The sequence below is a fragment of the Myotis nattereri genome (genome assembly GCF_964212035.1).
Source record: "Myotis nattereri genome assembly, chromosome: 2".
NCBI lineage: Eukaryota > Metazoa > Chordata > Mammalia > Chiroptera > Vespertilionidae > Myotis > Myotis nattereri.
This window is the reverse complement of record NC_138076.1, coordinates 176,413,373-176,651,536: the sequence shown is the minus strand read 5'-3', so window position 1 is coordinate 176,651,536 and position 238,164 is coordinate 176,413,373. Positions and strand designations below refer to the sequence as shown.

At 40.8% G+C, this 238,164-nt stretch overlaps 1 protein-coding gene and 4 pseudogenes across 5 annotated transcripts; 4 read left to right on the top strand and 1 right to left on the bottom strand.

Annotated features, from left to right (window-relative positions):
• Positions 1 to 12,540: 12,540 nt before the first annotated feature.
• Positions 12,541 to 237,113, top strand: FGD4 (FYVE, RhoGEF and PH domain containing 4). Its single transcript, XM_081083679.1, has 17 exons — positions 12,541 to 13,141; positions 170,332 to 170,484; positions 179,655 to 179,838; positions 184,209 to 184,716; positions 205,621 to 205,710; positions 209,905 to 210,050; positions 210,710 to 210,866; positions 213,966 to 214,104; positions 217,985 to 218,043; positions 218,356 to 218,502; positions 224,555 to 224,727; positions 228,574 to 228,604; positions 229,113 to 229,205; positions 229,498 to 229,623; positions 232,691 to 232,831; positions 234,918 to 235,058; positions 236,252 to 237,113. The coding sequence occupies exons 1-17, from the start codon at positions 12,865 to 12,867 to the stop codon at positions 236,492 to 236,494; spliced, it is 2,808 nt and encodes a 935-aa protein (XP_080939805.1). The 5' UTR covers positions 12,541 to 12,864; the 3' UTR covers positions 236,495 to 237,113.
• On the top strand, positions 29,290 to 30,494 carry LOC308512329 (keratin, type I cytoskeletal 19-like; annotated as a pseudogene). The gene has a single exon. The product of its transcript is annotated as a keratin, type I cytoskeletal 19-like (transcript).
• LOC308513559 (small ribosomal subunit protein eS24-like) lies at positions 82,292 to 85,957 on the top strand (annotated as a pseudogene). The gene has a single exon. The product of its transcript is annotated as a small ribosomal subunit protein eS24-like (transcript).
• On the bottom strand, positions 92,276 to 93,579 carry LOC308512318 (leucine-rich repeat-containing protein 34-like; annotated as a pseudogene). The gene is made up of 2 exons: positions 93,086 to 93,579; positions 92,276 to 92,917 (listed from the first exon to the last, which is right to left on the bottom strand). The product of its transcript is annotated as a leucine-rich repeat-containing protein 34-like (transcript).
• Positions 166,408 to 167,828, top strand: LOC308512307 (adenylate kinase isoenzyme 6-like; annotated as a pseudogene). The gene is made up of 3 exons: positions 166,408 to 166,521; positions 166,664 to 166,728; positions 167,394 to 167,828. The product of its transcript is annotated as an adenylate kinase isoenzyme 6-like (transcript).
• Positions 237,114 to 238,164: the final 1,051 nt, after the last annotated feature.

Sequence of the window (238,164 nt, the reverse complement as noted above, 5' to 3'; positions counted from 1 at the left end):
ATGAACTGCCTTTAGTGTAAGTGTATGAGTGCATAAAAGTATGCCGTGTAAAATGTTTGCATGAGATATTTCACATCATGTAAGCTTTCCCATATTCATAATATGAACAGTATAGAAGTCTTATTTCTTGTGATTTCTCCATTAGGAATGTAAGGAGATTGTTACCTATATCTGGTCTCCTTTCCATATTGAAATGCATGGCTCTAATCAGTATATTTTTATTCCTTTCCTCTGGAGTTATTTAAATTTTGTCCTCTTTAAACTGAAACCTGGATAAACTGCTGAGCCAGGTTATTTCTGCGATTGGAGTTTACTTGCTGTGTAACATTGGTTGAGAGCACATTCTGATTTTAACTTTTTTTCTTTCAGAATTAGTCTCTGATCATTATGGTTGAAAACACTGAGAAGAAAATCTGTGTTCTAGTGTGACTATTTTTCTTTTTTCAAAGTCTTTTTAAAACAAAGATCAGAGAACTATAGAGAGAAATTCCATCATTTTGTTGACAAATCATTAGTAGATAATAATGGAAATATAGAATGAATCATTTTGTTGTTTGGGTTCATAGTATGATTGTGCACCAAAACTTGAGAAAGTAAATGACTTTAACATCATTGCCACGACATTTTTAAACTGGATGGTTTGACTGTTAGAGTCAATTAAATAATTCTTTGAAAATCTTTTATGACATTTTTATAATCTACTCAGTGTTTTTATTTGCATGATTATGTATATGGGATGAACCGTACATGATTCTGATACTGTGTTTGTTTCCAGCATTAACATTTGTGTAATGTGTGGCCAACCCCGATTTGTACACAGCATGATTACTGTTGTAATTATTCTGCTATTTCCACCTTTAATTGCAATTTTGTTATTATGCCTTTTGGGGATAAATGATGTGAAACATTTCCACAAAATGAGAATATCATATAAAAACATGACTAAAAGGCTGACCTAAGGAAGTATTTTTAATAATTATTGCTAATTATTTTTAAAAATTCAAATTTCAAAGGAAACTTGTTCTCAAAGTAAATATATGCATTTATTTTAAATTCAAAAAATTCCCTATTATTTTATCGTTGCTGTCCTTTTTCATTTTTTTTTTTTAAATTGTAGACAATTCTAAGTGAATGCCTCATGGGAGAATCCATATATGTGCTTGCATTTCTGTAATCTGATCATGCACTCAAATGGTTGGAAAAGATACTCCAGTGCTAAGAAAATAACTGAAGCCAATATATTAATTCTTATATCTTGGTTTATGTTACCAACTGAATATGGTGTGACGCATAACTCTTCCCAGTAAATAAACTGGTTATCTTTTGTTCATTTCATCTGTTACCTTTTTATCAGTTTGAGCAACTTCTCTTTGATTTGTACTTGCAAAAAAAGTTTATGAATTTCTACATGATTTATATATTTATTCAAAGTGAGCACTTATTTGAACTAAAAACTGAATGCTTTGCTTTGACATGTCTGCACATTCCTTATTAAGAAACGTGTATCACCTTTGCCCATTTTCTCCATCTATCATCTCTCCTCCTTGTAATCTTAGCTAAAAGGTTATTTCGGCAAGAGGCTACACTTAGGTGAATTAGATCAGGAATGTACCAGCATGAAAGAAATACCTGTTCCGAAAAGGGAAACATTCTAATGAAAGAAACATGATTTTAATGAAAGAAGAATGAAGATTGTATGCTTTATTTGGGGAGAGAATTCTTCTTTGTTCTCTTTTACATGAAGGAACTGTGGAGTCCCAAAACTTTGAGAAGGTTCATTTACTAGCTCCTTCTTTGAAGAACAAATATGTGTTGTAGCAAATCAGCTGCTGTTGGGAGTCCTGTTCTGTGACTTGATATTTTGTGTGTGTGTGTGTGTGGGGGGGGGGGGGTCGGGGGAGCCAGGGGAGGTGGGGAATCAGACAGAATTGGATTTCTGTGAAGTTCTCATGAGTTGAAACCTCTAATGCAATCCTCATTATAATCCACCATGGGCACTGCAACAATCCCAGCTAAAGTTGACACTTGCCTGTTGTATAAAATACTAGAAATAATAGCATAAACTTTCCTAAAAATCTCTCCTTTTTTCTCTTCTGAAAAATAGTTTTTCTTTGAGGTTGAATCTACTAGTATAAGTCTATGTGACCCTTGATATTCTCTTATGCAATAAAACTGATAGTGTGTTACATTCAAAAGCTAAAACAGCTGGACCAGCCTCCAGGAGTGTCAAGAAAATCTCTTCTCATCCCTACATTTTTCAGGACACTTGGGTAGCACTATATTGTTGTGAGGGCCATGTGGCGGGTTTCTGCAACCCCACTGCGGGTAAGAAAGAGGCCAAAATGGATGGGAATTTGTGGAAGGAATTTTCTTCGTTTTTGGTTGTACATGAATTGACTAATACATTTGGAACTCAATAAAGTGGGTTCTTTGCCATCTAGCTTTTCTTATAACACATCTGGAATTGAGTTTATAGAACCTAAGGTCACCTACAATGATGTCAGCAGGTACTAAATACCAACTAATTGGAGGAAATGGTCGTTAAATTAAGTGAATGATTATTCCTATGATTCTCTCTTTGTCAATCTAAAAACTAGATCTCTAACATTGTATTTGAAATTATCCGACAGAGTTCCTTCTTAAACATTTTATGAATCAACTATGACTTAAATATGTTAAGAAGAAACTGAGAATAATTTACAACATAACTGTCAAAGAAGATAAATCTCACCGGCAAAAATATTGCCAGTGTCAAAAGTAAACACAATTTATAATGTAATTTAAATGTAGAAAGCAATGCAAAGATAAATCATAACTCTAGTGACATCCTGTAAATAGTAAAAATGTTGCAGCTGTCCACATAATTTTGTGAGACTCATTGAAAATGAAGTTATGGATCGCCTTGTTAGTGGCAGTAAACTAAGCAGCGGGTCCTAAGCACGAGCCCTGTGTGACCAGACAGGTCCGCACGCCCATGAAGTCAGCCTTGCCCCAGACTGTGCTGAAATAATGATTCAGGCCCTCAACAATGAACCTAGCTATCCAGGATCTGGCTTTATTTTTAACAATGGATTTCCCAGTTTCTGTGCTTAGAAGAAAAAAATAATGTGTTTATATTCTTGGAAAAAAATTAATGCTATTACTTCAAAGACTTAATAAAGTTGAATCTTGCAATACTCCCACATACCCATGCAGCTTTTCAACTCAAAATTTCTAAAACCTCATGTGTGAAGTTGTAGAGAGATTATAAAAATCTTTAAAACTTCAAAATATGAGCAGTAAACATTTTAATTAGTGCATATTAAAGTAAACCTAATGTAAGAACCCTACTGATACCTTCATAAGTTGACTTCCTTTGACATTTTAAATTATTAATGTCCATCAAATGTCACAGGATGATTTACCTCATTTAAAAGAGCTATTAGTCCAAGATTAATGTCAGGCATATAAACTTCTTTCCCAAATAACTTAAAGGAGAAACAAGTTATTCACCACATTGAAATCCATTGACACTGAAAATATCAGCTCTCGTTATAGGAAGCTACCCTATATGTAAAAAATGGGAAAAAATAAGAACATACTTTTTTCTTGTTTTCCATAAAGTAACTGTGGGAACCTATAGAAATAGTTACCTGTAAAAGAGCAAAGGGTTGATGAGAGGGAATGGGGGTGGGAGTGAAGAGGGGAGTCAGATTCCTCAGTAGGTGATTGATTATCTTTTTATAGTTTCTATTTCAGCCATGGAAATATAGTATCTATTCAAAAATCCTATATAATAAAGACCTAATATGCAAATAGTCATCATGCCCTCGCGCCCTTGTGCCCTCAAGCCCTCACTCAGGGGCCAAGGGACCTGAGGCCATGCCCCCTGCCCTGGCACCAGGCTGGAGGACCTGAGGCTGCACCCCCTGCCCAGTGGGGCTTGATGGGGACCTGAGGCTGTGCCCCCCACCCTGTGGGGCTTGACGGGGGTGGGGCTGGCTGGGTCTGGGTCTCGCAAGATTTCAAGGTGCGTGCGGTTGAGCGGGGACTTGACTCAGTCCTGCGGCGTGCCCGACTCTGAAAGGAGGAAGATTTTCATATACATTTTACTAATTTTCTTTCATCTCTGACACTTCTATTATAGAGAAAGGGCAAATAGCAACATTAAAATATTTCCTCTAATTAATTCCCTTTTAATGTGCACAAATTTCGTGCACCAGACCACTAGTAAGAATATAAAGAAATATGGGCTCTCAAATATTTCATAGTGAAGTCAGAAATAAAAATTAGCATGAATTCTAAAGAAATAATTTTCTAAAGCAGGCTGTCAGCAGAAGTGTTTTTTATAAAGCATGGAATTTTGTGCAAATTTTAGCCCTGGCACTTACCATCTCTGAGACCCTGGAAAGGCACTTAACCTCTCCAACCCTCAACTGTCTCATTTTTAAGATGAGGTAAAAATGCCTAACTGACAAGGTTATTGCAAAGATTGACTGAAATACTTATGTAAGATCTTTCAAACATATGTTTAAAGCTGTTTTTAAAACAGTGTTTAGCCTTTGGTAGCCAATAGTATTTCCAATAACACAGTAGCTGCCACTATTAAAATACTACATGATGAAATTTATTCATTCACTTATACATGCATTAATTCACAAATATTTATTGAGAACCTATGTTATGCCAGGTATTGCTCTAGCAGATTAAGGTGTGTCAGAAAACAACACAAAGATGGTTTCATGCCTTTTTAAAGTTTGTATCATATGTAGCAATGAGGGAAAATATAAAAAATAGTAAACATAATAAATATGTAAAAACCAAAGTACATTAGATAGTGAAACTTTTGTGGAAAAAGAAAAAAATAGAAGAGGGAAAAGAGATTGTGCCGGGAGAAAGTGAAACATTGCATTATGAAATGAGGTGGTCAGGTTAGATCTTATTTGAAAGAAAAAGATAAAAATTATCCTGCTCACATCATGACTGCTTCATTTTTTAAAATTATTAAATTATATATCTTGTTCAAATTTTTAGAAGTTATTATCCATTTAAAAATATCAAACAGCAATTCACATTAAGCAATAGCATTTTAAAAACTAGTCTTTCAAAATGTTCTGATAATTTGAAGTAACCATTTCAAAATATGCATATATTTTATTTCCTGTATATGTTGCTTTTAAAGTCCCAATATTTATTTTAGAAATAGATATGCTTTCTTGGAGGTTTAGGGCATGGGCATGCCCATTTATACTTCTCTAATAAAAATTTTAGTCAAATAATTGTATTCAATAATCTTATTTATAACTGTCAATTCTAATGAACTGGAATTGTATAAATAATTTTTAAAATAAATCATAATGTTATTTTTCAATACAGAGAGGGGCAAACGTAGGTTTACAGTTGTTCGTATGGAAAATAATACAATAATTAATAATAATATAAGAATAAACTGTGTTTCATGTACTTGCAACTATAACCTACTTTTGCCCTACCCTGTACATAGTCAGAAGCTAAGCTATATTTTCTTCTAGTCTTTAATTCCAACTCTCCTCTTTCAATGATTCTTTCATCCAAATTTTCTAAACATTAGAGCTGTCTTTTAAAATATATGCTCACAAACTTTCTTCTTAATACAAAGGTAAGTTTTGCATTAACTTGCTGCTGAGTGTAACCATTTTTCTTAAGATGTGTATAGATTCAGACTTCAGGCTTGGCTATTTCAGTAGGACTGGCAGAAAGTATATATATTTAAAATTGCTTTTTAAAATATTTTCATTGCCCTAACCGGCTTGGCTTAGTGGATAGAGCGTCGGCCTGTGGACTGAAGAGTCCCAGGTTCGATTCCGGTCAAGGGCATGTACCTTGGTTGCAAGCACATCCCCAGTAGGGGGTGTGCAGGAGGCAACTGATCCATGTTTCTCTCTCATTGATGTTTCTAACTCTTTATCCCTCTCCCTTCCTCTCTGTAAAAAATTAATAAAATATATTTTAAAAAAAATAAATAATAAAAAATAAAATAAAATATTTTCATGAATAATCGCCCTAATCCTGGGTAACAATCTATTGGAAAATAAAGGCTATGCTACTAAATATATGTAATGTGAAAAGGGCCTCATCAAATTACATGCCTAGGTAAGTATGTATGCTTAATATCAAACAAAGATGAAAACAAAATTGAACTGATGAAAATATTGCCTATTACAAGTCTAATTATCGCTGGTGAGAAGTTTTTTGATGTCACTTTTTTCTAGCAGATGCAAAAATAAAAGCTGGCTTGAATTCAGGTATAATTATAACAATGTGATTTTAATTACACACAGCAAATAAGTCAGAGATTGTCCCTTAAAGGTGTGCTTTACTTGGAAAACGGCCATTTTTTGGACTGGACCATGGTAGTCTACCATTGCCTGTAAGATCCTTTGATTTCCAAATGTCATGATTGGTGGGAAAAACAGGATTTTTCTGAAAAACTTCTTAGAAACACATTCTTACTGGATGTTGAATATTTTTAAAATCCATGTATGAATATATGGTGCACATTACTGTACAGTTTCTGTACATTTTAAAGGATGTATGTGTGACTTTTAAGGATATTTTTTGTTTAGTATATTTCATTAGAACTCTTGTTGGTTTTTTAAAACTTTTTTTTTAGAACTTTGAAAGTGAGATCAAATCAGGGAAATGGAATAATTAAATGGGTTCCAATAATTTCAATAGGTAGGTATCAATCTGTTCTTACATTCTCATGGTAATAACTTTGCATCTGACTATTAAACCTGCAGTGTTTTTCTACAAACTAATCACTACTGAAAACTCTTGTGGCAGTTTGTAGATGAACATTTATTGACCACATACTATATGCATGGGTGGAATCTCAAAATTTCCTTTAAGATCAACCAATTGAGCAAAATCATACCAACTACCAAACATGAAAAACTGGAAAAGATGTGGAAGTAATGGTGCTTGCAGCTCTATACTAAACAATATTGATGCTTCTAGAGCCGTCCGTTATTTAGGACATATGAATACAATATAATACAGTTATAATATGTACCAGAATACATCTGATAAAAATCTGACAATAAGCACAGAGAGCCTCTGACTGTGTCTATTAAACTGCCTAAGGTATTGAGCATATTATTTAACGACTGATTTTGTTCTTACATATCTTCTAGATCGGCAAAGACACAGATAATAATTGGCCGGGTCAGTGAAGATCACACCAGTGAGGCCACGGAGGCAGTGTCAGCCTGTTAGGTGCAAGATTCACAGCCCAGTTTTGCTCATCATGCTTGTCCCCGGCAGAGCTTCTCTGTCCTTGGACGAGAGTCACATCTCTCCCTCACAGCCTGGGAGAGACCTGCTCAGACCAGGATAAGAACAGTCATTTCACCCAGAATTAATCAGATTATTTTCCTGCAGATTGGTCACAGATGAGGTTCTGCCCACACCATTCATTTATTTCCCCAACTTTTTTTTCTTTTCCTAGTAATAAAAGTAATACATGTTTATTGTAGAACATTTAGAAGATGTGGAAACATAAAAAGAAAATTATATTTACCTATAATCTTAACTTTCAATGAAAACTCCTGTTAACATTTTGGTGCCTTTCCTTGAATCATACTGAATATATAATTCTGAATCCTGTTTTTCCCTCTAAACATTTTAGGATGAACATTTTTCTAGGTCATTAAAAGTTATCAATGACATTATTTTTAAGGCTGGCAAAATATTCTTTAGCATGGATGAATTATACTTCTTAAAAAAGAAGACTCTTATTGATATGTAAATTGCTTCCACACCTTTACTATCACAAATAAAGATGCTATTAAAATTTTTATCCAAAGCCTGAGTGGTGTGACTCCGTGGTTGATTATCAGCCCATGAACCAATAGGTCACAGGTTCTTTTCCCCATCAGGGCATATGCCTGGGTTTCGGGCTTGATCCCCAGGAGGCAGCAATGGATGTTTCTCTTCCATCGATGTTTCTATGTCTCTCTCCCTCTCCCTTCCTCTCACTCTAAAGTCAATAAAAATATATAAAAAAAAACACTTTATCAAAAATTTTATACAGAAATTGTCATCTAAATTTCTGACTATTTACTTAGGATCCATTCCTTCAGGAAGAATACTGTTCACAGTCATGAAGAGTTTTTCCTGTCATGCATTTGTCTTCAGCTAGTTTCAATAAGTATTTTACTTTGTGAAAGCTACTATAAAAGATGCTGCAGAGCATACAAATAGGAATTAGACTGCCTTCAGGAGCTTATAGTCCAGAAAGAAAATCAGACAAAGCTATACATAAATACAGACTATGGCAGAAAGGGACACATTCCACAGTTTCAGGTTTGCATTTTGGAGACTCAAAAATGAGGAATCTGTTTTCTTATAGTCATTTGAGTATGTTAGCATGAAAATGTTTATTCTGTGATTTTAAAAATATTTCTGGCCCTAACCGGTTTGGCTCAGTGGATGGAGCGTCAGCCTGCGGACTCAAGGGTCCCAGGTTTGATTCTGGTCAAGGGCATGTACCTTGGTTGTGGGCACATCCCCAGTGGGGAGTGTGCAGGAGGCAGCTGATTGATGTTTCTCTCTCATCGATGTTTCTAGCTCTCTATCCCTCTCCCTTCCTCTCTGTGAAAAACCAATAAAATATATATTTTAAAAAAAATATTTCTGATTGTCAATATTCTCATGAAAATGCTTATCACATATTTGTGTCTACTTTGGGAAAAAAAAAACACCTCTATTTGAGGTATTACATAAATAACATCACTGACTTCAGTTTATACTTTGTCTCTTTTTCATGAATAATTTCAGGGCTGTTTTGAATATGCTTATTTTGTATTCTAATGATGCAGTTATGTGGACTACTGCAAATGCCTATAGATGTGTGAATTTGTAATAAAGCAATGGCGTCACTGGAGAAAGAGGTAAATTCACAATTATAGATTGGCTACAGTCTTGTAGTTTCAGTGTGTCACCTGTTGACATTGTTATGGAATGTACAAAGGCATAATATGTCAGAGCTTAAATTACAGTTTTTGATAATAGTTTAATAATTTTTCAAAAATGAAACAAAACTTTCATATAAGATTCTTATTTTCATCTATATTAGGGGTCAACAAACTTTCTCTGTTAAGGACCAGTGTCAGATTTGTTGTCAATCTGGTCTCTGTCTCAACTCTCAATACTGATGTTGTGGGAAAACAGCCATAAATTGCTGGCTGAGCTCAATAACATTTTATTTATGGACATAGAAATTTGTATTTTAAATCATTTTCATGTATCACAAAATATTATTTTTTTGATCCCACCCCCAAGTTAACATATTAGAAACCATCTATCAGGCCCTAGCCAGTTTGGCTCAATGGATAGAGTGTTGGCCTGCTGCTGAAGAGTCCCTGGTTCGATTCTGGTCACGGGCACATGTCCAGGTAGTGAGCTCGATCCCCAGTGGGGGGCGTGCAGGAGGCAGCCAATCAATGATTCTCTCTCATCATTGATGTTTCTAACTCTTTCCCCCTCTCCCTTACTATCTGAAATCAATAAAAATATTTTTTAAATGAAATAAATAAATAATTTCATCGGTCATACAAAAATAGCAAGGAATTGGCTGGATTTGGCCCACAAATCACAATTTGCTGAGCCTTTCTAGATGATCTCATTGGAAAACAACAAAGGAATATGTGGAATTCCTAAACTAAAACAGTGCTAAGCAGTAATAATAAAGCATTAAATATATACCTTTTTTTAAAAAAATATTTTATTGATTTTTTAGAGAGGAAGGGAGAAGGAGAGAGAGAGATAGAAACATCAATGATAAGAGAGAATCATTGACTGGCTGCCTCCTGCATGCCCCCCACTGGGGATCAAGCCCGCAACCCAGGCATGTGCCCTTGCTGGAATCGAACCTGGGACCCTTCAGTCCACAGGCTGACACTCTATCCACTGAGCCAAACCAGCCAGGGCTAAATACATAGCTTTATAATTGCACAACAAATTTCCTAAAATTTGGATAAACTATTTTCCTTGTATCAGTACGCTTTTGGCTAAACATGAACAAAAATGTCTGGCTAACAGTGGCTTCACAATAAGGACAGTTTATTTTGCCCCTTAGCAAGGATTTACGAGGTAGGGAGTTTCTGGGGGTTTTCAGTACTGTGTTGAACTCAGCAATAGCCTGGGCTCTTTCATCATTCTGTTCAGCTACCCTCAGTTAGATCCATGACATCTCCCCTGCTGGTCACAAGATGGCTGCAGCATCCTTACAGAACCACATGTAAAAGCAGGAGTAGGGAGAGGGTGAGTAGGCCATGGGCTCCTTGTATTTATTTATTTGGTTTTATTTTTTAATTAAACTTATTAGGGTGACATTGGTTAGTACAATTATATAGGTTTCAGGTGTATAATTCTATAACGCATCATCTGTATATTTTATTGTGTGTTCACCACTCCAAGTCTCCTTCCATCACCATTTATCCTCCCTTTACCTTCTTCTTCTACTTCCTCTACTCCCCCTTTCCTCTGGTAATCTGGTAATCACTATACTATTGTCTATGAGCAGCTTTTTGGTTTTGTTCTTTTATTTAATTCCTTCACCTTTCTCACCTAGCCCCCTCAAGCACCCTCCCGGAGCTCTGACAGTTGGCAGTCTGTTCTCTCTATCTATGAGTCTATTTCCATTTTATTTGTTAATTTTGTTCATTAGATTCCACATATAAGTGAAATCATATGGTACTTGTCTTTCTCTGACTGGCTTGCTTCACTTAGCAAAATACTCTCTCAATCCATCCATGCTGTTGCAAGATAAGATTTCCTTCCCTTCTTTTTTATGGCCATGTAATATTCCATTGTGTAAATGTACCATGCCCCTTGTATCCACTCATCTACAGATGGTCCCTGGGCTGCTTCCAAATCTTGGCTATTGTAAATAACACTGCAATGAACCTAGGGGTGCTTATGTTCTTCTGAGTCAGTGCTTCAGGTTTCTTTGGATGTATTCCCAGAAGTGGAATCGCTGAGTCATAAGGCAGTTCCATTTTTAATTCTTTTAGGTAACTCCATACTGCCTGTGACAGTGGATGCACCAGTCTGCATCCCCATCAACAGTGCAAGAGAGTTCCCTTTTCTCTACATGCTTGCCAGCACCTGTTGTTTATTTATTTACTGATAGCCATTCTGACAGATGTGAGGTGATCTTATAGTGGTTGTAATTTGTATTTTTCTGATGATTAGTGAAGTTGAGCATTGTTTCATATGTCAATGTGCCATCTTTATGTCCTTTTGAGAGAAATGTCTATTCAGATCTTTTGCCCACTTCTTAATTGTTTAATTTATTTTGTTGTTGTTGAGTTTTATAAGTTCCTTCTATATTTTGAATATTAAGAACTTACTAGATGTATTATTGACAAATATGTTCTCCCATTCAGTTCCTGTTGAAATATAACTGTATCCTCTTCTTCAATTAGATCTTCATGAACTTATCTGCTGTATGTCAGCCCCCTAATGCTGCTGAATAAAGTCAGCATCATTTATGCCTTTTGTGACCTTTTTTCTTTAATGATATTTATATGAAATCATATTTAGTGAAAGCATCAAAGTAAATAAGTAACATTTATAATTCATTTACTGAGGAAATAACATGATTTATTATTAAAATGAAAGAAATTTTTCACCTTTCTCCAGTGAGATTGAAATAAGAGTGAATCTGCTGTAAAGTGCTGACTTCTATTAAATTCTAGTGTGGGAAGTGATGTTCTACCAGTAGTTGAAGCAACTTATTAGTTCATTATTTTTATTCTGAGTATTCTTTTTTGGTTTTATTTTGTTTATTAGGAACTAGATCAGTCTAAGACAGGTTATGTTGATGAAATTAAATAGAATGTTTAAAACATTTTAAGTAGAATTAAAACACACCAGTATACATATACTTTCTGCTACATTGGAAAATATAACAATAAAATGTAAGGAGCATGAATCAGTCCATAGTCTTCTGTCACTGTGTTAATTCATAGGGGAGGGGTGATTCCGGGCCTGCCCGCTCCTGTGTGTACAGTGGATCTCCCATGGTCCAGGGCTCCAGGTTCCTCCACCCGTCCCTGTGCACTCCAGCTGGCACTTGGGGAAGACTAGTTTCCTGGCAAGGCTGCAGCAACCAGGTCTGAAGGTGGTACTCATCAGCTCTGCTCCTTGTCGCTTCCGCATCTTGGTTTGCTTATCTAAAACACCGAACTCGCTGGTTAGCTCCACGACATAAATACGATTATTATTCAGGGCTCGGTTCAGCAGTTGAGACACACGGGAGATCCTTGTCGTGTGGGTCTGTGAGAACAGGAAGCCTTGGGGCAGAGTCCAAAGAAGCTGTAATTATCTCCTCTCTCCCAAGCCTGGCGCGCAGGTGAGCGCAGCCACCTCGGGGCCCCAGGTGCGCGGCAGCAGGTGAGCGCCGCGCGGTGCTCTCGGCCAATGGGCGAGCGCGGGGCGGCGGCGGGGCGGCGGCGGGGCGGAGCCTCCAGTGCGGACCGCGCTCCAGACCGCGCCCAGGGCGCTCCACTAGGCACCGCGCGTCCTTGGCAGCTTTCCCGGCCCGAGGAGGAGGCGGAGGCCGTGGCGCTGGCGGCTCCAGCGGCCTGAGCACTGCGCGCTCCGCGTCCCTCCCCCAGGGCCTCCGGCGTTGGGCTCCGGAGAGAAGGGGGTGGAAGCAGCCCCAGCCCGGCCGCTGCAGTAGCGGCGCCAGGTGAGTGCGGGAGCCGCAGGGAGCGAGCGCCCCCCTGGGCGGCCCTCCTCGTCCCGGGCAGGAAGGGACGAGGAAGACTTGCCCAGGAGCCGGCGCCGCGCGGAGCAGCCCCGAGTCGCCCCCCTCGAGTCGCGCCTAGCGTGGGCATGCAGGCGACACCCCCCCGCGCCGGGCTGCCCCTGCGGAGCGCGGCGAGCGCTCACTCGCGCCCGGACCAGGGCGGGAGAGAGTGCGGAGCGGGGAGCGAGCCCGGCCGGGTGAGCAGCAAGGGCAGCTACGACTTCAGGCGGGTGGCGATCCGGCGGAAGTCCAATGTTGCCTACCTGCTGCACGGGACCCCCAGACCCTGGAGTCGGCCCTCGCCGCACCCGGGATGGGCCGAGACGGCCGCCTTCAGGACCCCGTCACCCGCGGGCACCACAGGTAAGTGCCTCGGGAGGGAGGGATGGGCAGGGGGCGTGGGCTCAGGCGTGGGACGCGCCCGGTCGGTGCGCTCGGTCTGTCGGCTGCAAGGGGAGCCAGCCGGGGAGGTTTTCCCAGGGGCTGCGCTGGCCACCCCCCGTCTTCCCTATTTTGTCTCTTTCCCCCGAGGACCTTGCTTGGGCAGGAGCCCGCCTAGGCTGCGCTTGCCTTGGAGGTCAATTCTCAGAGAATTCCGGAAGTAGATGTACCACTCTTAAAAGTTTGGTTATCGTGCTCATTTTCTGAATACCAACGTTTACGTTTCTTCGCTAAATTCTTGCTTTCGGCACGTCCTCGTGAAGGACTAGTGGATGGGGAGGCAGATGGTCACCCTGGTCTGGCAGCCTCGCTGTTGAGTGGCCGAGGACCAGCTAACCTGAGTGCTCCGCGTTTTCCCTTTTGGAAAACAACCCCTCGACTCCCACCCTGAGCGTGAGTAGCTGCAAGCCTCGCATGAGGGAAAACGTTCCTACTATCAAGAAACTTAATTCTTACTGCTGTTTTCGTGCTGACAAATGGAGATATCAGCAATGCGGGATGTTGAGTTCTGACTTCTCATTGAACCTTAGTATTGGAAGAAATAAGCAAGATGATGTATGCAAGCCCGCTTCGCCTTAGCTCTTCAAAGGCATTCCTTTCTCCCCAGGGGAACGTGAAACTATGTAGAACACACTAGAGATATTTTTCTTGATCTGCAAAACTTTTCTTTACAACCCCCTTCGACCTTATTTTGTGCTCTTATTGTGCCATAACCAGAGATGTCTTGTATGTAGACCAAGTTATGAGGCAAAACCCTTATTTAAGCAGCAGGAATACAGATACTTTAACTCACTTTCACTCATTTTGTTCTGGTTTAGCAAAGCTCTTGTGATGACTTGAATGTGATAGGCGCTGGAGGTTTAAAAATAGCCCTTGTCCTGAAGCTGTAGTAGTCATAGGGCAGAAAAATATGATGATGGCTTACAATTATGATGAATTTATAGCCACAATAGCTAAGGGCAGAAATAGTGATAGGAGAAAAAAATGTAAACAAGTAACCGAATTACAGTGCTTCAGGTCTGGATTTCCTCATCGGCAAAATGAAGACACTGGGGAAATAATCTCTGAAATCTCTTCCAGATTTAGGTGATTCATCTTCCTTTTAAAGTGAAACTGCATTGCTTTGTGTTGAAGTTATTTATTAATCCATTTTTCAATTGTTTGAGCTACCCAGTGTCTTAATCATCAGCTGTCTTCAAACTTGAGGGTAATGGAATCCAAGCCTTTTATATCACTTTACTTAAAATCACCTTCATAGTTTCAAATTCTGAGCAAAACATAATATCGCCCTTCTCGAACTAGGAGTGAGTAGTGCTGTGGCAGCCTATAAACATTTCTACAAGGTACTGTGCTTATAAAAGAAAGAGTTCTTTTTTTTTTCTTTTCCTTTTCTATTTGTTGTTAATCCTTATCCAAGGATATTTTCCCATTGATTTTTAGAGAGAGTGAAAGGGAGTGAGACACAGAGAGAGAAACATTGATGTGAGATCGGGGGGCTGACCGGAATCGAACCCAAGATCCTTCAGAGCAGGGGTCCTCAAACTTTTTAAACAGGGGGCCAGTTCACTGTCCCTCAGACCGTCGGAGGGCCAGACTATAGTTTAAAAAAAAAAAACTATGAACAAATTCCTATGCACACTGCACATACCTTATTTTGAAGTAAAAAAAACAAAACGGGAACAAATACAATATTTGTATTTGCATGTGGCCCGCGGGCTGTAGTTTGAGGATCCCTGCTTTAGAGGGTCCAACACTCTATCCACTGAGCCAAACTGACTAGGGCTCTATTCTATTTTTTATTCAGAGAAAATTCAAAGCACCTCCCGTCCCCTTTCTTTTTTTCTTTTTCTAAACATGAACTCCCAAGTTTTTGCTGCCGTTATTATTAGGGCTGAAAAGTAATTACTGTGTCTTCCTGGGTATAGTTGTTTCTCTTTACCATAATATAGTCTGTAGTATCTGTTGGAGAAATATCTGGTGTTTTGACAGGTAGTCTTAAACTATTGAATGACCACACCTTATTCAATTTGGTGGGGTAAAACAATTAGAAAGTGCTTCCTTGTTTTAATCAAATCTGCTACTCAATATTAAGTCTCATCCAACTATCTATCATTATATAAATAGAATCTTCTCATCAAAAAGTAAACAAGGTTTAAATTCCTACGAAGTGCCAATCTGTAGTACCTAAAAAAGTATTTACATATGAAAGCCACAATGTTTAGACTCATTGCATACTCATAATCAAATTGTTATTACTTTCCCTTTCAAAGAAGGAACAAAAACTGAGATGTCAAGAACTGAGCAGAGAATTCAGTTTAATGGTGTTGTGTTATATTCTGTGATTGTGAAACCCACTATTTTTAGAGTTCTCTGCTTTTTGGTCAAAAAAAAAAAAAGAAAAAAGAAAGGAAAGAAAAAGAAGTCTACCAACTGCATTCTCCATATGTAGCTGAATGTGAATCTTCTCAAATGGGGAAAAGAGAGAGGTGAGGTAATTAAGACAGGCTCTGGGGACATATAACACCCAAGTTCTAGTCCCACTTTCATTACTAGTTGTGTGAATTGGACCAAGACTCTTAACTCATTTCTTAGTTTCCTCATCTGGACAATGGAGAAAATAGTACTTTATAGGACTGTTGGGAGGATGAAGTACAATTATATAGGTGAATGTCTGGCACAAAGCAAGCATGCCAGATAGTATCCTAAAGAGGAATCATTATCCATCTCTGTCCCAAAGAGTCTGGCACTATCACTGGCACAAAGGAGACACTCTATTAATGTTCACAATAGCTACTATTTATTAAGTGCGTTTTGTGTATTAAAGAACTCTGCTATGTGATACACACATGAAGACATGTGTATGAAATTTCACAGCAATCTTAATAGGTAGGTAGGACAGTATTATGCCCATTTTGCAGTAGAAGAAATTGAGGCACAGAAGTTTTACTAACTTGCTTAGAATCATAAACTGGTGTTTAGTTATCCAGGATTCAAATTCAAGTACACCTGGCATTATTGCACATAATTCCATTATGGAAAAAAATTTAAAAGGGCATTTTGTATGTGTGCGTGTGGTGTCGGATTGAACTTTTCTTATTTTGTGTTTTATTTGGTTCAACTTTTCTGTTCCTTCCCCCTTTCCATAGTATGAATATCTGAAACCTTTGGGGGTAGAGGAAAATCTTATCTACTGACTGTGTGTATTTCCTGCTATTATTCAAGGTAGTGTGTTTCCTTAATTTTATGGGAATCCTGAAGGATGTGTATTGAAGATACCTTTCTGTAGAAAATACTTGTTTGTTTTGACTTCCAAGACTACTTCTATTAACCAGGCATTTCCCTGACTTGAAGATGTTGTAAATCTGAATTTAGGCTTGCTCAGGGGAGAGCAGTGTCATTATCTTCATTAGTTAATCTAGGCTTGGTGTAGGTCTGCAGATTTACTCATTAGTTTGCTTTGATGGAAGGCAGATTTTTCCTACCTTGCCCTTTTAACAAAGGTGTAGCTCTTTCAAGAGTGGAACATTGAGGTTGTTTCTCATGTTCAATCCTTTCCCATTCAGAAGCTCAAGATCAAGTGTCCCTTCCCCTTACAAGACCCTCAGGTTTCTGGAGGGAATGGTATTGCTCCCACGGCAGCGTGGGCCTACAAATTAGTTTGCTGCTAGGGTTTAGATTTGTTGTTCTTTTTCTTTTTTTCTCTTATCCTTGGGAACCTTCATTATCTTCTTATCTCAGCAGTACACTTAAAAGTATATCTTTTGTTATTATTTATTGAGCATCTGCATGATGTGTGACAAAAGACTCTTCACATTATCATGACATGCAAGCTTTCCATAAGTAAGAGTTTCTTTTTAACGTTCTCACCATGGCTGGAATACTTGGGTTTTCAACATAAAGTCCAGTCTCATGAGTACTTCTAGAGGACTAATTTCACCTTTGTTGAGAGGGGGTTGCTATGGAAATCTGGGTAAGAGGGATAAGAGTACTGTTTATTACGGTAAATGCTGGTTCTGAATCAGAACTATGTGTGTTTTACTTACAGATCTTATTTTTATGACAACCCAGCAAGATAGGTGGTATTATTACCATTTACAGAAGAAAGAAATCAAGTTTCAGAAAATCTTAATTTTGTGATATTGTACAACTAGCCTAAGTTTCAGAAGCAGGATTTGAACCAGGTCTCTCTGGCTTCCCTTCTCACATACTTGCAACTAGTTTTTAAGATGTCCCAGAGCTTTGAAAAGCAAAGTGCTATGCAATGACAATGTACCCTATATGTTTACATATATGTTAAGGCTAATAATATTTGTGACATGAATGAATGTGTCTTGTATTTAAAACAGTGATCTACACAAGTAATTTGTTTAAAGATTTATAATAAAATGATGATGTACGTCAATCTGTTAATGTTTGTTAGAAGCTGCTTAAAGATGGACTTTGAGATTGGAAAGTCCTTTAGAGGAACAGGAACCAGGAAGAGTATTTTTTTTTTTTACTTGAATTTCCTTCCAAGAGCAGTTTAAAGAGTAGAGTAGTCAGTTGTCTTTTAATGAATAGCCATTCATTAAGTATCTGCCCAAGGCCACTACCTCTGGACTTTCAAAATATTTGGTTCAAGTCTGGGGTAGTTTGTACTGAAAAAAATTTTAACATGCCTTTGCTGGAAAGTTGATTGAAAAAAGACTCAAACAAGATGTGTTTCATTTTGTTGATGTGAGCATAGTGAGATTCACTAGGCTAGGACAGGAGCTGGTAATCTGTATTTTTAAAAAGTATATCAGATCCTTCTGATGATGTGCTTGGTTTCCAAATGCCATCCTACTGGTTGCATCAGAATTACTTGGAGTGCTCATTAAAAATCCCCAGCCACACCCTCGTTAGGAGTCAGAATCTCCAGGAGTAGAGTGAGAGAAGCTGTATTTTCAACAGGTGCCCAGATTTTCCCAAATGCAACCAGTTTTGAACGACTGGGCATTCCCAAACATGGGTAAACTCCACCGTTGGTCCTGAGGATAGGTTTTGCTGGTGCCAGGCAATGAATGATACAGATTGCCCCTCAACTAACACATCATCTGGGCCCTCTACTTTTTGGCAACCATCTTGCCTATTTCTGGTTGATTCTTCATTGTATTTTTTACACGTCTTTTCTACTTTGCTCTTGTTTCTCAACCCCACCCTGTCCCTCTTGAAATAGGCTTTAATTTATGCTGATATACTTTTTATATCCAAGAGGAGTATCTGATATGAGCTCGGTTGACCTCTTTTTACTTCCTCCTCCCTCTCTCTTCTTTTCAAACGAGTTTAAACTTTGATATTCTCTGAAGCTACCACCCAACAGCTTTCTTACTTAAACTACGTTATGTACTAGTACTTCCTTTGCTGTCTGTTTCTTTATCCTCCTCCCCACTTATTTCTAGGCTACCTTCTGTTCCCAACTGGATCAGTACTCTGTTACCTAACAGCCTGTTTCTAGCCCTTATTGTTAATTTTTTTCAGTGGCATTTGCTTCTTTTTTAAGCCCTCTTTTGGGTCTGGATTACATGAGATCGCCTGATTTTCGCACTTCACTAAATCTCAAAGTTTCGTCCTCTGGCTAGCCCATTTTTCTTCTTTTTCTCCTGCAACCTCTTATTTCCTGCCACCTCTGTTCTTTAATGGTCTCATTCAGTCTCTGGGCTTCTCTAGGTCATCTGTACTGCTCTGCTATTTTCAAGGCCTGCTTAAGAAATGTCAATGTAGTAAGGGCACCAAATTGCAACTTCTGATGCAACCAAGCCTTTTCTCCTGACATTCCTTGGTGGTATTAACAACCTTGCTTTCCTTCTGCTTCAAAGATTATTTTAAATCTGCTCTGTTATCTACTTGCCATCCAATCTGCCTCTAGTACTATGGCTTCCCCTTTGCCATCCAATCTGCCTCCAGTACTACGGCTTCCCCTTCCTTTCCTGATGGCTCCTTTTTTTTTTTTTTTTAAATATATTTTATTGATTTTTTTTTTTTTTTACAGAGAGGAAGGGAGAGGGATAGAGAGTCAGAAACATCGATGAGAGAGAAACATCGACCAGCTGCCTCCTACACATCCCCCACTGGGGATGTGCCCGCAACCCATGTACATGCCCCTGACCAGAATCGAACCTGGGACCCTTCAGTCCGCGGGCCGACGCTCTATCCACTGAGCCAAACCGGTTTCGGCCTGATGGCTCCTTTGTCATATTTCAGCCCCACTTTTCTCCCCAGCAGTACTGCTATCCACTTTACCCTCCCTCCCCCCGCCATTAATTTTCTTAAATCTGGGTATTGGTCACATCTTTCCCGTGGCCAGAAGCCTTCTATGGCTCCTCAACTGGCTGTTATTGATATCTGTAATGAGATACTCTGTATTCAAGAATGATCACTTGGTGACTGACTATTGGTTAAACTTTTACCAGTAACCCCTCAGTATAGAGATGGACCTTTAGGAGTTCATACAAATATTTAATCTTAGTTGAACTACTAAAGCTGGACTAGTTATGCATTGCCCACACTTCAGGAGTCGTGTGTGTTTTCAGGACTACACTTGACATCGTTTGCAGAGCATTGTGAAGTAGTCATCTGTCCTTGGAGTGTGGTTGACAGTGGACATTAGCACCAGGAAGTATTCTGGGACCCCACAGTCAGTTTTGTGTTATTATCTCACTTATGCAGCAATAGCCTGAAGATAAACCTAGCTGTTTGGCTCATTCACCAGAATTCACCACCTGCAGCTGTTATAGGACAGGGGAGCTGGCCCTGAGCAGGTCTGCATAGGGCTGGCCAGTATGGTTTCTTGACTTCATGCAGGAAATATTTCATAGCAGGAGGCCAGGTGACTTTGAGGGTATTTTTCTTTAAATCTGGGACCCAAGGAAGGGCCTAGGATAGAAGAAGCAACAGGAGGGACCTACGTGGTGCTCTGCTTGGCTCTCTAGAAATGCCGTAGGAAAGAAGTGAGCCAAGGTGGGCTGCTTTAGCTCACCGGGAAGTCAGAGAAAAGGGGGCCTTGGAGACAGGTTCAGGGGATTAGCCCAGCATGAGCTATCACTGCCCATTGTTCCCCTGGTTGCGAGTCTCATGGGGACCCTTAGAGTTAGGAGATGCCTGCCTGTGGGGGAAGATGAGGGGGAAGGAGAAGGCATAGGCATTCTTCTGGCTGCGGAAACACACACTGGGTCCTTTGTTTTGAGGCTTTTAGCTCTCTCTTGCTGGCGGGAATCTTAGGGGAGGTCTCAGGGGAGGTTTTCAGCAGAATATGCATTCCTTTTCTGGTCTGCCCTTTTAGGGTCGTGGTCTCTACTGATTGGTGAGCACCAGGGCAGGGGGGATTCGTCATTGCCAGTGGTCCTGGCGTAGCCCACCTGGTTTTGCTGCTTTTCTGGGCCTGGAGCTGAAATACAACTGAGGCCTAGATATTATCTCTAGGGAGGTGACCTGTATCTGGCTGGAAATTGCTCAGCCAGTTTGTTCAGCTGTTTCAGTTTCCCTACTCTAGTTGGCCAAGGAATTTTCCTAACTTCTGACTGTCCTGCCTCACAGCCACTATTCTGGGGACTGCACCAAGGCAAATATCCAGCCTGCTGTGCAAGGCTGCGATGTTCCCTGGGCTTCTGGTAGGCAACATTTTGTATTAGGCTACATGTTAATAGAAGCCTTAAAAAAGTGCAAGGCCCTTAGGATAGGGTTATTTGTGTGTTTTTTAAAATTTATGCTAATGAGAACGTTTAAGAGGTGAAAAGTCAGTCTATAGAACCAAATAAATTATAATATCCCAGCAGAAGAATACAAGAGGTTATTTCTTATAATTTCAAATATAATGCAATATAAGGTATAGGAACTTATCAAATTATAGCCAAATTTGGTTACAAATTATTACTAAAAATCCTCCATGGAACAATAAAGCTTTTACACAAAGTGATTTTTACTTCCACGGTAGAGAGTTGACTAACATGTAACTCCCCCTCTCTCCCGCAATGAAAAACACAGGCTGCTTTAGTGCTGTTATGTTGGTGACTTAATATGATATTTGGTGTTGGGAATCCAAGATGAATAATACAAATGCCTCGACCTTAAGTATTTTCAGCCCACAAGGGGGAATGTGATATACAATAAACCGGTGTGGTTATATACGATGAACCAGGTAATATATAAGTCAGTGTTGGTGTAAGAGCAGTGATCAGAGTGGTTGTAGTTCAGAGGAGGGCACACTGTGCTCTGCTACATCCAGTTTTTTGGGGGAGGACTGCCCAGCCGACTTGGACCTTCAGGGTCATGGATAAGCCTGTATCTGTTGGCTTATGCATCTGATGGGAGCAGTATCCTGCTGACACGACCTGGAATCCATACCAGGCTGGGAAAATAGCTCTCCCAGTACCGTTCAGACCCCTGAGCCAATGAAGTCCACCAGGGTCTGTGTTCTTTTCCAAATCCCTAGATCCTTCTCAGTTTGTCTCTATGAGCCCACAAAAGCTAGGGCTCCTTCAACCCTTGAACAAGTATTCCAGCGTTTACTATGGGCCAGTCATTGTGTTAGGCCCTAGAAAATCAAAGTGGGAAGAATACACTATGATGGCTTAGCGTGTGGTCCCTGGAGTCTGGCTGGGTTTAAAGCCTTCTGCAGTAATTATCTGGGTGATTTGGGTTCTTTTTTATTTATTTATTTTATTTATTTATTTTTTACTTAGTTCTCTCATCTATAAAATGGGGATATAAATATTACCCACATCGTGGAGTTGTTAGAAGAATAAAAAGTTAATATTCTTAAAGGGCTTAGAACAGTGCTTGGGAAGTCAGGTTGTTAGGATGAACACAGGCACTCTTCACAGTCTGGGTTTATTTGGCATTGTATGTGTATCTCTAATCTAGCACGGTCTTCCTGGATTGTGATCGGTTGTTTACAAACAACCAAGGTGCAAGCTCTCCTAGGCACTTGTCTTCTCGTTGCTTTTCATAATGCCTTCTATTTCGCCCTCTCCCCCGCTTAGTCCCTGCCAAAGCTGCCTGCCACTGCTGGCCTCTCTGTCTTTCCTCCTGTGCTGTTTTGAGCCCCAGCCACTTCAGTGTCAACCTCCCCTAAAGCCTGAATTGCCTCACAGAACCATCACCCTCTTCTTCTGTTTCCTCTCCTCTCATCACTGATCCCCTATTGACTCAAGTGGCAACTGGTTATTTTCCATGATCCACAGAGCTCCCTGACTATTTGTCTTCTACCCCTATAGGAAAAAATCCCCCTGCATTCACTCTTGCCAGCCACCTCAACTTCTTCACTGATATTCCTCTGTTTTTCTACTCCACCTGCCCCTCCAATCCCTAACTCAAGTCATCCATTCCTTTGGTCCTCAGGGTCCATTCAAGGGCTCAGTAAATATTGAGTAAACAGAAGAGCCCCAACTTGCTTAGCACATCTTTGCTTCAATATAAGAATTTTCTGACAACACTGTTAGAAAATGAAGTTGTGTTCCTTTGGTGGTCCTGATGAGTTGCTTGTTAAAGAGAATACTGAAAGAGAGGCGAAATGAATTATTGGCTGTATCGTACAAGATGAAACCCTTTCTGATCAGTAATCCCAGCTTGCAAACAAAATATTCTAACATCAGTGGTTCTCAGCTTTCCTCTGTGTCTGCACCATTCACATGCTCCTCTCAGGAACATGCAGCAACTTTGTGCAGGGGCGTATTAAGAAAGGGGTGGGAATAGTATGCTTTGTTCTCTTTGAGAATTCATGGAATAGATATGCCTTTCGGTTTAACAGTTTTTTATTATTCCTGGCATTCTTTTTGATGCTGTGATGTTTTGACTGGAGAGATAATTGGGGTTGCTCCTCCCCTGAAAGGCCCCCAAATACTCTCTTAGATTGTCAGGAGTTCCATTATCTTATAGCTTTACTAAAGGCCCGGTGCATGGATTCGTACACCAGTGGGGTCCCTCGGCCTGGCCTGTGGGGATCCGGCTGAAACCAGCTCCTGAATTCCCCTGAGGGGTCCCATATTGCAAGAGGGCGGTTCTCGGGTGACACACCCTGGAATTGGGCTCCCTCCTCTCTGGTTCCGGGTGCATCAGCCAAGAGCCGCAGCTGCCAAGTGACCGCACTCGGCAGCTCCTATGTTGAGCGTCTGCCCCCTGTTGGTCAGTGCGCATCATAGCTACTGGCCAGTCAGCCAGTTGCTTAGGCTTTTATATATATAGATCATTTTCCATCTGCTGTCTTCTTTCGCCTTTCATAGCCTTTTTCTTTGCCTATTGTTTGTCATTAGTAGGGCTTGGCTATTAAGGACAAAACTCCTAATGAAAGTCTCCTTTCTTCTGCCATCTCTAATGGGCATCTCTTAAAAAAAAAACACACAATCTGAGGCAGAAACTAGGAATGATTAGAAGTTAGATTTTAGCTCCCAGCTCTTATAGAAAAAGATGAACCTGGGGTATATATGATACCTGAAATATCACGGTATTGTTTTCCATCTCTTAATGTATTTCATCAACTTTAAAATGTACACTTTTTCACACTTTAATATCCCTGAAATTGTAATGTTTCTTTTAATTGATGGTGTTTTAAAAATTGTGAGACATTGAAATGTAGGTTGACCTAAATTTTAAAATATAATTGCACAATATTTACTGCCTCTGAGTAATAGTAAAGCTTATGAAATACATTCCTGGATTAAAAAATTGAAAACATTAACTAACAACTTCCTCACCTCCTCCTATAAACCGAAAACATACTAACTCTATGTGGCTATCATTCCATTATCTCTGGTTACTGCTTCAGCCCTTTTAATTATAATTACAATCATGAGAGTCATAATAATAATAGCTATTATTTATTGAGCACCTTCTTTGTTGGTCAGATATTGTTCTAAGTGCTTTTTGTCCATAAACTCAATTATCACAAATAGGGCCCATTATTCCCATTGTACAGAGTAGGAACCAGAAGCTCAGACAGAATTAAATAATTTGTCCAAGTTCACATGGCCAAAGGAGCCAAGATTTAAAGTAATGCTCTCAACCCCCATACTTTCTATCTCCCATAAAATTCTTATTATTATTTTAGGTTTTTAAAATTGATTTTTAGAGAGAGAGGAAAGGAGAGGGAGAGAAGAGAGAAATATTGATCTGCTGTCTCTTGCACACCCCCTACCAGGGATCAAGCCAGCAACCTGGGCATGTGCCCTGACTCGGAATTGAACTGGCAACCTTTTGGTGCACAGGTCGGCACCCAACCAACTGAGCCACACCAGTTTTTACATAAAGATACTAATTGTGAAGTTGCGGGCACATCCCCAGTAGGAGGTGTGCAGGAGGCAGCTGATCGATGTTTCTGTCTCATCGATGTTTCTAACTCTATCCTTCTCCCTTCCTCTCTGTAAGAAATCAATAAAATATATATTTTTTAAAAAAGATACTAATTGTGGATCTTTAGTAATGAAGAAACACTTTCCTCTTATATTTTTATCCAGAGTTTAAATACAAAAGCAACACTATAATCTACTGTAGCTAATGAGGAAGAGGGGAAAGCCATTTTCAAGGAGAAAGAAACATATTCTTAGAAAAGATTCTGGAAATGGAAACAAGAATAACTTCTGGTCTTTGCTGTGCAACCAAATTTCTTGGGACTACCTAACTCAAGCCCTCTGCTGCCTTTTTCCTGAGAGCTTATTTAACTACATTATATCATATTTCACTTAGCTGGGTGACAGTTGCCTAGTAAACGCTGAAGTTATGTGAATAGTATTAATTTTTAAGAATCCTGTTCCTTTTAGATGTTCTGCAAAAACAGGTAAAACTGTATTTCGTTTTTACCACATTAAAAAAAAAGGACTATAATGGATGGCTGCATAATAGAATATGTCTATATATACACACATTAGTATATGTCTATATGTAATACTAAATAGTAATATTAGGATCCTACTTGTATATGTTGACAAATCACTTTAATGTTTCTAAGAGAATTAGTTATAGCTTTTTTTCCACACTCTTAACCTTTTTAGTGTAATAAAAAGGTGGGTTTGACCTGCAAAGTTTCTGTTGAGAAATCAGCTGACAGTCATATGAGTGCTCCCCTGTAGGTAACTAACTGCTTTTTTCTTGCTGCTTTTAAGATTCTCTCTTTGTCTTTAATCCTTGGTATTTTAATTATGATATGTCTTGGTGTGGGCCTCATTGGTTTCCTCTTGTTTGGGACTCTCTGCGCTTCCTGGACTTGTAAGTCTATTTCTTTCACCAGGTAGGGGAAATTTTCTGTCATTACTAGAGGTCTGACACATGAAATTCATATGCTGGTACAGTCCCTAGGCCTGGCCTGTGATCAGGGCCATCTTCCCCAGCTGCCTGCAACTGGCCTCGCCCGCCCCCCCCCCCCCCCCGCCACCCACCCCCGGTTCCCCGTTCACATTGGGTGATTGGTGCCTGATGGCCGGGGGAAGGGACCGAGAGGTCGGCTGTTCCCGCCCACTTGCTGGCCCCGCCCCTGCCACAGGTGGCCATCAGGTGATTGGAGCCTGCCGGCCAGGGAAAGAGACTGAGAGGTGGCCAGTGCGCCTCATAGTGACTGGTCCAGTGGTCATTCTGCCATTAGGGTCAATTTGCCTATTACCCTTTTATTATATAGGATTTCTTCAAGTAGGTTTTCAATATCTTGCTGTCTCTCTTCTCCTTTTGGCTTCCACATAATGCGAATGTTGGTATGCTTGTAGTTGTCCCAGAGGCTCCTTACACTATCTTCATATTTTGGGATTCTTTTTTATTTTTGCTCTTCTGGTTAGATTTTTTTGCTTCCTCATATCCCAAGTAACTGATTTGATTCTCTGAATCCTCTACTCTACTGTTGAATCCCTGTAAATTCTTCTTCTTTTAAAAAATATGTTTTTATTGATTTTAGAGAAAACAGGAGAGGGAGAGAGAGTTAGAAAAATCAGTGATGAGAGAGAATCACTGATCGGCTGCCTCCTGCATGCCTCACACTGGGAATTGAGCCTGCAACCTGGACATGTGCCCTGATTGGGAATTGGACCATGACCTCCTGGTTCATAGGTCAGTGCTCAACCACTAAGCTATGCTGGCTGGGCCCTTATAAATTATTCTTTATTTCAGTTAGTCTGTGCTTAATTTCTGACAGGTGGGGTTTTTTTGTGTTGTTTTTTTTTTTTTTTTGTCTTTGACATTCTCACTAAGATCCTTGAAGGTCTCACTAAGTCCCTTGAAGCTCTCATTAAGTCCCTTGAACTCCTCATTAAGATCTTTGAGTAATCTTATAACCATTGTTTTGAACTCTGTATCTAGGAGCTTGCTTGCTTCCATTTCTTTCATTTGTGACATATTTCTTTGTCTCCGCATTTTGGCTACTTCCCTGTGTTTGTTTCTATGTATTAGGTAGAGCTTTTATGTCTCCTGGAATTGGTAGAGTGACCTTATTTAATAAGTATCCTATAGGGCCCAGTGGCTCAGCCACCCCAGTTACCTGAGCTGGGCACTCTAGGTCCACCCTGTGTGGGCTGTGTGCACAATCTTGTTGTAGTTGAGTCTTGTTTGACATTGCTGGGAGGAATTGGCCTCTAGGCCAATTGGCTGTGGGGACCAACTGAGTCTACAGTGGAAGAGCTGCTATGCAGGAGACACCCCTAAGGAGCAGGACTTGCTTCAGTGGGGCTTTGGTGCTCACTGAGTCTGCCCCTTGAATGTGTTGATTATGGATGTGTAGAGTTGTAATCTGGTATGGTTTGAAGCTGTCCACCAGGTCACTGATTCTGGAGCCTACCACGAGGTACAAAGTCAAGCACTGCCTGGAGCCCCCCCGTCAGAATTTACAGAGAGTTTTGCAGAGGGCTGATATTTGTATTGGGCTAGGAAGTGCCCAGGCGAGGCCCAGCTGTGAGGCAAGGCAGGCTGGTGCTAGTGCTGGGTCTTGGGCCTCTTAATAAGTATGGGTATGCTGACTCCAGCTGCTGCTTGTTTATGACGTTTTAGCAAAGTCTTAAGCCTGAGCCAGGACAGGCCATTCATATGGAAAAGTAGCTACAAACAGCTTGGGTGGGGCTGCATATTGGATGGCACGGGGTCTCAGGGAATCACCAGGGTGGAGCAAACAGTGTGAGCAACGCTGATGGAAACTCAGATATGGCTGCCAGTCAGCTCTGCGATGGGGGAGGTCCCAGTACAGGTTCAATGACCCCTGTGAGCCATCCCTATCCGGGAGAAAGCTGCCCCCAAGTTCCTGCCCCGATGTCAGACAGAAACTTTGTAGGCCATAAGGGAGCGGCAAGAAATAGTCAAAGTGATGAATAGTAAGGACCTACAATGAAGATTACCCAGCAAAACTATCATTTAGAATTGAAGGTCACAGGCAAGAAAAAATTAAAGGAGCTCATCACCACCAAACCAGTATTACATGAAATGTTGAAGGGTATTCTTTAAGAAGAGAAAGAAGAAAGATGGGGAAGGGAGGGGGAAGAAGACTGAGAGGGGAAGAGGGAGGGAGAAAGGTAAGGGAGAGGACAATAATATGAACAATAAAATGGCAATAAATACATATCTATCAACAATTGAATCTAAAATCAAAATAAATCCAATGAACAAAATAAACTGATGAATAAAATAGAATCAGAGAAAACATGAAACAGACTGATGAATCTCAGAGGGAAGGGGTGGGTGGGTGGAAGGAGATTAACCAAAGATTTTATATGCATACTAGAGGCCCGGTGCACAAAATTCGTGCATGGGTAGGGTCCCTATGTCTGGCCAGCGATCAGGGCCAATCTGTGGGGTGATCGGCGGGGCAATCAGGGGGCCCCTGCTGGCACCCACCTTGGCGGGCCTGGGGCCACCCGCTCGCCGGCTCCGCCCCCTGTCTCCACCACCGACCAGCCCCACCCCCCACCTCTGGTCACCTCCCTCTGCGGGGCAATTGGGGGGCCCCCGCTGGGACCCACCTTGGCTGGCCTGGGGCCTGCAGGCTGGGGGAAGCTCCTGTGTTGAGTGTCTGCCCCCTGGTGGTCAGTGTGCATCATAGCTACTGGTTGTTCCACCAGTGGTTTTGCCATTCAGTCTATTTGCATATTAGGTGTTTATTATATTGAATATGCATTACCTATGGATACAGACAATAAGGTGGTGAAGTCCTGGGGCAGGGCAGGAACCTGGTGGAGGGAGGCAATGGGGCGAAAAAGAGGGACATTTGTAATATTCTCAAAAGTAAAGTTTTTAAAAATAAAAAAATAAAATAAAAAAAGGTTTTATATTTCTTAACATTAAAAAAAAAATTGGATTTGAGTAGTCATATCCAGAGATGCTGTCTGTTAAGGAGCAAGAACTAGGGAACTGACTAGGATGCTAATTAGAGTCCCTGTATAGTCCTTTTATAGAAAGTGGTAAACTCAGGCCACTGGTTAAGAAAACAGTGAAAAGAAGGGAAGGGAAGAATTCAAGAGGAAGCAAGGAGGCAACTGCCAATGATGCAGTCTTTGTTCTGAAGTCAGTGTGGTGCCCAGTTTAAGCTCATTTTCATTGAGAACTAATGCCCATATCCAATTTCGGAACTGAATGACCAACTTGTATGTTTTTGTTAACCTGGGAGATTTGCTTTAACCACATCGTGGGCATTGGGAAGGTAGAAAAACAGGAATAGAAAATTAAAAGATACTCACGTAACCCCCACTTTCAGTGGGTAGCTGTCATCATTTAATGTCATGAAAGCTCCCTGATGAGCTGGCAGGGGTGGGAAAGGTGCTTCTCTTACTTACAGTCCTGATGGTGACTCATTTGTGTAAACTTAAGGAAAACTAAATTGGTAATGGCATGCATCACTGATGCACTAACTGCCCTTCTTTCAGAATATTCATTCCACCGGATTTTTTTGTTAATTGCCCATTTCTAGCCTAGATTCCTGGATCCCCCTACAATTTATACTTTTTCATCTGGAAGAGGATTTTTATTTTGATTCCTTGCTTTGGGTCTCACAATTGGTTCCTACAAATGTTATAGTGACTCATTCAGAAAACAGGCTTTGTGACTCCTGCCGACCACAGTTCCTGCGACAAGGGTCTCTTGAGTCCTCTTTCGCTATGACTTCCTCCAGCTATTGCCAGTCATGAGCCTCCTCGTCCTTCATGGGCCTGGGTGGTGGCACCATGCACTTCGGAGCTGGAGGTGCCTACTGTGTGCCCAGCAGCCTCGGGGGCTTGGGCGGCCATGGTGTATTGGTGTCCTCCACTTGCTTCGTGTCCTCATCTGTCTCTGGGAGCTAGGGAGGTGGATATGTGGGCACCCTAGCTGGGTCCGATAGGCTTCTGGTGGGCAATGAGAAGGTAGCCAGGCAGAACCTCAACCACCGCCTGGCCTCCTACCTGGAGAAAGTGCGTGCTCTGGAGGCAGCCACCCGCGACCTGGAGATGAAGATCCGTAACTGGTACCAGAAGCAGGGTCCCAGGCCCACCACTACTACCAGACCATTGAGGTGCCATGGCACAAGATTCTTGGTGCCACCATTGAGAACTCCAAGATTGTCCTGTGGGTCAGCAATGCCCGTCTGGCTGAGGATGGCTTCCGAAACAAGTTTTGAGACAGAGCAGGCCCTGCCTATGCCTGAACGTGGAGGCTGACGTCAGTGGCCTGGGCAAGCCTGGACAAGCTGACCCTTTCCAGAGCTGATCTGGAGATGCAGATTGAAGGCCTGAAGGAAGAACTGGCCTACCTGAAGCAGAACCATGAGGAGGAGATCAGTGCTTTGAGGGGCCAGGTCTGTGTGGAGGTGGATTCCACGACCTAGCCAGGATCCTGAATGACATGAGAAGCAGTATGAGGTTGTCCAAACTCCTCAGTCTGGCTGGTGAACCAGACTTCAGCATCCTTCCAGCCAGACTGAGGAGCTGAGCCGGGAGGTCACTGGCCACACGGAACAACTGCAGATTAGCACAACAGAGGTCACTGATCTGCACCTCACCCTCCTTGGTCTGAAGATCAAGCTGCAGTCTCAGCTCAGCATAAAGCAGCCCTGGAAGAAACACTGGCAGAACCGGAGGCTCGCTTTGGAGCCCAGTTGGCACTGATCAGCAGTATCAAGTCCAGCTGTGTGACATTAGTGCTGACACTGAGTGGCAGAACTTGGAGTACCAGAATCTCATGGCATCAAGATGGGGCTGCAGCAGGAGATCACCACCAAGGCAGCCTGCTCCAGGGCCAGGATGCCTACTACAGCACCCTGAGCCCAGCAGCCTCCCGGGCTTCCTCCTTCCAGCAGGGGAATGGATGCTCCTGGGTAGGGGCATGAGAGGGGAGGGACCTTTACCTCTGGCTCTTCCTCTGACCTGTCAATGTTATTTTATGGCACAAGGGGGCGGGCGGGGAAGGCTTTGTTATGGACTTTTGGAAATGTTTAATAGTTTATATCTGCTTACTTTTGTTCAAAAATATCCCCCCCAAAATAGATTAAGAAAATCATTTCTGCATTGGCTGGGTAGTTCAGTTGGTTAGAGCGTCATCCCGATGCATCAAGATTGTGGGTTTGATCCCTAGTGAGGGCACATACAAGAATCAACTGATGAATGTATAAGTAAGTGGAACAACAAATCACTGTTTCTCTCTCCCTCACCCTAAACAGGTAAATAAAATTTTTTAAAAAGAAACGAATTTTTCTTTATTATATTTTTTCTAATATTTTCTCTTTGCTCACGTGTTAAGTGACACCACTTTTTATTGTAGACCTGGAAGGCTTGACTAATACAAAATTTCAGGCACCTGAAACCTTACTTTCAGTGTTCAAAAAGTATTGAGGTCATCCGCTTCACGTCTTTACTTCAACGCATCTTCTCACTGAGGTCCGTTCCTGGCCACCTTATTTAAATTGGAAGCCCCGCTCCTCTACTGCTTACTGTGTTTTATTTTTCACTATAACACTTACCACTATCTTACTCTTTAAAAAAAAATTTTTTTTTAAATTGATTTCAGAAAGGAAGGGAGAGAGAGAGAAAGAAACATCAGTGATTAGAGATAATCATTGATCAGCTGCCTCCTGCATACCCCCGACTGGAGATTGAGCCCACAATCCGGGCATGTGCCCTTGAACAGAATTGAACCTGGGACCCTTCAGTTCACAGGCCAACATTGAGCCAAACCAGCTAGCGCACTAACTCTGTATTTTTTAATCTTATTTTCTGTCCCCCAACCCCAATCCCACTCAAGTACACTAAGCCCCATGAGAGCCAGGGCTTTGCCTGCTGTATTCCCTTGTGCAAAGGAAGGGTACAATCAAGATTCCCCGTGTGGAGACTGCCGGGCTTAGGCCATAGGACTCTAGGCCTGAGGACTTGGTCTGGACAGCTGGTCTCCGGGACAGGGAGGAAGGTGATTGTGGTGGATGGTGAAAGTGAGCATTGCACAGACCTTAGAAGAAGAGTGGCAGGCCTGGCCCTTTGCACTAGTGGCTACAGCAACTGGGTCACCGTGGGTTGCTATCTTGACAGGAACAGGTGGAGGCAGAGCGTGGGATCAAACTTATTTAAGAATAGAGAAATGAGTTGGCATGAGGCCTTCAGTTCACCAAGTTCACCAAGTTGAGAACTGTGTATACAGAGACTCTTCATCACCTCTTGTAGTGATTTGTTGAATCACTTTAACATGCAGATGAACCTTTATGTTAGTGTCATGAGAGCAGGACTAAACCTGTCTTATTCCCCACTATTTCTTCAACATCCAGAAGAGTTCCTGGCTCATATTAGGTGTTTGTGAAACTCTGAGTGAATGAAATCCTATCTTGAATGCTACATTTTCAAAGTGCATATTTTATGCCAGTCCGGTAAGTAATTTAAATACACTTAACAAAACCAGTGGTTCTCAGCCTGGGCATGACTCTTAAGGAATATTTGGCAATGTCTGGAGCTACTGGTATCTAGAGAGGAGGAGAGGTTTGGGTGCTGCTAAACATCCTACAATGCACAGAACAGCCTCCACAACAAAGAATTATCCAGCCCAAAAATGTTAATAGTGCCAACCTGAGAAAGCCTATACTAACCAATCTTGTTGATGGTCATCTTAACCATCATAATTAGTGTCAATAGTTAAAGAAAATCCTTTGTTTACCAATCACTTTCATTGGTAGAGAACTTTGAGACCCTTTATCTTTTTTTTTTTTTAAATGTTTTTATTTTAGAGAGAAGAAGGAAGAGACATCAATGATGAGAGAGAAAGATAGAGACATCAATGATGAGAGAGAATCATCAATTGGTTGCTTCCTGCATGCCCCCTACTGGGGATTGAGCCCTCAACTCGGGTATGTGCTGTGACTGGGAATTGAACTGTGACCTCCTGGTTCAATAGGTCGACACTCAACCACTGAGGCATACTGGCAGGGCATAAATATTTTTTATGACAAGGATGTACTTGTAAATGTTCATTACTGAAATGGGTGATGTCATATTTTTTTCTATTTATCATGTCAGGTTGTTAGACAATTCCTGTTAATATCTAAAAGCTACACACTCTTGTAACTCCTTCCCTCCAGAGCCCCTCTAATTTCTTTCCTAATCTGTGGCTGTTTATCTGCTGTGAGCAATGGAAAAATTAAAAGCAAGCTTAAGGAATTTGCTAAGTGAAGGCTAACATGAGTAAAGTACAGAGTTTTCAACATTATTTTAAGAGTAGATAACTTTTTTCTTTTTCAACTTGGTCTGATGTCCTAATGGTTACTACTGTTACCCCAATGTTATTAGATGTTATGTATTTCCAAGCCATATCTATAAAGCAAGTGAGAATTTAATGTCTTCCAAGATGAGAAGAAATGCCCCAAGGACCACTACTGCATAGTCCTACCTGCATCACTGGAGAGCAATAACACCCTGGAAAAAGTCATTTTCACAATGGAAAGGAACATGTATGTGATATGTAGATGATACAGTGAAATGATGTGCAACAGTAGAATTGTGTGTCTAGAAAAGATATCTCACTTTTGTTGAAAATGAAGAGGCCTGGTGAAATGCAAAACATCCAAAAGAGTAAAAAGTTATTTCACTTTTTCTGAAAATAAAGACACTAGTCACGTACAAAATGTCCAAAAGGCTAACAGGGAATTTATACAACATATTAATATAAGTTCATTTTGCCATGGATGAATTTAGAGCGTATTATGCTAAGTGAAATAAGTCAGTCAAAAAAAAGAAAAATACCATATGATTTCATATGTGGAATCTAAATGAACAAAACAGAAATAGACTCAAAGATACAGAGAAGAGACTGATGGTTGCCAGGGAGGTGGGGTGTTGTGAGACTGGGTGATAAAGGTTAAGGCATTGAGAAATGTAGATTTGTAGTTACAGAATTGTCAGGGTGATATAAAGTACAGCATAGGGGCCTGGTGGGCTGGCATGGCTCAGTCTGTTGAGCGTAGTCCCATGCACCAGAGGTCACGGTTCAATTCCCCATCAGGTCACATGCCCGTGTTGTGGGTTTGATCCCCAGGAGGGGACATGCAGGGGGCAGCCAATTGATGTTGCTCACTGTCCCTTCCTCTCTCTCTAAAATGAATAAAAACATATTTAAAAATAATAATAAAGTACAGCATAGAGAATATAGTCAACAATATTGTAATAGCTATGTATGTTGCCCGGTGGGTATTGGAACTATCAGAGGGAATGTTTTTTAAAGTAGGTGATTGTCTGACCACTATGCTATACACCTGAAACTAATACAAAATAATATTGAATGTAGACTGTTACTGAAAAATTAAAAAAAAAAATTTAAGTTCTCTTTACACAGTTTTTGGAGCAAATGCAAACATCTGAGATTGTGAAAACTGCTGGTTCTACTCAAATGAGTACACAGGTATCTGTCTAGAAGTTTTGGTATATTAGTTTTATTATCTATCTTCAAAAGGGCTCAGGTCAATTCCAATTACCAGTTAAAATACACACAAACGCCGTGTGTGTGTGTGTGTGTGTGTGTGTGTGTGTGTGTGTAAATAACATTGTCGCTGGCATTACTGAGTACTGAATATGTAAATGTACCAAGCTTTACATGCGTTACTTAATCCTTCAGAACCTTACCACATACTTCTATTATCCTGATTTTATAAAGAAACCGCCTTAGGGAAGTCAGGAGACTCATCTCCCCCCAAGCTGTAAAATCGTAGAGGCAGGATTTTAACCCAGGCCTGACTGATTCTGAGCCGGGTCTCTTAACCACGTTTACCACTCTTTCAAGAAGTGAAGCTGCTCTCCTCAGAACAAAAATTTTCTGTCATTCACCGTTATATTTGTTTTTTAAAAATCTTATTTGCTACTCCATGACTTATATGCAGTACACAGACAAAATTCTGTCAAAGCACCATGTGGTGCCTCGTCACAGTGTGTAGATTTTTGAATTAGCATAAATTTGAACCCTGTTCACAAGTTAATCATATTCTACATGTCAGTTATCTTCAACAGTTTCAAGTTGTTCCCATTTTCCTAGCATAAGGCACTGAGAAGGCGAGCAAGTTAATTACACCCATAAGGAACCCAGAGTGGGCCCAGATGCATAAAAATACTAATTCACATAAACGAAATGACCTTCCTGAAGACTACAGTGTGATTAAAGCTTTCTTCTTCATAAAGGCCAGACCGTTTCACAGTAGCTAAGAAATGAATTTAGCCTAATAATTAGAATTATTTTCATGTATGTGAATTTACCAGGAAGAGGGGAAACTATTTTAAATATTCCAGCTATAAAGAGTTATTTGTATTCAAACTATTACTGCTCACCTGAGCCTCACTTTTTAGTTATAGGGTAACTAACATTTTTTTGTGGCTAAGCAAGATCTAATGCAAACTAACACAGTCAGAGTAAATTACCGAGGCTTAAGGTTCTCTTCCGTTTTAAAAGTGTAGACAGAAAGTTTTAGAATGTAGTATTAATGAAAAGAGCTGGAGTGTGTGAGGAAACTTAGAAAAGAAAGGGAAAGGCTCAAGTTGTTATGTAGGTCAGGTTAAACATATCAGATAGCTAATCCCTTTGCTTTACTGAAGGTTTTCCCCCTTGCACCCCACCCATGATAGAGATTTTTTTAAATGTAACTTTGTCTTAAAAAAAATTAAAAGTGATGTGAATAGCTAGTTATAATGAAAGGATACCTGTTACATAAAACAGATACATTTTTAGAGTTATAGTTAAAAGTACTTTTCAATTGAATCGTTTCTCAAAAGTACCAAGGAAACTTATTTAAAGGAATCCTATTTTTAAAAAAATAGAATCTGAGTCATGAAAAATTAAAGGATGTAAATGTATTAGCTGTAGGATGTTCAGCAGTGCCGTAACCTCTCCTCCCTAAATACCAGTAGTTCCAGGCATTGCCAAAGATTTCTTGAGAGTCAACATAGAGTGCTCCTTGCCTGTGTGAGAAATCATGTCTAAACTCCACTCTCATTCCTTTATTCCTTGGGTGTGTGCACCTGGCTTCCTGGTTATGGAAGTAGCCTGTTAGTCTAGGTAGATTATTTTAAAATTTATTTCTAAGGACAGAGAGGAGAGTGAATGTACTTGAAACTGTTGCTTTTTGGGAAGATAAAGGTGTAAATCACCCAGACATATCTCCAACTATTGTGTCTGCCTACTGCCAGTAGCATAAATGAAACCTCTGGATCAGTTCTTTGGATCCTAAAGGAATTTTCTAATTTATGAGCAGCTGGCTAGTAGCCATCTGGTTTATGGTATGTTTTATGGTGAATTCCTCTGTCCTTCCTAGTTAAGCAAAGTTCATTGAACTGGCAATGCTGGGATCTGGTCACAGTGGCTCATTGCATTCTTTTCCTCAGCTATCCCTCAAACAAAAGCTGTATTTTCAGAGCTCCATCCTTTTTTGTAAGTTGTCCCATTTCTCAAAGTGTTTGCTTGTTGTTATGACTAAGGAAAACCTTATTCTAGGAGAACATAGTACTGGTAGTCATAAAAAAGCTGGGATGAAAGTTAATGATACAACCTTCAAGTTCAATTTTTTATATTATGCTAACAATGTTGGAAAAGGAACAGGGCTTATTTGAAAGGGCTTAACACCAAACTAAAGTAATAAATTGTAGTTTAAAACAAAGTTGACAGGCTGACTTAAAAACACACACAAAACAGCTTTATTGAGATATAGTTCAGATACTATACAATTTCCCCATTTAAACAGGTAGGCTGGTTTCTGAGATGGAAAAACTTTGGATTGTTTCTATATAGTTCGATAGAACTTTAAGTTAGGCAAATATTTTTGACAGAGGTATTTTCTCTCTTCAAAAGTGCTTAATTGTATCAAGGTAAGACCTGAGGTGAGGATCAAACAGAATGGGTAGCATTCCTTCCGAATTCAGCAGAAAGTTTTTGGGCAACTTTTACGGTACTCTGTCCTAAATTTATAACGGTTTAAATGCTTTCTACCAAATTGTGTGACATATATTTGAAATGGTGATTGATAATGTAAATAGATTTGGTTTGCCGGGGTCCAACCCCAGCGGGTCCAGGGGTCCCCAAAGGTGTGGATGGAGTCGGCGAAGAAGGAATGACACGGAGACAGCGTTCAGTTGATCAGCAGCCTAGCCAGGATCTCCAGCCAAGTTCTGGTCTGGATCTCCAGCCAGGTTCTGTGTCCATGTTCTCTTGCTAGGTTCTCCAGATTCTCCAGCCAGGTTCTGTAGCCATGTTCCCTCGCTAGGTTCTCCAGCCAGGTTCTGTCCAGGTTCTCCAGCCAGGTTCAGTCACCAGGTTCTAGTCAGGTTCTCTTGCCAATTTCTGTAGTCAGGTTCAGTCCAGGATCTTTTGCCATGTTCTCTCGCTAGGTTCTGTCTCTTGGTTCTGTGTAGGTTCTGTCTTCTTAGTTCTGTGTTCTAAGTTCTGTGTTCTAGTTCTGTGTTCTAAGTTCTGTCTCTTTCTGTCTTGTTACATCTGTATTTATACCAGTTGATTCAATCCTATCAATCTCTATTACAAAGGTTAGGGCGTTTCTTATTTCCATTCCAGGGAGTAAAGATTATGTAGCTTAAGCATGATTGTTCGTAGTTAAAGTGATTAATTACCCGCCTGGCACTTAGTTAAGAGGTTTTATTCCCTCCCTAACTTCAGGGGAAAATCCCTACCTGGGGAAACAACCTTTCTCAGAGACCTTGGTTAAAACACATAGTGCCAAGAAGGTGAGCAAACATTTTAAGAACAGTATGCTATATACGCCAGGTCCCTTGAAACATATGCCGTGCAGATGTTTCTATCCTGCAGCGACTGTGTCAAGCAGCAAGGATGGACCGGCTTCCGGCACTGGTTGACTTACTGGAATATCACAAAAGCTTATTAGCAAATTGAGATAGAAGGGTCATTGATGGGTAGGTTCCCATGCAAATCTAACATTTGAAGACTTTTGTGTGTGTTTGTAAATTGGCCTTGAAAAAATATGCAGCCAATGAAGTGTGAAGATGGCTCAAAGGCCCTTTGAAAGATAGGAAGGCTCACACTTGCCACAATGGGACGTGCAATATTCATAATATGGCTCTTTGAAAGTAAGTTAATACTGAAAAGGCCTATATCAAGATTTTCTCTTTCTCTTTTTTTTTTCATTTTCTTTTGCTATTTCTGTGGTGTAAAATAGGAATTTAGGAAATGTGACTTTGACTTACATAATTCTTACCCTCTGACCATTGCTTAGGAATGATTAGGTTGCAAACTGGGTTTGCCTCGAGTACAGTGGCTTCTTATATGGGTAGGACTGCAGGAAACAACTCATGGTAGAATTATTGAATAAAATCTGTTGTTTCTGGACTCATAGATACAGAGAACAAACTGATGGTTGCTGGTGGGGAAGGGTACTAGGGGTCTGGGTGAAAAAGGTGAAGGAATTAAGAACTACAGATTGGCAGTTACAAAATCGTCACAGGGATGTGAAGTACAGCATAGGGGATAAGTCAATAATATTGTAATAGCCATGTATGGTGCCAGACTTATGGGGGATCACTTTGTAAGTTATCTAAATGTCTAACCACTATTTTCTACACCTGAAACTAATATAATATTGAATGTCAACTATAATTGAAAAAAAAATCTGCTGTTTCTGTGGGTGCTGAAATAGGCAGTCAGAAAATGTATTCTTTACATTTCCTCAGTAGGTCTTAATGCATTGGTTTTTGGGGACTGAACTTACACATCCCATGTAAGCAATCATTTTTGAGAATGAGGCATACATTGATACTATGAGCTGTGAATAAGATACATATTATTTTCAAGAGTCTAACATTTCTTGGTTAAACACAGATTCAAAATAGCTCTGGTAAGGACCTCCTGCCTGTGTAACTTCCAGTTTTTCTAGAGAAGCCTAAAGACTGGAATTCATTGTAAAATTTCTCAGTGGTTACAACTGATGAAAAAATGTTACGTTGTTTTGTGGATCAAACAAACCATGCCTATGGGCAGTGTGTCCACATGCACTCTCTGGCCTAGGTGGTGTGAGGCCTGCTCCTGCCCTCAGGAGAGACATCAATGCTTGTGATAGAAGCCGGGAAGTGATGTTCCCAGCATGTACAGGGTTGCTAAAGACCTGCAGCAGGGGCAACAAGGAAGAGTCCACAGGGGAAGAGGCCCTGACTGGGGCCCTGAAGGCAGGATTTAGAGGTGGGTCAAATGAAGCCTGAGGGACAAATAACAAGACCCCAAAAGCATTTGATGGTATCACTGGAGAAGGGGGGATGTTAGGCAAGAAAGAGAGCTGTTAGGGCAGGAGGAGAGGAAGAGGGGGAGGGAATTTATCTCACCCACTGAACAAAGAAGTCAGCAGTCTTGGGACTTGCCAAAATAAAATCACCAGATGTTCTCATAAACTCTGGGAAAAGCCATAACAATGTCAAAGGGTGACCTTGAAATGTAGTCTGTCTGGCAGGGGAACCTTGAAACCTATAGGGGGGAAAAGCGTAAAATCTTTGAACCCCCACCAGGTGGGACACCCAGATAAACTGAGTTGTCCACTTGTGCTTTATGCCAAGTGTATTATTAATAAATTTGTTTGTTTTGCTTTCTTTATTGTTGAAAGTATTACATATGTCTCCCCCATTAACCCCCTTCTAGCCAGACCCTACCCTCCACCCCAGGCCTTTGCCACCCTATTGTCTGTGCCATGGGTTATGTGTATATGCATACAAGTTCTTTAGTTGATCTCTTAACACCACTCAACTACCCTAGCCTTTCCTCTGAGATTTGACAATCTGTTCCATGCTCCTATGTCTCTGGATCTATTTTGTTCATTAGATTCCACATATGAGTGAGATCATGTGATACTTGTCTTTCTCTGGCTTATTTCACTTAGCATAATACTCTTTAGGTCCCTCTGTGCTGTCTCAAAGGGTAAGAGATCCTTCTTTTTTTTTTTTTTTTTTTTTTACTGCTGCATAATATTCCATGTTGTAAATGTACCACAGCTTTTTTATCCACTCATCTGCTGATGGGCACTTGAGCTGTTTCCAGATCTTAGCTACTATAAATCGCACTGCTATGAACATAGGGGTGCATGCATTCTTTCTGATTGGTGTTTTGGGTTTCTTAGGATATATTCCTAGAAGTGAGATAACTGGGTCAGATAGCAGTTGCTTGCTTTGTTTCAACACTGCTTTCTATCAGTCATCTGAATTCTTTCTCGATAGCTGACAAGAGTTAAGGAGGGAAGAGCCACCTCCCTTTGACTTGGCTGGCTCTCCAGTAACACATATGTATCTATACACACTTACACTTTGTCTATGTATCTAAATCATGAGTCTTTCATACAGATATATCCAGTTCTAATCTGACACCACAGCATTCCAATTTTTGCCCTTGCCATATTTGCAACTTCCTTTCCTGAAAGTGAGAAACCTGACTTCTATTATCCTTAATATTCAGGGGCAGGCAAAAGTAGGGTTACAGTTGTTCATATGGAAAATGCAGGTTACGATTATTACAATAGCTTTATTAACTCTGTGCAGACTTCGTGCACAACTGTAAACCTACTTTTTAAAAAAATCTTCACCCAAGGATATGTTTTTCTATTGATTTTTAGAGAGAGAGGTAGGGAGAGAGAGAGAGCAACATCGATGTAATCTGTTGCCTCCCGTATGCACCCCAACCAGGGGATCGAATCCACAACCTAGTTATGTCTCCTGCCCAGGAATTAAACCCTTAGCCTTTTGGTGCATGGTATGATGCAACCTGGCCAGGGCTGTAAACCTACTTTTGCCCACCCCCACCCCTGTATTTATTTATTTGGTCAATCCTTCTGTACATAACTAATCTCCCATTGTTGCTGCCGCCTCTCCCTCTGTGCAGGTGTCCTCACACCACTTGGGTTCTGATACCTACTGTGCCAGGCTGACCCCACATACAGACACGCTCCTGACTCAGGCTGAGTTTGGTTCTAGTTTTGAGTGTGGCAAGTATGAAAGGACTGGTTTACTTCATTTATACTTTGGGTAAAGTTTTGTGAAGGGATAACTGATAGCTTTCCTGTCCTCTCTCAATTTAAATTGCTTTTTTTGTTGTTAGACTCCCCCACACCACCCCGCATCTAACCAGGTATCTTTTACAATAGCAACGAATATATTTTACATGTGGATATTTTGATTCTCATATCAATACTTAAATATATCTATTATTGGACAGTTTGCGGTATGTTACATATGATGATGTATTTTAGGCATACATAGTAAAGCCATATGTTTGTATAGCAGCATAAAATGCAAAGAGATTAGAAGTGGCTTTAAAATTCCACCTAAAATCTACCTATAATTCTCATTTCCATTGCAATGTAAATTAGAATATTGCACAATTTTGTGACTTTTCTGATTTTAAAATTATATAAAGACATTACCATGGGTGTTTTAATTTCCTTTGGTATTCGTGTTATTCCTTAGAAAGATGTCTGTTTTTGTTTTCTTTCACATGTGCATGAGGAGAAAGTTACTGATTAAGGTCATGCTGATGTAATGATAACAATCACAGGATTTCTTACCTTCCTGAACTACATCCTTTGGACATTCTTCACAAACAAGCCAGTTCGTTGGAAAATGGAGTTTCCTGGATGTTCCTTTTTTATGCGCACTTATGTATTTTGGAGGAAGCTGTGTAAATGTCGGCAGTCTGAACCACTTTTGATCTCTAAAGTTCTAATTGATTGAAAAGCATGCTGACTTTAAAGTTCATTTAAATTCATTCTTCTTTATATTGTCTATTCTTAAGTCTGTCTTGACATAACATTTCTGGGAAGCCATCCTATTCCACTATTTTTTTTTTCTTAGTGATTTGGGGAATAGTTTTATAGGAAAAGCATTTGATATTGCTGCCTGTGGTACATGGAACTTCTTGTGGAATTCTGAGTCTTAATACATACCAGACACTATTCCCATCCCTTTCTGTTTTTAATCTTGAGATCACTGTTGCACCTGTGGTTGGGCAGATAACATTGAATCCAAAAGCAAGTAAATGCCTTCAGTTGTCTAAGAATGGAATTTTGGTGAATCAAAAGTGGGAAACTGCTGAAGAAGTTATCAATACATGTGCAGGTGTATCAGTTTGTGAGGTATAGTCACACTGCAAAGTAATACAACTGGCTGGATTGGTTATGTTTACTATTCTTTGGAGGTTGAGATCCTGAAGCAAAAAGTAGAGAGCTCCAGTGATCACATGGTGGGTGCATAATTTCATTTGTGCATTCTCCTTGCTTTGCATTCCAGTCCATGTTGTCCTATGGAAACATGTGACTCTTAATAGCCAAAAGCAATATAACATTTTATGGTAAAGAATGCACCAAATAAACAATTTTATTTAACTTCTTATGGAAAATTTCAAACTTAATGCAATATAGAGGAGAATATGACCTCTAGCTCTATCACTCAGCTTTGAGAATTATCAACATATGGCCAAATAAATTTGTTATAAAGATTTTTTTAAAATATAATTTTATTGATTTCAGAGGGGAAGGGAGAGAGATATAGAAACATCAATGATGAGAGAGAATCACCAATTGGCTGCTTCCAGGACACTTCACACTGAGATTGAGCCCCCATCCTGGGCTTGTGCCTGACTGGGAATCAAACCGTGACCTCCTGGTTCATAGATCAATGCACAACCACGCCAGCCCAGCATAAAGATTTTTTAAAAGCCCTTTGCATATTTTTAATGAAATGGACTTATTTATAACCTTTAGCATGTTTTGTTCTCAGAACTAAAATAATTTACATTTAAAGCAATTATTCATATGTATATACCTTGAATGTCTATAATATGGCAAATAAGAAATTTCCCTTGGATTCCAGTTCATCTTTGACTATCAACTCTTTACTCCCCTTCCTTGTTTTGTGAAATCATTCGGATTACTTTCTGGAAAAAAAACTTTCCCATAGGTCTAATCAACAGTAAGTAAAACAAATAAGATCCTTATAGCATTGATGATTGTAAGCTACCTGAATGAATTAAAAGAGTTCAAGGAGATATTATGCATGGCAAGATCTATCCCCATCCTGATTTTGTGATGTTCTTTCCCATTACTTCCCTGTCCATTTAGGACATCCACAGAGAACGAACGCCCTCTAGCCCTTTCTTATTGTGGTAAAATACACATAACATAAATTTTATCATCTTAACCATATTTAACAAAAATATGTTTATATTGAATTTTTTTTTTTCCTTTGAGAGAGAGAGGAAGGGAGAGGGAGAGTGAGAAATGTATCAATTGGCTGCCTCCTGCAAGCCCCCTACCAGGGATGGAGCCTGCACCACAGGCATGTGCCCTGACTGGGAATCGAACTGGCGACCTCTTGGTGCCTGGGATGACGCCTAACCAACTGAGCCACACTGGCCAGGGCCATCTTAACCAGTTTTAAGTGTGCAGTTCAGTGGTATCAAGTACAATCACATTATTGTGCAATCATCAGAACCATTCATCCCCAAAACTCTTTTAATCGTGCAAAATGGAAATGCTATAACCATTGAACACTCTGTGATGAATCTTTTTGCAAGGTGCTTGGAGGGCTATTCAGATCTCTGGGCTTTACAAGGTTCTGCTAAGGTCTGTACTGAGCACCTTGTGCATGGGAAGGTTGTAGTTACTCTTGAGGGAGGCAGCTTTACGCCAAGTGCCATACAGATCATCTGACTTCCCGAAAGCACTTTCAGTATAAATGCAGAAACAGGTGCTTACTGGGAGAAGTTTAAAATGTTCAGTTTGTTTACATTAAGCAGAGTAATTCCAGGGATGTTTCGGAAGGCTTTGATGATGCCGTTGTCCTCATTATAGATGAGGCAAGGTCCCTGCGCTGGATTCGATGACGGTTTCTCATTTTGCCCTTGCCAGCTTTCATTTGCTGAGAGGCATAGATCTTTTTGATGTCATTCTAGGCCTTAAGTTTCTTTTTTAAAAAAAATATATTTTTATTGATTTCAGAGAGGAAGGGGGAGAGAGAGAGAGAGATAGAAACATCAATGATGAGAAAGAATCACTGATTGGCTGCCTCCTTACGTCCCTCACTGGGGATCCAGCCCCTAACCCAGGCATGTACCCTTGTCTGGAATCGAACCCGGGACCCTTCAGTTCACAGGCCGACACTCTATCCACTGAGGCAAACCGGTTAGGGCGTAGGCCTTAAGTTTTTTAAGAAGCAGAACAGCCTCCTTGGTTTTCTTGTAGCCTTTAACTTTACCTTCACCCACCAAAGGAGGTTCAGGAACTTCCTCAATACAATGACCTTTAGACATGATGAGGGCTGATAAGGCTGGGGCAGCCAGGGCTGAGCAGATGGAATATCATTTCTGTGTTGTGTTTACTGTGTCGTGCCAGTGACACTACATTTGGTTGGTGCCTACGTGTGGCTCCCACAGCACCTATTGCCAGAAGCACTCATTTAGAACAATGCGTCCACTGCCTTGAACTCCAGCCATCGCTCTGCTACTGCTTCATGACTCAGCACTGGTTTCATGACTGATAATTCACTAACAGCATGGGGCTGCCAATTGTTTTTGATGATTGCTAATTTACTAACAGCCTAGGGCTGTGTATTGTTTTTATGGAAGTTGGGGTGAACAAAGTTCATAATATCTAGTCATATGTGAGCCTTGAACATAGCAGGCAAAGTGACATTTTTGCCAGATTATTTCCCCTTGTCAGAGTACATTGATATCTGGACGACAACATGCCATGATGGGGAAAGGCGATGGCCACGCTCCTCTCAACTTGGTGGCTCTCACAGGAAAAATATTTTAATTTTTTGAGGAACCACCATACTGTTTTCTACAGTGGCTGTACCATTTCACAGTCCCACTAAAAGTACACGAGAATTCCAATTTCTCCAGATCCTCACTAACACTTGTTTTCTGTTGTTTTTGTTAATCCTCACCTGAGGATATTTTTCCACTGATTTTTTTTTTTTTTTTTTTTTTTTTTAGGGAATGTGGAAGAGAGAGGGAAAGACAGAGAAACATTGATGTGGGAGAAACACATCGATTGATTGCCTCTTGCATGAGCCCTGACCAGAGCCGGTCCGGGGAGAAGCCTGCACCCAAGGTACATGCCCTTGGTCTGCAGGCTGATGCTCTATCCATTGAGCCAAACCAGCTAGGACCATTTTATGTTTTTGATGGTATCCATTTTAATCCAGTGGATATCCAGTTTTCCCAGCACCATTTGTTGAAAAGATGGTTCTTTTCCCACTGAGTCATCTTGGCACCCTTGTCAAACATTATTTGGTCATATTTGGGTTAATTTTTAAGCTCTGTATTCTGTTCCATTGGTCTACATGGTTGTCTTTATGCCAATACCACATTGTTTTGGTCACTATAGCTTTGCAGTAAGTTTTGAAATTAGTAACTGTGAGTTGGCCAGTTTTATTCTTTTTTAAGATAAAAGGCATCTGAATTGGAAAGGAAGTAGTAAAATTATCCATTTGCAGACAATATGATCTTCTCTGTAGAAAGCCCTAAAGATTCCTCACACAAAAAAGCTGTTAGAACTGATTAATGAATTCAGCAAAGTAGGATACAAAGTCCACACACACAATTCAACTGCATTCTATACACAGTGAACACAGAAAAGGAAATTATGAAAACAATTCCATTTACAGTAATATTAAAAAGAATAAAATACTTAGGACTTAGCTTAACCAAGAAGGCAAAAGGCTTGTCCAATGAAAACTACAAAACATTGCTGAAAGAAATCTTAAAATCTTTATTAATAATGGAAACATGTCCCATGTTCTTGGATTGGAAAACATAAATGTTAAAATGTCAATGCATTCCAAAGCAATCTTCATACAGATTCAGTGCAGTCCCTATCAAAATTCCAGTGACATTTTTGCACAAATAGAAAAACCCATGGAATCACAAGGGGCCTCACATAGCCCAAAAATTTTGAAAAAGAACAAAACTGGCCAACTCACACTTCCAGAATCCAATGATGTGTATTTGGGTCCACTTGATGATGTCCCACAGGTCTTTAGGCTCTGTTTGCTTTTCTTCAGTTTTTTTCCTTTCTGTTCCTCAGACTTGATAATTTCTATTGTTTTGTCTTCAGGTTTGGTGATTATTTCTTCTGCTTGCGCAAATCTGCCTTTGAATCCCTCTAGTGAAATTTTCATTTTAGTTATTGTACTCTTCAGCTTCAGAATTTCTTTTTCACATCTTTTTAAGTTTTCTACCTCTTTTTTTTAAAAAATATATTTTATTGATTTTTTACAGAGAGGAAGGGAGAGAGATAGAGAGTTAGAAACATCGATGAGAGAGAAACATTGATCAGCCGCCTTCTGCACATCTCCTACTGGGGATGTGCCCGCAACCAAGGTACATGCCCTTGACCGGAATCGAACCTGGGACCTTTCAGTCCACAGGCTGATGCTCTATCCACTGAGCCAAACCGGTTTCGGCAGTTTTCTACCTCTTTATTAATATTTTCATTTTGGTCACACATTTTCTTGACTTTCTCCTCATATTTTTTTAGCTTTTGAACATCTTTATGAGATTTTTGTTTTAAAGTCTTATATATCTGCCATTAGGCCTTTTCCAGGTACAAAATCTGTTTATTTACTTATTCTTTGTTTGAATGGGTTATACATTGCTGTTTATTTGTTTGCCTTGTGATTTTATTGTTGAACATTAGACGTTTGAATCTAATAATGTGTTAACTCAGGAGATTAGATTCTCCATTTTCTCAGAATTTCCCATATTTTGTTATTGTTTTTATTGTGTGTGTGTGGTTTTTTTTTTTTTGTTTTGTTTTGTTTTGTGTGTGTGTTGTTGTTTTTTTTCCCTTATTTTCATAGTCTAGTCTTATGCTGAGGTCAGACTGAAGTGTATACTTATGGTCTTCTCAGGTCTTTTCTGAGTCTTTCTGTGGGAATGTGCCTGGTCAGTTTCTAATTCTCCTGTATGTGTTATTGTTCCTAGTCTTTAATGCCTGCCTTCTGAAAGTGGCAAAAGTAAAAAATGAAGTGGGAAAACAGGGCTCGTACTCTTTAAATATTCTATAAATCACTTCAGCTGGTGGGGGAGGGTAATATGGAAAGTTATAACAATAAAGGCTGCCCACCCCTTTGTCCTTCTGTGATCAGAAGCAGTAATCAGCAATGAAAGCATAGATCTCCATTATTTGGAGGATAGAATCCTTTTTGTCTGCCCTGGTTCCCATAAATTGTGTGCAGCTGCTCCAGGAACATGTACACAGCTGCCTACCAAGTGGCTGGGGGTGGGGAGTGGGTTAGTGCTACTGTGCAAAGAGCTGAAATTGACCTATAATAAGTACAGTTTACCATCCTTGTCTTCCTCTGGAAGTTGCAAGCCTTCAGCACACTCTAAAGTTTCAAAATAGTTATATTCAGACAGATTCTGCTAGTGAAGTTGTTGCCTAGGAGAGGAAACAGATACCTGATACTTTCTACTCTGCAATCTTTCCAGAATCCTTTCCATAGAGAACCTGTTGAAGAGCACAGCATCTCCCACTGTGGTACAGACTGGGGACTGTGGTACCAGTACTCAATTCTATTTGACTTGGTTTAAATTTTGTTTTTCTTCTTCCCTCCCTGATGACCTCATTCTAGAGTCTGGTCTTTTAGATCATAATGCTTTTTTGCTATTGGCTGTTAAGTTTGGGTGGTCACAGAAGACTTCATGGAATGAATGCCCCTAAAATGATATTTTATCTTAATTTTGAAGGAGTGGTAAAATTTAGAAGGGCAAAGGTGGGGTGGGAGTTGGGAAGGATATAATCCAGATCTTTGAAACTTACAGAACTATATTCAATTATGATAACATAGATGGTTTCTATGATAAACCCTCTGTTAAATCTTTTAAAGTATTGTTTATAATTTAGCAATAACCCTGAAGTAGATATTGTTATCCCATTTTCTGTATAATACTAGTCTCCTGAGACTTCCCTGTTTTTTGTTTTGTTTTGTTTTTGTTTTTTGTTTGTTTTTTCCTTAAAAGGTTTTTTTGTTTTGTTTGTTTTTTAAATTTCTTTATTGGTTAAGGTATTACAAATGTGTCCTCATCCCCCCATTAACCCCCAACCTCCCCCCCACCCCCCACTCATGCTCTCATCCTCCTGTTGTCCGTGTCCACTGGTTTGGCTTATATGCATGCATACAAGTCCTTTGGTTGATCTCTTCCCCTTACCCCCACCCTCCCCTACTTTCCCTCTGGGGATTGATAGTCTGATCGCTGTTTCTCTTTGGATCTGTCCCTGTTCATCAGTCTATATTGTTTTCTATATTTCACAAATGAGTGAGATCATGTGGTATTTATCTTTCTCTGACTGGCTTATTTCACTTAGCATAATGCTCTCCAGTCCCATCCAAGCTGTTGCAAAAGGTAAGAGTTCCTTCTTTTTTACCGCAGCGTAGTATTCCATCATGTAGATGTACCACAGTTTTCTAATCCATTCATCTGTTGATGGGCACTTAGGCTGTTTCCAGATCTTAGCCATGGTGAATTGTGCTGCTATGAACATAGGGGTGCATATATCCTTTCTGATTGGTGTTTCTGGCTTCTTGGGATATATTCCTAGAAGTGGGATTACTGGGTCAAATGGGAGTTCCATTTTTAGTTTTTTGAGGAAGCTCCATACTGTTCTTCACAGTGGCTGCACCAGTCTACATTCCCACCAGCAGTGCAGAAGGGTTCCTTTTTCTCCACATCCTCTCCAACACTTGTTGTTTGTTGATTTGTTGATGATAGCCATTCTGACAGGTGTAAGATGATACCGCATTGTCGTTTTGATTTGCATCTCTTGTATAATTAGTGACTTTGAGCATGTTTTCATATGTCTTTTGGCCTTCTGTATGTCCTCTTTCGAAAAGTGTCTATTTAGGTCTGTTGCCCATTTTTTGATTGGATTGTTTATCTTCCTTTTGTTAAGTTGCATAAGTTCCCTGTAAATTTTGGAGATTAAACCCTTATTGGTGATATCATTGGCAAATATGTTCTCCCATGCAGTGGGCTTCCTTGTTGTTTTGTTGATGGTTTCCTTTGCTGTGCAAAAGCTTTTTATTGACTTCCCTGGTTTTTATACTAATATCGCATTTTGTTTAGCATTGGTCCTGGGTAAGTGTCTTAGTGTGGCTAATAAATAATATGTTCATTCTACAGAGAAGCAAAATAGTGTTTACACTTATTAATAAACTTGCCCAATTTGCTTGTAGAGAACCTGATTTGAATTCTTATATTTCAGATTATAACAATATTTTCCAAAGTTGTCTTGGGTAGAATAGTCAGGATGGTTTTGCAATACTAGTGGGGAGTAATTAGCCCTAGTCCAAGAAATGCTTTGGTCTTGTACAAAAAATCATAAAAGCAAGACCTGTAAGGCACAAACTGTTCCAAGTAATTTCTAACTGCATTTCTTGGAACAAAACTCAAGAATATTTATAGGAATACAAAAATATCCAACATCCAGCAAAGTGAATTTTAAAATGTTTGGCATCTAGTCAATGATTGCAAGGAAACAGGAAAACACAACCCTAATGAGAAGAATTATCACTTGACACCAAGCCAGAAGTAATGCAGATGTTAGAATTAACAGAGAAGGTCATTAAAACAAGTTATAACTCTATTACATGTTTAAAAAGAGTAAAGTGTAGACATGGGCGATATAAAAAAAAAATGACCCAGATAGAACTAAAGTTGGAACCTACAGTGGAGCCTTGACTTACGAGTGTCCTGACTAACGAGTTTTTTGAGATACCAGCTGTCTCTCGGACGATTTTTTTGCATTGAGTTGATAGAGCAATTTGAGTTAATGAGTTCCTTAACGAGCTCGGTCTTGGAACGAATTAAACTCATAAGTCAAGGCCCCTCTGTATAATATCTGAGATGAAAAATGTACCAGATGGGATTAATGCCACATTAGACATTGCAGAAGATTACTGAACTTTTAGGCATAATAGAAATGATCAAAAATACATCCCCTGTACAGGGGAGAAGAATGGAGGGTTGGGGAGGAAAAGAGGATAAGTGAGCTGTGGACAACATTAAACAGCCTGATACAATATACTTGTAATCTCTGAAGGATAAAAGGCAGGGGTGGGGGATGGCAAAGAAATGGAAGAAATAGCCAAAATATTCCCAAATTTGATGAAAACATTAAATCCATAGACCTAAGAAGCTCAGTAAACCGAAAGCACAAGAAACACTAAGAAAGTTACACAGAAGCACATCATAATCAGATTGTTCAAAAGAACATTTTTAAAACAGCCATCAGGGAGATAAAGGGTTGAGGGGGTTGGTTGGGGGCAGGGAGAGGATTAATTACATATGGAGGAATAAAGATAAGGATCTTTGATAGCTGATTTAGCCTCTGAAACAATGCAGCGAGAAAACAAAGGAGCAACATCTTTACAGTACTCAAAGAAAGAAACTATAAACCTAGAATTTTATACTCATAGAAAATATCTTTCAAAAATAAAAGTAAAATGGGGAGGTGGTTGGGAGATGGGCAGAAAATGGGAAGAGAATTAAGTACAGACTTCCAGCTATAAAATGTGTCACAGGTATGTAATGTACAGCATAGGGAATAGAGTCAGTAATCCTATGTAATAAAAGGCTAATAAGCAAATTGTCCCTACGGGCGGGAGTTTGACCAACCAGGAGTTAGACATGCGCTGACCACTAGGGGGCGGTGTGGAACATGGCAGGCATTGGTGATATGGCGCTGGCAGCAGGCAGCAGTGGAGGTGCTGCTGACCCTGATGAGCCCTGACAAGAGCAGGACCCCAGTGAGATGGTGGAGCAGGTAGGCGGGTGGTGCCAAGGCAGGTGCAAAGGGAGGCCCCAGCCGGTGGCAGCGGCAGGCAGCCAGGGGAAGGGAAGCCCCAGCTGGCAGATGCTAGGGACCTACCCATGCATGAATTTTGTGCACTGGGCCTCTAGTATTATAACTATGTATTGTGACAAACTAATGTTGTATATCAACTAGAATTAAAAACAAAAACATAATTATAGGTAAAATAAGAACATTTTATATATTGATTTTAAATCTCATTGTTGTAAGTATTACATATATCCCCCTTGTCCCCCATTGACTTCCTTTAGCCCACCCTTGCCCCCTGCCCCAGGCTTTTACCACCCTATTGTCTGTGTCCATTGGTTATGCATTTATATATGCATACAAGTTCTTTGGTTGATCTCTTCCCACCCACCCACCCTCCCCCCACCTTCCTTCTAAGGTTGGACAGTCTGTTCCATGCATCTATGTCTCTGGATCTATTTTGTTCTTCAGTTTATTTTGTTCATTAAATTCCACATGAGTGAGATCATGTGCTACTTATCTTTCTCTGACTGGCTTGTTTCACTTAGCATAATACTCTCCAGGTAAATAAGGACATTTTAGATGTCAGACATACAAAAGCCCATATAACTCATTACCAAGTGGATGGGCTTTCAGGTGCTCTGTTTGATTAAGCACAGATAATTTAATAGACAGACCTTAGCTGGGCCAGTCAGAATATGCTTCTAGGAATGTGCATGTTGGACTGCGAAAATCATATTAATATGTGAAATTGGGGCCTGTGTGTGTAAAGGAAAGACTATTCCATGATGTGAGTGCTGCCTGAGTGTTGCTGGAGCTGCCAGCTAGATCCAGATGAAAAATAAATCCTCTCAGAGATTGCCTGAGGGACCCCCCCCCCCCCCCAGGCCCTACAGCAGGGGTAGGGGACCTTTTTTTCTGCCAAGGGCCATTTGGATATTTCTAACATCATTCAAGGGCCGTACAAAATTACCAACTTAAAAATTAGCTTGCTGCCCTAACTGGTTTGGCTCAGCGGATAGAGTGTCGGCCTGTGGACTCAAGGGTCTCAGGTTCGATTCCAGTCGGGGGCATGTACCTGGGTTGCGGGCACATCCCCAGTGTGGGGGGCGTGCAAGAGGCAGCTGAATTGATGTTTCTCTCTCATCGATGTTTCTAACTCTGTATCCCTCTCCCTTCCTCTCTGTAGGAAGTCAATAAAATATATTTTTTAAAAAAATTAGCTTGCTGTATTTGGTCAAACATTAAACTAACACACCCCTCATGCCTTGGCAGGACAGACAAAATGATTTTGCAGGCCTTACACCAAAGCGAGCTGGTTTGTGATGGTTCCTGGAACAGGCCGTTGCTCTGCCCCAGGCAAGCATGATAAGCATTTCCCCCTTATCTTCACAAGGTCACACCCTGAAACCCCTGTCCATCTTGCCTAGTCCCTTGTAACCCCTTAGCACAGCGGTTATCAACCTGTGGGTCGCGACCCCTTTGGGGGTCGAACGACCCTTTCATAGGGGTCGCCTAAATACATCCTGCATATCAGATATTTACATGACAATTCATAACAGTAGCAACATGACAGTTATGAAGTAGCAACGAAAACAATTTTACGGTTGGGGGTCACCACAACATGAGGAACCGTATTAAAGGGTCGCGGCATTGGGAAGGTTGAGCACCACTGCAGCAGCACAGTGGGGAGGGTATCCCTGGTGTCTCACCGCCACCCAGCATGGGCTCCTCTCAGGTGAGTTTTCTTAATATACTCTTAAATGTAATGAAGCTGCCCGCCTCTTTTGGCCCCTTGGCTGGGAAGTTTTCCCAACAGCGTGGTGGGCCAGGGAGGCTGAATAACAGAGGTTACCGGAAAAAGCATAGTCCTTGACATGAGACATGGAGGCCAGAAGCAGGCACTCCCTTGTTTTCTTGTGGCCTTCCCATTCCCAGTTCTTTCCTGAGTCTGAGTTGCAGGCCTGCGTTTGGGTTCTGTGAGAAACCAGTCTGTCTTTAGCATAAACTTACCTCTTATTATGCTAGCTCTACTACGGACGGGTTCTTGGATACTTGTTACACACACACATAAAAAAACCAAAAAGATCAGTTCCAAATTCTCTTCCTTGTTTATTTTAATGTAAATAATAATGCTGAGGTCACATTAAACGTAAGAACAGAAATAATAGTCATAAGGATTTAGCATTTCTAGGCCCATCATGTTGTCTTGGTGAACATGAAGGCCTTGAATTTATGTTGCCTCATGGAGGAAAAAGACGCTATAACTTTTTAAAAAATATATATTTTTATTGATTTCAGAGAGAAAAAAAAGAGAGAGAGAGAGAGACCTCAATGATGAGAGAGAACCATTGATCAGCTGCCTCTTGCATGCCCGATACTGGGGTTCGAGCCCACAACCCAGGCATGTGCCCTAACCGGGAATCCAACCGTGACCTCCTGGTTTACAGGTTGACACTTAACCACTGAGACACGCCAGCTGGGCAAGACACTATAACTTTTAAAGTTAGTTCCCGTTGTCACCATCTAATGTGCCCAGGCAGCCAGAAATTGTTGAAGAAATGAGGAAAACAGTACTTCTCAAGGTTGGAGTTGAAGTCCCGGAAAAATTAGGGTTTAACATATGTACTATTTGCTTTTCAAGTGTTCTCCATAGGAAACTCATATGTTCTGGTTGTTAGTAGACATGTTAAACAAAATTTTTAATTTTCACGACCGAAAGTCTTCTAAAAGAAAGAGCTGATTGGGTCATTGCTGGCAAGAAAAAGAAGACCAGGTCCTGGGGCATGAAGTTGAAACCACCATCTGCAGTGCCAGGGGGAAATGCAAAGTCTCCGCAACCCGGTATTGGTGATCCAACACCTCTTTATACATCAAGTAGTGGGGAGAAGGATTTAAGTTGTTTTGAAAGAATGTACATTGGCTCTCAGTGAAGGGATGGGAAAAGGTCGAGAAGGGCTAATTCTGGGATAGGCTCCCCAGAGTCCCTAAGGAAGAGGTGTTTGCTCTTTGGGATTGGTTGTGGGCAACATTTTGGAAAGTTCAGTGTAAACAAGAAGCAGAGGCTGCTGTGCTGTGTTAGATAGGAGTGGAGATAGCCACCTGGAAGTTAATTCGGGGTTCCAGCACACACTCAGGAATGTGAGTGAGCAGTCTTGATAGCTGGCCCCTAGTTACCAACAGACCAAATGTCCTGTCTCTTTTGTTCACTCTCCAGCCCACTGTCATTTAATTTAGAACATCTCAAAATGTTTCTTTTTGTCAGATTGAATCTCTGATTTTGCCCTTCCATCAATCACTAGTCTTTTTTAAGCTTTTGAAAAATATTTTTTTAAATCATGAAGGTTTTATAAACAGAACCGAGGCCATAGGTCCAGCTTCTGAGTCCATACCAAATGATTGTTTCAAACAAGTTACGATTTCTATTCATCTACTAGTATATATGTAATCTAGAAGTTTTGTTTTACTTTTTTTTCATTTAATTCATCAGGATCATAAGTATGCTTTTGACCAAGTATTTTGCTGGTAAATAACCTAAGTTGACCAGACTCCAATTTAGAATCTTAGAAAATTCTTTTAATAGCTGCCCTTTTAAAATCCTCAATGCCCTTGTTTCTAACAAAGCATCTTGTGATCCTTTGTATTTTTCTTCCTTTCTGGGTGAAGTGACAGAGCATTAAAGTCTCCTATGAAGGTTTTAGTGATCTAAATACTGTTTGGGGAGCTTTGACCTACTTAGGATGGTTTTGTGCTGGAATCCCCAGGGCAACTGCTACAGAATTGCTCCGTGTGAATGCATTGAAACTTCCCACTTGTCAGAACTTTTATTACAGCAACACAATGAAGCAGCATGCAGCCAAAAAGAAGTGAGGAAGGTTGCATTGTACTTGACTTCCTTGAATTAAGTTTTATTCATCTCCATGTTTTCTACAGATACTTTAACAGTAATCTTGAGCACAAGGATTTCCCAGCAACAGTTGCTTGCCATCTGTGTTCATTCTCTACATATTCTCCAGGTTGGGAAGCACCGTTATCCATTTTGTTTAACAGGACATTATACTTACAGGGAAAGTTTTACTTTATACTTAGAGCTTTTTTAGGCATAGGGCTCTACACTACCAGGATCATTGTATTTAAGCATAACATTATACATTTTTATTTTAATTTTTATTTTATTTCTTTTTATTTTTTATTGATTAAGATATTACATATGTGTACCCTCTACCCCCCCCCCCCCCCCCCCCCGCTCATCCCCTTACCCCCCCGTTGTCCGTGTCCATTGGTTAGGCCTATATGCTTGCATATAAGTCCTTTGGTTGATCTTTCCCCCTTACCTCCACCCTCCCCTACCTTCCCTCCAAGGCCCAACAGTCCAATCAATGCCTCTCTGTCTCTGGATCAGTCCTTGTTCATCAGTTTATGTTATTCATTATATTCCACAAATGAGTGAGATCCTGTGGTATTTATCCGCTCTCCAGTTCCATCCATGCTGTGGCAAATGGTAAGAGTTCCTTTTTCTTCTTCCTCTTCTTAAAGAATACCTTTCAGCATTTCATATAATGCTGGTTTGGTGGTGATGAACTCCTTTAGCTTTTCCTTATCTGTGAAGCTCTTTATCTGACCTTCCATTCTGAATGATAGCTTTGCTGGATAAAGTAATCTTGGTTGCAGGTTCTTGCTATTCATCTCTTTGAATATTTCTTGCCACTCTCTTCTGGCCTGCATGGTTTCTGTTGAGAAATCAGCTGACAGTCGAATGGGTACTCCCTTGTAGGTAACTGACTGTCTTTCTCTTGCTGCTTTTAAGATTCTCTCTTTATCTTTTGCTCTTGGCATTTTAATTATGATGTGTCTTGGTGTGGTCCTCTTTGGATTCCTTTTGTTTGGGGTTCTCTGCGCTTCCTGGACTTGTAGGTCCATTTCTTTCACCAGGTGGGGGAAGTTTTCTGTCATTATTTCTTCAAAAAGGTTTTCAATATCTTGCCCTCTCTCTCCTTCTGGTACCCCTATAATTCTGATGTTGGTATGCTTGAAGTTGTCCCAGAGGTTCCTTACACTATCTTCATATTTTTTGAATCTCTTTTCTTTTTTCTTTTTCGGTTGGGTATTTTTTGTTTCTTTGTATTTCAAATCTTTGACTTGATTCTTGGGATCCTCTTGTCTGCTGTTGGATCTCTGTAAATTATTCTTTATTTCAGTCAGTGTATGCTTAATTTCTAGTTGGTCCTTTTTCATGTCCTCCATGGTCTCACTATACTCCTTGAGGGATTCATTAAATTTATCGGCGGTTTCCATAAAATTCTTGACAAACCTTATAAACGTGGCCTTGAACTCTATATCCAGTCGTCTGTCCTCCTCCGTTTCTGCCAATTGTGACCTGTTTCTTTGTCTCCGCATTTTGGCTGCTTCCCTGTGTTGATAGAGTGGCCCTGCGCGCCAGGTGTCCTGTAGGGCCCAGTGGCTCAGCCTCCCCAGTTACCTGGGGTGGACACTCTTGGTGCACTCTTGGTGCCTTGGTTGTTGTAGGATCACTGGGAGGAATTGACCTCCAGGCCAATTGGCTGTGGGAATCAGCTGTGTCTGAAGTGGGAGAATGGTCCCCCTCTGACCACTGGGTACAGTGACTCCTGGATCTAAGAAGGTGCTAATTCAGCCCCTGCCTGAGGCCACACAGCAGGAGCCACGAAGAGGCTCAGCTGTGAAGCAATGCAAGCCGCTGCGGGGCCTTGGGCCTTCTCTTGGAAGTTCCGGGTCTGCATGGCTGGGCTGTAGTTAGGTACATTCACATGCAAAAGCCTCTGCCGCAGCCTGGGTGGGGCGGGGTCTCAGGGAGTCAAAGGGCGGAGAAAGCAGCTATGGTGATTCTCCGCGCCCGGAGTCGCGCGTCTCAGTGTCCCGGTAACGGCTGCAAGCACCTCTGACGGAAAGCCGCCCTGAAGTTTGCCCGCTGCCGCCTGACAGACCAGCTTCTCCCCGTATGAGTCCTGGGTCCCCAGAGACTTCCTGGAACTGGAGTTCAGAGCAGTCGGGAGCTTGTGATTCAAAAAGACAGCCGCGTCCTCAGGTGCCACCCCCTTTCCGCACGCGCGAGCCGCCGCCGTACTTCTGCACTCAGCCTCCGCAGCTCCTCTGGCTCTCAGCGTGCTTTTCTTTTCTTCTAGTTGTAGAAATTACACTCAGCCAGCCTTCCTGTTGTTCTGGACGATGTTTGCTCCGTCCTTTGGGATATTTTTCAATTGTTGTGTGAGGCGACTATTTCCCGGTGTTTATCTATGCCGCCATCTTAGTTTCTCCCCAACATTATACATTTTTAAATCTTCGCATTTATTAATAATCCATTTTTGTGGTTGACAGCAGAAGGTCTGTGTCAGTTTCTCGATCTCTTCAGGGTTGGATCATTTGCAGTGGACTTCTTCTCTAACCATTACAGCTTTTTTTAAATGCAAGGAGATATCCACCTATCCTATCTAATAAAAGAGAAACATGGTAATTGGGGTACGACCGCTACCCTTCCCATTGGCTAATCAGGGTGATATGCAAATTAACTGCCAACAAAGATGGTGGTTAATTTGCATATGTAGGCACAATGCTGGGAGGTGAAAGGGGAAGAAGCCGCCTGCCACACGGTGATCGGAAACCAAAGTGGCAGCTAAGAGCCGGGTGGCAAGGCAAAAGTGGCCCTGGGGCTCAAACGGAAGGAGGCGATGGTGGGGCCCCGCCCCCTGTGCTGCCAGGCCATCGGTGCGGAGATCAGGTGGAACATGGGGATGACAGGGGCCCCCTGCCCTGTGTGCAGCCGCTCTGTGTGCGGCCAGGCCATCCTGGAGCTCAGGGGGAACATGGGGATGACAGGCCCCCCCCCGCCCCATGTGCAGCCCGCTCCGTGTAAGGCCAGGCCATCGGCGCGGAGCTCAGGGGGAAAGCGGCGAAGGCAGGGCCCCCGCCCAGTGTGCAGCCCGCTCCGTGTAAGGCCAGGCCATCCTGGAGCTCAGGGGGAACATGGGGATGACAGGCCCCCCCCGCCCTGTGTGCAGCCCGCTCCGTGTAAGGCCAGGCCATCGGCGCGGAGCTCAGAGGGAAAGCGGCGAAGGCAGGGCCCCTGCCCAGTGTGCAGCCCGCTCCGTGTAAGGCCAGGCCATCGGCGCGGAGCTCAGAGGGAAAGCGGCGAAGGCAGGGCCCCTGCCCAGTGTGCAGCCCGCTCCGTGTAAGGCGAGGCCATCGGCACGGAGATCAGGCGGAACAAGGGGATGGCAGGGCCCCCCCGCCCCGTGTACAGCCCGCTCTGTGTTCAGCCCTTCCTGAGTGCAGCCCCAGCCATCTGTGGGGCTCAGAGGGAACATGGCGATGGCGTTGGCCCCGCCCCCTGTGTGTCCAGGCCATGGGAGTTGGGCCCGGGAGGCTCCACCAGAAAAGCGGGACTGTGCATTGGGAATGGGCACAAGGCAGACCTCCTGGTCCTTTCCCCTCAGCTGGCAGGCTCCTATCAATCTTCAGTTTCTACTGAAAGGAATGTGGCGCCTCCACTGTGCAGCCTCCCAGGACTCGCAGGCTCTGGAGTGGAGACTTCAACAAGGACTTCAGTACCTGCTCAGGGGAATAACCACCACCGCCCTACTCCACAGCTGCTTCTGTGTCTGCAAGAAGTGCGCATGCTCCTTTCTGTGACATGGGCAGGGCGAGAGCCTGAGTTGAGGGGTCTCACCATAGCATAGCAGCTGGACCAGTGCAGGGATGGAGGGAGGGAGGGCGGGGAAGGAGCAAGGGGGGAGCCCTGGTCCCCTGCTCCTCCTCCCACAGGCATGGCCCTTGCTGCTGTTATGATAAAAGGAGTTGTGTTTTTCTAACTCTGTCTGGGTAAAGGAAACAAGTGTCTGTGGATTTCTGATCTTATTCTCAGAGCTGCCAGTTAATCCCTCTGGATGCATCATATCCAACCTCCATAGGATCCGAGGGGCAGATCAACCTTCGTTCCATAGTTGAGGAAATTGACCAATAAACACAGGTGTCTCATGCCTCAGTGTCAACTCCCGCAGAAATCTCCGGGTAATGACTCAGATTCTATATCTAAGGGTATATTTTCTTCTGTTTTCATGTTTAATTCAGCCCCAAGAATCAAATCTACACTAATAAAAGAGAAACATGGTAATTGGCGTACGACCGCTACCCTTTTCATTGGCTAATCAGCGAGATATGCAAATTAAGTGTCAGCCAAGATGGCAGCCCGCAGCCAGGCAGCTTGAAACTAACATGAGGCTTGCTTGCCTCAGTGACGGAGGAAACCAACGCTCCCCGCCTGCAGCTGCAGGCCTCTGAGCCTGCAGTTTCAAACACTGGAACAAATACTGCCGGACTTCAGCCATCAGGATCGCAACATTATATGCAAAGGCCAGAAACCTACTTTCAACAGCGGAGGGAGTCCTAAGAGCTGGAGCCAAGCCTCAAGGTAAAGCTGGCCCAGAATAAAAAAAGAAAAAAAAGAAAAAAAGCGGTTGGGAACTTCAGTCACTCCCAGCCTGAAAACAGCCCTCAGCCCCTCACCCAGACTGGCCAGGCACCCCAGTGGGGACCCCTACCCTGAAGGGTGTGTGACCAGCTGCAAACAGCCATCATCCCCTCATCCAGGCTGGCCAGGCACCCCAGTGGGGACCCCCACCCTGATCCAGGACACCCTTCAGGGCAAACCAGCCAGCCCCACCCATGCACCAGGCCTCTACCCTATATAGTAAAAGAGTAATATGCCTCCCGGCACCGGGATCAGCATGACAGGGGGCAGCGCCCAAACCCCCTGATCGCCCTGCGGCTCTGTGTGTGACAGGGGGCGGGGCCCCAACCCCCTGAGCAGCCCTGCTCTGTGCCTGATAGGGGGGAGCTCCCCAACCCCACCCCCCCCCATGGGACCTGCTCTGTGTGTGATGAGGTAGAGCCATAACCTCCCCATTGGCCCTGCCCTGAGTGTGAGAGTGGCGGCACCCCAACCCCCTGATCAGCCCTGCTCTGTGCGTGACAGGGGGGAGCTCCCCAACCCCCCTGATGGGCCCTGCTCTGTGCGTGACAGGGGGTGGCGCCACAACCTCCCCATCGACCCTGCCTTGAGTGTGATAGGGGGCAGTGCCCCAACCCCCCAATCGGCCCTACCCTGAGCATGACTGAGGGTGGCATCACAACCTCCCAATCTGCCCTGCTCTGTGCATGATGGAGTGGCACCCCAACTCCCCAATCGGCCCTGCTCTGAGCCCGACCAGGGGCTGCACCTAGGGATTGGGCCTACCCTCTGCCACCGGGAGCAGGCCTAAGCCAGCAGGTTGTTATCTCCCGAGGGGTCCCAGACTGCAAGAGGGCACAGGCCGGGCTGAGGGACCCTCCTCCCCCCTGAGTGCACAAATTTTTGTGCACTGGGCCTCTAGTAATACAATAAAGAATAAAATGAGTTCAGGGGGCTCAGCATTGTATTCCCAGGGCCTTTGGTCCCACACAAACCGCAGAGCTCAGTTACCCTGAGATGAAAGGAAAGAAAAGAGAAACATGAAAGGTTTCCCAGCTCAGTCACAGAGACATCTCATAACCACATATTAAGGACACGGCATTAACTTAGGAGTGGAAAGGACACAAATGGAATAGAATATGGAGTCACTTGGAGTGAGCAGGCCAGCAGGGGGACAGTTGGAGGCAAGCAGGCCAGCAGGGGGTGGGGGCAGTTAGGGGCAAGCAGGCTGGGGGGGGGTAGTTGGGGTGGGCACACTGGTACAGGGGAAGTTGGGGCTGATCAGGCTGGCGGGGGGGGGGGGGTGGGGGCGGCATTTGGGGGCGAGTAGGCTGGTGGTGGGGGGAAGTTGGGGGCAAACAGGCTGGCAGGCAGAGTGGTTAGGGGCAATCAGGCAGGCAGGCAGTCAGGTGAGTGGTTAGGAGCCAGCAGTCTCAGATTGTGAGAGGGATGTCCGACTGCCAGTTTAGGCCCGATCCCTGTAAACCAGCAGTAGGACATCCTTCCAGGGGTCCCAGATTGGAGAGGGTGCAGGCTGGGCTGAGGGACACTCCCCCCCAGCCCCCGAGTGCACAAATTTTTGTGCACGGGTCCACTAGTAAATTAGAAAAAGAATCACTTAACATAAGAAAACAAGCATGGCATGTTCTGTGTGGTCATTATCAAGATGAATTTGAGGATATGGGATGTTAAAACTAGACATTGTGATGAATATAGGGGTGTTTTAATGTACTTTTGGCCTCTAGGAGGCAGCATAATCTAGTTCAAATTTCTGGATTTTGAATAAGGAAACTTGGTCCTTTCTCATTTTAAGAACTTGGCCTGCATGAAAATATTTGTCCTCTGAATCATAAAGTTACACTGGGAATGAATAAACTAACAGCTGTTAGTCAAAGAAACCTGCAGAAGGAGATATTGCGGTTATGTTATTTTCTTTGTAGTTAAAAAGGAAGAGTAATTATTGTAATTGCCATAGCAGTAGCCTAATGATTGCAAAAGTAAAAGGAATTAGTAATTTTAATGGGTGGGTACTTGTCCGTTTGCAGACCACAATTCTTCGGGGCAAATGCTCTACAAGCGTTACTGTCATGAAAGTGAGTTTGGGCCTCTTATTTCCAGCTGGTGGCTTTGCTAAAGTACTGTGTTACGTTTGTTTAAATGTAATTCAAATGAAATCATTTAGCAATCTTGTAGTTCTCCTATACTAGTAGCTATATTAAAAACTAGCTCTAGCTGGTATTGCTCAGTGGTTAGAGTGTCAGCCCTCGTCCTGGAGGGTCTTGGGTTTGATTCCCAGTAAAGGGCATGTACCTGGGCTGCAGGTTTGATCCAGGTCTGGGGCACATGTGGGAGGCAACCAATCCACGTGTCTCTCTCACATCGATGTTTTTTTTTTCTCTCTCTCTCCCCCTCCCTCCCTCCCTCCCTTCCTTTCTCTAAAGAAATCAATGGAAAAAATATCCTCGGTGAGGATTAACAAACAAAACTATTTAAAATTAGTTGAAATCCAGGCAATACATTATGTCAGTTTTTTCACTGTAATTGCATAATTTTGGATGTGACCAAAATGTACTCATGATGTGACTATTGCTGGATTCAGGAGAATAGGAACTGTGACTGAGCTTTAAGGGGACAGTGGGTAAGCAGTCATCCTGTAGCCTATTTTTCTTCCCTTTCCTGTTCTTGTGGCACCTGAATAATTGGTATTTAGTGACTTGGAGAGAGTATGATAGTAAAAGAAAAATGCCCCTTGGTTCTTCTGGAATTGCCACTTTTAGGAGAATGTATTCTGCTCAGCACTCAAAGGTCAGTTTAGAAGGCAACGGAACTGGTGGGAGGATTTATTTATAACCTTATTTATAAGATTGATATTATTGTTATTGTCATTAATTTAATGTTGGACCCATTTCAACCACAACCTCTTAAAGTTCAGATCCTGCTTTAATCCTCGAATGAACTTAATCCAGAACTGTTTAACTAAAGTAATCAAAGTTAATCTGAAAGAGCTGATGGACATTAAGAAAAATTAAAGCTGCTATATATTCTAAAGAAGTCCATGAGTTTCTTTTGCACAAAGGGATGCAGTCCTTTAAAATGGAAGTTCCTGTGAACAAATAATCTAGCATTTTCTTGTTTGAATCATCTGAGCTGGGATTCTTCTCCTCCTCTTCTCTTCCTCCTCTTCTCTTCCTCCTCTTCCTCCTCCTCCTCTCCCCCCTCCTCCTTCTCCCCCTCCCCCTCCTCCTTTTCCCCTTCCTCCTCCTCCTTTTCCTCCTCCTCCTCCCCTACTCCCCCACCTCCCCCTCCCCCCTCCTCCTCCTCCTTAGTAAATGTTCATTTAAATGTTTGTTGTTTTTGCATTAACAGGGTAATATTGGGGCCAAAATGGAAATGAGGGAACATGAGCTGGTATAACCAGTTCTGAGCTCTATAATGGGCAGGCGTGTACTTGATGAAGGAAGTAAATTATTTGGAAACCTTTAGATTTTAAAAAGCAAAATAGGCCTCTATTCTCTACTTTTCATGTATTCTATATTATATCATTAGAAAGTTACTTAGCTGTAAATATATAATTTCAACCAAGAAAAACAGTGTTGTTTTTAAAAGTATTGTGTCTCAATTTTGCTTTATCATTTTTATTTTAAACTAAGAATCAGAGGTAATGAAGGAGAATCACTGTGAGACATTTTATATTTTAGCCAGAGTGTCTAGGATCATTTTTGCCCATTAACTTAATTCAGGACTACTACACCCAAAATAATAAAGCCTAAAGATATAAATGATCTTAGGGAATTGTGGGAACTAGATTACTTTTCTTGTCATTTACAACTGTCCTCATTTTGGAACTAGTCTACCCAATGCATGCCACAAGTATACATCACAAATACACCGCAGAGTCTGTACAGTGAGGAGGGAAATTTCTAATATCTAATTGCTAGGGTCTTTTTGTAAGAAAAGACAGCCTGTGCTTGGTTTGTCAAATTAATATGGAATAATATGTATTGTTGCAGCATTTTGTGAGCTTCAAGGATGTCCTCAGTGGACCCGGGTTTAAAAGTTGTGTTTTGCGGTATGTTTATGTGTGAGTGCATACATATGTAGGCTGTGCTATTTCATTAAAATTTATCATGGGGCCCCGCCTGTGTGGTCAGTGGTTGAGCATCAACCTATGAACCAGAAGATCATGGTTTGATTCCTGGTCAGGGCACATGCCCTGGTTGTGGGCTCGATCCCCCAGTATGGGACGTGCAGGAGGCAGCTGATCAATGATTCTCTCTCATCATTGAGGTTTCTATCTCTCTCTCTCTCTCCCCCTCTCCCTTCCTCTCTGAAATCAATGAAGAAAAAAAATTAAAAAATATATTATATATATTTAAAAATGATCATGGTTACTAAGGTTAAGGTATTAAGAAGTACAAATTGGCAGATACAAAATAGTCATAGGGACGTAAAGTACAGCAAGGGGAATATAGTCAATAATATTGTAATAACTATATATGGTGTCAGGTGGGTTCTAGACTTACTGGGGATCACTTCATAAGTTATATAAATGTCCACCCACTGTGCTATACATCTAAAACAAATATAATATTTAATTCGTCAATTGTAATCAAACAACAAATAAAGCATCCTATATAATAAAAGCTCAGCAACCGAATGGTGGAATGACCAGAACAACCAGTCGACCAGTCACTATGACATGCACTGACCACCGGGGGCAGATGCTCAAAGCAGGAGCTGCCCCCTGGTGGTCAGTGCACTCCCACAGTGGGAGTGCCACTCCGCTGACCAGGATGAGCAGCGCTCCCACAGCTATGCTCCCGATCCCCACAGGCCACGCCCCCCACCAGTGCATGAATCCCGTGCACTGGGCCTCTAGTAAAAAATGGTCAGCTTATTAGGTACTGTTAAAACATTTTACATTGTTATTTGTGCCAAGAACAGTATGTAGCAGATTACTAATCAAATGCAAATTTCAGTAGAGACCAGAGTCCTGGTGCTGAAAGGGAGCTTGGAAAATATCTAGTATTTCGATCTTTTAGCTCTGCTCCAATGACCAAATCTGTAATAATAAAAGTGTAATATGCTAATTAGACCTGATGTCCTTCCGGATGACCTGCTGGATGAAGACTCAGTGGCGGGGCCCGAGGCAGAGGCGGCCACCGAGGTGGCAGGGGCTGAGCCGCTTGCGCGAATTTCGTGCATCGGGCCTCTAGTAGTCTATATAAGAATGTTAAGCCTTCCTTCGGAGAGGCAGAGCTTTGGATATGGATCACATCTCCTTTACTTGCTGCAAGTAAATAAAGCTACCTTGGGACACCATGCCTTGTTTTTGAATGAGAGCACTGCAAACTGTGAAACCTTTGAGTTCTGTAAGAAGGTGACCACAAAAACAAAATCAGCATTGTCACGAAGATTCTTCGGAATCTGAGTTGGCATCCACTGTTGTTAAGTATGAACTTTGGCTTCCGTTTTATTATGCCTCGAGATACTAACTAATCCTACAAAGCCAATATTTAAAACTGTGTTTTGTTTTATTTCATTTTTTCAACAGTTCTAGTTTGTGTATTTTGTAATATATTAGTTCTGAAGCACATGTATAGAATTTAGAAATGTTCATATCCTGGGGTGCAGAGTCAAAACGTTTTAATGGTTTGTGTGATGAAAAAATTGGAGGTAACTAGTTTAGAGAAGGATGTTGAAGAACTAAGGCAAAGAAGGGTTGGTCTTTTGAGTGAGGCAGGATAGTAAGAAGCCAGGAAAATTCCTTTGCAAGTGGAATGGGAAAACAGAGCTGAACAAACTAAACTGGCTGAGCATTTTACAGCCAGGCATAGAAGGTCCCTGGAGATAACATCTAGGCTCCAGTTGTATTTCAGCTCCAGGCCCAGAAAAGCAGCAAAACCAGGTGGGCTACAATGACTAATAACCCTCTGGAGCTGGCCAATCAGTGGAGACCACGACCCTGAAAGGACTCACCTGGAAAATCTGATTTGGGAGCATGCCCATGCCTTTTCCTACCTTCCCTCTTTCCTAAACTCTAAGCATCCCCATGAGACTTGAAACTGAGTCCATAATTCATCCTCCCCTAACCTCCTGACCTTGTCTCCGAAGCCCCCTTTTCTCTGACTTCCCAGTGAGCCAAAGCAGCCCTGCCTAGGCTCATTTCTTTTCTGTAATATTTCTTGGAAGCCACAGCAGCCTCACATAGGTTCTCTCCTCTTGCTTCTTCTGTCCTAAGACCTTGCTTTGTTTCACTGTCCCTAGCTTTAATAAACATACTCTCAAAATCATCTGGAGCATTGGCCCATGAACTAAGAGGTCACTGGTTTGATTCCCGGTCAGGGCACTTGCCTGGGTTGTGGACTCAATCCCCAGAAGTGGGTGGGTATACAAGAGGCAGCCAATGGATGTTTCTCTCTCATTGATGTTTCTATCTCTCTCCCTTCTCCCTTCCTCTCTCTAAAAAAGAGAAAAATTAAAAAATCATCTGGACTCGTATTGTGAAATCTTTCCTGCACAAAGTCAAGAACTCCACAGTGCTGCCAGCCCTAGTCAGGCCTGCTTCGGGCAGTCCTCTTTCCGTTAACGTGAAGACCTATTTAGATTCTACCAGGTGTTGTAATCCGTGGCTTACATTTTAGTGTATGCTATGTGACATAACATTAATGGTAATCCTGCCAAATAGATGTTGCCATTTTATAAATGGAGATCACAGTTACTGTACTTCGGATTCTGCATTTCAGCTGAGCTCTCTTCAAAACCCACAATCTTTCTACATATTGTTTTTCTTGAATAACAGGGCACTGGGAAACCTAAGATAAAGACTACATGTAACTCATTTTCTCCAGAATATTACTAATGAATTTTTTATGAGGCTGTATTGATAGTAACCCTCCCCGAGACATCTAATCCAGAGCTAAGGTGTGTTATTGTTTCTGTGTGTAGGGGTCCGTCACTTATGCACTGTGTTCAAAGTTCATATTGATTCTTCTAAGGTTGTGTTACGTAGTGGAATATTCAGTTAGGAAAAACTATTTTTTCTTCTGGGAAATGATCATATTTTGAATCGGGAGAATGTGAGGAGAAAACATAACTATTCAAGCAACTAAAACCCGTGTCAATACAAATTTACTGATTGTTGTTGTCGTTTTCAGATAAAGGGTTTCATGGCTTCTTATGACTCCTGTGTCTCTAGGCTTGTAAGAAAGTTTTCAAATGATTTCTTCAGTCTTAAAAGCTAACAAGATGAAGAAAAGGCCCACAAGGCGTACATGCCACAATGCTGATGAGTTTAGTAATCATACTTCCATTTTATTCATCTGTTTCTCTGATTATTTTGACCTCTTTTTGCCAGGTGGTATATTTGTCTGCCGTGAACTTATAGAACTCACAGAGTGGAATTTGAACGAACATATTTGCACAAAGTACTGGGAGATGCTATAAGACAAACAGAAACCTTCCTGGGGGAATTTCAAGAATGTTGTGAATTTTAAAAATAGAAGTAACTCTCCCTCTTGTTCTGGTTTCTGCTCTTTGCCCTATGATATTATCTTTCCTTTTGGCTTTTTTTTTAATTTAAGATTTTTTATTTATTTTTTATTTTTAGAGATGGAGGAAGGGAGAGGGAGAGACACAGAGAGAGGAACATTGATATTAGTGACATTTGATCTGCTGCCCCCTGCACGCCTCCTACCCCCTCCTACCTGAGCTGGCAACTCTGGCCTATGCCCCGAAGGGGAATTGAACAAGCAATCCCCACCCCCACCCCACCCTGCAGAGGAGGACCCCAGCCAACTGAGCCACTTCGGCCAGGGCCTTCCTTTTGGCTTTTTAAAGGTCTTCACTGTGACCTTCTTCGTCTTGAATTTGGTTTGTTTTCTGCTGAGTATCAGGTGGTTAATGACAAATACTAGTAAACACTACATATGTGTCATAGGAAAATTGGCAAAAAAATTACTTTTCCGTTCTTGATGTGTCCGCCTTAAATGTCTTCACAGCTTATTCCATCGTTTGCCTTTTCTGGCAAGTGTCAAGTACAAAACTTTTAAGTACTCAGTAATCACTTGCTATTATTACTGCATTTGACTCTCTCCCTTTTCTGGTTGAAGGCTATTAACTTTCACTTCATATATTCTCTCCAGGGTTTGCTACCTTTTACATCAATGCTGATGAAACCCTACCATGCACTAGCATTTGCTTTCTGTCAGTTTATTTCACCTATGAGGAAGCCACTATATACTTTTATTTAAAACAAAACTTAATTTTTATCCAACTAGGTTTTCAAATATTGCTAAAAACAGACCAAAGACTGGAGCCAAATCGTCAGTGAAAAATGCTTGGGACTCTACTTCACTTCCTAAGGGGCACCCCCCCCCCCCCCCCCCGCCCGCCCCCGGTTGTTTAAAGAAAGTAGAACCAGAATGATAATAAGAGAGAGAGTACAACTACCATATGTCAGGCACAGTGCCTAGCTGTTTAGTACACATTATAGAATGTCTTATCCCCATTTTACATTGGAGTCTTGTGGCACCTTCCTGGTGACTGAGAAAGAACGTGGTTGGCTCAGGGAAAGGCCAGGCCCCTTCTGTTTTTTGAACATAACAAGTCAACATTACTTTAGTCATGTAAATTCTGTTGCCACTAGGTGGCAAGACAGAGGCAAGAATTCTAGACAGATTTAAGGAGACCTTTGAAGCATTGGTCACCAACCGGTGGTCCGCTGACCACTGGTGGTCCATGAAGTCCGAAAGGTTGGCAACCACTGATCTATAAGATTAGGAAGACTGGTCAGCCCATACCTGCAGGGTTTGGAGGGGTAACGAGAGGCCAGTCAGGGTGCTACAAGGAAAGAATTGGGGCCCTAGAGTTTATTTCTTTGTTACCTGTTTTAATTCTACCTCTGGTGATGAAATTTCTGGTAATGGAATTTATTGCTTAGCATGTGTCATCTTAGAGGCACGAGTCATAAAATCTTAGCCATCACAAACTTTGCAAAGCTCTGCCTTCAGGGAGACTTTATAGATGCACAATTAGAGGGCCAGAGAAATTGGCTTTTGCAAGACCTCATAGCAAGTCACTGGCTGGACTTACTCTTGAATTCCATTTCTTTGCCAATTAAGGTATTGTTTTGAGTGCGGTCTATTTATGGGACAAATTAGAATCTGGAGGATGGTCCAAATTCTACTGGCTGGTTATTCATAATCCTGAATGTAGGTCCTATTCATCCACAACCAAACACTTCTAGTCAACAATCAGCAATGACCAAACTTGCCAGTCCTGTAACTGTAAGAAAATGACCTTTATTAGGTCATCACTTAACAGGCAAAACTATAATAGCATAACTGCTTCAGCACTGTGATACTTACAGGCTTGTGAGGATTAAAGGAGAAAGCCTGCATGTGTGGCTGGCCTATAATCTAGTACAATACCTGGAATTAATTAAATGTTTTCCCCTCTGCATCTGCCCCCTCCCTAGTAAATCTTTTCATAAGTTTGTCTCTTGTCTTGCAAATGTATTGGTTTTCTGGGGATACTGATGACCAGTTGAAACCAGAGTCCTGAAGTGGGAGAGAACACTTTCTTCTCAAGAGCCCACCCTTTTAAACTGTCTTCTTTTTCTTTGTCATAGCAATGGGCTTCTAAAAAGTAGTGTTACCATGGGAACTGAATATGTAAATACTTTTTCAGTTATTTTGAGGAGAGTAGTCAGTAACTATGCTTTCAAATAGTGACTTTCAAAAATTTTAACTACAACCCAGTACAGTACGGTGGGTCCACATGCATGCGTGTGTGTGTGTGTGTTTGATCTGAAATAGATCTTCTCCCGTGTGCTTATACACGTGGCTATTTACTATTGGACCCACTAAATGGATAGGATCACAGTTTGAAAAAATCTTCCTTAGAGAAAAAAATAAGAAAGCATCCTTTTAAGCTTTATTTTCTCTCTTAACTGAAGACTTTCTAGGTTGGCAATATCCAGGGCTGCATTTAAAATAAGAAGGTTATATAGCTCTTGAGAGATGTAGCATTGGGTCCTAGGCCTTGGTGCTTCAAATAGTATTTGGGGGCACTGACATTTTTGTCAGCTCACCCCACACTTACTTGTGTCATCACGATGATTAAAGCAAGGAAGTGAGAACAGAAAGAAAATGCAACGTAAGTACTGTGACTCACAGCTGACATTTTTGCTAAAACTTTTACTCACCCTGTATGTCTTTTGTGGGTGAATTCTAACCTTATTTCTTGCAGTTCTTGGATCAGTGGGCTTGTGTTAAGTCACATCGCCTAACAAATCCACTTGAGACAACCTTAGCAATTCAGGTGTGAACTGTTGAAGGAAACACCTGCTGCCCTAGCTGCTGATGGAGTAGGGCAGCAATACTGATGGGTGCCTTCTTTTTCATAGCGGTGTGTGTGATCTTATTTGGGCCTCAGAGAAAAGATGAAATTGTTGTCTTTATTCAAAACACCCACTACCACCAAAAAACAAACAAGCAAACAAAACCCAAGGATTCAAGAGCCTTGCTATCCTACTATGTAGCTAGTAGATGAGAATAAAGCTTCAACACAGTTCTGCCTTACTACTAAAAACGATTTCCAAAATCCTTTGTAATATGTAATTAAAAGTGTCAGTGCCAAGAGTACCTTTGTTGTGGATTAATACTAAATAGGAATTCTTTGGGAGAGAAATTAGTTTGAAGAGTATAGCACAAGAAATGCATCATTCTTTAAAGGCAAGTAACTCTTTTATCTTGACGTTGTCCTTCAAATATTTATGAAGTCCTCAGTGAAGGAATATTGATACATGCTGGGGTCCAACCCCAGCAGGTCCAGGGGTCCCCAAAGGTGTGGACGGAGTCGGCGAAGAAGGAATGACACAGAGATAGCATTCAGTTGATCAGCAGCCTCGCCAGGATCTCTAGCCAGGATCTCCAGCCAAGTTCTGTTCAGGATCTCCAGCGAAGTTCTGGTTAGGATCTCCAGCCAGGTTCTGTGTCCATGTTCTCTTGCTAGGTTCTCCAGCCAGGTTCAGTCGCCAGGTTCTGTAGCCGGGTTCTTCAGCCAGGTTCTGTCTAGGTTCTCCAACCAAGTTCTGTAGCCAGGTTCTATCCAGGACCTTTTGCCATGTTCTCTCCAGCGAAGTTCTTCTGACTCTAGGTTCTGTGTCTAGGTTCTGTTGAGCTGTTGTCTTGTTACATCTGTATTTATACCAGTTGATTCCAATCCTATCAATCTCTATTCCAAAGGTTAGGGCGTTTCTTATCTCCATTCCAGGGAGTAAAGATTATGTAGCTTAAGCATGATTGTTTGTAGTTAAAGTGATTAATTACCCGCCTGGCACTTAGTTAAGGGGTTTTATTCCCTCCCTAACTTCAGGGGAAAATCTCTACCTGGGGAAACAACCTTTCTCAGAGAGGTGACCTTGGTTAAAACACAGTGCCAAGAAGGTGAGCAAACATATTAAGAACAGTATGCCATATATGCCAGGTCCCTTGAAACAGCAAGGATGGACCGGCTCCCGGCAGATACAGTCCCCACAAATATGTTTTTCTTTTCCTCTGTGCAGCAAACCTGGAAGCCTGTGCTAAATGCCCATCGTCTTTTCTGTTTTTGTTCTGAAGAAACCTGTGAAGTAAGGGGGCAGGTGGTGTCATTGTCGGCATCACTGAGGTCAAAAGGCTGTGTGAGAGTTTAAATGAGAACTCAGGTCTTCGGCCTGCCCACTGCTATGCAGAAGCATTAACTTCGTGTGGGCAGAGTAACTGAATGTTTTAAGTCAAGGCCACATGTCACAAATGGCAAAGGGAGAGAACCACACATTGCATTTGCTTCTTGGGCTTAAAATGTAGCCACACCAAGACCATTTCGTCAGTGTCCTATAAAGGGACCCCATAAGGGAAAAATTAAGTTAAGTTCTGCACTTACTGGGTAGTTCACAAAGCCAGTAAGTAGTCAACTCAACAGGTAGAAATATTTTTAAGTCATGACTTTTCTTTATGTCCTCCGTTTTTATTAAAGCTTTGGTAAGCACTTAATTTGCATGTGACCCAATGAAGCGTGCTGTGTAAATAAACACTGGACTAGATATAGTTTCTAAATGTGTTTGGCCTCATCCAGCTGAAATTCTTGATTCTTCAGAAGATGAAAGAAAAAGGACAAGGGTGAGTAGGGCATTTACATTATATAAACATCGAAAGGCTGATTACATAAGAATGGGTAGTTTGTTGAGAGCTTCCTATGTTCCATGCAGTGTTCAAAATGTTTTACACATTTTATCTCATGTGGGATTTTTATCTCAGAATCCCAGTGAAGATAGATACCATTATTATTCCAATTTTTTACAAATATGAAAACCAAGCCACTGATAGTTTAGCTTAATATTGAGGGTCATATTTTGATAAGTGGTGGAACAAGTATGATCTGACTTGAGATCCTATGCTATTTTTTTTTTTTTTCTGATTTCAGAGAGGAAGGGAGAAAGAGGTAGAGGTAGAGAGAGAGAGAGAGAGAGAGAGAGAGAGAGAGAGAGAGAGAGAGAAAGAAACATCAATGGTGAGAGAAAATCATTGATCAGCTGCCTCCTGCATGCCCCACACTGGGGACCAAGCCTGCAACCTGGGCATGTGCCCTGACCTCTTGGTGCATGGGTTGATGCTCAGTCATGAGCTACACTGGCTGGGTCATTTCTCTTCTTTGGAATCTAATAAGTAAGGGGTAGTAAGGTGTGCCTAGCCATGTCCATTCCTGGCGTACTCATGCAGCCCCACACAATGTGGTTTGCTGGCGAGCACCATGGTAGGAAGGAAGGTTAGGCATGCCCTGGTCACAGGAGGCCACTTGTCCCTTGTCGAATGACTTTTCCTGTGTGCATGTTAAACTGTTGGTAGCCAGGCTGTGACTTCCCAAGGGGACTACCTGTATTGGGATTCTCCAGAGAACAGAACCAATAGGATTTGTGGGTGTGTGTGTCCATGTGCATGTGCGCACACATGTACACACACAAGTATTTTATGAGGAATGGGCGAATGTGTTGATGGGACTCGGCAAGCCCAGATCTGCACTGTGGGCCAGCGGGTCCCAGGCCCAGGAGAGCCAGTGTCCAGATGGAAGTCCAAAGGTAGTCTGCTTGAGAATTTTCTCTTGTTCAGGCAGGCTGGGCTTTTTGGTTTATTGTGTCTCAACTGATTGAATGAGACCTGTCCACATTAAGGAGAGCAATCTGCTTACTCAGAGTTCACCAATTTAAATCTTAATCTCATCCAGAAAGTCCCTGCAGTTGATGCATGGAACTAGCCATCACAGTCCCTCGATGGGATATGCTTATGGGGGCCATGTGTTGACCCCACCCCAACCTCAGAATTTCTCTTAAATGCCAACATTTTTTAGTTAAATGTGTTAGTTAGAATTTTTATAACCTGTCTGAATTGAATTAATGGATAAGGAAACACTTTAAAAATAGTGAAGCAGTTTACAAATGCAAGGAATTTAGGGAAGTGGTGAGTGAAGAGGGTGTGGGGTAGAGTTTAGTTGGATGGCTTGCCACCTGTCATGAGGATTATAGTTTGGCAAGAGAACAATAAACCCCCTTTTTTTTCGACTGCCATACACGGTGCAGCGGGGACCTTCTTAGAACCTTCTCTTAGATCTCCATGAAAATCCCATCGCCGTTCTGTGGGAGAATGTCTTGGTGTGGGACCTTTGGAACTCAGGTTCTGCTGTGCAGCCATTGAGTTCTCACCGACTTTCACTGCTGGTGGCTCTTTGGAGGACTCCTTGTGGTGTTGGGCAACCCATGGGTTGAATAATTGGATGGATGAAAAATATAATTTGTTTACATAGCAGCTATCTTTTGAGCCATATTATCTCCTGTCAACTTTGGGACAATATAATAAAGTAGAGGGGGTGAGTATTGCTAATTATACTTTCAGCTAGAGCAGCTACAAGTCAGTGTAGGACAGTATTTTGCATCTAATTGCTTAGTAAATATTTAGTTTAAAAGAAATCGTATTAGTTCTGTATTCTTTCTCTTTCTTACCTCTGATTTTCTGGCAGCTCACATTTGAGTGCTTAGTATGTGAAGAATGTTGTGTTATTTTTTTAGGTGAAATTAAGCAAATAGCATGTAGATCTCCTTGAGGGATTTTTAATGAGATTAATTTATATCAATAGCACATTGGAAATAAAGGGCTTAACACAAAATATTTTATATCACTAAATAATACATAGAGCATTTTTTAATAACTTAAATCTTTCATAGTGTTTTACAGAGTAAGCCTTTCTTCAGTTCAACTTGCAGAAATGATGGTGTTTTTATTTTCCAGTGAACTCTTACAACAAAATGTTCATTAATTAAAAATAGCTGCCTGATACAGGAAACAGCTCGTATAGCAGCTTCTGACACAGTTCTAAAAACAGACTTGAGCTGCTTGCGTGCTAAACAGGAATGAACAATGAAAACTGTATGAACAAATTCAGGTAAAAGCATGCTGTGTTTTAAGAAGGATTTTTATGTGCCTTTACATTAATGTTTTTCTGATTTTAAGACTCATATGTGCTTACTATTTAAAAAATGTTATAGCAGTATATCATGTAGAAAGTGAAATTCCCACCCAAATTGTGATGTCTGTATAGCCTGATTTTTTTCCCTACACATATACAAACAGTATATAATTATTTCAAAAATGGAATTATGTTTTCTTCAACTCGGTTTCTCTTTTATATAGTATTAGGAATTCTCCACATCAAATCTTTGGAATGGCTCTTCCTTTCTTTTATTATCTCTCTTAAGGCAGCATATTATTTCACTGTATAGGTGTACGACACTTTGAGCCAGTTCCCTGTTAATAGACTTGTGATTTGATACTCTTATATTAAAATTTTTTTTCTTGAAAGTTGTTTTTAGGGCAGATACACTTATAATTTAACAAATGTAACATGTTGATATATAATATCGAGAGTTTACTATGTGCCTGGAACTTTTTAAGCACTATTCAGTGAAAATTAGAAGAATCGTTCTACCCTCTGAGGGGCTCACTGTTATCGCCCCTGCTCTCGAGATGCAGGAAGCCCCAGGCTCCCCGTATGCCAGCGTGGTGTCCATAGGATGGACTGCAAGACCTGGTGCCTGGGCCAGGCAAGTGAGGGCCTTTAGATCCAAAGCAGCTAATCAGGAGGACAGCAGCTTCATCAGCAAAAGAGATAGCAGAGTTTACAAATTATTATTGAAGCTACTGATGTTAAAAATCTTTGCTGGTTGCCATAACAACAGGCTTTGGAAGAACTTAACCCTTGTAACTGTGCCTTGAGGAGTCCCTGGCTATTTCCGCAGATGGCTTCTGTGTATCCCCTCCTGACGTTCAAATTCCTGTTGTGAATTTACCTGATCTACAGGGGCCTGTCCTTGGATTTGTCTGTACCCCTCGTGTCCTTCCTGAGCACCAAGAGATGCCAGTCAGCTGAGGTCGCCCAGCCTTGGCCAGTCCCCCGATACCCTGTGGAGCTGCTCATTGCTTTCTACTGAAAATGAAAACTCTTAATTTTGTTTGTTTTTGTTTTTTTAGAGAGAGGAAGGGAGAGACAGAGAGAGGGAGAGACATCGATTGGTTGCCTCTTATACATGCACCAACCAGGGACTGAACCTGAACTATATGAATGGGACCGGAACTGAACACTCAACCCTTTGCGGTACAGGATGATGCTGAGCCACACCAGCCAGGGCAGAAACTCTTAACTTTTGTCATTATTTTTGACTCTAAGATCTGTCTCTAGTATAGACTCTAAGAGAAGTCTCCTGAGATTTAGAAAGTATATTTCATTTGCTTAAATGATTGTTAAATTGGTCCTAGGTATAATGCATTAAATGTTTGGCAGGAAAAAAAAATGTTTATTTCACATTATATTGCTTCATAAATAACTAATTTATCATGATTAGAGAGAATTGAAGTTCAAAATATACCAAAAGGGGCCTGTGTTCTGGCTATTTTTTGCAGTTTAATAAACCATTCCAAAGTGTAATAGCTTAAACCAGCAATTTGTAACCTCGGGATTCGGTGGGTTGACCAGGAAGTTCTGTTTCATGTGATGTTGGCTGGATGCTGGAATGGCTCTTGTCCTCTGAGGCTTGGAGAAGAGCTCAGCGGGACCCAGCGGCTGCTTGGGTTGCCTTGTGGTGTCTGGATTCCACAAGGGAAGAGGTGGATGCTGCCCAACCAATTAAGGGCTAAGCCCAGAGTTGGCGCTGCATCATTTCTGCCATATTTTAATGGTCTAAGCCAGCCATGGGCAAACTACGGCCCGCGGGCCAGATCCGGCCCATTTGAAATGAATAAAACTATTGAAAAAAAAGACCGTACCCTTTTATGTAATGATGTTTACTTTGAATTTATATTAGTTCACACAAACACTCCATCCATGCTTTTGTTCCGGCCCTCCGGTCCAGTTTAAGAACCCATTGTGGCCCTCAAGTCAAAAAGTTTGCCCACCCCTGGTAAGCAGTAGTAGGCCCAACCCAGAGTCGGTGTGAGAAGGGACTATGCAAAGACGTGAATATTCAGAAGTGTAGTTCGTTGGAGGTGGTCACCAAAATAACGGTTGACCAGGGTGTGTGCTCTCTGGCCCCTCACACATGTAAACTGTGCTGACCCCCACACAAGACCTTCACAATCTCACCTCATTACTACATCAGCTTAGTTCAGGATTAGTCTAAATCAGGTCAAAGAGCTGCTGAGGCTCTTTCGGTACAGCTAATCTCAACTGAACACCTGGGAACTAAAGCAACAAACTGGGAACTAAAGGGACAAACTACACTATGGGGTTGCCTGTTCAATTCCTGTCAGGGTGCATGCCCAGGCTGTAGGCTCGACCCCCAATAGAGGACATGCAGGGGGCAGCAGGTCAATGTTTCTCCCTCACTTTGATCACATTGATGTTTCTCTCTCCCTCTCCCTTCCTCTCTCTCTAAAAACCAATAAAAACATTTTTATTTAAAAAAAAAAAAGATGCAATCACTTTAGAAACAGTCTGGCAGTTTCACAAAATGTTAAAACATAAGAGTTGTAAGAGAGTTGTCCTAGTACCCAGCAATTTCATACCTAAGCATAAACCCAAGAGAAAGGAAATCGTGTATCCATACAAAGCTTGTACATGAATGTTCATGGTGACATTGTAAGAGCCACAAGGTGGAAACAACTCAAATATCCATCAACTGAAGAACGGATAAATAACATTTAGGATATCCATACAATGTAATATGTAATTTACATATTACATATTACTGTAATACTACAGTATTACATATTTACATATTACAATTTACTGTAATACTAATACATATTACAGTATGGATGAACCTTTAAAACACAATAAGAGAAAGAAGCTAGCCACAGACGGTCACATCTTGTATGATTCCATTTATACCTAGAATAGACAAATCAATAGAGACAGAAAGTAGATTAGTGATTTCTGAGGGCTGTGTGAGGGAGAGCTTAATAACTAAAGTGTACAGGTTTCTTTTGGAGGTGACAAAATGTTCTAAAAGTAACTGATTGTATGTATCTGAATTTACTAAAAATCTTTGAATTGCAAACTTGGGGTGAATTGTATGGTATGTGAATTTTTAAAAAGGACAGAAGGGGGGACATGGGAGGCACCCATAGGCAGCTCTAAAACCCAGCCAGGTATATGTCTGTGGTTCCTTGTTTAGGGGCCAGTTTGTATGGCTCTTCTCTCCACCCTCTAGGCTCTGGGCTATATTTTCTGACTCTTCTTACTTTTCCACAAGAAATGTTTCGTGTTTGCAGCCTCTTTGTATCTGCATAAGGCACTGATATTTTTTATTTTGAACTGTTTCTGTCTTTTCAGTCCAGGCTGATAATGCTTCCATGGATACGTTTCTCAAAGTCTTTGTGGGTTTTCCCATGTATCTCTTTGGGGTTCATAGCATTAGAGAAAAACCATTTCCACAAATCTCTTTGAGACAGAACTCTCTCTCTCCCTTGGACTACCTTTAAGTCAATGTTGTGTGAAAATACCTTTAAGATTCTTAGAAGCTCTAGTGTCTGGTAGAGATAGTCCTTAAGATGCACCCTTAAAATTCTTTCAAGCCTGTTGGTCTACCTCTGATTTGCAAAGTGTGGTGCCTGTGCCACCAGCATTAGCATCACCTGGGAATTGAAATTGACTACATAGGTCAGACCCATTTTAGATTTGCTGAATCAAACTGTGAGGATCCAGCCCAGCAATCTGGGTTTCAGCAAACCCCTGAGCTGTGTATGACACACACGAAGTTTTAGAACCACTGGTCTAAATGGAGAGAGTCTATGAGGAACCACTTAAAATCTTTATGAGGCTCAACAAAGGGCTGTGCAACCACATCCTTGAGGACACAGGATTTGATCTTTGCCCTGAGCTATTTCTTATTTTGTGCGTCATTTGCTAAGATACTGAAATGAGGAATCGTTTTATTTGGGGACCTATCAAGTTCAACTCCTTTATGTTTATTTCCTCTAAATTCTGCTTGGAAGGGAACCCAACGGTTTCTTTTTTGTTCATCCCACTACTCCTGTATTTTATCACAGGCAGCTAAGAAAAGCCAGTTGGTACTTTCAACATTTTTCCTGGAATTCTCTTTAGATCCATGAACTGGATAACTTTCAACCTTCCACATTACTGCATGCAGTGGGTGTGCTAATTATTCTGCTGTACATAATGTAGGTTCCCTTTCTTCAGCCAGCAATAACATTTCTTCACTTTTTCAAATCTTCATTAACAGTCACCTCCATCTTCTGCTCACCACTGGGATCCAAAGCCAGTACATATTTTAGGTTTTTGTGTTTTTGTGACAGTGGAACCCCAATTCTGGTACCAAATTTTGTTTCAGTAATCTATTGCTGCATAACAAAACAAACCCAAAATTATTGGCTTAAAAAAACATTTATCTTGCTCACAATTTTGAGATTTGGCCAGGGTTTGATAAGGATGGCTCCTCTCTGGCCTGCCTGTTGTCAGCTGGGAGAGCTCGATTAGGACTGTAGGATTTACTTCCAAGATAGCTCACTTAGACAGCTGGCAAGTTGGTGCTTGCCGATGTCAGCTGGGATTTTAGCTGAAGTCGTCAGCTGGGACCTTGATTCTCCTTCATGTAGGCTGCTTGAGCCTTCTCACAGTATGGCATCTGGATTCCAAAGTGGAGAAAGCAGAAGTTGCCAGGCCCCTTAAAGTGTTAGCCTAGAACTGGCGCAATGTCATTTCTGCCCTTTGCTGTTGGACAAACCGTCATAGACCCAGCACAGATTCTAGGAGGTGGAGAAGTAGACCTCGCCTCTTGGGAGTAGTGACAGGATTTGTGGCTGTCATTCACCCTCTGTAATCTGTTAAGGTTTTTTTTTCTTTGTGTTGTTGTGTGTGTGTGTTTTAAATACTGAAAAGGCACTCTTGGCTAAAGTTAGGAGTTGATGAAAAGTAATTTGTTCATCACTTGAAGAAAGGTCAAACTCTAGAAGGAGGTTTAAAAGAAAACATTTATATAGACAGAACCTCTCAATATCTGGACATTTTAAATGTTATATTTCACTGGTGGTCAGAAGTCATTTTTTCTTTTTTTTTTTTGGTAGAATTACATTTTTATGAGACTGACGGGCTGCCCACTGGGCCAGGAGGGCCACCGGCGATAGAATTACTATCATAGAATTACGGCGATAGAATCATCGTAATCATACTCTTCAACTTTGGTTGTGTCAAGATTTCTATGTGACGGGGACATCTGAATGCATTATGTACCTTATTTGGTCTCAACAGTGAACTGTTTATTTTTAGTAAAGGTGGCCTCATACTGTATGTTACTGAATGCAGAGAAATAGTCCCCTTCCACAGACTCCATTTCTTAAAATACGGACTAAATGCTGTTTAAGAGTTGTGGACAACGAAAGGCGGGCTCTGTATTCATTGTAGAAATGATTGTGGTAAAGGCAGTGGGCGATAATGGGATGAAAGAATCCCAAGGTTTTCTGTCATTTGGAGCTTCTGTGTGCAGCTGTCTCTACATTGGCACGAGAGGACAAAACAGGTGGCAGCAGGAGTTGGCTTCTACTGTTGTTTACTCATCCGAATGGTCTATTAGGTTAGTTCATACAGGCTAGTAAATGGCTTCCTGAATTTGTTAAGCACTTATATTAATAAATGTTTCCCTATCCAGTTTTATGCTCTATTAAAAAAATCAAATTAATGCTGTATTACAATAGGGATTCAATGGCATTTAAATACATCCTGTAGCTTTAAGATTCATAGAATCTGACAGATATTCAGTCTTTGACCTTTAACTTTGGTTCCTGTTTTTAGCTTTGGTTTCATGCTTTTGAGTTTGGTTACTAGTATACATTATCATGTGGCACCGATAAGTCGTTCACTATTGAGGTAATTTGAATATTTTTCTTTAATTTGATTGTAAAAATGTTTTGGGGGCAACACTAGTTTTGCTTGCTTGCTTTTAGTTTTACTCTCTCACATCTGAATAGTCGTTAAGTGTTACTAATAACATACTTCCTCCTTTTCTGTCTCTCTCTCATTGGTTCTTCTACTTACGTTTTTCTTCTTTATTCTACTCATACCCTACCCTGTCTGGTGGTGAGACATATTTAGCAGTGAGATTATGGGTGTGGGGATGAAATGATTAAAATACACGTGTTTGATTTTGTATGAGGAGTCCTCCCAGCTTCTTCTTGATTCTCTCTATCCACTGTCAAACTTCCTTGGCATGATATCGTTACCAATAGTTCAGAAAATGATGTTCACACTCTCAGTTTTCAGAAATTATCTTCTGTTGTCTCTCCACAAATTATAATTCCATTTGCTTAGGGATATCCTCAGTGCATGCTCATCATCAACCAATTATTGTGTGAGCCAGTAAAGCATCTAGGAAACATAGAGGTGAACAGAAAATGGTCACTATTATTTGCTCTTCAGTGTCCAGTCTTCATATTCTTCTTTCTCAGTCAGATTTGAAAACTGGACATGTTTTCTGAAGGCTTGGATTGCACACTTGTAGAATGTTGGTGGGCGGCGGGGGAGGGGGTTCTGTGAGTTATTTTGGTCGTCTCAGGCCTTCACAACTGTATTTCACTCATCATCAATAGGACCTTCCTTATTTCAAAGTTTGTACAACCTACTTACTGCATTATCATTATTTTGAGCTCCAATTGTTACAAATGTATTCTTGGATATGTTAAAAAATTGTCCTTTATTTCCCTTGGATAGATATATAACCTTCTGATTATCTTCTAGCTATTTTCATAGAATTCCCATTTCTGGGCTAAATAATTTTAATCCCTTTGATTTTCTCATATCCCACTTTCCCCATAGCTTCAGTAAATTGTCTAAATAGTTAATATTAATACATTTATTACTCAACAGAATTATTTTTCTACTTGACCTTCCTTCTGTAAATAGCTAAGCAGCAAAATTCATAAAGCATTATTTTTTACCACTATTTAAATATATCATTTATAAAGTTATGTAATTGCAGTTATATAATTTAGAACCCTAATCTTGCACTATAACTGCACATGTAATGAACAGGTTTGATACATAGAATAAACATAATAATCAAAAAAGGGAATGAAAAAAGTGCTGCATATAATTGGAAGATACTTATTCTATCCTCCCTTCTACTTCCAATCTGCTCTGTTTACTGTTTTAATTGCAAAATTCTCTGTGGTGCCCTTTCATTTATTTGTAAATTATATAAACCCTGTCTTTTTGAAAAATCTGCTTATTTGCCCCAAATGGACATATTTGGATTTATGTTACTTTTGATTTTTAACTTTAGTTAATTAAGATAATTCTTACTTTCAAAACTTGTTTGCACTATCACTTTTTATTTCAGTAGCATTTGTAAGAGATTTCTAATTTATTATTTAGGCTGCTTTTGATAGATATACCCATGAAAACTACAAAGTACTGATGAAAGTAATTAAAGATCTAAGTAAATGAAGATATATACATAGTCGACCTATGAACCAGGAGCTCACGGTTCAATTCCCAGTCAGGGCATATGCCTGGGTCACCAGCTCGATCCCCAGTAGAAGGTGTCCAGGAGGCAGTCGATCAATGATTCTCTCTCATCATTGATGTTTCTATCTGTGCCTCTCCTTTCCCCTCTGATATCAATACAAAAATATATAAAAAACAAAAAAACAAAACCACAGGTGGACGTCCACTCATCACACAATCTATCAGTCGCATGTCTAAGCCTTTATCCCAGAGAAATGAAATCTGCACTAAAATCTGTGTGAGAATGATCATAGCAGTTTTATTTATAAAATTCTAAAACTTCAAACAACCTAATGTTCATTAACATAATGGCTAAAACCAGCTGTGGTAAATCCACACTATGGAATTTGACACAGCCATAAAAAGGAACCACGTTATTGATGCATGCCAAGTTTAATTGATCTCAAGGGCATTATGCCCGGTAAAAAAGGCCAACATCAGAAAGTCACATACTGTGTGCTTCCACTTACACAGTGTCTATAGATGACAACATGATAGAAATAGAGAATAGATTAGTGGCTGCCAGAGGCTGGGCATGGTGGGGGATAAGAGTGCTGGGGATGACTGTAAAGGGATAGCATAAGGAAGTTCTTTTTGATGATGAGATTGTTATGTATCTTGATTGAGGTGGTGGTTACACAACTCTAATATATTTTGATTGATTTCAGAGAGGAAGGGAGAGGGAGATAGAAACATCAATGATGAGAGAGAATCATTGATCGGCTGCCTCCTGCCCACCCCCTACTGGGGATCAAGTCCACAACCCAGGTATGTGCCCTTGACTGGAATTGAATCCATGACCCTTTAGTCCCTGGGCCGATGCTCTATCCACTGAGCAAAACTGGCCAGGGCAACACAACTCTATACAAGTGAAAAAATGACATAAATCTAAATATACATTGTACCTATGTCAATTTCCTGGTTTTGATATTGTACTATAGTTATCCTATATAATAAAAAGGGAATATGCAAATTGACTGTCACTCCATCACAAAGATGGCAGTGCTCAGTTTCCTCAGCCCCACCGGAGTCCCCCAGTCCTTTCAGCCCAGCTGGGGAGCTGGGGGGGAGGGGGGTGCGGCAGGCATACAGTGCGGCCGGACCCGCCCTCAGCCCCCCAGCTGCCCAGGGCCTGCCCAAGGCATAGGCAAGCCTCGGATGTTGGCTGCCCAGCCGCCTGGGGCCGGCCCGAGGTGCAGGCAAGCCTCAGATTTCAGCTGCCCAATCACCTAGGGCCGCCTGAGGCTCAGGTAACCAGGGCCAGCCGAGGCTTGCGCTGCCAGCAGTGGCAGCGGCATAGGTGTGATGCGGGAGTCACCATCCCCTGATCGCCGGGTCGCCTCCCACCCCTGAGGGCTCCTGGATTGTGAGGGGGCAGGTTGGGCTGAGGGACACCCCCCCTCTCCAGTGCATGAATTTTCATGCATTGGGCCTCTAATATACTATTTAAAAAAAAACAGGTGAAACTGGACTTCTCCGTACTATTTTTGCAACTGCTTGTGGCTCTATTTTAAAATAAAAAGTTTTAAGAATAAAATATATACCCAGACGTTAGGGCTATGCTGTCCACTAGCCACAGGTTGTTTCTAAATTTAAGTAAAATAAAATTATTTTTTGTTCCTTGGTCACACAAGCGGTCGTGTGGCTATCTTATTATATAGCACAAATATAGAGCGTTTCCACCACTACAGAAGGGTCAGTTGGCAGTACTGCTAGAGCCTGGGGGGACGCTGAGCACCCTCAGCCTGGATGTGAACTGCTGTGCCTCTGGGGCTGGCCCTGGCACTATCATGCTGCTGCTGCCTAGTGATGTGGACACCCAGGGCACCACCATCACGCACGTGCTGACCTCTAATTTATTCCATGCAATGCATTGAAGCCCCTCAACTCTTTCTTTCTTTAATTGATTTTTTTTTATAGAGAGAAAGAGAGGGAGAAACATCAATCTGTTGTTCCACTTACTTATGCATTCATTGGTTCATTGTTGGATGTACTCTGACCTGGGATCGAACCTGCAACTTTGGCATTCTAGGATGACACTCTGACCAACTGAGCACCCAGCCAAGGCCAACTCTAAACTCTTTCAATCACAACCTCAAACCTATCAAGTTGAACCTTTGGGAAGATGGTTTGAAGCTTTCGTTAAGAGGAGAAACAGAAATTCTTCTGCCTCATTTCAGGAACTGGAGGATAAGAAAGATTTATCAGAGGAATCAGAAGGTGAAGAATTGCAATGAGAAGAATTTCCTGTTCTAAAAACACTTGATCCCACCACTGAAGAACCAAGATCATTAGGCAGTACTTCGACTTGGCCATGTAAGATAGAAAGTTACACCAAAACCAATCAAAGTACTTTTGATATCTCAGTTGCTTCTTAAAGAGAAGCAAAATGGCCGAAACCGGTTTGGCTCAGTGGATAGAGCGTCGGCCTGTGGACTGAAAGGTCCCAGGTTCGATTCCAGTCAAGGGCATGTACCTGGGTTGCGGGCACATCCCCAGTAGGAGATGTGCAGGAGGCAGCTGATCGACGTTTCTCTCTCATCGATGTTTCTAACTATCTCTCTCCCTTCCTCTCTGTAAAAAAATCAATAAAATATATTTAAAAAAAAAAAAGAGAGAGAGAGAGAGAGAAGCAAAATGCAGTTTCTTCAAAGTATTTTCCCAGTGTTTTAAAGGAATTCCAAAAGGTCAAATTTTAAAAATGCCCGAGACTTGGTGATATGAATTTCTGATTTGAAGATGTAGATACATTTTATTCTTTCAGATATAATTTTGATTCTTAGAACATTCCCATTTAGATGAAGAAGAAAAAGCAAAAGCAAAACGTTGTGATGAGAGGATATGGATTGAAAAACAGAACAGAGCAGCAAGGCCACAATGAAAAAAAGAAGAAACAAACAGAATAAGGACATTCATTGACAATGCATATAGCTTTGATCCAAGAATTTAAAAAATTAAGGAAGAGGGGAAGGCCAAGGAAGAAGTAGCGGCTGCCATCATGAAGGACACAGCAACGACCCCGACCAAGAAGTTCATGACCAATAGACTACTTCAGCGGAAACCAATGGTCATTGATGTCCTTCACCCTCAGAAGGCAACAGTACCCAAGAAAGTTGAGAAAAACTAGCCAAAATGTATAAGATAACATCAGATATCATCTTTGTGTTTGGATTCAGAACCCATTTTGGTGGTGGCAAGACAAATGGCTTTGGCATGACTTATTTTCCTTGGATTAAGCAAAGAAAAATGAACCCAAACATGGACTTGCAAGACATGGCCTGTATGAGAAGAAGACCCCAAGGAAACAGAGAGAGGAATGCAAGAACAGGAGGAAGAAAGTCAGGGGGACTACAAAGGCCAATGTTGGTGCTGGCAAAAGTGAGCTGGGATTGGATAACAGAAGCATTAATGATTCTTCACTGACTTCATCCCTGGTGATTGTAAAGATTTTTCATGAGAGGATTAATAAACTAAGAACTTTCATGTGGAAAAAAAGCAGAAAAGAAAGCAGAAGCAAAACAGAAGGAGCAAGAAGCTAAAGAAAAACAAAGACAAGTGAATTAGAGCTGCTCCATTAGCTAAAGAGAAAGAAGAAGAAGAAGGTAGACAACAAGCATTATTGGCAAAGAAGGACAAAATAGCCAGGTAAAAGCCATTAAAAAGGAAAGGCAAAAATTTCAAAGCTCATGCAAGACCTGCGATCACTTTTGTGAAAACGAGGAAGTGCAGGTTAAAAATGATAGAAGTGGGAAAACTTTGTGAGCACCTTGAATTAGCACGTTGACAGTGTTTGTTTGAATGAAACACATCATTCTCAAAATAGAAAAGGCTGCTCTGGAAAAACAGAAGAAACAAATGAGCAAATTAGAAACGAGAAAGAGGAAGCTGAGGCTCATATGTGATAAGCATCTAAGAAATCAACTGGTGGAGGTGGAAATTGCAGTCAAAATTGGTCAGAATATGATCAGCAGTTACTAATTATGTCTGTGAATCTCTTTCCTGTTGCCAAAAATTCAAGATGGGAAGTTATTGCTAATTACATGAACATGCATTCTTCTTCTGGAATCAATAGAACCACCGAAGATGTTATAAAAAAAGCAAAGAGTCTTCAAACACTTGACCCTTGTTGAGGAAATGACATAAAAAGATTTTTGATAAGTTTTTAAGAGAACGACGGAGTCTCCAGTGCCTCAAGCAGACAATGCAACACCTTCACAATGATTTGAAGGTATGTGCACAGATTTCACCCCTTGGACAACAGAACAAGAGTGTTTGGGACAATCTTTGGAAACATACCAACCAGTAAGTACATCTGCAAGTACTTCTGCAATTTCTATGCAGACTGGCAAGGAAAAAGAAGGCCTGCCTAAAGCGATAGGGAACTTGTGGAGATGGTAAGAGCAAAGAAGGCTGCTCAAGAGCAAGGACTGAATGTAAGTAGACCCAAGAAATGACTTATGACATCTTTTTTGTGTGTGCATCCTATAATAAAAGCCTAGGTGGCATCATGCCCTTGTGCGACACCCTCGCGCGGTGGCACAAGATGGCTGCCACAAGATGGCCGCACGCACAGCAGAGGCAGGGCCCAGTGGCTGCTCAGCATGGGGAGGCCTGGGGGTCCTGCAGTTCTGTATGGTGTGGAGGAGGCCGGTCCTGGTGTCTCCATCGCCTGAGATGGAGGCGGGTCCTGATGGAGGAGGCGGGTCGCGAGAGCGGAGGGCAGTTGTGGGCGATCAGGCCGCCAGGAGAGGGCAGTTGTGGGCGATCAGGCCACCAGGGGAGGGCAGTTGTGTGCGATCAGGACGGCAGGGGAGGGCAGTTGTGGATGATCAGGAAACAGAGGTGCAGTTAGGTGTCAATCAGGCTGGCAGGGGAGCGATTAGGAGCCAGCAGTCCCAGATTGGAGAGGGTGCAGGCCGGCTGAGGGACACCCCCTCTGTGCATGAATTTCGTGCACTCGGCCTCTAGTATATGTAATAAAAATGAAAAAAAATATTTTAAAAGTTAGTAGTACTGCTTTAGACATATGCCAAATGCTGCAGGTACCTACACATGTCTTAGTGAACTGCCTTAAATCTATAAATCAAAAGATAATAACATGTATCAAGAAAATTTAAATAAAAGAGGCCTGGTTGGGTGGCTCAGTTGGTTGGAGCCTTGTCCTGTTCACCAAAACATCTTTTGTTCGATTCCCCATCAGGACACATAACTAGATTGCAGGTTCAATCCCTGGTTGGGGCACATACAGGAGACAACCAACCAATTGATGTTTCTCTCTCACATCAATGTTTCTTTCTTTCTCTCTCTCTCTCTCTCTCTCTCTCTCTCTCTCTCTCTCTCCCTCTCTCCCTCTCCTCTCCCCACCCCCCACTCCCCCTTCTTCCTCTGGGAATCAATGAAAAGCATTTTTAATAGAAGAAATTAATTTAACAAGACAATTTTAAAAAGAATCTTAATTTTTGAGGCTATATCCCATATATTTAAAAATATATATTTTTATTGATTTTCAAGAGGAAGGAAGAAATAGAAACGTCAATGATGAGAGAGAATCATTGATCAGCTGTCTCCTGCATGCCCCCTACTAGGTATGTAGGAAGCCCACATACCCAGGTATGTTCCCTGACCGGGAATCAAACTGTGACCTCCTGCTTCATAGATCGATGCTCAACCACTGAGCCACGCCAGCTGGGCTATATCCCGTATTTTAATCAGAAAAGAAAATGAAACACTTGTTTCATGTTTGAAATAGGAATAAGGTTTTTTCCTTATCTGCCAAGGCCATTGCAGTTTCTTCCCATAATTGTAATATAGAATCTAAAGCAGGGGTCCTCAAACTTTTTAAACAGGGGGCCAGTTCACTGTCCCTCAGACCATTGGAGGGCCGGACTATAGTTTAAAAAAAACTATGAACAAATTCCTATGCACCCTGCACATATCTTATTTTGAAGTAAAAAAACAAAACGGAAACAGATACAATATTTGTATTTGCATGTGGCCCGCGGGCCGTAGTTTGAGGACCCCTGATCTACAGTATGGGAAATGGGCAAAATAGAGGGGATGGACAAGTATGAGAAAGATAGCAGTAGGAATATCCCATACTTTTTCTTCTTCTTTTTTAAATATCCCATACTTTTTCTTCTTCTTTTCTGTTTCTTAGTGACCAGCTTACCATTGCAGAGGAAGCGTGGTTTAGCAACCAGACCTTACACCAGAATTCTATTTTTGGCTCAAAGTGACCTTGAGGAAGTGACACATTTACTCATCTTCTCATAACCAATAAGCGAATTAAAATAAAACTGATTATTGCTTGGGTGAACTCTAAGCTATTCTAAAATGATCCTACTATTTTAGGTTTTGTGTAAAACTATTTGCTTACAAGTAGATTAATTACAAAGTTTTGAGGAATTTAGTTATGAAAAGAGTCATATGATGTAAAAAGAGGAAGTTTACCAGTTTTGGGTTTTGAATTTGGAGATAAAAGCAAGAAAACTCAGATATAGGGTAAACGTTTTTATTTTTGCATCCCAGTTTAATATTTTTGAGAAAACTTTGGGAGAATAAGCTGACATTTTCCATTTTAGAGAACTGGTTTTGCAGTTAAGCAGTCCAGGGTTTGTATTGTAGTTCTGCTGTTTACTTCTCTGGCAAAGTTATTTTACTTCAGTTCTCAATTTCACCATCTATGTAAATGGAGCAAATAATACCACTTTGTTAGGGTTGTTCTGAGAAGGGCATATAATAAGTGCAGTATACAGCTATAATTATAATAACAACTTAATTTTATTGAAATATGGAATAAAATGATGGTGGTGTTGGGAGAAGATAAATAGCTTTGTTTACTTTCTCTTTATGAAGATTTCTTTTTAGCCACATAATTTTTTTTGGGGGGAAGGGTTACTTATCTTTATAACACATGGGTTGATACCATGATTCCTAAAGCCATTCTCAAATTTAAACTAAACACCTGGGTATGACTGATCAAAGTCACTTGATTTAAAGCCAAGAGGAATAAATCTGTTTTTATAAAATCTAGCAAACCAAAAAGTAAGCAGCAAACTAAAAAATAAATAAATAAAAAAACATGTTTCTACAGCTATTGTCACACAATAGCTGAATGAACAGTGTAAAGATTTAGTTACTTATGAAGATATATGAAAATCTACAATGTACAGGTCAGATAATCAGAAACTATTCCATATGCATTTTCTTTGCCCACTAAACTGCTACAACACAGAAAAAAGAGGTCAAGAACCACATTAAGACCCTGCCAGCCTTGGTGCACTGTAGCAGAGTGGGGCAGTTTTAGTTTTGGCAAATAGTTCACTGGCATGTGGTCAGTTTGAAGTTTCCTGCTGCACCCTCCGAGCTGGAGAGAGGGAACCAAAAGTGCTGACATCCTCATTTGCCTTCATCACTCATGCCTGAGCACATACACCAACACTTCCGGTGCAAAACCCACTCTGACTGCCGAGGACACCCCAGCCCTCTGCAGACCTGGCTAGGGATGGTGCTTGGATTAATGAAGTTTGGAAAGCATTAGCGCACAGTTATGGGAACATGCCATGTTTCCTTACTGTATGTTTTACTTCATAAAGATTGGCTTTGAAAGCTTCTAATAACTTTCATTTAGAGTAAGCGATTATTACTCAAGGCGGTTACTCACTCTCATGAATATAAGCTGGATGACAGCATATTTAAGAAAGAGCTAATTTAGAAATATAATGCCCTTTCTTTCCAACTTGGGCCTGGCATAATGGCTCCCACAAAGAAGGGTAGAAGGGCCGTTCTCTGCCATCAACTAGGTAGTGACCAGAGAATGCACCATCAACATTCACAAGTGTATCCATGGAGTGGGTTTCAAGAAGCGTGCCCCCTGGGCACTCAGAGACATCCAGAAATTTGTCATAAAGAAGGTGGGAACTCCAGACATATGCATCGACACCAGGCTCAACAAAGCTGCCTCTGCCAAAGGAATAAGGAATGCCCCATACTGTATCTGGATGCAGTTGTCCAGAACATGGAATGGGGATGGAGATTCACCAGACAAGCTCTATTTGTTGGTTACCTACGTACCTGTCACCACTTTAAAAAATTTACAGTTACTGTGGAGAAGAACGAACTGCTGTTCGGTGAGTAAAGTTATAAAACTGCCCAAAATATATGTACATATACTAGTATGCATCCTATATAATAAAAGCCCAGTGACCCAATGGCAGGACCACCAGAATGACTGGTCAACCAGCCACTATGACGTGCACTGACCATCAGGGGCCAGACGCTCAACACAGGAGCTGTCCCCTGGTGGTCAGTGCGCTACCACAGTGGGAGCGCGGCTCCACTGACCGGGATGAGCTGCTGCTCCTGCTGCAAACCCCAGGCCGATGGGTAGGAACCCGGGCCGTGATCATTGCTTCCTCGCCCCAGGGCCCTCCTCCTTACTCCCTGCAGGCTGCGCAGTGCCGCCACTGGGCTCACAGAGCTCACCCCAGAGGCTGGGAGGCGGGTTCATGGCTGCTGCTGGACTGAGGCCTACTTTGCTGCCTCTCAGTGCTCTTGTCCCTGGGCCTGGCCCCGCCCGGGTCCCCTGGGGAGGCGAGTGCTCTGGCTCCACAGAAGATGCCAAACCAGGGAGCAGCCACTTGGGGAGCAGTCCACAGCTGCTTGGCTTACCGGGATGAGTGGCGCTCCCACAGCGGGCCGATCCCTGCAGGCCATGCGCCCCACCAGTGCACAAATCCTATGCACTGGGCCTCTAGTGTGTGTGTGTGTGTGTGTGTGTGTGTGTGTGTGTGTGTGTGTGTGAGTGTTTGTATTTTGCAATGGGAATTGCACTGAAAAAAATCAGAAGATCTGAAATGGCTTGTCTCATTAATATCTACATAGCTATGTCTATCTTATCTTAACTCTCTCGGCCTCAGTTTCCTTACCCATACAGTGGGAGGATTTCAAATTTCTAAGACTTTATGATTTTAGTGTGTGTTTCCCCATGTAGTTTCTTCCATTCTTCCACTTGTTGACTCATAAGCTTCATTAAAAGTTTATTTAATTTTACCCATTAAAGTTTCCTCAAGTGCTTTAAGGTAGTCTACTATTGTTAGTTTGTTATTCTTTCAGAAACTCAGTAATTAAAAGAAGTAATATTGCTAAGTTGAACTGAGACTGGTTTTGATAGCTCGATTTTGACTACAGCATCTGTATGTCACATAAAAGGAAAATTAGAATTTGAATTCTTTTGTAAATATTCAGTCCACATGATGATAAACGTTTAGGTGTTTTGAGAAGTCTATATAATATGATATATTAACTAAAACCTTTACTTTAACTAGTAAACATGGCAATGATGAGAAGTTTGCTCATTGGTGCCCTCTTTAAAATCCTGATATGTTTTTATGAAGTTTTTTGGGATGGCTAGGTGACCTGGGAAGGAAACAGAAACCTGCTTGCTTTGCGGGAGATGGAAAGCTAAACATAGTTTCATTATTCTATTGACTAATCACCTTGAAAAAAAAAATACCCCAAGATCCTTTAATAGTCTACCTGGTGTGGCTCAGTGGTTGAGTGTAGACCTATGAACCAAGAGGTCACAGTTCCATTACTGGTCTGGGCCCATCACCGGGTTGCAGGCTCACTCCCCAGTGCGGGGCATGCATGAGGCAGCAGATCAATGATTCTCTCTCACTGTTGATGTTTTATCTCTCTATTCCTCTCCCTTACTCTCTGAAATCAATAAAAATATATATTTTTAAAAATAAAAGATCCTTTAACACTGACATTTTGAAGGATAGTTTGTTATACATCTGAAGGCTGTAACTACCAAGAAGTCACCTGTAGTTGGCGCCATGCTTCCCATTCCACCACAGTTTTCCAGCGCTGTCTCGCTACGTTTTGAAATACCTTCAGGGATTTTGAAATGCATTGCTTGCGTAGTTCCTTGAGGCTCCATCACTGCTAGAAATAAAGTTATGAAACCTAGCTGTGCACTTCCCATTAGTTAGTTCTTTACCTCGTCTAACAGAAGTCGTGTGGGTGTCTGATGCAGAATGCCTATAGATTTTACTCACAAATTACATATCCAGATAATTCCTCTGCAAGCAGGAAATAATGATTAATCAGAAGAGTAAAAGGCGCTGCTGGATGTTTAAAAGGAATCTTCTATGGGGGGCTGTGAGTATTGTTATTTGCAATTTTTGTTTCTGCAATCTCTCCGGTTACCATTTGAAACTTTTGAGTCTACAAAATATAAGATGAGCGGGTGAAGGAACTGGTATTTGCCTTTTTGTTTACTACTAAATGATAGGTAATTTGTATCATTATTGAAAAATTACTATGGCTCTTGTTTTGAGTGGTTTTATGTTGTGATTTTAGCCCAAAGCTGTTCTTTTTCTTAGTTTTATGGTTCATGTACACTCCCCATGGATTCCTTGCACAGCATTGTCCCCTGACAGTAGAGAGAGTGAGCTGTGCTTTAAGTGCAGTTACTGTTAACCTTTCTTACGTGAGACTTTTTATTACAACTTCTCTCCTCCTATTTGTTATTTCTATTTCTTGTTTCTGTGGCTGATATACAAGAGCTCTACTTCAGCCAGTTTTTTAGAACTTGTTATTCTCTCAATCGCCAATTATTTGGGAATGAAATCCCCTCTACTTCTAAAACATTAGCAAGGTACATGGGTAATACACAAGTGAGGATTTCTTGAAATTAAAATATGAAGTCTAGTTGACTTTACTAGATCTTTTTGTCATTATGCCTTTAATGTCCTTGTCTTTTATCCATACTGAAAAACCATGTTAGGTGAATGTCTTTGTTCAGAAAAACATTTTTAAACAAATTTTTGTTGGGCAGTAAAGAGAAAGAAACTAAACATCCAGTATGACTATTGGTGACGTTTTGATGTGTTTTATCTTTGTATCTGTTTGTTTTGAAAGTTGTGGTTATATTGTACATGGATTTTTTTTTTAAATCATCCTTTCCTTCTCCTACATAACATTAAATTACTTTATTTTACTAAACATTTAATAGATGTGTGATATTCAAAGTAGTACTTTATTTTAGTTAGCATGTCCTCTATTGTTAGACATTTAAAATTTTCAAGATTTTAGATTATAAGTAACTGTGAGAACACCACTATTTTCTTTATTTTTTTAATGGATAGTTATATAAAGTTTAATATATTCATATCTTTTACACATTTGTAAAAAGTAACTTGTTCTAATTTATGAAAGAAATTTAATAGGCAGTAAAATATTATTCTCTGTGAAGGTAAGAGGACAAATGTGTGAACATTTTTTAGAGCTTGTTTTTCATGGCTGTTGACCTTCTGGTCTTTTTACGGCCATTGCAGACTTCTGCACAATACCTATGTCCATCGCCCACAAATGGCTCCACATTTGTATTGTCTAGCTTTAGACAGCTCATTTGAATGAGATATGAATATGCCACATCTGTAGTCTCACCAAATTTGTTGCCCTAATGTAGGTATTAGAGACTGTGGGATTTGTTTTCATCGATTGTGAACGTGCACCAAGTCCTTCTCCCTCTATGTTGCTGCTGACTATTGACAACACTTTAAGACTCCTGTTGTGTGAAGCCAGAGTTTCACCTGAGATTCTTTGCCCCTGCATTTTCTATTCTGTTAAAAGAAAGATCCTTTGCTGCCAGGGTAGTGTTCCTTTTCAGTACATCAGCAAAAGTCCCCATCCCATCACGAGTTATTTTACTACAGCTGACATCAAGGTAGTGCAGGCTTTTGTTCAGGTGCGGTGCATAACTGTTTCAGACCACAGTTTTTCTGCTTTACTCCCATCGTTCAACAAGGCAGTGATTTTCTTTTCACATGTGGCCTAGATGAACTGTGGGCTCTTCCTCTTTTACCACACAGTATAGGTCGGTTTAGGTTTATTCCTGTAACTGATTGGTTTTGTGTTAGGGCTATAGCCAATGTTGATCACACTTGGTTTTATTTTTTTTAATTTTAAATTAAATCTTTATTGTTGAATGTATTACACCCATTCCTGCCCTCCCCCATTGATCCCTTCTAGCTTGCCCCGCCCCAGGCCTTCACCACCCTATTGTTTGTGTTCCTGGTGCTTATCACACTTTGCATTCCCAGATCAGTCACCCAGGTCTAAATCTCTAAGGATGAATCAATTTGTAGCAATGCAGCAAAGAATTTTCCACCTTTATTTTCAATCTCGCGTCCATGATTCTTAGGCATTTCAGAGCTTTAGTCTTACGTAGCGCTTTAGCAATCAGTTCTCCTTTGGGCGCAATATTATTAAACATAAAGGTTAAATAAATGAGATTGTATTGTTTCTGACAGAGTTTTGCAGCATCGTATGCACCAACATCCCTTACAAGGTGAAAGCTAACATCCAAACCATTAATATATGGGTTCTTCTCTAAAATTCTGGAAAGAACCCAAAAATCTTCATCTGTTACTGATTCCAGTGGCATTGAGTGATTCTACCAGCAGTGTGTAATGTGATTCCTCCCAATCCCTTTTCAGTTTCTTCCTCCACTGCTTGGAGTCTTTGCAATATAAGAGGATTAATTTTCTGGGACTCTTCCATACATAGGTTATTATAATATTCCTGGAGATTGCCAGTAGGTTCCTGGACACTGCCAGTAGGTTCTGGAGCTTCGCTATGGATGGCCTGGGCTCAGGCCGGAGGAGTTGGGCTTGGAGTAGGGGCCGGAATGGGGGCAGGACCTGCTCCTCTGACCCTGTGGGCTGCAGCGGCAGCCTTGCCAAGACACATCACCATTTTTAAAACCTATCTCGCCTTGGGGGGAAAAATTCCATTGTAATTTATTCTTGGTTTAAGAGGTTAATAGCCTGACCCTAGGATTTTAAGGACAACCGCTGAATTAGGATTTTAAGCAAACCTGTTGGGTGTCATGTTTGTTTAAACTTATCTCATTTTTTTTTTTAAACTTTTACTTCTATGTGGCAGATACCTATATACTAGCTTTTGAAAATGTGAATTACATTGCTTTCTTCATAGACACAAACTGGAACTGGATTTTTGTAAATAGATCATTGAGGAACATTGTAAGAGGACTTCCCTAACCAAGGCAGGTTCTTCTATGCCAAAAGCCTCATGTGAGTGGAAAAGTATACCCATGCTATAAGGTAAATCCAGTGTGGGCTCTGCAAACACTGGTGCCTGAAAAGGAAATTCACACGGCTTTGGCCCAAGTTTTCCTTTTGTGACTAGGTTAGAAATGGCCTAAGATTCTCCCAATAATTCAGTCACAGGAGAAAGGAAAAGCTTGTTGTTTGTTCCTCATTCCCATCCTATAGAGCACCTGCATTGCAGACTTGCACCCTCGTGGAGTGCTGACCTTTCTGGTGGAATGAATGGAACCGAGGATAGAGTACTTCGAGTTACCACTTCTAAAGGCATGAAGATCAATTTTCATGGGGGAGGAATTGCTAGGGAAATCAAAATATGGAAGTTCAGAGCCTCATTCTTCAGTTATTATTTTGGGTCATAAAATCTGATTTCAAGATGTCAGGGTATTTATTTTTTTCTTTGCCCTGCCTCTCTCCTCCCCTTGCTAGTTTAGATGGTAATACAACGTAATATCCTGACTTTTCTTTGTCAAACAAGTAAAATTTTATTGAAAATGTGTTACACTTAGAAATAATCATTTCCCTTAATTTTCATTGTAACTTTAAAATTTAGGATCTGGCTCTAAATATATTACATGACCATCACCATTAAAAAGAAGTCGAAGTGAGATTTATTACAGAACCTATATCTTTTATTCTCTAATGACAAATATGAGTAGATGTACGTATGAGACTAAAGGAGACACAGACTTAGGCTGAAAATTGCAGTGTGTTTTGTTGTTGTTGTTGTCGCCCCCATTTTCTTGCTTTTGTGTTTCCGGCATCCCGCGCTGCATATGCTGCTCTCCAGAGCGTGTATACAGTGCACATAGTGTTCTGAGGATTGACTTTGTAACTGAACCAATTGGACTCCCGTCCAGCAGTTACACACATTTTGGCATTTCTCCTGCCCATTTGTTTAATCTTTCCAGTTCATTTGATCTTCTGGCATGAGAGCTGACAGCTGCAGTTGCATATGGGGTTCATAAAGTAGCTGAAGAAGAAAAGGCCATGACCCAGTTCTTGTATAGTTTCATTTCACTGATGCCTGAGTTGGCAACTCAGGAATACTACAGATTTATTTTACAGGAGGAGAGTTTATGTATAAAAGGGGTTGATCATTGATCCTAAGTGGTGTAAGTTATATTTCCTGAATTCGATAGGAATTTTTGAGTACCTGTTAGTCACAGGGCTTTGTGTTATATGGACATTATATCTAATCCTTAGGGTAATATTGTAAGAGAGGTGATATGACCCTCTTTTTCAGATGGAGAAAGCTGACTCAATGAGGGTAAACACTCATAGCTACATATTTAGTATTATAATGTAAATAGTACAACTGGAATTAAATTCAGGATCATCTGTTGTCAGAGCTTTGGACTATCCATCATACACTGTAGCAGTAATGTGTGTGTATATATAGTACTTGATTTCTATTTTTCTGTTGATGGACATTGACTATTATGATGAAAGGTGCTATGAACATTATTTTACATGTCTTTTGGTGGAATTATTGGGTCACAGAGTATAGATATGTTTAGTTTTAGGAGATGTTGCCTAAAAGTTTTCCATAATCGTTCTGGTGTGTGAATATTCCAGTTGTCCCACTTTCTTGTTAGTACTTTATGTTGGTTTTTAAAACTTTTAGCCATGTGGTATTATTTTGTGATTTTAATTGGCACATCTCTGGTAATTAATGATTTTATCAGAGATCTTCTTTTGTGAGTGCCCAATCAAGACTTCTGCTCATTATTAAAAAATAAAACAAAAAAACTGGATTGTCTTTACATATTCCGGGGATCAAATTTTGAATTACAACTATTTTAGCTGCACTATCTGATGTGTTCTCTATGTACTCAATAAATCTGATGTAGTTTACCACAGAGGGGACCACCACCCCCCCTCATTTTTTTGTTTCATTGGTTCTTCTCAATAACCAACCTGATTTTTTTTTTCCAACCTGATTTTTAAGTAAGCTCTAAGAAAGGATTCCATGAAAGACTTTTGGTTCTCCTCCTGTAAAATAATGGAATAATGTATACTGGAATGCTTTCCTGTCATAAAAAAAACCCTCAAAACTGTAAAACAGGGAAAATATATACAGCAACACTATATATATAAACCTTATATGCTTGAGGAACAAAGTGAATTAAAAAAACACACACCCTGAATAAGTAGAAATTTGAATAGCTTAAAAACATTGAGTTTGCAATTAAAAATCTTCTAACAAAGAATGCCAAGATGCTACTGGCCCAGGAACCACACACCCTTAGGCCCTGAGGTCCATGAGTGCAAGGAATAACCTTCATGGCTCTTTTGATGATCCGCGAGTGACATAACATTCTTGGTAAATGTTAAATAGAATTAAATTGATTGAATGGCATGGAACTATGTAGAGAATTTCCCTTCTCTTGAGAAATTGAACAATTTTTTTTTAACCTTCTTTCTTTGGTAAGGAATCTTTAATCTTTTTTCTGATTCATTTCAGAAAACGTATGGACCCTATTGAAATGAGAATGCTTTAACTTCTTGTAGATGTGAAATGATACTTGCATGGTTAGCACTACCTCAGGGTTTCCTTGGTGACCATCTAAGTCAGTGATGGCGAACCTATGACATGCGTGTCAGAGGTGACACGCGAACTCATTTTTTTGGTTGATTTTTCTTTGTTAAATGGCATTTAAATATATAAAATAAATATCAAAAATATAAGTCTTTGTTTTACTATGGTTGAAAATATCAAAAAATTTCTATATGTGACACGGCACCAGAGTTAAGTTAGGGTTTTTCAAAATGCTGACGTGCTGAGCTCAAAAGGTTCGCCATCACTGATCTAAGTCATGTTGGGTATGAGTGTGGGTTATATTGCTCCCAGGCATACTGCTTTAACCTAACACCCTAACTGCTGCTAGTGTCTTACATGAGTTAACCAGAAGTAACACCAGTCCTCTTTCTACCTATGGTAATTTGTTTTTTTGTGTGTGTTTTGGAGGGGAAGACAATGTGTGTGTGCTTCCTTACGTTACAGTTTTGTCGAACACTCTGTGTTCATTTTATTTATTTTTGGTCTGCCTTTTTTAAAAAAATCTTCATTGTTGAAAGTATTACATATGCCCCCTTTTTCCCCCCATTGACCTTTCTAACCCACCTTGACCCCCTGCCCTAGGCTTTCACCACCTATTGTCTATGTCCATGGGTTATGCTTATATACATACAAGTTCTTTGCTTGATCTCTTCCTCCCCCCGCCCCCCACCCCCCTTCTCTCTCAGATTCCACAGTCTGTTCCAAGCTTCTGTCTCTGGATCTATTTTGTTCATCAGTTTATATTGTTCCTTAGATTCCACATATGAGTGAGGTTATTTGGTACTTGTCTTTTGCTGATGGCTTGTTTTGCTTAGTATAATACTCTCCAGATCCCTCCATACTGTCTCAAAGGGTAAGAGATCCTTCTTCTGCCGAAACCGGTTTGGCTCAGTGGATAGGGCGTCGGCCTGCGGACTGAAGGGTCCCAGGTTCGATTCCGGTCAGGGGCATGTACCTGGGTTGCGGGCACATCCCCAGTGGGGAGTGTGCAGGAGGCAGCTGGTCGATGTTTCTCTCTCATCGATGTTTCTAGCTCTCTATCTCTCTCCTTTCCTCTCTGTAAAAACTCAATAAAATATATATTTAAAAAAAAAAAAAAAAAGAGATCCTTCTTCTTCTTCTTCTTTTTTTTTTTACTGCTGCATAGTATTCCATGGTGTAAATGTACCACGGCTTTTTTTTATCCACTCGTCTACTGATGGGCACCTGGGCTGTTTTCCAGATCTGAGCTATTACAAATTGTGCTGTTATGAACATAGGGGTGCATAAATTCTTTCTGACTGGTGTTTTGGGTTTCTTAAGAATATATTCCTAGAAATGGGATCACTGGGTCAAATGCAATTCCATATTTAATTTTTTGAGGAAACTCCGTATTGTTTTCCATAATGTCTGCACCAGTCCGCCTTCCCACCAGCAGTGTACTAGGGTTCCCTTTTCTCCACATCCTCGTCAGCACGTTCTAGTTGTTGATTTCTTGATGGTAGCCATTCTGACAGGTGTGAGGTGATAGTTCATTGTCATTTTAATTTACATCTCTCTGATGATCAGTGACTCTGAGCATTTTTTTCATATGTCTCTTGGCCATCTGTATGTCTGCTTTGGAGAAGTGTCTATTTAGGTCCTTTTGCCCATTTTTAAATTGTATTGTTTATCTTCCTTTTGTTAAGTTGTATGAGTTCCTTATCTATTTTGGATATTAAACCTTTATCAGATGTATCATTGCCAAATATGTTCTCCCATATGGTAGGCTCTCTTTTCATTTTGTTGGGTTTCTTTTGCTAGGCAGAAGCTTTTTGTTTTCTCCTTAGTTTCCTTTGCCCTCAGAGATGTATCTGTAAACATATTGCTAAGAGAGATGTCTGAGATTTTGCTGCCTATGGCTTCATCTAGGATTTTTATGGTTTCATGACTGTATTGCTGTTGATCTCTCCCTTAAAGTCCTCTAAAAGTTTTATATATATATTTTAAATTGTATATATATATATATATATATATATATATATATATATATTTAGATGCTCCTATATTGGGTGCATATGTGTTTACCAGGGTTATATCCTCTTATTGGATTGATCCCTTTAGTATTATGTAGTGACCCTTATTGTCTCTTGTGATGGCCTTCATTTTGAAGTCTATTGTGTCAGATATGAGTATTGCTACTCCAGCTTCTTTTTGTTTCCATTTGCATGGGAAAAATTTTCCATCTCTTCACTCTCATCCTGTGTGAGTCTTTTGTTCTGAGGTGGGTCTCTTGTAGACAGCATATAATTGGGTCATGCTTTTGTATCCATTCAGCTACCCTATGTCTTTTGATTAGAACATTTACTCTATTTACATTTAAGGTTATTAATGATAGGCACTTATTTATTGCCATTTTAATTCTTTACACCTAAGTTTCTCTCTATATTTCTTCTTCTCATTACAGTAGTTCCTTTAGCATTTCTTGCAGGACAGGTTTGGTGGTGATAAACTCCTTTAGCCTTTTTTTTTTTTTTTTTTTTTTTGGTCTGGGAAGCTCTTTATTTCACCATCTATTTTGAATGATAGCCTTGCTGGATATAGTATTCTTGGTTTCAGATACTTGCTTTTCCTTACCTTGAGTACTTCATACCACTCCCCTCTGGCCTGTAGATTTTCTGATGAAAAATCAGCTGACAGCCTTATGGGCGCTCCTTTGTAGGTAAAAAATTGCTTTTGTCTTGCTGCCTTTAAGGCTCTCTCTTTGTCTTTAATTTTTGGCATTTTAATTATGATGTGTCTAGGCATGGGCCTGTTTGGATTCTTCTTGCTTGGGACTCTCTGGGCCTTCTGAACTTGTATGACTTTTTCCTTCACCAGGTTAGGGAAGTTTTCTGCCATTATTTCTTCAAACACATTCTCTATCCCTTTCTCACTTTCTTCTCCTTCTGGTATTTGTACTATATGAATATTATTACATTTCATATTGTCTCACAGTTCCCTTAAGCTGTCCTCCTGGTTTTTAATTGTTTTTTCTTTTTGGTTCTCTGATTGAGTGATTTTTTTCTATCCTGTCTTCTGATTCACTGGTCTATTCCTCAGCTTCTCCTAATCTGCTGTGTATTCCATCCACTGTGTTGTTTATTAGTGCTATGTCATACTTCATAGTTACTATATCTTTTCTCATGCTGTTGAGCATTCTTGCCATTATTCTCCTGAACTCTATGTCTGATAAATTTCTTATCTTCATTTCATTTAGCTCTTCTTCTGGAGAAGTCTCTTGTTCTTTCATTTGGGGCTTGTATTTTTGTCTCCCCATTTTGGCTGCCTGTTTCGGTTTGTGTCTATGTATTAGGTAGATTGGCTACAAGTTCCAATCTCTAGTGCAGGACAATATCAGATGCTATTTGTGACTGGCCTGAGTCCCCTGATTGGAGCTATCAGCAATCCAGAAATTGTGGCTTCTTCTGCTGGGGCTGGGTGCCTTTGGAGAGGACCAAGATTTGCACCAGGCTCTGCTTTTCCTAGCCTCGGGCCCTGGGTTAGATCAGGCAGGGACTCAAAAAGCCTCCAGAGACCTGCCTCTGCCTGCAGCCCCATTGACACTCAGTTTTGATTAACCTCAGGCTATTGACCCACAGGGTGGGGTGGGAAGTCTTCTAACAGGGTGGCAACTGCCTTCACCCCAGGCAAAAACTGCCTGGATAGCAAAGGTTCACTGAAGAAAGATGTCCTCTGCAGTGTGAGGGAATGACTCAGCATAGAAACTGGGGTAGCTGCCCTCCAAGCTCCAACCCCAGAGCCCCCAAACCTGGCTTCTGCTCACACAGCTCCAGTCTACTCTGCCCTCCCTCTGATGGAGCCCCAGGTGAGTGCCTGCACACAAAATGTTATGTGTTGGCCCTTTAAGAGGGTGCCTGCATGTCCAGTTGCCTCTCCCTGGCAGACAGCAACCCTGCTGCTTCTCACAGCCAGAGGTTCTGTGGGCACCTTTCTCGGTTCTGGTGCTCTGGGCTGAGGAGCCCAGCTTGGGGTTTAGACCTCAGAGTTCTCAGTGGGAACCCCCCGCAGCTGAGATATCCCTCCAGAACTCCGGCTGCTGTCTGTGGGAGCCTGGCCAGCCCTTTCACACCTCTGCCCTTCCTACCAGTCTCTACGCAGTCTTCACTTTCTGTCCTTGGTTATCAGGGTTTTCTCCAGCTAGTCTTTAGTGTGGTTTTTCTGTATTTTAGTTGTGTTTCCAGTTTGGACATGGGGGAGTGTTAGTGTAGCTTCCACTCCCTCCCCTGCCATTTTGGAATCTCTATTCTTTTAAATTGTTATTTATTGATTTGAGAGAGAGAGAAACGTTGATTTGTTGTTCCACTTACATGTGTCTCACTGGGGATTGAACCCACAACCTTGGTGTATCAGGACAATGTTCTATCCAACCGAGCTACCTGGCTAAGGCTGATGTGTGGTCCATTTTAAAAGAAAGAACCGAATTATAGCATCCCAATTATTTCTTAGTTTCATGTAGCATTCAGCTTACAGTTGAAAATCCTCTAAAGTGAACAGTATTTAGGAGGCTATTTCTAAAAAAACCTTATAAAAAGTGACTCTGAACAATGAATAGCTCAACCTGCAGGAGAAAACGACACCAACTGAAAATAAAGAAGTCTCCTTTGAATCAAATGGCAAATCTTTTTGGGCAGAGAGTTTTGTTTATGTAAAGAAATTTGAGCTGAAACCGGTTTGGCTCAGTGGATAGAGTGTCGGCCTGCGGACTGAAAGGTCCCAGGTTCGATTCCGGTCAAGGGCATGTACCTGGGTTGCGGGCATATCCCCAGTAGGAGATGTGCAGGAGGCAGCTGATCGATGTTTCTCTCTCATCGATGTTTCTAACTCTCTATCTCTCTCCCTTCCTCTCTGTAAAAAATCAATAAAATATATTTTAAAAAAAAAGAAATTTGAAATAAATGTAATGATACTGGGCCATTACAGAAATTATGTTCCTGATCAGTCAACCTCTATAAATTAAATTAAATAACATAATTTTTTAAATTAAAATCTTCTTTTAAACCCCAAATACCCTGTCACGGCTGAGAAAAAAAATGAAGCAGACTCTTCTTTTGAAAGGATTTCATAAAATTTCTTACAAAGCCCAATGTTGAGAAAAATCCCAATCTTGATATATATTAAACAAAAGCTTTTAAGGAAATGCATCAAAATGCTGATCATTTTTACATGGTGGTTTTTATAGTCACTTAGTTATTTTTATTATTTAATGGAAATATTTGGAAGAGTTAACTAGAATAAAGTAGAGATTTTCTCAGAGTAAGCATAGCAGTTAAAATTAGTTGCACTTCATACTTTAAATATACAGATATGTTCAACAGAGTGTATATCTGAAATTGCTATAGTTTTTAGTAAAAAACGAGATAAATGAGGGTGCTTTTGTTAAAATGGTTGTGATATATATGTTTATAGCATATGACTGTGCAGAAAAGCGTCTGGAACAAGTACCCCAAGATGTGAATAGGGGTTATCTCTAGGTGATCAGAGTAAGCTGAATTATCTTTTTGCTTATTCTCTTAAAAAATTGTTTTGCAATAAACATGCATTACTAGTTTATAAAGTTTTTTTTTTGTTTGTTTTTTAAGCAAGCATGGAAGTCAGCATTTCTTCCAGCTTTTAGCAGATGAAAAGCTGGTGCTGCCCTGGGCATAGGCAGCCCTGCTCTGCAGTGACAGACAGTGAAGGTGGAGATACATGGAGAGAATGTAGTTGGGTGCCTACGGACTGACCAGCTAGAGTAGACCCCTGGACTGCTGACTCCACATCTGTTTTCAAGAGGAAAACTCCATGTGAGCTCATTGAAATATGTTGGGATTTCAGTGACTACCAGGTTTACATAATGAGGGTAAACGTCTGGGTGATAGACAGGGAAAGAGGAGATCTAGTATCGGTATCGCCGGGCCATCATCGTCCACCCACCCTGGAGAGCAAGGAAATAGAGAAGTGCAAAGAAATGGTAACAATTTTTTTCACTTAACTGATGGTCTTTCAAAGGTGTGCCTCTCTTTACTAGTTTCCCCAGAAAGCATCTAGATTGTCATGACCTCTGTAGGGTGGCTCATTATCTCTGGGGCTGCCAAACATCTTCCCTTTGAGCTCCACTCTCTTGTCTTGGAGAAACTGTGGTATCACGATAAAGTTCATGAGTCCTGGGACACAGCTTCCTGCCTCAGGTTCCTCAAGTCGGGAGAGCACACTTGCTGCTTGACTTATTTCAGAACTGTCACCCACTCCCACTCCTTGTATATGCCCCTGCCCTGGCCCCATGGTCACTTCCTTGGTGCTAAGCCTTGTCTTCATTCATTCCCTGCCATTTTTTATTGTTTCCGTTTGTTCTTTCAACAAAGGTGGGATGAACACCTACTTTGGGCTGGACACTGGGGAGTCCTTGTAAATAAAAGTCCCTATCCTCATGGAATTTACCTTCTAGAGTAGAAAACAAAATGGGGGAAAAGAAACATTTGATATAATGTTGAGCAGTGATAAGTGCTATTAAATAACAAATAGATCAATGTGTTTTCTTTTGCTTATAAGGTACTCCGTACCTTGCAAATACATTTTTTTCTAAACCATCTTTTTTTTTTAAATTTAATTTTTGTCATCATCATTTATCCCCTCTATGTTCTTACACACGCGTGTGCGCGCGCGCACACACACACACACAAACTCTCACACTCACACTCACACACACCTCCCCCCATCACCACACTGTTGTCCACAAGTGTGGCCTCTCTCTCTCTCTCTCTCTGTAAATTACCTTTTTAAAAGTAATTTGCAAAAGAAAAAAAAAAACAAAACCCTGTCGAATTAGAAAAACAACACTGACACACAACTTTAAGTAAAAATTCAGAATTCATGGTAACATTTAAAATATCTAGGGAACTGTCACCTCTTTACAGATGTATTTTGTGTTTCAGAGTCTGTGAATGGTTAGCTCTGTTGTTAACCCTGGTGCTGTTTTAGGCTTACATGATAAATTTGATCTCCAATTAGGATAGGTCATTTGAGTCTGTGACACAGACTATATAATCCTGACAATGTCCAGTCACTTCATAATAGAAACCACATGTTGAGAAGGAGTTTCCACAAAAGGTGAAAGAGAACGTGGAAGGAGCAGGGCTGGCGGCACCGTCACTCAGAGCGGACCCTACACGGTATCTTTGGGCAGGTATAGTTGCCGTCTCACCTGGTACTTCAGTCACACCTCCCGCTCTAATCTTTGTCACATGCTACACCTAAGGGTTGAACCCAGGAAATTTTAGTTTGCCATTTCCTTCTGTAAAATAAATATTTGTTCTTGTTCTTGCTGCTCTCACCCTTTCTCCATTCCCTCTGAAACCAGTAAGAATGAGAAAGAACCCTCCCTCCTCTAACATTCATTCTTATTATTTTAGAACAGAAGAGATCTTTGGAGATGATCTAACCTCGCGCCCTCATTTTGTGTCTGAAGCGCAGGACTAGAGAGGGAAAATGGCGTGCGTGTGTCATATGAGTAGCTAAGCTGGGACTGTTAGGGTTTGGCTGGTGATGTGGGCTGTGAAAGAATTCACAACTAAAAGAAGAGATGCAGAGAGTAAGTTCATTTTTACTTTCTAAGAGAGGGAAAGGCTGGTGCATTGTTAATCAATACAGGGGCAAAAAACAAAAGGTGGTTTCCCCTTTTAAAGGGTAATGGCTGTTGCTAAGTGAGAAAAAAGGAAGGAGGATTTAGGTCTGAAACAAAGTGGACATCAGGGGGGTATGTGTGGTTTGTTTGCTTTTCAGGAGACAGTCCAGGCAGATATCCTAGGGAGGTGTCTTATCAGTATTTTTCCTAAGCCTGTAAAGCATGCTTAGAGCAAAAGTTAAGAAGAGTTCTGCCGGAGTCCAACCCCAGCGGGTCCAGGGGTCCCCAAAGGTGTGGACGGAGTCGGCGAAGAAGGAATGATACGGAGATAGCGTTCAGTTGATCAGCAGCCTAGCCAGGATCTCCAGCCAGGATCTTCATCTAAGTTCCGGTCTGGATCTCCAGAGAGGTTCTGCTTAGGATCTCCAGCGAAGTTCTGTGTCCATGTTCTCTTGCTAGGTTCTCCAGGTTCTCCAGCCAGGTTCTGTCCAGGTTCTCCAGCCATGTTCAGTCACCAGGTTCTAGTCAGTTTCTCTTGCCAATTTCTTTAGTCAGGTTCAGTCCAGGATCTTTTGCCATGTTCTCTCCAGCGAAGTTCTTCTGTCTCTAGGTTCTGTGTAGGTTCTGTCTTCTTGGTTCTGTCTTCTAAGTTCTGTCTCTTGCTGTCTTGTTACATCTGTATTTATACCAGTTGATTCAATCCTATCAATCTCTATTACAAAGGTTAGGGCGTTTCTTATCTCCATTCCAGGGAGTAAAGATTATGTAGCTTAAGCATGATTGTTTGTAGTTAAAGTGATTAACTACCCGCCTGGCACTTAGTTAAGGAGTTTTATCCCCTCCCTGACTTCAGGGAAAAAATCCCTACCTGGGGAAACAACCTTTCTCAGAGAGGAGACCTTGGTTAAAACACATAGTGCCAAGAAGGTGAGCAAACATTTTAAGAACAGTATGCCATATATGCCAGGTCCTTTGAAACAGCAAGGATGGACTGGCTCCCGGCAGAGTTCAAAAGAGGCTGAAGAGGAGGAGGAGTGGGGTAGAGAATTTCTACTAACTAAAGTAGCGGTTCTCAACCTGTTGGGTCGCTTTCATAGGCGTCGCTTAAGACCATCGGAAAACACATATATAATTACATATTGTTTTTGTGATTAATCACTATGCTTTAATTGTGTTCAACTTGTAACAGTGAAATTTGGGGTCACCACAACATGAGGAACTGTATTAAAGGGTCGCGGCATTAGGAAGGTTGAGAACCACTGAACTAGAGACTCTTGGGTGTGAATTATCCCCGAGTAGTTAAAACAGCAGGAAGGAGGAAGATGCAAGAATGTAGCCTTGAGAGTAGTTTATCTTGTCTTGCAGCTTGAATAGAGGGGCCTTTTGAATCAGAGAAGCTAATAATCTTGGAGTTTAATTACTGAGTGCTTCTTATAAATTACGGAAAGCCACAGCAAGGAAAAAGAAAGCCCCTTTTTTTCTGTCCTTACAGGAACCATTTTAGGTTTCTGAATTTCTAGTTAGTCTTTGTATTATTGGGCTTCACAAAAGCTAAGGGCTTAAAAACATCATTCCCAAAACATGTGCCTAGGTGGTCTGGGACCCTGCTGTCTCTTCACAGGGTGTCAGCTGCAGGGTATTTAAAAAGTTCAAGGGAAACAGACAGCTATCGAATACTATGGAAATGGTGGTTCACAGTTTTAATATTAGATTGTATTTCTTTCAATGACACCTTAGTTTTGCAGAGCTGAAGTTTTAGCAGGTTACAGTGATAATAAGCAAGTACCTGGTGAAAACCAATGTGGAGCAACAAATGAGCATGACGATGTTTAATATGATCATATGGCAGCAATTTTCAACCCTTTTCATCTCATGGCACACATAAACTAATTACTGAAATTCTGTGGCACAAGAAAAAATATATTTTTTTGCCAATCTGACAAAATAATTTTTTTTGGTATAATTTTGATTCACACCCAACAGCTATTGTTTTTTGGCTGTTGTCATTTTGTTATTTGACAATCTAAGGGAAAAGAGGTCAGTGCCCCTGACTAAATAGTCAGGCATTGCATGTTTTAAAAATTCTTGTAGCACATTGGTTGAAAATTGCTGCCCTATGGTGTGAGAGGCTGTTCAGGGCCCAATAGGCACCCACATCTTATTAATAAGAGGTATCAGTGATTAAAGAATGGAATAAAAAAATTAAATTTTCTTGCACTTATTTTATGATATTTTAAAATGATGCTAAGTTGCTAGGACAAAAATAGTTGCTAAATTTTTTATATGAAATACTTAATAAATGGAGCACTTAGGTATTTTCTTGACTTAGGGAGCCATGAAAAAGTTACTGAGATGCTGAGGCCTCCATAATTTCAAATAAGTCTGAGAACCTCTGACTTAGTGTATCTTCTGTGTAAGCTTTTTACCAGAGAAAAGAGAGGCTGAGTAAGGGCGCATGAAACTGGGCATATTCAATAGTGAGGGGAGGGAGAACAACAGTCCCAAGGTCATTTGATCACTGCTTAGCTGGCACAATGGCTGCTCCAGCAGATCCTAGGCAGCGCCGCTGCCTGCCCAATATTTGAAGAAGATAAATTATCGGGCTTCCCTGCTTTCTCAATACCCTTTTATCTTGAGAACCTTTATGGGGACTATTGGCTCTTTGTCATGTGCCCTACAGCTTATATGTGGGGGCCCAATTGTGAGGTCCTGGGCAGTGTGGCTTGAAGTACTATTGTGGAGTCAATGTCGGAGCACTCAGAGGGGAACTTAGAGCTGAAGAGGACACTTACTTGCCTTTCTTAGACATGCCATTGGTTTCCTTTCTGAGTAATTCCCATAGAATCAATTTTCTAGAAACTGCAAGCCAACTTCTTTTTAGTATTTTTATTGTGTCTTGCTAGTTAGCAGATTCGCCCAAGAACACAGTGAAGTGAACATTGAAAAATATGTGTAGGAGGAATACATAATAATTTTAGGAAATTATTATTTATGACATTAAAAATTTTGGAAAACAGGAAAGAAAAATGTCACCAATATTTCTTCTTCACAATTGTTCTTAAAATTTTGAGGTAGGTAAGTCTAGGCTTTTGTTCCTAAGAATCTTTTCCTTATTATGTAGTTGTTCATAGTAAGTTATTTAGTTGTGTGTGTGTGTGTGTGTGTGTGTGTGTGTCCCAATTTCTAGGAGGTGGTATAACATAATGACTTAGACCTAAGTTTTGGCCTCAGATGAGAGGTTCTAGTCTCAGTGATGAGTTGCAGGGCAGAGCTTAATTTCTGAATCTCAATTTTCACAGCTAAAAAATGAGGATACTAATACCTACATCATAGTTCCTGTGAAATTTCAATAAAATATTTGTCAAGTTCTTATTATAGTGCCTAGCACATACTAGGGACTCAGTAAATTGTACATTGTTGTTAATATGCCATCAATATTTTCCTTTTGTCATATAGTCTTTATGACCATACTTTTAATAGCTGCATGATACTCCATCAAGTTGTATGCATTCTTATTTGCTTAACTATTTATCTGTTATTAGATTCTTAGGTTGCCTCTGAATTTGTATTTGGAAAAAAACTTCTGCAGCAAACTGTTACTCAGTCAGCAGATTCGATAAGCGCTATGTGCCAGGATCTTTGCTTGGTATTGGGAACACAGAACTCAGAATGGCACAGTCCTGGCCTTGAGAGACTCACAGTCTGGGGAGGGAGATGTGTATAGGTCACTCCTGTCCTGTGGTAAATGACATCACTGTCCAAATTACTGCGAAAGGGCAGATTGGAGGACTAAATGTCTCACTCTGCCTGGAGAGCTTGGGGAAGGCAGGTGAGGGTCATAGGAGATGGGTTAGTGAGATAATGGGGTAAGGAGCAAGTTATGAAGGGCTTTTTAAGCCATCATACAGAAGAGAACATTTATTCCTAGTGCAGTGGGGCAGTTGGTTTTGGAAAGAGAAATGGCATTATCTGCTTAGGTTTTACAGTCTGTAGGGGGCGAGTTGGAAACAGAGTTTAATTAAGAAGTTATTAAAGAATCCAGGTGAGAGATGGTGTGGCCTAACCAAGCTGAGAGTGATGGAGGTGGTAAGAAGTGGCCAGATTGGAATAACCCACAACCTGAGCTGGATGTGAGGTGTCAGAAAGAGAGGAGTCAAGGATGGGTTCCTAGGCGTTTAGCCCGAGTGATTGGAAGGGTGGAGTTGCCATTCCTAAAATAGTAAAGGATGCAGGGGGAGCAGGTTTGGGGAGAAAACCAGGAGCTGAGTTTTGAAATATGGTATGTTAGAGATAGTTATTAAACAGCTAGGTAGAGATGTTCAATAGGTAGTTAGATGTAGGAGTCTGTTTTGTCCCCAAATTATAAGTTTGGGTTGTATCTGTATATTTGTGGCATTTATAACATGTTTTTAAAATTTGGTTAGTTTTTTTAGCTATTACTCCCTTTATAGAATTTTCGTTGGGATCTTTATCTTTAAAAAATCCAAATAGCCCTCACCGGTTTGGCTCAGTGGATAGAGCGTTGGCCTGCGGACTGAAGGGTCCCAGGTTCGATTCGGTCAAGGGCATGTACCTTGGTTGTGGGCATATCCCCAGTAGGAGATGTGCAGGAGGCAGCTGATCGATGTTTCTCTCTCATCGATGTTTCTAACTCTCTATCCCTCTCCCTTCCTCTCTGTAAAAAATCAATAAAATATATTTTTTAAAAAATCCAAATAAACTTCAATCACTTTGTAAAATTGTATGTTGGAAATTTTATTAGAAGACCACACACACACACACACACACACACACACACACACACAGACACACACACAGACACACACACAGACACACAGGGTGAGGCAAAAGTAGGTTTACTATTGTTTGTATGGGAAATAATGCAATAATAAATAAATATAAGAATAAACTGTTTTGAGTATTCACAACTGGAATCCTACTTTTGCCCACCATATATGTATATAATATATATAATACATTTACTAGAAAACTAGAAGTCTTTTGAGAAGACTTGGCATCATTAAAATGGATCTTTGTATCTAGTATCACATTATGTCTCTCCATTTGGTTTTCCCTTTATTTTCCCAATAATCATTCATTCTTTTTCTCCACGTACATCACACACATTTGTTGGTAATATTTTTCCCAAGTGTCATTACTTTTTGTTGGCATTGTCAGTAAACTTCTTTTCATTGATATTTTGATAGTTTTGCTCTTATAAAGGAATTACTATACATTGACATATTTGACTACTTATTAAACTTCTAGTACTATAATTAATATCCTACTTGATTTCTTTGATTTTTCCCCCTAGGAATAGACTCATATCACCTGTGAATAATAATTTTGTCTTTTTCCTTTCAATATTTGAGTTTCATTTCTGGGCATGCCAAAAAAAGAAATCCTAAATTTAAGATAAGGGGTAACTGCAAAGTAAGGAGGCAATTAATACCTAAAAGTCTAATCACAGCTTACCATTTTTGTTTTGTTCTTGCTTTAGGCTTGTTCCAATTATTCCTCCCCTTGCCCTTTTAAAACTTTATTTTTAATAGATTTAAAAATAATGATTTTGAGAGAGAGAGGAAGGGAAAGGAGAGAGAAAAACATCGATGTGAGAGGAAATATTGATTGGCTGCCTCCTGCAGGCCCCCCTACCAAGGACTGAGCCAGCAACCCAGGCGAGTGCCCTGACCTGGAATCAAACTGGCAACCCTTCAGTGCATGGACCACACCCAACCAGCTGAGCCACATGGGCCAGGCTTGATAGATTTTTTGAGTGCCGAGAGCTTATCTGATTTAGGTTTGTGCAATATCCCTAATGATTGACTTTGGTATATTTGGTTTCCAGCCGTTTTGCTCTTCAAAGGACATGTTCTGATTGGTTGATCATTATGGTTACTCTTCTCCTGCTGAATCAGCATTTAACTTTCATGGATACAGAAAAAAATTAAAACCCAGTAGAACGAACGTAATAACCAGAGATTTTGAGTAGGGCTTTGATCAAAATTTAAAACTGAATAGCCTGCTACCACCCCATCAGCACAGTAAACATGAATTCATACTACAAGTATTTAAAAGTAATTATTACATGATTCATAAAACAATAGCTTTGGAAACTTGTGTTTTCAAACTAATATACTATAGTTTTGCAATTTGGAAAATTATTTTTGTTTGAAAAATCTTTTCTAAATACAAAACCGGTTTCACTTTTGCTGTGGATTGCAAATCCCAAAATGACGTGCTGATGCACCTTAGATTTCTCGAATGCTTTACCATAAATTCTCAAGTTAACTTTCAAGTTCTGTTTTCTGTGTGCCCAGTTAAGCTTCTTGTGACCTTTCTCCTCGAAGGAGCAGACGACACTCTCTGAAGTGCTAGGACTTTGTACCACCAATGATAGATTCACTGGAAAGCGTTTAATTGGCCGGCATTGCCTTGTTTAAATAGCCAGACACCTGCTGTGCAAGCCGTGCGCATGTGAGTGGGGCTATATGTTCCGTCCTTTAGGATTTGCAAGGCTGGAGCACAAAGACAGCGATTGTTACCCAATAAGCAGTAGTCACACACTTCTACCAATCGCCTTAGGAGGGCTGGTTACCATGGAATCCACCATCTGTTCACTCCCCCCCAGAATGTGATTATCCTTGCTGGGCTGGGAACTGGGGGAAGCAGGGGAGTGCGTGCCCTGTGAAATTATCTGCAATGGATTGGGTTAATGGGAGGCTAGATTTGGCTCGCTGGAAAAACAAATGAAGGGTGTTCTGCTTCCATCATTGGTGACTTCTAACCAAGAGGAATAAATTCGGCTTTTATAAGGTAAGTAACCATGGTACTGGGTATTCAGTTTTTACCACATTTGGTGTCGGGCATTATGTCCATGCGGTCCAAGCAAAGGGAGCCAGCTATAAGCTCTTCTGGAAGGAATTGCCAGCATTACACACTTCTATTGTATTGATTTTATGCAGCTCCTGTACAATGACATGTTAATGTTGGAAAAATGAAAGAATTATTCTTTCATCTTTTACAATTCTTTTTTTGTGCCTGTGAAATTGTTTTATGTCCTCTGAAAGTGGCAAAAAGACTGTCATTTTTCTTAGTTTCTCAGAATGAATGATACCGATATTCTCTTTGAAATACTCCCATGGCCACGTGTTCAGTGTCTATTCTTCAAATAAGAAAATGTCTCAGGTCAGGGACATTTGTAGGTTATGGTTTAGTTAATGATTATTCTGGCCCATCAGACTGACCTACCATCATTAGGTCATGTTTTGAAATGTGATGCTTATGCACTTTCATTGTGCAATGCTTTTGCACAAGTTTCAAGGGCCCGAGCATGTGGAAACAATGTGACAGTGCTTTTAAGGGCGGGCAGGCTTGCAGGCACACTAATACAGGAAGGGGCAAAGCTAGGATGATCTGCTTCTATTTCAAGGGCTTCCTTTGTTTTTTTTTTCTGTTTCAACAGCCCCTGGAAATGTGTGATGCATATTGTGAGCAGTAGCAGGAGATTTGGGTGCTCACAGATGGATGACTGACATTTTTCTGGGTGGCTAAGAGGTTGGTAGCTCAAACAAGGGACTTCTATGTCCTTTGCAAGGCAGCATTGTGTCCCCTTATACTGTGTCCCTAATACTGTGCCCTAACATATAAAAGTGGAAAACAAAAAGAGTGCTGTCTGTACTCTGGGCACTTCTTTTGTGTAAGTTTTCCTATCCTTTAAACCACAGCGCCAGGGCGCTCTGAGCCCGGCTGGGTCTGCCATTTTTATTTGCTATAGGAAGGGTTGCAAGGACAGGCTTTGCTTATGCAGCGGTAGTCATTCTAATAGTGCTGTTCAGCTGTCATCTTGGACACTCGCATCACTGGCTGCTCAGAGGGCTAGACAAGGTCATTGCTAACAGACCTTACTTGTTTAATTTTCTTTTTTTAAATGATAAGTATAAAATTAGATAACCTTGTATTGGTCAAGGACTCATGTTCTTACTTCAAGAACAGCTTTTCAGGATTGTCAGTTGTGGGTTCTTGGTATGAATTGTGGCTGACTTTAAAATTCTTACCTTTTGTGTTTATTGACCTCTATACATTATTATTGATACTACTATTTTAAGTTTTTTAAATATGCAAAATTTGATTAGGTAGCTGCCAGCTCTAAAAAGAGCGTATTTTTTCAATAATAATACATGCATGTCTGGCTGGAATTTTTCTTAGCATCTGTAAAAACTTTTAAGCTAATCTGGTATTGTTGAGATGAAATTTTCAGCCACAAATGTCAGTCATTCATAAGCAATATAAGTTTCGGAAGGAAATAAGATAATGTGAAAGCAAACCTGGAAAAGCCTGCGATTGAATGGGTGTGAAGTGTGAGAGCATTCATGTGCCTGGGTTGTAGTTACTTAAGCAGTTGAGTTGGGCTGCGTAAATCTGTCACTTTTCAAGTTCTCTAGCGTCTGTGAGTTTTCTTACTATTTTTGTTGTTACTGAATTGAAGTTTAATTGTGTGTTTTTAAGTGGGTGTTTGTCATGTGATCCCGATGGTTTATGGATATGGGCAGGCACTTTTAAGCATATTTCTTATGTTCCTTGACTGAGTTTTCCAAGTAATTAAATAAATAAAGCCATAAGGCGTTCAAGATACGTTAGAGAAAAAACTTTGTTCCATAGCCACGGACAGGAACTTAGGGTTATACTTCCTGAAGTTATGAAGAGGAGTGGGCAGTAGGGACAGTCCCTGGGGCGCCTGCGATCCCAGCCAGTGCTGCCAAGGGTGAGGGCTGCACGGCCGTGCGACCTGTACTTCACTGGGAGGGATGTGGCTTTTGGACCTGGTGGTGGTTTTTTTTTTATTGCCCAGGGTGAGATTTTGCTTCTATTCACACTCATTGTCAGTGGTAAGACCCACCATCCTGTGTCCACAGCCTTGTGGTAACGCGTTTAAAATATACTGAGTTCTCGGGGCTGCTCTGAAGGGTGACTTTCTGGTTCTCGCTGTCCTTGTCTGTGAGGGTGGGGAAAGGTGCTCGATTTCCGTGAGTTCCGAGACTTCTTCCAGCCTTTCAGACTCTGTGATGGCTCGATGCTTTTCAGTCCTCCAGTCCCACTTGAAGATGTCACTAAATGACAAGTTTCCAGTAGTGTTTGTAAACATGTAAAGCGACCCCTATTCAAAGTTATTTATTTTACAAGTGTTCTATAGATGACAAATCAGAAACTCTGAATAAAGTGCTTGGAGTGACTCAAATTTATAACAGTCTGAGCAGCTAGCAAATCAGTCCACCACTAGGTCAGCGCAAATAGTCAGGTTTTTCTGCTTCTTCCTTGACACATGATGCTGGAATGCTGCCTGGCTTGACTTAGAATTGGACAAGTAGACTACAGAGTTAATGAACAGCTGTTAGAGCTTACATTTTTCTCCTATGTTTTATTGCCACCTTCTGTCTAACCTCTAAATTGAGTCTATTTGCTTTTGGGGTACAGATTTATAATCCATTTTTTTTGAAGTTAAACATCTATGGTCATCGTGGTCCATTTGGCCCATGAGCTGTCTGTGCTCTCAGGATCATCTCATTTTTAACTCATTTTACAGACAAGAATCTGAGGCCCATAATGACTAAGCAACTTGTCCAGGGTCACAAAACTTGCATTGTAGAAACAGATAATGTTGGGTATTGCATGTTGAATGCAAAGATACGAGGTAAGGTCAACTGGCTTCCTGCATTGTTACCCTTATGGGAGCAGAGCAGTCAATGTCACCTTGAAGTCTCACAGATGGACTTTTCAGGATTTGAAGGGAAGAGGAATCTGCGTATGCTGCTACGTTCACATGTCTCTGGTGTTGAAGCTGTTTTCATTCTACATGACATTTAAAAAGAGATATATTGCCCTGGCTGGTTTGGCTCAGTGGACAGAGCGTCAGCCTGTGGACCCAAGGGTCCCAGGTTCCATTCCGGACAGGGGGCACATGCCTGGGTTGCAGACTCGGTCCAATGTGCAGGAGGCAGCCGATCAATGGTTCTCTCTCATCATTGATGTTTCTATCTCTTCTTCTCCCTTCCTCTCTGAAATAAAAATATATTTTTAAAAAAGAGAGATACTGAAAACTGCCCTCTCCCACAATTCTGTATTGCTTCAAGAAATATTTAGAATGAATTAATTCTGTGCATTCGTATAATTTTGTATGGCTGTGTTAAATATAGAACTGCAGGGTCCTGCCAGGTAGCTTAGTTGGTTAGTGTTGTCCCAATGCATCAAGGTTACAGGTTCGCTCTCTGGTTAGGGCACATACAAGAAACAACCAATGAATGCATAAATAAGTGGAACAACAAATTGATGTTTCTCTTTCAAATCAGTAAATTAAAAAGTTCTCTCTCTATTAGAGAGAGAACTATAGGATATGAAGCCTATATATAAAGTGTGCATGTGAACAGTGTAAACTCACCCAAAAAAAGCTATGGCTCACAGGGGGTTGCTGCATTTTACAGGATTTCTCTCTGTATGAATGCGCCATATATTTGATTTTCAGCAGCAGTTTTCTTCTGAGATGCTTCCTCTTCTGTTTTTATAACTGCTCCTATGCTTTCTGAAAATCAAAAAGGCAAACTTCCTATAAATTGGCAGTAAATCGGTCTATGTAGGCAGCTGCAGCTCCTTGGAACAGTTTGGTATAATGCACTTATTCCTTTTCCACTCAGTTGCCACCACTTGAAGCCCAGGAATGGCTTGATGGAGTTGAAGGAGGGCATCTGGCAATACCTTATTCTGAGAAAAGTTCCATATTTTGAGAATAACCCCCACTCTATGGGGCTAATTATTTGGTAACAAATGTGTTGAGTTACTGACTCTCCTATAACAGTTGTTTCCTTCCCTTCTTCCTTCTTGTCTGTTTAAACCCTTTTTACTCCCCCCCCCCCCACCAATTTTCTTGTGCTGAATTCAGATTAATGAAATCATGTGACAAGATATATTCCCAGAAGGCAAACAGATGGACTCTATTGGATTTTTTGGATTTCTATTATACATCGCTAGAGGTGTAGTCTCCTATAATTTAAAGATCTGTCAGGATCATCTCATTTTTAGAGAGAAGAATCTGAGGCCCATAAAGATTAAGCAACTTACCCAGGGTCACCAAACTTGCATTGCAGAAACAGCTAATGTTGAGTAGTGTGTGTTAAATGCAAAGACGGGGGCAAGATCAACTGTCTTCCTACGTTTCTGTCCTTATGAGGAGTGGACCCCTAAGGTGTCACCTTAAAGTCACACAGATGTGATTTTCAGTCTGCCGAGAGGGAGAGCAGCTTTGAAAGATGATCCTCTCAATAACCAAGGTCATAAGAAACAGATCTCTTTCTCATTATAGATGCCTATGCTTTAAAAAAAACCTCTTACTGCCAAACCAACTAGATGTTTGTGCTTTTTAGTTTCAAGTTCTCTCCCTTACATCCATATTTATAGAAGTAAAATGATGATCAAAATGCTGCTTGGTGATTGTGGAGCCCAGAGCAGGTGGGGTGGAGCACAAAGGAAGGACAGCCTGAAGGACAAATAGAGTTCCACTCTAGGGCACGCTTGTCACCTGCATTGTACATTCCTATTGTGGGTTAATGCGCCCTCTTCTGTGGACAGTGATTGATGGATGGACAACCTGTGCTTGCTTACCCCACCTCCCTTCCCTCTGCTCCCCTCACCCCACCCACCTGCTCTAATTTGGGAGCACCTTGGGCCACCCTACCACCTATGGAGACCTTCTTTCTTTGGCTGTGTTACTATTACCAGTGTTGACCTTGCATTCATTCATCAAATATTTATTTAACATTTTATTCTTTGCCAGTGTCAGAGGATAGGACACAGAACACAATGGACACAGTCTTTAGTGAAACTTACAAAATAAAGAAGGGAGACATAATACACAAATAAGTGAACAATGTAATTTCAAATAGTGATAAGTATATGAAGACAAACACGATGTGTGTTACAGAGGGATTTTCGGGTAGCAAACTTTAGAGTGGGCCATCAGAAAATGCTTACCTGGGGGGGACTTAGATAAGCTGAGACACAAATAATTAGAATCCAGGAGTAGGGGGGGTGTGGTTATCTCCACTTTATTCAAGTGGAAATTGAGGAAAGCTTGTCTTCTGGTTCATTCTGTGTTCAGTTAGTGCTGCAACACCACAGCACGCGTTGTCTCTTCTTTCAGCACTTGATCCTGAATATGTGTTCTTTTTCAAAATCAGAGTTAAATGGGCTGGCACAGTGGTGAAGAGCACAAGCAGACCTAGAGTTAGCCCCTCCCTCACGTACTGGCCACCTGGAGGAGTGTAGGCAAGTTACTTAACCTCTCTAAACCAGTTTCCCCCATGGTTAGAATTTACAGGGTTATTATCGGTATTTAAGGAGTTAATATTCAGAAACCCACTTAGTGCTAGAGATGATGGGGATAGTTGTGATGTTCTGTAAGAGGCATCAATAATAATCCCGTGGATGTTAAAGTATTTGCTACCGTTGGCAGTGGAAGCTCAGAGAACTATTCACCTTCTCTCTACCGGATAATTTTTTCTTTGATCTCTCCCATTCACTCTCTCATCCCTTACGTTCATTTATTCAACAAACATTTTTTAAAAAAGCACTTTATTGAGGTATGAGTGATATACAAAAAGCTTTACATATTTAAGGGATACAACTTGATGAGTTTGGGAGATAAATATACACTTGCAAAGCCATCATCACAATCTATGCCATAATCATATTCGTTACCTTCAAAAGAACTTTTTTATGTCCCTCTGCCCTTGCTAGATTCTAGATAAAGAACATGATTAGACTTGGTCAGCGCTCACAGTGCTCAGGTAACAATCTGTTGACCAATCAATTGCATTCCTGTCATTGGTGTCACGGTGGAGGAGGGGTGCAGGGGACAGAAGCAGGAGAGATGGCCTCTCCTCCTAGGTGGCAAAAGCAAGTCGGCTTGATGGTCCTGGGAAGTGCTAGTATCTGAATGCAGAATTTGAGGTAAGATAGGACGGGATTTGAGAGTGGAGATCTTGATTTGCATCGATGTTTTTACTGTATCCTGCAAAGAATGAGGAATCTTTCACTAGTTTTAAACATTCAAAGAATAGATCTTCAGTTTTGGGGTCTAAAAAGACAACTGGTAGTTTAAGTAATGCAAACATTGAAGGGATTATCCAATGCAGGCTGAATTCCTCTTTTCAACTTCATCGTCTTCCTCTTCCTCTTCATCCGTAGCAGGAAAGAATGTTTCTTCTATCATCACCACCACCACAATACAGCTAAGTCATATTTTATTCTTGATATTTAGATTCTGAAGACACACATAAAGTAAAATCTGCATAGAGTCCACAAGTTCTTGAGCAATCCCTTAGAAAGCCATAGCTGTGGGAATCAACTCTCTCATTAAGTCCAACCCAGTGGGTGTCTTCCTAGGGTTGGAAGGAATTGCTGCTGCTTTGCTTGGGCATGAGATGAAATAATCTCTGTGTTTTCATTTAGGGGTCATGCTGTATGAAATATAAGGGAACAGCAGGTTCATGACCCCTCCTCATTTCTACTGCAGGGCACTGAGCATTGGGGTCAAGCTGCCTGAACAACTTAAACTTTCACACTTGTTTTTGTGAGCTTTCTTGTACATCTGTTTTCTATATCTGTGAAGTGTCTATGGTTCAATTTGAGTATGTTTTAATGCACTTATAGTACAACTACTGTAATTGCTAGGTAAACTTGCAGTGTTTTCTACGTGTCAGACAATGCAAAGTACATTTATTATCTCATTTCGTTTCTAACAAACACCTGAAATAAGTGGAATTTATCCTAACTGAACAAATAAAACTCTGGTTATGAGATACATAATATTTTCAAGTTCACTAATAATTGAACGATGAACTGGAATAAAAACCCTGATCCATTCTGGCTTCAATTCTATATTCTTAGCTTTTATATTCAGTTTTCTTTAATTAGAAAGCTGTTGCATTAACCTACGCTATATTTACACATATGTGTGTATATATGTATATACACACACACATATATGTATATATATGTTTCACACATATATGAAACGTAAATATTGCAGTAGCAGAATGGGTATAGAAATGAAAAAATTCAAAGAGATGAAGAGGGAGAATTGTGTTACTGCTGTTAAGAAGCCCTTAGATACTTAGCAATTGTCAAAGAACATGAATGTGATATTTCAAAAAAGAAGCAACACAAATGACTAATACATGAGAAAAAAGTGTTCTATAACTGGCAATCAATTTACAAAATAAATATTCTCTTATTACATTGGCAAAAATTTCTTGAATGCTTACATTTTGGATTTGGCATCCTTATATATATATTTTGGATGCCAATGTAAATTGATATAACTCTTTGGAAAACAATTTGATAATATGTGTGATCTTAGAGAATACTTTGTTGGAAGGAACAGAAGAATCCCCCTATAACTTAGATAAGAGAGAGATGAGTAAAACAATAAAAAGCTATCGCCTAGAGCAGTGGTTCTCAACCTGTGGGTCATGACCCCTTTGGGGGTCGAACGACCCTTTCACAGGGGTCGCCTAAGACCATCGGAAAACACATATATAATTACATATTGTTTTTGTGATTAATCACTATGCTTTAATTACGTTCAATTTGTAACAATGAAAATACTTCCTGCATATCAGATATTTACATTACGATTCATAACAGTAGCAAAATTACAGTTATGAAGTAGCAACGAAAATAATTTTATGGTTGGAGGTCACCACAACATGAGGAACTGTATTAAAGGGTCGCAGCATTAGGAAGGTTGAGAACCACTGTCCTAGAGCCTTGAGGACAGGAAGACCATCTGGCCTCACAGGAGCCTGACCCAGGATTGTTCCACTCCCGCTCCCTCAGACTGGCCTCATCTGCCCCTCTGTGTGGAGGGCAGAACCCATGGCTGCCCCAAATCTCGATTACTCAGCAACCAAGGGCCTTTCATTTTACTGGGCTGTGTGTCTGTGTGCGTGTGTTATCTTTTTACCAAAGTAAAGTAATACTAAAGGTATATTCTTTCTGTTCATTCGAAAAAGGCATAGCTCCTTAAAGAGTAAGCTGATCTCGATGTTTAACCTTAGTTCAGCATTTCTATAAATCTAATTTCCCTTCTTTTAAAAAATTGGGATAGGTATAAAATCATTGCTGTAAAAGTGATCATTAATATAGCTCTTCCTTGATTTATCTTTCTGCTTTTTGATCCTTGTGTACATTGAATCTCTGTCTGTAATAAACAACTTCTGTACTAATTCTGACGAGTGTACCCTAAACTCAATGTCATGGGCACTTTGCGGCTCTGAGTAGAGTGTTCATGACTTTAAGCTTACTTAGCTTCGGCCTTCAGGTGTCTGTTGGTTCTACAACATTTGGGACCTCTCGGCCCCTATTGAAGTTTGTCACTGTCTTGTAGAAAATTGTTGGAGTGGTGGTTTCTCTTCTCAGAAGAGCCAGCTCTGTACCAGGTAGAGTAAGCTCATTCAATAGTTTGACTACCTAAAGTGCACAATTAGTTTTGAAAAAGACTGTTCCAAGGCCCAGCTCTTTCTCTTCCAGGGAGCATATACATTTTAACATTTGTGAAAATTGAGTTGTTTTGACCAGATGGAAGTGAAAGGGGAACGAAATGAAAGACAGATGGTTTGAAGCAAATAAGGCTATCTACTTTTCCTGCATGCTTGACCATCCAGAACTGTTTTTTCTTGATTACCATAAGTATAACATATTTCCACAGAAGCTATTTTATCATTTGTGAGTATTGGCAGAAAGGGGGAAGGGAGGGCGTGCATAAAATTTGTGGTGGAGAGCAGACCAAATGGAATCTCGTTTTTATAAAGTTGGATAGGTTTATCTCCTGGTCCATGCAACCTGGCTATTCATGTAATAAACATGTAGTGTTTTCTTCGTGTCCAGCCCTGTGCTGAGCAGTAAAGATACAGTCTGGCTCTCAGGAAGCTCACTTTAGTGATATGTTTGATTCAGATTCGTAAGACTGTACAAAGGTCAGGGCAAAGTGTTGTGATTACATAGAGAGAAGGAAGGATGCATGCCCAGGCCAGAGGCAGCTCTGCTGCACGGTCTTAACCCCTAGAGTGCCGGGGAGCGCGATCGGGTTCCTCCTGTCTTTCGCCAAAAGTGCCGGGAGTGCTATTGCGCTCCTCCTGCAGAGTCCAGGTCTAAGTCTGCTTTTATTAGTGATGATGATATTGCTAAATATGTCAATTCTTGCAGTGAAGGTGACGATTTTGTGGAAGATATTGAATATGTAACTTCATTTACTTGCGATTCATAATTTTTTTTCCTAAACTGCTGTAAAATCAGCAAAAATGCCTTGGCAATTTTAGCATAGTTCCTAGGATATTGGTTGGCACTCAGAGGGTCAAGGGTGAGGCGGTGTCTGCCAGGTTGAAAAGTTAAGGACATTTCCTATCAGGTGGACAACGTACACAAAGGCTTGAAACTATAAAAAGAACAACACCTGTTTGTAATATAAAAGGTTGGTGTAGCCAAAACCGGTTTGGCTCAGTGGATAGAGCGTCGGCCTGCGGACTGAAAGGTCCCAGGTTCAATTCCGGTTAAGGGCATGTACCTTGGTTGTGGACACGTCCCCAGTGGGAGGTGTGCAGGAGGCAGCTGATTGATGTTTCTCTCTCATCGATGTTTCTAACTCTCTGTCTCTCTCCCTTCCTCTCTGTAAAAAATTAATAAAAATATATTTAAAAAAAAAAAAAAAGGTTGGTGTATTTGGGACTGGGTGTCGGAGTTGACCACTGGCACCAAACTATATTAGATTGTCTAAACCAGTGGTTCTCAGCCTTCCTAATGTTGCGACCCTTTAATACAGTTCCTCATGTTGTGGTGACCCCCATCCATAAAATTATTTTCGTTGCTACTTCATAACTGCAATTTTGCTACTGTTATGAATCGTAATGTAAATATCTGATATGCAGGATGTATTTTCATTGTTCGCGACCCACAGGTTGAGAACCGCTGGACTCTAAACCATGCTGTGGTGGGATTATATTTTATGGGCAGGGGAGAATGCTTATACACGTTTACCCTGGCAAGCAGCATGGTACCTTTGGAAAGATGACTGACAGCATTGTAGAGGAAGGATTAGGGTGGCAGGGGTAGGAGCCCTGGCGTTTGACAGGGGGCAGATGATCCAGGAGAGAGATGATGAGTTACTGAATTAAGACAACAAGTGGCTCAAAGATGTAGAAGAGATAAGGAACTGAAAAGTCTGTAGGAGAATGGTCAGGAATTGGTGATAAAAAGGGTGTGTGGGTCGGGTGGAGGTGTGGGCAGCATCAAGGACCGCGCTGGAGTTTTCAGTTTGGGTAGCTGGCTAGGCGATGCATCCTTAGCTGTGGGCAAAGCAGGCTGCTTTTGATTTGGGAATACTATTAAATATTTTATCACATGTCTAACTAGCTTAGCTTTGTGCATGAAATTTATATTTTTTACAATTTCAAAAAGAAATGCCAAATAAATCCATATAAATTCTTAGTGTGATAACATGTAGGAGATTCCATTTTACAAAAAAAAAGGGGGGGGAATATGACAGCAAAAAGAATCAGAGATTTAGAAACAACTCCTGTTTTTTCTTTGAATATCATACTTCAAATTCTAGTACTTTCTAGCATTTAAAATAAATTGTTGCCTATAAACAGGTGGCTGAGCCCTTGCTGTGGAGTGAACTTCAGAAGTAAAACGGTTCTTCTGAGTTTACAGCACACCTTGGAAGAACAAATATTTATATTTGTAGAAAGTGTCTAAAATCTATTCAAGCAGGAAATTAGTTTGTTGGTTATATATATTTCAGTAATAAAAGGCTGGAGCATTGTGAATGTCGAAGCAAGAAATGCCTGTATGACATTGGAGTTTTTTTTAATGGCAGAAAAAAAATTTCAGTGTTAATTGGGTTCCTTCAAGACTCCTCAACCACTTGTCTTCCAGTAAAACTTTTCTTTCACAGCCCCTTTACTCTTCTCTAAGCCCCTGGAGCACTCTGTGATTATATCAGTCATCAACGTATTTTGCATTTGGCTGCTACTTTATCTCTCTCTCCAACTAGATTGAGTTCCTGAGGCTAGGGACTATTTGCTTATCTGAGATCCCCAGCTTTTGGCTCAGCACTGACCCCATCCTTACATTTTTGTTGTTGTTGTTAAGCCTCACCCAAGGACATATTTTTTTCTTCATTTTTAGGTAGAGTAGAAGGGAGGGGGAGAGACAGAAAGAGAGAGAAACATCAATGGGAGAGAGATACATCGATTGGTTGCCTCCCACACATGCCCTGACTGGGCTGGGGATCAGGCCTGCAAAGGGAGATATGTGCCTTTGACCAGAATCGAACCTGAGAGCCTTCAATCCAAGGACCAACCCTCTCTATCTTTCGAGCCAAACTGACTAGGGTCTCATGCTTACTTTTAAATTGTTGAACTGAACTAGGACTAAAGAAAAAATGTAACATAAAGGAACTTATCCACACCACAGTAACTACCTCATCTAGCTGCCCTGTCTCCTCGTTGGGAAAGAGCCCTACTCCACCAAAAATAAACAAACACTTCCTCCTCCAATTTCTGAGGATTCCAGGTCTGTTCTTGTCCAGCTCTCCCTGACTAAATTGGGAGCTGTTGGAGGCCATGGATTTTGTTGATCACCTTTATGCTTCCAGGCCCTTGCACAAAGCCCAGTAAATAGGCGGTGCTAGATAAAACATCAAATGGAAGGCAAAAGGAAAATCATGAGTCTTACCCAGCTATCTCTGCAGTCAGAACTACAGAGATAAGGACAACAATCTGTGGGATGGGCAGGAGGAAGAAGGATGGGGCTAAATTTATCACACTACTCAGAATAGCACAGAATTTAAAACTTCAGAATTGCCTACTTCTAGGATTTTTCCTTTAATATTTTTGGACCATGATTGATCATGGGTAACTGAAACCATGGAAATCAAAACCACGGGTAAGGAGAGACTACTGTACACTTTTAGAAGGGCAGTCAAATGAATTTTCAATAATAGAGGTAACCTATTGAATAACTAAACCTTAGCCTGTAACCAGTAATGTGATTTTCATAAATAACAGGCTCTTAATTCAAAATTATTATACGATATAATAACTAAATTGTCAAAATCAATACTTAAATTCTTGTTGAGGGGTGAAAAGGAGCTAATATCTCGTGATGGAAGATTGTATGACTTTGGGTGGTTGGCACACAGTGCAATATTACAGATCTTGTGTCATAGAAATCTACACTTGAAACCTGTATGACTATTAACCAATGTCACCCCAACAAATTTAATTAAAAAACACTGAAACTCTTCTCGGAAATCAGGGTAAAAAAAGCAATAGTAAGGGGGAAAAACTCCTTTAAAAAGTTCTAGGATGTGAAACTAATTTCCCTTTTTAAAGTTGTGGTAAGTGCCATCAGCACTTTCTATTTGCACTGAGTATGCCTGGTCTCTTAGACACTATGCAGGTCCATAGTAATGATAGTGAAGCTGACAAGGGATATCTATTCTAAACATGTATGTTTCCATTGAGGCATACCATAGACTACGGAATGTATAAACTATAAAGTGATCTGTTAGAGCAAATTGTTACATTTAACATAGAATAAAGTTCATTTTACTAGAGTAGAAATCTCTCATTTCAAACTGCAGAGTGGGTATTAGATGATTTATATATAAAGTAGAGGCTCAGTGCACGGATTCATGCACCGGTGGGGTCCCTCAGACTGGCCTGTGGGGATCAGTGGACTTCCGCACCGCGGCAGCCCAGCCTTACCCACCAGCTCGTTGGGCTCCAGCCCGCTGTCCACCTCAATCCCGCACAGCACAAAGTAGTGCACAAAGTGCAGGCAGCCAGGGAGGAGCCTGAGCCTGGGCTGGGCACCCTGCCACTCCCACTCATCCCGGCTCCGCTGCTCCTGCCACCACCTCTCTGCTGCCATCGCTCCAGTCCATGGGGGAGGCTTGCGCTGCCGCAGTTGCACTCGCCAGCTGTCAGCCCAGCATCTGGCACCTGTCTGTCAGCTGAGCAGCGCTCCTGCTGTGGAGCACACTGATCACCAGGGGGCAGCTCCTGCGTTGAACTTCTTCCCCCTGGTGGCCAGTGCACATCATAGCTACCAGCCGGTCATCCGGTCATCCAGTCATCTGGTCACTTAGGCTTTTATATGTATAGATGATGAGAGAAAAATGACTCTGATTTATGTATGTAACAAAACTTTAATTCATTATTCAAATGAAGAAAGGAATGATAAACCTAGTACTTTGGTTTGAGATGATAATTTTATCTAATCAACATATATCTATGACCTATTTAGGGAATATTACTATATAATACTGTAATGGATCTGAAAATGACCACAGTTTAAATTGGGCAATTTCAGGTCTCATATGATTTTAGTGAGTACCCAAAAAAGTGCGTAAATGCTTAGTAAAGCTGCTTTATTAACTCATTTAAATTAGCAGATATTTCGTGGCTTCTGTGTCCTTCAAACTGACCTTGTCTTGGGGAAGAGAGTATAATTATAAAAATAATTTTGTTATACTGTTAAATTGCTTTGAGTTTTCCCCTGTTCCAAATATTTGCTTCCTCAGTGACTGTTTTAATTTACCTGCCACCAGGGGTGCTTGAGATGACAATTTCTTCAGGATTAGAACTTGTCATTTAAAAGCATTTATTCTAATCCAAGGCTTAATAGTGATATTTTAACTATCTTTTAAAAAAATACGTTTTTATTGATTTCAGAGAGAAAGGGAAAGGAAGAGAGAGATAGAAACATCAATGATGAGAGAGAATGATTGGCTGTATCCTGCATGCCCCACAATGGGGATCAAGCCTGCAACCTGGGCATATGCCTTGACCGGGAATCGAACCCTGACCTCCTGGTTCATAGGTCAGTGCTCAACCACTGAGCCACACCGACCAGATTTAACTATCTTTTAGTATGGGGATGACATTTATATACATATACATATATATATATACACATATATATATATTTTATTGATTTTTTACAGATAGGAAGAGAGAGGGAGAGGGATCGAGAGTCAGAAACATCGATGAGAGAGAAACATCGATTCAGCTGCCTCTTGCACGCCCCTTACTGGGGATGTGCCCGCAACCCAGGTACATGCCCTTGACTGGAATCGAACCTTGGACCCTTCAGTCCACAGGCCGACACTCTATCCGCTGAGCCAAACCAGCTAGGGCAGGGATGACATTCTTTTTCAAACATATTTTTACCAATATTATTCACAATTACTTTTAGATGAAAATGTAATGGCATCCTCAATTCTATGATATTTTCTTAATTTTTCATTATTATAATTGATAACCTAGAATCAAACCATTGGTTTAGGTCAGTGATGGCGAACCTTTTGAGCTCGGCGTGTCAGCATTTTGAAAAACTCTAACTTAACTCTGATGCCGTGTCACATATAGAAATTTTTTTATATTTGCAACCATAGTAAAACAAAGACTTATATTTTTGATATTTATTTTATATATTTAAATGCCATTTAACAAAGAAAAATCAACCAAAGAAATGAGTTCGCGTGTCACCTCTGACACGCATGTCATAGGTTCGCCATCACTGTTTTAGGCAGTCTTCATATCATCTAGAATGATCTGGAGATATGATTAAAGTTTTAGAAAAATTCAATTTAAAATAATTATGGAGGGGTTTTTTGTGTGTATTTTTTCCAAATTATTCTAGTGTTTTTGTTTTGTAGCATTTATGGTTTACGCATTTATCACCATTTTAACATGGGTACAGTAGCATTTATGGCAGCTTTTTGACATACATTTCTGGAATAACTTGAAGGTCAAAGGATTATTAGATGAAATGTGCAAGATCCCTGTGAAAAACTATCTGGGAACATAAATACTAATGATCTTCCAGAAGTTGCCTTCTCCCGCGCAATGGTCCGGGAAAGGTTATATACCTCAGAAGATAAATCAAAGACACAATCCCTTGTAGTGTGGGAAGCTGATCCTAGAACTTGGAACATTTTCCCTAAGGAGTTTTGGTGGAGTTTTTTGTTTGTTTTTAAACACCTTACCGTTTCTAATACGTATGGACTTATTCTGCCACCTTTATTCAGTGTCTGTGTCAAGTGTAGTTAGTGTAGCAGGTGCATGTGAGGAATTCCAGAGGAAGGGTGGGAGACGGCCATGGCAGCTTGTGTCCTTTCTGCCCATGGCATTTTAGGTTTAGCTGAGGAAACAGACTGAGATTTTATTATTTTAGATAATGAAATTCCGAGAATGCTTGGAAATAAGAGACCATAAACATCTTTTGTACCCCTCGCCCTATTCACCCCAGAGATTTGTAGGTTATATAATGGCACAGTCCTTAAATGAGCTGTCAGAACAAAGAATTGTATCTTTTACTTTTACACACAAAAACACAGATGTCCCCAATGCACTAACCTCTCATGTGAAGACAAGTGTCTGTCAGTACATATTTAGCAGGTTCTTACCTAGCAGATATATTTGAAAAAATAAACACAACCTGTCCTTTTGAGGTAAAGGTGAGATTTGAATGAGTGAAGTAAATGCAGTCAGCAGAGGAATGTGTGTGCTGGACAGAGCATTTTTGAAATGATTGTTTGGAAATGTTTCTAATATTGTGTAATTTTATCACCAAAATTATTATGTATCTTTTATTTGCATTTATTTTTAAGACCCTTACTTCTGTGTACACATTCAAACACAAATGCACATCTTTTTTAGCCTTGTTTTAAAAATCTTTGAAATAGTTGTAGTAGGCTGTAGACCAAATTTTTTTCAATAAATGTTTCTTATTGTTATTATTTTCTTAATTTATCTTTATTGTTGAAAGTATTACAGATGTCCCCTAGACCAAATTTTTCACATCAACAACAAAAACTTCCAAGACATCAAGGCAGGAGGAAATTTACTAGAGGGATTTCAAGGAAAACTTGTGCATGATTGGTAGATGGGATTTTGAAATGTATGTCATTATTTAGCGAATGCACCCAGGATGCTTTCTCAGGTAGGGCAATCCTTAAAACCAAGTATGGCAGTAAACTCACTTAGATCTCTTTCAAATAGCTGAATCATGAAATATTAACCAAGATTTTAAAAAACAAAGTAGACTGAATCCCATATTTCTCAAAAAAATAGTATTTTCTCTTTACCTCATCCTATTTTAAGTTCTATTTTTGTGTTTTGCAATAGTCATTGTAGGGCAGTAATTGTTGTGTTTAACTTATACACAAGTACATACATTCATGGGAGGGCAACATCCAGATTGCATACTGAGAGGGATATGTCATCAAAAGTTAGAAGATACTGTTCCAGAAAGTCTTCCCTGACCCTCCCCTATGCACCTACAACGGTAATTGGGTCCCGACCAAACTTCTCAATCACTATTTTACTGTCACCTCTTCCTCTGACTCCTTGGAAGGGACCACTTAATGCGATTGTATTAAGTGCCTGACACTGTGTACATGGGGCCCATAATGATGAGCAAGACATTCATGGTCCTTGCTTTCCAGAAGCTTTGGGAATAGTAGGGTAGACAAATGCTAAACAAGGACACTGAACATTTAATTACAGTTGTAAATAAGTGTTCAAGGGAAATCCACAGGGGATATGAGATTAGTTACATGTGAAGACCTTAAAGGCCATAGGCATGGGAAAGAATAACGTGGCGGAAAGAAAATTAGATTACAGGAAAGTGATGGTCAGGACTTCCTTAAAAATTCCCAAGTGCCTCGCAGTGTGCCATGTATAATATATTGTGTTCCAAGTAGGGGCTCAATAATTCTTTGTAAATAAGCAGGTAAAACAATTTTAGAAGGGGCTCTCAAATTTATAGTTTTCTTTGGCCCACCCAATGTGTTTGAGTTTTAAAATTTAAATTAAAAAATCATTCAACAGTTTGCCACAAGTGAATCTTAATTCATGTTGTTGTAAACCTGTATTCTTACCCATTTGAGTTATCCATCAAGATCAGTGGTTCTCAACCTTCCTAATACCGCGACCCTTTAATACAGTTCCTCATGTTGTGGTGACCCCAACTTCATTGTTACAAATTGAGCATAAAGCATAGTGATTAATCACAAAAACAATATGTAATTATATATGTGTTTTCTGATGGTCTTAGGCGGCCCCTGTGAAAGGGTGGTTCGACCCCCAGGTTGAGAACCGCTGACCTAGATGCTATATGCATTAGCCTTTGCTACCCTGTGTAGAGGATAAAGATCTGCCACACTCTATAGACATTTACGAATATAAGATTATTTATCTTGAGTTCTACTAGTGATTAATGTACAAACTAAAGTTTTAAAAGACTGCATGGATATTTTATAATCCTTAGTGTAATATTGAAAACCTGTTTATGTTCCATCATTATTGGTAAAGTTCACAATACATAGATTGCTAGGATAATAATTTGAAAATTTCAAGCAAATAAATTTATAATTTATCAAGTACCTATTTATCAGCGAAGGCCCATATGATGAAAATCGAATTAAAAAAAAATTAGTTCCCTTCTTATCCTTGGTCTTATTTCCGACCACAAAGGCAGTAACTTAAGATAAATTATCTGAAAGTTTACTGAAATCTGGATCTACTATGATTCTTTCTTCCTTTGGAACTTCCTTTATTCCAGAAATATACTTTTGAGATTGCATCGAAAAGGAAACTACATGGTTATGTGTGTCGTTATCAGTGGGACAAAAGGCAAGAAGTAGGTAGAGTGGATGATTGGCAAAGTCAGGATGGTGTTGGTTATATTTAGGGTATCTTTTCTTTCCACACTCTGAGTTTGTCCTTTCAGAATATTTGGGCCAATACAAAAGGCCTAAGCAGCTGCTGTTACGCCCATAAACTGTGCATTGGGTCTTAGGGAAAGGAAGACAGTTATTAAAAGAAATCTGTATGAGGCAGCTGATCCAAAAAAAGAGAGAAATGAAAGCTTTTCTCTTTTCTCCCAAGTAGCAGCCAGCCTGGATGTGCCTCACCCTTTATCTGACCTGGCAAGGGCAAAGCCTGCGTTTTATTTTCTTAAAGCCTCAGAGGAGCCTTTTCTGGAAGCTGCATGATTATTTCAAAGTTGGAAAAAATAATAGTTAAGTTCCTGTGGAGCTTTATGAAAAGAAAACATTTCTCTTGTCTTCCTTCTCAAAACCGGTGATTGATGGAGGGAACATGATTTGGGAACATATTTTGAAAGCCCATGGCAAGAGATGAGGCTGGAAAGGTAAGGAGGGGACAGAGTCGTGAGGCCTTGTCTGGAGTTTGGATTTCATTCTAAGTGCAGCAAGCAGCCAGGGAGGGTCTCAGTGGCGAGTGAGGGACATTTCTGCAGGCCAGAATGAAGTTGTCAAATCTGCTACAGATTTCCTCATCACAGACCCAACGTGATGCTGCCTACTGAAATCTCACTTACCCTTCAAGATGGAGTTCAAACTTTCCTTCGTCCCTGGAGGAGGTAGCTACCTTCCAGACATGTGGGAGTGAGAACATGAAGTTGAAAAGAGAGCTTGCTATTGGAAATAGACATTTTAGGGTCTTCTGCTTGGCCAAGGAGTTCAGCCCTCAAGTGGTCAGTTATCCAGAGTAGATAATGAAGAAAAAGAAGAATGCAAAGGAACAGTATAGGCAGTAGAGAATCTATGGCAGGAAATTCATAAGCATGGACAAATAGATGCACAGTAGAGGTAGCTTGGTTGGGCAGTATAAATTGATGGCAGAAAATATTCTAGTTGCAATAATTTCTTTTATTGCAATAAAAAATATACTTTACAGAACATTTACCCTTTTAGCCATTTGTAAGTGGCTAAAGTACAGTTCTGTGGCTTTCGTACATTCACATTGTTCTTCCACCATCACCACCATCCGTTTCTGGAACCCTTCCATCTTCTTTACTGAACTTCTGTTCCCATTAAATTGTTGCTGTCATATTTTGCTCACAATACATGGCAGCCTCCCACCAGAACCCTCTAGGTGGACATTGTCATGATAGGTAGAGATGAAGGAGTTGCTGTATTGCTAGAGAAAGCATTTGTAAAGAGCGATTCTGTGGTGAGGTGGTAGGACAGAATGACTGTGACAGGAAGGGATGGAGCAAACCAACATAATATTAAGGGCCTTGTGTATGTTATTTAGTGAAGTTGTTATGAAAGCTAAGAATGATGAGTCCATTTAAGAGTTTTGAATAGGAAAGAGAAATCTAGGTGGTGGCAAGGTGAGAATTGTACTTGAAATCTCAGAATTACTACTCAATGAAGTGAATGTGATCTCCCTGCAGGAAATACATAACTCTCCGCATGTAGGGTAGCTACTTGGCATTGAGCACATGCAATCCAAAGAAGTTCCGTAAAAATAATAATGTTCATAAATAAAGAAGGAACACATCCCATATTTATCCATTAATTTTGTTTCTGCTTTGAATGAATTATTCAAATTGGTATAAAAACAAAATTAGATAAAAGTCACCCCAGACTTAGAGAAAGGAGTGGACCATGATGGGAGGAAATGCCGAAACAGAATATCACCAACGTAAAGTGTGTTTACTGCGGAACTGTGTATGTACTAGTAAACATGTAAAGTGAGTGGTGTGGTGTAGGAAATCCATGCAGATAAGATCAGACAGGCTATAAATCAGGACTTGGGGATCAATACCATAATTTGGGTAGGAAAGTGATTTTATTTGCTAGGATTATATACTTTTTAATGGAAGAGAATTATTAAAATCAGATGATACTTCAGATATAAGGTTTCTTCTCCTAAGTCATACAGAGTACCTAAAATATAAAATTATCCCCAGTCACATGTCATCAGAAAGACGTGTAGCTCTCCATGGGCTTCCAAAGGAGTAATGGAATTGAATTAGAACAGAATGGACACCAGTTTAGTCTAGGATTATGTTGTCATCCATCCAGGAACCCTGGTTTGAAGTTCACTGTCTATTTTAACTGTACTGTGTGGTTGGGACGTTAACTGAACATCTAACTGAAGAATTAACATAAAACAGTTACATTGAATTAAAAAAAAAGAATAGAGATTCAGGGATAATAGGCTTGCTTTGAAGATCTGTATAAAAATAGTTTGGTACAAAAATATTCAACCAACAGGATTTGCCTGGCATGTGTTCAAGAATTTCCAGGCCTCACTTCATTAAGGCTCGCAGACATGCAGAATGAGAATTATGCATCAATTGGTTGTTTTGTGTTTTTTTAAATTAAACTGTGTGGATTTTTTTGCGCCAATGAGGGAATCATTTTAATACCGAATTGCTATTTAATTTTATTAGATTGTTATTAGAAAACTAAAGAGTGCAAAATGGGTTAAGATTCAGATGAGTTTCATTCTATAAAAAGGGAGACAGCCTTCCGGTTAAACAACACTGGAGAATCCGCCTGAGGCTCTTTCTTCTTAGTGGATAACTGAAAGTCAGAAGCACTTGTTATTTTTCCTACAGCTTGTTCTAGCTGAACAAAGTGAAATATTAACATTCACTTGATATAATTGTTTTGTTATCTTATTTCCAAAATGTGTATTAGTAAATAATAATTAAAGCCAACTTTGTCATTAGTGCATGGAAGTTTTCAATTATATGACAGATGGTGTGCTGGGTAGCTTTAAATAAAAGTGGTAGAGCAGGCCGGCCAGTGTGGTTCAGTGGATGGAGCTCCTACCCAGGAACCAAGAGGTTATCAGTTTGATTCCCAGTCAGGGCACATGTCCAGGTTGCGGGCTCAATTCCTAGCCAATCAAAGATGTTTCTATCTCTCCCTCTCCCTTCTTCTCTCTCTAAAATCAGTAAAATCATATTTAAATTAAAAAAATGTTAAATGGTGGAGTAGAGAACTTAGTCCCCTTTCCCCCAACTGCCTTTTTTTTTTTTTTTTTTAACATGGTAGATTAATAAATTTTAATTCAGGAAGCACAGGTTGCAAATTTTGTTTTAGATTATTTCCATTAGGACTGGTAAGTTATTGAAAATAAGAGAGATAGCCTTTAATAAAAGGTAAATTAAGTTCCATATAATGAAAAAACAAGTAGTTATGAAATACCATGTGACTGTTGGGCTTCTAAGTTCTTTATTCAGCAGAGTTTGTAAATAAATAACCTGCTCTACTATAAGGAAAAGCATAAGGGCAGGTGATAGCCCACTAAGTCTTCAGTACACAGGGTATTTTGTGAATAGCTGTGGGTTAAGTTTATTTCAATGTACTTTATTTTATTTGATGCAATTGTAAATGGGACTGTTTTCTTAGTTTCTCTTACACATAGTTCATTATTAGTGTATAAAATAGCAACCAATTTCTGGATATGTATTTTACATCCGCTACTTTACTGAATTTATTTTCCAGTTTTAGTTCTTTTTTTGGTTGAATCATTAGGGTTCTCCACATACAGTATCATGTCATCTGCACATTGAATCATATCTACGCAGCCTTTTAAGGTGACTTCTTTTTAATGTACATGCGAGTATTCTTGTTTATTGCTGAGTGCTATGCCTTTGTGTATATTCAACACAGTTGGCTTATCCATTTGTGAATCCAAGGACAATTGACCCAATTTCCAGGTTTTAGTGATTATTAATAAAGCTTCTGTACACATTCATGTACAGGTTTTCATGTGAAGGTTAGTATTCCTTTCATTTGGATGAGTACCCTAGGAATGTGAATGCTGGGTCATAAGAAAATGCATGTTTAACTTTATAAAAACTGCCGAGGCTACTAATGGGAAGCTTAGAGTTTATTTACTAGTTTGTGGTAGATACTGAATACAATTGCAGTTTATCTGCTTGCGGACAATGAGAATCAATGGTAATTGTATTTTTATCTTAATTAAAACTTTCTAAGCTATATGTAAATCATATTTTGGTTTCCTAGTTTTCATCTATAAAGAGTCAACATGGATTCCATTATATCTTAATTGTGTTAAAAGTGAATTAGATTTCTTAAAGGTTATTTTACTAGTGTCCTTGGCCAAGATTTTTATCCTCTTAAACCTAGTTTTCTCATTTGCAAAATGCTAATAAATTATTATTTCTTATCTTACCTATATTATTCTGTTTACAGAAGAGTGATTTTCTTCTGTAAAATAACAATGAGTTATTATTACCTTATAGTGAGGATTTAATGAAATGCCACATGGAAAGTGCTGAAGGTAGCACCTGGCACAAAGTAAATGTTGGTGCCCAAAAAAGAAAAGGTATTTGTTTGAAAACCAAACCCGAGATTGTAACTTAAACATTGCTATCAAACTCAGGAAGTACAGAAGTTGGGGCATTTTTATGACAGGAAAGCATTCTGTTTTTTACATTACAGAAGTTTGCCAAGGCTAAGTGGTCTTGGAATCACATGCAAGCAGCTTTCCTGCCACGGCGCAATTTAAACACACGGGTAGAGCGTGTGAAGGAAATAAAAGGCAATTCAGATTTCTTCTCTTTCCATGACTCCTTTTGTCAATGTTTATTCTTTTTTATTTTTTATTTTATTGATTTTTTTTTTTTTACACAGAGAGGAAGGAAGAGGGATAGAGAGTTAGAAACATTGATGAGAGAGAAACATCGATCAGCTGCCTCCTGCACACTCCCCACTGGGGATGTGCCTGCAACCCAGGTACATGCCCTTGACTGGAATCGAACCTGGGACCCTTCAGTCCGCAGGCTGACGTTCTATCCACTGAGCCAAACCGGTTAGGGCAATGTTTATTCTTTTTAGATTAGTTTAAAAATCTATTCATACCTAATATGCAAACAAATTTATTAAGAGTTGTGAAGTTGATAACGAACCAGCAATTTCACTTCTGGATATGTATCCAAAGAAATCCAAAACACTAAATCGAAAAGATATATGCAACCCTATGTTCAAAACAGTGTTATTTACAATAGCCAAGATATGGAAGCAACCCAAATGCCCATGAATAGGAAAGTGGATAAAAACTCATGGTACATATATGCAATGGACTGCTACTCAGCCATAAGAATGAAATCTTACCATTTGCTACAGCATAGATGGACTTAGACGGTATTATGCTAAGTAAAATAAGTCAGTCACAAAAAGACAAATACCATATGATTTTAACTTATATGTGGACTCTAAAGAACAAAATAAACGAGCAAACAAAATACAAAAGAACTCATAGAACAAGCTGATGCTTGTCAGAGGGGAGAGGTGTTGGTGGGCTGGGTGAAAAAGGTAAAGGGATTAAGAACTACAAATGGGTGGTTAGAAAATAGTCACAGGAATGTAAAGCACAGCATAGGGAACCCTATAAAATAAAAAGCCAGCCACCATAAGCGGAACAACCAGAACAGCCAGAGACCAGAACCACCATGGCCCCTCACAGGGCTGGCCCTGCCTCCAAGCAAGTGGTTAGGGGCAATCAGGTAGGCAGGCCAGCAGTTAGGGGCAATCAGGTAGTCAGACTGCCCCTGCTGGCCCTGCCCCCAAGCAAAGAAAGAGGGAGGCCCAGGCCACTGGAGGCAACTCTGTGTCAGGTGTGCGGCCGGCCAGCGATCGCCCCGCAGAGGGAAGCCCAGGCCAGCCAAGCCATCGCACCCCAGCCTGTTGCCTGTAGAGGGAGGCCACCAGTGGCAGGAGCAGGGGCGGGGGTGGGGGGGCGGGGGGAGGTGCAGCACTGCACAGATGGCAAGCAGTAGCAGTGGCAGGGATGGGGCCAGCTGCCTGCAGCTGGGGGAAGGAAAGCCCTGATTGGCCTTGATCTCAGGCCAGGCCTAAGGACTGTATCTGAGGGGTCCTGGATTGTGAGGGTGCTAGCCGGGCTGAGGGACACCCCCCCCCCACCCCCCCGCCGCCCCGAGTGCACGAATTTTCATGCCCCGGCCTCTAGTAGAGTCAGTAATGTTGTAATAACTGTGTCTGGTGCCCGGTGGGCACTGGAAATATCAGGGGGACCACTTTGTAAAGCATGTGATTGTCTAACCACTATGACTGCACACCTGAAACAAATATAAAATAATGCTGAATGAATCCTGTAACTGAAAAATAAACTTAAAAACACACACATGCTTGTCAAGTTGGTAACCCCATTTCCTGATGAGTAGGTAGAAGTAACTGTGCGTCCCATTTGAATATGCACATAATCCTCCCTCATACCTTATCCTCAGCCTTGTCCCTTGCCCTGACTTTAAGCAATTCCTAAGCAGGTGCAATTGAATCAGAGTTTTAGGCCATCGGGGGAGTGAGTTGTTCGCCCTTTAAACAAGCAAGTGTCTGCGCCAGTGGTTCTCCTTGTGTGGTCCCTGAAATACAGTCCCAGACTAGCCGTGTCAGTGACCCCTGGGAGCTTGTGAGAAATACAAATTCTGGGGGAGCTGGGGACAGGCCATGCATGTTCAAATGCCATCCAAGTGACCTGAAGTGCTGATGAAATGATATAAGCTTATAAGATATACAAAAAGAAATAATAAATATTTTACCAGTAAAACAGTGTTCTGAAATTACATATGGAACTTGGTTTCCTTAGGAAGTTTCATGAGAATTATTTATTCGCTCTGCACTATGGATTCACCAAGATCCACGAGCTGGGCTAAAATGGGAAGCCCTAAGTGGCAAAATAACATTTGAGGCCACACAAAATGACACTGTAACATCTGAAGCCTGTGAATCCTGAGTCTGTAACTTCTGTACCCAGTTACAGTGGAAACAGACTGTGTTCATGTCAGCTTTTTTAGGCCATTACTAATGGTTAAGGAATTAGTTTCTTAACCATCCTATTCCCAAATGTGTTTGTAGTGTGTTTGAGACTTCCATGTGCTTCCATTGTTGTTTATTTTACTGTAATAAATAGCAGTCTCTCCATCCTCATCTACTTGGTCTCATGAAAAACACTGCGCCGGCCCTTCCTCGGGGAGGTGTGGCATATTATGCATGAGGTTGTCTCTGAGCGGGAGGTCTAAGAATGCCTTGAAGTTAAAGCGCTCCGGTTAGAGCTCCTGGCTGATGTGTGTGATCTCCAGTCTACCACAGGCTTTAAAGCCAGGAGTGAGATTCTATCACATGAACTTTAAAAGAGTGAAGCCAGATATTTTCGTATCAAACCAGAGTAGGCTAATTATCAATCTATGTGAAATCATGTCCACTGACCAAGGTAAGTAGTTTCATTTTCTAGTGTATCTTTCTCTTGTTTCTTTTGTTTTGGTTTTTTTTTCCTTCAGATGTGTGGGTCAGTTTAGAATACAGTATGCTGAGGGACATCAAAGTGGCAGTGTGGTTTTGTTTTAAAGTGAAGAATAAGGTTCACATTATTTTTCAGCTTCAGCATTAGAAATATGTACTGTGCCCATGAGGTTTCTCTCCCAGCAGGCTTCTTTTGGGCTTGTGAAATTGAAATCTATTTAGTAGTCTGTTCCTCTGCCTCATTCTTTTGCTAACATTTACTTTTAGAAACCTTTGAAAGTTTGAATGCAGAAGGAGGCAAGTTTTCGTTTTTTCTTCTGCTTCTGGTGTTGAGCAAAGCTAAGAAATGTTTACCACTGATCCTTTCCTACTTCTACAGCTTGGGAGCACTGTTCTGTTGAAACAAAGTCCCAATCTTCTTGTTTTTAGCAAAGTTCAGGGGAGTGGGTGTGACTTGTTTTTCCATATAAGATAACATTGTAGAGACAGGCATGGATTTGTTATTTTAAATTGTTAGTGCTATTAAGCCACTGTTTTTCCTCTACTATTCTACAGTATATTAATGAAAAATTGATTCTTTCAAAGAGGATTGAAATCCTATGGTGTGGTAGAAATGTAATCATGTGATAGGACATTTTTGCTAAAAAGATATATTAATTTTTATTGTGAAAGTATTACATATGTCCCCTCCCCCCTCCCCCCCTTGACCCCTTCTAGCCCATTCCCGCCCCTCCCACCCGCCACCCCCCCCCCCCCCGCCCCACCCCAGGCTTTCCTCACCCTATTGTCTGTGTCCATGGGTTGTGCATACATGCTTACAAGCTCACCCCCACCTTCCCTCTGAGATTGGACAGTCTGTTTGCTCAAAATATTTTTAAAAACTGAAATGGGTTAGTTTGTGTAGCTATTTTCCCCATTGTTTCTGCTTGGATACAAACCTTCCTGAAGAATGTTTACACTGCTAAGTAAGGCAAACTGAACTTGGGCCAGGCAGTCTTCAGAGTTACCAGGATTCTCTTTCTGGTGATGTTACTTTTCCTCAGAGGGGCTTCAACTTTGTGTGAAGCCCAAGGGTAAGATGGGTCCCAGGACCGCAGCCTGCAGCTGCACCGCTGGGGCTGGCTCTGTTCCCAGGGCCCAGCCTGGCTAGAGAAAGAGAATGAGTAGCCCAGTCCCTCCCTCCCTGCCTGCCCTGGTTTCCTCTACCATCCAGGCAGGGGCCTCAAGTTCTTTGCAGGGTTTTCACCATTTTTGCATAAAATTCAAAATTCCTATGAGCTCTTCGTGGTTTATCATTGCATTCTAAATATGAAATTTGTTTAAAATATATTTTTATTGATTTCCGAGAGAGGAAGGGAGAGGGAGAGAGAGATGGAAACATCAGTGATGAGCGAGAATCATTGATTGGCTGCCTCCTGCACGCCCCATACTAGGGATGGAGTCCGCAACCCGGGCATGTGCCTTTGTTCAGAATCGTACCCAGGACCCTTCAGTCTGCAGGCTGACGCTCTATCCACTGCGCCAAACCGGCTAGGGCAAATATGAAAAAATTTTAATGTGGCCAAAGGGAAGTATTTTCTTGCTCCATCCGTGAAGTTCTCTTTTCTCCTGAAGCAGCTTCTGTTTCTTCTTATTCAATCTTCAAACAGCCAGGGATGATGAGAGAGCATTAGTATTCCCTCCTGGAAGGCAGCTCTCCGCGGAAGGAAGAACTGCTGCTAGAATTTTCTCCAGTAATGGACAACTCCCTGTAGTGACACTGCTGCAAAGAGGTGGCTTTAGAAGTTCCTTTGAAGTTTTCTAAACTGAACAGACAATAATGTAGTGAGCACTTCCTCTCCACTCTACTGGGTTCTTTTATTGCCTCAGAAAAAAATATAAATATACATATTTAGTATACCTGTTGTTTTTAAAGTTTTGTCGTCTTTTTTTATTACTTGAAGAAACTTTTTAAAACCTGTGCTTGTAGGCAAACTCATGCAAAAACTGAAAAATAGATTGTGATGCATGACTCAGTAGGAAGCATTGTTTCTGTCTTTGCAGGATGATAATATTGTCCTTGATATGTATCCAAACTGTAAATTAAAGTGCAATCCAAAATTAAGATTTAACTTTGACCAACTCTCCTTAGACATTAGAACAACATTCATTCTGAAAATAAAATGGCTTTTTCCTAGGTGCTTGTAGACCTATCCATCCCTACCCTTGTCTGATTTGTCATCTTTACTCTCTGTGATCTTTCTTCTTTATAAAATAGGGAGCTAATTTTTATTGGCCTGAAATATATTTGTAAAGGTCTTCATACTGGATTTATATATATATATTTTATTTATTTCAGGGAGGGAGTGAGAGAGAAAGACATCAATGACAAGAGAGAATCATTGATCGGCTGTCTCCTGCACGCCCCCCACTGGGGATCAAGCCCACAATCCGGGCATGTGCCCTGACCCGGAATCAAACCGTGACCTCCTGTTCATAGGTTGATGCTAACCATTGAGCAACATCAGCCAGCCTTCACCCTGATTTAAATGTTGTCTGACTGACCCTCTACCACAGTACTTGGTAAGCTCTACTTAGATCAGACTCTTCTGAGGTGATTTTTCTTTAAATGACTCAGGTCTGTAGTTACTTGGCCATATGTTGAAGCAGGCAAAAGCAAAACACCTTTGATAAGATATACAGCATTAGTTGGTCATTCTACATGGTGATTATGAAAACCTGGTAGAGAGAAAATGAATATTTCCCCTTAGACAATGAATAAAAACAAGATTTTTATTTTTTTAAATTTAAACTAAAAATAAAAAAAAACTCACTATGAGCTCAGTTTTCTCCATATCATCATATAACTTTTTTAAAAAAATGTTTAGGCCAAAGTCCTTAGTCTTGCTTGGATCTTTTCCCTTACACACATTAAATTGTTGGCAAATCCTGCTTAAAAGACATCACACTGACCATATCACAATGCCTCCCTGGTTCTAGCCACACTCAACTTTCCCTTGGATTACTTCAGTAGCTTCTTCCTACCTTTGACCTTCTGACGTCTCTTCTCTACCCAGCAGCCTGAGTGAAAACTGATTATTGTCACTCCTCTGCTCAACCCTCCAGTGGGTTCCATCTCTGTCCTCTCCGTGATACGCAAGGCCGTACCTGTCCTGTCCTGTGAACGCTCTGACTCAGTGCCAGACAGGCTCCTCCCTGCTCATTCTCCTCTACCTGTGTTGTCTTCCTTATCTCCCTATAAACACATCACTGACTATGTTACTGTTGGGACTTTTGTAGTTTCACCCTTTGCTGGGAATGCTAATCCCCCAAATATTTGTGTGCCTCACTCCCTTCATGTCTCTACTCAGCTGTCATCTGTTCAGAGAAGCTTTCCTAGAACTTCTTACAAACAATAGCAGCCCTTCACCTAACAGCACGCTCTAGTTCCTTTACTCAGCTTTATTTTCCTCATAGCACTTTATTTTTTAGCTAGAGGCCTGATGCACCAAATTTGTGCAAGAGCAGGCCTTCCTTCCCCCCTAGCTGCCGGCACCAGGTTCCCTCCGGCACCCGGGACCCGAGCTTCCTTCTGGCCGCTGGCAGACACCCAGGACTCAGGCTTTCCTTGCAGCCCTGGCTTCATCCGGAAGGAAGGTCATCTGGTCTAATTAGCATATTACACTTTTATTATTATAGATATATTTTTATTGATTTAGAGAGGAAGGGAGAGGGAGAAAGAGAAACATTAATGATGAGAGAGGATCATTAATCGGCTGCTTTCTGCGCACCCCACACTGGGGATCGAGCTCACAACTGGGCATGTGCCCTGACTGGGAATTGAACTCTGACCTCCTGGTTCATAGGTTGATGCTCAACCACTGAGCCACACCAGCCAGGCCTCTTAGCACTATATAATATCTAGCAGTTACAGAAATGCTTGTTGTGTGGTTCACAGCTATATCTGAAGAGTTTATACTAGGTACTGATAGAAACTGGGTATTTCATTCATATTTGCTGAGTGGATGCATATACTTCTAATATTCATAGACCTTTTCTGTTTGCAAATTTAAATCTAAATGAGCAGGAATATAAGAGGAGTTAATTATAAATATTTATAGTGTTCTCTGTTTCTTCCCCTGAATTCCCTTTTGAAGAGTAAATATTCTACTTACTACTTTCTGGTCTCACTTTTTGAGCAGAATCTGAGTAATGAGTTTCTTCTCATTGGCCTGAGAAGCTCAGTTGATCAGTTATAAAGAGCTGAGCATAAGGAGAGGGTAATGAGACTGGAGTCTACTGATGGGCTCAAGAAATGGTTTGGCCACTAGAAATGGTTTGGGCCTTGGCCAGGATAGCTCAATTGGTTAAGCAGCGGTTCTCAACCTGTGGGACGTGAACAATGAACATACATCCTGCATATCAGATACTTACATTATGACTCATAACAGTAGCAAAATTACAGTTATGAAGTAGCAACGAAAATAATTTTATGGTTGGGGGTCACCACAACATGAGGAACTGTATTAAAGGGTTGCGGCATTGGGAAGGTTGAGAACCACTGGTAGAGCGTTGTCCAGATACACCAAGGTTGGGGGTCTGATCTCTGGTCAGGACACATACAGTATAAGGAGCAACCAGTGAATGCATAAGTAAGCGGAGCAACTTAATAAAAAGAAAGAAAGAAATGGTTTGGATTACAGTTATGGGCCCCTGTTGGAAGAGAAGAAAACAGATGGAAGGATTTTTGGAGTGTGAGACCAAGAAATTTGGGGGACAGATTGTCTGCATGGAGAAAATTGTGGCAAGATGAAGAAAAACTATTTAAGATGGTTTGCTATGTATTAAGGGCTTGCATTTTTTTCTTTTTTCTTTTTTTTCTCTTGCACTAAAGGCATTTAACTCTTTGAACTCCCCTGGAGAGGTAGGGAAAGAAAGAAGATAGAATAAAATATAACAATTTAAAAATGTGTCCTTTTAAATGTTCTTGTAAAACTTGATTTGAAGGGGTAGAAAACCAGTGCATGAATTAAAGTGTGAGAATTATTTATTTATTTATACTCATGCAATTCATTTCTAAATCCATCTGGGTAAGTAGAAATTGACCTGCATTTTAAAATCTATAACTAACAGTTAAATTTTGTGAATTATTATTCGCTGTATAAGAATATCCTTAATCTGAATAATAATGACATAATTAGATCACATGACTTATTAGAAATATGAAATCTATTTTGATTACATAGTAAAAAGAAATAGAAAAAGATTGAAAATGATTATAAATATAAGCCGAGGATTATTGAACTGGTGGAGTTCCAAATTTATATGCCATATCATCAGTTTTTCTCTTTTAACATTGCCCAACAAAATTTTGTTTCTTGATTGACTTTTATCAGAGTTGCTAATTTAGACTGCAAATTAGCAAATACTGAACAAGAATATTGAGCAAAGAAGATGTTTTGTCTACCTCTTTAGTTCAAAATAGATTAACTATTAGATACAGGACAGTGGTAACAAGACATGCTTAGAGACAGAAAATATTAATGTATTCACTAGACTCAATCCTGAAACATTTAATATTCTTGTCTTGAAGGAACCTTAAGTTTGTTTCTACCATAGACACCTAGAAGCAGTGATTGTGCATGACAGATGCCATAGGATAGGTAGGAAAGACATGTTTGGAGAATACAAAAGTGGGAGCAGCCGCTCTTTTATCTGATTGAGGAAAATGTCCTCCAAAATGGTGACATTGGAACTCAATGTGTTTAAAGAAAGACTATCAAGCTAAAGGAACCAACTTACGCAAAAACATGCAGAGACACAACCGAAGAGGATAACGTGGGTGTTCCAGGAATGGAGAAGATTGGAATGTGGCTGGAGGATTAGTGGTGCATGGCTGTGAGGAGGTAGATATGAAGGTCGGTTGAAGTCTGATGGTGAAGGGTCCTTTATGAAAATTAGAGTTTTCCTTCGGAGCTTGCAGTTCTGCATAAAGAATTTTAAGGAAGGGAGTAATAAGATGGGCTTTATCAGTGAATGAATAAAATAGTTCAACTATTTTGTTGTTGTTGGAGCAATCATATTAGACTTAACCAAACCTCACTTTATGTAATGTAGTTTCAAAATTCAGAATTAGAAAAGTGGTTATCTTTGATGAATTGGCTTATTTTTCTTCCTAACTTCCTTCCTCTGTCAGCCAGAAAAAAATATGGGAAATAATACATAAGCTAGATGCAGTATTTGTTTTTTAAGTTCTGTATGACTGAAACAATCCTCTACACTGTTAGAAGCCGAACACACAATGCTATTGTGCTCCTGGTCTAGAATCTAGCCGGGGTGGAAAAATATGAGGCCTGCTGGTCTGATTACTCAGCAGGGAGTAAGGAAAGCAAATACCGAACTTTGTAAGCTGTGGAATATTAAAATTGTAGTAAAAGGGGATTTATATTCATGCTTGTCTTAAAGGAGAGAGTATCAATATGCCAAGGAAGGTTGGGATGCAGGAGAGCCTGGCACCAAGACCTTTTTAGAAAGCCACCTCCTTTGTCAGATATATCTTTAAAAATGGCCATGTCAAATGGAAGCATTTGGAAGTCTACATCTACCTACCTGTGACTGGTATCTAAGCAATGTCACTAGAGCAGTAAAAGCTTCTAATTTATAAGGAAGTTAAATAACTTTCTCACGGTCCAACTTAAATAAATTATCATGTTAAAATTTGACCTCTAGTTTTACTAATACACCCTGTTTTCTCCGCGGGGGGGGGGGGGCGGGGCAGGGAGGATGCTCTTCCAATAAACATAGCCTTGCTTCTTATGACTGGTTCAGCTGACCCTGTCCATGGCTAGAACTGGCACCGTTAATGGCTGGCCTTACAGAGCTTTTCCTCCTTGTTCGTTTTCTCCATTATTGCTGTGAAGCTAAATTTTGGTTTGAAAAGTGCATGAACAGTGTCAGTAACTGCAAAACCAAGAGTTGGAGGACAGTGAGCTGAGAAGTGTACGTGGGCTGGTAATTTGAAGTAGGCAATATGAAGTAGTCAGAAACGCCCAGAAAATAGTTTACAGAGAGTGTTAGGCTGGGATGTTTTAGCTGCTGGGAATTAGGCTTAGAGAAATCAGGTTCAGAAAAATAAACCAGAAAAGCAGTTACAAAATTAATAAAAACCCAAGCAAGGTCGGGAAGGATTTGTTTAGAAAAAGCATGTATATTCCCTTTTGTGAAGAGAAACAGTAGCCCATTCTTGGTTACTTGTGATGAAGATAATTAAAACAATTCTGTTTGGTTTTAGCAACATCCTTTTGCAGCCTTATGAAACCTTGGCCAGTTTGGTTTTCTTCTTCTTTTTGGATCTGCAGATAAATTTATTGTGAGTAAATGGAAAATAGTTTGGCAGTGGGTAGAAGGAAGAGGAAAAGCCAAGAATCTGTTAATTTATGAACCAGACATCTTGAGGAAATAAGTGTGGGCTGAAGCGCTTAGAAAAAACACACACACAACTATCTCTTGCCCTTCAAGTTTTTTTCCTACATCTGTTTTTATTTCTTTCAGAGTTTATGAAGTCAGTTAGTAAAAGTTTTTAATTGTTTCAGAAGTTTCTCCTTTCATAACAGAGCTTGCCATACTCTGCATCAGCCAGAAATCATCTCCCTCTTCTGAATTCTCAAGAGTCCTAATTGGTAGCTTTTCGTATAAACCAGTGAGGTCTAGGTTATTTTTAGTAGTAGATTCTAAAGTCAGATAATCATATTTTGTCTACCACATGATGAAGAAGGCCTCACACTGGACAGAAATACATTGGCTGTGACTTTTTTTTTTCAAATATATTTTTATTTCAGAGAGGAAGGGAGAGGGAGACAGAAACATCAATGATGAGAAAGAATTATTGATCAGCTGCCTCCTGCACACCCCACACTGGGGATTGAGCCCACAACCCAGGCATGTGCTTTGACCGGGAATTGAACTGTGACCTCCTGATTCACAGGTCGATGCTCAACCACTGAGCCACGCTGGCTGGGCTATTGGCTGTGACTTGCAGAGGAGCCAGGCGATGCTGTGAGCCTACGTCATTTCTATTAAAATTTCACCAAGTCTTCATGATATCCCCACTTTAGGATGTAATTTTGGCGAAACTTCAGTTTAACAGTTTAAAATTATTGAATCCATTTCATTTAACTTTCCCTGCAGACACTAATTTGATCCAAACCTGTTATCATGATAACAGGAAGGATGGTGCTCAGCCTTGACTGCATATTGGAATCACCTGGGAAGATTTAAGACACAATGATCCTTGGGCCCTTTGCCCCTGTGTGTGTGGTTCCATTGGCTTGGGGTGCAGCCCAGGTATTGCATCCCCACAGGTGATCCTGGTTGAGCACCACCGACCAGGAAGCATGCCCTGTTGACTTATTGGATCACATGCAGTAGATGGGTGGGGAAGATCCCTTTTGCTAAAAATAATTAGGAAGGCAACAGAATCAGTAGCATGCTATGCCTATGGGATTTAGACCAGTAAGAAATTGAAGATACTCTAAAGAGCACTGTTAATTTACCAAATACACCCCAGAGTCCCCTGTGTCAGTGATTCCAAGAAACCTACAGGTTTTTACTTGCCAAAGTTCACATTGCTGGCTGGGGACAGAATCAAGGTTGCTTATAGTACTAATCCTATATAATAAAAGGCTAATATGCAAATTGGCTGGACGGCTGAATGACTGGTTGACCAGTCGCTATGATGTGCACTGACCACCAGAGGGCAGATGCTCAATGCAGGAGCTGCCCCCTGGTGGTCCGTGCACTTCCACAGGGGGAGCACTGCTCAGCCAGAAGCCCTGAGCCTGGCGAGCACAGTGGCAGCACTAAGGATGTCTGACTTCCGGCTTAGGCCCGCTCCCCATGGGAGAGAACCTAAGCCATCAGCCAGACATTCCCCGAGGGCTCCCGGACTGTGAGAGGGACAGGCTGGGCTAAGGGGACACCCCCCCCCCCCACTCAGCCCCCCCGCCAAGTGAACAAATTTCATGCACCAGGCCTCTAGTATATTATAACATAGTATTGTATTATAGCACTTATAGCACTCACCCATGGTTTGTTGCCTTGATTATTTAGGTCAAGGTCTGCAAACCTTTTCTGTAAAGGGCCAGATGATAAATATTTTAGGCTTTGCCGGCCATGTGGGTTCTGTTGCAGCTCCTCAATGCTGCCAATTTAGTGAAAAGCGACATACCCAATATGTAAAAGAATGAGTATCACTGTATTGCAATGCAATTTTATTGACAAAAAATAAGTGGTGGGCTAACTCTGGCCTGCGAGCTGTGGCTTGCAGACCTCCAATTCAGGAATGTTTTAATCTTCCCATGGAGGGACTAGAGTTCTGTAGTTTGCAGTCCCCTGATTGAGGAGCATTGTAGTCTTTCTACATGAGAGCAGATTGAGGATCTTAATGGTTCTACACCAGTGGTTCTCAACCTTCCTAATGCCACGACCCTTTAATACAGTTCCTCATGTTGTGGTGACCCCCAACCAAAAATTATTTTCGTTGCTACTTCATAACTGTAATGTCGCTACTGTTATGAATTGTAATGTAAATATCTGATATGCAGGATGTATTTTCATTGTTTCAAATCGAACATAATTAAAGCATAGTGACGAATCACGAAAACAATATGTAGTTATATATGTGTTTTCCAGTGGTTTTAGGCGACCCCTGTGAAAGGGTCGTTCAACTCCCGAAGGGGTTGCGACCGACAGGTTGAGAACCACTGCTCTACACTGTGCCTGGCGCTAACTGACCCTGCTACTAATCCTTACAAGGTGCTCAGTAAATGCTTGTTGAATTGCACACATGCAACGCAACCTTTTTTCTATTATCCATAACCTACTCTTACTAGTCTTTCAGTAGAGATAAAAGTTGGCACATATTCCAGCCAGGGAGAGGACGTGCACTTAAGTTCTTAGAGGCCTGTGACAGGTTATAATTCCCGAGTTTGGTAGAATACTTGAAGTGAATAGAGCTTTTATTCACGCTGAAGACATTTATTATTGTCCTGATTTCCTGGAGCAGATTCTGAGACATTAAAACGCAAAGTGTTGCCCAGCCAGCATGGCTCAGTGTTTGAGCATCAACCTATGAACCAGAAGGTCATGATTTGATTCTTGGTCAGAGCACATGTCCAGGGTTGCAGGTTTGATCCCCGATCATGCAGAATGCAGCCAATCAATGATTCTCTCTCATCATTGATGTTTTCTATCTCTTTCTCCTCTTCCCTTCCTCTCCAAAATCAATAAAAATATGTTTAAGAAAAACACCTCAAAGTGTTTCTTAAACTTGTTTCTGTGACAACTGGAGTGTTGTTAATGATTTACAGAGTATGTGTAGTTTCTCAAAACAGCATTTCAATTAATTTGGATTTAAGATCACTATAGTGCTTGTATGTGGGGGGCGGAGTCTTTGACAAAATGGAGCAAATAACTGATGGGTCCTCACAGCCCCAGAAATACTGGAAACACAGCTCCAGATCATGTGCCCATTTTCAGAGCAAAACACAGGTGAGTCTGACAACAGGGCCAGAAAGCACTTTAGCTCAGTGGTTCTCAACCTTCTGGCCCTTTAAATACAGTTCCTCATGTTGTGACCCAAACATAAAATTATTTTCGTTGCTACTTCATAACTGTAATGTTGCTACTGTTATGAATTGTAATGTAAATATCTGATATGCAGGATGGTCTTAGGTGACCCCTGTGAAAGGGTTGTTCGACCGCCAAAGGGGTTGCGAACCACAGGTTGAGATCCGCTGCCTTAAAGAGATCTGGGTCAAGACTAGCAGAAGCAAGACCCATGTAGCCCAGAGCTAACTAGGATTAGACTAGCATGGAACGAACCTAAGCAGGTATGCCCATTGGTTTCCAGACAGAATACCTAAGAGTCTATAATGGAGAGGACTTATCAGCCTCAGTACAGCAAGAAATCTGAAGAACTGAAGAGCAAGTGGGTATAGGAGGTTCGTAGCTGTGAGAGGCAAGGAAATCTGAAACTCTGCCTTGATCTGTTCAGTTATCCCAAATAAAATTCAGATTCTTATCTTTTTTATGCTTTAAAAATGTTTATTTTATTTACCTTTTATATTTTTCAATTACAGTTTATATTTAATATTATTTTTGTACTAGAGGCCCAATGCATGAAATTTGTGCAAGAGTAGGCCTTCCTTCCCGCTGCTGCCGGCACCAGCTTCCCTCTAGCACTCAGGATGCAGGCTTCCCTCCAACTGCCAGCAGGCACCGAGGACCTGGGCTTCCCTCGCAGCCCCGGCTTCATCCAGAAGGTCGTCTAGAAGGACGTCCAGTCTAATTAGCACATTATGCTTTTATTATTATAGACTAGAGGCCCAGTGCATGAAATTCATGTCCGTCAGACCTAAACTGGCTGTCAGACATCCCTCTCACAATCCGGGACTGCTGGCTCCTAACCGCTTCTGCCTGCCTGCCTGATCACCCTGTAACTGCTCCCCCGCTGGCCCAATTAATGCCTAACTGCCCCCCTGCCAGCCCAGTGGCCCCCAACAGCCCTCCTCTGCTGTCCTGGTCACCCCCAACTGCCCTCCCCTGCAGGCCTGGTTGTCCCCAACTGCCCTCCCCTGCCGGCCTGGTTGTCCCCAACTGCCCTCCACGGCCGGCCTGATCTCCCACAACTTCCCTCCCCTGCCAGCCATCTTGTGGCGGCCATCCTGTGACAATGTGAGGGCGTCGAGCGTGGGCACAAGGACCACCTAGGCTTTTATTAGTATAGATTAGTTTCACCTGTATAGTATAGTGGCTAGACCAGGGGTGAGCAAACTTTTTGACTCGAGGGCCACAATGGATTCTTAAACTGGACCGGAGGGCCGGAACAAAAGCATGGATGAAGTGTTTGTGTGAACTAATATAAATTCAAAGTAAACATCATTACATAAAAGGGTATGGTCTTTTTTTTTTTTTTTTTAGTTTTATTCATTTCAAGCGGGCCATAGTTTGCCCACGGCTGGGCTAGACAATCATATACTTTACAAAATGTTCCCCTGATATTTTCAGTAGCTACCTGGCACCATACATAGTAATGACATTATTATTGACTATATTTTCTGTACTATACTTACATACCCATGACTATTTTGTAACTACCAATTTGTAGTTCTTAATCCCTTCACCTTTTTCACCCAGTTCCCCAACCCTCCTCCTCTCTGGAAGCAATAAGTCTATTCTCTATATAGCTGAGTCTTTTTCTGTTTTCTTTGTTTATATTGTCCTTTAGAATCTACATATAAGTGAAATCATATGGTATTTGTCTTTCTCTGACTGGCTTATTTCAATGAGCATAATGCCCTCTCTAGATCCATACAATCACAAATAGGATTTTGTTCTTTTTTATGGCTGTGTTGTATTCCTTTGTATATATGTATCATAGCTTTTTATCCATTTGTCTATTGATGGGCACTTGAGTTGCTTTCATATCTTGGCTATTGTAAATAACACTGAAATGAACATAAGGGTGCATATATTCTTTTGATATATTGTTTTGGGCTTCTTTGCATATATACCCAGAACTGTAATGGCTGGGTCATAGGCAATTCTATTTTTATTTTTTGAGGAAACTCTATACTGTTTTCCACAGTGGATGCATTAATCTATTCCCACCAATAGTGCACAAGAGTTCCCCCACCAATACTTTTTGTTTGTTGATTTATTGATGATTGTCATTCTGAAAGGTGTGAGGTGATATCTCATTGTGGTCTTAACTTGCATTCCCTGATGATGAGTGAAGATGTGCTCACTCATATGTCTATTGGCCATCTGTATGTCCTCTTTGGAGAAGTGTCTATTTAGATCTTTTGCCAATTTTTAAATTGAATTGTTTGATTTTGTTGTTGTTGTTGAGTTGTATGAGTTCTTTAAACATTTTTGGATATTAATCCTTTGTATCATTGGCAAATATGTTCTCCCATTCACTGGGTTGTTTTGTTTTATTTGTTGACTAGAGGCCTAGTGCATGACATTCGTGCACTGGGGGGGGGGGGGGAGGGAGGGTCAGAGGGAAGGGTCCCTCCACCCAGCCTGCACCCCTCACAGCCTGGAACCCCTCAGGGGATGTCCAACTGCTGGCCCATGGGGAGCGGGCCTAAGCTGGCAGTCGGACATCCCCCGAGGGGTCCTTAGTGCTGCCACAGAGGCAGGAGAGGCTCCCACCACTGCTGCTGCACTTGACAGCCATGAGCCTAGCTTCTGGCTGAGCGGCACTCCCCCTGTGGAAGTGCACTGACCACCAGGGGACAGCTCCTGCGTTGAGCGTCTGCCCCTTGGTGGTCAGTGTGTGTCATAGTGACCGGTCATTCTGCCTTTCTGTCAATTTGCATATTAGGGTTTTATTATATAGGATGGATTCCTTTGCTGTGAAAAAAATTTTTAGCTTAATGTACTCTCATTTGCTTATTTTTTCTTTTGTTATTCTTGCTCAAAGATATGTATCAGAAAATGTATTTCTAAGAGAAATGTTTGAGATTTTACTGCCTATGTTTTATTCTAGGATTTTTATGGTTTTGAGTCTTACAGTTAAGTTTTTAATTTATTTTGAGTTTATTCTTATATATGGTATAAGAATGTGGTCTAGTTTCAGTTTTTGCATGTATCTGTCCAATTTTTCCAACACCATTTAGTGAATAGATTGTTCATACCCCATTTTATATTCCTGCCTCCTTTGTCAATTTTTAATTGATCATATAGGTGTGGGTTTAGTTCTGGGCCTTTTATTCTAGTCCAGTGATCTATATGTCTGTTTTTATGCCAGTACTATACTGTTTTCATTACTATGGCCTTGTAGAGTGTTTTGATATCTGGTAATATGAGTCCTCCAACTTTGTCAAGAGTCCTCCAATCCTTTCTCAAGATTTCTATGGCTATTTGGATTCTTTTGCAGTTCCATATAAAATTTTTGGGTTATTTGTTCTTGTTCTGTAAAATATCCCATTGGTTTTTTATAAGAATTGCATTGAATCTATAAATTGCTTTGCATACTATAGACATTTTAACAATGTTAATTCTTCCTGTCCATGACACAGTATATGCTTCCATTTATTTATACCTTCTTCAGTTTCTTTCTTTAGTGTCTTATAATTTTCCAAGTACAGGGCTTTTACTTCCTTGGTTATATTTATTCCTAGGTGGGGTTTTATTTTATGCAATTGTAAATGGGATTATTTTTCTTAGTTTTCCTTTCTGATCTTTATTATTTACTTTCTTCTCACTTTGGTCTTTGTTGTTCTTTTTCTAGTTCCTTAAAGTGTAAGGTTAGAGTGTTTATTTGATTTTTGTTTTATTTTGTTTTTTGAAGTAGGCCTATAATGCTATGAACTTCCCTCTTAGGAAAGCTTTAGCAGCGTCCCACCAATTTTTGGGTGGTTGAATTTTTATTTTCATTTGTCTCAAGGTATCTTTTGATTCCTTCCTTTATCTCATTTTTACCCATTCATTGTTTAGTAACATGTTATTTAGCCCCCATATGCTTGTGTGTTTTTCAGGTTTTTTTCTTTTAATAGATTTCTAATTTTATAACATTGTGGTCAGAGAAGATGCTAGATATGATTTCAGTTGTCTTAAGCTTATTGAGACTTGTTTTGTGTCCTAACATGATCTAGCCTAGAAAATGTTCCATGTGCACCTAAAAGAATATATATGCTGTTGCTTTGGATGAAATGCTCTGAATATTTCAGTTAAATCCATCTGATCTAGTGTGTCATTTAAGGGGGCTGTTTCCCTGTTGATTTTTTTCTAGAAGATCTATTCATTGATATGAATGGGATGTTAAAATCCCCTACAATGACTGTATTACTTTCGATCTCTTTATGTCCATCAAGATTTGCTTTATATATTTAGGTGCTCTTATGTTGGGTGCATAAATGTTTACAAGAGTTATATAATCTTGTTGGTTTGATGTATTTATCATTATGTAATGTCCTTCTTTTTCTCTTATAGCCTTTGTTTTAAAGTCTGTCTTATCCTATATAATAAAAGTCTAATATGCTCGCCGAAACCAGTTTGGCTCAGTGGATAGAGGTTGGCCTGCGGGCTGAGGGGTCCCAGGTTTGATTCCGGTCGAGGGCATGTACCTTGGTTGAGGGCACATCCCCAATGGGGTGTGTGCAGGAGGCAGCTGATCTATGTTTCTCTCTCATCAATGTTTCTGGCTCTCTGTCTCTCTCCCTTCCTCTCCATAAAAAAATCAATAAAATATATATATATAAAAAAAGCCTAATATGCTAAGTGTCTGGTCATCTGGTTGGCCATTCAACCAATCAAAGCATAATATGCAGCCTGACTGGTTTGGTGCAGTGGATAGAGCGTTGGCCTGCAGACTGAAGGGTCCCAGGTTCAATTCCAGTCAAGGGCATGTACCTTGCTTGCAGGCACATCTGCAGTGGGGGGTGTGCAGGAGGCAGCTGATCGATGTTTCTCTCTCATCGATGTTTCTGACTATCCCTCTCCCTTCCTGTCTGTAAAAAATCAATGAAATATATTTTTTAAAAAAGCATAATATGCAAATGATATGTGAAGGCCGCTCAACCGCTTGCTATGACGTGCACTGACCACCAGGGGGTAAATGCTCTGACCGGTAGGTTAGTTTGCTGCTGAGGTCTGGCCGATTAGGACTGAGCGAGATGGGTCGGACACACCCTGGAGCCCTCCCGTGGTTTGTCCTTGGCTGGCCAACCTCTGATGCTCCTCCCCAGCCCCGATTGTACACCAGTAGAGTCCCTCAGCCTGGCCTGTGCCCTCTTGCAATCCAGGACCCCTCGGGGGATGTTGGAGAGCTGGTTTTGGCCTGATGGCGGAACAACCGATTGCTATGATGTACATTGACTACCAGGGGGCAGACGCTCAATGCAGGAGTTGCCCCCTGGTGGTCAGTATGCTCTCACAGGGAGAGTGCTACTCAGACAGAAGCCATGCTCACAGCTGGCGAGTGCAGCGGCAGTGGCGGGAGACTCTTCTGCCTCCACAGCAGTCGGACATCCCCTAGGGCTCCCGGAGTGTGAGAGGGCACAGGCCAGGCTGAGGGATCCCCAGAGTGCATGAATTTCGTGCACTGGGCCTCTAGTCTGATATAAGTATTGTTATCCCAACTTTTTGTTTTTAATTTACATTTGCATGAAATATTTTTTTCTATCCCTTTATCTGTAGTCTGTATGTGTCTTTTGTTCTGAGGTGGGTCTCTTTGGACTGTGTGTGTGTGTGTGTGTGTGTATGTATATATATATATATATATATATATATATATATATATACACATAGATATAGATATAGATATAGATATAGATATAGATATAGATATGTCTTGTTTTCTTATCTACTCATTCACTCTGTCTTTTGATTGGAGCTTTTAAGTCTTTTACATTCAAAGTAATTATTGATAGGTACATATTTATTGCCTTTTTTATTTTTTTATAACTATATTTCTCTTTTTTCTTTCTTCTTAAAGAAGACCCTTATTTCTTTAACCCTCACTCAAGGAAATGTTTTTTCATTGATTCTCTAGAGAGAGGAAGGGAGAGGGCAAGAAAGAGAGAAACATTGATTGGCTGCCTCCTGCACATGCCCCGACTGGGGATAGAATCCCTGATCCTTCAGTGCACCAACCAGGTGGGCAACAGTGGCTAAGGCAGAAGACCTTTTAACATTTTTGTAATACTAGTTTGGTAGTATTAAACTCCTTTAGCTTTTTCTTGTTTGGGAGACTCTTTCTCCTTCAATTTTAAAGGATAGCCTTTCTGGGTAAAGTAGTCTTGGTTGTAGGTCCTTGCTTTTTATTACTTTGAATATTTCATGCCAATCCCTCTGGCCTGAAAGTTTCTATTGAGATATAAGCTGACAGTCTTATGGGGCCTTCCTTAAGGTAACTAACTGATTTTCTTTTGCTGTTTGTCTTTAACCTTTGTCACTTTAATTATGATGTGTCTCCCTTTGTCTTTAACCTTTGTCATTTTAATTATAATGTGTCTAAGTGTGAGCTTGTTTGGATTCATCTTGTTTAGGACTGTATACCAGTACACTTCCTGGATTTAAGTGTCTTTCCTTCACCAAGTTCTGTCATTAATTCTTCAAATAGGCTCTCAATCCCTTGCTCTCTCTTCTCCTTCCGGTACTTCCACGATTTAGATGTTGTTGTGTTCATGTTGTCTCAATGGTCCTTTAAACTATCATTGTATTTAAAAATTCTTTTCTTCTTGCTGCTCTTATTGGGTGTTTTTGCCACCTTGTCGCCCAATTCATTGCTTTATCTAACCTAGTAATTATTCCTTCTCTTCTGTTCTTTATTTCAGATAATATATTATTCATTTCTGGTGGGGTTTTTTTATGGTTTCTATATCCTTTTTCATGCTGTTGAAGTTCTCACTAAGTTTTTTGAGCATTGTTATAACCATTATTTTGAACTCTGTATCTAATAGATGCCTTTGTCTCCATTTCATTTAGTTGTGTGACTTTTTTTTTTCCCCCTGGAGATTTCTTCTGTGTCCCTTCATTTGGGGCATGTTTCTTTGTCTCCCATTTTGGTTGTCTCTCTGTATTTGTCTTTGTATATTAGGTGTGTATCTTGGTAGGATGGCCTTAGGTATTAGGTATCTTATAGGACCCAGTGGTGCAGTCTCCTTGATCACTTGAGTTGGGTGTTCTAGGAATGTCCCCTTGTGTGTGTTATATGAGCCCACCTATTGTAGTTAAATCTTGATTGCTCTTGGCCCCGCTGTGCATAGAGCCGACCCTCATGCAGGCTGACTGAGGGTCAACCCTGACCACAGTGTATGAGCTGCGGTGCGGGAGCTTACCACACAAGGCAGAATTTGCCTCAGCAGGCACTGAGATCTCCTTCGGACTTCTCTCTTGAGGAGCTAATTGTATTCTGCTCTGATGTTGTCTGAAGCTCACCACTGGGTGGGTTGGTTCTGGGGCCTCTTGGGAGGGACTCTGGTGCAGGTTAATGTCCGTCACTGCCTGTGACTGGCTTTGGGAAAGCTGTTTGGTGCTACAAAGCCATCCATAGTTTGTGGCTCCCTCTGCTTGGCCTGGGTGTACATGGGAAGGGCCAAGCTGAGCACCAAGGCCAGCTTCCACCAGCACCTAGCCCAGGGGCAGGTCAGCAAAAGGCCCAAGCCACTCCCATTTTGCCTCCGTCTGCCTCCGCCTGCCTCCGCCTGCTGGCTTCCTCTGAGGCTGTCACTGAAAGAGCCTCTGGTGGTATGCAAGTTGCATGAGGTAGGTTCTCAGGAGTCAGAAGGTAGGACAGTGGTGTCCACCGGACTGTTACTGATTCAAACTCGGTGTCAGTGCTGGGTCTCGGTCCACTCAGCAGAAGTCCCAGGGTATACCAAGGCTAGCTGCCACCCACCTGGTGCCTCAGACCTTTGTTGTGGGGCAGGGTCTCAGGGAATCATCATGGTGATTTTATCAGGCCCAAACAGACCAAGATGTGGCTGTGTGAAGGAAGGGCTCTGCACCGATTAGGCATGTGAAGGAAAAAAGCAGTTCCCTGACCTATAGGGACACAATTCAGTCTGTCCTGGATTCTGCGGCTTCCAGGGATGGTAGGGCTAGTGGATTTCTCAGGAGGGGGTTGTGGCGGTTAGACTGGTGTGAAGGTGGAGGGCAATCCCCCTCCAACCCCCACCCCTCCAGCCCCCCCTCCCCCCAGCAACACAACATAGTCTCTGACACACTTAGAACCTCTACACCCTCGGGGCCTAGGCAGCTGACTCCTCCACAGGGTGTGTGCTCCTCAGGGCACAGGACGTGGAGTCGTTAGGGTGGGGCTATTGCATTCCTCCAGGCTGATACCTTGTGGAGGGGAGTTCTTCACTCAAGAATGGTGGCGTCTGGGGTTTGGAAGAGGGAATCGGCACAGGGACCCTGGCCGCTGTCCCTTCAGCTCTCTCTCCATGGCCGCAGAACCCAGTTTCTCTTCGCAAGACTCTATTCTGCTCCAAGCTGCTCCTTTCTCCAGAGCCCAGGGTGAGTGTCTGTGATTTTGTGTGTTGACCCTTTAAAGAGGGTGTTTGGGTTTCTAGCAAACTTCTGTATCTCCCCATTGGAGATACAGAATCCCCACTGATTTTCACAGCCAGATGTTATGTGGGTGCCTCTTCCAGCTCTGGGTCTCTGGTCTCAACTCCATGCTCTTCAGGGGGAATCTTTACAGCTGAGCTAACCCTCTGGATTCTCAACCATGGCACATGGGTGCTAGCCAGCTCTTTTTGTGTCCGCCCTTCCTATCAGTTTCAATGTGGCTTCTTCTTTAAATACTTGATTATAAGACTTCTGTTCAGCTAGTCTTCAGTTGGTTCTTCAGGTTGATTGTTTTATATTTCGACATTAATTCCAGTTTGGTCCTGGGAGGAGGTGAGTGTAACTTTCACCTACTCCACTGCTATCTTGGATCTCTTGTTTTTCTTAACTTGGATTTTTGTGTGTGTTGGGTATTGTGAAACTCCTGGCTGCACAGCATTGCCTTATATAAAGGTACAGGGTCAGAGCAAATAGCTGTAATATAACAGAGATGTAATCATTTAATTACCTGCTGAGTGAAAGTCAAAGGAGTATGAGCTAGAGTCCCTGTCCAGAGGCACTTACTAGTACAAACTATATGTAAATATAACATCTAACGTCAGCTTGTCACTTAACACCACCTCAGTTTACTCACCTTTATTATGGACATAAAAATTCCAGCTTTGCCCTAGCTGGTGTGGCTCAGTTGGTTGGGTGTCATCCGTGCACCAGGAAGTTTCCAGTTTGATTCCCGGTCAGGGCACATGTCTGAGTTTCGGGCTTGATCCCCAGAAGGAAATGTGCAGGAGGCAGCTTATGGATGTTGTGCTCTCACACCAATGTTTCTCTCTCCCTCTCCCTTCCTCTCTCACTAAAAATCAATAAACTATTCTTTAAATAAAAAACAAAAAAACACTAGCCTTTATTACGTAAACTTAAGAGGAGCAAATGAAATAATGCATACAAAGTGCTTCCCATAGTGCATAGTTGGCACAGAATGAACAATATTGTTAGATTTTATTACCACCATTATTGCTAATAGTAGCAAGAACCGTAGTGGTATTTGCAAGCAAATTTGTTGTAAACGGTGTAAGGTTTAAAGCGCTAGTAGTTCCCTGATTGTAAATATTTTTGTAACATTTAGGATGTTTTTGAGGGTATGTTACTGAAGGGCATATCTCTTAGCATCAATGTATCCCAGTCTGAAGCTATGCATTGCACTGCATTTACATAAACTCCTCTTGGTGTCTAAAGAACAAATCAACTGAGAAAAGGCCATTTTGAGAACTAGTTGTTTTACTTCCTTAAACCAGCGGTCGCCAACCTCAGACCTCACGGACCACCGGTTGGCGACCGCTGTTCTAATACACTGTTGGTATATGGCCCATAAGTCTTCAGAAAGAAGTTAATCTTCTTATTGAATAAAGTTTTTTGCCTGATTTTGGGGTTTAAACCCCAAGGGAGATCACAGAGAATAGGAACAGTTGCATCTGGTTGTGACTGCAGAATGAAAGGGCAGTGATGTGCTTTTGCATTCATGGTATGTTTAGTTTCTCAAAACAGTATTTTAAATCACTTGGATTTAAGTTCACTACAGTGCTTGTATGTGGTGTGTGGAGTCTTCGGCAAAACAGAGAATGTACTTGTCTCAGTGAAATAAAACTGCCTGCGTTATTCTACATATGACTATTCTCCTCATTGTTAATTAGTGCAATACATTACATCCTGTTTTATGACCACTTTAAGATTTTTCCGTATTTCTAAATTGTATGCCTCCAAGTGTGCTAGGCTGTGGATTTTGCAGCTGAGAAGAGGAGAGGGGTGAAGAGAACGGGGAAAAAGTGGACTGGCAGAATTACAGAATGTGATTTCACCTGATTTTTTTTAATCGGAGAGCTACTCCAGTTAGCGATTCCAGAAGCGGAACTCGAGCACCTGCCCTGGGTGCACTTTTGTGGTCCTCTCACTGTGGGATTGTGTAGCCTCGAAGCTGCGGGCAGCAGGCTCACATTCAAAAACTGAGGGCAGGTTAGAGTTTCGGTTCATAATTTGAGAGTCAGAGTCATGAGGGCAGCCACAATGATTTTTGGGAAGTCAGGAGCAGGTACTAACCATGGCGGGGGGTGGGGGGAAGGCGGGAGAGTGTGGGAAATGCCATGGGGATAGCTGACAGGCGTGGGAAGAATTCCTGGGGCAACTTTTCCCAAATGTTTCAAGTCACAGTAGCTCCATGGGATGTTTACTTGTACATAATACGTGATGGAAAAGTTTCCTGGACACACTGGGTTCCAAGTTAAACAGGTTTTTCTACTGTCGGACTTTTCACAGCCTCTAATATGCCCACTGGCATCATGAATATACACGATAAAGCTGTACACTTGTCAGGTCACCTGTATTTCATATAGAACCATGGCGGGTTGGGGTGGGGGTGGGAAAATGTGTGGTGCAGATGAAGGGTCCTGTGGCCGGAGCAGTGTCTCACAGGACACCCTCGGGAAGAGCTGCCCTGGGGTGTGTGGTGCGGGCTCTTTAAGGAGCTGCTCTGCATCCCGTGCAGTCCTGAAGGAACCGACAGACACCCCAGAAATGCTCTTTAGGCTCCTCGTGAGTGCGCTTTTCCTCCCTCCAGCCTAATCGCTTACCTGGCATTTGCTCCTGCTAGTAATGAAATTAAGGATATCAGCCCCCATAGGAAGAAGGACAAGTGATTTAGCCCGTAATTACTGAGACCAGAAACAAACAAAAACGTGGGTCAGAGCCTCTGTACAATTGGCCATCGGCCCTGCATCGAATAGCCTTTCCCCTCCCCTCCTTTAAAAGGCAGTGAAATGGTATTTTAAAGAACGTATCAGCCCTAACCGGTTTGGCTCAGCGGATAGAGTGTCGGGCTGCGGACTCAAGGGTCCCAGGTTCAATTCCAGTCAAGGGCACATCCCCAGTAGGGGGCGTGCAAGAGGCAGCTGATTGATGTTTCTCATCGATGTTTCTAACTCTCTGTCCCTTTCCCCTTCTCTCTGTAAAAAAAATCAATAAAATATATTTAAAAAAAATAAAGAACGTATCAAAGGGGATCTGTCTGAAAACTTTAACAATGAGGTTGAAAGATGAGGCAGATGGAGTGTATAGAGATGGCTGAACCCACTGAAGGTCAGGGCAGATGGGTTATTCTAGACCAGGGGTCCTCAAACTACGGCCCGCGGGCCACATGCAAATACAAATATTATATTTGTTCCCGTTTTGTTTTTTTACTTCAAAATAAGATATGTGCAGTGTGCATAGAAATTTGTTCATAGTTGTTTTTTTTTTTAAAATATATTTTATTGATTTTTTACAGAGAAGAAGGGAAAGGGATAGAAAGTCAGAAACATCGATGAGAGAGATCGATCAGCTGCCTCCTGCATGCCCCCCAGTGGGGACGTACCTGCAACCAAGGCACATGCCCCCGACCGGAATCGAACCCGGGACCCTTGAGTCCGCAGGCCGACGCTCCATCCACTGAGCCAAACCGGTTCGGCCATAGTTGTTTTTTTTTAAACTATAGTCCGGCCCTCCAACGGTCTGAGGGACAGTGAACTGGCCCCCTGTTTAAAAGCTTTGAGGATCCGTGTTCTAGACCAGTGGTTCTCAGCCTTCTGGCCCTTTAAATACAGTTCCTCATGTTGTGACCCAACCATAAAATTATTTCCGTTGCTACTTCATAACTGTAGTGTTGCTCCTGTTATGACTCGTAATCTAAATATCTGATATGCAGGATGGTCTTAGGCGGCCTCTGTGAAAGGGTCGTTCGACCGCCAAAGGGGTCGCGACCCACAGGTTGAGAACCGCTGTGACAGTCTCCTAGGCAGGAACTGCGTTCTTCTTACTTAAAGTGAAAGGCACTGTTTCCGTGTCACCTTAGGCAGGAACCTCAGTACAGAGCATCCTTTACTCCTCTCTGATCCTCCTCCTTCAGCCACTCCCCTAATGGTTTTCTCCTCAGTATGTCCACAGCCGTTCCTCCTCTTCACCCTCAACCACTGCCCTTCACCCTCAACCACTGCCGTCGTTCAGGACTGGTGCTGCTGCTTCCTGACCACAGCTAGCAAGGGGCTGGGGCGGGGAGTGGGGGTAGGGTTAGGGGGGGTGGGGGTCGAGGAAGGGAGGCAGGTGTTCTACACATCTATGGAATTGTTGTGCATCTCTTTCCCCATGTAAACCATGGATTACATGACAGTGAGGATTCTGTCTTATTTGTTCTCCTGTCCCCAGTAATAAACAGAGTACTTGGCACTTCTAATTAGGGAGTTGTCAGTCAATACATTTAAGTAGGAACAAAAAGAAAACACAAAAGAGTGGAATAAATCAGACACTTGATAGGTTTTATCATTCTGCAGCTGACCATTAGATATTCTCAGTGCTTAAATAGTTTGTGCTTTGGCAGCATGAAGATGAGAGCTATTAAGATTAAGCACCAAGTTTAAGTGGTCATAAGCATATTTAAATGTGCTCATCAAAACCAGCCATTGTGATTAGTATCAAATGAAGAAATGTTGAATGGAGGAAAAATGAAAAAAGTCTATGGATCCAGGATACACAGTTGCAATCATGGTAAAAAGTGAAGAATGTGATTAAATCATCTGGGGTTAAAATTATCTTCAGTAAATTCTCCAAATGTCAGACATCATTTTATCATTACTGATACTGTTACTATCTTTAGTGAATAAGAGATTCATAGTTGATGTACCAGGCCAGACACTTATAAATAATTAATTATTATATTCATTTGCAAAAGAGTCATTATTTGGTCACAACTTATCCGAAACAATCTGTTGGGAATCCCAGAAAGCAGTGGGATTGGGCACTAGAGCAAATGGCAGCTACAAAGCTGAGAAAGTAAGGCAGCAAGAGCAAGTGCTGGGTGGCAGTAAATAAAAATTTAGGCAGTGGTGAGGGCAAATTTAAACTGACAGGAGGCAAAGAGGTAAGGGGTATAGGAGGCTGGAGGGAAAAGAGACTGAGGATCTGGTCCCCTGATCCCCTGTGCTGGCTTTGTATAGATTGGAGTGCCATACAAATAATAATAATGGCATGTAGTCATATAGCACTTACCAGGTGCCTGCTGCTACTCTAGTACTTTCACTAGCATCGATGAAATCGTAATTCTCACAACAACCTTATTGGGGGAGGGTACAATTATGAATCCTATGAATAATGAGGAAATTGAAGTATAGAGAAAGTCAGTCAGTCACCCAGCTAGTAAATGTAGAAGCCAGGATTTAGTTATATGATAGTTCTATGACTGAGGTGCCCTGAAGAATGTTTACATTGCAGTAGGGGTATATTTAGTGCTTGATGATATAATGCTTAATAATGTACAGTAACTCATGCAGTTAGCACGGAAACAGCCAGCTCTGGAAATCAAGGAAAGCTGCCTGGGTGCACATGTGCCTAGCATCTGAGCAGCCCTTTTGATAGGTGATTCTATCAGGGAAATTGAACATCAGTTATCAGGTCCACCCGCAAAGTAATACACCTGGAGATCTTTGTGCTGTAGTCATCAATATCAAAGCTTAAAATTGTGATGAATCGTCGTAGGCTCTGGCAAAAAGAGTGACGGCTTCAAAACTCAGCAGTTGATTGCATGAATGGGCAGCTTCTCAGACACATTTCTCACCACCAGCACGGGAGTAACATCGGGTGTGTGGATAAGCCCAGAAATGGGTGTTATAAATTAGGAACCATGTGTCAAAGAAAGCACAGCAGGCTGTGAATCTCCTCCAACTCAAGATGTTGTCAACTAGAACCATCTTTTGCGAGGAAGCGAAAAGAAACATGTAATTGATTGTGGTTTTTCTCTGCTTCCACCTTCCGCTCTAGTCATGGCTGCAGATACAGACTAAGTTTGGTGCTTTAAATAGCAAGAACTTTCTGTAATCTTGACCAATACTTACTTGAGCATAGATAAAAGGGGGACCTCCCTTGGTGCGTGGTTGCAGGTGAGCGAGCTGCCTCCAGCTCCCTTCCCAGCACAGGGATTCTGCAAGGAGCTGGGTCTCTGAAATAACACCAATCCCAGGCCCAGCAGAACACCCTGACCAGACCCGTCCCGGCACCAATCCAGCATCATCGTCATCATGGAATGTGCACTTTCCATGCTTCCTGTGCAGGAATTCATGGTAACTGACAAATGATCACTCTGCAAGTGAGGAGCAGGGACTTGGACTCCTAAGCCCACATTCAAATTGTAATATTTGTAGTTTCCTACATAACGGGCTCTGTGGCCATGGACCTCATCTGTGAGCACCGACTCAAAACTAGAATTTTGACAGGCTTAATGAGAGGTGTTTCAGTGCAGTCATCTAACAGAATTCTAACTTGTAAGGGACCACAACAGCAGCATTCTTTAGAAATTTTGTTATTCTTTTCATCCCTTCAGGGTAGCAAAAAAAAAAAAAAAAAATCAGTAATTAATTAGGGAGCATGTTTTCTATTTCAGGAAAACCAAATATTTCTAGTTTTAAAACAAAATTTATTTTTGTGTTTTTTGAAGCTGCACATTTCTTTTATCTTAGGTTTCACATACATGCATCTACTTTAGAATGATACAATAGTAACAGTTGCCTTTTTATACATTTTATTGTGTCATCCAGCTGTGGGATCTTTAAAAATATCTAATATCTATAGTTACTTTACCTTCAAGGCTTGAGTTCATATTGCTTTTGACAGTATAACAGGTCCTCCAATTTTAGGTAGCATCAGATGATGAGTCTGCAAACATTGGCAGCCTTTAGAGCATTTTAGCTCACGAGACGAGTACATGTAAGTAACATCACAGATTATAATAAATGACAACATTTCAGTCAGTTGCTGGGACTTTTGGCTGCTGCCGAGTTTATCAAGACAAACATGGATTTCACAATTCCCAATGTTTAGAAAACTGGATTGCAAGGGAAGATTCCTTGGATACAAGTTTTTTCCTAGATATTTATAATTTGTGTAGAAATAACCTTGAATGTTTTGAAATATAGATAAGAAGGGAAATGTTTGAAATTTTGTATAGAATGAGCTCTAAGACAGGTATATATTTCCTTATTGTTGGAATTTATCAGACATCTCTTATGAGATAGCCTCTAAAAATGTAGGCAAGTGAAGAGGTACTTGACTAAGGTCTAGAATTCATTTGTTCAACAAGTATTTATTGAGCATCTACTATGTGATAGGTGATGCTTCTTGAGTATATCAGAAACAAAGATCATTGCCTTCCCAGAGCTTACATTACAACCCAGGAGACAGACAATAAACAACAAACAAAATAATGTAGTTTGTTAGAAGGTGCTTTGGAAAAAATAAACCATAAAACATGACAAGAGTAGTACTAAACTAGAGTTGTCAGACTCCTCATACGGACAACAGCTAGACCAAAGGCCCTCAGGTGTGCTTGGCCTGAGGAACAGCAAGGAAACCAATATGACTGAGTTGAGTGAGCAAGGGGGGCATACTAGCACTGAGGTCAGTGGTAAGGGGACTAGGACCAGATGACATAGAGCCTGTCAGTTACTGTCAAGAGCTGAGTTTTTACTCTGAGTAACAGAGTGCCATTGGAGAATTTTAAGCACGGTGATATGATCTGACTTGGGTTATATAAAATGGAACGCTCCAGTCCTGGTTGAAAATATGGATTGTACTGGGGTAAGGGTAGGAGCAGGGAGAACAGGTGGAGGGTTCTGATGAAATACAGTTAAAAGACTGTGATAATTTAGGCCAGAAGAGTAGCAGTGGAGATGGTTGGTGCTGGTAGATTGTAGAGTCAGCAGAATTACTTGATGAAAAGATGTGGAGTGTGAGAGAAAAAGAGAGAGAGGACTTGAAGGTTCTCCCAGTCTTGTTGCCCTAAGCCGAGATGAAGTCACCATTAACTGAGATGGAGAAGACCTGAAGCTCGTTGGTTTGGGGTCAGAGTTGGAAGATGAGAGAGCCATATTTGGGTATGTTGAGTGTAAGCTCGTAAACATACTAGTAAAGATGCTAAGTAGGCAATTGAATGTAGTAATATTTCTTAACTTTTCATTTAGCAAGAGATATGCTTCCATTTTAAGTGTACAGTTCATTGGCATTAAAGTGCATTCACATTGTGGTGCTACTATGACCACCATCCCATTTTTGCAAAGTTGAAACTTTTTTCATCTTACAAAAGTGAAACTACCCATTAAACAATAACTTTCCATTCTTGCATTCTCCCCTTCCCCCCACCCCTGGCTACCACCATTCTGCTTTCTGTCTGATTTTGACTGTGTACTTCATATAAGTAGAATCATACAGTATTTTTAACTGTCTTGTTTCACTTAGCTTAATAGCCTAGAGCAGTAGTTCTCAACCTTTCTAATGCCGCGACCCTTTAATATAGTTCCTCATGTTGTGGTGACCCCCAATTTCATTGTTACAAATTGAACATAATTAAAGCATAGTGATTAATCACAAAAACAATATGTAATTATATATGTGTTTTCCGATGGTCTTAGGCGACCCCTGTGAAAGGGTCATTCAACCCCCAAAGGGGTCACTACCCACAGGTTGAGAACCGCTGGCTTAGAGGTCAACCATGTTGTAGCATGCATCAGACTTTCCTTCCTTCTTAAGGCTGAATAAAATTACATTGTTTGTATGTGCCCATGTTGAGGGACAGTCTACAAAATGCTGACCTTCAAAAGTGCCAAGGTCATGCAAGACCAGCAAAGACTGAGTAATTCACAGATTGAATTTCATCAAGGGACAATGAAAACTAAATGCAACTTGGTATCTTGGATTGGATCCTGTAATAGAAAAAGGATGTATGTGGAAAAGTTGATGAAATTGGAATGAAAAAATCTGTGGTTTAGTATTGTACCAATATTAAATTCTTGGTGTTGAGATATATATATAGATAGATAGATAGATAGATAGATAGATAGATAGTTTTGTAAGGTGCTTAGGAACCTGGGTACAACTCTTCTGTAAATCTAAAATTATTTCAAAATAAAGTTGTTTTATTTTTTAAGGTATTTCTTTTATTTCTGTTCTCCTAAAAAGATTGCCTCCCCTAGAAAACTACTTTTGTTCTCTTAAATCCAAGCAATCCTCTTGTCCTGAGGGTTGGAGTCCACTGAAATCTTCTGAGCTAGAGACTTGGTGTAGTTGGGAGAGATGTTATGAGTGGATGAGGCAGTACAGACTTGGCCATAGCAAGACCGTAAAGATGTGATCTGAAGTCTTAGATAACATGGCAAGAGATTAGGCCTGAAGAATCCGAGAACTGAGTGGACTTTGCTTTGAATGGATGGCCAAAAAGTAAGTCCAACATTTTAAAATGTGAAAGCTATTAAAGAATGGTGTGGCAAGACATAACAGCCCAATACAAAGTTTTGCAAATAGGAGACAAAGTTACCCTAAACCCATCAGAAGCATATCTGCCACTCACTGGTGTCCTGCAAAAGAAGACAGATAAATAAAAGTTAAGCCATAGGGGCAAACTCTTGTGTTGGAACAGGGAGCCTTATACCAGCGGTTCTCAACCTGTGGGTCGCGACCCCTTTGGGGGTCGAACGACCCTTTCACAGGGGTTGCCTAAGACCATTGGAAAACACATATATAATTACATATTGTTTTTGTGATTAATCACTCTGCTTTAATTATGTTCAATTTGTAACAATGAAAATACATCCTGCATATCAGATATTTACATTACGATTCATAACTAGCAAAATTACAGTTATGAAGTAGCAACGAAAATAATTTTATGGTTGGGGGTCACCACAACATGAGGAACTATATTAAAGGGTCGAGGCATTAGGAAGGTTGAGAACCACTGCCTTATACAGTCAAAGATGAGGCTGGATTAATTGATAATCCGAGGAGCCCCTGCAATTGCCATAGGTCTAGACATTTTTTATAGGAGGTAAGACCCAGAAAGCTTACATGAGTAACCTGAAGACAGAGCAATTCGAAATGCTTAGGGCCAGTGGCTGAAAAAGATGACCAATCATTAAGAGAAAACAGTATTTAAATAGGACAACCCCACCCCCATCCTATATAATAAAAGGGCAATATGCAAATAGACCAAAAGGCAGAATAACCGAACTACCAAAAAAAGCATAATATGCTAATGATATGCTAAGGCTGCTCAACCGCTCACTATGATGTGCACTGACCACCAGAGGGCAGATGCCCCGACTGGTAGGTTAGCTTGCTGCTGGGGTCTGGCCAATTGGGACTGAGCAAGACAGGCCAGATACGCCCTGGAGCCCTCCCACGTTCCCTCCCTGGCCCCAAGCATGCACTGGTGGGGTCCCTCAGCCTTGCCTGCATCCTCTCGCAATCCAGAAACCCTTGGGGGATGTTGGAAAGCCGGTTTCAGCCCAGTCCCGCAGCCACTCCCCTTGGGAGGGCGCCAGACGCAGGGCTCATGGCTGGTGAGCGCTGCTATGGCTGTGTGAGCCTCTCCCAATAGGGACTGATTGGGTGTGAGCCCACGGTAGGCACAGGGGGCCGGGATAAGCAGAAGTGGCAGGTAGGAGCTGCAGGCAGCATTGGACTGCGGGTTTTGGCCCAATCCCTGCAGGCCACCCAGAGGGACCCCACCCATTTACAAATTTGTGCACCGGGCCTCTGGTACTAATATAATGTGATTAGTTATAGCTGTGTCCAAGATAACAGTTTAATCACTCCTTCTGGTTCTTCTGGGTAAATTGGGACCAAAAGCCTCTTTAGTTAATATAAATTGTCTTGAATGGGTGGACCATCTGGTTACAATTTGGGTTTCATCTCTGTTATGCAACTGGCATCCAAAAGAGGACTGTCTCCAAATGGGAGTAGGCTGAGTCAGTCATAAACAAGCAAAAAGAAGTTTAACTTCTTATTGCTAATATCCAAGATGTTAGAAGATGAAGTACTGCGTGAAATGGTGTTGCCTTTAGGTAAACTTCCTTTACCTTATGTGTTTTACCTAGAACGGTGGTCAGCTAACTTTCCTGTAGAAGGCCAGATAGTAAGTATTTTTGGCTTCACAGCGTTAGATGGTTTCTGTTGCATATTTGTCATTGTGGTTGTTTTTTCTTTTTAAAAAAACACCCAACCATTTAAGCATGTGTTTTCTAGAGCCATCACATTGAGGGCCATGTTGCTTCCAGGGGGTTGGAAAAAACACTAGGCAAAGAATTTGCATCAAGTTCAGGATTGAAATACATTAATGTAGGCCAGTGGTCGGCAAACTCATTAGTCAACAGAGCTAAATATCAACAGTACAACGATTGAAACTTCTTTTGAGAGCCAAATTTTTTAAACTTAAACTATATAGGTAGGTACATTCAACTTTAAATTCACGGTTTTCGTCTTCCATTTTTCTTTGCTTCTTCTTTGTAGCCATCTCAAACAGGGCACCTAAAAAAATTGTTTCATTTTATAATAATAAAGCCACCAACACAAAAGAGTTACAATTCTTAAATTGATGACAAAAATACCTGTAGGATTTGCAGCTGGTTGGAAAAATACAGGTAACTTTATGCTTCGAGTAGGTACTTTGGTCACCCGTGCGCAATTTGTGGACGCAACTAGCACTAACCACTGCACATGAGACTGCTGACTGACTGGCTCACTCCACTCGTGCATGAATTGTGCACGCCTCCCCCGCCTGTGCTGCGTCTCCTGTCACCTGACTGACCGACACCCCCCCACTTCTAACGCTACTTCTTCAAAATAGACTTGCCCAGGCCGAAAACCGACTTCTGCGCATGGGCCACGAAGTTTCAGTCACACTCTACGTGAACGCCCGCATGTGGCATTTTGTGGGAGAGCCACACTCAAGGGGCCAAAGAGCCGAATGTGGCTCATGAGCCGCAGTTTGCCGACCACTTGATGTAGGCAATTTAGCTCGAGAAGGGCAGTTATATGATGGCTGTGATGAAGAGTAGGCTTGTCCCATTTTAGATGAAAATAGAGTAGTTGATGAGTTAGAAAACCAAATGAGTGAAGGTGGAATTTACTGTAGACTACCACAGTTGTGAATTCTTCCCTGAATGCTGGTTTCATACAGTTTTTGTGCTGGAAACAGATAACAGTGTATTGTGCAAAAGACTTGACACAAGGGATTTATAGTGAGATGAAAATAAAGGTAGCATTCAATGTGAAATTTTTCAAATTCTGTATGAAGAAGCATTGGCATCCTACAAGGAAGAAATAATGCATCAACTGCCCAGCAATAAACCAGATCTAGAGGATAATATCAATCAGATATTGAAGTGGATTGAGGAATGGATCAAAGAACAAAGCTCTTCACTTACAGGACTGGACACTTGAAACTCTAATATTCCTCTGCCCACATCATATAAATTGTCCAGATATGAGTAAAACTTTTTATTAAAATTGTGCTGCAGAACTAATAGGTGGATAGTTTGGGTATTTTTTTGTTTTTGTTTTCATAGGAAAGCAAAGCAATCTCAAGTATAATGAATACAATGTTATTAAAGATTGAGAATAAAAGCTGTCATTGTTGAATGCTTTGATTGCTGAAGAATAAATAAATCTGACCAAATGGGTAGATGGGTAATCTTTTAAGTTTACTACAGAAGAAAATGAACATGATCTCTTAAAATTCAAGTCTAAAGATTTTTTTAAAAGTGTTTTCTTTTACCATATTTCCTGTTTTAAAAAATTTTTATTGATTTTTTTTTTTTTGAGAGGAAGAGAAACAGAGAGAAGGAGAGAGATTTTTTTGTTCACTTATTCATGCATTCTTTGGATGATTCCTTAGGTACCTTGACTAGAGATCAAACCCACAACCTTGGCTGTGTTTCACTAGACCCCAGCAGGTGGCCTGTAGGATTACCAACACATTCTTGGGATCACCATGGGAATGAAAGTCCTCATGCCCCTACTAGTAAAAGACTAACCAGTTGGATTATGGGCTGTAGATTTTAGGGATATATTTGGCCTACTTCACAGTTTTTTAAGAAGGTAGGTAAGATCACACATTTAAAAATTTTATCTTTTATTTCTTTTCTTTACAATTTTAGTAATATGCTGTGAAATAATTTTTCCTACATCGTAAATTCAAGAAAGGCCTTTGTCATATTTAGCTAAATAATGAAATGCTTAATCCAGCGGGCAGCCCACTTTAGCATAAAGCTGTCTGATGAAACCTTACTACATTTGTTTTTGCACTGGGTCTCTTAGAACTTCTCAGACAATACTTGGTACTCTTAACATCTTCTAAAATCAGTATTACCAAGATAAATTTTAAAGGGAGCACAGACAAGAAAGCAATAGTATGGTTTTTTTTAATCAATATTATTTAACAATCAATTGAAATAAGAGGGATTTGTTTTTTACTGAATAGAAAGTTGATTGGGGCCCTAGCTGGTTTGGCTCAGTGAATAGAGCGTTGGCCTGTGGACTGAAGGTCCCAGGTTCGATTCCGGCCAAGGGCACATGCCCGAGTTGTGGGCTCGATCCCCAGTGGGGGCATGCAGGAGGCAGCCAATCAATGATTCTCTCTCATCATTGATGTTTCTCTCTCTCCCTCTCCCTTCCTCTCTGAAATCAATAAAGAAATATGTTAAAGCCCTAGCCGGTATAGCTCAGTGGATAGAGCGTCGGCCTGTGGACTCAAGGGTCCCAGGTTTGATTCCGGTCAAGGGCATGTGCCTTGGTTGCGGGCACATACCCAGTAGGGAGTGTGCGGGAGGCAGCTGATCGGTGTTTCTCTCTCAGTGATGTTTCTAGCTCTCTATCCCTCTCCCTTCCTCTCTGTGGAAAATCAATAAAATATATATATTTTTTAAAAAGAAATATATTTTAAAAAAAGAAAGTTGGGTTTTATTAGCTTTTTTGTTTTGACTAATAATGCTTTTTATTTCTAATAGTTCTCTTTTCATAGATATTTTGATTCTGTAAAAATGAAGCTGTTTTTAACCAAATCACATTTTCTCTGCACAGTTTTACTTAGTAATAGTGAATTCCCTGGTAGAAAATTTTTTTTTCTGCTAAGCAAGGTCCAATCTGTTATTAATGTCACCATGTCAATTAGAAGAAAAGGAAATTTAATATGAGTGTAAAGAGAAAACATTGGCATATGATTTCTTTTAAAGTCTCTGAAGTTCAACATTTAACTTCTATATCAGAAATCAAAAAAAAATTTATCCATTTTTTCCTCTATCTTTCATGTTGTATTTCAGTGTTTTAAAGAATATTCAGGGGTTTGAATAGGATGGTGTTATCCATATAATCTAATCATTCTTTGTCTATGCTAATTTGGAGTTGAGTAAGCTGGTGAGTGAGTGTGTGTGTGTGTGTGTGTGTGTGTGTGTATGTGTTCATTTCTAATGGAGCCATTCTCCTCGCTCTCAGTCTTTAGTGAGCTGTCAGGTTGATACTTAACTGCTTTGCTCTTTCGAGTTGCTCACAGGCTGGAAAGGAACAAGTTAGTGTGGGGCCCTCCAGACCTCTCCTTAGCCGGCTTCATCTGCATCCGATATGCCCTTTTTGTAGCCCTGCAAGGAAAGGAGTTGAAGGAGTGAGAGAGAATGCCTGTGTGTGCTTGAGTGTGTTCGAGTGTGTGCGTGTGCACGTGTGCACAGCAGTCTGTCAATGTGCATTATAAGGTTTCCCAAGCACATGGAATGAGATCTTTCCCAGGGAGACTCTTTTGTCAGGGTCAGCACACATGGGAAAAGCATTTCTGTGCTTAGCCTCGTAACTGAGATTGTTTTTTGTTTTATGGGGTCAGGAGGAATTTCAGTCATGAGACATGGTAGTGCTCTGCCTCTGCATTTACCTGCCCTTTCTTTTTGAACTCTCGCAGGTGGCAGTACCTGTCCAAAGATCACTATCATTCCACCCTTTTTGAAAAGCAGCACAACTGCACTGATTGATCAGAATGTATCTGATGAAGAGGCTCAGGGAATAAATGGAAAAACGCCAGCAAAACACTCAGCTGCAAGTCCAAAGCCACAAGGTACGTTGATTGGGGGTTCTTGGCATAGGTTGGGTACTTTGTTCATCAGTGAAGGCAACCCAGAAGAATGGTGACCACTAAGGAAGAGTTTTAAGCTACAAATGGGAGGAATGGAGTGCATTTATTGTTTTCAGGAGAAAAGTCAGTCGGAGAACCCTGTCGGACAGAGTTGGGTATTTCCTCTGCTCCTAAAGCATCTTATACATTTCTCTGTCATAGTTCTTTTCATGTTTCGGAAATAGTTTACATGTCCCCTTTAAGGGACAGAGGTCTGTTAATGCATTATGCCTGACTTAGCACAGGGCCTAACTTACTGTTTGCGTAATACATGTGTGACAAAGGAATGTGTGTTTAGAAGTACTGTCAGCAGTTCTTATGACCTGCTAAATGTCAGAGGATCTGTGAAACAGATCATTCTAAAACAGTGCTTAACGTACTGAGTAAGAAGGTGCTTTTACAATATTAAGGAGTTTGGGCTTGAAAAACCTTCTTAATAAAGTCATCCGTAGAAAATAAAAATAAATGGTTCAAGGAAGGAGTAGCCAGCAAGTAGTAAAACAATTATAATGGTGAATTTGTTCAGTACCATTTCTTTTTACAATAAATCTCTAACTGGATGTTAACTTTGAGAAGCACCAAATTATAATTTTGAAGATAGTAACGCCCTTTGAAATGTAATGTAAAGTTAAAGCTCCATTATGGTTTAATGTGTAGTTTCTTCCTAACAGATTTTTATTTATACTGAATGCTCAACATTCAGCCAAGAAACAAACTGGGCATTTGTAGAATTACTATACTTTGGAAAAATCAATTTGTATTTGGTTTATTTTGTATTTACTTTGGTCTCTTTCCTGTTCTTGCAAAGAAAAAAAGTGTTATAGAGAATGCATTATAAAAGAGTTGGTGTTATACTTGAAAGTTCTTCTGTTTTAAAGATTTCTGAAAGAGAATTTTAAAAAGGATTTAAAATTGAGTCTTCCACATTATGAGATATTTTTCTTTTGTTCTCACTAGTAGGAGTATTGGTGGTGATGAGATATGGCTATACAGCAAGGAGAAAAAATTGGTGATTCAAATGAATAGTCTATTCATGTGTTTATAACCTTTTCCTTTGTCCATACTCATCCCTGTAACATTGATGTGAATACGAATGTAGCAATTTTTGATCATGATTTAATTAAGCCATTTATTTGCAAAGTACAAAATTCCATCTTGCTTATTAAACCTGAGCTGACAAAGATCAAACAGGGTAAGAATATAAAAAAAGAATATAATTTAATTTTATGTAATTGCCCAGATCAAACGCAAGAATTTCATTATTTATAAAGCCTTTTTTTGGAAGCTTCATTGCATTACTTCATTGTTTTTCATAGTTCACTGAGATAAATTACAGAAGTGTCCTTCCTGAGCTGTGTGCTGAAATAATCATATTCTTTAGGGAGACAACATTTAACCTTGCTTTTGCTGTTTGTAGTTATATGAAAGTCAGTGTATTGCTACTTCAGTACATATTTACTTCCTATTTTGAGTGTGGATTCATGCATACAATGTTACATAACTACCAATATAGTGATACTTTTAAGTATGAAGAGTACACTCTAACATGATAAAAAGTATGGTACAGTAAATGTATAAACTAATAACAGTGTTTATTATCGAGTATTATGTACTGTACATAAATTGTATATGCTCTACTCCTGTGACTAGCAAGGCAGTAGGTTTGTTTATACCAGCATCACCTATGACAGCTACAGTCAGTAGGCAATAGGAATTTTTCAGCCCCATTATAATTTTAAAAGGGACCAGTCGAATATTGACTGAAACGTTGTTATAGTTCATGATTGTACTCAATAAATTAAATAAGGACTTTATACTTATTTTTAGAAATATTCTTTTCTTTAAAAAAAATATTCTTTTTTTTTTCCATCTCAAATTCACATTTGTACAGGAGGAAACTAACACTTTCCAGTCGAGATTCACTTTTATTGTACACTACAAGTAAGGCATAACAAAACAACCTTTTTCCCAAAAAATAATGCACTGTACTTCATTGTTGTTTAATAAGTGGGAAAATAAAAAATGTTTTAAAAAATATGTTTTTAACCTGGACAGATAGCTCAGTTGGTTAGAGCTTTGTCCCCATATGCCACCGTTGTGGGTTTGATCTCAGGTCAGGGCACATACAAGAATCAACCGATTGAATGCATAAATAAGTGGAACAACAAATCAATGTTTCTCTCTTTCTCTTCCTCCCTCCCTTTCTCCTAGGTCTGTCTGTCTCTCTCTCTCAAATCAGTAAATTAGAAAAAAAAAATTCTCTCTTGTTTTTGTCCCTTCCCTGGCCCCCCTTGTTAAAAGTTAAACCACACCTTCAACTCTGACATTTCCTATTTCCCCATCCTTACTCTTTGTTCTCATTCATTACAAGCTGACCTACTATATATTTTATTCATCCACAATGATTTTTTTCCTTGCCTTTTGCACTGCTGCATCCCCCATGCCTGCCACGTAGCATAGCAGATCTTCAGTAATACTTGTTGAATGAATCCCTGCTTTATCACCATGTTTCCTCCACTTTCTTTGTTTCTGCTCTTTTTTGTTTACAACTTAGAATGCGTGCCCTATAGAGACCAGTGCCCCTGAAGTGAGTATACATCTTGGTATTATGAGGTCAGCTGCCAAATAGATTGGGCATCACTTACTGACTTATCTACCAGTAAGCAGTGTTCCTCGCCCTCTTGTGAAAGGAAGCTACTTTTCATTTCTCCAAACCCTTAAGAACATCTGGGGGCCAAAACCGGTTTGGCTCAGTGGATAGAGCGTCGGCCTGCGGACTGAAGGGTCCCGGGTTCGATTGCGGTCAAGGGCATGTACCTGGGTTGCGGGCACTTCCCCAGTGGGGGATGTGCAGGAGACAGCTGATCGATGTTTCTCTCTCATCGATGTTTCTAACTCTCTGTCTCTCTCCCTTCCTCTCTGTAAAAAATCAATAAAATATATTAAAAAAAAAAAAAAAAGAACATCTGGGGGACCAAGGCGGAGAAAGGAAGGGGATGCTAATGGCACTTCCTGTGCAGATAAAGGGATTATCACACCAACCCCTGTGTTTTCACTATATCGTTATGAATGGTGAGGATGCTGAGGCTTCTGGATTTAATTAGTCTTCTAATTTAATTGAAGACTCTTAGTCTAGATCAGTGGTCCTCAACGGGAGACAGTCCTCCCCATTGGTATTGTCTGGAGACTTTTTCCGATACAACTTGAGGGAGTTGCTACTGGCTTTTGCTAAATAGAGACCAGAGATGCTGCTCAACATCCTATAAGAACATCTTCGTCCCCCTACCTCACCTTACCCCAAAGAATTATCCACCCTGAAATGCCAATATAAAACTCTTATCTAGATCCTGAAAACAGCTCATAATTAAATCTTGTTTGTTTGTTTCTCATGTAGAACACTAATAAGATCATAGCTATAATTTATTATGATAAATTTTAAAAGAAGACACAATATTAAATAACTTTATTAGTTATTTAATGTAGTGTTTATGTAGTAATGTGCCTAGAACAACATCAGGTTTATGTTTATTAATTACCAATAAGTAAATATTTTTTAAGAATTATACTTTTTAAAAGGATAAAAGAGCCAAACTTTAGATTAGAGATTAGATAACCTTGCCATTTGAATCTAAATTGGAGCCTGTAAATTTAAAAATGGGTTCCTTCAATAGTTAGGGCTTGTTTTCCCTCGCCTTGGAAAACACCCTAAGGCTTGGAAAACAATGGTTTATTCAATTCATACCAACCCTACCAGTCAAACAAATAAATTACAGAGAAACTTCAAATGTAAGTCTTTCCTCTTGTTCACTGCTTTTAAAATCGGCCTGTTTCCTGCCATGCTAGACAGGACTCAAAATAACTTTCTTAGCAATTAAAGCTAATAGTTCTTTTTCCCTTAAGAGCTTTGACCCACAACATTTTCTACATAGTTAATTATTTTGATAAAACCCACTATTTGTCACTTCTTCATCATTAAACCTAAATGTTCAGAAAAGTTTCATGAGCTTGGAAAGACATTATTATTTAAATAATTTGAGTATATTTAAAGTACTCGAACCTATTTAATTTGCTTCTAAAGTAAAGCATTCTATGTGGAATGTTCAATTCTTAAGGTATAACTCTATAAATTTATAATGTATTAATATATAGCCAGCTATTGTTTTTCATAGTAAAATAAAAATAATTGAAATGTAGTGGGCATCCCCACCCAGGGCTAGATCCCCAGTAGGGGGCTTGCAGGAGATAGCCAATCAGTGTTTCTCTTCTCATTGATGTTTCTCTCTACCTTTCCCTTCCACTCTCTCTAAAGTAAATAAAACAATCTTTTTAAAAATGTAGTGCGCATCCCCAAACTTAAATTGCAATTAGTGTCTCTTTCATTCTTAATAATTACTTTGCTTAGTTGGAAGTTTTTGAATAACTAAATTGTTTTGTTCTATTTACTGTCTGTAAAATTGGTTGTAAGAGAGCCCATTTTATTATAGTCATCTAGATATCTCAAGCTTAGCATGTCCAAAATTGCACTATCAATCCTTCCTCCAAAAAAAAATGTCCCTACTATGTGCCAGTTGATGACAATTCCATCCTTTCAGTTGTTCAGGCCAAAGGTCTCAGAGTCAAGGATCCTTGACTCATCGCTTTTACTCTCAGACCTCACATTTAATCTACCAGGAAATCTACTTTTAAAATATACCTGGAATCCAACTATTTCACTATCTCCTTCTAAGCACCATTATCTCTTGCCTGAATTTTCGAAATAACCTCCTGACTCTTCTGCCCACCTCCCAAAAATTCCCAGCACAGCAGCCAGAGTGAGGCCTTTGGAATTTATGTCATATGTCCCTCCTGTGGCCAGAACTCCGCAGTGACTTCTCATTTCATGCATTTCAAAATCTGTAGAAAGTTGTGTTATCAGACCCTCCCTCTGATCTCAATACCTGCTCTTCTGTGCTTGCTCCTTTGGGTTCAGTCACATTGGTCTCCATTGGTGTTCGGCTTTTGCTACATGTGATGGAATGCTTTTCCTCCACTCCCTCAACTTCCTCAAGTCTTAGTCAAACAGAATTTCTCAGAGAGGCCCACTTTGCACACCCTACTTAATACTGCAATCTGCTCTTTCCCCCCCAATCCCTACACTCCTGATCCCTTCTATCTTATTCTTTTAACCTTCCCCCCTTTTCTCTTAGCACTTACCACCTTGTGATATATGGTTTACTTGCTATGGTTTTTTTGTGTTTTTAAAAATATATATATTTTATTGATTTTTTACAGAGAGGAAGAGAGAGAGATAGAGAGTTAGAAACATCGATGAGAGAGAAACATCAATCAGCTGCCTCCTGCACACCTCCTACTGGGGATGTGCCCGCAACCAAGGTACATGCCCTTGACCGGAATCGAACCTGGGACCTTACAGTCCACAGGCCGATGCTCTGTCCACTGAGCCAAACTGGTCAGGGCGCTATGGTTTTTTTTGTTTTTCCTTTTGTTCATTGATATGGTCAAGTGCATAGAGTTTAATAGGAATTAAATATTTGTTGAATTAATGAAAAAGTAAGTTTAACAACAACAACCCTGTACAGCCTGGGCAGGTAGCTCAGTTGGTTAGAACCGTGGTCGGCAAACTGCGGCTCGCGAGCCACATGCAGCTCTTTGGCCCCTTGAGTGTGGCTCTTCCACAAAATTCCAAATTCTGGGCCATGAAGTTTTAATCGCACTGTATGTGTGTGCCCGCACTTGGTTTTGTGGTGTTTTGTGGAAGAGCCACACTCAAGGGGCCAAAGAGCTGCATGTGGCTCGCGAGCCGCAGTTTGCCAATCACTGGGTTAGAATATCATCCCATATGCCAAGGTTTTGGGTTTTGATCTCTGGTCAGGGCACATAACTAGAATCAACCAATGAATACCTAAATAACTGGAACAAGTCGATGTTTCTCTCTCCTTCCCTCTGTTTCTCTCTGTCTCTCTCCCCTCTCCCCACACCTCAAAGCAATAAATAAATGTTTTTTTTAATCCTGTACAGTATTGATGTGTAAGATTTCTCTAGGATATATATTTTGGAAATGTTGAGTTCTTAATGATTGTATTAATTATATTTCCTTTGAAAATGTATACTTTTCACATTTAGACCTCACATTGCTTCATATTCTCACTGACACTTGGTATTGTCACATTTAAAATTTTTGGTTAATCTGATGGGGTTGATGTGATATCGTATTGTGGTTTTAATTTGCATTTCCCTGATTAGCAGTGCATGGATAATCACAATTATGTAAATATCACACTTACTATTTCTCCTATTCACATCCTTTGGGCTTCAGGGGAAGTTAGCAGTAATTAAAGACTCTTGAGTTTTAGTTATAATGAACTGGACGTGCTGATAGGACACCTAGAAGACATTCAGAAAACATTTCAAAATGTTTACACCCTTCGTAGTATAAAAGTAAGACCAGATAGGGTGAGAGAAAGAGAGGAGTCATTTTCTTTTTAAAAAAATTAAATTTATTGGGGTAACATTGCTCACTAGGATCAAAAGTATGCATTATTTTCCTCTAAGACAGTGTATTGTGACACTTCAGCCATTCATGTGCCATCTTGAGATTTTTGTAGCACTTATGCTCTTTTAATAAAAACTTCATTTTAAATCCTCACCCAAGGATGTTTTTATTGATTTTTTTTTTTTTTTTTTTAGAGAGAGAGAGAGAGATATGGGGGGGGGGCGGGGGGGGAGAGAGAGAGAGAGAGAGAGAGAGAGAGGGACATATATGTGAGAAAGAAACATTAATCTCTCACCTCCCGTATGTCCCTGGGTGGGGAAACAAACCCACAACCTTTTAGTGTAGGGGACGACACTTCAACCCTCCGAGCCACCAGCCAGGGTGGCATTTGTGCTCTTTTATTTAATATGCGTATGTTTACTCATTTCCTGTACACTTGGATCATCTCCCTTGCTCAGGTAGATGCCTCCTCTGTGCTTCTAACATAACTGTGTATCCAATGCCCACCTTTATCCATATAATTAAACTGTCTCCGCTCGTGACTATGAGCCCCCTTGATGACTCAGTTAGTTAGTTCCTTCACGTGTTCCACAAATGTGCCACAAGCACTGTGCAGAGAGTTACTGGGAACGTAGTTGTGATCAAAACGGACAAAAACAGATCCGGAGACTGAGAAGCATCGATCAGACCCTCAGACCTCAGAGGGAAGGTAGGGGAGGGGGCGGGAAAGGAGGAGAGATCAACCGAAGGACTTGTATGCATGCATATAAGCCTGGCCAATGGACACAGACACCAGGGGGGTGAGGACATGAGTGGGGGGGTGGTGTGGTGTGGGGGCAATCAGGGGATAAGGACACATACGTAATACCTTCATCAATAAGGAGAGAAAATTTTTTTAAAAAATAATAAAATAAGTAAAAACAAAACAAAACAAAAAAACGGACATGTTCCTATCCTTACAGAACTCTAGCCTTGTGGGGGAAAAAGCTTTACATCTATAATGTATTTAATACTTCATTGCTGCTCTATTACTGAGTACTACTTACAACTAATTAATAATCATAATAATATGAGTGCTTTGGGGGAAAGTACACATTGTTATGAAATGGTTTAAGAGATAGAGGTAATTGGGATGGGAAGGGTCGGTAGAGTCACTCAGAACCTGAACTCATCATTTTATTTGAAACTTTCAAGCATCTGGCAGTGTCTGGAACATAACAAATAAGAAATGTTTACTGAGTAAACTCGAGATTAGGATGACTTATTTTATAACAATCTTTGCAAACAGAATTATAAAGACCATATTTGCTTCCTTTGAATATTCTAGTTATGAATGTTGAAATTACTCCTAATGATGAAACTGTTTTGTTTTGTTTTGTTTGGTGTGGTGTTGTCCTGGTTTACTATCTCGGTATGTATTTATTCTACACAGGAAATTTTTCCTTAAGATTAACAAATATCACACTTATGTAAGCCTTCTCCTTCCCAATAGATACTATATTAACCCTTTCCCCAAGCACATCTTGGAAAATAATATCATGTTTATAAATAATATCATTTTTCCATTGGGATTTTCTTCTCATTTGTATTGAAAGGGAATGAGATGAATTGTTACGCCTGTAGCCCATTGTGATATACATTTTTGTCTCTTCTCTGTATGAATTGATAACTGGCACAGACTTGATAAGATCTAGGCCAGTGAGCATCAGGCAACCAACCGTCAACTGAGTTTATAAAAGAGATGAGAGGACTGAAAACCAGGGTAACCAGCTCGGGGAAATTGGGGCGTGTGATTAGGAAGAGACATGATTCCTCAGCCTTCTTCCAGACGTTAGGAGAAAGGTTTTGTTGTATTTTTTGTTTGTTTGTTTAATCCTCACCAGAGGATATGAAAGAAACATTGATTTGAGAAACATTGATTGGTTGCCTCCCATATGCACCCTAACTGGGAATCTAACCCGCAACCTAGGTATGTGCCCTGATCAGGAATCAAAACTGAAACCTTTTGGTGTACGGTAGATGCTCCAACCAGCTATGAGCCCTGGCTGGTGTTGCTCAATGGTTAGAGTGTTGGCCCATGCACTGATCATTTTTGTCTAAGATCAAATGAGATAAGATACTTTTGTTAAATGGGAAGATGTTATAGTAATGCAACATTACTGTTGTTTGTTGCTGTTGTTTTGTTGGCTTTTATGTTTAACTTATTGGTCTGGATTCTGGCGTATCTGTTATTCGGTGTTATTAAAAATGTCTTTTGTAAGCAAGCAGTATATCTCTAGGAATTAGTTTTAAATTTAGCACTCTCCTTTCTCTGATTAGATAAATAACTGCTATGTTATATCTAATAGTATTGGGATGCCATGGCCCTATGTAGACCCCTAGATGTTTAATAATACCATATTTCAAATGACCTAAAATGAAAAGAACTACTTGAATCTTGGAGATGAAATTTCCACAAGACACAGAGCCAAGATAGATAAGGCTTGGTTAAGTTTCAATACAAAGTTGACAGACCTCTTGACAAAAGTTTGATAATGCTGAAGCTTTTTATACCCAGGACACCAGATTTTGCTTTGTTTTGTTAAGGAAATACTGAATTCTATTAATTCTTTTTCTACAGTGCCTCCAAAGCCATTACATCTGCAGAATTCACCTTTGTCCAGTATACACCCAACCCCTAAGCATAAAGCTTTATCTAGTGCAGCACCCAGGATGGAGGAAGTTAAACCTGCCTCTGCTTCTTGTGTCTCAAAAGAAAAATCCAGTAAAATATCAGATCTCATCAGTCGCTTTGAAGGAGGCAGGTAAGAGCTAATTCACAACGGGAGAAGGCAGAGGGGAGACGGAAGCTGAGTTTTGAAAAAGATGACAGAGTCATAAGTTTTCCGATTCAAACATACATCTTCTTCCATTGGGTTTGGTAGGCCTTTAGAAATAGTGAATTTTAAACGTATTTAATCTTGCCCCAGTAGAAACTGTCATTTACTGTTCGTTATCTGTGTGCAGCACTAATAGCACCCGCTTCTTCGCATTGTGTGCTACGTGTGTTATCGGCGTGCCCTCTCAGTGCTCGGTATCTGTGTGTGTCCTTGGGGCCATTGTGTTGGTCACTGGATATCTGGGCTGGGAAGGCAGGAGGTTGTCCCTATCTCTGTTTCTTGCTTTGTATGTTTGTGGATGTGACTCCAGTGGCCCTGTCCCATCTCTGCAGGCTTCTTTCTGACCCATTGTATTTAACATGGGTCTTCTGTGTCCAATCTGTATCTGTTTCCCCTCTCCCCACACCCCTGCTCTTACTATATACTAGGTATTGTGAAGAGATATTGACAATTGATATAGTTTTATATCCCTTAGTCCTAATGTTTCAAAAAAGGTAGGTGAGACACTGTATTTCTCACTTAAAGAAAAAAAAAAAAAACTCACATAAGTTGCTTTTCTACTTATATGGCCCTCAATTGTTTTTTCTTAGAATTCCCATCACTGACAAATAGAGTTTTGGAAAATTTTTATCAGAAGCATTTTGTTATTTTTATGTCATCAAGAGACTATATATAATTTAACAGAATATGTATACGTTTACTCTCATCCTTGAAGCCACTAATTTCCATTAAATCCAGTGTAATATTTGGGAATATTAGGTGGTTGTACTGTTTGCAGGATTTATTGTTATATATGTAATGAACCTAAGTTTGGAAATGCTTTCAAAATCTTCTGGAAATTGTGACCCATTACTAAGCGGCGGTGTCCCTCATTTAAAATGAGACTATATTTAGTAACAAGTTCTGGAGAAAATTAGTTCAGAAGCCTGTCTTCAATTTTTTTTCCCCGTCAACTGGGGGAGCCTGAGTCATGAATATTTAAATTTCAACATCTCCTCCTTGGAAGTAGGATTTTTTAATAGCTTTGCTATCTTAAATTATAGCAATCTACTAAATGATTTAATTCCACTTAAAATTTTTGTTTCCCAGAACAAGTTGATTTAATCTCAGAGAGCACGACCCCTCATATTTGTAGGTTTCCAGGGCCATGTACTGTCATATAGCGAGGCCCTGGAGCCCTGGCCCCTGTTCACGGTGCGTGCCAGAACCCGAATCCCCTGAGTGGGTCAGTATTCCAAAGGTTGAGTCCTCTAAACCTCACAAATCTGGTAACCCCCTCTTTGCATTCCTCTCCATATGCAGAAGGTACACAGTTTTCCCATTCATTGATACCAGTTTTCCTTTATTCTTTCAGACTTCACAGATACAAAGTCATAGTTTGATGCCAAGCTAGAAGGTTGGATCTAAGGAGAGAGATGGGCTATAATTTATGACATTTTAAGAAAACTTGTTCTAAGTGAAGCTAGGATATCACATGAGCATTTTGGCAAATCTGCTGAAGGCCTGTTACTTGTGGCCAAGTCCACTGCCAATATGAAACATAGCTGTATGTTCTCAGTGAGGTGTCGTGAGCAGAAACTGACCCTAAAAGTGCCTGAGGGGTTTAGTACTGCTCTGGGTCTATGGGGCTTGAATGGGAAGTTTGTATTTCCTGTCCACTGATGTCCATGTGCCTGCAGTATAGCTCTCGGGTTTTACCCCAGTTATTACAGCTTGAACCAGCACTCTGTGGACTAGAGGGAGATTTGGCGGGCTGTGCGTTACCCCAGTAGATTGACAGGAAGAACCAATGTCTGCTGCAGTGGCATCATAGAAGACCAGTTGCACTTGTTAAGACCTCACCCATGTAGCAGAGTTTTGCTCTTTATAATAATTTAGATAGCTCTGTTTTATTAAGATAAGTCACATAGAGGAGTGAAACAAGTGAAATTTTATTTTTTACTGTAGTTTGTTTGTTTGTTTGTTTATTTATTTATTGGAGAGTAAGAGAAACTAGTCTTTTTAACCTATGACAGATTTCAGGATTTTAGAAATAAATCAGATTTCCCCACAAAACTGAACATTGATTTTTCCCAAGGACACTGCTTAGGCCAACTGTTTTTCTCCAAAGCATCAGGAATCTCCTATGAATTAACCACTGCTTTTACTAACCCCCCACCTCATCCCTTACCCTATTCTCCCCACATGTCCCCTGGATGTCACTTATTGCAGGAAATTCCCTCCTGTCATCCACAGCAGTCCTTTCCAGAAATCCTAAGCAAGCCCAAAGCTTGCTACAGAGGATCTTCTGAGGGTCTTTCTACTGGGTTGCTCATATGGTCAGAAAAAGGAGTACAGTTTGATTCAGTTCCCCAAGGGCCATTTGGGAAATTATCTAGGCCAAGGGTATACTTCATAGAAGACAACCTTCATTGATGGAGTGTGTCACCTTTGTTTATTTTGATAACCTCCAACTTTTACATAGATGCTGTATTCTCCTACCAATATTTTCCTTCCTGTGGAGCTGAAACTGACCATGTCTTCTTTCCTCCCTTATTACTTTCCTGCTATCTGTTGCTATTCTCTGTTCCATTCTCTAGTCCAGATCAGCAGTATCTGGGAGGAGTGGAGTGAGGAGAGAGGGGGACACACATCTCAGCATCGTCCATGGCCCTTGCTGCTGTGCCTGGTGCGCCTGCGCCCCCCGCCCCCCCCCCCCCCCCCCCGCCCCTTCTCCCGTCTCTACCCTCTGATGTCTTCCTGTACTGGGAGGATGCGAGCCCTGGGCTGTCTTCGCACAATTGTATGCGGCCTACTCACTTGCTCCTCTCTCCCTCCTTCATGGCCCAGTGCATTTATTATAATGTGGGGTTAGACTGTGGGATTTAGCATCGGACTTCATGGTTTGAACTCTGGCCTTCTCATGTGTTAGCCATGTGACATTGCCACTTTATGTGAGTTTCAAAGCCTGGATTTATGGGGGCCCTACTCTGGAAATATTATGAGGCTGAAACAAGATAACCATTATGAAGGGCTTGGTGTAGGTTTTGGCATTTAATAAATGTTAGCTGCTAATACTGAATTGGTGCCATGATCGTCATCACAACCACAGTTATTTATTACTCATTGAGTACTTACTAAGCACTTTTCATATGGCAAGTGCTGTGCTAAGGAGTCGGGATAGCGCAGAGAACAGGACAGATACGCTCTGCACCCTCTTGGAGCATTAGTCTAAATTTATCTTTATTCCTCGTTAGGTCATAGGAATCTCTCCAAGACTGCAGCCCAGAGTTTTATGTTTTTCCTCCTTGGAATCCTAGATTAAGATGTTATACAAATATTCCCATAGGAATATTAAAATATATTGGCAGTTAGGTTCCATCATACTATTGTTGGTCTATACGTTGGTGAGTAATAATAAGAACTTAAAAAAAAGAAAAGAAAAGAAAATGTTTATTTAGTGGTGGAGTATGCTGTCTTGGAGAGAACCATCCAGGAGGTGACATCTGAGCAGAACCCTGAGTGATGGGCAGGAGGAAGCCAGCCAGTGTCTTAAGGGAGAAGGTCCTGGGCAGAGAGAACAGCAGCACAGAGATCCTTAGATGCGTGTGTTCGCTTACTGGGAGGTGGGGGGACAGCAAGGAGACAGAAATGCAAGAGCACGGGGAGTGAGGAGAAATGGAATTTAATGAGGCCAGGCTAGCAGAGTATACAGAATCTCCATGGGCCATGGTCAGGATGCCAGATTGACCTTTAAGTGTGTGGGGAAGCCCGCGCTGAGTTTGATCTCTGCGGCCAACTTGGAGAGACTAGATTGGAGGGGACCGGGCGTGGGAGCGGAGAGATGAGTTAGGAGGCTATGGCAGCATGTGCAATCAAGTTTTTGAGATGTATTTCACTTCCCAAACAAAAATAACTTTTGGTTTCTAATCTTTTCATACATTGAGGACTGGCTCTATTTGTTTTTAAAATGTTAAGAAAGTAGAGGTCTTGGCAAAAGACGGTTTTATAAATATAAATATTTCTCATATTTAAGTCTCTACTAACTGGCAATATTGATAAACAGCCCAAGGAAATGTTTCAGCCCTTATAGATAATGGTCAGGCCTGTCATCTTTATTTAAATGTTTCTTGAAGTGCAGATAGTATTGCCAGAGACTGAAAACTACACTGGAATATTCTTATCTGTGTTTCTAAAACCATCAGCAGGGGAAATGTCTTTACTAACTATCCCCTTTCCGCTGGAATAAACTTGTTTTTATTCTAGAGCTGGTCCATGCCAGTGTTCTCACACTTCCTCTGGATTTCGTCTTTTAGCACATTATCAAGTTACGGTGATTTGAAGAAAAATTCAGCTGTGAACCTAAGTGTTCCTAGAACCACAGGAAGGCATGGATTGACAACCACACCTCAGCAAAAGCTCCCCTCCCAGGACCCACCACAGAAGCAGGGAAATGATGTGGAGCCAACTCAGGGTGTACAAACTTGTGTGGCTAACGGTGTGATGGAGGCACAAAACCAGGTGGAATGTGAGGAGGACAAAGGGGCCGCTGGTAGCCCAGATACTCCTACTCAAGCTGCTGAACCCTTGCTTGACACGAACTTAGTGAATGGAGCAGGAGACGAAAGTACCACGGGCCCCGCCTCACCCACAACAAATGACTGTGATGGAAATGCTTCTGACAGCAGCTGCAGGACGCCCAGTGTGGACCCAGCCCTCCCCCTGGAAGAAGAAAGGGCAGACACAGACGCCAAGGGTCAAGAGAAGGAAAACGGAGAAAGCTCTTCGGAACTGGAACAGCTGGACCAGCACCAGGAGATGAAGGTAAAGCATGAGACCTGCCTATAAGTAGGAGGGAGCACTGATCCTTTAAAAAATAATATTTTTAAAAATATGTTTTTATTGATGGGGGGCGGGGGGTGGGGGGAGAGAGGAAAGGAAAGGATAGAGTGATAGAAACATCAATGAGAGAGAAACGTCTATTGGCTGCCTCCTGCACACCTCACTACCGGTTGTGGAATCAAGCCCACAACCTGGGCATGTGCCCTGACTGGGAATCAAACTGTGACCTCCTGGTTCACAAGTCGATGCTCCGCTACTGTTTTAAAACTGTTTCATAGCACCCGTGCAATGAATGAGTCAGATCACCCTCCGCCCCAGGGAAACAATTTTCTAGCTCTAGCTGGTAACAGGTTTTTCCCCTACTTTCTGTAGGTTTTGTCGACCTGTTGTGATTTCAGGAGTCAGAAGAGAGTGTGTAGATTTTGATACAAGCAAACACAACATTGCTTTTATTTACAGAGGAAGCAAAGGTTCTTTGTTGCTAGGTATTAGGGCTGCACCCCTAATATTTATGGTCTAAGCAAGAGGAAATTGCATAATCTTTGCTTTTCAGACATTTCTAATTTAATAGAAGAAATAGACTTGGAAGATTAACTTATACTAGCAAATGTGTCTTGTAAGGACATGAATATGGAAGTAGTCACCAATTAGCCAATAGTTATCTGTAACTCTTTCCAGGCTTCTGAGTTTTTTGTTTTTTGTTTTTTTAAATCTAATTAACACACCATTTATAATTAGAAGACGCCTTAAAAATTGCCTGAGCCAGCAATCCATTTATAGAAGTAGGAACAGTCCCAGAAAACTGAAGTGATTTTCCAGGGTTATAATAATAGCCGGGACCCCTTGTGCCCTGATTCCCAGGCCAGTGTTGAATCCCGGATGCCATGAGTCACAAACATAAATGCCAAAATGTGGGAAATGTCAGTGAGTGCAGCAGCCATGAGTCATACACTAGAGGGGGGTGAGACTGTGGCACACTGGAAGTTGACATCCTTTCTGAAGAGTCCTGAGAACCACCTGAGTGGCATTTCTGCCCTTGTGCCAGCAGAGAGCTGATTTGTTGGTGAAACGTGCTCATAGTTTACCGGTGCTGTAGCAGCAACTTTGATACAATTGCAGTGGTAAGACCATTGCATTTGTATTCTTTATCCATGTCAGTGTAGTGCTTTTGAAATATTAATAAATAATGGCTTTTTACAAAGTATTTGGAATTCCTTGGATTAGAGGTGCCGTGGAAGCATCATGGTAGATGCTGGAATAGAAAGTTGTTTCCATCTCTGAAGACAAGAAAAAAGTTTCCATTGCTTAGTCTCTTATCAATTTCAAATAACAATCTAGGAAGGAGAGTTGAGAATTGAAAATTTGATAATTCTATCAAAATTTGTAAGTGACAAATCCAAGTCCTAAAGCTATGTACTTTTTTTTTTGGTATGGTGCTGTGTCTTAACTGGCATTAACATAGGCAGAAATTCAAAAGGACTGATACTAAAATATTAGAGTAAAAAGTGCTTGATGGATGTGTTTAGAACTTTGAAGTGAAATCCACCTTATGGTACAATTTTCACTGCCCCTGAAACAAAAGAAAATTCCAAAAAGGAGCCACTGGTTTATTTTCTTGAGGTTTGGGGGATTGATTTTAAATGCTGACTTTCAAGCAAGGAAAGTTCAGAGGAGGAAGTGGGTGGGAGAAAGTGTGAGTCATACTTGGTAACATCTGAAACAGGACATTGCAAAGTGACTCTCTTACCATCTTGATAGTTAGTGTGTCTCTGCTTGAACCATGGTGCACGGAAGAGAAGGTTAGCATCAAGAAACTCAACACTCAGATAGCTGTCCTTTCACTGCTGGGAGGACGCCACCAGCAAGTATTTATTTAACAGTAAGAGCCGTTCTTCTTAAGGGAAATATTTTAGTTGGTAAGGATGCCAGTGGTTGCTGGGTACTACTTTCCCCCCACTGTCATATAGTATTTTGTATCCATTTTCAGAGATTGGTTTGGGAGAGACTTAATCGGGCTTCTGTATTAAACTAGTGAAATCTAAAGAGTACAGCTGGCCTTTCTCCTAAATGGGAATGTAAGTAGTGGATGGCGCGTGCTCTGTGTGGGAAGAAAATAATTTTTTTTCTCTGCAGAGCTGTAGATCTGAACACCACATGTCTCCCATCCGGAAAGGAGTCTTAGGATTTAATTTCTATGTGGTGACCATGTGTTCCTCTTTGCTGCACTGATGCTTGTTGCATTGCCTTTCCTTGTTCCAAAGTACAAACATAAATGTTAATAGTGTTAAGATGGTAACTTTTATATTATGTACATTTTACTGTAATTAAGCATAACACAGAAATCTTAATTTAGCGGTATAGAGTGAACCAAACAACCAGAACCAGGAAATCTGGATGAGGCTTCTGGCTTGTCCACTAACTAACAGTACGGCTTTCAACAAGTCAGTTTTGTGTGCCTTTAGTTAAAGGATATAAACTGAGTATGATCATAAGGCCCTTTGCAGTGGTATCAGCATCTGAGTAGGTACGTTCCTTTGTTAGCACCGCCCTCCACATTGGCAGCTGCTGCTTAATCTGTCATGTGTTGAACTTCATCTAAGAGGTAATGGAATATTTGAGTTTCACAATGCAGACAACTGAAAAAAATGTCTATCCTTATATAACTGGATAAAGAGATTTATATCGGAAAAATATTAAATAGGTTTCATTTGTCCCAGAATTAAATTTAATGGACATTTCCTAAGTGCCCACCAGGAATGGAAGAAGGAGGGGTTGGGGGCTGGAAGGTAGGAGTAGAATAGAATCACAATGATACTTCACAAAAGTAGATACATATTAAAGTGCATCGTGAACAATCATCTACACTAATAAAAGAGAAAAATGGTAATTGGCGTACGACGATACCCTTTTCATTGGCTAATCAGGGCTATATGCAAATTAACTGCCAACTAAGATTGGCAGTTAACTGCCAACAAGATGGCGGCTAATTTGCATATGTAGGCACAATGCAGGGAGGCGAAAGGGAAAGCAGGAAGAAGCCCCCTGCCACTGACAGTGATCGGGAACCCAGGGGGGAGCTAAGAGTTGGGGGGCAGGGCAAAGGCCGCCTTTGCCCTGCCCCCCAGCCATGATCGGAGAATCAGGTGCCTTTTCCGCCCTGGCCAGTGATAGCAGGAAGTAGGGGTGGAGCCAGCGATGGGAGCTGGGCACGGTCGAAGCTGGCAGTCCCAGGAGCTAGGGGTCCCTTGCCTGGGCCTAAAGCGAAGCCCACGATCGCAGCGCCCCCCGCTGCCACTGCAGGTCCCCGCTGCCTGGGCCGGACGCCTAGGCCAGAGGCGTTAGGCCTGGGCAGGGGCGGAGCCTGCAACCGCGGGGAACTGGGGGGTCCCCTGCCCAGGCCTGACACCTCTGCCGGAGGCCTCAGGCCTGGTCAAGGGGCTGATCCGGTGATTGGTGATCGGAGGGTGATGAGGGTCAACTCCTCTGGCCGAGGCATCAGGCCTTGGTGGGGGGCGGAGCCGGGGATTGGGGGGATATGATGGTCCCCTTGCCCAGGCCTGAAGCCTGGGTCAGAGGCGTCAGGCTTGGGCGGCGGGTGGAGCAAGCGATCAGAGGGAGATGGGAGTCCCCTGCCCAGACATGATTCCTGGGCCAGAGGCCTCAGGCCTGGGCGGGGGTCAGAGCCAGTGATCGGGGGGAGATGGGGGTCCCCTGTCCAAGCCTGACACCTCTGGTGGAGGCGTCAGGCCTGGGCAAGGGGCCAATCAGGTGATCGGAGGGTCATGGGGGTCTATGCCTCTGGCCGAGGCATCAGGCCTGGGCAAGGGGCAGAGCCAGCAATTGGAGGGGTCTGGGGGTCCCCTGCCCAGGCCTGACGCCTCTGTCAGAGGCATCAGGCCTGGGCAAGGGGCCAATCCTGCGATTGGAAGGTGATGGGAGTCAACGCCTGAGGGCTCCCAGTATGTGAGAGGGGGCAGGCTGGGCTGAGGGACACCCCCCCCCCCGCCCCCCACACACACCCAGTGCACGAATTTCGTGCACCGGGCCCCTAGTTATTAATAATTGAGAACTAACTTGAAAACAGTCTCAGCTTATGTGACTGTTTTATTGATTATCTGATGTATTTGATCAAGAATCTCTTTCAGTGGTCAATAGAAAATACTGTTATTTTTACCTAGTAAAAGATAAAGAATACCTACCCTACTGAAACTATTGACTCTACCATAAACAGATTAAACACACACACACACACACACACACACACACACACGCACACACACACCTCGGAGCCAAAGGAAAATTGTTAACACTTTGCGATCCCTTTATCTCTCACCCACAAGGTGTTACAGTACCTTTAAATTAAGGTTAACTGTGTATTACAGCAGGTGAAAAGATGGAAATCTACTGAAGGGGAGCTGTTATAAGGAAAAACTGAAACCCATAAGTTCCAGGGAAGGTAGAGGCAAAGGACTATCATGTGTGTACATACGTGTGCTGCCCGCACAGGCAGCCACACTTGAGGAGCTTGGGGGGTGAGGGAGGGGGGTTGAAATAGTATTAGAATTTCTGTTTGGCATGACAAATTTGTGTTATCATAACTAGCTTAATTAGGAGACTCAGGTAAATGAGTGAATACATTTTAGAATGAATGTTATTAAAAATGGTCACCCTGTCTCAGACTTGTGGGCTTTGGTGGTCAGCTTTAGTAGGCATGCACTGATGTGGAATGCTATATAGACGTAAACTTCTCTTTCGTTTGTGTGAGCCTTCTAATATCCAATTATATACTTTAATGTACTATATTGGTATGTTTTTCTGTTATTTATTGTTTTCCTCTATAATTTTATACTATAGGCCAAATATAAATGTGTGTAGATATAAGCTTTTTAAGACTAAGTTTAAATAAATAACAAATCTCTGTTACTGGCAACATAAGCTCAAAGTAGCAATATATTAAACCTCTAAAAATAGCAGGTTTTTTTTTAAGACTATAGCAGAAGCAGTTTTGTTTTGTTTTTTAAGTCAGAGTAATATTACGTAGAGTTAAAATACCCACTGGGGATGGTTTTCTACCTCATAAGATGTAATTCCAAAATAGATTTAGAAACTTTCCTCAGTGTAAGTATACTCCCCCGGAAGTCTCTGATTTCTTGCCTTTTCTTCTTCACCTTCGCACCCCTCACAGGATGGTATGGAATTTTTGCAAAATAATGTAAATGAACTATGTATAAGCAAGTTCTTAATTTTTAAAATCCCTGTCCCTGGGCCAAAAGCTCCTTTAAAATATTTAAATTGCCCTAGGATTGTTGGCTTTTACTTTCATATCAAAGACTTCTTTCTAAACCTGTATCAGTAATTATGCTGAGTGAACTACATTGTCCTCAGTTCATCGCCACAGGGAAGGGGAGGATGTAGTGGCTATTGTCTGCCTTTGACTTCATGACTAGAGGGAATCTAGTACCCGGCCAGATCCTAGACTACACCTGATGGGCAACATTATTGCCTTCATCACTGTCTTCTGCCAGCCTCCTCCTCCTCCTCCTCCTCCATCCACATTTTTTGGGAATCATTATTGAATGTGGTGGCAGATGGATGTCTCTCAGTGAAACCAAAAGCATGTGACAAGCTAGCTCAGCAGTGCCATGCCATCCTTGTGCTGCGCTCTGCCTTGGTCCCTGTGGTGCGGGGAGGCGCTTCAGCCTCACCCCATGTTCTAGGATTCTCTCAGTGGTTTCTTGATACCTGGTAGTTGTTCTTGGGGCAGGGGGAGTGAAGTCAGGAACAGCCCACGTCACCATGTTAGTTATGTCATTCCCTAGAGATAATTTTTAAATTTTAATCTTTCATTTCACCAACAATGAAAGAAATTATATAGTAAAGTAGGAGATAGATGAAGAAGGAGGTGGCCAGCCACAAAGTACAGATTTATGGAAACATTTTTAAAAGTTAAAAAAAAACACCTCAGTGTTTGCTTCCTAGTTATTTCTGGTTTTTTAATTACCTAAGACTTGAGGGTTTATAACTTTTGAACATACTCAAATGAAATTAAAATAATCGTCTCCTTGGGGAAAAGAATGACAGAGATTCAAATTCAGAAGTAAATTGTGAATAGAAAACTATTGCTATAATTCAAATCAACTCACCTTTTTTTCTGTCAATCCCCCACTTCCCACCCCCCACTGAGTCTAATTCTAATCATTAAAATTGTTAATTAAATTTACAGGATATGATATGAGGTATCAAAGTTTTCTGGGCGTTAAAACAATGCTTATTTTGGTTCTCCATTTTTTATGATAGGCAGCAGGTTTTGTTTTGGTTTTGGTTTTGGTAAAGCTTTACTTTTCTTTTAGTTTACTTCTTGAAAAATAAGGATAACTGTTGAGGTCTCATTAGATTTGAAGACATAGTAAGTCACTCCTTAGCTATTTCTTCTCTTGCCAAATCAGGGGTAATTCTAAGCAAGTGAAAATACCACCTAGAAATTATCCAGCTCCACTGGTCAGCCTCTTATTGTTGCTACTAGAGGCCCAGTGCACGAAATTTGTGCACAGTGGGATTCCCTAGGCCTGGCAGGCAATCAGGGCTGGTCAGGTTGTCTGCTTCCCTGTCTCCTCCTTCCCTTGCCACCCCCATGCCACCACCTCGTGGTTCCCCATAATCCCCCCCCTTCCCTCGCTGCCCGCGTCCGCTGACATCCACCCCTGCTTCCCTGTCCCAGCCTGGGGGCCTGGCCCCAATTGAGTGATCGGGGCCTGCCAGTGGCGGGGGCGGGGGAGGGGGGGGGAGGAAGGGAGAAGGGACCAGGAGGTTGGCCTGCAGGCCCCATCAGTGATCAGGGCCTGCAGGCTAGGGGCAGCTCCTGTGTTGAGCATCTGCCCCCTGGTGGTCAGTGCACATCATAACAACCAGTTGTTCCAGTCGTTCCGTCATACCAGTCGCTTAGGCTTTTATATGTATAGATTATTATAATGAGAGCTCCAACTAAAGTTGTAGGAATATTAAAACTATGTGCAGGATAAGGAAAGTTGTCCACTAACCATTTGGATAGTTCATACACTCTTGAGGATAGCTCTGTTTTTCTCCTCCCCCTCCTCCTCCTCCTCCTCCTCCTCCTCCTCCTCCTCCTCCTCCTCCTCCTCTCCTCACCCAAGGACATTTTTCCCATTAAAATTTAGAGAAAGTGGAAGGGAGAGGGAGAGACTGAGAGAGAGAAACATTGATGTGAGAGAGACACATTGATCAATTGCCTCCTGCACAAAACCTGACCAGGGCCAGGGATCAAGCCTGCAACTGAAGTATGTTACCTTGACTGGAATTGAACCCTTGACCCTTCCGTAATGGGCCAATGCTCTAACTACTGTGTTAACCACTAGGATGTAGATAACTTTTCTTTATTCATTTACAACTGAATGGTGAACTTAGAAACTTCTTTGTTTTGTGGTGACTTTGTATAGTATGTTGGCAAGATATAAGAAAGAAATGAACTTCATGGAGCCTGTACCTGAAAAAAACACCTATTGTTCAGTCTGAAACTGCAGTGTGCAGGTTCAGTCTCCAGGTGCTAAAACAAATGAAAAACACAAACCCTGCCCACAAAGCCTCAGTCTACTGAGCAGAGAGGAACACAAGTAAATCACCATAATATGATGTACACTGAGTAGCCAGATTATTATGACCACCTGACGTTTATAGGCAAATTAGCTATAATTTTGTGCTGAAGTTGCTAGACGGCCAGACCATTATAAATAGGGAAGCAGGTTGTTTACCACAACAGTAGAGGTGATTTTTTTCTGAAGATATGGGTAAACAACGCAATTTAACAGCCTTTGAACATGGGACATATTTGAATGTGAGTGGCCAGATTATTATGACTACCTGACGTTTGTAGGTAAATTGGCTGTACACTGCATCGTATGGGATATGGAAGCCGAAGGCCTGTTCAAACACCTTTGCTGTCTGCAGTTACCAAGATAAAACGTCTCCAATTCTCACAGGATCACAAGGATTGGACAGTTGAGCATTGGAAAAAAGTCATGTGGTCTGATGAATCACGTTTCCGGTTTCATCATGCAGATGGCAGAGTGAGAATTTGGTGGAAACAGCATGACAGCATGCATCCCACATGCATGAGCACAACCCTTCAAGCTGGTGGGGGCAGTGTTATGGTTTGGGGCATGTTTTCCTGGCATGATTTGGGCCCTTAATTCGTGTGGAACAACGTCTGAATAGCACAACATACCTAGGTATCATTGCTGATCAAATTCATCCTATCATGTTGATGGCGTATCCCAATGGAGATGGCTTCTTCCAACAAGACCATGTGCCATGCCACGGTGCTCCTATTGTGCAGGAGTGGTTTCAAGAACTTGAGAGGGACTTTACCTTGCTTAGGTGGCCCCCACAATCACCAGATCTCAATCCAATTGAGCATTTGTGGGATAAAGTTAAAAGAACCATCAGGCCGCTGGTTCCACAATCATCAAATCTCACAGAACTGGACAGTGCTATTCATCAGGCATGGTGTCAGATTCTTTGCATCACCCTTCAACATCTCGTGGAGTCAGTGCCAAGAAGAATCGCCGCGGTATTGAAGGCAAACGAAGTACTGATGGGGTGGTCATAATAATCTGGCCACTCAGTGTGTGCGTGCTTGGGAAACACAGATGAAGAAACAAAGGTGCCTGGAGGAGGGCTGGGTGAGGGGCGGGCTGTGGAGAAGCAATTGCATTGGGCTTGAAGAGTGAGTGGGAGGTTGCTGGGTGATCCAGGCTAGAAGGGAAGAAGGTGTTGAATGTGTCTAGACGGAAGGAAAGCGTGAGGAATGAATAGAGGCAAGAAAGTGGGTGCCATAATTGGGGTATTTCTGGCCTCATAATAATAGGCCAGACGGCTAGAGAAATGAGTGTAGGGGTAGAGGGAGAGGCTTCAAAAGAGAATGCAAGCTAAGGACAAATCGAAATGGGTTTGCATTGCCTAAGTTGTATTTTCTCTCCCCCTAGGACAATGGAGACTTATTATCACCAGTTATATGTCATCTCCTGTTATAAAAAACGATTTTTGAAAGTCTAACTAAAAATTAATAATTCTCATAGACAATCAATAAAATGCAGCAAAGCATAGAAAATACACAAAGCAACCATAGTTCTACCACCCAGAGAGAACTGCTTTGATGTTTAACATTCCATCTTGTTTTCCTGAGCCGATTATTTTAAGACTATATTCAATAGCATAATGTATGATCACTCTGCATCCTGTTTTGTTGGATGAAGCATAGGGTTCCCCCCCCCCCCCATGTTATTTCAAACTTTCCATAAGCTTGGTACTCACTGGCCTCAGAGACAATTGAAGCATGGAAGTGACATGAGTGTATACCTGTGGGTTTTAGAAAAATGAGTCAGATGAAAGGGAAAACAGATGGAGCAGGGCACGTAACAGCAGCGTCAGTGTTCCGGGTGTGAGAGGATGAGGTCCTCACTGCTGCGATGGGTTAGGACAGGGGTGGGCAAACTTTTTGACTCGAGGGCCACAATGGGTTCTTAAACTGGACCGGAGGGCTGGTCCAAAAGCATGGATGGAGTGTTTGTGTGAAATGATATAAATTCAAAGTAAACATCATTACATAAAAGGGTACGGTCTTTTTTTTTTTTTTTTTTAGTTTTATTCATTTCAAACGGGCTGGATCCGGCCCGCGGGCCGTAGTTTGCCCACGGCTGGGTTAGGACCAGGAAGAGAGATTTCTGAGGATCCGGTAACTGGATGTGGAGAATGAGTCATATTCAACTCCTAGCTTGAGTGGGTGGCAGGTGGTTTACCATTATTGAACTTCAAGGAAATAAAAGGAGCGACATATATTGGGGCAAAAAATAAATTGGATTTAGACATACTGAATTTGAAGGACTTCATCTTGTCCAGGTGAAAATGTCTAAAACAAAAGTGGAATATTCTGGAGATATTCTGTATACAAGGGCGTGATTAATATTACCAACATAAAATATGTGGGAACAGAGAAAAGGCCAAGGACCGAGCCCTAAAAGCACAAACATAATCAAAAGAGGAACACAGTGAATTAACAGAAGAAAAAAGAAGAAGTGACAATGATGTTGTGAGAACCAATGGGCTTGAGAGGGTAGAACACGTGGGGTTACTGGTGAGCTTATGAGGACAGTCATCATTTAGAATATGGAACTCCAGCTAACCTGGAGCCCTAGGCCTTCCCAGGGATAATACAGCCCGTTGGCTCAGTGAACCTGGGTAATTAAATGAAATTGAGTGAATTTATATTGTACTTATACTGGGTGCAAGGTACTACAGTGAATATAATGAGGAAACTAACAGTTGAGGAGGAGGATTAAGATAAATGACCATTATTTAAGATATCATGAGGTGAAGGGGAAAGGAGAATTCCAATGTAAGCTAAGGTTCTGGAGCATAGTGGAGAGGCTGAACCCTGTTGTGAGCAGAAGTGGAGAAGCCAGGCAGACCTGGAACTCAGTGAGGTATGAAGAGACGGCAGCATAGAGGTGGTACCAAGGCTTGATGTTAGATGTGTTGATTTGGGAAGCGCCTGTAGAAGCTAGTGAGATGACCTCAAGGGATGAGGCTTGGAGCTTGAGGACAGTGGAGAAGGTTGGCTCCTGTGATAACGTATGACTATGACTTTGAAGGTCCAGGTCAAAGATGGAGGGGCCAGTCAACAGTCTTTCCAGCATTGCTTACGCCTGGAACTCAAGAAAGAGAAGAAGCAAACCTGGAGTGGGAGCGAACCAGGGTCAGCTAGTCAGCAGTGCTAAGAGCATGGGAATAACGGAGTCAGGGATGGGGGTTAGCACAGTGTTGCCATGAACCAGATTTGGGACAGTCAGGTACATCGAGGCCACGATGCACATGTAGGTCCGGTTTAGTGTTGGTGTGAGAGGAATGGAAAGGTCAGATCTTGAAAACATAGCAGTTGTATGTGGCTTTCAAAAACAAAAACAAAACAATGTGCCTTACAAAAAGGAAAAGAAAACAATACCTGGTGGTCAGGAAGACAGGCTCAAGAGCCAGACTCTAGGTTTGAATTCCAGCTCAGCCACTTATCAGCCAAATGACCTTGAGCTGAATGGCCTTGAGCAGGTCACTCAACCTCTCTGAACCCAGTTTCCTCATCTATGAAATGGAGATAATAATACCTACTACCTCACAACATTGTAATAAGGCCTAGGCCATTTAATCGTTGTAAAGGACTTAGAACAGTGCCTTGAAACACAATATGAGCTATGTGTTTGTTAAATTAAACGTAAAATAAAATCCTGTTTCCCCATTTGTAAGTCAAGATGAATAGACCCATGACCAGAGATGTCCCTCAGTAGATCCAAAATTCGACATATCCTGCCTGGTGAATATCCCAGCACCTTCTATCATTTCCGATTTAAATTGAGGTACTCCTGTGGGCTGCACAAATATGTTTGCATGCCTCTTCCTTTTTAACTTAGGTTTTCTATGTTTTGTTTTTCTTGCCTAAAAACCGTGGCCTATTACCACATAAGGCACTCATTTATAGATATGTACAAGGTTTTAATTCCTGGGAATTATTATAAGAAATAGTTATAAATGACCTAATTTCTTGGATGTTCTGCCTGGACTTAGGATAGGTTAATTCAGTTATTGATTGTATTTATCCAATTCTTCTTGGTATCTGATCTTTAATTTCTGCAAAACCCAAAGGAGAGTTTAGTCTAATGTAGACTAAGTTGAGTATAAGAGCAGAGTTCTCTTTTTGCTACCACTTACTTCCTGTCTGATCTGACGCAAGTAACCAAATTGCCCTTGTCAGTGCAAGCTCTATTTCTCCCTCCTCCCCTGCTTACCTCAAAAAATTGTCATTATAATCTTCAGATTAAAAGCTCTCACACACACCTCTTCTTTTTTTTTTTTTTGTTTGTTTGTTTCTGCTGCAACTGTGTGTGGAGGACATAAGATTGGAAAAGCATTGGTGCTGGGTCCAAAGCAGGTGTAGACTTTGCTCTCAAAGCTTCTTGAAGATCATGCTGAAATAGCCTGATTATGTTTGTGACACTACCTTATGAAGCACTGGGGCAGGAGCAATGTCTGTGTGCCCCAGTGGGTATTCTCTTTTTCTGTAATGTGAACCTGGTGATACATTTCTTGCTGATTACAAATCTTCCAGGAGACCACATGACCTTACTTAGGGGATTATCACCTGATCTTAATTGAGCACAAAATCTGTGTTTTTATTCCGTTACCTTTTCTTTCTCTTATTCCCTAATCCAGAGGAAGTTCTCTTAGTTAAAAGGCTGTAACAGAGCAAGAACTTTGTTTTCACAGACCTGGATTTGACTGTGGGCTCAATCACTTACTAGCTGTATGACTTTTGAGCCAGATGGAAGACTTTGATGTCTGGAAGTACATGACAAATGACATCAAAGTTTTGATGCATCTCCTGATTTGTGGTACAAAATCAAGTGTTTATTCCCTTACGTTGACTCATCTTGTTATGAGAGAATGGACTTCTAGGAACACAGAGATATGTGTGCCTATACAAAGCCACATCTTCCTTCTCCATGGAGAATATAATTAACTGACAGCAGATTTGGGCAGAAACTCCTAAGACCGAGAAATAGTCATTCTGGTCCTCTAAAAACCTGATAATTTATAGACATACTAGAGGCCTGATGCACGAAATTCATGCAAGGGGATTGACCCTCACAGCCGCGGCCCTCGCAGCCCCAGCTTCATCCAGAAGGTTGTCCGGCTGTCTGGTCTAATTAGCATATTATGCTTTTATTATTATAGATTGTTTTTAATATAACTTCCCACTAATATGTGGGAAAGGCTGTAATAACTTTAGTAGATTTGAGCCAATGCTTTTAGAAAAAAATTCTACTTAAAATGAAATCACATGATAACATGTATTGGAGAGTTATAAAGCATGATGCCAATATCTGATTCATTTTTTAAAAATTGGCCTTGGCTGGTGTTGCTCAGTGGTGAGAGCACCAGCCCATGTACCGAAGGGTCTTGGGTTTGATTCCCGGCCCTGGTTAGTGTGTGGGAGGCAACTGATCGATGTGTCTTTTTCACAGGATGTTCCTCTCTGTGTGTGTCTCTCTCCCTCCTCCCTCCCTCCCACTCTCTTTAAGAATCAATGGAAAAAAATATCCTTGGGTGAGGATTAACAAAATAATAAAATAAAAATAAACAATAATAATAAACGAAGATTTTGTCCCTATAACATCTTTGAGGAAACTATAATTGTTCATTATCATTTACAAAATCTCTCTGCAATATCTACTCCCCCACTTGGTGTTTTTGAGGCATATGGCAGGGAGTATGGCACTACGATTTGAAGACTGACTCACTGGCTCCACACAAACATTTTCTGCCTATCCAGTTAATGAACTCTGTGAGCTGTAGTGAGAGGGAGCTCTTTGTCCGGCTCCTGCCATACTCAGCCATGTCAAAGGTCTGAAAAGAACTATAGGAGCTGGTGACATCTGCAACTAAGGAGGCAGAACTGACCCTGGAGCACACTCATGAGCCAGCAGGTACAGTGACTGATAACGAGGCTGAACCTAACCCCAGTGAGAATGGAGCAGATCTCTGGGAAAGGTTACTGGAGGTGTGAGAGTACACAGTAAGACACAGCAATAGCCTTGGCAGTGCAGTGAGCAGAGAGAAGTCGAAGGGCAGCAGAGAAGAGTAAATTGCTGGTCTATTCTTATAAGAGGGGTGTATCTTACTTTTTCAGATCTGGTACTGGACATATACCCAAATGCATTTTTGTTGTTATTATTAATCCTCACTTGAGGATCTTTTTTCCATTGACTTTTTTTTTTTTTTTAGAAGAGTGAAAGGGGGGGGGGGGGAGAGAGAGAGAGAGAGAGAGAGAGAGAGAGAGAGAGAGAGAGAGAGAGAAACATCTATGTGAGATGTACACACAGATCGGTTTCCTCCCACAAGCACCCTGATGCAACCCAGGTACATTCTCTTGACTGGGAATAGAACCTGAGACCCTTAGGTGCACAGGCCAGGACTCCAATCACTGAGCCACACCAGCCAGGGCTACTCTAGTGTATTTTTGTTTGAGGCAATAATACTCTGAGAATCAGCTTTCAATATGCAAGTATAACCCAATCCCTCTATTGTATAGAGAGATATCAAAAGTAAGATTTTAAAATAACATTTATCATTATTTTGAAGTCAAGCCTGTGTGTTAGCTTCCAATAGAATCTGATAGGATTACTTCTTAATCAGTATTGTGTAACTATTATTGTTTTCCAAAGAATCACAAGAATAAATCACAAGACTTCTTAGTAAAGTGCTAAGCACAAAGTAGGGGTTATATATTTTTGAAGAAGCAAACAATAAGAACAAATATTATATAACTTTATCTATTTAACTTTCTATTTTTAAAAAATCAGGCTACAGCCCCAATATACCAACAATTTTATAACTACTTTGTCCATTATTTTAGCATAAGTCTGATAGAATAATAAGAACCCCATGCATGCAGAGGGATCGTATGTTTCTCCCTAAAGCTACTCGCAGATGAGTTTTAGTAACTACACTAATTTTAGTAACTAAATAATTTTTTAAAATCAGAAACCATTATATTATTACATGAAATATGAATTTTTATACCTGATAATTAGTACTAAAATGCTGGAAAGTCAGCAGAATTTTGTTGTTGTTGTTGTTGTTAATCCTAACCAGAGGATGTATTTTTCCATTGATTTTTAGAGAAAGTGGAAGGGAGGAAAAGAAAGAGGGAGAGAGAGAGAGGAAAAAACATCAATGTGAAAGACACATTGAATGGTTTCCTCCCACACATAACCTAACAGGGGCTGGGAATTGAACCTGCAACCCAGTATGTGCCTTTGACCAGGAATCGAACCCCAGACCCTTCAGCACTTGGGCCAACACTCTATTCATTGGGGCACACCAGCCAGGGCTAAGTAGAATTTTTATTGAAAAAATAACAAAGTAAAATGTGTAGTAGGTACCATATTCCATTTTTAAGTGGATAGAGTATTTTGTTAGTCTGTTCACTTGTAGGCACTAATGCGGCTTTGTTTTTGTTTTTCTGTTGCAAAGAAAGGTTAGAGTAAGAGCCAACTATTAGTGAATAGTTACGTAAAATCACATACCACAGATAAGAATCTGATTCAGTTACCTTCTAACCGAGTGACCTTGGGCAAGTTTCCCAGACCTCTTTGAGCTTGGGGATTTGTTTTGTTCTGTGTATGGTACTGCCTGTAAAATAAGAATCGTAATGGTATCTATTTTACAAAGACGTTGTAAGGATTAGATAGGTTTACAGTGCATTATTATTGTTTTGATTGACCTAAAACAAGGCTCCATTGAGTCAGTGATTTCCTGACCTCAACCACAAAATCCCTAGTAATTTTTCACAAACCTATGTGAGTGATTAAACCCATCAGCAAGCTTACTTTTGCTTATCTTTGTGTTAGTTTTGGCAAGGTAAGGGACCTAACGTTAGAAGACCATCTGTGTGGAAGGAACATAGCTTTTGTTAATAACTGCTGTCATCCCCTTGGATTTTGCAAAGTATTACCAGGATACCCACAATTTGCCATGTTCAGCTAAAATAAGATTTGCAGTCAGCAAAAGATAGTTGCATATAAGTGTCCTAAGATCCCCTAGGATGTGGAAGACTTCAGGGGTGGCTTCGTTTCGAGGCAATAATAGACAGTCTGGCCTGTTGGTTAATGGATTCTGACAAATAAAAGACACATTATTTTATTATAGGACACATATTGCAGGATCTTTTTTTTAAAAAAAGATATTTGTCAGAACTAGAACCAGAACATATAAAGAAATGCAAGTCAAAAAGATACATCGCTACTATTAGAATAAAGCTAAAGGAGTTCATCACCACCAAACCAGTATTACATGAAATGTTGAAGGGTATTCTTTAAGAAGAGGAAGAAGAAGGAGGAGGAGGAAAAGTATGAACAATAAAATGGCAATAAATATATATCAACAATTGGATCTAAAAGTCAAAATAAACTGATGAATAAAATAGAATAAGAGGCATGGAAACATGGAATAGACTGAGGAATCTTAGAGGGAAGGGGGTGGGGGAGTGGGAAATGATTAACCAAAGAACTTATATGCATATATGCATTACCTATAGACACTGACAAGACAGAGTGGTGAAGGCCAGGGGTGGGGCAGGAACCGGGTGGAGGGGGGCAGTGGGGGGAAAAGGGGAGTACATCTGTAATACTCTCAACAATAAAGGCACACACACACAAAAAGAATAAAACCAGAAGCTTGAAAAGAGCAGTCTACACTACTACTAACAACATTGATGCATCTCAAATGCATTTTGACAGATGAAAGAAGTCAGATGCAAAAGGCGCCGACTGTGTGATCCCGTTTGCACACACTCTGGAATGGGGTAGCTCAGCATTGCCGGGCGCTGGTCCCGTGAGAGCAGTGGGGCTGCGTACAAAGAGACCTGAGATGAGGTCGATGGAAGTGTTCTGCACCTTGATTGGGTGACATGGTGACAGGCATTTGTCAAAACTAAAACTTTATACCCAAAGGGTCAGTTTTACTATCACTTGTACATTATATCAATAAATCTGGCTTTAAAAAAACAAAGCAAACACAAATATCTTGTAGTGTTGATGCAGATCACTATTTCCTGTGTGTGGAATAACATAGTGCTTTATCTTTCCCTGAAAGGTTGACAGATTTCTTATGTATTTACTGTGTATTTGTGTTCGCTTAGTAACAGTTTCAAAGTCACATTTTTAGGTCATTAAGTATTTTACTTTATAAGTAGCAATCGTTTAAAGATTACTTGAAAGTTTTAAATTTCATGGAATATATTGCATCTGTTTCATAGTATTTGTTTTCTGTATTAATCAGAATGCTACAAATAACAACAATAACACTCGACCTGGCTTAAACAATGGCGGCTTTTATTGGCTTCACCTCTGTGGTTATGGAATGGCTGCTCAGCATTGAAGCCTGCATCGGTCCCTCATTTACATGGAGCAGCAAAGGGAGAGCGCTTTTTCTGTGGTTCTTCCTTTAAGAGTAGGGAACCTCCTCTTCCCCGCTGCTGGACACATTTCCTCATGTCTCCTTGTTTCCTGAACCAATCCCTGTGTACCCGTTATTGTTACGCCAATCAGGGCCCCCCCTTTAATCTGGGAGGACAGTGGTTACTTCCCCCAAAGAAAGGCTCCATAGTGGTGGTGAGTTACGTGAACCAAGTCTGGATACCATTAAGCAATTGGGGGAGGCCTAGCCAGTTTTGCTCAGTGGATAGAGTGTCGGCCTGCGGACCAAAGGGTCCTGAGTTCGATTCTGGTCAAGGGCATGTACCTTGGTTGCAGGCTTCTCTCCAGCCCAGGCCCTGGTTGGGGCACATGCAAGAGGCAACCAGTCGATGTGTTTCTCGCACATTGATGTTTATCTCTGTCTTTCCTTCTTTCTTCCACTCTCTCTAAATATCAATGGAAAAATATACTCAAGTGAGGATTTTTTTTAAAAATGGGGGCGGGGGGGGGGGAAGGATACCAGGCAGGTAAGTAACAATGCAAGTGCTTTACCCTAAATTTATTAAGTTAAAACAAAACCTTGACTAGTTGGGGGATTTGCTGACTACATAGTTGTTATTTCAGTATTTCTGAGACCACAAATTATTTAAACAGTATTAGTTACTTTACCTAAAGACTTCACATAAAAATACCTCACCTCAGTACTGCTGTCAGAAGCAACTGGTCATTTCCCACATTAGAATAGATGCTGCCTATAAAGCATAAGTAGTTGTCCTATATGTTGAATACAGTGAAGCATTCTTACAGCTTAATCATATTTTATACAGTTTAAAAATATAACATTTACACAAATTAAACACTGGTTAAAACATACTTTGGTCTGTTTTGGTACGAGAGTTTTTACTAAACCTTTTTATACTTAATATTCTCCTAGAGTGAAAGGGTACCTCAGAAAAGTAGGTAGAACTTTCTAAATAAAAAACATATTTTAGGTATAAAATATAAAATACATTTTAATAGTACTAAGCCGAAGGGCTTGGATAGTTAAAGAAAGCTCCATAGACAAGGGCTGGAAATTCAGCCGGCCATCGAAAGGAAGGTAAGCCTTAAACACCTACAGAGGTACAGCGAGAGCATGTGCCAGACAGAGGGGATAAAAGAAAGGTTTGGGGATGGCCGGGGACATGTTTGGATGAAGGTGGATAGATTAGTGTGTTTGGGGGAAAGTGTGCCTGTGAAGATACAGTGAGAGAGAAGTTTGAGGAAGTGACCAGGTTTGAACAACCCTGAATGGTACCCAGAATCTGGATTTTATCCTGTCATTGCGGAGAGGACTCTTGAAGGCTTCTCTTTCTGTGGAAAGTAGGGTTACCTGGGCAAAGCGGAGTTTTAGAAACACTCCTCATACGGCAGAAACAAGGTGGGTTAGAGCCAAAAATAGTGGAATCAGAGCATTTGGCAACTATTGATTGGCCTGGTCTTGAGCAAAACAGGGTAGCAGCGATGAAAACTTAAAGGATGGATGCTAAAGACATAAGAGCAGAGAGAGAGAGAGAGAGAGAGAGAGAGAGAGAGAGAGAGAGAGAGACATAATGGCATGAGAAGAGTTGGTAGCTGACTGGGTTTTGTGGTAGGGAACTAAGTTTAAAGTAATTCAAGATGCCAAAGACAGATAACCAGAAAGAGATGGCACCATTGCCAAGATGGTAAAGTTTGGAGAGGGTGTTTTTCAGAAAAGATGAGTTTACTTTTACATTAATGCTATGTCAAAGTGGTAATGAGTGTCCAACAATAGTTAGGTATGTGAAACTTAAAATATTTTATTGCGTGTCAATATTTTATTGAAGCGTGTGGTAGACGCAGGAGATAGTTAATAAGGAAAAACTGTTCCCATCCTCATGGAACTAGCAGGGGTCTACACAGATATATTTAAGTAAATATCTGCCCTGGCCCGTATGCCCAGTTGATTGGGCATGTCCAGTGCACCAAAACATTGCCAGTTTGATTCCCAGTCAGGGTACATGCCCAGGTTGCAGGTGCGATCCCTGGTGGGGGGTGTGCAGGAGGCAGCTGATCAGTGTTTCTCTTTCTCACCCCCTCTCCTTTCCCTTCTTTCTAAAAATCAATGAAAATATGTATTTCTTTAAAGAATTTGAGCCCTAGACGGTTTGGCTCAGTGGATAGAGCGTGGGCCTGTGAGCCGAAGGCTCGCGGGTTCACTTCCAGTCAAGGGTATATGCCTGGGTTGTGGGCTCAATCCACAGTGGGGGGCATGCAGGAGGCAGCTGATCAATGATTCTTTCTCATCATTGATGTTTCAGTCATTCCCTTTCTCTTCCTCTCTGAAATCAATAAAAATATGTTTAAAAAAATAAAAGGAATGTGAAAGAATTTGCCTGCCATGCATGTTCCCCTCTCCCTCAACTACCTATAAATCACCCATTCTCACTTCTGAAATTTAATACCCCATTTCCCCTTTCTTCTTTAAAAATAATAAAGTGTGGGTTTAATTTTAAAATATGGATAAAAGGCCCTGGCCAGTGTGGCTCAGTTGGTTGGAGTATCATGCTGCATACCAAGAGGTGATGGTTCTATTCCAGGTCAGGGTACATACCTAGGTCGTGGATTTGATCCCCAGTTGGTGTACATATGGAAGGCAACTGATTGATGTTTCTCTCTCTCTCAAAAAACAAAATGGGTAGAAGAAGGTAGGTGGCATAGGTGAAACAAGATTAACAATGAGTTGATGACTGTGGAATCTCCGCAATGGACACATGGAGGTTCATTTCACTCTTTTCTTTTCTTTTCTTTTATATATGACTAGAGGCCTGATGCATGCAATTCATGCAAGAGTAGGCCTTCCTTCCCCCAGCTGCTGGCACTGGCTTCCCGCTGTCACCCAGGACCCAGGCTTCCCTCCGGCCCCGACTTCGCCCGGAATGATGTCCAGTCTAATTAGCATATTGCCCTTTTATTATTATAGATTGAAATTTTCCACAATGAAATGTTTTTTTGCAAGGGCAAAAAGTTTTGTGCATAAAGCTGACAATTAGAGAAGGTGATTGAGAGAATGATGAAATCATGTCCAAAGAGAGGTGGGGGAAAAACAAGAAAAGTGTCTGGGAACCGGAAAAGTTAAAAGATGTTTCAAGGCAAAGATGGGTGATAGTGTTAACTGACTGCTACAGGCATCACAGGAGAAGTTGTTACCGGCTCTAACTGTTGTGGTTCAGTTGGTTGGGTGTCACTGTGAACCTGGAGATTGCCACTTTGATTCTACACAAGGGCACATCCCCGGGTTCCGGGCTCAATCCCTAGCAGGGGGTGTGCAGGAGGCAGTTGATCGATGTTGCTCTCTTCTTCTCCCTTCTCTCTCTAAAAATCAATAAACTCTTCTTTTTTTAAAAATATATTTTATTGATTTTTTAGAGAGAGGAAGGGAGAGAGATAGAGAGTTAGAAACATCGATGAGAGAGAAACATCGATCAGCCACCTCCTGCACATCTCCTACCGGGGATGTGCCCGCAACCCAGGTACATGCCCCCGACCGGAACTGAACCTGGGACCCTTCAGTCCGCAGGCCGACGCTCTATCCACTGAGCCAAACCAGTTTTGGCTAAACTATTCTTTTTTTTAAAAAAAGTTGTTACACATTATATCTAGCAAATTGCCCATTTCTAATTTTCTTACTTTCTGGTTGGATGTTCCTCGATGGCTGAAAGGAATTGGGTACTTGAGAAGCTTGAGAAAACAGTTTTAATCAAACCATTCGATGAGGAGTTTATTACTTGAGAAATATTGTCCAAGCTTTTATTTCCTAATATGTGCATATCTGTTCTATTTGTAGGAGACAAATGAGCAAAAACTTCACAACATAGCCAATGAGCTGTTGCTTACGGAAAGAGCTTACGTCAACCGACTTGACCTCTTAGATCAGGTAATATTTTCCATTTCAGAATTATTTTAATCTTCGGCACTATACATTACTTTAACTTAACAATTAAAGTTTTTAGAAACTACAGAGAAGGACCTGACCATTTTTGGCCAGTGAAAGGAAATTTATAACATTTCTAGGCTTACCAGTGAATTCACTGGGTATAAAGTGTTATACTTCATAAAGAGCAGACTGACGGACTTTCCGTACAAGTCACAAGTGTCTTCTATCCATGTTTTTCAACCCTAAACACTAGTCTTGACCATTATTGTGATTCTCTATGCTGTGTTTCTATGATAATCTAAATGAGAGATTGTGATACTAACATGAATATATCACTGATTCTGTTTGGCTTGTTTGCTGTTCAGTCTTACGAGCATGACCTGAGTGGCTGCAGTCATAGGGCCAGAAGGGATATTGAGAGTTCACTTGCTCAGCCTTGTAGGCTGATGTAAAGTTGCACAGTCAGTATTTGTTGAATATGTGAATCTACTTTATCACATTTTGTACTTTCATCCTGGTAGAGCCTTGAGTGTTATTTCAGATACACATTTGCAAAGAAAGTTGTTTTTTTCTCCCGGTATTTCTTTATTTTTCTTTATTTATATTTTAATTGAATTTATTGGGGGTAACATTGCTTAATAAAATTACATAGGTTTCAGGTGTACAGTTCTATAAGACATCATCTGTATATGGTATGGTGTGTTCACCACCCCAAGTCAATTCTTCTTCTGTCACCATTTACCCACCTCCCCTTTATCCTTTCCTATCCCCCACCCCCCCCACCCACATACACCCCTTCTTCCTTGGTAATCACCATACTGTTGTTTGTGTTTAAGAGGTTTATTTTTGTGTGTGTGTGGTTTTTTGTTTGGTTTGTTTTGTTTTTGCTTAACCTTTCACCAATCCCTCTCCCCTCTGACAGCTGTCAGTTTGTATCTATGAGTCTATTTCTATTTTGTTTGTTAGTTTATTTTGGTCATTTGATTCCATGTACAAATAAAATCATACAGTACTTGTCTTTTTCTGACTGGCTTATTTCAATTAGCATAATACTCACCAGATCCATCCATTCTATTGCAAAAAGTAAGATTTCCTTCTTTTTTTTATAGCCAAGTAGTATTCCACTATGTAAATGTACCACAGCTTTTTTATCCACTCATCTACTAATGGGCATTTGGGCTGCTTTCAAATCTTGGCTATTGTAAATAATGCTGCAATGAACATAGAGGTACATATATTCTTTCAAATTAGTTTTGTGTTTTTTAGTGCTGGGTCATAAGGCAGTTCCATTTTTAATTTTTTGAAGTAACTCCATATTGGTTTCCACAGTGGCTGCGCCAAGCTTCATTCCAGCAAACAGTGCACGACGGTTATCTTTTTGCCAGAACTTCACCAACACTTGTTGATTTATTGATGATAGCCATTCTGACAGGGTTGAGGTGATACCTCATTGTAGTTCTAATTTACATTTATCTGATGACTAGTGACATTGAGCATCTTTTCTTCTTTTTTTTTTTTTAAATATATTTTATTGATTCTTTACAGAGAGGAAGGGAGAGAGACAGAGAGTCAGAAACATCGATGAGAGAGAAACATTGATCAGCTGCCTCCTGCACGCCTCCCACTGGGGATGTGCCCGCAACCCAGGCACATGCCCTTGACCAGAATCGAACCCGGGACCTTCCAGTCTGCAGGCCGACGCTCCATCCACTGAGCCAAACCGGCTTTGGCAAGCATCTTTTCATATGTCTCTTTGGAGAAGTGTCTATTCAGGTCCTTTGCCCATTTTTTAATTGGATTGTTTTAAGGGGGAGGTTTGGTGTTGAGCTGTGTAAGTTCTCTATAAATTTTGGATATTAACCCCTTATCGCAGTGGTTCTAAACCTTCCTAATGCCGTGACCCTTTAATACAGTTCCTCATGTTGTGGTGACCCCCAACCATAAAATTATTTTTGTTGCTACTTCATAACTGTAATTTTGCTACTGTTATGAATCGTAATGTAAATATCTGATATGCAGGATGTATTTTCATTGTTACAAATTGAACATAATTAAAGCATAGTGATTAATCACAAAAATAATATGTAATTATATAGGTGTTTTCCAATGGTCTTAGACGACCCATGTGAAAGGGTTGTTTGACCCCCAAAGGGGTCGCGACCCACAGGTTAAGAACCGCTGCCTTATTGGATGTACTATTGGTGAACATGCTCTCCCACTCAGTGGTTTGTTTTTTATTTTGCTGATGGTTTCCTTTCCTGTGCAAAAACTTTTTAGCTTGATGTAGTCCTATTTGTTTATTTTTTCTGTTTCCCTGCCCAAGGAGATATATCAGAAAAAATATTGCTAAGACAAATATCCGAGATTTTACTGTCTATATTTTCTTCGAGGATTTTATGGTTTCAAGTCTAACATCCAAGTCTTTAATCTATTTTGAGTTTATTCTTGTGTATGGTGTGAGAAGGTGGTCTAGTTTCTTTTTTTTTTTTTTTTGCACGTGTCTGTCCAGTTTTCAATATTATTGAATAGACTATCTTTACCCCATGGTATGTTCTTGCCTCTTTTGTCAAATATTAATTGACCAGAAAGATGTGGGTTTATTTATGGGCTCTCTTTTCTGGTCCATTGGTCTATAAGTCTCTACCTTGCTGTTTTGATTACTATGGCCTTGTGTTATAGTCTGATATCCGGTATTGTGATTCCTCCAACTTTGTTCTAATTTCTCAAGATTGCTGTGGTTATTTGGGGTCCTTTGTGGTTCCGTATAAATATTTGTTCTAATTCTGTGAAAACATTTAAAAATGTATTGTAAGAGTAACTATTGAAAACTAAGATCTCTCAATCCTGCTTCAGTGATAAAAGGACAAGATAACTGGTAGATTGGCTGCTAATACAGACTCCTCTTATTAGAAGAGAGAGTTGCCACGCTGGAGCGTTAGTTGGAAGACTTGTCCTCTTCTGTCATTGGAAAACTGGAACTTCAGGGAGCAGGTCGTCCTGTGCATGCTCCCTCTCCTCAGTTCCTAGAGTTCCTGTTACAGGGAGCCCCCAGGGGCCGAATTAACGCTGTGTTCTTTGAAATAATGAGTTTGCAACTCAAGTATTACTTTCCAAAGAATTTCTCCATGTCAATCAGGTTATTTTGAGTTTGTATTGTTGAAATAATTTTTTTCTTCATGGGGATCACAGACCTGAAACTTTTAGTTACTCCCATAAGGGAGATATTTCTTTTTTAAAAATCGGATGTGTCCTCCACCTTTTTCCCCCAGCCACATTAGCTTGTTCAGCTATTGCTGCTGACGATAGAGAAGTTTAGACTCTTAATTACTACAATATCCTATCTGCTGGAGTCTCTAGGGACATAATTTTGTGTTCTTCTTGCCTTAAGAAAATGCAGTGGAGGGGAATTTAGAAAATTAACAACCATCTGGACATTATGAAGGACCAGACCTCCTTCTGCCTACATTTAACAGAATGGCAAGAGGTATAGTAGCCCTAGTGGAGTATAGCTAAGATTGCAGACTTTTTTTTTTCCTTTATGGTACCTATTATTATCCATATGCAGGAGAAGATTTTTTTGTCCTCATACCAGTGTTTCAAGTTTTGCATCATTTTTTACTAAAAAGAAGGAAAACATTAGAGAACTGAAATATTCTTTTTTCATCCACTGACCAGTTATTTATTAAGTACCTTTTCTTCTTTAGAAATTATGATGTCTTCCCTCCCCAAGTTATGTAGTTTTAATAGAAAAAAAAAAAGACATATGCCAACAACTGACAATACCAGTAAAGACAATATGTAGTAAAGGACATAAAAATCATTCAAAACATAAACAGGAGTGGAAAATGCCACAATTATGAGGTATATGTAAAGTCTTGGGTTTTTTTAAAAAAATCTCTTAATTCTACTTATGGATTCGAAGGGTAAATTCTGTTAACCTCAGTTGGAAATTCTCTGGCACAAAAAAGGTTAACATCCCACAAAAAGAGGCAAAGTTTCCTAATTCTAATTCCTGGTTCTTTTTAACCAAAGTACATACTCAGTCCTGTAGTTCAAAAATGATTGATTTCTTGAACCATGAACTTTTCCATTTATTCAACAAAAAGTTGTTAAAGAGCCTACTATGTGCATAGCACAGTGCCAGGTGGTAAGCCAATAAATTTGAAGTAATGTTTGCTCTATTCTCTTATTCAGGTATTTTATTGCAAACTATTGGAAGAGGCCAATCGAGGCTCATTTCCAGCAGAGATGGTGAATAAAATCTTTTCTAATATTTCATCAATAAATGCCTTCCATAGTAAATTCCTATTGCCAGAACTGGAGAAACGAATGCAAGAATGGTAAGGAGTAGATAGCAAATGATATGTCTAAGGCAGTCATACTAGATGCTGTGTTATTCAGCTTTTAAATTGAAATACTTGTGTTACACAGAGCTTTAGCCAAATATTTGGGCTAAATTTTTATGCTATAGACCAGGGGTCCTCAAACTTTTTAAACAGTGGGCCAGTTCACTGTCCCTCAGAGCGTTGGAGAGCTGGACTATAGTTTAAAAAAAAAACTATGAAAAAATTCCTATGCACACTGCACATACCTTATTTTGAAGTAAAAAAACAAAACAGGAACAAATACAATATTTGTATTTGCATGTGGCCCGCGGGCCGTAGTTTGAGGACCCCTGCTATAGACCAATAATAGAAGGTGTACGTTTTCAACTTTAGTTAAAAGGGTTTCATCTCTGCTCATCAAACTGTTTTTACTAGTGAAGATACAATGTTATGAGTTATATGGAGCTTGAAGATTTTCTTAGTATTGCTTTTTACTATTTCCTTCCTAAACTTCGTTTAATTCTCTACCTTCCTTCATTCTCTACCAATCTCATAGCAGAGTGAATCTGATTAAGTATAGGGTGTGTGTAGAGAGGTGATTACTTCTTTTGAAGTCCTGTTAATTCACTCATTCTATAAGAAATCTTAATGACTTGTTTCTATATTTTATACAGGGAAACTACTCCTAGAATTGGTGACATCCTCCAGAAATTGGCACCATTCCTTAAGATGTATGGAGAATACGTGAAAGGATTTGATAACGCAATGGAATTGGTTAAAAACATGACAGAGCGTATTCCCCAGTTCAAATCAGTAGTTGAAGAAATCCAGGTAATATGACTCTTTTGTTTAAGGCTATGCAGCAGTTGTTCTGTCCAAATCATAAAGTTTCTAGATATAAAATTTAGATTGTGATATCTGTTTGAGATACCTAGCCAAATTCCTTCAACTTTGAATTATGTAAAAACCATCTTTGCAAAATTAAAATATTGAGCATAGGCCATGTGTTGAGCAGTAAATTCTCCATTTGCTTTTGAGAGCAAGAGAGTGCTTTTATTAGGGTCCATGTAAATTACAAAGTGAATTCCCATTTAGTTCTGTGCCTCTCTTGTTTTCTTTCAGAGGTTGAAATGTTGAAATGAATAGAAGTGAATATAAAGAACTAGAGGCCTGGTGCACAAAATTTGTGCGGGAGGGGGGGGGCGGGGGGACGGGGACCCTCAGCCCAGCCTGCACCCTCTCCAATCCAGGACCCCTTGGGGGATGTCCGACTGCCGGTTTAGGCCCGATCCAGTCGGACATCCCTCTTACAATCCAAGACCACTGGCTCCTAACTGTTCACCTGCCTGCCCGCCTGATTGCCCCTAACTGGCCCCCCTGCCAGCCTGATCATCCCTAACCGCCTCTGCCTGCTGACCTGATCGCTCCTAACCGCCCCTCCCACCAGCCTGGTTGCCGCCAACTGCACCCCCCTGCCAGCCTGGTCACCCCTCACTGCGCCCCCTGCCGGCCTGGTCACCCCACACAGCCTGCTGTTCAGTCGTTTGGTCATCCCTCACTAATCCCCCTGCCTGCCTGGTTGCCCCACTCAGCCTGTTTGGTCATCCATTCGGTTGTTTCAGATGTGATGGCCCCTGGCTCATTATATATATAGATGATGGTTATAGTTTTTCTCTCATTGATATTTTTGTCTCCCTCCCTCTCTCTTTAAAATCAATAAGAACATTGTTTAAAAAGAATGATTGTTATAAATTCTGATGTTTTAGAAATATAATTATTCTGGATTTTTTTGTGACGTTATATGATTAAAAAATTTTTTTTAAATTTTTTGTGACACCTGAATAATACATTTTAATAATACCATAGTAATTTCTATTTGATTCTCTAGTCGAAGTTGTTAATAACTATTCTGTGCCAAAGTTTAAATATTTTTTAAAAATTCTTTAGATCACATACGTTTCTGGGGTTGGGAATTCTGCGCCCCTTGACGGCTCTCTTTTGTGTTTCCTCTTCTCTCTGTTTGCCTGGCGATACTGTATCTAAGGTGCTTACCATGGAGCTTGTTGCATAATAAGTGCTCACTGCACGATGCTGGTGATGGTAGTCATTATTTTACCAAATCAGAAATCTGTCTCTACAATGTCTGTCATCTCCATATTATGAGGGAATGATGAGACTGTGAAAGGCGCAATGGATTGAGAATCAGCTAACCTAATTTAGAATCCTCATCTGCCACTTACAATCATTTTACCTTAGAAAGCTGTCCTAACTCTCCTGAGCCCCAGTGTCTTTATGTACAAATTTTGGGATCAGTAATATTTTCTCTGATGTGTGTGTGTGTAATATGTTTGTTAGAGAAAGTCAAAAGAGATCTCTAAACTTATAACAATATTTATTTATTTATTTATATTATTTTAAAAAATATATTTTATTTATTTTTTACAGAGAGGAAGGGAGAGGGATAGAGAGTTAGAAACATCAATGAGAGAGATACATCCATCAGCTGCCTCCTGCACACTCCCCACCGGGGGGTTGTGCCCGCAACCAAGGTACATGCCCTTGACTGGAATCGAACCTGGGACCCTTCAGTCCGCAGGCTGACGCTCAATCCACCAAGCCAAATCAGTTAGGGCACATTAATATTTATTAAGCAAAGCCATTACCCCTCAGCTTCCACGCTAATTTCAGGCTCTTTTTACATTTCCTGGTCTACAATAATGACTTCCAAACTAGCTTCCCCACATCTTCCTAAAGCCATATTGCAGTAGGTTGATCTTAGCAGACCTCTAATGATATCACTCCCCTGCATGAAAACCTGAAACAATACTACACTCAGTTTGACATTATTACACCAGATTACTATTTCTTCATCCTGTTTCCATACAAATATATTATTTGGTAACAAAACTCCATTGTTCCCTTTTATTGACCATGTTTCATGCCCCACTGCCTTGGGCTTGTTCTCCAAGGTCCCTCTATCTTCATTTGCCTCCTGGTTTCCTAGGATGCCTTCCCACCCAAAGCCTGCCCTCCTCCAAGTTCAGGTTAAATGTTCCTTTCTCTGCGAAGCCTTTGGTTTCTTATTTGCTTTTTTTTTTTTTAATTGCTAACCGTGTCTTAATATGACTTGTATAACCTTGCCTTAATCATGCTATGAGTTGAATAAATATGTTAAGATTCATGCTTTGTTTAATATGAACAAGAACACATCTTACTTTTCAAGGAATCTTTTCCCTTTTTTATGTCAACAGCTTATTGAAAACAAATGCTATAGACTCGATTTCACCCAGGGGAAAAAAAAATCTATTTAAGGAGTTTGGTTTCTAATGGAAAAGAATGCTATGACCTAATGAAAAATGGAAAAATTCTGACAGATAATGAAATGATCAGATCTTGTCATTCTGTGTAGAGTCTTTTTTAAGTTCAAAGGAAATGATGTTTGTGGTGGCCTTATTATAAAATAGTTTCTGCTGAGTCCAAAATCATTTAATAAAATTTTTCTTAGTGAAGCTCATTAAATAGTAGATGCTTCTTTTGAAAATCTCTACAGTATGATTTAATAATATGACCTCACACAGACTTGTAATGACTCATTGAAGTGGTTGCCAGCAATGTGGAATTTTCTTGCTTAAAATGCTGCTTGATTTTCCTTTCTGTTCTTACCCTTGGTTGGTGGTCCTCAAACTGCAGTGGAAGAATCAGGGATTCCAATGCACATGCCCAGGCCCTAACCTCAAAAATCATAGTTTCATAGATTCGGATGGGGTTTAAAATTCCTATTTTTATTAGTACCGCAGTTATATCTAATGCAGATGATACATAGACTGTATTTTGTAGGGAGATACTGCCCTTGATGAAAGCTCTGTATTACATTTTTCAACTAGCTAACCTAATTTTTAAATCTTTCTTTACAAACCTTTCTAATTACAGAAACAGAAGGTCTGTGGGAACTTGACCTTGCAGCACCACATGCTGGAGCCCGTTCAGCGGATTCCTCGGTACGAGATGCTCCTGAAGGACTACCTGCGGAAATTGCCCCCTGACTCTCCAGACTGGAATGATGCGAAAAGTAAATGCATTCCCCGCTCTTTTCCATTATGGGATAATGTAGTGGCCAAGCAGCTTTGTGATTCCAACGCAAGATATAGGTCTGATAGGCACTTCAGGAAAATATTGGTGCCAGGAAATAATCTCACTGGATATTGTTAACAGCACCTCAATTAGGCAAGCACTTTAGAGCAATGCAAATCACATTTCTCTTGCTGGCTTCTCATTAATCATTAACTCTGAAATATAAAACTATAGTCTTAAAGTCCTGGCCCATTTGGCTCAGTAGTTAGAGCGTCGGCCTGCGGACCATAGGGTTGTGGGTGTGATTTCCTGTCCAGGGCTCGTACCTGGGTTTCAGGTTTGATCCCCAGCCTAGAACTTGGAGCCTGCGGGAGGCAACTAATCAATGTGTCTCTCTCACATCGATGTCTCTCTCCTTCCCCCCCCCGCCCCCTTCCTCCCACTCTCTAAAAATCAATGGGAAAAATGTCCTAGGGTGAGGATTAACCAAACAAGCAAACAAACTATAGTCTTAGAGACATCTGGGATTGCAATACACAATTACCTTCTCACAGGAAGAATACAACTATCGGAATTACTAGCGCTGCTGGTTAATTAGATAGGTTGATGCATATCTCAAAATTATTATCTCAAAATAAGCAGTGTTGGCTTTACCTGTTCAGAAGAGATAATGATGCTATATACTGTCAGTTAACATTTTCCCGTGAGAAAACGTTATTCCTATTCTGCTAGTTGTCTTTTATTTTATAGAAGACTTGTTATGTATGTCTAAATGAAAGACTTTCTTTAAAGCTTAAAGGTTTTAATAATGTTACTTTCTTTTGTACTTTAAAACAAATCTATTAGTGCCCTAGCCATCTTGGCTCAGTGGATAGAGCAGGGGTCCTCAAACTTTTTAAACAGGGGGCCAGTTCACTGTCCCTCAGACCGTTGGAGGGCCGGACTATAGTTTAAAAAAAAAACTGTGAACAAATTCCTATGCACACTGCACATATCTTATTTTGAAGTAAAAAAACAAAACGGGAACAAAAACAATATTTGTATTTGCATGTGGCCCACGGGCCATAGTTTGAGGACCCCTGGGATAGAGCATCAGCCTGCAGACTGAAGGGTCGCGGGTTTGATTCTGGTCAAGGGCACATGCCTGGGTTGTGGGCTCGATCCCCAGTGGGGGGCATGTAGGAGGCAGCCGATCAACGATTCTCTCCCATCATTGATGTTTCTATCTCTCCCTCCCTTTCCCTTCCTCTCTGAAATCAATAAAAATATATTTTTAAAAAATCTATTAGCTGTGAAAGTAAGAATGAAAGTTAAGAAATAGAATTGGGTTTGTATTCAACAAGTATTAACAATACGGTGTATAATCTTAAAGCATTGCTACTTCCTCTAATAATTTCTTGTCTTCCATTATAAGTGTGCCTTGATAAGAGATGAGGATCACCAAACACAATCTTTAGTCTAGGAGCCTGGGTATTTTTTTTGAACACAGGCTCTGATTTGATTATCCCACCATCCAAGTGAGTCAGTGACCGCAGGAACTTCTCTTCTCCCCTTTCTCCCTCTTCCGTTTAGAACTTTCCTGACGTGCTGTCTTTCACTTTTTATTTCATCTCCACTTTCCACACATCTGGCCTGAGTTCTTGGTGTTAGTGGCAGAACTGGTGGTGGGGCTGGAGGTGGGAGTTACCACTGCTACTCCTCAAATTGGTCTCCTGGGCAATGGCCCCAGCCTGTCTTGCTTTGTTTCCCTGTCTCATGGATTCTGTGTGGAATGCACAGAATTGCCCGTATCCGCATAATTCTCCAGAATGTAAATAAAATTCAGTTTCTTCTATACTTAAAGACTCTGACTTCCTCTTATGTGCTAATGTCAAAAATGACAAAATTGGCAACGTGATATTTTATTACTCTTTTTGATTTCCCGTTGCGACTTACACTAAAATTCTAAGGAAATCACAGAGGGAGACAGAAAAGTCGGGAAAGGAACAAAAGTGCAATTTGTTCAGTAATGGAACAAAGAAGACAGAAAATTTGGTCCAGAGCCTATAGGTTGTTGTAACAGAATTAACCCAACCAGGATTCACAAGGTAGAAAAGAAAGGCAGAGAGTAGGACCTGACTTAATATTGAGAGCATTCCCTGGGGTGGAGCCGGCAGGAGACCTCAGCTTCCCCAGCTTCACCGGGGGCCCCAGGCCTCCTACCTTGCTCAGACTATGAGTTCCCATTGCCATCTCTCCATACCACCCACCCCTGCAGCAAAACCCTCTATCAGCATTGGCTGAAGCTAGAACTATGGCTGTCTTTTCCCAAAGAATGTTAGTTCTACTTAGTGGTTAAATTGCTCATAAAATCAATAAAATAATACCACTGAAATGTTGTAGAAATTTGAGTCAGAAGACTTGGGTTTAAATGTGGCCCTTTAATATCATAGTTGTGTGACTTTAGCCAAGACACATCACACTCCATTTCTTTCATCTGTCAAATGGAACGAATATACTTTCCATTCAGGGTTGTATAAGAAGTAATTGACCTAATACCTATGAAAGCACCTGGCAGAGGGCCTTGTCGCAAGCTAGTGTACATGGTGTTTGCTGATTTTGAAAGTTCCATTATGGATTAGATCTATCTGTAAGCCTCATAATTGTCAATGAGGAAATACCCTTCAAGTTCCAAGTATTGACCTACTTACAAATGAACTTTTGAAAGTACAGTAGGTCCTCGGGTTACGTCGGAGATCCGTTCCTACGGCGCGACATAACACGATTTTTGCCGTAAGTCGGAACCCACCTACATAACTCACATGGAGCACATACACAGCAGTAATGAAGTGAAACAGTAAAAAAATTTAAAAGAAAGATAGCAATTCCTGACCTTTGCTTGTGGCAAATAAATAATAAAAAACATAAAGAACATATGTACATATGTTGAAATGACGGATTTTTTTTTTTTTAATAAACTAGAGGCCCGGTGAACGAAATTTGTGCACAAGGGGGGGGGGGTGTCCCCTCAGCCCAGCCTGCACCCTCTCCAATCCGGGACCCCTCGGGGGATGTCCCATTGCTGGTTTAGACCCGATCCTCATCCCTCTCACAATCCTGGACCACTGGCTCCTAATCGCTCACCTGCCTGCCTGCCTGGTCGCCCCTAACTGGCCACCCCCTCCCCCCCCTGCTGGCCTGAAAGCCCCTCACTGCCTCTGTGTGCTGGCCTGGTCGCACCTAACTGCACCCCTCACCCCCCCCCCCCCCCCCCCCCGCCAGCCTGATTGCCCTCACTGCCTCTGCATGCTGGCCTGATCGCCCTTAACTGCTCCCCCCGCCGGCCTGGTCACCCCACGCAGCCTGCTTGTTCAGTCGTTTGGTTGTCCCTCACTAACCACCCCTGCCAGTCTAGTCATAGACAGCCATCTTGTGAGGATGTGAGGATTAATTTGCATATCACCTCTTTATTATATAGGATGGGAGATGGCGACGTAACCACGAAACAGTATAACCCGAGGAGTATCTGTATCTAGTTTGTAAATGGAAATTGCCTCCTGCTTTTATTATGTATTAGAGGCCCAATGCACGAAAGAGTAGGCATTCCTTCCCTCGGTTGCCGGCACCAGCTTCCCTCTGGCACCTGGGGCCCAGGCTTTCCTCCGGCTGCCAGCAGGCACCCAGGACCCTGGACTTCTGTCGTATCCCTGGCTTCATCCGGTCTAATTATCATATTATGCTTTTATTATTATAGATCTTTGGTCTCAGATTTCTGCTTCTTTTCTTTTTTTCTTTTTCCAGATTTCTTCTTATTGTAGTGTAAAGTATATGTTATTCAGCTATCTAGTTGCATAGTAAGGACAATATATATTTATTTTATTTTATTTTTCTCCATTTAGAATCACTGGAAATTATATCTACAGCAGCAAGCCATTCTAATAGTGCAATAAGAAAAATGGTAAGTGGTAAGAGGAGACGGGAATCTTCTAGTTAGATAATTGCCAGTAATATAGCCTAATATTATCTAAAGTTTGTATCAAAATGAATTGGTATAGATAAACAAAAAGGATTGTTTATAAACTGTTTAAGGTTATCGGTAATAACCTTCTCTTAATTTCCTCATAAGTTACGTATTTTATACAAAAATTTATGCTTAGTTCCAATTGCTTCTGAGTTATTCATATTTTAGCTAAGGTTGTTGTATTATTAAAACCACTAAGGTGAAACCTCCTTATATTTGATGTTGCTGAGCTTTGTTTTCATTTCTTAGGATAACCTAAAGAAACTCTTAGAGATTTATGAAATGCTGGGAGAAGAGGAAGACATTGTAAATCCTTCCAATGAACTAATAAAAGAAGGACAGATCCTTAAACTAGCTGCTCGGAACACATCAGCACAGGAACGCTACCTTTTGTTAGTGAGTATTGTCGTGTGAGCAGATTGCTTAAGAATAATTTATAAGCATTGTTATATACATCTTGGAAAACTAGGATCCTTGCCTGCTCTCCAAAACAATGGTATCTAACCTGGTGCCATCACCACTGTCAAGACTCCACATCGGGAAAGTCCTCGGTAACTGAAAGTTGTTCTTTCAAGGACACAAATCTTTATTTTTGAAGTATTTTTCTATAATTTTTCTGTGTATTTGCCATATGCAATTTACTGTGGTAACACATCCTGAAGACAATTGAGCCTTTCCATGATGGTCATAGCCAGCAGTGTGTGTGTGTGTGTGTGTGTGTGTGTGTGTGTGTGAGGTATGACATGCTTTCTGGTTTCTTCTCCTTTCATTCTTACAAGCTAAAAGGTACTATTTCCTGGATATTGTGCCAACATATTATTTCTTGACAACAGTTTTCTTCCTAGTCATTTCTAAACACTACTTTTTAGCCTTTCTAGTTTGAAGAAGTATATAAGCTATGTTGGAAAACGTGCACCTACAATTCGTATGTGAAAAGTACAAGTTTGCTGCATAGTTCCTTGTCACTGCAGTCAGGCCTGTCCCTGCCTGCACTTCCTGAAATAACCATTAGTCTGGGGCTTGGCTGACATGTAAGATATCTCCTGGGGAATCCAGGCAATTTATTTTTAGCCACTGGTAGTTCCAGCTCCTTTTCCTATCTAATGATATGACAATCATCGTAATAGCTAACACTGAGTAGAAGAAAGCAAACGTTGAGTGATAGCTCAGTAAACGTTAGCTATTATTGCGATTGTTATTATAGGCAAAGAAGCAGAGAGACATTGGCATAGATGCTGCTCAGTGACTGGCACCCCATACAGTCTCAGGATGTTACTCACATCTGACTTTTCTGCTGCAAGGCAGTCATCTCACCATTATAATATGAGTTGTTATTGGGGGCTTAGAGGTTTCTGTTGTCTGGTTATAATTTCCTTAAATGGGAAATTTCTAGGAACTAATTGTCATGCAGAGGAGTGGTCTATTTTTGAAAAAAAGAACACATGATCGCCATATGACCCAGCAGTTCCACTCCAAGTTTGTATAACTCAAGAAACTTGAAAACATACGTCGACACAAAACGTGTGTATGAATGTTCATAGCAAAATTATTCATACTAGTAAAAAAGTCTAAACAACCTAAATGTTCATTAACTGATGATGGGTAAACAAAATGTGGTATATCCATGCAGTGGAACATGATACATTAATAAGAAGGAATAAACTACTGATACATGCTACTTTGAAAGCATTGTGTCAAATGAAGAAAGCCATTCACAAAAGGCCACACTGCATGATTCCATTCATATGAAATGTCCAGAATAGGCAAATGCATAGAGGCAGGATGTAAGTAGTGGTTACCTAGGGTTAGTGGGAGGAGGAAGTGGACACAAGATTTCCATTTGAAGTCATGAAACGTTCTGGAATTAGATGGTAGTGGTCACTGCACAATGTATGGCTATTCTAAAAGCCATGAATTATGCATTTTAAAAGAATATATTTTATGGTATATAAATTATATTTCAGTAACTTTAAAAAATACATAGATGTTGTCTAAATTAACTATAAAAAATCATTTGAGCTCATCAGAAGCACTTCACCTTTCAGAAGTTGTAGAGACCTCCATATAAATCAGGGACATGTCCTGTCAGGGTTCAGAGGTCTATTTATTTTGAAATGTATGTTTTGTTGTTTAGGTGTGGTAAGGCCACCAGATTGGAGATGATTGCCATTGAAAAGATAGTTATGCTAACAGATCCCAAAGGAGGGGGCATTCCACACCATGGGGTGGGGGTGGGGGGATGTTACATAAGAAAGCACCAGAGTCAAGAGGCAGAGGGAACAAGCAGAAAACATGGGCAAGAGTTTTACTGTGATTTCTGCAAGAAGGAATAGGCCAGGCAGGAGGAACAGTTTTAGGATTTGCCAGTGTACATAATTTTATCAGGTTCTGGTGCTTAGGGGCTGTTGTCAGGGATCTGGCCCTAGGTGATCAGGGCAGGGCAATTCTGACTCAGCTAGTGAGAGCCTGATAAAGGAGGCTTTAGGGTATGTGGACTCTGGATAGGTTGGTTCCCATTGGAAAGGCCTGCTTTCAGGTGAGTCATTTCCTGGCTCTGGAAATGAGGTAACCCTGGGAGGGCAGTCCCTTCAGGGTCAGCAAGGCCCCAAGATGTCAAAACATCACCCAGCTGGTGTTGCTCAGTGGTTGAGCGTCAATCTACAAACCTGGAGGTCATGGTTTGATTTCCAGTCAGAACACATGCCCGGGTTATGGGCCTTATCTCCAGTAGGGGGCGTGCAGGCAGTAGTTGATCAATGATTCTCTCTCATCATTGATGCCTCTATCTCTCTCTCCTTCTCTCTTCCTCTCTGAAATCAATGAAAATATATTTTAAAAAACAAAGATGTCAGAGCATCAAAAATACAGATTAAAGAGACATGCATAATACACTCTTCTGGGCACAATGCCTGGGAGTCAATGTTTTTCTCCCCTTTGTCATTACCAAGCCTTTAGGTACTTAGGTAATTTTTCTTCTCTTTCACATTAGTGTTACAGTTTCTGCAGTTAAACTTTTAACCACTTGCCTTAGTTTAATTTACACGTTTGAGGATTGTTCTGGAAATAGTTTTAGGTTGCATACCTTGGTACAAAGCCCAATTAAGCAGCTGTTTGGAGGACGGGGGGCAAAGAGCCTTTTGGGGAGGGGGATAAAGTGGAGGATAAAGCAGTAGTAACTTTGAGGCAAGGACCCTCCTGTTCCAGTGCATGTTCTCATGATGCATTTGCCTCCAGGGAGAATGAAGTGAGACAGCAGGGGTTTTAGAAATGCCACATCCATCTTTTGAAGGCCATCTTAGAAGCATTTCCTATCGTGTTTGTCCTTCTAATCCTCCCCCTCTAATGCTGTACTTGTCCCAGAGTCTCTCCTCTGGCCAGCACACTCTTATTCCCATAGAGCATTCTTGGTGTTTTTCATATATAGAAACTTCTGAAGTACCATTTTTATTTTCCTTTCTCTCCAGAAGGAAAATGAGGGCCAGTTTTCTGTTTCCTACTTTGGGGATGTTACATTTATCTGAAAAGCCAAATCATATTTAGAATCTGATATCAGCTTTCAAATCTTTGTGTGTGTTGCAAATTTGCTTTGTCTCCACACCGTATATACGTATATGTCAATGGTAGGGTATTCTGTTGATTAAGTAAATAACCACACCTCACATCGGAAAGTTTTAAAAAAAAAAAAAGTGTCTGAATTATCCTATAAAATATAAAATGACCAAAGAGGTTTTATTCTTGACCCTTTGGAGTTCTATTTCGTATTTCCTTGTAGCTTGATAGATTTAGATTCCCACCCTCCCACAGCCCCAACTCATTTAAATTTTGAATACAAACTAGGCTCTGGAAATTTCTCCAACAATGTACTTTTACTTTCCCAAACTTTAATGGAACAGTCACTATTGCAACATGAAATTGAATTATTTCATTCAAATAAATACATTTTAAGAAACTTGAAATAAATAATTGAGGAATATTAGAGATCAAGAAGGAGGCACTTCCCTACACTTTTAATAAACTTGAGACTTGCTTCTAGGTTTGGGCCCAGCCTGGCACCTCCAGAGGGTACCTCGCCAGCCAGGGATTGCTTTGTCGATATCTGCTTCTGAGCTATGGGCATGGAATAAAAAGGAACCCCTACACTGAAAAGGAAAGTTGATCTACTCAGAGTTACAGTTGCTCTAACTTCCTCTTTCAGTGTCCATGGGAACCAAGAGAGAAGGTGACGGTGGCTTTTGCCACAGGAACAAGGTTCACGGGGGGAGCAGGGCTAGCTCCCTGATTCCTTCACAGCTATGGCATCCACTTCTTTGTAAGCACATTCTGTCTCCTTTAAGAGCTCTCACCTTCATCTCTGGGAAGAAGAAAAGGAGTATTTATTGACTAGCATTAGATTGTGACCTAAGTAATAAAAGGTTAATATATAGTTATTGACAGTATGAATATGAAGTTCCATTTAGGAAGAATATAATAGGGGAAATGTAATCCTGAAAACATGAAAGAGGAAGAGAAATATATCATCCTATATAATTAAAGCTTAATATGCAAATTATCCCTTCGGGCTGTTGTTCAACTGGGAATTCGACCAGTTCAACTGCTTGTTATGATGTGTGCTGACCACCAGGGGGTGGCATGGAACATGGCGGGCATCAGTGATGCGGTGCCGGCAGCGGGCGGCAGTGGAGGCGCTGCTGGCCTTGATGGGCCCCAACTAGAGTGGGACGCAGTGGGATGGTGGAGCAGATGAGCGGGCAGCACCAGGTCAAGGCAGGTACAAGCTGGGGCCCAATCGCCCTGCAGATGGCAACCAGCTGCAGCAGGCAGGGCCCACCACCTGGCTCCCTCAGCACCTGGGGGACCCAGCCCCGATCGATCACCCCGCAGGCGGGATGGTGGAACAGGTGAGAGGTATAACCAGGTCAAGGCAGGGCTGCGGGGCTGCAGGGCTGAGAGGCTGGGGGCGTGAGTTGGGGCCTGATCTTTACATTATCCAGTTGTGGAAATGAAATTCCTGACACTGATTATAGGAAGTTGCAAAATAATGTATGAGGAACAACTGGTGAGAAATTGGCTTTCAGAATGAGTACAAAGAATGGTATCACATAAACATGTGGCGATATCTTTAAATATCCACCACCATTTCTTGTCTTTATGGCCGTGTGGAGCAAAAGAGAGGAGCTTGTAGAACCAGACATTTTCCTCTTTGAATTCTGTCAACAACCTGTAACTTTTACAGAGAATGATCCTGAGACATGAGAGGTTACAAGGTGCATAAGGGTTTAAGTTCCAGTTGCTCACATCTTTAAAAAATATATGTAACCCTAGAAACAATAAGTATGAAGTAGGAATATAGGTATGGATCTTCCCACAAATTAACCCAAATATTTACTCTTTCATCCTTTTGCATATTTTAATACATTCGAAGGGAACTAATTGCTCTCCCAAAGTCACTCATTGCTTGGGCCTGATGAGCAGGAGCTGCTCCTTGTTGACTGGAAAAGAGGGACTACACATAATTTGACTCAATCCAAAATAAAGTTTTTCATTTTAAAAGTAGATCCTGTAAAGATCTTTAAAGACTTTTTTGCTAAAATAGATGACTTTTCTGTTAATTCATACGTGATGGGGTTTTTTTTAATGATTTTTTTTTTTTTTTTTTTTTTTACAGAGAGGAAGGGAGAGGGATAGAGAGTTAGAAACATCGATCAGTTGCCTCCTGCACAACCCCTACTGGGGATGTGCCCACAACCAAGGTACATGCCCTTGACTGGAATCGAACCTGGGACCCTTGAGTCCGCAGGCCGACGCTCTATCCACTGAGCCAAACCGGTTAGGGCTGGAATGAATTTTTAAGCAAGATGTGGGTCAATATAAAACAGTGGCTTAGTTTTTTTTGTTTGTTTGTTGTTTTTACATTGACAATGTGCTAACCCCACATGTTTGAATAAAATTTAAACTAATAATTTTGGCTATATATTAACTTAACAATAAATACACTGATAAAAAGAATGACTAAATATTAAACTTTTCCTCTAACAGCTATTATAGAATTGCTCTCTAAGATATAACAATTAGAAATTTTGTTCTCTAAGTACTTCAACTTTATGGGTTGGTAGTTTCAGTTGCTGGTATATGGAAGGTTCTTAATATATTGTTGATGAATTGAATTAATTTCTTTAATGGTTCAAAATAATGATTGGTTTATTGAAATATCAATAAAATATTTATGAACCAACAAAGGAAAGTATAAGCTATGCATTTTAAACTATGATAATTTTGGTGCAAGCACAAAATCTCAATACTGTATAGTATTTAGATAATTTTGCTCACATAGATAGTCTGGTACTCCTTGGGAAGTCTTTGGATTATTGTGTAGGGCTACATTCAGTATTGGTCACTTTCTTCTCACTTTGTGTTCCTCTTTATTGATGTGTGTTCTGTCTCCTTGCAGTTCAACAACATGTTGCTGTACTGTGTGCCAAAATTCAGCTTGGTGGGCTCCAAATTCACAGTTCGGACCAGGGTTGGCTTAGATGGAATGCAAATTGTGGAGACTCACAATGAGGAATATCCGCACACTTTCCAGGTATCTGGGAAAGAGAGAACACTGGAATTGCAAGCCAGGTAAGAGAGCCATTCTTATCACACATCAGAATTAATTGTAGAATAGAAAATGCTGAGTCTTTCCCAGGTGAATGCTACAAACCTCTGCGAGTCTGGTTGGACATAAGTGGAGAGATGGAAGCCCTTAAAAAGCAGGAATTATGTCATCCCTTTTGATTCCCCACAGTGCCTAGGATAGTTGTTTTCAGAAATTAATGCTCAGTAAGTTATTTTTACTCTTTAGATTTACAAGGTGCTCAGAGAATGAAGTTGTTGCGTTTAAGCCAACGTTTTGAGTCTTATAGGAAAAGGTTCTCCCTAACCCTTTCCCCCTCCATCTTCCTCTGGTCCACACATGTTCACTGATGCTTATTATCCCATGCTAAATGTTGAGGCTTAACTCTCAGTCCTTCAGAGGCTCTGCATTCATGGGACTTATTAGCACTTTGATGGAGAGAATGTTCGAAGGAGGCAGGCTGGAAAAGGTAGTGATTCTCTTGCCACAGTTGGAGGACACGAAGGAGGCCATTTGGGGCTGTAGTGGCCCCTAGTGACCAGGAATTCTGAAGGGATGGTTCTTACATGCTTTACTGAATGGAAGAGAAAGAGTTGGAGTTCCAGCATCCATCCCCCTAGCATAACCATGTTTGGAAAGAAGAAAATATGAGAACCACTGCAGTTGATCACAGCTACTTCATGTGTGAACCACTGCAGGACAGAGTGCTGTTGGGTTTTAAATACCTGCTTTAGAAGACTGTTATCTATTCATCCTATAAAGGCCTGGCTTGGTGAAAATTGGGAGGCTCCAAAACATCACAGATCAGAGGGTTAAGTACCAATCCCAGTACTGATGGTTCTTTTTGCTGTTGTTAACCCTTACCCGAGGATATTTTTCCATTGATTTTTAGAGAGAGTAGAAGAGGCGGGGGGGGGGGGGGGGAACATTGATGTGAGAGAGACACTTCAATTGGTTGCCTCCCACACATGGGATCGAACCTGCAACCCAGGCACATACATACCCTTAACCGGGAATTGAACCAGAGACCCTTTGGTGCACGCTCAAACCACCGAGCAACACCGGCCAGGGCCCACCACTGATAGTCTGACATCCTAGAAGCTGTGGAGAGTCAGAGAGCCCTTCTGTTCCTTTGCACCAATAGCATGTGGTTCTGGCTGCTCAGGTGAATTCATCCTGGATATTCGTACTCAGTGACCACATAAGAGCTTGAACTTCAGACTTTCAAAAAAAAGAGTAAATCATTTTAGCAGGAATGTGTGCCCTGGCAGTCAGGGAACTGGTGAAATTACAGTTATGGAAGATGTGGCAGGCTGCCAGGGGACTGAGCTAAGGATTCAAAGGTGGCATTTCAAACACAAGTTAAAGTGGTGGAGGACTTGGCTTTGAATATTATGGTTTTTCTACCTTATCGTGATGGGGTTTGGGCTCCAGCCATCAAACCCAAGAGAAGAATATAGATGTTGACTCACTGGGTGATTGGACCTGGCAACAAGGAGGACTCCCCCAGTTCTGATTGTTGTTAAAGGAGTCTCCATTGTGGAAGAATGAAGGAGCTGCCAGCTCTGAAATGTCAGCATACTTCCAAATCTATAAACCAAGAGGTGTGTCGAAGCAGCTGAAGATTATGAGGCTTCTTGGGGTGCCTAACCAGGAACTCCAGCCTTTCTTTAGCAGCTTGGGCTGTTTTTTAGGGTGGGGCTGGTTCATGGGGAGTTTTCTTAACTGCAGGTAGTCATCACTTTGTAGAGTTTCAATATGCAGTATTGGATACGTTCCAATTAGTTATCGAAACATCATTTTCCTCAAATGTTTTATTCCCCTCATATCATTGCTTTAGTTCTATTTATGATTATATGGTAAATTGAAGATCAAAATTAAGTGATTACTTGTCATCTAGTCTGTAATGACTCAAGAATGGAGACAAACATTGAAAGTCCCAGAAAGTAAGAGTGTTAGTGGGATTACATGGAACTCCAAATTGGGTATGTATTTAGAGATATTTCAAGAGAATTTGCTTCTGAAGCCACTTGAGGGGGGGAAAGGGGGGCTCTGCTTTTCTTGCTAAATGAGTCAGCCTGAAGACTGACCTCTTATACTCTGTGTACCCTTCCATGTTCAAAAGAATATAAAGTATTCTTAGTTTCTGTAGTTTTTATTTAATGGTTTTTGGTTGCTGAATGGATATAAAAATATACTGGTGAGTAAACTAAACAAAGGATTGAAGACTTGTCAAGCTCCTTAGCATTTAAAAAGCTAAAAGCAGCAAGCATGCAGGGATGCTCTCAGGATCTTAGAGCTGATTCGGTGGGGGCAGGGCACAACAATAGGGAGAATCTTTTTGAGGGGAAAGATTGATATCACACCACACCTCCCACCAACCAAGGATCCCCAGGTGAACAATAAGCAGAATCTTTCATTTTATAGGTACAGATTCCAGCAGCATTCTTGAGACATTGTGGTACTCAAAAATAAATGTACTGGAAGGATGGACAGTGTCATAGGAGCAAACCTCCTGCCAGACTCATGCATGTGTGATCCCTGTGGGACCAAGGCATGTGACATTCAAGCGGAACTCAACCTTAGCCCTCACCTACCCAACACACGCAAACAGAGCCCACTCTTTGGAGATCTTAGTCCAGAGTCCACTAACGGGGTTTGTTCTAAGATAGTTATATGACAACAATCAGCTCTGTAAGCTACCTGCATGAGAGAATAGAATTAAGAAAATTGGCCTCAAAAAAAAAAAAAAATTGGCCTCAACAGGAAAACCAGAGGATTTGATTACAGTCAAGGGAAATTTTTCTCAGTAAAACGTTATTAAATATTGGTGTCCATTAATCTGTGCAACTTCCTTCCTACGGGCATTTAAACTGTTTGTTTTGCTTTATCTGTAATTGATTAGGTATGGTATTACCTGAAGCCTTCTAGCAGAATAAAATTAAATTGTTCATCAAAGGGAATCTATATATATAAAAGGCTAAGCGACCATCTGACGCCAGGGGGCAGACGCTCGATGCAGGAGCTGCCGAGCTGCGGTGACTTGGCAGTGGTGGTTCTCAGGTGATGCGAACCTTGGAACCAGAGAGGAGGAAGCCTGATTTCAGGGTGTGTCACCCAAGAACCGCCCTCTCGAAATCCAGGACCTTTTGGGGGATGTTGGAGAGCCGGTTTTGGCCTAATCCCCACAGGCCAGGCTGAGGGACACCACCTGCTGGAGGGACCCCGCTCACTCTGCAGATGCTATTCAAGCCTCAACACCACCCCAGGTGTAGCCGCTGGGGAAGGACCTCGGGAGGTTGGCTCCAGGGCGTGTCCGGCCCATCTCACCCAGTCCTGCCCTGCTGGCCACCTTCTAATTAATTTCCTTTCAATGTGCACAAATCCATGCACCAGGGCACTAGTGTTAAATAGTTCCCTAAAACCTTACAAAGATATTTTAGATTCTCAAAGCTAATTATAATCTTTCTTAAGGTGGGCTGTGGCCCATAGCCTTTAAAGACCCCATGTGCTTTTATAAAGGTGAATTGAAGATTACTTGTATATCCAGTGCCTAATGTCTATAACTAGATGATGGTTGTTAAACTTAATGTCAGGGCATTCTAATGTAAAAGGTAAACTTATCTCTCCCCATCAAAAATTATCTGTTCCAAAGTAAGAAGATCCTCTAAAACTCTGTTCAAGAATTTATTTGTTCAGTTGCCAAAGAGTCTGTTTAATTTTAATTGTAACTCTTTCTTGGACATCCCTGAGTTTTCCAGAAAGTTGGAAGAACATTAAAACATAGTTTTATTCACCAGGTGTAACTCATTAATGGTCTCTGCATTCAGTTTAATTTTGTTTTGTTTTAGTTCTGAACAAGACAAAGAAGAATGGATCAAGGTAAACCTTATTTCTATTTTTAGTTTTTGTTTTGGCAATCTCTGTGTGTGTATGCAAACGTGCAGATATTGTTGTATTGGGCACATGTAGTCATCGGATCAAGGTCATTTAAATTTTTTTAAATCTGTACCTGATGAGTGAGGATATTTTTTCCATTGATTCCTAGAAAGAGTGGAGGAGGGGGCGGGAGAGGGAAGAGAGAAAGAGAAAGGGGAGAGAGACAGAAACATCAATATGACAGAGACACCTGGGTTGGTTGTCGACCACATGCGCCCCCAGTCAGGGGCAAAGATCGGACCTGCAACCCAGGTATGTGCCCTTGACTGGGAATCAAACCTGCGACCCTCCAGTGTGTAGGCCAACGCTCTAACCACCAAGCCTTGCAGGCCAGGGCAAGGTCATTTAATTTTTAAAGTGATTCCCATCATAGATATTTGCTTAATATAGTATTTTAATAAATTTTCATGTGATACTTTAATGTGTGCTTTGAATTTTATTTATATTTTAGGCCCTTCAAGAGACTATCGATGCTTTCCATCAGAGGTATGAAACCTTCAGAAATGCGATTGCAAAGGATAATGACATTCAGTCAGAGGTTTCTGTAAGTTGAATTAAATTCTTAACTTTAGGCTCTTTGCAATTACAAAAGATCTATCTGGTCATTTTGTTATCTAGTCTTTTTCCTTCACAACTGGCTATGAGACAGAATCTCATTCCTTCTTAGATGAATGAGTAGTGAGTGCCTTTTTTATACTGCTTAAACGTCTTTGAACCTTTTAATTCTTTACCAGAACAGGGTATGAGCAATGTTGTTAAAGTGCTTGGAAGGCAGGCAGGAAGGAAGGAAATGACAGTTCTTTTCTGTTAAAATTGAATCTCTCTTCCCTTTTTAGACTGCTGAGCTAGGGAAAAGAGCCCCAAGATGGATCCGAGATAATGAAGTAACGATGTGTATGAAATGCAAAGAGCCTTTCAACGCACTGACAAGGAGAAGGCATCATTGTCGAGCATGTGGACATGTAAGTGAGATTTCTTGGTCATTAAGAAGGCCAGTAACTCTATCAGTATTGTAAAATCATCAACTTGGAAAAGGCGCCAAAACTCATTCAGTAGAGCACTTCATAGATAAACTTATTTTAGTGACAAGTATGCACAAAGCACAGTGCTGGGTTCTGGAGGAAAAATGGTAACCAAAATGATACCCAGCTCCATGTAGCTTACATTCTAATGGAGAAAAGTAGACCCAAGTCGGGTAAATGGAAAAATAAGCATTTCAAATGACTATAGATGCAATAAGGAGGCAATCAGGAAGTTTAAAATGGAGAATAATGGCAAGGAAGGAGGATTTGGAACCACTTTTAGTTAGAAAAATGAAGATCTATCTGAGGGGTTGATATGTAAGCTGATGCCTAAAAGGTGAGGAAGAGCTAACCACAGAAGGTAGTTGGGACTTGCGTTCATGCAGAGTCTGTATCTTATAAGCCCCAAGGCAGGCCAGAGCTTGGTCTTTTTTTGAGACTGCCAAAGGTCGTGTGCTGGAGTGTGATGAGTAAGGGAAGTGTGGCAGAAGAAACAGTAGAGAAATGATAACCAAAAGAGTTGATGGCTTTGAGAGGCTATCAGGGGTGGGCAAACTTTTTGACTCGAGGGCTACAATGGGTTCTTAAACTGGACTGGAGGGCCGGAACAAAAGCATGGATGGAGTGTTTGTGTGAACTAATATAAATTCAAAGTAAACATCATTACATAAAAGGGTACGGTCTTTGTTTTCAATAGTTTTATTCATTTCAAACGGGCCAGATCCGGGCCGTAGTTTGCTCAAGGCTGGACTAGATAGAACTTGTTAGCATAAGTGGAAGTTCAGGCTTTTGATGGGGAGAGGGGAACTTCACTCCATGGTAATAGAAAGGAAAACAAAACAGATGGCTGTAAATGTGGGATTTTTTAATTTGCTGGTGGGAAATGAGGGAATTTAGGTCTGGTACTATGTATCTTTTCATCGAGGTAGCAGAAAATGTCATCACCTGGAAATGAAGGGGGAAGGAGAAAGGTGGAGGAGATTTGAGAAAGGACTAAGGTGAAATAGTCATCTCTGGGCAGGGAAGATGAGCCTGTCAGAGAAATAAAGGTGGACTGCTGGGTGCCCATTAGAGGTGTCTGGTTATAACTCAAGTCACAGAAAGCACATAACGGGCTTTCAGAAATTGAGTTGTTTCATATGGAATGAATGACGAGGAACAAAGCATGAAATGAAGCTGGAGAGAGGTAGCAGCAGGTTTTGAAGGGCCTTGTAAACCTTGTTAAAGATTACATACTTTCTTCTAAAAAGCAACGAATAAATAGAAGGGTAGGCATTGCAGTGTAATATATTATTAGTGTGCTTAAGTGCAAATATTCTTATTAATAGCTCTTTTAGATTATCCTCACACTATAGATTTATTCTTCCTCTTTTTCTAAGTTTTGACTCAGCAAGACCGTTTTGTAGTCAAATTGAAGTGATAGCAAACATTTCCCTCCATTCCCCGGGGAAGACTTTTTAAAATTTATCAGGTTTGCTTGAAATGATTTTAGGTACTGATATATTTGGTTCAGTGAACAAACAAAAATGTTTGTGGATCATCAAAATACTATGATATGATTTAAAAATAAGAGATCAGTTAATAGGAGTTTACATATACAAACAAGTCTAATTCTGAATCCTAGAGTAATTTTATTATAATTATATCATGAATTTTACATTCTGTGAACCTAAACCAAAAGTTTTACAAATATTTACATTTCTTAGAGGTTGTTTACTATGAATTGGGGGGGAAAATATGCTTCTAGAAGCAAGAAGATAAATTTTTTAAGTGGAAGGTTTTTTTTTTATTAACAATTATCCTATAGTAATTAAGGAAAATACCATTCACTAAGAAATCATATGTATTTTCATTATAGTTATTCATTCCTTGGCATTCAATAAATGTTTACTGCGTGCTGGTGAGCAAAATATATAAGAACAATCTCATAGAGCTTGCAGCCTAGTCGGGGTAATAAACATTACATAAATAATCACACCAGTATATGAGTATAACTTGTAATCAGTACATGAAAAAGAGTACAGGGAACTTGAGTAGCACAGTGCAAAGAGACATGCTTTGTACTGGAAGTTGGAGGAGTCTTCCTTAAAGAAGTGAAGTTTGAGTCAACATCTGGAGGATGAACGAGTTACCTCATGAAGCAAAGATGAGGCAGGAGGGAGCACAGCACTTTGGGGCCGTAGAAGCCAGGGTCACTAAAGATATGGGGAGTCAGAGGAGCAGATAATGGAGGTCTTTGTAGGCCATACTGAAGAGTGTGTTCATTATCCAACAGCAAAGGGAAGACTGAAGGATTTTAAATAGAGAGAAACATATCAGATTATGATTTGAAGAGAGCATCTGGTGCTATTTGGAAAATAGCTTGGAGGGATGTAAGAGCAGAAGCCTGGAGGCCAGTAAGAATGCTATAAGGAGCAATCACGAGGCTATAATAGTCCAAACGGGGATGCTGATAGCTTAGAGTCGGGTGATTAGGAAGATGTAGAAAAATGGACAGATTGAAAACTTTCTAGGAGGTAAAATTGGCAGGACTTTGTCATAGTATGACTCTTTGGGGTGAGCCGTGGAGAGGTATCAGGGATGTCCCTCGGTTTATGACTTGCCATGATTGGTTGAATGACTGTGCTATCTTCTACTACAGGGAGCCAGAGGAGAGGAGGACAGGTTGGGAAGGGTGGAGTGGGGGAAGGAGAGCGCTGAGGACAAGGAAGTTCATGAGTGCATTTTGGCGGGATATCCAAGAAACATCCAGAGGTATGAAGAGTACGGGTTTGGATTAAGCCTCTGAAGATCTCCTATCTTTAGGGTCAGAAAGAAAAGATGAACAAGCACAGCCCATTACAAACAGCACTATAATATTGTGATGATAATCCTAATGTTCTTAGCGTAATAAAAATTTGCCTTTTATATTTAGCTCTTTCTCATTATCATTGTAAATGTTTATGGCTTAAATCTTATTGCTTTTAAAATATGATGATTGACTCCTCATTACCTTTTCTAATTTAAGGTGGTTTGTTGGAAGTGTTCTGATTACAAAGCTCATCTGGAGTATGATGGTGGTAAATTGAGCAAAGTTTGTAAAGACTGTTACCAAATATTAAGTGGATTCGCAGACAGTGAAGAAAAGAAACGAAAAGGGATTTTAGAGGTATGAAATAGAAAATGTTGGATGTTTTTTAGATTTTTATATGAGAGACATAGAATTGTATTTTAACCCTGAAGAAGACAAGTAACACATTTTGTTATTTCTCTTAGTATTTAACAATTTTTGAGAACGGTGAACAAATCATACTTTTGTTCTGTGTTGCTGAATGTTGGGATCATACAGAAAGAACAGGGTTGGTGTTCTGCATTTGAGAGTACACAGAGGTCATTTTGGATAACTGGAAAAAGATCATGAACTTCAAGATTCATTTAAGATTAAAGTGCAGGTCTGCAAACTTAAAATATAACTCTGAGTTCCAGGTTGTATAGATGTCGCTTGAATGGCAGACCAAAATGGGTTTTTTTCAGGCAGGTCGGGGAGAAAGAAATGCTTCATTGGCTCCTAAGGACACAGGCTCAGTTCTTAACAACAGCAACTGATGCAACTGAATTAATGCAATCACTTGTTTTAAGGGATGAGTTTCAGGCTGTAGCTATGAAGTAAAAACCTCAAGGGAGTTTTCTAGAAAAAACTTGGGGGAGTCAATTACTTAACCATGTGAACACATGTGCACACACACATACATGCAATATTTGAAACTCACTTTGTGCCAACTAGTGTTATATGAGCTAGCTAGACCAAAGGTCTTAACAAACTTGTTCTGTAAAGGGCCAGAGAATAACTATTATAGTTTTTGCAGGCCAAAAGGCAAAATTGAGACTACTACTTCTCTAACAAATTTACATTGACAAAATTTAAAATACAATAATTTAGTACAGTTTTTTTTCTAATATGGTAATAAGAATGGAATTCTTTAGAGGGAGGAGGGAAGGTAATATTTCCCTTAATTGGAGTCTAAAGTTAGTGTTTCCTATTATCAAATTGATTTTAAATGTTTATCTGAAAGCACTTTCTTAGCTCCCAGATGGTGGGCTGGTAGTCCATAGTTTGCCAGCCAGTACTTCTTCCCTTATCTGTGATGAAGGGCCAGTTTTATTTCCAAACCTCATGATAGCTCAGTAATTTTGTAAAACACACAATCATGTGCTTGAGTATCATCACAAAGTCAAATTTCTATGGAAGTTTTTCAGTGTTTACTCTTACTTTCTGTGCTTATCTTGAACCAGTAACCAAACATTTGGCAAACCAGCACTCCTGAATTGACACTGAGGAGCAATACCCTAAGGATATGATGCTTTCTATAATGTGTAATAACCATTAGTCAAATGGTTTTGTTCCCTTTTTAGCCAGTGATTTATGTATTTAGGAGGCAAAGCAGAAAACTATAAATGACTCTACAAACATTAATGCAATTTTTATTTTTTCATTGATTTTTAAGATTTTTTTAATTGATTTATTTGAGAAAGGAAAGGAGATGGAAAGGAACATTAATTGGCTGCCTCCTGCATGCCTCCCACCAGGGATTAAGCCCTCAACCCAGGCATGTGCCCTGACCAGGAATCGAACCATCAACCTTTCAGTATATGGGATGACACCCAACCAACTGAGCCACACCGGCCAGGGCTTTAGTGAAGTTTTTATAACTTGAATTATCTCAGATTCCAAGATAAAGATTGCTGGCCAGTATTTGCCTTTTTGTTATGGATTCTTACATATGTGAAGTTGGTATGCGTTGCGGTTAAAAGTTTAGCCTCTGCACTCAAATCCCAGCATCCCAATTCCTAAATGTATGATCTTGGGAAAGCTATTTCATCTCTGAACCTTATAGATAATGAAAGTTGTAACTTCCTGGTGTTGGTGTGAGGATTAAATGAAATGATACATTTCTTAGTGAGCAAAGAAAAGTGCATGCATAGTAAGCAATTAATAAATGTTTACTAGTAACTTCATTTAAATTCAAGGTCTGGCTATAGAGACAGTTAAATTGACTTAGATATTTTTCCATGGTAATAATAGATCTAGATGAATATTTAAATAATAATTGCAGATGAATTTTTTGGGTGATCCCAGAAGACATTTGATATAAGCACACTGTAGTTAATGAATGTTGCCCTAAATTTAATTACTTCTCTGTCTGGCCCGTTTTGTGTTCAGTCTCACTCACTCTCACTCCATTATATTTTTCTAGACTGAATCAGCAGAAGTATCTGGAAACAGTGTGGTGTGCAGCTTTCTTCAGTATATGGAGAAGTCAAAACCTTGGCAGAAAGCTTGGTGTGTGATCCCCAAACAAGACCCTCTTGTGCTGTACATGTACGGTGCCCCGCAGGTATCTGAACCACATCTGACTGAAGGGAAAGAGGTCATGCGGATGGCGGGGGAGGCAATTAGACAGTGAACTCAAAACCCCTCTATGGAACAAGAAAGTTCAGTTTCATTATAATTGGAAAAAATAATAACAAATTCAAGTTTACTTAAACTGGTGGATTCCTTTTATAACCAATAATTTCTCCACCCCATGGATCCTTTCTCCCCTTCTCTCATTCCTATTCTATGGGCTTGAAAAAAAGGTGAGTTGAAAGGACATTGGGAGAAGGGGGTGAATAGAGGAAGAAGCAGGAAGGAGAGGGAGCCTTTTTAACAATAGGAAGTAACAGGCAAGCTTTCCCTCCACCCACCTTGAATATAGGAATACCTGAAAGAGAAAGAAATTGAGAGGAAGAAAAATGTAAATCAAGCTTAGATTAACATTATCCAGTAACAGTTGTTTGAGAACTGTCTGTGCTTGGATCTGAGATAAATCTGTGGGAACAACAGACATGCAGATTTAGCTTCTAACCAGAGCAGCACCAGGTACTATGGAGTATATAATGCTGAAAAAAACAGGGCATGTATACCAATTGTGCATTCACCTGGAAATACATAAACTTTTCAATGTACCTATTGTATTTTAGCCTATATCTAAATTAAAGACTAGTAAAACTTGTGTGTGGTTTTTTTGTTTGTTTGTGTTTTTTTTTTTTAGAAATAGACTTAAAATGCCAAGGTATATGTTCTATTCTATTTTGTGGTTTTTCCTATAACTTTTTCTTGCCCATAAATAAATTAATTCATTAATGAATGAAACACCAAGTAAAACTGTTTGGTAATGAGTCATTAACATTTGCTGGTTTTATACAATAAGATAACTATTCTTTTCTTCCCTTTTTCACTGAACGAAGAGCTGGGGAGGCTCTTACACAGAGGAGGTATTGGGTCAATGAATCCTAGCTGAGTTAGGTGTCCACTCTCATTCATTAATTCATGCAGTCAGTATTAACAGTGACCTCATGTACAGGCACTGTGCTATTCCTGGTTCACCAACTCTGTCCATGGAGACTTCACAGTGCAAGTCTGTATGGAATAGTCGTAGGAAAAGAGGTTTTAGTAGGGACTTGTAGAGCATGCTCACACATCATGAAGGGACTTGTATAGCATGCTCACACATCTCACACTCCTATGTATTATTTTTTTTTCCTTTAGGATGTCAGAGCCCAGGCCACCATTCCACTCTTGGGCTATATTGTGGATGATATGCCAAGGAGTGCAGACCTGCCTCACAGTTTCAAACTGACCCAGTCCAAGTCTGTGCACAGCTTTGCTGCAGACAGTGAGGACCTGAAACAGAAGTGGCTGAAAATCATCCTTCTAGCTGTCACAGGTGAGACACCTGATGGTCCTAACAACCATTCAGCTACCTTGGACGATAACCCTGAACCTAAATAAAAATCAGAATGCTGAACTCCAGGACCAACCACAGTGTGGGGGTCTCAAGATTCACCGCTCAAGACATTCCCAGTTCTCCTTACTCATCTCTTAGCACTTTATGTTGAGAAGTATAGGCTCATAAATGTATCTGGTAGGGGACTATTTTTCCTATGTTTGTGTACTCTGGTGAAATTAATGTGGAGAGCCATTCTACCGATAACTTTTGGAAATAATGTGAAAAATGGAGCATTTTTTAATGAGCTATTTCTTGAATATGTACTTTTGTCTTGGAGAAAATGGTATCAATTGATTATGTCACTATCAGGTTAGAATAGGCCACTTTCACTTAAGAATTATTTTAATGTCTTCTCTTTCACATGTAAGACTTGTAACAGTTTGAAAGATATACCTCCATGTTGCCAAAATAGATCCATGGTTAGAAGAATTACAAGGACAGTTTAGGCTGTTGTGTTAACTTATTTAATTTAGTGTATAAAGCTCAAGCTGCATAAATAATATGTCCTTTTAAAACAGAAAAAGGGCAGGTTGTTGGTGTTCAAACTTTCGACTTATTAAGAAAAGATATTTGTTTTTGTAGAAATACTCCTAAAAATAAAATATCTTACGTATATAGCAATTATGTATATATAGTATTAAATATAAATATATCTATATACTATACATGCCTTTCTCTTCAGCTTTAGGTTCATATTTGTGTCTAATTTATTTTTAAAATATAAAGCATGTTTTATCTTGCAATTGGACATGTTCTAAACTTAATGTTTTTGGTGATATATGTTTAACTGATTGACATCTAAAGGTATTGATATTTTTATAATAAGAAAAAGCAGTAATTTATGTGGCATGGGATATATTAGTGAATTCCAACCATATTTTTAAAGTACTATTTTTTTTTTGTTCTGTGCCTATTTAAAACAGTGCCTCTCTTTGAAGGTGCTAATAATTTCTATTTAAATATAAGGTGAGGGTTTAATTAATGCTTCAGTCTTGCTTACTCAGATAAAGTGCATTTTGGTCACCAGAATCGTCAAAATCATACAGGTTGTTTTTCATTTTATGATCCTCTAATTGTACAACAGTTAATATCAGCATATACAAAAATCTTCACAAAAACCTGGATTGTGCAAAATACCTGACCTTAAGCAGAATTGGGACATCAGGAAACTGCATTTCCTGTACTGTTTTTTTTTCTCTAAGACTGTTAAGCGTGGTTAAATGAGGACTATATAATTAACTAGAGGCGGGATCAGGCAGAAACAGCTCTCTGACATCCCCTGAGGGGTCCTGGATTTCGAGACAGCGCAGGCCAGGCCAAGGGACCCCACTGGTGCACAATAGGGGCTGGGAAGGGACAGTGGAAGGGCTCCAGGGTATGTCCGGCCTGTCTCACCCAGTCCCGATCGGCAGGAACCCAGCAGCAAGCGTCTACCGGTCAGAGTGTCTGCCCCTGGTGGTCAGTGCACGTCATAGTGACCAGTCGAACAGTCGGAGGGATAATTAGCATATTAGGCTTTTATATATATAAATACTCAAGATATCTGTGTCGGCCTGTTCCTTTGTCATATATAATACAAAATTCACAAGTGATAATCTATGTTTGAGAGGGCTGGATAGATATTAAAGGAAGTTTATGTTCAATTCTTTAAACCTCCTCAGTAAAGAATGGG

Excerpts from the sequence above, each read along its gene's own strand:
- FGD4 (XM_081083679.1), top strand. The coding sequence starts at position 12,865 with ATGCAGGCGACACCCCCCCGCGCCGGGCTGCCCCTGCGGAGCGCGGCG. Across the intron at positions 218,044-218,355 it reads ATAGTGCAATAAGAAAAATG|GATAACCTAAAGAAACTCTT; the intron begins GTAAGTGGTAAG and ends TTCATTTCTTAG. Across the intron at positions 224,728-228,573 it reads ACACTGGAATTGCAAGCCAG|TTCTGAACAAGACAAAGAAG; the intron begins GTAAGAGAGCCA and ends GTTTTGTTTTAG.